The sequence below is a fragment of the Xyrauchen texanus genome, chromosome 23 (assembly GCF_025860055.1).
Source record: "Xyrauchen texanus isolate HMW12.3.18 chromosome 23, RBS_HiC_50CHRs, whole genome shotgun sequence".
NCBI lineage: Eukaryota > Metazoa > Chordata > Actinopteri > Cypriniformes > Catostomidae > Xyrauchen > Xyrauchen texanus.
In genome coordinates this window covers 14,537,283-14,788,189 of record NC_068298.1, presented here as the reverse complement: position 1 = coordinate 14,788,189, position 250,907 = coordinate 14,537,283, and the positions used below count along the sequence as shown (strand labels likewise).

Sequence of the window (250,907 nt, the reverse complement as noted above, 5' to 3'; positions counted from 1 at the left end):
GTCTTTTTACTCGGTCTTTCTGGAACAATATTGATGCTCTGATTGTCCAAAAGGTTTTATGTAAATTACTTTATCATATAGACACATTCTTTTTGGATTTTATGTTAAAGACAAGAATCTAATTAATGCATGTTTTTGTATAAACCTTCTTTTATATATTGGAAAGTTTCATATCCATAAATGTAAATATATGAAATGTAAACCCCACTTTAGCTTTTTCAAAGAAGAATTGAAGATGTATTTAAATACAATTTCAACTTCTGTTAACAAGAAAGCAATGAAAACATCCAGAATTAGTGCCATGTTTAATATTCTCTCTTAATGTTTTTTTCTTTTGTGCCCTCTTCTTCTTTTTTTTCTTTCTTCTCTTACTCTCTTTTCTTTTTAGACTATTGTTGAATATATTTAAATTTCTTTCACATTTCCTCTCTTAATGTATTCTGAACCATAATTTCTCTTTTGTTTTGAAAGATTGTTTATATTTCTTGTATGTATCGTCTTGTTCTGTTTGTTAATATTGCAATAAAAAAATAAAAAATAAAAAATAAATAAAATAGTATTCCATTTGAGTTTTGGCTGGCTACATACGCGACGCTGAGAAAGTGAAAAAGCAGACGTGGTAATTGAAATTGCTATTTAAATATGACAGGGCCAAAACTCATAAGATATGGGAAACACAGTTGCAAACGGACTTTGCTTTTCCATTTGAAATTTGGCAGTCACTGTGCGTTCGCTTAAACGAAAATGCAAACCGTAATGCGCGATTTGCAATTGCGTTTGGATTATGTCACATTTTATGCGTCCACAAATTGAAAACGCAATTGCAAATACAATTTGCAATTCCTTTTGAATAATGTCCGGAATATCATTCCATACTGGAGACTTAAGATAAAGGAATGTACTGCTACATACGTACTACGTTGAAGGCATGGCTCTTGAATATTAATGACGTAATGTGACGTCTGCACAGTAAGCATAACTGATTGGTAGAAAAGCAGACGGTAGGCGTGTTCGACTTCGACAGTGGCTTGCATTTCCGTTCGGCGAAATGTTCCTGTTGCATTTTTGCAAAGTTTGCAAAGACTGAATACACTTGGCTTGATGTTATAGTATATAACAATAATATGCAGACACAAAACACTGCACTCAGAAGTGTCAGTTTGCGTGGCTGCAGAATTATGAATGAAAATGTTCCGAAGCGCTTTCATTGTTTAGCGTTTTTACTTAAGGGACCGTCTCAAAATTCCACTCATTATTAAACACAGACAGTGTCCAATCACTCATTCATTTGACGTGCAAGTAAAACATAAAACATTACATGTACACTTTTACATTCCAAATGTTGTAGCAGTTTGCTAGTTAATAGACTGAATTACTACAAATGAGATTTTTTACAGTAAGTCAAATAATATGATTACATTTACATTTATTCATTTGACAGATGCTTTTATCCAAAGCGACTTACAAAAGAGGAAAATATAAGCAACTCATCTTTTAGAGACTGTGGTACGAAAAGTGCCATACTACAAAGTTTCACTAGCATCAGAATAGCATTCAAAACAGATTAAAGTGCAACAATAATTATATATATATATATATATTAGTGACTGGTTAAGTGCTCATGGAAAAGATGTGTTTTAAGTAGTCTTTTGAAGACAAAGAGTGAGTCAGCTTCACGGATGCAGTTGGGAAGGTCATTCCACCAACGTGGTATGATGAAACTGAAATTCCAGGAAAGTGTTTCGGTGCCTCTTTGTGTTGGTACGCAAGGCGACGTTCTTTAGCCGACCGCAGGCTTCTGGTGGGCGTGTAGTTCTGCAGAAATTATTTTAGGTATGCTGGAGTAGACTCAGTGACTGATTTGTATGCCAGCATCAGAGCCTTGAATTTAATATGGGCAGCCAGTGGAGTGAGACAAGGAGTGGTGTAACATGTGCTCTCTTTTGTTCATTAAAGACCAGACATGCTGCTGCATTCTGGATCATTTGCAGAGGTCTAATTACACATGCAGGGAGGCCTGCAATGAGAGAGTTACAGTAGTCCAGTCTAGTTATGACTAGAACAAGCAGTTGTGTGGCATGTTCAGAGAGGAAGCGTCTTATCTACCTGATATTGTAGAGTGTAAATCTACAGCAATAGATTATTTAAAATAAATAAACAAAATTTTATTTTCACATTCCAAAGGTTGTAGTAATTTCCCAGTGGATAGACTGTCACACTACAGATGATATGGTTACCATAAATCCAATAATGAGTACAGTATTAGGTTATTTTAGAGTAAACACCATAAAAATTCCTGAAAATATTATTTTCACATTCCAAAGGTTATAGTAACTTCCCAGTGGATAGACTGACTAACTGCAAAAATTTCACCTCTAGTAAGTCAGTCTATCTACTGGGAACTTACTACAAACTTTGGAATGTGAAAATAAAATGTTGTTAATTTTTGTGATTTTTGTTTTTCATAATATAAGTGAATACTGTACATTAATATGCACAGCCATCACTCTGGCAATCTACTACAACCTGTGAAATGTTTTATTTTATTTTATTTTTCTAAATAATTTTTTTTTCTTCTTTTTTAGGATAGAACATGCAAATCAATAGTCAAATAAATGACTGCTCTGATGCCAGAGACGATTTAGTTGTTGGTGGAGTTTTCGGACGGCCCTTTACACACCATAGGCAAAAATACATGTAACGGATTCCATATTTAAAATACACAATGTAAGTAACTGTATTCCTCTACAATTTACAATTTAAATCATTGGTAATTAGAATACAGTTACATTCAAAAATTATTTTGATTACTGAAGAGATTACTTTGCATTTTATTGTCATTTGTTTCATTTAATATTTAGTGCTTTCAGATGTAAAAGATATATAAATATAAATGATGCGATCCAAAGTGCATTTGATCAGCGGTGAAACACTTTCCTATGATGTGTTACATTCATATGAGCAGATAGAGGAGTAAATATCTAAAAATCCTTAAAATAAGATCAATATGATTGATCTTGTTTTAGAAACAACACTGCATAAGATATTTAGGTTTTTCAGAGAATGTATTTTTAACGTGTGTATTTTGTATTACTGTACTGAGAGTTTTTAATAGTCAAAACAAGTGAAAAACTCTACCAGTGCTGAAGAAGTAATCCAAAGTATTTATAATACATTACTGATCTTGAGTAATCTAATGGAATATGTTATAAATTACATTTTACAGAATGTATTCTGTAATCTGTAGTGGAAGACATTTTCAAAAGTAACCCTCCCAACCCTGCGAATATCGAACCTAAATCTAACTTTACCCCGAAGCTAAACGAAAGCATGTCTTTACAATCTAGGCATATGCTTCAATATTCTTATGAATGTATGGTTATTTTCGTCATCTCATTTAAATCCAAGACAGCAGGTTTATGTGTAGGACTGTATGATAAATCTGGCTTCTTGATGAGAGAGATAGCTGCTGCAAAACACATGGCGAGTTTTGGAGAATAAATGTTTAAGAATTTAATATTAACTGCAATTAATTTATCTGAACAATTAAACAGCAGATAACTTTTATTCTGCCTCACAGCATTGAGAAAGACGATGGTGCAGCTTGACCAATCAGAAGAAAGGGGCATTGCAGGACCCCCCCATATGTGCGAATCAAATATCCAAGCCATATATTAGTGAAATCAAATAATCAAAATGCACAGTGTCCCATGGCTATTTTTCCAATTTCCTATTTTTAATTTGCGCATTCATTCGGAATTGCGTATTATATGGAAACGACGTCCAGCGATGTCATTGGCTGTTGTGAAAGTCATAGGAACTCAAACAACTGCAGTCGTACAATATCATAGGAATTAACCAAATTTAGACAAGGAAGATTTCGCCGTGAGAATGTGTTGATACTACTCTTATTTCTGCCACAGATTAACATAGCAGAAGTAATAAAAGTAGTATGCGTCATTTGCTATTCGAATGCATCCCATGAAACACACGTCCCTGCTATCATCGGTGATTCTGGCCAATCACGATTAAGCTGTGATGTCATCAGAGCTCTAGCAGCCAAATTGCTCTTGCGGTACTTTAATGTCACACATCACAGTTACACGGTGCTGGCACCATCTCAAGTCGGCCAACATTTCTAACCGACATGTACTGCTTCAAGTCAAACATTGAGCGGTCTGCGCAGCGCTGCATGAAGTCGAACACACCTATTGGTAAATGAGTGCTGTCGATGCCTTGCCCGGTGAAGATTAAAGCTGAACTTCTGCACCACCAATAAACAATGTTTTCAAAAACATCTGCTATTGATCAAACAAAGAGGTAGTTATGCCCCCAACTCACACCATTGGTTGAGTACTGTATTTGGGGCAGGTCTAAACTGGTTGCTCAAAACTGAGTAATTTTCAAAAGCCACAGAAAATGTACCTAAAATGGCTTAGTTAAAGTTGTCTCTGCATTTTTCTGTTTTAACACAGAAAAAGTGACATACTTAAGCTTTAATTAGATACAAAAAGGAATGGTATTCCAGTAGGATTTCAGAGTAACCTCAGATGATAATTTTAATATTCATGAACTCAGCCTTGTACTTTTTGAACTTTGTACTTTTTAGTGGAAGTAGAGTTTGGGACGTCATGAAAGTGGCAGTGGTCGGAAAATATGGCATGATGCCCTCTAATTTCATTTCCCGTACTTGCTTCCCGTACATTTTCAGATTGATTTACAAGAAAATAACCACTGTGTTTTGCCCATAAAACTGTGTTTGAAACCACATACTTACATTGTTCATTCTTACACCTCTATTTGACTGCTTTGGTATTACAAGTATTACAAAAGGAACTTTTAGGGGAGAGTGGGGCTCAAAATTTTGGTTTCCTTAAGTTTGTGTAAATGTATGGTGGTGGTGGTGTAGTGGTCTAAGCACATAAGTGGTAATCTGGTAATCAGAAGGATACTGGTTCAAGCCCCACAGCCACCACCATTGTGTCCTTGAGCAAGGCAGGTTGCTCCAGGGGGATTGTCCCTGTAATAAGGGCTCTGTAAGTCGCTTTGGATAAAAGCGTCTGCCAAATGCATAAATGTAAATGCACATGGGGTTCAAAATATTTTTATTTTTTCATATTAATTTTACACGTCTCATACTAAATATGTGGACTTGTTTCACGAATACAGCATATACTTTTTTCACCATCATCCTGGAAAAAAGGAAAGTGAAATGAGGGCTTGAGGGGCACATTGTATTATGATCATTATGGCAGCTTAAACCTCCCCCCCCACCCTCTAACAACTATATTATCTAATTAAAATAAATAGAAGATAAACCAAGATATTATCAGTCAATATAAGCCATTTATTAACTTTGGCATAGCAACAATTTTGACACTTGACAATAAATAGAAAACAAAGCAACAGCATTAGCAGAAATAATGCATGGATTGATCACACACACACAAATTACATATCAGATACATATCACATTGTAACGCAGTTTGATGAAAATTACATTTTGTGTACATTTTTACTTTTGCCGCTTAAAATTTGTTTTTTTTTCTCTATACAGTGTTGATATGGCAACAAGTAAACAAATGAAGTTTCGTCTTACCTGCATGTATGTAAACGTTTAAACCATGTGTGTTACAACTAGCCCTGTGTTAGTTTGTGCCCTGCCCCACCTCAACAAATCTGTCTTTGGGCTCTGTCAGTAAGGAATTGGTAGATCAGATCATGAATACATCAGAAAGATGGCAATCACGATGATCTGTAAAACATTCAACTATATTCAATCAACACATTTGATCATGTTCAGCCTGGATGCAAGATTGGTATCAGTGTGTAACTTCATACACATGACATGGGAAAGTGTGTAACTTCATGACATGGGAAAGACAGAAGCAACTAATCTAAAAAGATGAACCACTGGTCTTTTTAAAATTACCTTTACAGAGACTACATTTATCAGATTTACAAATTACTTGCTGTTATTGTCTGACTGTGGCTGCATCTCTCTTCTAGTGCTAGACCTTAAATGCTGCCTTTGAAACCACAGATCATGACATTCTCTTAAATAGGCTTGAAATTATATGGGTATTTGTAGACTGGCATTAGCATGGTTTAGGTCATATTTATCTGACTAATACCACTTTGTTTGTGTAAACGATGAATTGTCAAGCAGAATTTAAGTATGGAGTGCTACAAGGCTCAGTATTAGGTCCTCTTTTCTCCTTTAATTTTTTCCCTTGGAAGACATTATCAGGAACCATGGAATTTGTTTTAATTGTTATGCTGATGACTCAAATTATTATTTAATAGAGACCTGACAAAATGTTCCATTTTGCATCAATGCTATCAAAAATTGTATGGCTAGAAATGTCCTTCTACTCCATTCAGGCAAAACAGAGATATTAATTATTTGACCAAAAACATCTAAAAATAAGATGCCAGAATAAAATTTGTCTCCTGATGGACATGGTTAATTCTGGCATCTTATTTTTAGATGTTTTTGGTCAAATAATTAATATCTCTGTTTTGCCTGAATGGAGTAGAAGGACATTTCTAGCCATACAATTTTTGATAGCATTGATGCAAAATGGAACATTTTGTCAGGTCTCTATTAAATAATAAGTTGAGTCATCAGCATAACAATTAAAACAAATTCCATGGTTCCTGATAATGTCTTCCAAGGGAAAAAATTAAAGGAGAAAAGAGGACCTAATACTGAGCCTTGTGGCACTCCATACTTAAATTCTGCTTGACAATTCATCGTTTACACAAAGTGGTATTAGTCAGATAAATATGACCTAAACCATCTTCAGTTAAGAACATTAGTGTTATGTTTGACAGCCATCTGTCCTTTGAAAATCACATTTCCAATGTTTGTAGAAATTAATTTTTTCATCCTTAGAAATGTCCCTTAATTATGGCACACGTTCTCGGATTCTGATGGCGAAAAGCTAATGAATGCATTCAAGACCTCAAGACTAGATTATTGTAATGTACTACTGGGTGGATATCCTTCAGGCTTAATAAATAATCTTCAGTTGGTTCAAAATGCAGCAGCTAGAGTACTTACTAGAACTACGTAAGAAATATATCAGCCAAATTTTATTTTATTTTGTCACTACTTTGGCTGCCTGTTAGCTTTCATATCAATTTAAAATTCTGCTGACTAGTTACAAAGCTTTGAATGGTCTAGCTCCTAAGTACTTAAATAACCTTCTATTGCACTATAATTCACCATGTTCCCTACTGTAGCAAATTTCCAGCCTATTGATAGTACCTAGAATATCAAAATCTACAAAATGAGGTAGATCCTTTTCCTATTTGTCTCCTAATCTATGCAATAGCCTTCCTAACATTGTTCAGTACTCAAACACCCTCTCTCAGTTTAGGTCTAGGCCAAAGACCAGGCATGCACCTAACACCTAACTACAACCTGTAGTTATTCTTCCTTAAGTCTGCCGGAACTGAAAACACTCTACATATTCTACATCTCTGCTACAAAATGAAGTGAATGGCTATTATTTAATTTGTTTCCCTGTCTCATCCTCAGGATACATATCCCAGGTTTACCAGTGCCAGCTTTGGTCCGGCCCGATGTTCCACTTCCACTGCTGTGTCACTGAGTAATGACTACTAACTGAAGTCTGTGTCGGCCAGTGAGGGATGATCAATGTGTGCATCACTTCAGTCTACTATGATGGACTTCACAGAGGAAGCAACTCCTGCTGTACAAAAAGGGATACTTCACTGGCCACTGCCTGCACCTTGGTCATAGGATGTATTTCAATGAAAATGAGCTGCTACAAATTTCCAGCCGGACTGCAAGGCATACCTCTCTGACCCCAGCCTGCATCATCTTGTTCTTAGAATGGACAAAACAATGAATAAACTGCTTCCAAATACAAACCAAAACAGCAAGTAACACTTCTAAGACCACTGCTTGCATCACTTTAAAAAAATTAATGGATTACAATAAATGACTGCCAACTAAAGCCTTTATCAGCCAAGTTACTAAGAACACTGCATCCACATGCAATTCGAGATGGACTTCAAAGACATTTAATCATTAGTCTTACAGTTTACTCAATATCAAACATTGCCCACCAAAAATATACTCAGTTACATTATTTGTATTACATTTTTCTAACTGATAATTGCATAATATATTAATGCTGTACAGTCAGAGCGGAACTGGCTATACCACAGCTGAGCCTGGTTTTTCCCAAGTATTTCATTTTTTTTCTCCATTAACATCTTATGGAGTTTTGAGTTTCTTGCCACAGTTGCCTTTGGCTTGTTCTTAAGGGGCCTACAGACAAATAATTTTTAGGCATGATTTTCAATTACATTTTACAAATGAATCTGCTCAACGAGGACTCTCAAGATATTTAAGACATTACAGCATAATTTTCTGTAAAGCTTCCTTGAAACTGTGAATTGTGGAAAGCACTAGCCTACAAATAAAAATGACCTGACTAAGGTTGCATTTGTAAATCTCAGAACTAAGTAAAAGTACCGTATTAATGTACTCTTTATTGAATTAAAGTTCATAATTTAGGGTGATCTTAATTCTTAGTCATGACAATAGTTAACCAGGTCACTGGGGAGAGACCTATATAAAACCTATGTAACATATTAATTATTTATAATGCTGTAAAAATAGTAATTTATCTGTGTATTTAAAATGTACTTTCTAATATTTATATTTTATACATAACACTACTTTCATTCAATAAATTGATGCTGCTACACACCATCCTCACTGTTAGAATGGTGAACAAAATCTTTTTCATGGCCATTCACATTTCAACTTTGTGGTTAACATTCAGTTTCAATTGTTTAACTGGAAGTTTCCACCTAACAACTTTTCAAAGCTACTTAGGAGAAACGTGCTGATGAAACTGATATTTTGAACGATCAGATATAATTCTTTACCACAGAAAAAGCTTAGGGACAATCAGACTGATCTTTCATGACATATTGTTTAAACAATCTGTGCAATTGTGGTTGCTACACACACAGAAAGACCATAGTCTCTGGGTGTCATCTTCACCACTTCCCTATAACCAGTAGGACTTTTGCTGACAAGCTAGCAGCTGGTCATATGCCCATGAGCTCAATGAGCTGTAATTTCTCTGCACTCATGTGAGTGGGTGGGAGGTATTGAGAGTGAAGACAAATTAAACCTACCTGAATGTCAAAGAATAAAAGCATATCTAATAAACGTATATATATATATATATATATGTAATACATTTTCATTTAATGTCAAGGTATGACAGCCACACAAGTGTACTCAATTATAATTTATTTTCCTTATAAAAAATAGCAAGCATTATCACAAGAAAAGAATAGACTATGTTGTTGTGACCTTCACACAGAGAGACTCGCCTATGATAACACCAGCTTTAGGTTTAACAGAAATCAAGCAACCATGGCTAATATAGACCAGTGTTTTCCACACTTTTTATGACTAAAAAATTCTACGGAACACCACTATCCCACATAGGCTAACCATCGTCAATATTTTTCCTTTTCAAGAACATGTTTTCTGTCCGCCTTAGTAGCGTGTTTACCAAAAAATATGCAGGCTATGCTGTGTGAGGTCACAGGTGGCAAGAGCGCTAAATGGGTAATGAAAAAACAACAAATTGTTTCTTTTCTCATTTGTAGATTTGTTCTTGCAATGCCACAATAAATTACAGGGATGCAAACTCATGAGGTGCGAAAAAGGTAAGACCGTCCAAGAAAATGTTTTCTGGGGATTTTTTTAAAGAATGAGCTAAAAGCACAAATTCCAGCTATTTTAGTAATTCGTGTTTATTCAAATTTACAATTGTGCAGAATTAGCTGCAAAATAAAGAGTATTTTGGTGAGGCTTGCTTCTGTTACACAAATTTGTTACATTTTATTAACTGATTAGTTCAGTGACCCCTTCTGGAAATGTCACTAGGTCACGACAAATGAGCGTCTTATGTGGTATGAGTGAGTCAGTGAATAATTTTGAGTCATTCAAGACCGAAATCTACCAAGAGACTTTATAGGTGTTCAAAGCAGATCTATAGACTTTCTTCAGTCTGAGCATTATTTTTCATCCAAAAAGACAACAATAATAGTGAGTTTCAATAACGTCCTTTCCTTCTCCTTTATTAAAACTTGCATGGCTACAAATCTACTGACGTCAGTATAAGAATTATCATTTTCCTACAGTAACCTATTTAAACTGCTTGCATGGCTTTTATCAGAAAAGACCACAATAATAGACAAATACTAATCATTTTGAGTTTCAATAATGTTCTTTCATTGTAAAGCGCATTTCATGAGTTGAGGTGTCAACACTCCATTCAATGCTAGTGTCAAGCGCTGCATTGCCCTCCACATGACGAGAGTTTCAGAAAGCGTCACAGAGGGGCAATGTTACGAGTTTGCCACGTAATAAAGTGGGAGGTGTGCACAGTAAACATTGAAATCATGTATTTGGAAGAGAGAAAAATATCTTGCAGTTACTTTGTTAGTAGAAAGTAATAAAAGGACTCGTTTATGTTTAGCCGTTTTCTAGGTGAATTTAAATTAGTTAAATAACTAGGGTCTCTGATATTCATAAATGATAAGGTAATATTTAATTAAAATAAATTATGAGACATTCAATGTCTCTTCACAAATTTGGACAGTTTTTAAATATTTCTTGTTGCTAAGTACTCTCCAAGACATTATTGATGAAGCAAAAACTTTTGTGTGAAAAACACTTTGGTGTGAAGTCACTCCGTAGACTTCAATGTATTCTGCAGTGCTGATGAGAGTCATGTGAAAGACCCTTAACGCATATAAACATCAGTCACTTTTGCACATTAATCATTGCTTTTCACAATCACAAAAGTGACCGATTATGGTTTCAAAATGGCAAATTTCTCAGAAAGTCGAGAAGTTTGGATCCCTGAAATATATATATTTTTTTCATGCATTTATTTATTTTGTGGTGGTTGGGAAACACTGAACTAGACAATAGCAGAATGTTGCAGAGTGGATTATCTTGAACCTAAAACCCCTGTTTACCCAATAAAATGAGTGAAACCTGTCTAAGCCATGAGCTTTTTTAACTGTCAAAGACAGAACACTGACTAAAACATAATTCTTCTCTTTTACAAGTGTCTTTACAAACTTTCACCAAAAAGCAGATGTTTTTGCTCTTCTTTGTCTTTCAAACACCCTGTAAGTTCAGTAAGTATTCATCATATTAATAAAGCAGCTTAATTAAAAGCTGCAGGTGGACTGCTCTGGTTCTGTTGGGGGTCCATCAGCCCTCAACAATCCGTTTCAGCATATTTCCCAGACCACCTTTAGCAACTTGTATAGGCGTCATCTTTTCCTTGTTCTCAATGTAGATACTGGCACCATGTTCCACAAGAAGTTTTGCTGCCTCTGCTCGCTCCTCATCACATGCAAGGTGACTACCAAAAAAAGTGATGTATTTAAAGGGATAGTTCACCAAAAAATAATCAATGCAAGTGAATGGGTATCAAAATTTTGAAGCTCCGAAAAAGCACATAAAGGCGGCATAAAAGTAATCCATTAGAAGCCAAAGTGATCCATGACTCCAGTGCTAAATCCATGTCTTCAGAAGAAACAGATCAATATTGAAGTCTTTTTTTACTATAACAAGGTTTCTGCAGGTTTTGTGAAGCTAAATTTAAGACCATTTTAAGACCAACTAAAGAAGTTTTTTTCACGATTTAACCACATTTGAGGTTTTTTTAATGTATCAATTCCATGTAGCCTATCCTATCCATTCCATACGGTCATATTGCATGTGTAATTATAAAATAAATTCACAACATTGTAACCAAAATTCAAAATACAACCCCCACATCTGAACAAGTGCTTGTACTATGTAAAAAGTGCAGTATAGCTGTCTAAATGTGACATATTCTGATTTACCTCTGTGCTCTTGGGGAAATTAACATTACAGAGAAATAATTGCTTAAATATTCACATGCTGCACGAAGAAATGGATTGGCTTCTATCAGCTCGTTGTTGAAAACACATTTTTTGTTGGTGCATTTCTACTTGTGCTGACTGACAGGATGACAAAAAAGTGTGCGCCAATCGTGTGACATCATTGCCATGGCAACCAGATACATTCAAGCAGATTTGCAGAACGACTTGAATGAAAGTATCGTTAAATCAATATGCAACACTTCTAAATTTCTTCTCTTCTCTGCAAACAATAGCGAGAAGGAAAACAAATACAATAAATGTAAGTAAAAAAAAATCTGTGAGCCTACCAGCTGAAACCAGGACATAATTACAATGTTAAGAGAATTGTCGGGACAAACCTCTTCAAAACGGGATATCTGGTCACCCTACTTAAACGCAACAAGTAAACAATCCCGCAATGAGGAAACGATCCCTCATTCAACATTTAATGCCACGACCTTTTAATTAAAGTCTTGTTGCTACGATTTAAGACCTTTTTAAGGCCTTATTTTGTGGAAGGGCAAATTAAGAATTTTTAAGACCTGCGGAAACCCTGTATAAATGATCCTCCCTGCCCAGTAGGTGGCGATATGCATGAAGAATATGAATCGCCATAAAAGACGAATGTGAAAGTGAAAGGAGAGATTTAGGACAAAAAAGGACTTTAATATTGATCCTTTTTTCACCCACACGTCACGTCGTTTCTGAAGACATGGGTTAAACCACTGGAAAAGTTTTATGATGCCTTTACATGCTTTTGGAGTTTAAAAATTCCTGTACCAATTCACTTGGAATGTGAGGGCCTACAAAGCAGAAATATTCTCCTAAAAATCTTTGTTTGTGTTCAGTAGAAGAAAGAAAGTCATACACATCTGAGATAGCATGAGGGTAAATGATGGTATTTAAAAATGTTGGGTGAACTATTCCTTTAATGTAGAACAGGTATAAGGAGGTAATTACAACAGCACATACCTTATGAGCATGCCCATAAGAAATGTGTGGAATTCTTCGGAATGGAAGAAAAAAAATTACACTATTGTGTATAGCGCTGGTGCTACTTACAGTGGTGTGTTTCCTTCAGAGTCTTGAATGTTGGTAGAGGCGCTCTGTTTCAAAAGTAGTTGAATGAGACGGTAGTTGCCCTTGGCAGATGCTCTGTGCAGAGGTGTGGATTCCAATTTATCCATTGCATTAGGATCTGCACCATTTTCAAGCAAAATCTGGGCTATCTGTTTAAAAAAATAAATAAATAAAAAAAAATAAATCAGCCACAGCTCATTCAATTAGGATTGCATAACTATAACATAACTAAATAACTATTTTAGTTATTTTACAATTTTCAGAATGATTTGATGTCATTCTTTCATATGGTCTCTCAGATACCTCATATCGGTCTTTAGATGCTGCATAGTGAAGTGGGGTACAACCATTCTGGTTCACAGAGTTCAACTGAGCCCCTTTGGATATTAAGGATGTGACAATTTCTTCTCTCCCAGCAGATGCTGCTATGTGAAGAGGGGTCCAAAATGCCTAAAATTATGTGGAAAGTGAGTAAACACCACCACCAAGAGGCTATTCGGTGAATAACACTAAATCCACATTGCTATTGTGGGTTGTACTTGCTTGTTTTAATTATTGACTCACTCACATCATCTTTGGGATCCACTTCAACTCCAAGATCCAACAGAAAATGCACGATATCTACATGTCCAGCAGAACAAGCCCAGTGCAGGGCAGTCCTGTTGTCCTGTATGAAGCAGCAGTCAGAGCAGTTAAAACATGTGACAGTAATATTTGAATCAATAAAAAGGTTTAGCACTCTGCTAACCACTGAGCATCTAGTTTCAACACACCTGATCTATTTTTGTCGCTAGTGAGTTGTCGGACAAAATAAATTGTTTAAGTTGTTCAAATTTTCCGTTATAAGCTAAATTACAGATTTCAACATTTGATACATTTCCCTCCATGTTCATTTTTGTGATCAGCAGGATGACAATTCAACATCAACGACTCCGCCCACAGCAGAGACGCTGCGATTTCATTGGATACAATAACTTTATTAGGAGCCGCCAAATTTGCCTGATAAATAAAAGTACAAAATTTGTCACCGAAATAAAATAAGCATCCAGTGTTTTAATTGTTAAATAATCCCCTGTTATGTTAAAATATATTTTATAAAGGCTAAATCAGCCATTCATTTATTTGAAGGATTAAATGATAATTTTAATATTTCTACATTTAACACCCAGCACAATCTTATATATTTTTTTTTATCCCACTTTATTTAAATTGTAATCTAGAATACTTAAAAACATCGTGATATGAAATAGTCGTGGTTGGGAACTAAAAAATGGCAGTGCATGTTTCCATCGGAACAATATTTGTGAACACGTGCATTTTTGTGTGTTGTGCACTGATCAGGTGTTGTGTCTATTTTTTTTTAAAGGGTAACTAAACACCTGCTCAGAGTCTGACTCCACCCACTAGAAATATTTGAAAATGCAGGAAAAGTGGGCAGACCCCGGCGGGGATAGAGGGAACGAACCGAGTGCGGGGCTGAGCGGGGGGGGGGCACCTGAGACTCGTAGTGACGGATTAATTGACAGCTGCTGTCAGACTCTATGTTATTATTATTCCTCACACGGTCGCAAGACGACATGTACATGAATCTGGCGTGGTGAGCTGGAACCTGCTTACGTCAGCTGTCACCGCTTACGTCACGAAGTACCGCAACAGCCAATAGGAAAATTCAACTGCAGTAGCCACCGTTCAACCTGAAGAGGGCAGCACTCAGACGTTTTTACACCATATATTGTAGAATTAAAACACTTTATACACAAATGTCAAAAAAATTACTTGAATCAATGACCAGTACTAATAAAGCCCCATGCTTACAGATCATTAACTAAAAAAAGTTGGTTTAGGGTTTAGTTACCCTTTAAAGACTAAACTTACATAATTCCGTTTTTTGACGGTGTCACTCTTTTCATACTTGGTATAAACTACATATTCGTTTCATTATCTTAGAAACTGTCAATTCATGTGGTGAAGCTTTATTGTCATCAGGCTCCTGCTAAAGAAACTTTGTTTTTATTGTACTTTTCATATTAGCCAATGAGAAGCACTGATGATCAAACATATTCAGCAGGAGATCGGTTAAGTTTGTGCAGCGATTATTAGCATGGGTTCAGCGGTGGTAAGTCAATCGATTACATAAATTATGTAAATATTTATACGCAACCGGTTTCAAAATGGTACATGTAATTTCTCTCATTGATATCGTTCAGGACTTCAGGACTCACGTTGATCAGTCGTGTCGATACTCGGGAGGAATTCGCCAATATTTATTATGGCTGCATGGACAAGAAAAGACGGGTATGCACAGCTCATGGTTTTAGTTTAAAATTTGACCCGTTATGTAAATAAATGTTGCTTAAAAAACAAATTGTAATTAATTGATTGCTTTCAGAATTTGATAAGGCTGTATCTGGATAAAGCAACGCTGGTGTGGAAGGGCAACGCTTTCACAGGTCAAGATGCTCTCGGTGATTTCTTTGAGTCCCTCCCCTCCAGCGAATTTCAAGCGCACACTCTTGACGGTCAGCCTGTACATGGTATGCAAGATACGAGTGCACCCATTGTAATATACTAATATTGTGATTCTCAACTGGATTTGCTTCAGAACTCAGATTTTACTTTAGGCATCAAGTGGTGACCTAATTAATTATTTAATTGTGTCATATCTTTTATCAGAACAAGCAACTCAAGGCCAAACCACTTTGTTGGTGGTTACAGCGGGCTCGGTGAAGTTCGATGGAAACAAACAGACATACTTCAACCAGAATTTCTTATTAACTGTCTGTGGCAGCGGGGGCGTGGTCAAGCGCCCGTCCGGGAGAGAGAAGCGGTAAGGGCGCTCACACCTGGGCCAAATTATGTCTAACACCTGTCTCTAATTGCAGTAGAGTGAGGAGAGCGGTTAAAATGCCAGCAGCCACAGAGGAGGAGAGAGTGACCGACAAGCAGACCCAGTGTTTTGCCATTTATACGTAGTGTCTGTGAAGTAGTGTGAAAAGAAAGTAATTAAAGGTTTACCGTAACCTGGAGACCTGTTCCCTGTTGTCCTTGCAGAGAGAGAGTTTTACACTGTCCAAGCCTCACCTAACAGTGACCAGCCAGTATGGAAGATTGCAAGTGACTGTTTCCACTTTCAAGATTGGGCAAACTGAATTATATCTAAAAAAAAAATTCTTTTTTTAAATACACAAAAACCTTGTTTTATGTATGCACATGAAATCAATTATGGCAACTATTTCTAACACATCACATCTTTAGTAGAAAACTTTTACACAGCATATTACATACAGTGACCCACAGTAAAAATACATAAGCATCATAGAATATTCTACAAGTGGGGGTGGGGTGCACACAACATTCCATAGGAAATGAAATAACTGCTAGATTTGTTGAAAATATATATAAATTATGGCTAAAATCCCTGAAAACAAGTGCAAATGACAACATAAATAAACTTTTTAAGCACTTTTCTCCAGAGAGAAACATTTGTTAAACCAAGATATTACAGTGTCTGTACAATACAAACTTAAATTCAAAATAAATTCAAAAGGATAAAAACTAATGAAATGCATATTTGACCCAATAAATTACAACATGAAGTACAATATAAACTGGCAGATAAGGGTTTGTCAGACATTGTGGAGGGTAAAGTTCATGTGGATTTGAATTTCTTACGTTTTTTTAAAATTCAAGTTTCATATAAGAGTACAACAAAATGCCCATGTATTGTGAAGTAATATATACCACAGACCTTATTTTTCTCAAATCCAAAACTGCCATTATTAAAAACCAATAGGAAAGTACACAGGGGACCCAAGGCAAATTTCTTTCTGAGTTTGTCGACTACAACCTAAAGAGCTCTATGAAACAAATAATTTGTTACAGACATGGTCAACACTAGAATCAGTGATTAATGTCAGTAAAAATAATGATAGGCTACATTAATATCATTACCTCTGTGGCTTAAGATGGGAAGATAATATTCCTATGAACTTTTCCCTTCATTTCAGTTGTCAATCTAACAGTACAAATCAGCAACAAATCACTTGCAATTCATCTCAACAAATCCTGAGTCATTCCATGAGCATATGGAACAAAACAAGAGAACTCAATATTAACTCAACTAGATACATTTTCAACATAACAGCAAAATAAACTCAAATGAAATAAGTGGTTTGTAACCATTAAGAAGCCACTAGATCCTGATGAGTGGATGAAGCACAGGAATTTACCACCAATAGGGAATCAACATTGAAAATAACAATCAGAAGGCACAGAAACATCACCACTGTATATATTACTTTCCTCTAAAAGGAGGCAGATTTGCAGTGCAATGACTTAACCTCAGCTAGCAATAAATTTTTCAAATTCTTTGAAACCATGCAAACAAACAAAAAACTAACAACTGTTTTACAAAGGTAAAATTTCACACAACAACAAAAAAAGTGATGGCAGTATAATCGCTGTTCAATGGTTGAAATCTTTTTTTTTACAATAGATTCCTGCATACTACAAGGAGAAATTAGTGGATGTTTTATGTTGGATAAGCTGAATATTGTCCACTACACAACAGGTCTACTCAGCTACGACTCATTTTATTGTAAACTACTTTACAGCAAAGAGACTACAGTGCTCTGAATGAAAAGACCACATAGCTCTACTTGTTATCCGGATTAAAAAATGCACAGACCAACAGCTCAACAACACTGTTTGTCTTCAAAAATTGGTGCACATCACTAAGCAATGGGCAGTGGTGAGGTTGTGGCAAATTATTATTTTTTTTTTCTTTTACATTTATTGATATTCAGCAATTGTACACTGCGAGGATCTGATGAAGATGTCTTTGGCTGTGATAAGAGGTCCTACTTGTGGCCATACATTCTTTCGATGTCGTTAAGATAGTGGTTCTTCAGTTCCTTCCTCTTCAGTTTGAATGCATCTGTCACAAGGCCTGTCTCTGGGGTCCATGGCTCCGGACTCAAATGGACCATGACTGGTATCTCGAAACGCTGTAGTTTAACTGGAATCATGCACAAAACATCAAGACATGTTCTGAGCCTAAAATTTCTCTAAAACTACTTACTATTGCTAGTCAAGGTACAAACTCATTCTAGAAAGAATTTGGTTGGACAATAAACTGGATACACCAATGAGTGCAAGATCAGCTATCAATATTTTGGTCCATTTTCCCAGAACAGAAAGACTGTAACTTGTTTTTATCAGCTAAAAGTTAATTGTGTCAACTTTTAGGAGTAGGACCTAAAAGCTAAAACAACATTGATAAAAGCCATACAATTTGGGGTTTTCATTGGGTCTTTAAGGACCGTTTGCATTAAATCCGATGGGTGAACATTAGTTAAAACTAGGGCTGTCGATTTAATGCGTTAATTCCATACAATTAATTTTATAAAAAATAATGTGTTAAAACAAATTAACAATTCAATCGCACTGCCCCCGACCGTAATAAGGAATATTCCTGAGAAATGCAAGCTTGTAGTACCACCTGTTTACTACAGAGGGCAGTAATTGAAATTTCAGCTGTATGGGCAACATGCAGTTTATACAGTGAACAAAACAACCATCTAGCAGCAGCACAACACAAACATTCGTTATGTTCAAAACACTTGATGGAGCACAAATTCTCAAGAGATCTCAAGATGTGTTCTAAGTACTAGATATTTAACTGACACAGTGATAGGTCCTTAAACAAGCCCTCATAATAAATCTCAAACTGATTGACAAAATTGCTGTGAACTGTATGCCGATGATTGGCTTATGTTCAGTAATATTGTAGTAAACAACACATTGTATTCTAAAACCGCTTTTTATATTGCATCAATGATGAACTCTGCCACAAGAATATAATTATATCTGAATAGAATATAATAATTATCTGAACATTTTATATATATATATATATATATATATATATATATATATATATATATATATGGGCTGTCGATTTAACATGTTCAATTGCGATTAATTCAGAAAAAATTATCGTGTTAAAAAAACTAACGCACTTTAATCGCAATGCTTAACTGAGAAATCCAAGCTTGTAGTACCACCTGTTTACTCCAGAGGGCAGTGTGAGCAACACAGTTTATACAGTGAAGAAAACAATTTCTTGCGTTCAAAACACTTGGAGCGCAAATGCGATCTTAAGATGTGTTTAAAGATTGAGTATTAAACTATTTTTAACTCGACACAGTGACCTAAACATTTTATTTTTATGACACAACACACCCGAGACGCGACATAAGCATGTCTGACGCAGGTCGTATGGTATTTACCTCATACATATTTAATTACCAACGAGGTTAAGGAGATGTCCTTTAAACTGTTACACCGTTTTTACCCAGTCAATCTTTATTTTAGAAACATGCTCCCTGAAATAGATCCACTTTGCTCCTTCTGTAATGCTGTAGATAAAAAGATTGTTTGTACGCACCTCTATTTTAACTAGTTTTTCTTAAAGACGTTTTATTTGGTTTTCATAGATTAATATTAAGTTAATATTTTCTGATTAATCAGTTTATTTTTCTTGCCAAGTTTTTAATACATAAGTGTACATTTATGTCTATAAAGCCCCTATTTGCACTTTTTGTAAAGACTTGAAATATTATTTAAATACTCTTTGTACCTACAACAACTCCAAAGCATTGAAAACCATTGCACTATGAACATAATGTCTTGGCATTATTGTAACATATATCTGTAGTATTGTGTACTATGTATACCCCTGGCTTGTTTCTAAAAAAACAAAACAATGGCTAATGCAGGTGTAAATTGACAGGTCCCTAAACAAACCCTCACAATAAATCTCCAACTGATTGACAAATTCACTTGTGTAATGGATTGCTGTGAACTGTGTGTCAATGATTGACTTATGATCAATAATATGGTAGTAAACAATACATTGTATTCTAAAGCTGGTTTTTGAATGGTCTTATCAATGATGAACTCTTCTGCCACAAGAGTGTAAAGCATTTGAATTATCTGAATATTTTTATATATAACATTTTTTAATATTTAAAGATAACTATATATAATGTTGAAATAATTATACATTGAATTATTGTTATATGAGGGGCTTTCTCAGCAAATATTTGTATATGCGATTAATTAATCGGGACACCATGTAATTAATTCGATAAAAAATTGTAATCGATTGACAGCCCTAATCTATATATATATGATAACCATGTATAATTATTTCATTATTATATATTGACTTATTGTTATATGCGGGGCTCAGCAAATATTTGTACATGCGATTAATTAATCAGGACACCATGTAATTAATTTGATTAAATTTTTTTAGCGGTTGACAGCCCTAGTTAAAACACATTATAGGGAGTATAAAATATTCACAAAGGAATTTTATTACACACCAAAACAATTCACAATAAATTCAGTGTTTTATTTGCAATTTTTCATGCCAAAAATGTAGACTTGGTCTGAACAGGCCTTTACTTTTGAACCACTCACTGATGCTGTATACTTCAAATACCGAAGTTATACTCACTTGAATTTGCAACTTCCTTAATTTCTCTCAGAACTTCCCTCTCCATAAGTGGATGGTTGCAGATCTTTTCCCAAGTGCCCTCGATTCCCTTCTGATTGGCAAAAGCTGTGAGCTTCTTCTGATTAGGAACAACAAAGCTGATGACGTAGTTCTGGTCACTGGTGGGCAGAGAGAGAAGAGAGAGAGGTCTGTATACAGTACATCTGCTGTTCCAAAGAGAGAATCCATTGTTAGGATCAATAACATTCCATATTTGTCAGGCAAGGCTGAGTGTGACAAACCTGTTTGCGTACGCACAGATGTTATCAATGAGAGAACAGTTCTTCAACGCCGACTCAACTTTGCCTAAAGAGACGTACTCCCCGGCCTGAAGTTTCACAAGGTCCTTCTTGCGATCTAGGTATTACAAAACACAAATATAACAATAGAATACATATAGAAACGAAACATGATTTTACACAAAAGAAACAGGACTTCACTGTAGTCATACCAACAATCTGAAGACAGCCATCAGGGTGCATCTCCCCGATGTCACCAGTGCAAAACCATCGCTGTCCATTCTGATCCACATAGAAGTCCTCATTGTTAGAGATGTCACTCCTGTAGTAGCCCATGGTCACATTAGGACCTCCAATGAGTATCTCACCACGAGGATGAGGCTTGTCGAGCTTTGTATAGCCACCTGAAGGAAAGGATACGATTTCTTATTCACAAGAATATTATGACTGCAAGAGTGAAGTACACCAGAGTTCATATGAGTAAGTTGTTAAATAGAATAGATTGTGTTGGAAATATTCACTAACCTTCTGCCCAGTCTTTTAGTTTGATCTCACAACAGATCAGAGGAGCTCCTACTCGTCCAGTGCTGTAGTCTGCAACTGCGCAACAATGAAACAACCGTCATCAATACAGCTAAACTTTTGATGTTCTAAAGAAAGTCCAATGAACCAGGACTTTGACATCAGTTGTACCAATTAATACCAAGTTAGTTGCTTGTAATTATGTTAAAACACTTTAAAGCCCTTATGCAGTGCCCATGGAAGCTATGAAGGCGTTTCAACAACAAAAAAGAATTTATAGTGCAGGAAAAGACAGAAATCTTAATTTTTAAAAGCCTCTTCAGATGTAGTAAGGTTTCTCACCCTCAGTTATAGTGCCTGCTCCACAGGTCTCTGTAAGACCATATCCCTGACCAACAGGACAGCAGAAACAAATGTTCATGAAGCGTTGCGTGGCAGGAGATAGAGGAGCTCCTCCAGACAGCATCATACGCACATTCCCACCCAGCAGCGCCCTCACTTTCTTAAACACACTAAACATCAGGAAGCAATACAATCAGTTTTCCAGGTCAATTGAAAAGAGCAAATGCGATGAACTAAAGGCCCAGTTTGAGCTGTACTTACATATTGCAAAGCGGCGCATCGTAACCCTTCTTGATCTGCTCGAGCTTGTAGTTGTAAGCCAGTTTGAACAGGGTCCTCTGCACACAGCTCATTTCCTGCACTTTACTCATGACATTCTTATTGATCCGGTCCATTATTTCCTGATAGAAGAGAAGAAAGTGTGTTATTTTAGGATTATGTGAATGAAACAAGACTTAAGATATTTAGAGTCCAACTTACAGGTACAGCAGCCATTAAGGAAGGTCTTAGCACAGTGCAATCACCTTTACTTCCCTTCTTAATCTTGGTTGACTACAAAGCAAAAACATGCCGTTGAATCAAATTAGTGAAAGATTAACAAGCATTTTATTATTTTGTAAAAAGCTCACAAATCTGGATGAGTGCGCCTTGTTTTTTTGGCTGCATTTATCTGATCCTGTAATGAATTAGAGTGCTGTACCTGATCAGACAGAGTTTGTGGGGAGGAATAGCCGATCCTGCAGCCATAGGTCACACATGAGATCTCAGCTGTCATTTCCAACACATGAGCCAAAGGAAGATAAGCAATGTATGTGTCCTTTGGGCTGTAGAATCATCCAGGCACATTAAAGCAAAACTACCATGCAGCATTTCAATTAGAAAAACAATTATGTTAAATTTATTTACTCTGATTCATTAATGGTAATTTTACATACCCCAAGCCAGGTATCCTTTCACACTGGCCTGCCATGCCACCAATGAGGTTACTATGGATGATCATCACTCCTTTAGGTCTGCCAGTAGAACCACTGGTATACATAATAACAGCAAGGTCTGATGGAACAGGCTTCACTATTTCTCTGCTCACTACAACACAAAATACATATTCTTTACCTCTCAGATGGTTCTATTTAGCTACAGCACAAATCTTTATTCACATCAATAATGTGTAGTTGTACTGATGGCATAGTACAGGCAATCACTGAAAAGGCTAATTAATAATATAGAAATGTCAACAAAGATGTGTGATATTTATAAAATGTAATAATAAACCACATTAAAGTGTGCTTACGGTTTTCTGGCTTGGCTCCTAGCGCCTCTACAGAATGCATGCTGTGGATCTGTATGCCCTGTGGATATCCTGCAGTGCTTATACCCTTCCTGTCCACATAGATGATGTGTTTCAGATTGGGGATTTGAGGAAGTACGCTCTGTATGGAAAGGGTTTAAAAGTAAATTGTTATATGCTGTGCAACATACATTATTTCCTATTGAAACAGAAGTAGGGGAGGGACATATCAAAGGGCCTGCGCCTCCCCACCCTATTTAAATAGCCAATAAGCTTTAGTTTAGTCATAGCCATGATTAACCATGATTTGCTACTTGCTATTACTAATCAATGGCAGGTGGTATTAGGAGGAGAGACATTCTTGTTGTAGAGAGCTTTTTATAGGACAAAAATGTGGACTCATAGGTGCCTTCAGTATTTTTGGTCCGGTTTACTGAAAGAGAGAAACTGTACATTTTAAAATATGTATATCTGCTAAAATTTATTTATTTGATCATGTTTGAAGTACACTAGCATATAGATCAGTGTTTCCAAACCTTTTTTCTGCCACAGCACACTTTTTGCGACTAAACAAATTCTGCGGCACACCACTATCCCACATAGGCTAACCACAGTCAATATTTTTCCTTTTCAAAAACTTGTCCATGTTTCTGTCTGTCTGTAGCGTTTTTACTTGTAATGTTTGAAATTTGGCAATGCAAAACCAAAAAAAAACAAAAAAACAAGTCACATACAGTGCTTGCGTTAGACTTTCTCATCATCCATCATTTTGACGGACAGGATCGTAAAACTTCAGTCATAATCTATTATTACCTGTCATTTTAATTTTCAGATTTTAATGTTAATAAGACATTTAATTGCTTTTATTTTCATTCACATTTTTAATCATGAACTTACAGGATGAGCATACAGCAGATTATCAATGTATTTATTTATGAAGAGAACAGATGAACAACAGAGACACCACACGAAGCAGATTAATGTTTTTTTTTTTTCACAGTGATAGCAGAGGCCACTAAAACACGACATATGAACAACGCAATATAAAAAAAGAAAATATGATTAAAATATTAACAAAACACGTCAAATGAACTGAACAGAACTCAATCGACAACTCAAATCTTCCTTCTGGTCCGCATCGACTTAAACGTGCTCGTCTGTGCGTAATCAAACGCATCAAGGGAGACTGATGCTGATGCAATTGTCATTCGATTTTGCGTCTTTGCCTCGGACAGACGACTTTGAGTTTGCCACGTACAAAAGCGGGAGGTGTGCAAAATAAATATTGAAAACATGAATTTGGAAGAGAGAAAAAAGCTTGCAGTTGCTTTGATAGTAGAAATTAATAAAAGGACTCGTTTAGGTCCGAGAGTTTTCTTTGTGAATTTAAATTAGTTAAATAACTAAGGTCTCTGATATTCATAAACAAAAAGGTAATATTTAATTAAAATAAGAGACATTCAATGTCTCTTCACAAATTTGGACAGTTTTTAAATATTTCTTGTTGATTAGTACTCTCAAAATCATTATTGGTGAAGCAAAAACATGTGTGTGAAAAACACTTTTGTGTGAAGTCACTCCGTAGACTTCAATGTATTCTGCAGTGCTGATGAGAGTCATGTGAAAGACCCTTAACGCATATAAACATCAGTCACTTTTGCACATTAATCATTGCTCTTCACAATCACAAAAGTGACCGATTATGGTTTTAAAATGGCAAAATTCTCTGAAAGGTGAGGAGTTTGGATCCCTGAAATTATAAAAAAAAATTTCATGCATTCATTTATTTTGTGGAATTTTAGAATTTTCCACAGCACACCTGACAATCTTTCACAGTGTTTTGGAAACACTGATACAGATGACCCCAAAGACTTCAAGCCATATGCTACCTGTACAATTTCAGCACTGAATGCCCCCTACTGCCACACATTTGTAAAAATATCAAGGTGGTAGGTACATCAGGCTTGAATTGGTCTGATGGTAAGAACACTCTTAAAGTGCAACTTATGTATGAATAGGTTGAATGGTTGAATATTATATCAACAGCCCTAATCAAAATAAAAATAAAAAAAGTGCTCACTTTCAGCTTGGATTCCAGTAGTTCTACACTGGTGATGAGGTGGGTAACTCCACACTCATTCAATCCAAAAACCACTGCCTCTTCTCCAAGAGTCGCATAAAAGGTCACCACTACAACAAAACAAAGAAACCATGAAAGACACAGTTGAACAAAAGATGAAAATAAAAGCAATACATTGTTTAGTTTAGCGTTATCACAAAACACAATTATGAGACATCACAGGACTAAGCAGGGCTGGACTGGGAAGAGAAATCGGCCCTGGATTTTACATGGCAACTGATCCAAAAGTTGTTGACTTGTTGAAGGTTGTCATTTTCTGCATACTGCAGCACCGTTTTGTGGTCCGTTCTGCATAACACGGCGGCTTATTTTTGCTTATCGCGGCTCATTCGGCACATTTCATGGCCGACCCACCGCCCCTGATCGGCCGCAAAGTGCGCTGGCCCACCGGGAAAATGCCTGGTATGCCAGAATGCCAGTCCAACCCTGGGACTAAGGGTTAAAGCCTGAAAATGTGTTTTGCATAACATCATTCTTTCCTTTTTGAAATAGAAAAAGGAAAGTGTGGTAAGTGGGAATACAAATAATTTGTGTTCTTACATGGGAAATTGCGTCTGAAGCAGGTCTGAGCAGTAATCATCCACTCCGCACGCGTCTCACAGAAAATGGCAATGGTGCTTTTTGGCTGTTGGCCAAGCGCTGCCAGCCCACTCCCAAACTGACTGATCTCAACGTCCAGATCCTCATAAGACTTCCACTTATAATCACCAAGAATTAACTGCCAATACAAAACATGTCAAAACACCTTAGTCAAACACCTTTGTATTGATAAATATTTGCTTTACTCATGAGTTCTCAAGAGCACAGAGCATTTGACTGTGGCCCAAATCCATTTCCCCCCTTGCATGTGATATAGATCGGTTTTTTTTGGATGACACTGAACAGCAAAAAGTACAAAGTATTTAAATTTTTTTATGCAGATCTGGGCCACTCCCATAGGTGGAAACGAATGGGATAAGTATCAGATTTTTTCACACTGTGCCTAGGCCCTTTGGTGTGTACATTCAGGTCTGACAAGCTAATGAAAAAGAATGTTAACTGGAAAACCAAAGTTTTTCTAATTTCATATACAGTATTTTGCTAATTTTAAAATAAAATTAGTTGACGGTGTTGTGAATAACATGCCATGGTAGGTTGTTTTGCATGCAGTCCAGTTTAGAAGCTTTGCCTGTTTAGATCAATGTCTGGGTCACATTTAAATGGTCACTAAATAAATTGGATTTGAGTAGAAAATAATTAGGTACTTTGGCTTTGGTTGTGAATGTAGCTATAGAGTTTGGATGTTTAAACTTAGGTGCTACAAGATGTACCTTTTTAAAGACTTTCCCACTCGGTTGGGTCTCATTTTCTTCACTGAGAACTTCTCGTGTTCCCAGGCAGTCTGCTTCACCGAAACGCTGCACCGCATGGTCAAACAGCTTGTCAAGGGTGTCTTTTCCAGGGAAATCCACCCTCACCAGAGATTCAAAGCAATCAACGGAGCGGTAAGGTCCATCCGCTTGGCCTGTGGTAGACTTGGATTTCAGCCTCTTTGCCAGGGCTTTCTTTTCCTGTGCTCCCGTGAGGAAGTACCATGGCAGAAAGCTCAGGAGAGAGTACAGCCACACTAGTGCATGTATGGGAAGCAGTAGAATGGTGCTCCGGTCCATGTTTGCTGTGAAAAGGACTGTGAGATGAAGGGATCAGGCCAAGCCTGATATAGGGAATCTGTTGTTCAGGGTCCAACTCAGGATCCTGGGGTCAAAGTTCAGAAAGACTTAAGGATGTGTCTTATTGGCTCCAAAATGTATAACCTGATGTGGATGAATATAAGAAAGAACATGTTTGAGACTTCCTGTGGAAGTTGAATGGAAAAGTGCACTCAATATGCTATATAAATGAGACAAACAAGGCTTATAATTGAATGTTCACAAGTGCCTCAATGGTTCTCATTTAACACCACTATGAAGTCATAAACATCCTGCAGAGCTGCCCTGCCCGCAAGACAGGGCAGATTGATGAACAAAAGCCACTAACACAATATAAAATTACAAGATTAAGTCAATTTCCTTGCTTATTAAAGATTAATGTTTGTCAAGAACATATACAAATTAAAAAGTGGATATATTTATTTATATGTTGTGTAACAGTACATCTACTGGCAGAGCATGGTGCTAACAATGCCAAGGTCATGGATTAAATTTCCAGGGAACACAAGAATACTGATAAAACGTATAACTTAAGTCATTAAAAGCATCTGTACTAAAGTAAATAATGGTTTAAAAACAAATTTGAGTTTGGAGGATATTTTATTTAATTCCGTCATCAGTCAAATATGTTAACTTATGCTAAAAATGAGATGATCTCTCAGGATGATCTCTTAATAACATGACTCATATTGAGGAAGTAAAAAGGACCGTTGACCACACATCAGAAGTTTCTTCAGCATTAACACTACTGTACAACCTGTACACAAAAAACCTTGGAAATTTACATTGTTTTGCATCTAACTGTAATTGTGGTAACAAGCAGCACATTGTTTATTAAATTAGATGGCCGTCAAAGTGCAAATCCTAACTGACAGCGAAGACAGCCATGACCAGCTGGCCTGGGGGTTGTGAAAGTATATCAAAGACAAAACAGCAAATGGCAAAAGGTAAATTTAGGTCAGACACCATCCCATGAGTAGCAGATAACTAGAACCAACAATGGCAGTTAGTTATTACCCTATGTTTGTTTAGCCTGACAACATTGTGATGCACAGAATCTGTTGTAACCAAATCATGATTAATCCTGGTGGAGCAGCATGTGATATTGACACAGATTAGACTTGGAAGAGCATTACACTAGCAACACCAAGGCCATGGGTTCAATTCCCAGGGAATACATGTTATAAAGTATAGCATGAACAAACTCCAAGTTGTTTTAGACATAAAATACAAATCTAAATGGTTTTTCCAGCAAGTTTTTCTCAACTGGTGGGTCGTGAACCAAAAATTAGTTGCAGGTCTGTTCTGATTGGGTCACGGACAGCAAAGAAAGAACAATGTAAATTTGCCACGGAAAACAATTTATGGAGGAAAAACCCAGCCATTTTATTCATCTCAAGTTTGGTGCTTTATCATCTGAAAATGCTATAAAGGAGTTCAAACCTCTCAAAAAAGCTAGACAGCCCTGACATAAAACAGCACTGATGAGGAAAAAAGACAAATGAAAGGTTTTTCAAATGACATAATTAATCTTACTAAAATGAATCATGACTTTACAATAGTGACAGTGGTACTATGGCAATTGTTTTTTTTTTTAGAGTTAATAATCTGTAAGGTGGAATTAATTGGACCTAATTCTTTATTAATTTATGGACAAAGTTTTCACCCTGTGTAATATATGTTGGGTTTGAATGATATTTGATATTAGGAAATAAACAGAATATTAAATATAACAGACTTCTATAAATAAACATGCTCATCAACTTTTAAAAGGGAGGAGAGAAAACTTATTGTATCAATTGTTGTCAACAGTACATCAACAACACACATAATGTAATTTGATACATGCCCTTTTATTTCAAAACCATTAACCAAACTATGCAACATAAAACAACATGTGACCCAGGTGACATTAAAAGACAGGTTACGTTGATTTACTGTTTTGGTTTGCCACTTGATGTCCAATGTAAAATCGAGGTCCTGAAAAAAAAAAACAATTGAGAACAACTGCCCTTTAATATAATAGAATAAATCAGAACTTTATTAAAACAGTCGTTCGCACACCTTTGTATCTGGATCATTATTCAGGAAAGAGAGAGAGAACATCAGGCCGGAAATACCTGAAGCACAATCATGTACATCAAAATGTAATAATAATAAATATCCACAAATAAACTTCTGATGAAACAAACATTGATGCTGACTGGTGCACTTTTTAAAACTGCCCTGATGAGTTTGGAGTGTAACCCTGTTCAAAGATTACACTCCACCTGAACCCTTAAATCCTAGTCAGATTGGTCAGTAGGTAGAGACAGCCAATGATAACAATCTCTCCAGCTCACCCCATTTACGAGCCATATCTTCAGCTGGTGGACACACTGTGAACTGGAATGGAATGATTGGATCCTGGATCTGATCTCATTATCTTGGTAGCACTCGTTATTAGGTTTATCTTATCTAAACCAACCAACCTCTGATTACTAAGAGAGTAAACTTGATGACAAGCGGACCTAAGTGTACACTTCAAAACAAAAGTACACTTTGTTTCCACAATCAGTATAACAACTAAGTGTTATTGTATGGCCATGATTATGTTACAGATATTGGCACAATACAATGATGAGATTATTCATGTCAACTGCACTTTCAAAGTAAGAAAACAAAACAATTTCACAAGAATTATTAAAGGATTCTGAGGTCAAATAAGGTGATAGTTATTTTAAAAAGATCTAAAATGGCCTTTTAAAGGAATATTCCAGGTTCAACACATGTTAATCTCAGTCGACAGCATTTGTGGCATAATGTTGATTACCACAGAAAAATTATTTTGACTCCTGCCTCAAATAAAAAATAATACATATAAAAATCTGGGTTACAGAGAGGCACTTACAATGGAACTGAATGTGGCCCATTATTGGAGGGTTTAAAAGCAGACATGTGAAGCTTGTAATTTTAACAAAGCAATTCCATTCATTCTTCTGTTAAATCTCAAGTATATTTTTTTAGCTTTAAAATATTTTAAATCCATTTTTTATGGCCGTTTTTGGGTTTGAGTGTTTACGTTGTCATGGAAACAAAGTTGTAAAATTGTCTATAACGTTACACAGAAAAGGTTAGTAAGAGATTGTATCACAGTAAAATCATGTTAACACGCATATTGTTTACGTGTTGTGGCTGTACTTTTGAAAGAGTGAGTATTATAATGTTTACCGATTGGCCCCATTCACTTCCATTGTAAGTGCCACACTGTCACCCATATTTTTGCTTTAAAAAAATAATAATAAAAAGGGTGGACACTTTAAGTGTCTTGAAATAATTCGCAAGGTGCAGCCAATACAGTCTGTCTCAAAATCTATTGAGTTGTCTACCAAGACAGCATTTTCGGGATTTTTTGGGCGGCGTGCCTATGATGCCCAAAATGATTTCTAGGTAGGCAGCGCTAGGATTTGAGCCACAGCCAACACGTGTTGTCCATCAATCACAACTTGGAAACAAACGTGTTTAAGAAATTCGTTAAAGCTTTTTATTCTGATGGTTAATGATGGCGCTGATGAGAAACGTCACACGCAGCATCATCACAAGAGGATGCAAAGACATGATTTCCCATCACCTATCCTGATAGTTATTGGCGACTAAAACACCATTTAAAAACGTAAATGTAATTCAAATCCAACAATTACGTCCCATATTGAGATTTGCTGATAATCTGGGTTATCTGTCTATAAAAAATCCTTAGGCTAGCCAGCGTTCCTTCCCTTTTCTCTTTCAGCCATATAAGTCGTTAATTTAAAAAATATATATCCTGATTAATCACAACTGAGGTTATTAGGTTATAGTAGTGACTGATTAGAATATGATGCTCGTTTAATCTGACCGGCGTTTAGTCTCTTACCTCCAGAGCCGTATCTTGTACGCGAGTCTGTTGCTGCTGTTAAGCGGAATGACCGAAAGATACCTCCAGCGCGTGCTGTGACACCCGGAAATTTTGCGTCATCTGACTCCATATTTTTCAGCCAATAGTCGTCTCTAAATTAATTTCAGTTCCTGCAGTTGACGAAACTTCCGATGTGGGTGAGAGAGACAGGGGCCTGACAAATGATAATATATAATCTAAACTAAATTTTTTTACTATAAAACAAGAATTTTGCGTTTTCCCTCTAGTAGTAGGTCCTAATAACCATGCTCATACAACAATCTCATATAGTTTCCAAAACATTCAAATGTATCGTTTCACTTCGGAAATCAAATTGTTACAAAATTCCTAAATTGTAGACGGTGAAAATAACACCACCACAAACATCATATTGTTAGTGTTTCAAGATACTAATGTTAACCTTTGATGTTAACACAAAATTCTAGTTATTTGGTTTCTTGAATAAACCACTACATTATTTCAAAGTTTTTCTTGCAAGTCAAGTCCAATGGCGGCCGTTTTCGGAACGCTCTCGGGTAGGGCCCTCGGGGCCACGATGACCAGAGGTCCGATGACCACAGGTCCGATGACGTGCCAGTGGTGGTAAATCGCAACTTAAAACATGTTTTCATAAAAATATTAAGATTGATACATGGGCATTATAAAAAGATATCTGCTATTGAAATCAGTGTGAACAGATTGCTATTGAACTTTAGTAATTGTATAAGGTGGCGTGAACACAGATTTTGGATAAAATATTTGTCATTGTTTGCAGACAGTAACACCATCCAAACAGTGAAACCACATAATAAATAACCGATCTACAAACATTTCTAAATTCATGTAAAACACAATTTTTTTATTATTATTGGTAAGTTAATCTATTTTATATAGTCTATTGTTAATTCTGCAGTAGCCTATTGAAGAATGCAATCATTTAAATTAGTGAAGTTGTTTATTTTCTTCACATAGGCACTATATTTTTATTATTAAATATATCTCTCTTATCTGTTATTAAAATAATGCTTATGTGTCTGACTGCCTTAACAGTAATAAACAAATCGGTAACACTTTACAATAAGGTTCATTAGTTAACTACATTAATTAACATTAACTAATAATGAACTGCACTTATACAGCAATTGTTCATCTTTGTTCATGTTAATTTCCACATTTAATAATACTTTATTAAAATCTTGTTAATATTAGTTAATGCACTGTGAACTAACATGAACAAACAATGAACAGCTTTATTTCTATTAACTAACATTAACAAAGATTAATAAGTAACAAATGTATTACTTACTCATTGTTAGTTCATGTTAGGTATTGATACATTAACTAATGTTTAATAAATGAACCTTATTGTAAAGTGTTACAAACAAATCATACCATAACATGATTCATTAACATTTTTAACATTATTTCTTAACAAATATGCAGCCTATGAAATCGAATTCAGAAAATTATTGAGGTGATTAAAAAACTGTCATTACACTATCTGCCTCAGGAGATAATTGAGGTATGAAGAACTGTGAGACGGTGCTTTGATTTCTGTGACCTCTAGCATTTCGGGAATGTTGGTCTCCCGAGGCATGCTGTCGAACATCTGATATGTAACCGTGCACAACAGAGAACACTCGCCGACAAATTGTGCAATTGGCTTGATACTCATTTCCGCTGACACTTTCCAGCCAAGTATTTGATTCCTCCCACTCTCGTCGGTACTTTTGCATCCGCTTTCGTTTCAGCGCTGGACGCGGGGGGGTATCTGGAGCAGCCTCCGCCATACAAGGTTTATCGAGTCTCGCTAAGTAAAACTAGGGAGAGATGAAAAGGTAAACTTCTAAGAACGTGAGGCTGAAACGTGGGCTAGTGAGAGATTTCCTATTTGTCATGATGACGTCTAAAGTCCCCGCCAAAGGATGTAGTCCCTTTTAGCAACTTGTTAGCAATCACCGTTTTTAAGACACAATAAATTTTAAAAAACCACAAGCAGGTTATAACTGGTGTGTTTTATTTCATAGGCCTAGATCAAAACTTGAAAATATTAAGAGGCTTTGTTAACCACAGACCTTATTTCAGGCGATTTAGCAAAAACCCATTCAAAAAACCCATAGACTAGGGCGAGGGAACCGGAAGTGCTAAAATGCTAACTCACTTCCGCGTTTTGGCCTACAAAGTGACGTCATAACTTCGGCACTCTATTCTTTCAAATCGACTCTCTGCCAAGAGACCCGCCCTTCTCTGACTCTGATTGGCCGTGAACCTGAAACAAACCAATCAATCCAACGATGGCAGCGAGTATTACCCAATCAGGGGCAGAATAGGACGAGTCTTCACGGAATGCCGGTGGGATGATTTGCATGAGATGCTGCATTGAAGACAACTCCGAAACGGGACGCGCTATTTTATTTTCAAATACGGGACGATTCCGTATATTAAGGGACGGGTGGCAACCGGAGACTATTTCCAGTCATGCCAGTGCAGCTCCCATCTATTTGAGTGGGGCAACACCAACATATCAAAAACGTTTGGCCAAGATTATGATCAAATAACATATTTCAAATCAGTAGTAAAATCTAACAACGCTGGTATTAATTGGTCTTATTTACCTCAGATTATGCTATAAGAATTATTATTATTATTTTTTTTATAATTTCCAGGCATGTATAGCTAATGCCTATGCACATTCTCGAGATGATTGACAGGCGATGTCTGTATCTAAAAGATGATTGGCTCTTTTACCTGTAAAGCGCTACAGCTTCTCCATTGGGCGTTCCAATTTCTATTAATTTGAATAGAAGTGGCCCGTCTCTGCTAAATAATCTCTGATTATATCTTCCGTTTGTGGAAAGTGTCACATATGTCAGACGACTCACTCCAAATATGATGTTACAATAAGAATCATGATGAGAACAACATATTCACCAAACAGTGAAATTCATCAACACAGTTTGCTTATTAAGATACATTTTATTGGCTGCTATTTACAAGACAATAAAAAAATGTTCTGAGATCTTCCATGACAGCAAGCGATCATGAAAATGCATTATACTCTTTTGTGGTGTGTTATTGTTTAACGAAATGCCATTGTAATGCAATGTCAAGGTGTTCAGTCCATTTAAGAGGGATCACTTTTTGCCTTCAACCATGATGATGTGGTAGCCAAACTTTGTTTTGACTGGAGGATCCGTGTACACAGGTTTGTCCATAGTGCTGACGGATAGTGCAAACGCTGCTTCCTGAAATGGTCCCACCATTGATCCTCTTGTCATCCAGCCAAGGTCACCCTGCCATATGCAAATCAAAACTTTAAACTGTACAAGCCATGATAAAATGAAATCAATTAACTATTAAACAGTCTTCAGACTTAGAAAAAGGATAATGACAATACATAGCAGGGTAAACATAAATTAACAAAAATTTAAAAACTAAATGTGCATGATGTTCTTAAGATTCTAAAGAAAGTCTACAGGGTCATCAATGATTTTATTTTAAACTTTAAAGTACAATTGAAGTGATGAAACTTAATGAAAAAGTACTATAAATTGTACTATACTTTTAAATGGTTAGTTCACTAAAAATGTTTAATTATCATGATTTACTTAACTTTTGAAGATTTTTAAAAGTAATTTTCAGCTCAGTTTGTCCAAAAAATGCATGTAAACGGGTGCTATCAGGCTGTCGGCTGTTTGACGGTCCAAAAGGCAAATTTAGGCAGCATAAACGTAATCCACACGACTCGATTAATTAATGTCTTCTGTAGCAAACCAATAGGTTGGTGTAAGAAACAAATAGATAATTAAAACGTAATTTAACTTTAAATACAAAAATGTTGCTTCCGCCCAGCGTTATATTTCAGTTTAAAATGAACAAACTATTGAGTGACGTCCGTTCCTCTGTTGTGTACAAAGCGCACGCTTCCGACTTCTCGCGCCAATGCGCTTGCGTCCCTGATGCGTAGACTGCTGGCAGGAAGCGATTTTAAGTTAATACAATTTTAATTATCGATTTATATATTTTTTTCACAAACCTATCAATTTGCTTCAGAAGACATTGATTGATCGACTGGAGTCGTGTGGATTACTTTTATGCTGCCTAAATATGCCTTTTGGACCATCAAATAGCCAGCAGCCTGATAGGCCATTTACATACACTGTATGGACAAACTGAGCTGAAATCTACTTGTGAAACTCTTCACTTCGGTTCTGCTGAAGAAGGGAAGTCATACACGTATGGGATAGCTTAAAGGAGCAATATGTAACATTGACATCAAGCATTTAAAATGGGTACTGCAATTCAAATTCAAAATATTGGAGAGAGAATATTTCACATTTCATAAATCTCTGATAACATATTATGATAGTTTTATGCTTTAGTACTGTAAATATATTACATTTTGCTCCTTTAAAGGTAAGTAAATCATGAGGATTTTCATTTTTGGGTGAACTGACCCTTTAATTTTCCTGAATGTATTGTCCCTTGATTGCCATCTGCTGGTAAGAAGCTAGTAGTACCCATAGGATGAACATTGTATAATCAATTTCTATTGGCAGTTCTAGCGTCATGCATGCTTCATATCACTTGCTACTGAACCACTGTTTACATCAAAAACTTACTCCTTGTCTGGCTTTGTCCTCACTGTATTGTGTTGCCACCTCACTGAAGCGCATGCCAGCCTTGAGTTTCTCCATTGCCTCCATACACTTGCTATGTTTTTCACAAAGAATAAGCCGAACCTAACACACGAGTGAATACAAAAAATAAAAAAAAGGATTGACCTTAGACTACGTTCATGTAATTTCATCAATAATTTAAATGTCAAGTGATAACAGAAATATATTTAATCTGAAGGTCTGCTTGAGTGGCAACGTGTCTTAACATCTTTCAGTAAAAGTGTTTAAGATGACTTAGAATCAGTGTAACTGGTGTCATTAGTTGAACCTTAACTGCTTAAATTGGTTGTTTATTTACCTTCACTGCTGTACCTCCTTTCTGAGCCTTCTCCTTCTTATCACTGTCCCCACTGCATGAGGCAGTAGCCCCTCCTGAAACATGCATTTAGTTTATGATCTAAAAATTACAACTAAGCAACGAGGATAGATACTCATCAATGCATGTGTACATTTGCTAGCTTTAGACATTTTCAGATGACTACAAGTAGCGAATTCGTCACGTTTCAGACTGTAAATAATAAATGACCTAAAATTTATCAGGAACAGTATTTCATTTGACTAAATCTTGTAAAACAAGACAAAATTATCTAAAATAAAGCAGACCAACGTGTTAGCAATATGTTAGCTGCAAACATTGCAAGCCAGCACGTGCACAAGCCATTAGCACAGTCAAACTTTAAACTGTAAATTACAACGTGGTGTTATCTGGTACATTAGACGCAGTGTAAATTCACCATCATATACTTGCTTTTTACCTTTAGCACCTTTGCCACCCTTTCCTTTCGGTGGCATTTTCGAGCTCTTCTTCGGGTTTTGCGGTTGGCACACAAACTTTGGTGCATTTCCGCCACCTACTGGAAGGATTGTGGCGCATTGATGTTTAAGGGAAATAAAGATAGAGATTGATAAAAATAAAAAATAAACTACATTCTATTAATAAGATCTGTTGCTTTTAAATAGTCTAACAGAGCCTTAGATACTATTTAAGTATTCCTTAACAAGTTCTGACATACCACTTAAACCTAAGGACTATGCGATCTGGGCTCTTTTATTATTATACAGTAGAAGTCAGAAGTTTACATACACAGGTGTACCTGTGCTTCTTTGCTTGACATTTGCATTTATGCATTTGGCAGACGCTTTTATCCAAAGTGACTTACAGTGCCCTCACTACAGGGAAAATCCCCCCCGGAGCAACCTGGAGTTAAGTGCCTTGCTCAAGGACACAATGGTGGTGGCTGTGGGGATCGAACCAACAACCTTCTGCTTAGCAGTGCAGTGCTTAAGCCCACTAAGCCACACCACTCCATATTTCCCATGACAACATGGGAAAATCAAAAGAAATCAGCCAAGACCTCAGAAAAAAATTTATGGACCTCCACAAGTTCATCCTTAGGAGCCATTTCCAAATGCCTGAAGGTACCACGTTCATCTGTACAAACAATAATACGCAAGTATAAACACCAAGGGACCACGCAGCCATCATACCGCTCAGGAAGGAGATGCATTCTGTCTCCTAGAGATGAACGTAGTTTGGTGTGAGAAGTGTAAATTGATCCCAGAATAACAGCAAAATACCTTGTTAAAATGCTGGAGGAAACAGATAGACAAGTATCTATATCCACAGTAAAACGACTCCTGTATCAACATAAACTGAAAGGCTGCTCTGCAAGGAAGAAGCCACTGCTCCAAAACCGCCATACAAAGTCAGACTACAGTTTGCACGTGCACATGAGGACAAAGATCTTACTTTTTTGGAGAAATGTCCTCTGGTCTAATGAGACAAAAATGTAACTGTTTGACCATAATGATCATTGCTATGTTTGGAGGATTTCAAGCCGAAGTACACCATCCCAACAGTGAAGCATGGGTGTGGCAGCATCATGTTGTGGAGGTGCTTTCCAAAATAGATCATGTGGAAGGAAAATTATTTGAATATATTGAAGAAACATCTCAAGACATCAGCCAGGAAGTTAAAGTTTGGCCGCAAATGGGTCTTCCAAATGGACAATGACCCAAAGTTTACCTCCAAATTTGTGTCAAAATGGCTTAAGGACAACAAAGTCAAGGTATTGGAGTGGCCATCACAAAGCCCTGACCTCAATCTTAAAAAACAAACAAATTGTAGGCAGATCTGAAAAAGTATGTGCGAGCAAGGAGGCCTACAAACCTGACTCAGTTACACCAGTTCTGTCTGGAGGAATGGGCCAAATTTCCATCAACATGTTGTGAGAAGCTCGTAGAAGGCTACCCAAACCATTTGTGAAGTTAAACAATTTAAAGGCAATGCTACCAAATACTAACAAAGTGTATGTCAACTTCTGACCCACTTGGAATGTGATGAAAGAAATAAAAGCTTAAAGAAAATAATTCTCTCAATTATTCTAACATTTCACATTCTTAAAATAAAGTAGTGATCCTAACTGACATAAGACAGGGACATTTTCTACAATTAAATGTCAGGAATTGTGAAAAACTGAGTTTAAATGTATTTGGCTAACGTGTATGTATACTTCAACTGTATCCAATGCACTGTAACAGCACATGCTCTTCCGTCTCCAGTAGTACAAGTGTTACACAAACCAGTGTCATATTTAGTAACTGATTCAATGCAGTGTGCCCAGGGGTGGGTTTACGATTTCTGAGGCCCCAAGCAACCAACCAAACTGGGGCCCCGTTTTGAAAAATTACATAAAACGTATTTTAAATCATAATTTTAAATTCATCCTATCAACCATTCAAAATGTTTAATGAAATAAAGATCTAGTTAAAGATAATTAGTGCATGTTTTCCTGTTTTTCCCACAATACAGTAATAAAAAAAGCAATATTTACCTACATAAATTTATACAAATTATATAATATGATACAGTATCTGTATTACTTGGAGGATTTGTTGTATACAATAGTAATATATTCCTGTCTTATTTACTTTCACCTGGAGATTATATTCTGACGCTGTGGCTGTATTTTATGTAATCATTGTAGGCAACATTCGTAACTAACTATAAACATACAAAGCACCTCAGCATAGAGCAGAAGGAGAAAAAAAAAAAACATTGCTGTTTATCAAGTGCTGAAATTTGCTTGTTGCGGAACAATCTGGAATAATTGTAACAGTCCCCTCTTTGCAACATGAACTTGTTCAGAACGTTAAATCTTTGTGACACCTGTACTAAGAAACAAAACAATCTAGACACAGTTCAACGACTGATACAGAACATTTTATAATGCATTTTAAAACATGAAGCTCTTATTAACTTGACACGGTGTCTAAAAATGTGCCAGTCCTCCGTGAGACACTGAAGAAACAGCGAGAGACTGTGGACGTTCGTCCAGCGCGTGTTTACTCAGTAAAACAATGACAAAACAGAGCACACACAGGCAAAAATACGTTCGTTGTGAACAGCCCCTAACTCATCCGTTTGCGGGTATCTGTGAGGGAGAGCATATGCGCGAAACAATTTCGGACGGCCTGTATATTTTTTCATAAATTACAAACACAAACCCTACTTTAAAAAAGACTCCGTTGTCCCGACCCCAGAGGCTTCTAATTTAAGAACCACTCCAAAAGCGCAGAAAACTGCGTATTCGTGCACGTACCCAGAACAAAATGTCACCCCCTCAAGCATTTCTTTTTGTGGAGCTTTCCAACCGGGGCGGCCACCCCTGACATCCGGAGCCCCACGCAATTGTGTGCATGGTTTGCGCTACTGAGTGTGCCCTATACGAAGATTGTTTAATAGCAGTATCATCCCTTCGATTGCCATAAACCACTCGCTCGTGACATACTACTCTTTGAAAAAGGTAAATATGTGTTCCCTTTCTCTCCCTGTCCCACATTATAATCATTTTATTTCTGCTTTACTTAATGGTGCACCTATATCTATTTCTGGATGCTTTAAAGCCTTCTTGGCCATATCATCCGCTACCCATACATGAGCACCCATTAATAACATCATTCCTATTCCTGAATAAAATCTGAAGAATTTCCAATAGAATGTCTTGTCTTCATGAAGATTTCCCATTCAATAAATTTATGAGAGCAGAAAAAGTATCTGAGCAAATCACCACATTATTTAATGAATTTATTTCACCCACTGAAGAGCCAACTTAACTGCTATCATTTCTGATGAGTAAACCAATAGATGATTTGATGTTCTTAGTTTATCTTATGTTTGAATTGGGGAATGACCACTGCAGCCCACAATCAGGGTCTTTTGAACCATCTGTGTACATCTGTAAACATTGGAATACTTCTGGTCTAAATATTGCTTCACTACCTGCTGCTTTGAAATACACCTTTGTTTGTCATTAACAGGGTTTGTACAGATGCTTCAAAGTTAAATTTAAATCAAGCATGTTTTTTTTTTACAAATGCTTGAATATTTTTACAAATATTTCATTCATTCAGTTAATTTATTTTTATTAAACACCACTTATTACAAGTACAACACATTACAAAATATTGACATTTTCCATTCAGTTTAGTTTTTGCCTATAAATGCTGAGGGTAAGCATTTGGACATACATTTTTGTTCATATAGGAAAACTTGACTAAGTTTACACCAATGAGGGTTAAATGGATTACAACACCACATTTTGAGGGTTCAATGAGGTACAACACCAAACATTTTGTGTGAAAATATGTTAAAATGTAAATGAATTACTTGTTAACATGCTGGGAAAAAAATACTATATGCAAGCAGCCTCTGAACTTTGACCTTGAAATTATTTTCCACAACTTTTTGTTTTAATTTTTTTTTTTTAACAATGATAACACCAACGCAATGAAATCAAGTCATAAACATTCTTTTTAAATTATTAATAATTATTTTGATTTGCTTCTTTTTCTTTACACTTTTTTGGCCTTGCACTAATGCTTGTATTAAAAATAAGTACAAAATAAATACATAAATAACTTTACATGTCATAGAAGTGGTACCCCAGATGAAGGGGACACAATTTTTTTTCAGGCAATCGACAATTTGAAATATATTTTTAAAACAAATTGCAAAACAGAGTCAAGCCATTTCATATCATTAAAGGTTTGGTTACAGAATGATATATTTTAACAGTTTTTTTGTTCTCTATTTGAAAAAAATCAATGGACATGTTTGTCAACATTTCACCCAAATGTCAGAAATATTTTTTTTGGTGTGAGACACAAAGCTGTCTTTACACAAAGGGCGCTAGACAGCTCACAAAACTGAATCCTCCATTGATCTGCATTCATCTCTCAGAACGTTTTACATCTCATTTAATTTTTGTTCACTTTGGAGAGTGATTTTTTTTTTTTATTAAAACTGATAGTTGTAAGGATTCATACTTATTAAATCCGCCACATCATTATCTATTATATATATATCTCCCTTTTTGCTTAACTCTTCTATTACACTATTCTATTTAGTATATATTCTACTCTACTTCTATATATTCTACTCTATTTTTTCTTTCCACTCTATATTTCCTACACTGAATAATTACATGCGCCACCGACTCACTGACTACACACACCTCACAAAATCCTGTTGGATGTTTGCCTATTAAGTATAATGTTCAGCCTTGTATGACCCAACCTTTTCTCTCCTTCTCCTTCCTGATAACCTACACTTTCCTACTGCCTCGCGAGACTTTGGTTGCCGAGGGTTACCGTCATCATGCCTGTCCCTCTAACTTTTTTAGTATGCAAAAATTATAAAAAATAAATAAATAAAAGAGTATAAAAATGTAGTATGGAATCACTTCTTAAGTATTCTTTGCGATTTATTGTTTACATTTTAAATTCTTGACTTTAATTAGGCAAGTTATAGCATTAGACGTGTTTCGAATCTGTTTCCCGTTTGATGAAGCAGCTGTTGCCATAGCAACACGACGACAACACAGCTGGCTTCTGTTTTTGACACAGCGACCGACGGCACGCCAAACGACAGCTTTATCTTAAAATAAATGGTTTAGTTTCGTTTAGTCAATAAAGCACGATGACCCAAAGGTAATAATGATTATACATTTGTTTGTTTTCGAAAACGTTGCTCCATCTGTCAGTTAGTTTAATAGTTTTAGTTGATTTATTGGAAGCTCATATAATGTGTTTGCCAACATGTTTGGTGCTTCTTCGGGAGAAAACAGAAATTATCTATCGGACAAGTGGCCATAATCCTAATTCTCAAGGGTTCTGAAGAGTTCCTGCTACTAATACAGAAATAAAGAGGATGTTTGGTTTACCGAGAGTGTAAAGACATGGAGAAATATGCCACAGTCCTTACACTTGGCCGAGGAGGAGCAGGTGTTGTGTTGTTGATGAAACATGTGGATTCAAAGAAATTATGTGCTGTCAAGAGAGTGCATGTGGACAGTTCTCGAAAGACCAAAGAGGTTGTGCAGCAAGAAGCAGATATTCTCAAGAGCCTGAAGCACCCTCATATTATAACATGGATTGACACTTTCTTTGACTCAACTAATGACCATATTTACATTGTTATGGATTATTGTGATGGTGGAACACTTGATGACCACATTAAAGAGCAGAAGATTGGACAATACTTTCCTGAATGCAAGATCATGAACTGGTTTGTGCAAGTTGTAATGGCGGTCAGTTACATCCACTCGGAAAAAATCCTGCACAGAGATATCAAGCCTTCAAATGTGATGTTAACCAAGAGAGGTGTGATTAAACTGGGGGATTTTGGAATATCAAAGGTCATGAACCACACACTTGACATGGCCTCCACCTGTGTGGGAACCCCCAGTTACCTGAGTCCAGAACTCTGCCAGGATGTCCCATACAGCACCAAATCTGACATATGGTCTGTTGGCTGCTTACTGTATGAGCTCTGTGCCCTCAAACCAGCTTTTGAAGCCAAAAATCTCTTAAGTCTGTTTTACAAGATCATAAAAGGGGAATACATAAAGGCTCCAGAGAGGTATTCAAAAGACATGCAGACATTGATTGAGAAAATGCTTTCCTTGGTTCCAGAGAACAGACCAAGTGCAAGCAGCATTCTTAGCATGACCTATGTGCAAGAACATCTGGGGAACTTCATCGCTCATCAAGAGAAAGAACTGACAAAGGTTAATGCTGAATCCATACCTCAAACAAATGAAGACTTTAACAGTGAAATGTCATCTATGGAAAGCAGAACAAACCGTGCTGCAGCAGTCTCTGACAAAACACAGGGAACATGCAATACTGAGGAGGAAGTGGCTAATGAACAAACAGAGTCTGATTATTCAGAGGACTTTGACGAACATGATAGCTTTATATCCTCTGAGGATGTTTCAAGGGAAGATGTCTCCTCCAGCCCTGCAAATATGGTTGAAGAGATGTCTGAGGTGTCTTGTGGTAAGAGAGTGTTTTAATGGCATTAAAAAGAATATTTGTGATTGTTTTTGATCCCCTTTGCTCCCAATTTGGAATGCCCAATTCCCACTACTTAGTAGGTCCTCGTGGTGGTGCAGTTACTCACCTCAATCCAGGTGGTGGAGGACAAGTCTCAGTTGCCTCCGCTTCTGAGACCATCAATCCATGCATCTTATCATGTGGCTCGTTTTGCATGACACCATGGAGACTCCACATGTGGAGGCTCATGCTACTCTCCACAATCCACGCTCAACTTACCATATGCCTCACCTCCTTAGCAACCGGTCCAATTTGGCTGCTTTGGAGACCTAGCTGGTGTCAATCAGCACACTCTGGATTCGGACTTGCGACTCCAGGGGTGGTAGTAAGCGTCAAAACTCGCTGAGCTACCTATAGGCCCCATATTTGCAATTTTAATTGCAACGCAATATGCAAAGTTGGACTGATGTAAACATGATCTCATATTATTGCTGGCTCTACCAATGCTTTTGAGAAATATAATAAGGATTCTGTTCTTTTGACAGTTGTGTCTGATGATGAGGACATCTCTGACTATCCAGATGACTTTGAAGAAGCTGAGGATGATGACCTGGCAGAAGTGGTCAGCTGTGCCAGAGAAGTCATGAACTATGTCTCAGAGAATGATTCCTTTGAACTGGAGCTCAAAGATTCTGACAGGTTTCTCAGTCACAATGAAAGTGCTGAGAGAAAAATACATGGGTAAACATGCACATATACTGTAAATTGTTTTGTGGGTTTTTTTTCTGTTAAAATACTTTCTCTTATCCCAGCTTAAAGGACTATTCCTGGTTTAATACCAGCTCATTCAACAGCATTTGTGGCATAATGTTGATTACCATAAAAATAATTTCGACTTGTTTTCTCTGTAATGTTATGCCATGACGACATAATGCGGTAAAAACCTGTATTCCCAAAAAATGATGATTTAAACAACTTAACAGCAGACGTTATACACAATAGCAGAATAATTAATGTAAGTGTTTATATAAAATTATAAGCTTCACATTTCTGCTTTAAAACCCTTCCGCTTTTTTCAAAGAAAAGGAGGAACGCACGCATCTATATAATTTTTTGTGGCAATCAACATTATGCCACAAATGCTCTTGATTGAGCTTAACTTTTATTGAACCCAAAATATTCCTTTAAATTGCAGAGACAGCTATAAGGAAGCCATTTGGAGATTGATTTTAAACACCGACCAGACTAGCCAATCATAGGAATATTGGCTCAACAACTGGCTTGAGTTTTGGGTGGGAGCAGTGGGACTATATGTTATATCTTAACCTTTAAGATTAAAGTACACTTTAACCTTAATTAATGCTGTTTTCCTGTCTGTATTCATAGAGGATGTTGGAGCCTCAGTCTTTGAGGAAATCAGTGAGCACTTTTTGAATGGCCTTACGCCAGAAGATCTGCAGCCACAGTTTCACCACATGATCGGGACAGACCATCTTGAGACATGTTACCTAATTTTTAACCTTGACCAAGAGGCCACATGTTAAATAATGCATGTTCTATTTAGTTAAATTAATTTTCCATATATTAAGAGTTATTTATAGATCAGGCAGTTCTATAACAACCTCAGCAAATACTGGAATTGTAGTATACGGAGTATGAAATCAACATGTTTTAATATATTTAATCATACATGAATTATAATTGTGATTATGATGTAATAGTGTGCTCTTACAGATATTTATCATTTACAAAATCTTCTTTTGCACTGAGCATTTAGAGTCAGTGTTCATTCAGCACTCTACTGAAAGTGTTTCCTTATATAACCAGTAGGTGACACTCTATAGTTAGAAAATATGTGCTTTGGTTGTACGTGCAGTTCAGAAATTGAATGCATGGTTTCCCATCATGGCACCATTAGTCAGATCGTAGGGACCTGACTATAAGAACTGCCACCTTTCAAGTTCACTATATAGTGAATACACTAATTAACTATATTGCACCCAGTTGACTTAATTTTAAAAGTTAACCCAATTCTCAGCTTTTTTTTCCTCACAAATAATCATTCAACATATCCATTAAACAATGCCTGTGAGTGTGATAGCCCTCCCAATTGAAATGTAAAACAGGAATCAGAACACATTTACTGAATTTATAAATGTAGGGGCCAGAGCCACTGTTCTGTTCTACACAAGGCGTTTTCCCTCAAACATGTCCAGATTATTCCAACAGGAAATTAGTCAGCTTGCCATGCATAACTGTAAGAATAAGACTCATATTATATTGCATTTAAGATTGTTCACAATCTGCCTCCAGAGAAAAGTGTGTTCAATAATCAAGTGAGCGATTACAAGGAAATCTGCATCATTTAACTTGAGGCATCATTTGGCTATTATAATGTAAATAAATAAAATAGAAACTAGCTAATGGCAATAGTTCTGCCCCATTACAGAAAATATTTTTTATTATTTTACTCATAAATGGTCTTCACCTTTTGTTTTAATGTCTAATAAAGCAAACTGATATCTTTCCACTCTAAAACAGACTCAAAACGGCATTAGTCTCAAATTGTTTTGTTCAAATTGTCCCATAGGTATCCATATAGGCTGTTTGTGAATTTAAAGAACAAACCATGACCCCAAAATCCTAGCTGGCCATGTTGATTTCACAACCAGTCTGATTGTTTTCTAGACAGAGTGCAATAAGCAGGTGTTTAAAACTTAAAGCCAGATATGAAGTCTCATAGAGCAAACCTCAAAAACGGTACTTCACTTGAATTCAAGACAGTAGGTTGCCACTAAAAAGGAAAACAACACTGAACATAAAAAAATTACATTCAATCCCACAAAATACAGCTCTTTTTCCAGGTTACATTCTGGTGGGAGAGAGTAAAACTCTGAAGACCCATTCAGGATAGAGCTTTAATAATTTCCATAAGCCTGATGGATTGCTTGTGTTGCTTTATTTATCCCTCTATGCATTTGGATGAGTGGACGAGAGACCAGAATAGACAAAGGCAGGCCTGAGACTGTTTTAAGTAGCAATCACCTCTGTCTGTCACTTTAAACCTGTCAATATTTCATCCATAGCTAGCAACTGGAAAAGCTTGTCATTTGTTCATTATTGATTGATCTCTGCATGAGTGAACAATCCTTCAGCTCAAATGCGCTTTTCTCCTTGCTTTTATTGTTTAGAAATCATTCAGAAATGAGGTTAGGATCCTTGTTAAGATTTTTCATTTGTTTACGAGTGGGAGTTTCTGTTATGCATTTGATTTGGAGGAAAGAAAATGGTTTATGAAATATGAAAAATTTAATTGTCTTTGTTTATTTGATTGTTTTGAGTCACTATTGTTGATGTGTCCTTGTTATATTTTACTTCATGCATCTAACAGTCTGCATGTTTTCACCAATAGTCAAATGAGATTTGTACATGCACAATTTCAAGTTTGTACTGGTCTATACTATATACAGTGGAATTTCACTGCTTTGATCACATCTGTCAAAGTCATATTTACATAGAAATTAAGACTTTGTGATGTAATATGTAATAAATAAACAATAAATTAATTGTCAACTAAAGACTTAATCAGGACACTGCATCTACATGCACTTTCACAGTCAATTCCAGATGGACTTCAAAGACTTTGTCATTAATTAACCTTACAGTTCATACAAAATCCTTTAGTTTAAACATTAGCCACCGACATCTACTCAGTTAACTAATTTAAACCATGACTTGTATTACACATAGATAACTAGGTATTACATACATGCTTTTTATTCAGAGGAGAACTGCCCTCACCCCTGCTCACTGATGCTCAAAATCAAGTCGTTTGAGCATTTATTAATACAATATACAAATAAGTTGTATATGTTAACATTAGGTAATGCATTATGAACTAACATGAAGTAACATTGGAATATGGTCTGGTGGTGGCGTAGTGGGCTAAAGCACGTAACTGTTAATCAGAAGGTTGCTGGTTCGATCCCCACGGCCACCACCATTGTGTCCTTGAGCAAGGCACTTAACTACAGGTTGCTCTGTGGGGATTGTCCCTGTAATAAATGCACTGTAAGTCGCTTTGGATAAAAGCATCTGCCAAATGTATAATGTAAATAGTATTTAGAAGTTAGCATTAACCTTAATTAATAATTGCTGTAAAAAAATATTGTTCATTGTTAGGTCATGATTAAGTAATAAATAGAGCCTTACTGTAAAGCGTTACCAATTAGAGTATTATAATAAACATTTTATAAAATTGTTCAAAGGCAGAGAAATAAAGAAATGTGTTTAGCAATGAATTAACAGCTGTTGAAGCTCATTTAACCCACCCACTGCCTGACTTCACTTTGCGTAAATGTGTTCACATTTGCTATGTAGTCTACTGTCCAAAATTATTAATGTTGACAACTTATACATCTGTATAATTTGTCAGCATTATCAAAAAAATATTTTCACTAGACTCGTGGGTGGTTTAAATGAGCTTCAACAGCTGTTAATTCTTAGCAAAGTACATTTGGGGTACTTACAGTAATGAGCTTTGTTTGCATACAATATCACTGATCTTCAAAAACCTAGTGTCATTTTTTTTTTCTTCTAGGTCATGTTATATTCTTGCTTTGTCTGGGACTTGGGTGGGCGAGGGAGCAGACTACATTCTTATAGTAACTGACAAACACTTTCATAGCCAAATATATTAAGGAGAGCGCTCTTTAACAATCATGATATACCAAAAAGAAAGGAAGTGCTCCGGAGAGAATGAGAGAAAACTCAGGCAAACATGTTTCCACCGACCTTTAATAGACAGCACATGTCTTGCCCACATCGGTGTGAGATATCTCTGCCAGATGTAGATTTCCTTACAGCTCCTCACACGTGTGTTCCATTCAAAGCAGGTTGTTTTAATTTGAAACAATTCTGATTTTCTTATCGGAGAATATATATATACATATATAGGTTCCAGCAGCAATACTGAACATCTCCATACCTTGGGTCAAGCCATAACCCACTTAGCTAGATTCATTCCAGACCGTAGGAAGTAAATACAAATGGAAAACATCAAAAACTGCATGCGAGATGTATCAGAGCAAAGAAGTTTTGTCTCCCTTCCAAGCAGAGAATACTACAAACAATAAAAACCTCCAGACTGACTTTAATCAGTGCTCCATTCTTTATGTCAGAGCTCTGAAATATTGATGATCCATTGTTCCAGATGAAACAAGCTGACAGGGGACCACAATGGGCATTAGAGAAGTGAGGTGGAAGATTGTGACAGTAGCATGCACTCTAACCTGCTCAGACTGCCTCTCTCGGGATGGCACAGATCACAAATCACATCTCCCTGTGAAGAGCAGCCCTATTCTAAACTAACACCAGAGGGACTAAAAGCAGTGCTGAAAATCACATAGAACTCATCAACCATAGGCTGTACATGAAAGTAAATTGCTTTATCCAGTGGAAGAGTAAAAGCCACATGTGCAGGAAAGGTTGATGGCACTTTACCTGATCTTGCCAATTTGAGCTGATGGTAGGATAAAAATACCAAAGACAACAGTTGTCTGAATGGCTTATGTCAGGTTTTTACTACACGTATATAACCATGAATCTACAGCACAGATTTATTCTAGACTTCAGTTGGGTCTTCAGAGGTTCAGGGAGCTACTACTTTGAAGAACCATATGCTTCAATAAAATTTTACTCAACCCGTTTAAAAGCTTGATTTTAGAGCTCAGAGAATTAATGACCCCATGAAATTAGCTTTCTGAGGTTTTTAGTTCATGTCTGTTAGCTTTGTGGACATAGAGTATTTATGCTAGGTTGTTTCTAAAAGCAAACTTTAAGCAGATATATTTGCATTCAAAATGTAATCTTTATCTTCCAAGAAAACTGAACAAAAATATTAATGACTCTTCTTGCACTCACAGGTGTAATCCAAAAAATGTTGTCTTATAAAATGCTCTCTAAACGCTCTCCTGCTAAAATGATCTGACTCTGACCAGGGCCGCAATAAGATAAATTGGGGCCAATGGGCTCACCGTTCCGCGGGGGCCCACCTGTCAGTCATCCAACGTTGGGAGTTTGAGGATCTGGAGTGTTATTCTATGAACAAGAGCTACACAGATGGCTTTCACTGTTGCATACCATCTCTGTGTATTTATCAGCATCTCCAGCTGAACGTTTATATGCGCTCCTAATGTGAACGTAAATAGGGTGGTTGATGCCACAAATGGGACTCCCTTGGGAGTTGTGGGCCCCATGTAAGGCTGTGCATTAATGCACACCTGCCTCTGACTAGCAAAAGCATGTGGGAAATCATGGTTCATGACTATTACAAAAACTAAAGGCTATTGGATATTTCATAAAAGTGTAAGAGCCCTTCGATATGTCCCGCCTTACTGAAAATTCCTGTTTTAATAGAAAATACATCAACAATGAAAATCAAAATGTGCTCATCAAGCCATTTCATGGGATCTTGAAAGGGATAGTTTACCAAAAAATGGTATTCTCTTATCGTTTACCCTCATGCCATCCCAGATGTGTGTGACTTTCTTTCGTCAGCAGAGCAAAAAAATGTTTTGGATATATATCTCAGCACTGCAGGGTCATTCAATACAAGTGAATGATGATCAGACATTTGTAACTCCAAAAATCACATAAAGGAAACATAAAAGTAAAAATCCATATGACTCCAGTGTTCAAATAGGTGTGGGTGAGAAACAGAATAATATTTATGTCCTTTTTCAGATGTGAAAGTGAAACTAAACAGGCACCATGTGACTTTCAGATGTAAAAGTGAAAGTTGAGATTTAGGGTAAAAAAAGGACTTAAATATTGTTCTGTTTCTCACACATACATATTATTTTGAGTCTTATGATTTACTTCTATGTTTCCATTATGTGATGTTTGGAGCAACAAAGGTCTGATCACCATTCACTTGTTGTCAATACATTCGCAATGACAGAGTGTAAAGATACTTCTAAAATCTTAGTTTGTGTTGTGCTGAAGAACGAAAGTCTTACACATCTGTGGATGGCATGAGGGTGAGTAAATGATGAGAGAATATTTACATTTTTAGTGAACTATCCCTTTAAATAATGTGACCGCTCTCTGTCAAAAGAGAAAAGAAAATGTAAAATAGAACGTTTCCAAAGTGCTCAACAGAAACTGTGAGTGTATAGAGAACAAGGGTCACATTTTCCCTTGCTTCTTCACCCTGTATGCCACTTTAATCAGAAATGATGTGAGCAGGTCTAAAACAATTACATTTTAGAAAGCGGTGTCATGGCACATAATTTCACTTTATTACCTGACATGAAGGAGACCTTGAGGTGTGAGTCTCGGTTCTGCACCCTCCCAGTCTTCAAGTTGCAGTGGAGCTGTTTAAAAAGAGCTATTGTAGATGTAAATGATCAGTGTCAACAGAGTGCACTTTATGGAGTTTTGTAGTGTGCTCTTGGGCAGATTATTCAACGACAAGAGGAGAAAGGGGTTTACAAACCATTCAGATATAAGCTGAAACTGACAGAATGTAATTTTCAACTTCATGTAATTGATTTCAGAGTGTAGAGCACTGACACGCCTATAATGTGGTAAGATCTCCCATGCATTGGTTTTTGTGGATATTATCATTGAAATAATAATAGACATTTACATCAATACATTTTTTTGGGAGTCCAATAATACTCACACAGTATTGTGATATTAAAGAAAAGTGTCCCAATCTGCTACTGTGGTTGCTGCTTAGTCCATCTTCCTCTCATAGGAGCTGAATCCTGGACCATGTCTCACAAAAAAGGATGCAGAGAGAGAAGAACAATTTGGATGTCTCAAAATTGTAGCGCTTTTACAAAAATAATGCAGCTTTGCAGTATTATGACAGTTCTCTATTACAGTTAAATGCTGTAATGTCATTAGACATAAATGTAGACATATCTGAGCCACAGACTTCACACCTATGAAAGACGAATCTAAACGGATCTTCATCCAGCTTTAAAGACCAAAGAGCTCAGACTGACAATAATCTCTGTGAATCAGTAAGGTCTCTACCAAAGTGCTTTTTCTGTTGAGATTCAATATATTTTAGATGAAGACAAACATAACATTAATCCATGGAAAGCATCAATTGCTTTACTTCCTTGTTGGTTATTCTTCAGTTCCTAGCACACATTACCCCACAAACCACTTCATATCACATACATGTTATAGCAGTATGAAGAGGTAAATTAATACTCCGTTTTCTCAGTGGGTGGTAGAGGTATTGCAAGGAATTTGGAACAGATATCATTGGGGAAGTCCAAGTCATGTGCAAACAGCAGAGATGAGGAAGATAAACAATCATGTCTAAATGGAAGATCTGCAGAAGGAGCTTGATGAACAACTATACTTTCCTTTCCAAGAGTACGAGATTGCTATCTAGGAATGTGCTATTAACTACCATTTTGCTGTGACCAGAAACAAGCAATAAATGACTTTTAAATTTTTTTAATTTATGAATCTATGTAAGAATATGCTTTAGGTGGATACTGACATTTTAGTACACTGCAGAAAAAAAAAAAATCCTCTAGAAGGCAAATAAAGTTCATATTGTCATGTTTAATTTGCTATTATTGAGAAATAATAGGGTGATGATGACAGACATATTTAATGTGCCAGGGCGTGAATGCTCATAACCTTTTTTTAGCCAGACCTCACAAGTAGGCCTTTTCTCGCATAATTATCACAAGAAGGGAGGCAGACAGACACTTTTAACAAATAACCTTTTACACTGTCATCCATGCAGACATCCATACACTATTATAATCTCCACAAATTCAGCCTTTAAAAGCCATTTCAGCTGTTAATGGCAGAAGCAAAAGTAAAGAGATGAATGCAAACAATCTCATAGTACTGTGTCTGAGATTCTGCTTGCCATTGCCAGATTGATGTGATGCGATTAGATCATGCTACTAACAATCTAATTAGTCAACTTCTTGAGTACTTAGACCAGAGAAGTCTGCATGTCTTGATTTTGTGGTGGAAGCTAGTCAATTAGAGTTGTTTGCTTCAGCTAATTGTGAATGTCATGAGAGATCTTGTCCTTTAGAGAGTGCACAGGCCAACATCAGGAGGCTGGGAAATAAGTTTGGCCTTGTTTGGTGGAAAGAACATGTCATCTCCATGGCATGAGCTCAGGTCAAACTCTTTTTTCTATACCATTTTTTCCTTCTTCAAACAATCTTTAATCTTTCAATTGCCACAAAAAGAGATTAATCGAAATCTGTGAGGGTATTTCAGAATGGAGTAGGAAGAATGATGGCTTGGAATAAAACTAGCCTATAATGGAGGCATCCTAAAATACAAATTAAAGCTTAAAGCATGGTAGTTCTCTTATTAAGGAAAAGTTTAATGGGGCAATGCAGCACTTGTTCAATAAGTATTTAGAGTGGTTCTTTTGAGGGCTTTTTGAGAGAAATTAATTAAACTGATACAATCTAATAGAGCTCAACAGTCTCGTTCGAGCAGTAAAAATCCTATTAATTTCTTCCATAGATTAATTGATTTTCAACGCTAACATATAAACCTTTAGAAGACAGACCTACAGTGAGCTCTGAGGTTGTTTATCAATGGTATATGCTTCTGTTGAAGCTATTTGTCTGCGTTATTTCCACTCCATTGTTTAAAAATACTTTAATAGCGGAATTCCTATTGAACAACTACATTATCCATGGTACAGCAGAGAAAGCTTCCCCAATAAGAGAACTGCGGCCAACAAAGCCAGCGAAATAAGACTGTAAGTGACGGCTTACTCCCACGATGCAACCTAAATCAACAACCTAAAATCAAAAGTTGTTATATTTCCATAGATTTATATTCAATAACGTCATTCACAATGCTTCATGGGATTGTACTCCATAGGACCCAGATGGCTGAAAAAGTGGATGGGCACTGTTGCGCTCTATTGCATTGAATCAGAGGTCAGAAACTTACTTCTTCGGCACTAGTAGATTTTTTTTAACTTGTTTTGACTATAAAACTCAGTATAGTAAGACAAAATATACATGTTAAAAATACATTCTCTGAAAAAACTAAATATATTTAAAGCAAGGTAAATCAAATTGATCTTGTTTGAAGGATTTTTTAGGGGATATTTTTACAGGAAAACAAAACAAAAATTATTATCAAGAATACTATTTTTGCCCTAATATCAAATGTCTTACTAGAAAAAAATGTATTATGATCCAACGTGAATTTTCTTGATAGCCTGGTAATGTGCATGTAAATTGGCTAGAAATAGCATTAAAGCTTAGCATAAAGCTGACAAATTACACAAGGTTTATTTATTTTTCTTTTGCTCCAAACTCACTTCAAACTTACTTCTCTGTCTGCTCGTATTAATGTAACACATCATAAGAAAGTGTTTCACCGCTGTTCAAATGCACTTTGGATTACATCATTTATACGTATAAATGTTTTCCATCTGAAAGGACTAAATATTAAATGAAAATAATGACAATAAAATGCAAAGTAATATCTTCAGTAATCAATATACTTTTTGAATGTAACTGTATTCTAATTACCAATGATGTAAATTGTAACTGTAGTGGAATACAGTTACTTATGTATTTTAAATACGTAATCCCGTTACATGTATTACGTTACTCCCAAACCCTGTATATATATGTATGTATAATGTATATAAATATATACTGTATATGTATGTACAGATATACAGTAACGGTCATGCAATCACATCGATAATGGCTATAAACTGTATAAATTTAGTCAATTTTCACATCACATAATCATCTGATATAATGGCAGGGCAGTTATCTGTACATAGTGTGTGAAATAAAAAAATATTTGCATGTTAAATTTACATTATATTTTCATACCTCTAAGGGTTTACAACTTTAGGTTCATACTACAGTACACATACATTCACCTAAGGTGCAATGAAAATAAAATAAATGGATTAAGACATGTGTTACAGACAATGTATCTTAGTATGGGGATTATCTCCAGGTCATTTTGCTTATTTTTAGATTATTATAGAACAAAATAACAGTACATTCAACTTGACATAGTTCCTCAGAAGTTGCAGGGAGTCAATGAAAAAACTGCATAAGCTATTGAGGAAAATAAATGAAAGCTACGGTAAATATTCTTCCTATTAAGGTTGAATCAGGAAAAATAGGTTGTGAGGGGGTGGGTGTACAATGAATTAATTTATACAGGGAATTCAGTTCCCATTCAAACATATCGACATGTTACTACCGAATTATACAGTACAATGACATTGACCCCATGCTCCCATCAAATGTTTTTTTGCATCAGTTCAAGTGTGTGTTTTGTCAGCAGATTCACAGACCTAGGTTTGTGTACTGAATTGGAACCAGGAAGTGATCATGCTCACATAATCAATGATGAGTACCATTTGGAGATTCCATTTTCAATCTAAGATTACATTTTTACTCCAGTGACAGCTGGGTTTAGGGTTGGGTTTTGGGGTAAAGTTAATAAAATATGCATTCCTCTTCACCGTATTACATCATCAACAACTAAAACCAACTCGATTTAGTCACCCCTCTGTGGATATTTCACCCAGAAACTGGAGATCACTTGTGCCCTCATATTTTAAAATACTTCCTGCTTCGACCACTGGGGGCAGTATTTAGAATTTCAGTGGGCACAGACCAACTATAGCTGAAGAATTTTCGACCAACAGTCGCCAAATTCACAATGAGATTAGTCTGTTCCAACTTGTTACATTTATTTTAAGGAAAATGCCGTTCAACAGGATCCACCTCTACATGTATTAAACAATTCCTGTTTTTCAGAGCACTCAGAGCACATGCCCCGTGACTCCTCAGCTAGGGTCCCTCTAATGAATCTCTAATGAATTTCCACCATTGACAGCAAACCTATTATCTACCTGTTACATGGTGCAATAAATACAATATAAAAACCCTTCCCTCTGAATCTTACACAGAAAGTTATATCCTGTTAAAAGAAAGCCATGACAAAATATTTATTAGTAATTTCAAAATTGATTTAAGGAGGTAACACATTTAAACGCAACCCACTAGCAAAAAAAGTTCCAATATGCATCATAGTATTGCTGTATTTTTGGACATGGTACCATGGTAATACCCTGTTATTTGGACATGACCTTGTGGTGAACTTGCATTTCCTCTCAAGTACGGCATTTTAAGTTTCACATCATAGTAGTTTTCTTTGAATTATCTTGGTGTACCATGTAAATATCACGGTAAATGAATGTGAAAAACATTCAGTGCTATGGTATACTGTATTTCAAATTACCATGGTATAACCATCTGATTCCATAATATTACCATTATACTCCCAATGCACTTTTTTGTAAGTAGTCTATTAGCTATTTGTTCAACTGAAAGTTTTCTAAAAGCTTCTCTCTCCTTAAGACAGAGCAAAATATTTTGAGAGTAATCCCACTGAGGTGTGACATTTCATATAAAGTACTGAAGAAGAAATAACAAGCTCATTGTAAAGGGCATTCAAATACCACAAACGTTCCCCCTACTGAGCCAGTTCCAAACTTTTACCCACCATGCTCCTCTGAGACAATTGTCACAAACTGTTTCACGGTTCACTCCAGAGAGAACTGTGGCACAGTGCACCGACACGATAGCCTGGTGCAGAGCAACTGAAGCCTGAGGAAGACAACAGTATCCTGCTTCAGCTGAGTCCTCTGAGGAGCAGAAACCTGTGCTTAAGTCTCACACGAAGGACAACAGCAGCCTCCAGCTGTAAGCTAGCATTAGCACCCACTACATCAAGCACCTACGGTTGATCAATGACTAGAGTTTTACAACTCTTCTATAGTCCCTGACCAAACCAAACCACTTACCCAAAAGATACAAGCACTAATCAGCAATGAACACTGGTAAACTCTGATTTCTAAATGGCCTGGAAAGTGGGGCATAGCGGTAATAAGCTTCACGCCCGTCAAGCTGATTTTTCCAGAAAAGCTTTCAATCCCTTGACAGTTTCTAAACAGAGGTCTAGAAGCAAGTCAAAGTTGATCATCCTGTTTATTGTGAGCGGCTGAACTAATTTGGTAAACACTGCACCCCGAATAAATCTGTAGTTAATCTTTCTTATCCACGTGAAAGGATGATTTCATTAAATATCAAAGGGTAGACAAAACCAGAGAGGACAGAGGAAAATCAGCTCCAGCAGGATGAAGAGGTATTTTTGGAGAGGTGTTTACATAGAACACATGCTCCTGCTTCAAAATGCTCAGGTGCACTTTCCTAAACAAATTTCATTTATTAATTAGATGACATTCAAATTACCATTGCTTTCACCCAAGAGATCACATCTCGAAGGTTAAGGCTATCCACATGCATCTGTACAGCATGTATTTCCCCCTACTGCTCTCAGGAATTATTTTTGGATAATTCACTCAAATAGTGTTGTCTAAGCAGACATAATAATTAAAATATATAATTGAAATAGAGACGGTTAAGCTGCAGTGGTCTAATCATTTAGACAATGATAAATTCAAAGCAGAGAATATGCGATAGACTTCCTAATCAAAGCAGTTTACATAAAAAAAAAAATTGTTTTCATCAATTCTGCACCTACTATACCAAGACATAAACAAATACATTGATAAAAATGAACTAATGGGTCATGATTGGGCCAAGACAGGGGGTTAGTGTGGTTAGCGCAACCGTTAGCCCCTGAGAAGCTGTAGCTACCCCATTTGAGGCAAAAATCCTCTCCAACTTCTCTTCTGAAACCACCTGGGCTGTGTTTCCCAAAAGCAATGTAAGCCTAAGTAGATCGCAGAAACCATTGCTGTCAATGGTCTCTACGATCAATTTAAGCTTGCAGTGCTTTTGGGAAACGTAGCCCTGGTCAATACGAAGCAGAACATTCTGGCAGAGGAATAAGTCACATACTAGTTAAGGCTGTATTGTATAGGTGAACCAAACTGATCACTTGCGGAGGGTCACATATTAAGAAAGGGCTAGAATAAGCAAACAAACACCCTGATATAAAATATAATCCAAATCCAGCATAAATCTGTTAGATCTCTATGACCAAACCTCAGTTCCTAGTGTAGAGATGTTGACGAAATGCAGGCTCATTACTCCTTTTCAGACACTGCCATAAAACCCTGACACTCAGGGATACTTGGATGGCTGGTGTGATCGATGGCTCCTTATGAGATTAATGTTGATCGAGTCCAGGAAAGTAATGATCTACTGGCTGCTTAGATCCTCATTGCCTTGGATTTGGGCGATGCACCATCAGTCAATTGGCTGGGTGCTATGTCTCTGGCCCAGTGTGTAATTTCCAATAGACAGTTAGGCTACACCTCCTTTGCTCCTCAAAGTATGATACATTTCAACTTGCAGACTGGATTGGAAAGATATAGCATTTATATGTTGTGAAAAAATTTGATCAATAATACATGAAAAAAAATTGTACATTGACTACAGTGAATATTGAATCTAGATTTTGTCTTGATTTATTGTGGACAGCAATAACATGGGCTGTTTAATTAAAGGTGAAGTGCAAAACAAGTATCACCAAACTAAATTGGAAAAAATAAAAAAACTCCCTGTGTAACAAACCAGACTGCGAGGCAGATGTAGGATCCATATGCAAATTTAATAGAGTGATCAAGCTGGCAAAAGTAAAAACCAGAAAACAGTCCAGCAATGCAGACAAATTCAAAAGAAGAACACAGAGGCAAATTCCAAAATAAACAGGCACAGGTCAAAAACCCAAACAGGAATAAACGCTCAGAATTGCAGACTAAGAAAGAACTGGCAAGACTTTGCACAGAGTGGTAGAACCCCAGGGCTTAAATACACAGATAATGAGCAATAATGAACAGGTGTGAGAGATAATGTGGGAGGCAAAGCCTGATGGGAGTTGTATTCCAGTGAGGAATCAGTATTCATGGGATGAGGATCGTGTGAACTGGCTAGGAGAAGAGACAGCAGAGGATGTGACATCCTGATAGCACATGTACATCACCCAGGACAGACATCTATTTGATGTGTGTGATAACATCTGGAAGATGTAGTTTTTATGTTTGCTCATCTGCTAAATGTCTACAAGACATAATCAATAAGACATTAATCAATAAGACATTAAGCAGATGTGTTTGAGATGTTTACGATTTCTAAATCTAAATCTATAAACATTCCAATGTTCATAAATCTGTAAATTTTTTAGCAGATGTTAATCAGTGTGATGCTTTCCAGATAAACGGTTTTAAAAAGACATCCAGAGATGTACGTGTGCGTTCTGGGCAAACACTTGGCCATCTTACATTGGTCAATTTTTGCACATTTATTAAAAAACTCTTATTTGGGTAGCAGCTGGTGTGTGGAGCAGAGGAGAGCTGGTGAGGGTGGTATCATTTTTTGTGGAACAGATGGAACTAAAGTGGGCTATTTCTGAAATGTTACAAAGGTGTCAGTGTCATAAGGTAGATGCAGCTGTCGCAGTTGTTTATAACCCATCAGCCATAGCCCGATGGGCTTTACTGCTCATTACAGTCAGCTGTGCCCAATTCTGAAATGTCCAGTACTCCACTGAGTAATACTGCTGGGGGAATACCTTACGCAATGAGAAAATGCTGTCGGATTTAACAGAAGTTGGTGAATTAAGTGATTACAGAGAGTGCATGGTCATGAGAGCGAGGATATTTCTGAGATACTTCAGGGTAATCTCAATCCCTAAGTATTCAAGTGTAATATTTACACATACATTTTTGTATTATTATATAGACATGGAAAAGTACAATATCAGCATATTGACCGCATTTAAAATGTAAAGCCTTTTACATATCTCCAACTTTAGAAACAGACAAATCTTTTAAAACTGGTCAGAAACATATTTTTAACATATTTTAGAATTTTACCAAACTTTTTTAACTAATCTCTCTAATTTTCCAAGTATTATAAAAACAAATCAACAAATGTAGTCCATGAATACAACGTTCTATGAACTTCAAAGGATTCGGGTTTCATACACATTGGTACATCTCTAATGTTGTTCATTTGTAAAAGGGTTTATGTTTAATAAATTGTTAAAGTTTATGCCACTTTAAGTATGAATACCTACAAATAGTAGTTAGATGTTGTCTATTTTTGTATTGTGCTACGATGCTATGACTAAATGTGGTCTACTGAAGTGTCTCTCTTTATCTGTAGAATTGAAATGCCATTTCAGGGTCATTGAAAGACCTTTTGACCCTAATTATATAATGACAACACTTGAGTTTGGCATGAATTAATCCTGACAAAGTGCCATAGTGACATATATTTTTGAATGACCGGTTTTAGCTTCGCTAAAATGCATTTTCAGGCTAATTAAAATGTTGTTTTACATCACATTAAAAGACAAGGTGACAAATGATTTAACAAGTTGTTCTGGATCCTCTAATTACTTGTGTAATTAAGATTGTAATTAGAAGGTGTTCTACTGCAGACTAGGTGATGAAGCTAAGTGGAAATTAACATTAGCTACATTTAGCTATTTGCAATCAGTTACACATAAGACTGCTCGTTATCAAAGCCTCAAAACAGTATGATCGACAAGACTTGCTGAAGCTTTGATGTAAGAGGAACTTTAAATTCTCAACTTTTCATAAGTGTGTGAAATTCCTATCCAGTTCAAAGTGCTCATTGTAATTTCCATCAGACCATATCTACCCTAGAACCCTAACATCTATTAAAGACAGATAGAGAGCTGCACCACAATAAAAATGCAGTATGTCTAGAGCAGGAGTGTGAGGTGGAATTCTCTGGGTTTTATTTTTTTAGTCCAATTCCATTTTCATTTGACGTTTACATGGTTTCCGGGCTGAAGGCAAATGGAACAGCATACTTACATTGGGTACTATCAAAAAGCAACCAATACTATAATATTTTTTTTCAATGTACTATTTATTAAAACCAAGTAATATTAAAGTCTGATAAAGTTTTTATGCATTTTGTTTGATTATTTTACAAATTGCTTTCAAAATAATAATTGCAATAATCCAGTAGCATGCATGTTTCATGTATGCATGAAGCATATGCTACAAGGGTTAGCATGGTTTTGCATATCTCAGAAAAACATAATTTCCCTAACAGACTAAACAGGACATCTTGGTGTATTCAAAGAATGAATCCTAAACAGAATCTAATGCCTCGTTCAACATGGCGTAAGATTAACCTGAGATCTATTTCTCGATCAATGTGAAGCTAAGCCTGTGCTGCTTGCAGATCTGCTGTGTGTTTCGTTGAATCAGCTTAACAAATCACACGTTCAATGCAACAATTTGGCACATGCCAGCCTGAAGCTTTCATTCCTACATTTTAATCTTTTTTTGCTGACATTCTGATGCATTCACAGTCACCAATACTTGAATATTTCAATTTGAAGCCTTTGTAGATGCATTTGCAAAGCAATTTAAAGTCTTGTGTTGTGGTGTAGCGGAGACAGTGGGGTGAGCTCTCCAAGTTGGTTTGATTTCCATGCTGGCACATGGCGTCTGTGATAAGAGTCCTTACTGCAGAGAGCTGTAATCATACAGCCTCCGCTGTGACTGTACTCGAGCAGGAGTTGGGCGAAAAGCATCGATGACATACTGAAACTGTGTTGCAAGAACCTCAGCTCATTTACGTGTTCAAAAATAGAAAAGTTTTTTGTTCAAAAAAAGGTAATGTTCATCATAATCATTGCATTGACACAAGCAATTCCATTGCATTCTCCTTATGAATATTTCACATTATTCTAATTTCTTTGCCATATTCTGATCAACTATTTAAATGTCCTTACAGTGGCACCAAAATGCATTTGGACCATGACGCCACACTCAGAAATGTAATTAAATAGCATTAGATAATCAAATATCAAACTAAGTGGAATCTGCAAACAAATGATGCCAGAACTAAAAATGTTCTTAGCGATTTTTGCCATTACTGAAAACCAACTGGTTCCAAAGTCATTTTAGTGGATGTCATTTAACCTAAATTTAAAAAAGGTCACCCAGCAGAGTAACCACAGGTGTAGTAATATTAATTTAGAAATATACAGGTGTAGGTTGGATTTTTAAAAATATTTTCTTATCTAGAGATTCTATATTATGCAGGCTTATACTGAAAAAGCTCGTTAAAGTGAGCTTTCTACCATGTATCCTAAGTGCCGGAATCTTCCTTGTGCCAGATATAACAGCTGAGGAACAAAGGCAATGCCCTATTACATGACTGTGGGCACTGGGTGCCATGCCAGTGCAATAGCATTCCTTCTATGTGCTCTTGCCTAACATTTTGGGTATACTAATTTGGCATTACTAACCTCCTCCTACAAGACAATGTTCTATGGAAAACAAAAAATGGGACAAAGATACAACAACACACATTTGGGATCAGACTTTTATTTGGACTCACATAAATAACAATAGTTCATATATATATATATATATATATATATATATATATATATATATATATATATATATATTTGTATTTTATATAATATATATTTCCTTTTATGATTTACATTCTTTTCTTGCTAAATTCTGTCTATTGAAACAATAGTGCTATGTTGATGAACAGCTGCTTGAGCACATAATAAAGACTGAAATATCAAAGTAGAGGATTCATTATTATGTTTTTTTTTTCCAGAAATGTAAAAACAATCACTTGAAATGGAAATGCAATTAGTTAATCAACAATAGTCTTAAATGCAAAGAATATCACTGCAGCTATCTGGAAACCTGATATGCCGTAACAATGTTATATTTCTTGGATGTTTTCCATAAAATTTTTTTATATAAAACAGCAGAGAATATCACAGGAAGTGCTTCAGCCTGGGCCAGATCGTCATGCAGTGACCCAATGAAGTGCACTCAAACAAATTGGATTGAAAATGTCGTCTAGATCAGATATCAAAAACCAATGCGAGAGACTCGTGAGGTTTGCTTTCCAGCTCCTCACCTTCACCGACTTCTGAAAGACTTACAGTTTCATGTTTAGTGACCTGATAAAAAAAAAAAAAAAGCGAATCTCAAACAGATTTGCCAACAGATATTTCATCAATGATAAATGGTAATATTGAAGACTTCCCCTCATACATGCAGGGTTGTAATTTTTTGCCAAAGAGCAAGACCCATCCAGGCCAAGACACATGACAGCGACTGCTGTAGCAGCTAGCCAGTAGTTGGATAGTGACAGCAGAACTAGTGAGTAACTGACTGAGATACAGAGCAATAATGACATAAGGGGAAGTTCTTACACAGGAAAAACTCTTACAATGTGACTGTGCCATATGTCTCCCATATTGATTGCTGTTTCATCAGTGTAGAACTCACTAAAAACGTAAAAAAACTACTGTTCGACTACTGATTTTCTGCCCGAGACCTAGCAAGACCAAAACAAAATGGTTCCAAGATTTAAACCCATCTAAAATTACTTGTAGCATGTAACAGGCTATCCCATTGTAGCTATTCACCACAAACCATTACAAACGGCAGGACACTCAATGCTAAGTAAGGCCTCAGCAAGAGGCTGTTCACACCAAATGTGTTATTGTGTCTACTGCACTATTTTTGAATAGTTTTTCTAAGTAAATATAAATTAGATGGGCATCTTTGACCAATAGGCCAGATCTTGCACAGGCGAGCCACTTCACATCTTGATAATTATTTTCCATTCATTGCGCTACATCAAGCTTTTTTTAATCGCAAGATTGCGTACAGTCTGAACGACCCCGTACTCTTCATAGACGATTGAAGTGTGTCGTTGAGGGCTTATTATTGCTAGATTCTTTAGAGAGTCTATAAAGAGCAAAATGGAAAAGTGGAAAATCAATATTTCTGATTTTTCATGTCTGTAATTGAGGCTGAAAAAAGAGGTTCATCCAATGGAGGGAGTGAGGTAAATGGCTGTTTGTATAACCTTTAGTGTTATGAACAAAGCCTGAACTCTCCTGCTGAACTTTCTTTAGGAGCTCATAAAGAAACAAAAGCCTGTTGAAAACAAAGCATGTGTTGAAAAGAGATGTGTAGGCAAGTGGATGTGATGGTCATGGTAAAATTCTCTGTGCTTTCAATCAGATACATAAAAAGTAACTAAAACAGACCAGTCACTTATATTCAGCAGAGAAAAGAGAGAAACATCACTTATCTGAAGCAATAACTGCCACAGGACAGTGGCATCAGTAGTATTTACTGTACACTTCCCAATCTGTACTGTATATTTACACTGAACCGGCATTCAAATGAATTCAAACCATTTTTTCAAGAAGTATCTCAAGTTTACCATGCTATTGCAAAAATCTCTTGCTACACACTTGATTTTTTTGCCTGAACGAGTACAAGTGATTGTCGTCATCTCAACCCAGCTCTGGGTGTCCTTATTATAGCCCTAAATAAAACACTCAGGAAGATCATGTAAGATTCATAACAGCCATAAATGTTATATTCTTATGGCTGTATAAAATAAATGCACTTGATGGCATAGAATAATTTATGATGCGAGAATGCCGAAATATTTGTTTAGGAAGTTCATTTGTAACTGCAAATGTAAAACCAAGCCAAAAACGTTTTTGTTGCTGATCGTTGATCTTTCTTTTAAATATTTTTGAATGAATGGATCTATGACAAACATCGGCATAATATTCACTGTTGTCTTAAAATTCAGTTTTTGATGGTTTGGTTGAAAACACATAGACGGATAGAATTGTGTGGAACATTAGTAATAATAATATAGCAATTATTACAGATACATGTTAAAAAACACCAGGGGATTTTGTGCCTCATGATTCTCACAAAAACAAAACCAGAAACTGAGATAGTGAGAACAAATCACAGAGGAAATACATATCATGCTATTATCTCATCTAAAGAATCATCTTATTCTCCCTGAATATGAAAAGAGTATATAGACCCATCAGATAATAAATGTAACCCTTAGTAGAAACACCAAATTCACATCCTTTTTTTATCTAATATACTCTACTATATTCTATCCAAAAGGAAGTCCAACCCTGTCTCAAAATTAGCAATCTTTTTAACACAGAGGGACATTAAATTCCAACTCTAAAAAGTGCTTTTAGGGATACATTGACACTGACAAAAAAGTAAACCAACGTATTAGTCATAAATAATTTACAATTTAAACTGTTTTAGTTAAGAGAATTCATAAAAAAGGTCTTGCCGTCATATAACGCTTCTATATGTGACCAAAACTATCGGCAACAACTACACATCCTTAATCCATGCTGCACTTGCAGCTTCACCCCAGCTATGTAAACCTGCCAAACTGGAGGCAGAGGAAGGTTGAGGAACACATCGGGCAAGCCCTGGAAATAATCACTGCCCAATGTCTCAGTGGCAGCTCTTCTTTCCAGACACATAAGGTGATTCCTGTTGGCGACAAATGCCTTCTTGCTGCTCGCTGCAGTCCACAAAGTCTGGCACGGGCAGCCCTGACATGATCATCAATGACTTATTCCAGATCATGAAGGTGGGAGCCACCGGCAACAGGAAGGAAACATCAAAAGTATATATGTGCTGGGAGTTCATGGCGTCGTAGAAGGACAGGGAGTTATTGTCGTAGTCCAGCAGCACCCCCACCCTGCGCAACTGCAGTGACGCCTCCACGAGCGACTCCTTATTGTTGTGCCGCACCAGGAAGTTGTTGTGGCAGCGTGAGAAAACCCAAGACGATGAGTTTTTACCACTCCATTCATTTTTGGGCGCTGACTTGTAGGCCACACCAATAACGTACCTAAAAGGGAAATAGAATTCCATACATGCTTAATCTTAATGGCAATTCTTGTTGAAAAAAAGTATATTACAAACATGTAGTGTTCATAATATTATGTGAAGGGTTTCCACACTTTTTCCACACTTCAAAATCCTGTGATTTTTCCATCTACAAATGAACAATTGTATGGGAGAATATTTTGGAATGTGCAGTTTTTTTTGTCTTATCACTGTGTGCCTTTACATGCAAACCAATATGCTGATATAACTATCAAAGGTAAAGCTACTTACATACAATGTAAAATCAGAGTAATGGCCAAAAAGCTACGTACACCGATTGGTTTTTACTTAACTCTTTATTAACTTTTTTTAGATAAAGGAAAACGAATCGGTTACCTAACGTAACCTCGGTTCTCTCTAGACGAGGGAACGAGTATTGTGTAAGCTAGCTTACGCTACGGGAAAGATTAATCTTTTCTGAGATATTGAAGCCAAAAAATTATCCTTAATTTTGTATCATTTGTCAACGCAGTGCAGCAACTGCAGACCTTGAGCGGGCTAGCTAGCGAGCTCATTGGTTGCTCTGCGGCAACTGCTGCAGCCTATAGACGAACTTGCGTCCAATGAGAGGCGTCCGCGCGCTTACTGCATCAAAGCCCACCAAAATGGGCATGGCTAGAGTGCATATAAGCGTAGTTCATAGGCTGGAACCCTGGTTTTCATTGAATGAGGCGAAAGTCGCTCGTGGCGCGAGCACGGCCGGCTACGCAATACTCGTTCCCTCATCTAGAGAGAACCGAGGTTACGTTAGGTAACCGATTCGTTCTCTTACGAGAGGTTCTCTCGTATTAGCGTCAGCTAGCTTACGCTACGGGAACCCATTGTCAATGCCGTCGCGCCAAGCATCCACTGCATGAGCCCCGGGGTGGGGGACCCGGGGGAGCCCTTGTGAGTGGGGAAATAATATTTGGCCGGCAAGAGTGCGGGCCAGTGTGTGTGTAATACATAAGCACATTGTGGAAAGGGAACGACAGAGCGGCGGTGCCGGTCTGTGTGGAATGAGTCCCATCAGTGCAGCTCACCAGGGGAGCTGTAGCGTATTAAACCGCTAGTAGTTTTGCCTGCCGGGCGGGCACTTCCAGATTGTAAAATCTGACAAAGGTGGAGGGGGAAGCCCAGCCCGCTGCCACACATATGTCGTGAATGGAAATCCCACTGGACCATGCTCACGATGAGGCCATGCCTCTAGTGGAGTGAGCCCTAATGCCCAACGGGCATGGCAGGTCTTTTGACGCATATGCGGCAGCAATAGCGTCCGCTATCCATCTAGACAGTGTCTGTTTCGAGGCGGCGAGACCTTTGGTGCGCCCTCGAACGAAACGAAAAGCTGCTCAGAGCGTCTGAAAGAGGCGGAGCGCGCAGTATACAATCTCAGTGCTCTGACTGGGCAAAGGAGATTGGCGTCGCGTTCAGCTATCGGATGCTGGCAGCGCCGATAGGGAAATGACCTGTGCTCTGAAAGGAGTACCAATCACCTTGGGAACATAGCCGTGTCTAGGCTTTAAAATGACCTTGGAGTCACTTGGTCCAAACTCAAGACACGCAGCGCTGACAGACAGCGCGTGAAGGTCTCCCACACGCTTGACTGATGACAGGGCAGTCAGAAAAACAGTTTTGAGTGAAAGGTATTTCAAATCCACGGATTGAAGCGGTTCGAAAGGGGGACTTTCATAGTTTCGAGAACTATAGAAAGATCCCAGATAGGAACCGATGGGGGCGCGGGGGTTCATCCTTCTAGCTCCCTGAGGAAGCGGATGACCAGCTCGTTTTTCCCAGTGACTGGCCGTGCAGGGGTTCAGCGAACGCCGCGACGGCCACCACATACACTTTGAGCGTGGATGGGGATCTGCCCTTATCCAGCAGCTCTTTGTAAAAACACGAGCAGCGACGACACCCCACATGTCCGTGGGTCCAGGTCTCTGTCGGTGCACCATTTTGAAAACACAGACCATTTTGACGCATAGATTCTTCTCGTGGAAGGGGCTCTAGCGTGTATGATGGTGTTTATTACCCCTTCTGGCAGAGCGATGGGTAGTCGTTGATCACCCACGCGTGCAGCGCCCAGCGCTCTGGGTGGGGATGCCAGATCGTGCCGCGAGCTTGAGAGAGGAGATCTGCTCTCACTGGGATGGGCCACGGCACTGTCAGTGACAGCTGCGTAAGCTCCGGGAACCATGTCTGATTCTCCCAACGCGGGGCTATGAGGAGCACCGAGTGACGCGTTTCCCTGATCCTCTGCATTACCTGTGGCAATAGCGAGACGGGAGGGAAAGCGTAAAGCGGCGGTTGGGCCAGTCCTGGGCCAGCGGCGTCCTCGCTTCGAGAAAAATATTGGGCAGTGAGAGTTCTCTTCTGACGCAAAGAGGTCTATCTCTGCTCTGCCGAATATGCGCCATAACTTCTGGACTGTTTGAGCGTGCAGGGACCATTCCCCTGGGGAATATTGTCTCTGGACAGTCTGTCTGGGCCGTCGTTCAGGTGGCCTGGCACGTCGCGTCGCCCTCAGCGGCGCAGGTGGCACTGGGACCAACTCAGTATGCGTTTCATCAGATGGAAGAGGTTCCTGGATCTGACACCGCCCTGACGGTTTAGGTAGGATACCACAGATCTGTTGTCCGAACGGACCTGGACGTGGTGACCCTGAATGCCCGGGAGACCGCTATCATTTCCAGACAATTTATGTGAAGGAGCGTTTCCTGAACTGACCATAGGCCAAAAAAACCGGAGAGCCCTCGCAGACCGCGCCCCAACTGTGTTGGACGCGTCTGTCGAGATGACTTTTCGGCAAGATACAGCTCCCATCGTCACTCCCTGCTGATACCATTCGGCCACTGTCCAGGGCTGCAGAGCTGAAATACAGGTCTGAGTCACCTTGATCGGCTGGCGGCCTGTGGCCCAAGCCCGGCGAGACGCTGGTGTTTAGCCAATGCTGAAGCGGGCGATGCGCAGTAAACCCAGCTGAAGTACTGCTGCGGCTGAGGCCATGTAACCTAGCAATCTCTGAAATTTTTTCAGAGGCGTGAGGCTGTTCATCTGAAAGGACGCGGCTAGTCGCTGAACACGGCGCAGCTATGTAGATAAGCGAGCCGTCATTGCCACGGAGTCTAGTTCTATTCCAAGGAAGGAAATTGCCTGACTGGGCTGTAGTGAGCTCTTGGTCCAATTGACTGCAAGACCCAAACTGTTCAGATGGCTGAGGAGAACTGTTCTGTGAGACAGAAGCTCCGTATGTGACTGTGCCATAATCAGCCAGTCGTCCAAATAGTTCAGAATTCGCAAGCCCTGACTCCGCAGGGGTGCGAGCGCCGCATCCATGCACTTCGTGAAAGTACGGGTGCTAAAGACAGGCCGAACGGAAGGACGGTGTATTGATAAACCTGGCCGTCGAGGCTGAATCTCAAGAATGGCCTGTGATGGGGATTTATCTGAATCTGAAAATAGGCATCTTTCAGATCGAGAGAGATAAACCAGTCCCCTGGCGCGTATGCGCGAGGAGTTTCCTGATTGTAAGCATTTTGAACGGTCTTTTGCAAGCACCTTGTTCAAAACCCTGAGATCTAATATTGGTCTGAGGCCGCCGTCTTTCTTGGGAACAAGAAATTAACGGCTGTAAAACCCCGACTCGCTCAGCGAAGGCGGCACTTTCTCTATGGCCCTTTTGCACAGAAGGTTTGCTATTTCTGAACGAAGCATACAGGCTGCTTCCGTGTTCACAATAGTTTTGAGCCACGCTCTGAAGCGGGGAGGGCGGCGATCGAACTGTAGCAAATAGCCCTGTTTTATTGTGCTTAACACCCATTTGGATATCCTGGGATAGCTTCCCACGCTTTGAAGCGTAATACTAAAGGGTGAATGGCCAAATCGCCCTGATTGCCGCACACAGCGCGCTGAACAGAATGTGTGAGCGCGCTTACTGTGCTTATGCATGACTGCTCGCAGACAGCAGGGACAGGCTGTTCTGTGAGTGACTTCCCGACTGAGGTGAATGGAGAAAGAGTCACATCTGTTAAGTGATGCGCGAGCATAGTCACAGGCACGGGACTTACATACAGAGAAGTGTTTGCTGGCCGTGTGACAGAGCGGGCAGAGAATGGGCGTGCGCACGTATTAGTGAGCGCGTTTATTGACTCTAACACTCGAGCGGGCTGTGTCCGCTTTATGTGAGTGGGCTCTGATTGGGACACGGGAAGTGTAATGCTTGTGTGTAGAGGTGAACACTGGATTGTGGGCACATTTTCTACACAAGGCTGGTCGTGCGACAGAGCGGTCAGAGAAGGGGCACGCGCACGGATTCGTGGGCGCGTTTATTGACTCTAACACTCGAGCGGGCTGTGTCCGCTTTATGTGAGTGGGCTCTGATAGGAAAACGGGAAGTGTAATGCTTGTGTGTAGGGGTGAACACTGGATTGTGGGCACATTTTCTACACATAAGGCATGTTTGCTCTTTACAAGATTTCTTTGGGTCGCCGTGAAAATGGCGTTTGAGTGCAGGCAAGCTGGCAGTATCACTGGCTTGTTGGCTGCTGAATCCACCACTGCAGTAGCCTGAGAGAAGGGGACTGACAGAGGGCGAAGCTTTGACGGCTGTCCGGCTGCGGCGGGACTGAGCCGTCGTTTTCTCAACAAAGCTAGGAGGACTTCGGTTGCTCAGGTTTCAACGCAATCTTAGGCCGAGGCCCGCGGGTGGGCGGCGGTCTGCGGCGGCTGTCTGAGCGCGATCTAGGGCGGCCGCTCTGTCGACGCTGAAAAGTCTGGCTTTGCTGAGCTGGGCGCTGTGAAGAGGCTCGTGCAGGAGGCTGGTCACGTGGGTGGCCTGCAGAGGAGCTAGCGCGACGAGGCAGAAAGAGATTCATGGCTTGGTTGGCTTTCTGGACTTCCGTGAAACGGTCAACAATGCCACTCACCGCGGAACTGAAGAGACCGGACGGAGAGAGCGGCGCGTTGTCCGTCGCGCTCCTTAGATCTGAAACAGCCTCTGGGTGTCCGCCTTTCTCATCCCATTCTCGAAGGAGGTCCGCTTGGAGGATCTGTAAGACGGCCATGGAATGCAGAGCAGATGCGGCTTGGCCGGCGGCGGCATAGGCGCGGCCAACACAGGCGGAAGTAGTTCTGCAGGCCTAGACGGGAGCACCGGTTTAGACCGCCATCTCGCGGAGGGCGGGCAAAGGTGTGCTGCTACCGAATCCTCTGGATTCCTGGGCCGAGGAGGAGGCTTGGGAGCCTGACCACTCCTCGCTGTCCGAAGCCATGATGGAACAGCAACCCTTATCCTCCGCCTCGTCATCCCAGATGGCAGCAGTGCGGCCGCTCGGCGGCAACTGCGCGTCCCGGGGCGGGGAGGGTGAAAGCGAGACTCGAGGGAGAGGCTCCGGCGAGGCAGTCGCTTCTAACACCGGTTCCGGCAGCCTTTGGGAGCGGGCGTCTTATTGCGCTGGCGAAACGAAAGGCGGCGTGGCGGCTTCGGTTTTGCATGCTTCGAGTCGAGCCCGCAGGGTCGACATCGAAGCTCCTCGCAGAGGTCGCATCCGCCGTCAGCGAGGGCGAGCTCTGCATGTTCCCGTCCCAGGCAGAGAGCGCAGATGAGGTGGCGGTCTCCGGTGCTGAGAGGAGCGCGGCATGAGCCGCAGGAAGTGCGAGGCATCTTTAAAAAGACACTCGATACTCTTTTTGTGAAGTTCGCTGAGGAACTTAGCTTGCTCTAAAAAAGGATACGTCGCCGGATGGCGTAGCTCGCAGGATGGCTGAAGGTGGCGAAGACGGCCGGCTTCTTCGAGCGCTGTCCAAGCTTGCTAGATGCCCCTCGAACGGCGACGCGGCTTCCAGTTCAGAGATGCGAAGAGCTTCGCTGAAGAGATGAAAATCAGGGTTCCAGCCTACGAACTACGCTTATATGCACTCTAGTCATGCCCATTTTGGCGGGCTTTGATGCAGTAAGCGCACGGACGCCTCTCATTGGACGCGAGTTCGCCCAAGTTCGTCTATAGGCTGCAGCAGTTGCCGCAGAGCAACCAATGAGCTCGCTAGCTAGCCCGCTCAAGGTCTGCAGTTGCTGCACTGCGTTGACAAATGATACAAAATTAAGGATAATTTTTTGGCTTCAATATCTCAGAAAAGATGAATCTTTCCCGTAGCGTAAGCTAGCTTACGTAATACGAGAGAACCTCTCGTAAAAGAACCATTTAAGGTTTACATGACCTTACATGTTGTCGCTAATTAGCCATAATTGGTGTAGGACAGTGCATGTATACACTTTCATTTTATACATTTCCATGACTTCAAGGCCTGGAAAACACAATTAAAAAGATTCCCTGTTATTTCCAGGTTTGCCATGATCATGGGAACCATGTATTCAATGCCATCTAAAAATCACTTACCAAGTGGAGGCTCCCAGTAAAACCTCCCAATAATGGCAGCCACTGTCAATGAAGATGTTACCAGCTGCACCATAGGATCCGGTCCCGCTGAAGCGTTCTGGAGTGTGGCTCTTCTTCAGAGAGCTTTCATCTTTCTCCATGGTCAGACAGTCATTAGACAGACGTAGCTTCTTATGGGCCATTTTGGGGTCCAGTTTGAAAGGCTGGCCTGAGGAGCAGAGGTCAAAAAAATCATCACTGAAAACAGAATCAGAAATCAGAAAATTGCATCAATGAGACCCAGTGGAATGAGTTTGGCGAGCTGAATAACTCATTGATCTGTTGGAATTTTGTAATTCATGCAATATGGTCAATATCATTTTGAACTCTTTGGTTTAATTTGGAGATGAATGCTTGTGATAAAAGGCAGAGTGTGTGTGTGTGTGTGTGTGTGTAAGAGTGAAAGAGGGAATCATAAGCTAAATGAAGACATTTTATGAGTTTAATATTTCTTGAAAAGCAGAGGTCACCCCTGCAGTCTCAACATTTAACTTTGGCATGTCTAAATCTTCCCATCCCTAGTGTAATGACTGACAATGCAGGACGACATTCAGCTCCGCTCTGTCTCTTCCTACAAACCAATCGTCTGTGCCCAGAGTGTGAGTTACTGCACCCAGATATGAAAGGTTCTGGCGACGTGCTGCTGGAAGTCAATTAAATTAATCCACCGTTGTCTTTGAACTGCTTATCACAGTAAGTGCAGCCATTCTCGACACTCATGCACAGTCATGCCATTTTGCAGCATGTCTTTGAGGGCACTATAAAAAGAGATGCAGATGCTACAGACAATCAAGTTTCACATGAAACTATTATTGCCTGCTAGAATAAACTAAAAGCGTCTAAACGCAGGTGTCTAAACAGTTACTGAACTGTGCTAACTAGCAAGCTGGTAAGGACTTTGTCTACGCTTAGTTATGCAAACTATTGGAAATTACACTGTAAAATGTGTTTTGTCAGCTTACTTAAAACTGTACGTGCTTCTGAGTTAAATAATTTCATTTATGCAATAAAAATATTTAAAATCACTAAATCAAAACATCAGAAAACACCAACAAAAGCATTTTTAAGGTCTGATATAGTAGAAATGTGCATTGCACATTGTGTACAAATACATATTTGTTGTTCAACTCACAAATAAAAATTAAGATATATTTTATAAGATACACTTAGATATAGAAAAGGGGTGGCGGGTGGGTGGATACCAAGACGACAAAAGCCAAAAACCCAGAAAAAGACAAGAATCTGTGAAAAAAAATACTGATAAACCCGAAAAGTATTATTTTGTCAAGTGACAAAATATCTGAGCGAGCAAAACCGCAAAAACGAGGAATGCTGAGTGAGAAAAGAACTTGCTGAATTATGACAGCTGCAGTCAGACCCTGACGCCGGCATCAGATATAGTCAAAGATTTATTCGTAAAGCACAACAATGTGAAGTTCACCGAGCAACTATGAAATGAAAAGTGCCAGCTGGGGCCATATCATAAAAGACTGCATTACATTTTCCTTCAAAACAGTAAATAGATCATTTTCAATTCAGAGAACAATAGGGTGAAATATATAATGTTAAAAAATATACAACTTTCTAATAACTTTCATTAATAAGTCCTTAGCAAGCTATATAATGCTTAACAGATCAGTAATCAATTTATATATTAAAACTTGAAAAATATGAATCAGTTTCATGGACTTTTCTATCCAAGTAAAACACATCTTTTAGCATTATGTAATGTAACACTTGATTTTTTTTTTAATAAATGTAAAGTATCACCAAAGATATGAATTAATTCTTCATCGACACGTAATATTATCCAGTATTTATACCATGCTGGCTATACAGAAATGTAAAAAAAAAAAATGGCAAAACATATGCCCCTTTGTAATCTCCAGTAATATGCCATCTAAGCACTGCTGTGTTTTTCTGTAACTTCAGACTGTGCGTAGTGAAGTTACGCTGTTGACTGGGCTCTTGCTCTCGGGCCGCGGTGCTATGAGCTTTTTGCAGGGGAGGGGGTGACCGCTGACAGCTTGAGCGATGTCTGCGCTGTGCAGGATGAGTAAATATTATTTTGAGATCTTCTAACAACAAGTAAACATAGTTGCCTTTGGGGCTGCTTGTCATTCGATATGTCTCTTTATGTGCGGCCACCAGCCATGACAGTGCTGATTAAACAAGAAAGGTCTCCTATAGGAACACAGTGTGACTGCGCAAACAAACAAACAGGCAGGCAGACACATGCTTACTTTTGTGCTGCTGTCATTCAAAATCTATCCTCAGAGAGACGGGTATTAGTGAGTAAACATTTTTATTTTACGAGAGCTGAAAGTATTCCATTATAGCTAGTATTGTAAAACATTACTTTGTGTAATTGTTACAATGGCTTGGAAATTTAACAAGTTAATTTCTGCGATTAATATTTGACTGTTTAATGTGTAAAAAATAATATTAATGCAATAAATTCAGTACCAGCTTTTTTCACTTCCTGAAACGTCACTGTTTCCCTCCACATTCTGTGACTAAATCTGCCATATATAAATTTCCAGGAGGTACATGCTCGACTTGACTGCATATCATAGCACAGAAACTGATTGTGTGAGCATTACATGTTCATTCATCATGCGTTCTGGGCACGACTTATGATGAAGTAAAGAAAGCTTCAAAGCAATTATCAAAATGATATATTTTCCCTAAAATGTCTTTTCATTTATTATTTATGGAGTTTATGTGATTTTATTGTATAGTACAGGAGAGAAGTAGACACCAAACAAATTGGTAGAGAATGGGGAAATAGGCTTGGCAAATGACATAGGCCAGACTCGATCCTGCATCCCAGCAGCATCTCCTGTTTGTTGCTTTGTGCTTTGATTTGAAAACCCTTATTGTGGGTTTTGCACTTCAAAGTGTCACAGTGCAAAGTTCTAAATAAGACCTGTTTGAGCTCTTGAATGATGGAAAAAGGAGCAAAGCCTTATCTTCTAGATCATCATATCTAGAAAGTCACAGAACATTTGAAAACTGAATGGAGCATCAAAGACTGACCCTTGGGAACTCCAAAAATGAAATGCTCTAGCTCAGGGATTCTCAATGGTGGCAGTACAGCCCCCAGGGGGTGTTCAAAGGATTCCAGGGGGTGCTGAGAGCAAATTAGTTGAGAGGGGGCATTTGGTTACAAATGGGGGGCATTTATCAGTCATTTAATCAAATCTATCATCAAGCTCCTCTTTGCATAATAAGGCTTATCTAGACTTGGATTATACCAGTTCTCCATTATACAACCCCAATTCCAAAAAAGTTGAGACAGTATGAAAAATACTGTGATTTTCAAATATCGAATATCAAAAATGAGTGATTGTAAAAAAAGTATTTTTTTAAATGTACAGTTATTTCAAATTAGATAATTGCAACACGCTCCATAAAATTTGGGAGAGTCGAGTGTTTACCACTGTGAAACGTAACCATTTATTCTCATAACACTTATTAAGCATTGGGGCACTGAAGACACAAGTTTGTTAAGTTTAGAAAGTGGACTTTTCCCCCAATCATCCATTATGTAGGTCATTAGCTGCACAATTGTATGGGGTCTTTGTTGCCATATGGTGTGCTTCATATTGCGCCACACATTCTCAAATGACCGGTGTCAGGACTGCAGGCAGGCCAATCTAGCACCCATACTCTCTGCTTACATAGTCATGCAATTGAAATCCAGGCATTGTGTTTTGAAGTTGTGAAAAATGCAGGGATGTCCTTAGAAAAGACAGTGCTGGATGGCAGTATATACATACAGATATGCGAGATACCCATGACATGGGCACTGACACATCCCTGGCCAATACAGACACTGGCTTTTGGATGTAATGCTAATAACAGCTTGGATGGCCCTTTTCTTCTTTGGCCCGGATAACACGACGGCTTTATTTTTCAAAGATGCTTCAGAGCACAAAATACAGTTCCACTGTTCTACTTTCCATCTAAGATGAGAGCTAACACAGTGAAGTTGGCAGCGCGTCTGGACAGTGTTGATGTAGGGCTTCTGCTTTGCATAGTAATCTCTTGACTTGCATCTGTGAATGCAGCGGCGAGTGGTGTTGACTAACAAAGGTTTACTTAAATTATCCCAAGCCAATGTTCATGATATCCATTACAGATGAATGTCGTTTTTTAAGACAGTGATGTCTGAGTGATCAGAGATCATGTGCAATCAGAAATGGTTTTCGTCTTGCCCTTATCGCAGCAATATTTTACCAGATTCCTTGAATCTTTTAACTATATTGCGCACTGTAGAGGGTGAAATGCCAAAAGTCCTTCCAATTTGTCTTTGGGGATCATTATTCTCAAAAGTGCTGGATTATTTGCTTAAGCAAATTGAAAAGTCTTGAACGATCCTGGCTCTTTCATTTATTAATTTATTAATTTATGCATTTGGCAGACGCTTTTATCCAAAGCGACTTACAGTGCACTTATTACAGGGACAATCCCCCTGGAGCAACCTGGAGTTAAATGCCTTGCTCAAGGGCCCAACAGTGGCATCTTGGTGGTGCTGGGGCTTGAACCCCCGACCTTCTGGTCAGTAACCCTGAGCCTCAACCACTGAGCCACCACTTCTTGAAGGACTAGGCTATATATTATACAGTATTATGACACAATTGCCTCACCTGTTCAACATCTGTTTCACATCGCTTTGTTATTTCAACTCACCAAATTGTTACTAGTCTTAAATTGACAATCTCATCTTTTTTCGAGCGTGTTGCAATCATCTAATTTGAAATTACTGTACATTAAAAAAAATTAATAAATAAAACTATGAAATTCACAATGTAAAACTTTGTAGTGCTTTGAATATAGAAAAGGGTGAATATAATTTACAAATCACTCCTTTTTGTTTTTATAAGCATTTTTCATACTGTCCCAACATTTTCGGAATTGGGGTTGTACATGTTGGTATGCATTAGTAACGCGATTCATCTGATTCTGAAGTCTAGTGACACATCTGAAGTGTCTAGTTTAGCAGCAGTGTCAAATAGACAGGCGGAGTCACAACCTCCGCTAATGAAAACATATGGCTCTGTAGTTGGATACGGCTCAATAGACAGAGCAGCGCGTGCGTAAAGCAGGTATATTTTTGAGTTCTTAAATGCACACAATTTGTAATTTCTGCGCAGCGAGAACCAGTGAGAAGCATGTCGCGAGACATGGAAACCATTTTCGGCTCAGAATTCTAGATCACCACCCTTGAATTTACAGAAATAGAGTCATAATAAATATTACAATATCACCTCAGCTCTATTAAATTTGTAATAGGCTACATTAGGGGAATGAGGGAATATAGTTCATTTTTGTTACAACTTAAAAAAAATTATATTTTGTATTATAATATATAAACGTACTGTATATGCCTGCCACTTATGGAATGCCAATAAAGGTATTGAGTGGGTAGAGTATGACAGAGCTGCTGCATTAACACTGCCTTTAAACTGATGTATGACCACCATATACACTAGAACTCTGGATATGAGAGCTGGTGAGGTGATGACTGGTGTGCTAAGCCCAATTTACTGTTAGAAAAGACTTTAAGAATGCACTGCCTGGATGTTCCTACAAAAAAACAGTTAAGTGTTAATGCATATTCAATAATACAATTTTAAAATTTCTATTTTGAGGCGAGTAGGTCATATAACACACTTGAGACACAGTATTAGATCAGAAGTGTGTAATTGCTGCACCACTAATGGTACAAAACAGCTTCCTAAATACTCCCCTGTATACCATCAGTTGAACAAACAGATAGTCCTGCACCAAACGTGCACCGTTGGTTAAGCCAATATTCAGTGTGCAGTCAGGACCTTCAAAATATTTTTACAGTGCCACAGTGTTTACAGTTTTTGAGGAAATCAACCTACGAATAGCTTACTTATACTGTAGTATACTCTGCATATTAAGTTGGGATAGGAGAAACTATTTCATCATTAAAAAAAGTTACACACTTCAGTTTTAAGGGACATTCACACAAACAGTGATTTGCAGCAACAAAGCAACCAGAAGTCATTCATTTTTATTTAAAGGTAATTTTCAACAACATGAGTGACAGTGACCGTTGGTGATGGGACAAATTTGAGACTTCACCTTAATGCAAATGAAAAGTGACACAATGTGGTGACTACCAATGGGAGTGCAGACAGTTATTTGTTAATCCAGTCTGACTGGATAATCCAGTCAAATTTGGACGCCTACTAACAACCTACAGTTATTTAATCACAGAGAGAGTTTTCAAATATTTTTGAGTGAATTTTGAGTAGTTATTTTGTAAATAAATGTTCATTTTAGCACTACATTCCACACTGCTCTCAGCAACATTGGCAACAGCTATTAAAAAACCTGTATCGACTGACCACTAGATTTATAGATCCTTGCATTGTACAGCTCATGAGGACTGGACTTACTGTTGGTTTTGAGGCGAGCAGGTTCACTGTTTCGGCTGCCTGCCTGGTTGATGGCCTTAACGATAAAGATGTAACGAGTGCCGCTCTGCAGACCATGCACTGTGTAGTGATTCTGCTTGATGTTGGGCACGATCATCCAGCTATCTACAGAGTTATACAGACCTGCAAGAAAGGAGTGAAAGAGAGAGTTATTTTTCAATGTCTCTCAGTCAGAACTATGCCACATTAACAAAGGAGAAAAATAAACGATAACTACACACAGTAAATGGGAACTGTAAATACAGTATGATGCTAACATTATCATGGCATATCTATTTCTGTTTGATATGAATACATATATAGCACATGTTCTGAGAGCGTAGACGGAGTTTCCCTGGAGAGACTCAGGATGATTTCCAGTCAATTAGAGTTGCCCCCTCCCCAAGCCAATTTTCTTTGCCCAGAATACTCTTGGGAGACATCAACACTGCCATGAACCATGTGTGCCAATCTAATGCCTATGTATGTATAGTATGTATGTGCACATTTATGTACATACTGTACGTTGTGTGTAAAGCACTTTATAAAGATCATTTCAAAGGTGTTGTGTAAAAAAAGGTTTACTCATTATATTCAAGAGTACAAATACAACTTCATAGCTCAGAATTAAAAATTACTAACCAGTATATTAATCAACAATTTATAATTAAAATTATTTCCAAAAGATATGAAGAAATTAATTATACAACAGTTAGTTCCAGTCATCGAATCTGATTGGCCAAGCAGTGTTCAGAGTGCTAATATTTATTATAACTGCACTGGGACACTTTTTTTTATTTGTAATACTGTGTGACACACAATAGTTGATTCTGCTTTGGCTTTATTTTGATTGAGAAAATAGTTTTTATTTTATTCTTTGTGTAGAAAAGAAAAATAGTTCGAAATGTTGGCCATAATGTTTCTGAAATTTAAGTCACTCAGTATTAACTTCATGTTTACACTCCCAATTGTGCTGTTGTACTAAATACTGTCAAGGCTGTTTAGTTTGTGTAATATTGCTTAAATATCATTCTGTATACATTTTATTAATTTTCACATCATAACCACACTGCTCTTTAGATAACAGCATCGGCCACTGAAAAAACTAAATCGTTTGACCACTAAAGAGAAAAGCTTTTAGCCGGCAAAACAAATCCCTTTGGCAAGGACATCTACTACATCATTGAGCACAATGTAAACCACATGTCTAAGTTAAAACATTGCCAGCTAGTGAATTGAAATGCTTATTATACATTCTAGTACATAGGAAAATGAATAAAACATAAACATTAGATAACGTAACAATTATTATATGAAAAAAAAAGCAAAGCTTGTTAAGCATTAACCAGTCTCTTCCATGTCTAAGTTCTGCCTTCTGCACATCTCTTTAATATTTTTTCATGAGCAATAGTTATTTTAACAGGCCCATATCAAAAAGTGTTTGATGCTGTTGTTTGAAGAATGGGATTGGAATAGCTGACAACAATATACTGCTTATATTATAAGTTCTTTGCTATTGTTTGACAAAGAGACTTCAAAGAGAGGCAGATGAAGGTATGTGCATGTGACATTGGGTAAAAAGAAGGCAGCAAGAATAGGTATAATAGACTGTGCATAAATGAGTCTTAGTGCATGTGTTTGTAGGCAGATGAAAGAGAGCAAAAGCACAAGACGGGGACGGGGCTGATCCCAATACTGTCAGCAAATCCAAACCTTTGATGCAGCAATGGGGTTGCTCTATTGAGTGCATGTGTTTTCATGACCATGCATGCACCTTTAAGTGTTTAGCTGTCATAAACTACTTTGACATATTTTAAAAAGCACATATCTTGGTACTCTGCATTATGTATGCGCATATACTTGCGTGTTATCATTCCACATTAATGCATTTTCTAACAGTTCATCTAAAACATGGAAAACCAGAACATACTCTCACAATCACTGCAATAATTCTCTGTCACTGGCTAAAGTGGATTGTCTTTATTCTACATTCTCTTTCTTGTGAAGCTCTCCAGAGCCCAGATTATGAATATCTTAAGGTACAAAAACCTGAACTTTGGCAGTAACCACTGACAATCTCACCCAGAGTATAGCAAGAGAACCCCTGCAGCAGACATATGGCTGAACCACTGTCTTACAATGGCCATCATCATGTAAATACATCATCATTACATCATCATGTAAACATAAAATGACAGTTCATCAATGCCTGCCTGACCACTCTTAATGACTTCTGTGATTATCTGCTCAGTAACAGTGCTTTGTAAATTAACCTCAGCCACAAAATGAGAGAAATAATCATCATCTATGTTGTGGTAATAAATCACAGAAGCAGGCTGGGCACATTGTGTCCCATTATGACCCTGTTGCGAAGCTTCAGTGAAATTGTGCATCATTTGGAAAGCATTATGTTTTATTTAAGCATCATTATTAAGCAATAAGGTGCAAAAGTTTGTGGTATATTTGGAATATTTTTCCGTTTAAAGGGGTTTGCCTGAAAATACATACTGTGGAACCTTACTAGATAATCAAAATATGAATTCAGTTTCCATAAAAAAAAACAACTATGCAAATTCATTAATGTCAAAGATCAAAGATTTTTTGGAAGAATATTTCAGCTCTGTAGGCCCGTACAATGCAAGTGAATGGGTGCCAAAATTTTGATGCTCCAAAAAGCACATTTAGCCACCTTAAAAGTAATCCATACAACTCCAGTGGATTAATGAATGTCTTCTTTTTGTTTACTAAAAATGTTTGCTTCCGGCCAGCTGTAGTATGCATGTTCACGAAGGTGGAGTTCAAATGGCCTCTCGCATGATGTAAAGCTTCCGAAGACATTAATTAATCCACTGGAGTCGTATGGATTACTTTTATGGTGGCTAAATGTGCTTTTTGGAGCTTCACAATTTTGGCACCCATTCACTTACATTTAATGGACCTACAGAGCTGAAATATTCTTCCAAAAATCTTTTTTTGTGTTCTGCTGAAGAAAGAATGTCATAAACATATGGGATGGCATATGGGTGAGTGAACGATGAGAACATTTAAATTTTTGGGTGAAGTATTCCTTTAGGGCATGTGAGACTTCAGCCAGAGGAATTACTGGATGGTTGTTGATATGGAAATGTCAATGACAATGACAGTTTTGTTGAAACTGGTGTTATTTTACAAACAATTATGAATTAACAAAATAAATACACACCTTGCAAGAATCTGCTCTGTTAAAATATGAAAAGATCTTGTGATTTGTTTACAGGATGCACTGTATTTATTATTGTTCTTATTTGATTTACAGGGTAGTAAATCAAATAACAATTGCATTTCATATTTCCAAATTAATGGAACCTGAATCTTTAAGACGAATCGTAATTGTTTAATTCCCCTAATTAGCAAACAAGACATCATTTGGTGAGGGTACTTACATCATAGCATAGTTACACATAGCATTATGTGCATACTCGCTCTCGCTCTCTCTCTCTCTCTCCCTCTCACTATTCTCCACAAGGTTTTGTCTTTTTACATTGTCTGAGCTACAGATTTGTGGGAGCAGACGTAATCAAATAAATATGAACTATGCAGGGGAACAGAGACAGATGAGCATAATACATGCATTTCTTTAACTGGTATGACCACGATCCAGTTTGTAACAACTGTCAGCTTTACCATTTTGACAGCCTACGTGCTTTGGAACATCCACGTCTCTTCCGTTTTCCATACACTACCCATGAGTCACAGCCCACATCACTGTCCAAGGGGTACACACGTCAGATTAGTTGATGTGGCCTGAGTTTCTCCTGCAAGGACAGCGGCATTTGCATACTGTTTGCTGCAGGTTAGCATGCAAGTCCAGCGGCTTGTATCACTATCAATCAATGTCACAAGGCGAGCGGAGCAAAGAGCATTAGCTCATGTCAGATCTAATCATGGCCGATGCCAGGCCAGTGCCCTTTTTTATTTTTTACAGTGCCTTCTTTCACAGGGCTGGCTGTGAGCTTCTTTCAACAAAACAAATGATCCAAATTGCCATCCTAAAATGGCAAAGTGAGGATGCTTTTATGTCCCGTTTGCCACTACTCTTTGTTCTATTAGCTTGAGATTGCTGATAAAGCTCAATTCTGGGCACGTTTTAATTGATCACCAAAGGGGAGACTTTCCTTCATGGCAGTTGGGTAATTACGCTTATTGGACCCGAGTGCAATGAAGCGGAAATGTATAGATTTGTTTCATAGCATGTCAAAGGCAGTGAGAGGCATAATGTTACTAGTCCAACACTGGGTAACAACAAACTGGCATATCACAATAAATGACTGCAATTAAAAAGATGCTTCCTGTTATCCAGCCTGGGCCCTTGCATATTATGCTTTTGCTATTAAAGTCTTGAACAATGTAATACAGTTTTGCTAAGGGGGAACATGAATCAAAGCCATCAATTTTACTGGCCTTCAAACATGACAAACAATCAAGGGAATTGATTAAAAAAATAAAACCTATAGACAATTAAAATATGTTGCCTTGAAACTATATCTGATTATACCTCCTTGTAGAAGGACATCTATCTACACTGTCCAAATGAAGGCAAAACGCAATAACTATGCCAACACAGAGAGAGAAAAATCAAGCTTTTTCCTATTTGTGTGGGTTTTGTAGTTAATGGCATTCTCACTCACTGTTCTCTATGAACATTAGCATAGTTGAGCCAAACCCTTCAGTCAACGGAATGATCTTAGTCTAAGACAGAGGTTCTCAATTGGTTTTGCTCCAGGACCTATATATGAAACTGGACATCATGTGGTTACCCAACATAGTACAAAAATATTATATCATACAAACATTTTACAAAAATGTACTCAAGTCAAATATTGAACTGTATTAATATTTCCTTTAACTGCATAGACCCAATAAAATGCTAAATGATTAACATGAATAGGAACATTTACAATTTTACAAAATTTACAAAATAACAATAGGAGTGTGATTTACCAGCCTAACCCAATGGAACGAACACTGGCCTAGATATTTTATTAGTATTAACCAGTCCAATACGCAATCCGCGATAGTGACATCACTCTGCTTACAATTTACCATCTATAAATGTAATTAATGTTAACAAATTATATCCGTTCAATATTGATACAATTGAACAATTATGTTCAATATTGATATCCGATCTCTGTTTCACAATAGCAATGGTCAAGAAACAGCAATTTAGTTATTTGTGCCAGGAGTACAAATGAAAACCTGCAATATCAAAACGGGACTTTATACCTTTGTTATGAAAACACGATCGCCAGATGAATCCATTTCACCACACTTACTTGGGTCAATTGTCCATGACAAGCGTTCATTGAAAAAACATCCAACAGCACTTTTTGTCCATAAAATAATTACCCTTTGTCATCGTTCTTCAACAAACTATGCAACCTGAGCAGCATTCATGTCGTAAAACTGTGTCTCATAAACAAAACAAGCCTGTCTCCAAAGTTTATTTTAAAAAATGGGGCGTAGTTTTATTCATAATAGCCAAGCAGTGAAAGGCGGAGCCTTCATTTTACTCTGTATGCTTCCTGCGATTTTACAGAGAAAAAAGCTGGCAGCAACCTCATTTTTTGTTAGATCATCTTCAAATTTGAATTGTTTAGACTTGTGGCTTTGAGAACATTGTATTTCTGGGTTGTCTTAGCACTTTTATTATTGTTTTTCTAGATTATAAAAACATGTTCAGCACAAAATATTTCCAATACTATAAGCTTCAGCTTCTATAACTTTATAAAATAACAACATACATTAATTCTGAAGCCCAAAGTGTCTTCTTTCAAAAGATACTACAACTGTGTCCATACTCCAAAGGGTCCAGTAAATACAACCATTTAAGTTCAGGTATGTCATTTTCATGGTTTGTGCTAAAAAAGGGGGTGTGTATCAAGAGGTTAAACATATTAGCAAGTGACATGAATCAGAGTCAAATTACGTTTTTTTTATTTGATTGAATGCGCAGCCTTTGATATCAACAACAAAAGATATGGAAAGCGTATTCTTTAACTTTTTGAAAGCTGATTATCCTATATATTTTACTATCTAAACTATGCATTATACTGGTAAGTTTGATTTTATTATTTGCATTTAACATTGTTTATCCTGCTGTCCACGAACCTAACAGACCTGCAACATGTTTGAAAACCACTGGTGTAAGAGATGTGATTTCGGTCAATTTTGATGAAATGAGTAGATAATATGTTTTGCCTTTGCTCAGCAGTGCAGTTGATAGATGTTTACTGGGGGCTGAAAGCATTTGCTTGGAGTCATTTTCCCTGACTTTGCCCATGGCTGTGCAAATGCACAAGCAAAGGCTCCCATTGCTCCTCATGGGACTGGAGCAAACGCATCTAAGTATTGCACCGTTTAGGCATTCACATTCAAAGAGCAATGCTGTAAAAAGGTCTGGGAAGAAATAATTCCTCTCCATTTCTCTATCTGTTTGTTTGTATCCTCCAAGGAGCCTGCAGTAGCACTGTAGATGTTTTTAGGTTATATCAGTGATTGAAATGAATATACTCTGTTACCGAAGCAGACTGAATGGTAACTGAAAAGCAGGTCTGCATGCAAGACAGAGACAGGAAAGAAACTGTCTGCCTCTTTGTATGTTAGAGTGCTTCACTCGCCTTGAAGCAATTAATAGCATTTCCTTTGCTCTTCCTAACAGTGTTGAGCTCTTTCACTCCACATAGCTCGACTGGTGTTACCTACAAGTGTTCTACCTTTTCTCTTCCTTAAAAAAAAGGTGTGGGGGACGTATAACTTGTAGGTTTTAAAAAGTATAAGTATACAATATTTCCACTGTACATGTGGAGCACTATACAGAGCTGGAATGTGCTGAAAATAAGACCTACAATAGACTATGTTACATAAAAACACTGTCAGAGAGAGAACGTTCTGCTGAACTCATAGTTATGTAAAGTGTGATCTTACCATGCATAATATGGATGTATTCTTACCTACTGTGTGAAATGTGAAAAATCTACTCATGGACTTAAACTTTGCACATATACTCTTCAGTGATCCTTTGCAGCATCTTAGGTACAGTAAATCACGCTCATCTTTTCAATTACCATTTTTCACTGTATAGAGTTCTTGATGAACTAGAGAATTAAAAAGGTTCTTCTATGGCATTATGCAATAAAAACCTTTTTGGTTCTATCCAGAACCTTTATTTTAGGGACTATAGAGGATACACGTGTGAGATGCAGACAAAATGGTGATGTGTTAGAAAATAGTTTTTGATGGTTCAGGATCTGAACAAGGCTGTGTAGGACAGTGTGTACTTTGACTCACTGATAAAGTTAGTCTGGCCAGTGTAGATGGTGTACTGAAGCTCATAGGAGGTGACGCTAAATTCATCTTCAGAGGTCCAGTGCACTGTGATGGTGTCGTGAGAGGCGGTGCAGAGCTCTTCACGTACAGAGGGAGGGTTAGGTGCTGGAAAAGAAGACACCCGTCAAGACAGGATGTATTGATACATTTCTACAAAAAGAACGGCTGAAGTAATTCTGACTTTATCTTACATACATACTTAATTAAAGTAGGACTGAATACAATGAGAAAGCATTTGTGGAAAAAGTGTTTAGTTTCTCACTGTTTTTACCTGTCAAGTAATCCAGTCCTTCCAGGATTTTCTTTTCCCTGGAGAAATCAAGGGCAAAATTGTCAAAGACGTCGTTCAGGTTGACATCTGGGATGAGGACCTGGGAAGAGGCGGTGGCCATGGCAACTCTGGACAGAGAGAGAGGAAAGAGAAGTAGAGCAATTAATGTACAAATGTGTCTATTTACAACAGTCTTTTTACAGGCTGTGAGGCTGTATATGATCTCACCCTGAATGACTAACTATAAACAGTATCTGATAAGACTCAAACGCAGAGAAATGTGTGTGGTACGTGAAATAAAATCAGTAAGACAATACAGCCAGCATTATATAATGCAAAGAAGCCATTTGGTGAGATGATGATCTGTCTTACAATAGCAAATGTTTGATAGAAAGCAGTGAGGCAGCACTTTATATATGATAGTTATAAAAAAAAACAGCAAAAAAAAAAAAAAAAACGGCTGGTTTAGATGGTCGTGAAGCTGGTCTCCAAAGCTGACCAGCTGAAAAGGTACTTAAACCAGTCAAACTCCTGATTTCGGCATTCTAATTAAGTTCAAGCAGCCATTATTAAAATGATACAAGCAAACCAAAACAAATCCAGACACAAAAACAAAACAAAGCTGCATTTCTTAATTCCCGTCTGCTGACCACAACCTCTCGTTTCAACTACACTAATGCCAAACAGGACATCTGACAACCTGGGAGTGGTGGTCGCAGGTTGTCGCTTTACAACATCAGGAAAATCAGACCTTTCCTGTCTGAAGTTCCTGGTCTAAGCTCTGGTCATTTCAAGACTGGACTACTGCAAAACCATGTTGGCTGTCCTCCCAGCAAGCATAATTCATCTACTGCAGATGGCCCAGAACACTGCAGTGCAGCTGATCTACAAATTTTTATTTCATCCCCTTTTTCTCCCAATTTGGAATGCCCAATTCCCACTACTTAGTAGGTTTTCGTGGTGGCGCGTTTACTCACCTCAATCCGGGTGGCGGAGGACAAGTTTTAGTTGCCTCCGCTTCTGAAACAGTCAATTCGCGCATCTTATCACGTGGCTCGCTGTGCATGACACAGCGGAGACTCCCAGCATGTGGAGGCTCATGCTACTCACCGCAATTCAAGCACAACATCACATGCCCCATTGAGAGCGAGAACCCCTAATTGTGACCACGAGGAGGTTACCCCATGTGACTCTACCCTCCCTAGCAACCCGGACAATCTGGTTATGTTGAAGACCTGGCTAGAGTAACTCAGCACGCTCTGAATTCGATCTTGCAACTACAGGGGTGGTAGTCAGCATCAATACTCGATGCCAAACCACTCTGAATTTCACTCCACCTGTAGCTGCCCGCATTCAATTTAAGGCTTTGAATCAGGTCTTCAGGACAGCCACTTCAGTTCACTCCTCCAGGTTTACTGTATGTCCCCAATCACTCTCTACGGTCAATGTTCACGGTCAAACAAGTGGCCCTTGGTGGTCCCATCGAAAAGAGGCTCAAAGTCCCTTTCACAATCATTCACTTTCTCTGTTCCTTTGTTGAGGAATGAGCTTCCAACCTCCACACAATCTGTTGAAACCATTTCAACATTCAAGAACCAGCTGAAAAAACATCTATTCTATGAGCACCAAACCAACCCACACTAATTGCACTTATTTAATAATAATACTACTAATAAAATAACCCTTCCCTTGTCTGTCTCTTTCTTCTGCGCTAGCATATATACTACTCCAACTACTCTGAGATATTGTTTTTGTCTTTTGTATTACAAATTGCTTGCTATGTTCCTCACTTGTAAGTTGCTTTGGATAAGTGGCTGCTAAATTACTAAATGTAGAATGTAAAAGTAATTCATCCCCTTCAAAACACCACTGCTAAAAATATTAATTTAAGATAAACAAAAAGATAATTTTAGATAAACTAGTGGACCATACCGACAACCATCAGTCATTATCAGACCTGAAGCCACACATTAAAATATTGTCATTGTCCTGAAGATATGTTTTATATTATTTTGAATATAAGCCATGAGCAACAGAATTAAAAGAGGTTTTTAGATTTGTGTGCACAATCATATTTTTTGTGCTCGAGTTTGGGATTTGCAAGTTCTGTAGGTTTACATTTTACGTGCAAACTGTGTGATGGTGCTAACACTGTTGTAATTAACTAGCGCTCTATGTTTATGCGCTTGTGCTGTTTTGTCCAACATTTAACGGCATCAAATACAACTATCAAATAAAGAGCTGCACAACTATTAGGTATGGCTTAATATGATACAATTATTATTTTATTATTACAGTAAATAATACATAACTATAGAGTAGTTCTACATTTCTGTCATATCTATGTCTATTTAAATGCAACTCTTATTTTGACGTTTTACCATTACAATTTTAATGGACTTGGACTTGTCAAGAACTCGGATGCATTTTTACTCGGACTTGACTCGGACTCGAGCCTTTCGGACTTGGGATTTGTGATGCAATGAAAAACAAACAAACCAACCAAAAAATTAACATAGGGTGACCAAATGTCCTCTTTTGCCCAGACGTGTTCTCTTTTTAAGACCTGATAAAAGTGTCAGGACGGAATTTCAAAATAGCCTCTTAATGTCCAGGATTTGGCTTTGTCTTCATATTGATGTGCTCTCTACAGTTAACTACTATAATACATTCCGTGTATTTGATACTGCGCATACGTTTATACGGCTGAGATTATTCTGGCTGAGAGCAGCTTTTTTTTAACTCTCTTGCCCATGAAAGAGATCGCCATTCGCCAGAAGTGCTCTGCCGCTCTAATCCAGAAATATCAATAACATAAGGACACTTTAAAAATTAAGTTCCCAACTCTGCAAATTATTAAATAGAACGCATGATTTATCAGACTGACACTCACTACACAGTCATTTGTAACTGAAAATGTTGACTATATCGAGACAAATTCAAATTTACTAAGTATCAGGGACATTTAAACTAAAATGACAGATGAAATAGACCATGATGGAAATTGTACAACTCAGTCCGTCATATATTTGTAGCACAAACTCTGTGCGTTACCTGTAAAGCTGGCACTTGCGTTTTAATGGCAAAAAAACGTCAGAAAATACAATGAAGAACACAAGTGAGGGAAGAAGGCACTATTCACCAATTATCCATACTAAATATAATGTGAAAGGAAAGGTCAGCCCAAGGTGAGTTTGATCTTGACTTAAGGGAAGTAGGCTACACCTGGACACAGCAGGAGGACTGAAAAGTGTGAAGTGTAATACTGTAGTATATAAATATTTATTTTAATGGTATCTGATCTTATCTGATCTTTTCTGTTTTAATTTTATGTTGTTGTATTTCATTTTATGGGCATTATTAAATATTTTAATATTACCATTTATTAAATGTATTTAAATACATTTAATGTATTTCACGCATCATTTAAGATAAAACTAATGTTTTAAATTGAATGGACATATTGAAAATGAAGTAGAAATAAAAACTAAAATTCAATATAATAATGACTAACGCAGCTTTCACTTTCTTTGGTGTATGTTTGAGTGGAGGTAAAAAGCAACAAATAATATAAATGTCAACAGAACGCAATAAGAAGTGTGTTGAAGTACAGTTTTTTACTGAAACCACTTTGAAATTTGTTCAGCAGGATGCTAATCATTTGTATATTTTTATTTTATTTATCATGACAAATTGTTTTTCTTAGTTGTGAAGCTTAAAATATTGATGTTGAGTTTACGGTTACAATTTTAATTTAGATGCATGTACAGATTTATTCGGACTCTGACTTAACTCGGACTGTAATGGACTCAGTCTTGAGTCCAACACGGCCCCTTTTAGACTCAGACTTAATTGTTTAATGACTCGACTCAGACTCGATTGTTTAAAGACTCTGACTGGTGGACTCGAACCTAACACTATCAGATGGTATTGGTTGTTGGCATCTGAGCCTTTTTACTCATACGTGAGCACAATATCGGACCAGTAGCCCTAAAAAGAGGAAGGATCGGCACCAGGAAATGTGCAGAGTAGCTAAAGTTAATTTCACACTGCCAAGTGGTAAGAGCTTCTGGCAGAGGCACTAACTGTATTTGTGTGTGTGTGTGTTTGTCTCACCTCTCAGCCACATTCCTGGCTGTCTGCAGGAAGCGGGCGTGGTCGTTCTCCTTCAGGCTGTGCTCAGCTTGGGTGATGAGGGCACTCGAGCGCTCCAGACACTGTCTGCAGTTCGCAATCTGCTGTGCCAACTTCCTCAGCTTCATCACCTAAAATAATCAAACATTTTCCACTATTTTCATATTCCACAATTCTTTACACGACAGATACAGTGGCCCCAATTATTTGGTATTAAAAATGCTGATGAGTGTCATGACTGTCAGATGAGTGTCAAAATATCAAAAGAAGTTTAATCTGCACACAAATGATGCTATGATTACCTTAATTTCACTATTCTGAGTCATTTCTTTTAATTACATTTGGTCTAAAAGATATTTATAGTGGATGTATGAATTCATTGACCCTTACACTAAGTTTGAGAACCAATTACGTTTGACAATCCACTAAGTGTCCATGTATTGTTGTCTAAATTTTGAACAACAATGTATCTATTGTTTATTAATCTGAACCCTAAAAATAAATGCCACTTGGTTTCATATAAGTGTGGATTATATGTCCAAATACTTTTAAGGGACACTGCAGATGTATGGAACTGTTATCACAACTTCTTAAGCTATTAATGTTCCAAATAGCAACTTTCTTTACAATGTTACCTTCACAGAGTGTGTTATCAAAAACTCATTATCGCCATTGTGCTCATTATCACAGTTAAAAGAGCCCTTTGCTTGCTCTTTGTGCAATTACAGCTGTTAAGTAATGCAGTGACTGATCAAGCTGTGAAATAATGCAGTGACTGAGATATGCATTGGTATAGCCAATGCACATCTCATGCAGTATTAGATGTCTTTCAAAAAAATTGTATCCAAATAAATAGCAAAAAGGCTGTTGTTAGCTTTCTCATTAGCTTAACACTCGTTTAGTTTTGAGGAGGGAAATTTACTACAAATTAAATGTTCCTTTGCATGTGTCGTCATTTTTTGTATTAGCAAATCAGTTATTGGTGCAAAACCAGGACAATTCCAGGGTGCAACTTGTCGGACAGTTCTGAGTGCAATTGTTCAGTGAATTTGTTCTATAATGTTTAATAACCTCATATTGTTCTGTCTTAAATGATATGGGTCCAGTTTTATCGATGGATCCTTTTTCAACTTCTCGGTTTACTGTTTCTACCTACCTCCATCTTTCTCTTTTGTATAAAATACTGTAAAATGGAAGATATCCAAAACAATAAGCAGCATAAACTGACCACAGACTTCCTATGAATTTATTTTCCTTCATATAACCTCATGTTCCATATGTGTATTCATGATTTTTGCAACCTGGTCTCATAGAATCACGTTACCATAACAACATTTTTGCTAAATGAGATTTTGTGGCTTGTTCTACGCATCACAGCTGTTTCTTGGTGAAATAAACACTAGAGGCGCTACAACAACAACAATGACTTTATTCCCTTTCACACAAATTATGAGTAAAATGGCTGATTATTAGTTAATAAAATTCATTTTTCACTCTGTTCCTCACACAATGCTATCTTTTAAAAAATACTTTTTATCATAAACACTTATGAAAGAGCATGATTTCAGTGGTGATATATTTTTACATTTGCATTACATAACCAACAACATTTACAAGCTTATTCCAGCACAATTAGGTTGCGCAGTAGCTAAACTTGCAATGCAAAAGTGCGCTCATCATCACGTGTCATAGAAACGCCACAAAATTAAGTGGTTGCTTCAGCAATTGACTTTCTCACCTCACGTTTACTTTCATGAGACTATCGGTTAGGTTTAGGTTTTGTTCATTTAAAACTCAATAGAGCAATAACTGTAAAACAAAAAAAAGAAGATTTAACTCCCTGTTAGTGCCAAACAGTGAACATTTCACCTTGAAACTGCCACGATATGTGTAATGAATTACCTAATTCCATTGTGCAAAAATGTTAAGACAGTGGTGTAATTTTCAAGGATTTTTTATGAGAGACATCAGCTACTCTTCCTCAATAATCCAGTTAAGTCAGTTAAGCAGGTCTATATCATAGTGTGATTCAATGGAGGAATGTGCTGTTTGACAGGAAGAAGTCACTAAAATCATTTAGATAAACCAAGAAACAAGGAGTGAAAAAAGTAGTCCTTCAGTGGATTGCAAGAAATCTAATCTAATCCCATTTCTTAATAAAAATCTCAAATAATTTGCTTTGATCAAATGTTTCACTGCCAAAAAGTTTTGGAATTTCGAGATGACATTCAAGTATATGGACTGCATCTGAAAAAATAAACAGAAAAAAATAAAAAAAACAAAACGATCCAGCTAAAGCCTCCTTAATGCTAGAAATTGGCACTATGTGATAAGAGTAGCATTACTATTGTTTGCAAAAGGCCAGACATAATCTCTTGTCGCAGGCTTTGCATGTCATCTTGCGGCTGCTGTACAAACGAGCTTCACTGCTGGCCTTACAGAGTGAACTCTAATGTAGATTAGTGCATTTGTCCGGGTCTCTCACATCACATTACTCAAAAACAGTGGACCACGGGCCTGTCCTGCAGCTCAAATGGCCACTTGACAAGAGTGTGTGAACAGGCTGTCAGTTAAAGTGCTTTCGTGCTACATGCTCACTGTCAAACTTCACAAAACTCTACATGCGCCACATCACAGTGATGAACTGGAGCATAAAATCTGAGCCTTCAATTTTAGTAATGTATTCTAGTCTGTGACATTGTCTCAAAATGTACAAGTGAACAGTAATGTCATAACATCCGCTCCACATAGAGTGCAACTGTCTGATTCCAGAAGTAAATATCCCATTAATCAAAGGGAATTGATTTATAATGATACATTTTTAAAGACAGGGACAGTTTGTTAAGTGAGATTGTTAATCGATGGCCATCAATCTGCATTCTTTCAGCATTTTTCTTTAACTAAAGAGAAAGATAAAAATCTGAATATTTCACAATAAATTAAAGTATATAGTTTCTATACTTACAGTAAAATCAACAACTTAAAATCAATATTTTTACATATTTCCATTTGTACCATTTTTAATTAGATATTACCATTAACACTGCTTCATGGAATTGTAGTTCATTCCCTCATTAAAGACGTAAATACACATTCTTGCACTTTCATACTTTTGTCCGATTTTTAAATACTTTCTTACTTCAAATACAAATTTGTAATGTAGTGATTCACCTCGGAACTGATTGTTTTGGATCATCGTTTAGAATGCTTTTATGGAGACTTTTATGAAATGGAAAAAATGAATAGGATCTTTTATCTGTCCAGATCGAAGATGGCTGAAAAATTGGAGGGGCATTGTTGCGCTCTATAATGAAATGGACTAGTCTGATTCAACTAACTGATTGGATAAGCCAAAAAGATAAGAGTGGAAAGTTCAAAGCAGTTGCAAAATAGGTGATCTACGCACACCCCTTGAAATAAATTCAACTATTTATGTACAATTCTTGTGTCTTTTATCATACTGCTGTTGCAATTTTTTATTACATTACCTATGGTAAAATCACTGTAACAGAGTTTTCGTGCCTTATTGCATTTTATATTGCATATACGTATTTTAGGTCATAAGTGCAACATAAAAGTCAAATGCCCTTATTGTAAATAAAAGGCAAATTAATATTACATTTTAAACGGAGTCTTGTAATGGATGATTTTAATCGTTATTCAGAGTCCTGAGAGTAGCAGTCACATTCTATCCCAGAGGAGAATGGTGCTTTCCAGTGCACTGGGCTGGTGTTTATGGTTGTTCTTGTGAAGATTATCAGGCCCTTCTCCTATAACACAAGGGAAGCTTGTTAAGTGAAGCCACATGGCCAGAGTCTGCTCCAACCAGCCAAGCTGAGCCTCAACCTTCTTCCTGTCATAATTTCAACAATCCTATATAAGTAGTGCCTCTACACTTCACTGCCTCCTCACTCTGTGTCCTTGATGGCCATCACACTCTTTGGCCAGTGTGGAGGCGAGGGTATGGTCCAGTGTTCATCTAGAGGAGAGTGAGCGGCAAGGGTTCTCACCTGAGATGAATTGCTGGTAATTGCTTGTTTCTGTGTTCACAGTGAGAGATGGGGGAAATAAAAGTGTTAGTACTCAGAGTGTGAGGGAGAGAGAGAGCCCAGCTGACAAGCTGTTTGTGTGTTGGCCGCTGCCATTATACTGAACGCTGCCCTGATTTAATTCCCCCTTTTGGATTTATTGTTATTTGCATTGGTTTTATTTTTTGCTGTTAAGCGAGCATGTCTTCTGATTTAAAGACAAGGTATGAGTTTGAAAATTGCTGTCTCCCGCTTCCTCATTACTGTGAACTTGTTTCAGTCTTCCTGACAGGATTTCTAATGCCCTATTTTATGTGCTCAAAGTGCCTCTTTACAATACAATACAAAAAAAATGTTTTCATGCTGTTTTTATTTTTGACACATCAACCATTTCTCTACATAGGGAAGGGTTGGACAGACCCTGACAGTTCCTTTCTCACTGTAACGGTGGTAGTGACAAGCTCTGAAAGATGCAATAGAAATGCCAGGTCCATTTTGAGCCCCAGTGTGACATATTGTCGAGAATCAAATTGGCTTCTGAAAGTGAGTGAAAGTCTAAGCTCTTGTTAGAAGACAACTGCCCACAGGACTCTATGGGTTGTGTTGTAAAAGCGAACATTACTGTATTAAAGGTGTGATTCACCCATTATTTAAAATTCTGTCATTATTTACTTACACTCACGTAGTTCCATAAGTCGTACGACTATCTTTCATGGAACACAAAAGAAGACATTTTGAAGAATGTAATGTTGATCTTTTTCATACAGCAAAGCAAGCAAGACATGTTGCACCAGGTTAGACATCAATGACACCAAACACAAATGATTCTCACCGGTCTCGTAACTGAATGAGACAAAGATATCTGCATATGCAGATATGCCAGTGAGATTTGAAATCTATGTCGGATGGGAAGATTATCAGTGGAAAAACTGCTTAATTATCTTCTTCACACCAAGATATTGCATGGCTTCAGAAGACTTGGAATATAGTTCATGAGGTGTATGTGCTCTTTTTGTGTTCAATGATAGATGAAAGTCATATGGGTCTGAAACCACTTGAGTATGAGTAAATTACAGAATTTAAATGTTTGTATGAACAGTTCCATTAAAAATTAAACGTTTTTTAAATTAATTTAATTTCCTAAATGTGACCCACGTGCAATTATGTGCATGGTATGAGTCTGACTTAAATTTGCAATTCAGGCCAGTCTCAGTGGTGCAAATATAGAAAGACTGTGTACCTTGGACTCTTTGATCTTGACAGCAATGACCTGTTTCCTCTGGCGAATTATCTCCACCAATTCATCACACTCCTCCACCAGCTTGGCTTCATGCATGGCTGTGTTCACCTGCAGATAAGAGTACAGAGTTTCATGAAGAAATACAATAAAACTTAATCAGACTGGTGGACTAAGTAAGTTACTGTGCTTCAGTTCATGCAGAGGCACTCAAAATATCAGCATCATATCTTGTCTGGACTGTAGTGAGGCGGACCAAGTCATTACAGAGAAGAGACTGGGGACGAAATTCTAGACTGCACTTCAATTACTTTTCCTTTGATTCCCAGATCATCCCTGTAATTACATAAGGTTGTGTATTCCATCAAAGATACCTGTACTTATAGTACTGCCCAATCCATGCATAAAGATTTTGATTCATGTCAGATCTACTTAAGGTTTTAATCATACATACCCACATTTTATCATTTTTTCTAATTTAATTTAAAAAATAAATCATCACAAATTATAGCTTTGTCACAGCGCTACTTTATTTGAAATATTTACAATATCCAAAGACTTTTTCTTTAAAGGTTTATGTTAAATGTCGAATCCAGATTTTCAATGTGGTCTCAGGTTATGGACCAAATATTGCACAACGCATGAAGGCAAAAAATAGCCACATGTGTTTGTGTAAACAGAGCAGTGCCTTTCAATAACGTGCTGCGCTACATGTGCATATTAGACATTTACTTATTAAACACAGCCTTTTGTGATTAAACATGAGCTATTGCACGTGTTTAAGTGGCTATGAATAAAATGCATGAGTCATATGAACTACTTTAATGGTGTTTTTATGGTTCTATTATGTCATTTTTGGAGCTTGACATTAACGAACATGACTAACACACAGTATCGGATTTGGATCGGGCTCTTCGGACTGATACACGATCCATCTAAAAACATCAATATCATAACCATTACGATTCAGGTACAGTATCGGTGCATCGCTAAAAGAAAACAACCAAAAATCTACCACATCCATGTTACCTTGGTGAAATATTTAAATGAGCAGAATTCCAACAACAATGTTCAATACATCAGAGAGATACAAATGTTTATGGTTGCAAGACATAAAAACACATGTACATAATCAACAAATCTAAGATGTAGTGACAATGCATCACTGGCCCAATAAAGCAAGTGACAAGTGAAGTTCTGTCAGCTGGTCCAAAACAACACACTGGCCCAGGGGCATTACTGTTGAGCCCTGGATGTGATGTGTGACCCCTGCCTCTCTCCTTACTCCACCCCATCTCTCAAATCCAAACTATCGGCATTAAGTGAAGACCCCGAGGGCTGATTCGTCCTGCACTTTGGCAGATTCATACTGACACATTTAACGTGTTGCACTGCGCACAGGGGCTTTGTCTCGTCATTTAGATTGTCCTGGACTGGATTAATGTTTATTGGACAAGTTGGAGGGATTATCACAGCTCTGAATCATTGGGGATTGAACACAACTCTGCCTGATAAATGTCTTACTCTGCACTCTGTTACAAACACTCAAGCCCCGACCACACTAGCCTTTGAGCAAGAGAAATGACTACAAGCATCGAAATGGACCAGGATTTGATGAGTGCTTCTGATTTTTAATAAATAATAAATAACAAAACAATATTATATTCAGAATGTTATAATATACATCTACTCACTTTCCAGCAACAGTAAAAACACACTGCTTTGAAATATGTATTCTTTGAATTGATCCAAGAGATCAGTGAGTGACGTTTCAATCTTCTATTGGACACAATTCTTTTTTCATCCAGATTCGCAGGTCAAAGTTTGCATCATAGTGCAAATTTTCTTACGCTTGAGGTATCCTGTGTTCCAATGCATTTAAATGGGAGTGGATAGAATGCAATGTTTAGTGTGACCGCCCTTATATGCTAGGACTTTAAGGGAGCCTATGGGTTTAACATGGATTCTACTTCAAAACCTAGTAGTTAAGAAACTGCTGCCAGTTGCAAGAAACCTCTTAAGTTAAGAAAATTATTTGTGACAATAGCCTTACAATTAAAATTAAGGGTTTTCTTAACGTAAGGAGTTTCTAGGAACTGGGCCCTGGGCTGGTAAATGAAAGGTTCCACATTTGAAGAGGCAATCTTTGAATTACCACCATTGCACACTTGAGTAATACACTTAACAAACAGAGACCCACCCCTTAAAATCTGATCACAAGTGGTCACGGGAGATGGATTTACGCAAGCAGGTGTAAACAGCAATGTGTCTCATCTGACCTCATGCCATCGGAAGACACATATTCATACCAGGTGTAAACGGGGTCTATGGCAACGTTGTGCATGGCGAAATAATGCTCAATTATTCACTTATAATAAATTAGACTTGAATAACTGGAAATACCAGTGCTTGAAAGACAGCAAAAGAAAAGAGATAAAGTTGTAGGAAAAATAATAATTAGGAAAGTTATAAACCCAAATACACATATATAAATGATCCTCCCTTTACATATATGTACTATGCAATATAAAAATCACAATTATGTCTCTCTGTTGATTACATTTTAAATCCTGAACATTTTAAAAACCCAAGAAACTGGGAGATATTCTTCAAGTACTGTAATGTAAAATTTCTTAAAAAGTGTAAAGTTTATAAACGCAAAAACACCTAGGTTGAAATTATCTACAAAATAAAGTAGATAGAAAATAAATAAAAAATGTAGTTTGTACAATTCACAATAAATCAGCCTAATTGCACAAGTTTATTACTTGGTGTTCATGGTTTAGAACAAACCCTAAACAGAATACTTGAGAAATATCAAAACAGTGCTGCCTCGCAAGCACTCTAGCTCCACAAGCACATGTTGTGGCACATAAATTCATAAAGAGTGACGTTTCGATATTCTATTGGACACAATTCTTTTTTTCATCCAGATTCACAGGAACTTGAACTGTCCTATGCATCGTAGAGCAAATTTTCTTACGCTTGAGGTATCCTGTGTTCCAATGCATTTAAATGGGTGTGAATAGAGTGCCAAGTTTAGTGTGACCGCCCCTTTATGCAAGGACATTAAGTGAGTCTATGGGTTTTAAATGGATTCTAATTCAAAAATTAAGCCCAAAGTATACTTAGATTTGACACGAATGTTCAGAGTCTGCATATATATGCAAATATACTTCATTTGACGGTGTGCGCATACACAGGTGGTTGGCACATGCGCACTATGACTGCATTAGACACCGAACTACTGTATTTCACTAAAGGAGCTGCTGATTTGCATCACACGTACTGTAGTTATGGAAATGCTGCCAGTTGCAAGAAAACTCACAATCACAGGTTGTGGCAAATAAAGACTATAGAAAGATTTGTTCTATGCACATTGAACCGAAGTTCAGAAAGATATTTTCAGATGGAGCCAAGATGATTGTTTCCAGAGTATATAATGACCGCAGTAAGCCCAATTATTGATGAGGCTCATCAGTTCCCGACCTTTATCTCTTCATATTGCCAAATCTTTAATCTGCTAATCCACGAAGCGGTAAAGGCACTGCCTGCTATTAAAAGGTCATTAATGAGCTCCAGTGATTGACCGTGGGCACACAAACGATCCTAGCACTGTTGAAGAAATGCCTCTGAGCAGAGGTCTGTTTTGTGGTCTGTTTTTGTGGTAGCACTTTTTACTGTGTATCTTTCCCATATGCTGTCAGATGGGGTAGGTCTGAGAGCTCTAAGTGCATGGCTGTATGAGGGGCTCCTCTGGGGCCTGCCTCATCACCGCAAAGTCCAAGTGGCCCTGTTAAAAATGGATGAGAGAGAGGCATATGCATCACAGCATGGAGGCCCTCACCACATTGCTGCACACAAGTCCACTCTGTGGAACACCAACAAAACAAGCCTGCCCTATGCACTGCCAGGCTAATAACCCACAGTGGCCCAGTGGTGAGAGAGAGGAAGAGAGGGCATATGGAATTTCAAAGAAAGGAGTGATGTAAGATCTAAGCTTCAGATCGCACAAGGTAGGCTAAAGTAAATTCTCATGTGTAAGTGCAGGAATTTACAAAGACACCTTCACTCCCCTGACAGCATGAGTAAATTCTCTCTTAAACTGTTTAATGTTAGCGATGACACTCTGTCTAATGGAATCAGTGCACTATGATGTCATAGACTATATTTCATATAGTGCTTCCAAACAAACCCCTGTAAGGTAAACATCTGGGTAGATGCTTCCGTAATAGCTCACTTTTGTCACTAAATGACATTAAGTAGATGTTTGCAACGTATACGTCATGTTTTAACCAGGTATAATGCAACAAGCTATTTCTCTGTCCATAGAAAATATGAAACCAATCACAGCCAATCAGAACACATTTTGTTTAATGTAGTTATAATCAGTGGGATTTTGGACCAATAAGATTTAACAGTGAGACTACTCTGTATAGACAATAGCCAATTTTACTACTTCATTACCATGATTATGTAATGTCATCAAACCCTAAAACGACTGTAAAAATTTCAATTTAAACAACTTTACATCTCAAATAATGCACAAGTTTTAAAAGAAGAATTAATGCAAGTGCTTTTATAAAATTACAAGATTTACCTATCTGTATTTAAACCCTCTATAAATTGGCCACATTCACTTCCATTGTAAGTACCTCACTGAAACCTTGAGTTGAAATACATTTTTGTGGTAATCAACATTATGCTACAAATTCTTAATGTTTAAGTTGTGGCAGAGTAAAAATGTGCACCACTCCTTTAATTATCCACCATCCAATTACCAGGAGAGGGAGCTAGCACATAAAATGGCTGCTGGTTAATACACTGAGAGTGACACTGGCTTTGTCTCGTTTGGAAGGATGCGTCCTCCGGAGGTTGCATTTGTCGGCAGCATACGTCATCGAGGCTGTCTCGTTTAATTGAATTTTATTGTATTTCTTTTATTGGGAAAAAATGTAAGTGCATATACATAAAAGACATTGACAATAGATAAAAAATATATGAAAAAGAAAGACAAAAAATTTAACAAGACAGCCTCGATGACGTGTGCGGCTGACAAATGCCTCACACCATTATGGCACACAACTCAGTGGCTGTGTCTTGTTTGGAAGGCTGCATCCTCCGGAGGTGTACACGTGTGGAGTTAAGGAATGTGATTGGAGGAAAGAGAAAAAAAAGAAACAATGAAGTGAGTAAATTAAGCAGTGCTCATCATTCGAGACTGGCCTGAAAATTCAAAGCCATTGTATGCACCTGACTTGAAGCGGAGTGGCATGAGTTGCAAGGAACTGCAAGCAGTCTAAGGACCCACCAAGAATTGTTAATTGTGATTTGCTGTTATTGATCATATTTTGTTTGTGTAATTGGTAATTATGGTCATTATGGCAAAACAGTTACATTTTTGTTTCATCAGACCAGAACACTTTTATCCAAAAAGTAAGCTCTTTGTCCCCATGTGCACTTGCAATCTATAGTCTGGCTTTTTTATGCCGGTTTTGGAGCAGTGGCTACTTTCTTTGCTGAGCAGCCTTTCAGGATATGTAGATATAGGACTCGTTTTACTGTGGATATAGATTCTTGTCTACATGTTTCCTCCAGCATCTTCAAAAGGTCCTTTGCTGTTGTAATGGGATTGATTTGCACTTTTCACCCCAAACTACGTTCATCTCTATAAGACAGAATGCATCTCCTTCCTGAGTGGTTTGATGGCTGTGAATGAGTTTTAATGACTTCAACCTAAGTGTATGTAAACTTCTGACTTCAACTGTATTTTAGAAATCTGAATCCTTTTTTTTTTTCATTGAAAATACAATCACTTAATTTAAACACTTTCGTAACCGGTGGATTTAGAGCTATACTGGTTCAAAGTATTAATTTTGACAGATTTAAATCTGCCTGGCGCCTGATATCTTTCATGCAATTATTACTATTTACTTGAAGAATTTATTTAAATTGTAGTTTGGGACTTTTCACCATTACAAAGTACATTGAACTTAATCATTACTACAAAGATGAAAAGCAAAAACTAATACATAAAGGGCTGCTTGAGGTTAAACCCCTACATCATTTAAATGCACATGTTCTGTTAATGCCAGTTCATATTTACATACATTGGAAGTAGAGGTCTGCATTCCAGACCCGATTAGATTTCTTGCAGCACAGGATTACATTTCCGAGCTGAAGGCGGGAGTGGACGGTACTTACAATGAGTGGTGTGCGGGAGTGGGCGGTCAGAGAAGAGCCTGAAAATCTGATGTGGATATCTTTTTTTAATGTTATTAATTTATGAATCCAAAAAACAACACAAAACAATGATTATTATTTTATTTTACAACAATTTTTGTTGTTGTTTTTTTAACATAAACAGAAAATGCAATGTAAAAATGTGCACACAGCACATGCATAAAATTATCCAATATTTAGAGCAGGTGAAGCAGGTAGTCAAACGGCTTTAGAAGAATGGCAAAGTAAAGCATGGACATCAAAGAATGTCAAACTCGTACTGGAAAATGGTCAATTTAATGTTATGAAATCAACCTCAGGCAAGTCACATGGGCATCAGGTCACATGTCATCTGATAATAGCAATAACAGAAAAATAAAATGCTCTTTGTGTACACTTCTTGTTTATTTGTATGGCTTTTGACCTATGTGGAAATCAATGCGGGGCTGGAGTAAAATTCAGCGTGAAAGTTCGGGTGCGGGATACAAACTTGAGGGAGCGGGATGGAAAAAACAGTCCTGCACAGACCTCTAACTGGAAGGACCAAAAATTTAGACATCTAGACATTGCATTTAATCTCCAAGACATTTAATTAGCAGTTTCCTTTAAATCTGCATTACTTAACATTATCACACCTCCTTTAAGCCTCAATAATTTACTGTGTCTTTAAATAAACATGACACAGTGGACCTGGCCAGAGATGAAATATTTTTCTGGTGACTGACAAGTCATTCAATAAACATTTTCTTACATCAGTTTGTTATGAAAAATGTAACTAGGTTTAAATAATGAAAGAGAAAACCACAAATGTATGATGTTAATACCATTTTTTTTTGGACTCTTTAAGTCATTTTCATCACCTTGAGAGAGTTCATCGCAATGCAATATATGTATTTTGTGATTTATTGCTGAGAGCTGCTTTTAAAATGCTTAAAACATTTTAAATGTTTTAAAATATATGCCTTATTCCACACTAACTTATTCAGCTGTTTCTGAGCTACATTCTTTGTGTGCCATGAGCAGGGGGTGGGAATGCGCAGATTTTTTTTAACATACGGTTCATTTTGGATGAGAGACATGTTACACATGCAGTCCCCTTGAGGTTCAGCAAGACTGATTCAGCTAATGAAGCAACAATGCCTTGTCACCTGCTTTCATTTCATATACAACAAGGACGACCATACTGACAGAGTCATTAAAAGGATGCTTGCATTCGAATTTCCCTTGTGCCTGATGCCTTAGAGCTCATCTTCAGGCATCTTTGAATGCAGAGAGACTCACTCAGCCAATGTTCAAGGTGACATCATACAAAAAAGGCTAAATTTATCCATGGTACCTTGTTTGTCTTGCTTTTAATGAGCACTGATTTAAAGATAAAGGGTGCTAATTGACATTCAAAAGGACCGTTAATCATGTGTGGTAATGTTTCTTCAAAAATGACACATTAATATGCAGTACTTAGCTGCCTGCAATGTATGTGGTAAAGTAGCACTTTTATTACAAAACATGCAGACAGGAAAAAATTGTCATTACAGCAATATTATTGAAAATTAAAAAAATTACAAAAGCAAAAATCAATGGATAAATGATAAATGGACAAATTCATGTATGATCAAAAGTAGTGTATGATATAAGATATGAACAAATTCTAGAAATTAGAATGTTAATACAACATTCAAGGAAGAATTTAAATAATGTGAAATGTATTTATAGAAAACAATATCAAAAGCAAGATAAAAAAACAACAAAATTATAACACATACAACTGTCTGTTCCCTATAGCAAATACTTAATTGAAGGCCTGTCTACAAGACAACACTCCTGCAAATGCAGCTGACTTCCCAGTCCTCCATGAATATGTATAACAGGAACTAAACACTTCACAGTCACAAATTATGACTCTTATACACTCACCTAAAGGATTTGAACACCTGTTCAATTTCTCATTAATGCAATTATCTAATCAACCAATCACATGGCAGATGCTTCAATGCATTTAGGGGTGTGGTCCTGGTCAAGACAATCTCCTGAACTCCAAACTGAATGTCAGAATGGGAAAGAAAGGTGATTTAAGCAATTTTGAGCGTGGCATGGTTGTTGGTGCCAGACGGGCCGGTCTGAGTATTTCACAATCTGCTCAGTTACTGGGAGTTTCACGCACAACCATTTCTAGGGTTTACAAAGAATGGTGTGAAAAGGGAAAAACATCCAGTATGCGGCAGTCCTGTGGTCGAAAATGCCTTGTTGATGCTAGAGGTCAGAGGAGAATGGGCCGACTGATTCAAGCTGATAGAAGAGCAACTTTGCCTGAAATAACCACTCGTTACAACTGAGGGATGCAGCAAAGCATTTGTGAAGCCACAACACGCACAACCTTGAGGCAGATGGGCAACAACAGCAGAAGTACCACTCATCTCCACTACAAATAGGAAAAAGAGGCTACAATTTGCAAGAGCTCACCAAAATTGGACAGTTGAAGACTGGAAAAATGTTGCCTGGTCTGATGAGTCTCGATTTCTGTTGAGACATTCAGATGGAGAGTCAGAATTTGGCGTAAACAGAATGAGAACATGGATCCATCATGCCTTGTTAGGCTGTTGGTGGTGGTGGTGGTGTAATGGTGTGGGGGATGTTTTCTTGGCACACTTTAGGCCCCTTAGTGCCAATTGGGCATCGTTTAAATGCCATGGCCTACCTGAGCATTGTTTCTGACCATGTCCATCCCTTTATGGCCACCATGTACCCATCCTCTGATGGCTACTTCCAGCAGGATAATGCACCATGTCACAAAGCTCGAATCATTTCAAATTGGTTTCTTGAACATGACAATGAGTTCACTGTACTAAAATGGCCCCCACAGTCACCAGATCTCAACCCAATAGAGCATCTTTGGGATGTGGTGGAACGGGAGCTTCGTGCCCTGGATGTGCATCCCACAAATCTCCATCAACTGCAAGATGCTATCCTATCAATATGGGCCAACATTTCTAAAGAATGCTTTCAGCACCTTGTTGAATCAACGCCATGTAGAATTAAGGCAGTTCTGAAGGCGAAAGGGGGTCAAACATGAGTTTATGAACTCTATTTAAGGTTTTCTCTTTCTTACTTACCACGAGTTCATTTTCAGAGAAGGCAAAATTCTAGTCTCTTTTATTCATAAAGGCGGCATTCACCTACATTGATACACTTCTAGCATTTGGCTCAGTAGTTGAATTAAAAGAAAATACATTTAAATGCATTACGACTTCATTTATATATGACATGAGTGAGTGGTGCAGAGGCATGCATAATCACATACAAACATACTTGCAATCACATAACTGCACAGCTAAAATCTCATACATCCAGGTGTATATTTTGATATTGCATTCCTCCATACAGGAATATCCCTACATATTCTAGCAAGCATTTGTTGATCAAGAGGGCAGTTTAAAATTAAATATTAGTAGCTAAATATCAGATCTATTTTTTTGGCAAAACAAAACAAAACATCTGGAGGATTTGGGCATTTGATTAAGGTGAATTGTACAGAACTTTAGTGAGATAAAATGATGTTGATGATAATGTGAGGCATGAATATTATAAAGAAAAAGAAGTAGGACATTTGGCCAGACTCACCTCCACCTGTTGGCAAATCTGGATGAGTTTGGCCATCTGGTTCTCCAGCTCACTGTTCCTCTTTACTAGATTTGTTAAGTTATTCTCCAGGGTTTGCTGTTGGAAAAGCAACGATATGGCATTTAGACAGAATGAATCCTTCTTTCTGCATGACACAGTTTTTCCATTCAATATTGTCATATGATACACACTTTGCACAAGAATATGAACAAACACATTTTCAACTTTTACATTTCACCCAAAAATGAACATTCTGTCATTATTCTTTTTTTGTTTTCAACTTCTATTGCCATTGTGCAGAGTACAGGTACAGAGCCATTGAAATGCAGTTGTTTATGCATATCCCAACTAAGCTGGGGACAGAGCGCAGGGTCAGCCATGAAACAGCGCCCCTGGAGCAGATAGGGTCAAGGGCCTTGCTCAAGGGCCCAACAGTGGTATCTTGGCGGTATCTTGGCGGTTTTGGCGTTCAGTCAGTAACCCAGAGCCTTAACCGCTGAACCACGAGGAATACATAGAGACATTTTGAAGAACCTTTGCACAGCTCTTGTCCATTAAAGGGCAGTTCATGGTGACCATTGCTGTCAAGCAATGACAAAAAACCCCAAGTAAAAATAAATAAATAAATAAAAGTCATCCATACGACTTGTGCACTATATTCTACATCTTCTAAAGCCATGATAGCTTTGTGTGAGAAACAGACTGAATTTTAAATAATTATTCACTGATAATCTTTCCCTCCAGGGTTCATGTTCAGATTAAAAAATGAAAGCAAAGTGCCACTGGTTCTTGTGTGTGACAAGTGAACATTAATGGCAGATTCAATTATGCAGAGAGAAATTTGAGAGCTGCAGTGGAAGGGAAGATTTTCTGTAAATTGCCATTCAGTATGTTACTCAAATAAAGCTATTGTATGGCTTCCGAAGACTTGAAACGTAATACATAATGTAATTTTAGGATTCCTTTATTATGCTTTTTGTCCGTTCTGGAGCTTGACAGGTTAGAATGAATTGTCTATGTATGTAAAGAAAGTACAGTACAGCAGTGTGAAGATTATTAAAAAAAAATTATCTCGTGTTCCACATAAAAAATAACACCATACAAGTTTGTAATGACACAACTACGTAAATAATGACAGTTTCATTTTTGGGTGAACTACCTTTCATATAAGTTTAAATGTAGACTGGGAATAAACAATTCTTGCAATCAGGCTTCTCCACTGGAATTTCAAATTGTATTACATAAAATATGTGCTTTCAAGAATAAAACTGTTTATGAGCAGCAAATTCATGTCCCCAGTGCTCCTTATCCACCTTTTTTTTTTACCTATTAAGGAAAACACGGAATGCTGATGATAATGTTAGTTTAGATGCACATGGAAGATGGTAACACAGAGTCCACTGAGATCCCACAAAGACAGATTAGATTCCAAACAAGCAACTAGGAGCAAATTAGTTCCACATCACGACCACTAATCATCTCTAACAAGAAACAATGCATGCTGGGCTGAGACTTTCACACTGGGGGGGCTTCCTAATTTATGAGCTATGGTGTCCACTCTGAAGAAACATGTTTTCAGTAATTAACATTTAAAAAGAGGTTTGAGGTCAAAACTAATGTTTAGGTCACTGAGACTCACGAAAAAGGGAAGGTAAAGTACTGTTACAGTACATCAAATATAGCACGATAATGGATTTTACTAAACATATACAAAAGATTTATAAAGTTAGTTGTTTCATTAGTTAAAGAGCTGAACATGCTGCATTACAAACAGAAGTTTCAAAGATTAATAAAGAGGGAAATCATAGTTTTCAGATCAAAGCGTACTGCCCTGTCATGCTACATGAGCAGATGTATGAAGTGATGACCCCAATGTCAGGAAAAAGAAGGGAAAGACAGGAACATGGCATTGAGATGAACAAATTATATTAATGGCATGAGCGCAAACAAAAGAAGCTTAAGTGGACTCAAAAGCAGCAGCGATTTGAACAACAACATCGACATACAAATTCGAGAACAGAGCCTTTTTCTTCACTTGTTTTGTGTTGTTTGGCTATTCATGCATGTGTGATGCAGCCCGACTCTGCCCACCTGCCTGTCCCGCACCCCTCGTCTATGGCCTGAAACCCAGCCTTGCACACATCCAGTAAATAGATTGTAAAAGCCAGATGGTGACTCACCGCAGCGCTTGTCTTTGAGGCCTCCATAACCGCTTCAGAAACTCTGGCAGGGCTCACTTGAAAAGCCTATGAACACACACATAGACAGAGAGCCTTACTGGTCTGGCCCGCTTTGTGGCGCTTAAGCTGATGGATGCAAGTACTATTGCCTCTGCTCTGTCCGTGGTCTCGTTTTCAGCCTCTCTTTATCACTCTTTCTCTGCCGGGTAAGTGGACTCGAGGCACCTTGGAGCAGGTGAGGGTGTCGATCTCAGACTGCCTATTCTCTGTGCAATGATAGCTTGCTTTATTCGGGGACTGATTGCGTCAGGAAGTCGCATAGGCATTTGCTTGGTGTGTCAGCATTTTAAAATTCAAACTCACCCAGTAAGGACAGATGGGGGTCATTAATTAAAGACTGAACAGTCGAGGATGATTTATACATCAAAACCAAGAAGCACCTCCCAGGAGACAGAAGACAAGCTGCCAGGGGTGTGCGAGCTTATAGTCCAATTGGAGAAAAAGAGAGAGAGAAAGAGAGAGTATGTGTTGAAAGCAAGGAAGTTAGCTCTTTCTTGGAAAGAAAGTAAGAAAGAAAGAAAGACATGGAAAGAGAGAAAAAGTAGTACTTCAATGGCCTCAGGACACCAGGCCTGTTGTGGTTCGGGCAGAACTAGTCTGAAGTGCACTCATTAAAGCAGACACTAGACTTCAAAGACATAAACAGAACCGTGCGAGAGGAAGTGAAGAGAGAAAAATACAAGAGAAAGTCCTATAAGCAAGAGAGTAAAAAACAAACAAACAGAAAACGAACAAGATACAAAGTGAACAAACAGAAAGATAAATAACACTCTGGCATCACTCTGGAGGCAGTGGCATGACTGAGCTGACAAACTGACAGGAATTAAGCAATGAGTGAGTGAGAGTGAATGAGAGAGATATACTTGTCACCAATATCTAGACCGTGTTTTGTCATCGTTTTTTCCGGCACTCAAACATACTAGCCAGTAGTTGGTTGTTGTTGCTTAGGAAACCTAACATACATCCTACATACAAGTGCATAGACTGGGACATCTCTGATCTATTTCAGTCTTAAGGCCTCAGCCCCAAGCTCTTCATTCAGAGGTTAAAAAAAGATGAAAACAACTGAGCAACGAAATTCTGTTTACGAACATTCAGACACTGGTCACACCAATGGAGAAGGTGTTCAGAGGAGCATTTAAAAACAAAAAACACTCAAGACTTCATGTAAAACTTCAACTACTGTGACATTAAAATCTTTTATCAATGACTTCATGCCTCATTCTATCAGTAGAATTCACATGAGATCAGTAAAAGCAGCTGTATTAATTAATCAATGAGGATTTTAAGTAGATAATGTTTAATCTGTCTTGTTCACATTCTGAATTCATAGAGCGACTATGCTAACATAGTCAATACAAGGTCATTCTATGTGATGATTAGCCTTCACTCTGTTCTTATAAGTTATGATGACACCGATACTAATGACAAATAGGTGAATAAAAGAATACAGACAAAGAATTAAGATGGCACATGAGTGAAGCAGCAAATTAAGCAAAGGTATGAATTTGAACTTAAAGTGTATTTGAGTAGATTTGATTCTTTTTGTGGACTAATTTATATATATTTTTTAAATCGCGTGACATGTTCTTGGAAAATGTCTCTATGCGAATGATCATACAGATGCAGGACAATTTGCACCAGTTTGCTAATAACTGTGCACAGTGTTCATGTTGACTGATCTTGACTGACTGAACGGAAATTAGCAGTCAGCCTCAAAGTGGGTTGAGCTACAGGTCACACCTACCGATGACATGGACCAATGGCAGTAAGGTGTATAGCAGCCGGTAAGAGGTTTTCTGGAAATGTAGCCCTGGCGAGATATTACGATCCACCAAAACAAACTCAAAAACACCTTTTTGGACATATTATGTTCTAAATGAGGTCACACTCATTCATTCTTCGATTTATGCAGGGGCCTTTAGACTGTTTTCACACTTGCAGCAATGAAGGGGTGTTCACATTGACTGCAATTTGCAGATGTGACAACTACCGTTGGATAAAGCAGTCGAGTAGGAACGGCAACTAACAACCAACAGCACAGAGACAAGCAACCTTCTGCAATTTAAATACTGTCAGTGTAAACATCATTAAATAAATGCAGAATACTGTACTTCACTAAGAAACAACATATTACCAATTGCAGTTAAATTCTGCAAGCAAGGCCAAATTGCTTTCATACCAATTGTGTACCATGCTGGTGACCACATGAAACATAACCCAGAGCTATATTTTCAAGCAACTTGGTGCCCTTACAGTTTCGGAAAACTGCCTTCACACCTACCAAATTAATCAAACTGAGTCTGAACCGAAAGCTCTAATGTGAAAAGTTGGAATGCCTTTTGCTAAAAAAATCTAGAAGTAGCGCAATTAATAGAAGGCATTGCAGGTGTCTCGAGATATGTTTTTAAAAGCGGAAATTCTTTTAACTTGACACCCCTTCTAAAAAATTTGGCTCCTGTGTGAGACAATGAAAAATTTTGAGAAGTGTCATAATGGTCCAAGGTGTCTGTCTAGCGCAAATGTACATAGAAAAACAGCGCAGATTAACACAAAAACACATTTGTTGTAAATGGTCCCTTAGCCTTATTATCTTGTGCTTCAAGCTTGACATGCTACATGTTAAATCGATTCAGCCTGACTGGTCCATGTCATCAGATATGGAATTCTCCCAGATACCCAAGCTAGTGAAGATGTACAAGATATCTGCGGAATTGCTGTTTCTTACTCTCACTGCAGACATTGCACACTTTAATACATGTGTGTTGCGTCCATTAGAGTTCTGGGTCAGAGCAACAACAACAACAACAAATCATGAAAAAGAATGAAATCCTGAGGCGAGAAAACACACTTCAAAGTGGGTGTTTAATTATTTGGTGATCCTCTTCTCTTGTGTTTTGTAGAGCGAGCACAATTTGGAAACACAACAATGCTTCACGCACAACGCTAACAACAGGCGGTTGAGTGCGTGTATGTGTCAGCAACCAAAGCCTGCTTGGAGATGTCACTCGTGCTGGATAATATTCCATAGCAGCACTCTCCAGAGAGACACAAACTCAGTCTAATGAGAAGCCACTGCTGTTTCTTACCAGCCTACACTCTTCTAATTAATTAGACTGAGTCATTTAATTCTGTTTACATTACCCTTGTTTGAGGCTACTCTAGGGAGTACCATTAAACTTTTAACATGGTCGAATACCCCTGCTTCCTTCCTTCAAAAACACAAAAATCAATCCTTGATGCCCTGTTTAAGGCTTTGACCTACATCAAACAGTCTAGCAAGCCTTTACTTTTAATTTAAATGAAAAGGTATGGTTGAGGTCACAAAGCCCAGGTGTTTTTTTTTTTTTTCATGAGAACATCCTTTCGTTGACTGAACAGTCTCTAATACGACAGGGGCAGGGTACATCCACGTATGCCACTGGGAACGGATCAACCATATGACAGTCAGCAGCCTGGGGAGCCAAGGCAGAAAGACATCTTCCTCCACAGACTAACCGGTTTGAAGGTTAAAGGGACGAGTGTCAGAGGAATTATGTGCTCTCGTGAGGAAGACAAATCCCTTGAGGGAAAATGTATTTCAAGCACCATAACTTCAGAAGAATTGGTTAGTGTTAATTATACCCAAAAAGACCATTCAAGGAAAAATGAATAGCTCAATAAATATGGATAAAAGTATTGCTCAGTCAGACAAAACCTATTTTTCCTCAAAGTGTAGAGTTCCTTAGACACAGAGACTGATTTCTATATTGATGTGTTAAAAAAAAAAAAAAAAACACTGCTGCAAGAGACTGTAGAACAGTCAATATGTCATACAGTCTTAAAGTATTAGTTCACAAAATGATTCGTTTTTTTTTGTCACTTGACACAACAGTAAAACAAACAAAAGGATACATACCTGAGAGAGAAGAGGGTACAACATGGAAACAAGTTTGTTTTCCTTGGTAAGGTGAGATTACGTACAATGCCAAGCTTGCACTATATTTAAAACTAGTGTGAAAAACATCTAAAAGACTGTCAGGAAGAGAGGCAGACAGCTTTTTAGATAGAGCTGTTATCTCATCTTACTTTGTGCCTAGGAGGCTGATATTGGCATGTGCTTGAGAGCGGTCAAAGCAGGTCACAGCTAATGGCTGTTGAGGAACAGGAGCAAACTTAGGGTAATTTAAGGGGAGGTCACAATGACATGCAAAGCTGATGAAATGGCATGAAAACAATGCATGGCAGAGGCTGTTACACAAAAAGGCAAAGCCCTATAGAGGATTCATGGGTCTCTCAGATGCAAAAACTGTGAGTTTATTTTTAGCTGTAAAACTTCTGAGGCACTTTTTCTATTTCTGAAAGATACTGTCTCCTCCAACTGGCTTTGAAACGTATCCGAACCGAACCTCGCACGGTAATCACAAGCTAAAGACAACTTTCAGCCTGACATATGCCTTTTGACAGACAGCGTAACAAATGGCTTATTCAGACAACTAATTTGCGGAAACAAGCTTTGGCTCTTCTGCCAATGTGTAAATTTGGACAGGCATGGGAATGGTAAAGAGTGACACACCTTGTATGTATGGTAAATTACTTTACATTTCATTTGTGCAACACAATAAACTGCTGCAGATTTTGCAGTGATTCAAATGACATGTTGATTCACTTTCCTTGGAACAGTTTGCTCGCTAGTGATGAATCGAGCCTTAGTTGGGGTTGGGGTTGATGCTTGTCTTGTTCTTAGGAAAGCAGTTCAAAAAAATCACTTTGGAAGATTGTGTGAGCAACCCAGTCCCAAAGCCCAAACACTGGGCTGTATGCACAGGTGAATGGCTTATGACCTATAACCACCCAGAAATGCTGTACACTGCCCCCAGACTCTCATTAAGCTGTGAAATGTGGTGCTATGAATCCAAGATGAGAGAGGGTGGGGATGTAGCAGAGGTGGAAAGAATGACAGCACCGTTGATCATTCCGCACCGAAAATTATTACAGCTGTGCACAGGCTTGAGTAATGACAACAAATCTGCAATTGACATTATTGTATGGTTTGTTGTTTTTATTTGACAACTTGCGCCCTGGAGATATTTTGGATGCCGTAAAAGATTTGACAAATGCTTAGCATGAGAACTAAACAAACTGTTGAGACAATGTTTTCTCATTGAAGTTCTCATTGAAGCTAGTCTGAAACATTCATATCTATACAAGCATTACCCTGTTGTGCATTTGAGATGCACAACAGGGGCGACTGTAGTCTCACAGCAGCAACAGACACTGAAACTACTGTATCTCCTCTCAAAACCCACAGCTTTCAGCCTCTAATTGGCTACATAAGAGTGAAAAATCCCTTTGATGGGTTTTTGAAACATTCTGGATGGTAGTCTGTGAACTACATAGTGGTTTATGAGATATTCTGTCAGAACTGTGTGATCTGGGTTTTAAAAATGCAAGCAAGAAAGCAAGCAGTGCTATAAAAATGACAGATACAAAGTATCCACAACGTTCTGTGATACCCAGACCACTGCAGCACAACCAAACTAATATGTTTGACTTCAATAAACACTAACACTGAGGAATGCTTGAAACAGAGTGGCCACTACACTACTGCAGCATGAAACATGTCTTTATTTATATGAAGTGTCTAAAATATTCCAAATTGGAAGAAAACACATATTCCTGTCCCCATCTCTGCAAACACTACATACAGTACATCACATGTCCAGAGCAAAATTACAGTTGTCTTCTGGAAAAATTACTTCACAGATGTATTGTCCTGAAAACTAATCCCATGCGAATAGGGCTTAAGACATCATTATGGCTTTACAATTCGAAAATATTAATCTCAACATCTGTATTCTTTTCATGTAACAAGCCTGCTTAAATTATGTTTTCATGTGTTTGTTTTAAGTTTGGCTGTTAGGTAGGCCTCTTATTTTATTCTGTGTTAGAAAAGGGGAAATTTCACTGGGGATTTGACTTTCAAGTTGTTTTATTTGTTATTTTGGCCTTGGATAACCTAAAGTCATTGCTCCATTTTTATTATAATTTAACTAAACTACAGTACTTTATAATTCTGAGTTTACCTCTCTTTGGTCTGCAGCTGGGACAGGAGTCCACATAAATCCTATTATTGCACCCTTAACCCTAAACTGGATGTAATAAAGCCCAAATATTTAATATTCTTCATATTTTTAAGCTACATAGATAAGGAACAATCACCAAAATGAAGCTCAGGCTATACAGTATATTTAGAAAAACAATGGTTTAAATAATCTTTCCTCCTATGACACTAAAGCTTTAAAACAAATTATTTTAGTTAAAATTACAGCTATTGGTTAACACCTGGTGTGAGATAGAATGAAATCCCATTTAGAATTGCTCCAAATTTCAGCGTTTACCTTGCGTTTCCATATTGACAATGAATGGATTCAGTGTATAATTATGTAGACAGCGCAAACTATTTTTATCTCCTCTGGTTCTAATCTTTTAGAATAATTAGCATGCATGGCATGGGGTTTAACACTCACTTGGAGATAAACAGACTGTATGATGGGAAATAAGCTTACTGCTGGGACTCTCCTGTGTGTGGCAGCATTGCAGATTTGTTGGACCCCAGGCTCTTTTCACACTGGCACTATGGACAGCTGATAGGAGACACAGCCATTTTTAACAGTCCATTAAGGTATGCTCTGTGTATAAAGCATGCATGAGGTGTCTTGGCCTTTAGTGGGCTGCATGGGCAAGAAATTTAGTCTGGTATCCAGACTAAATCAAATTTACCGAATCAAGTTTTTGCATCAAGAATGGGATATTTAAATCGCATATGAAAAGTAATTTAGTATGCTTATACTAAATGTTTAAACAGTAATAGAGAGCATAAATAAAGAGCATATGTAAAATTTACCCCAGGAAATCATTTGATGTGCATTCATTTTCTGTCATATTTTGACATATTTACTATTGATATAGGAAGTTGGGGTGGGACAGAATTTTTTTGAATAAATAAATATCCAATAGGCTTTAGTAACTTCATAACCATGAACTATGATAAGCTACATGCTAGGCAGTTGCAGATGGTATAAGGGGGAGGGACATTCTCCGTCTAAGTAGCAAAATTGCTTGGAGAAATATCTATGTAGTTCAAGATGATATATCAATATATTTGGACCGATTTTCTAGAAAAGAAAGATTGTTATTTAAAATGTGTAACCTGCATCTGCTAAAGGTAAAATGTGTCAATTTATAGGAGAACAATAGTACATAGATGGTTTCAAAGCTCATAGACATAATGCCACTAAAAGCCACCTCTCATTTTGATTTCATGGGATTTTTGAAAGCTATTCAACAAAAAAGTCCAGATTAGTTTTTGTCAGAATTAGTTTTTAGATTGTTCCATCTTGTCTGGTGTTTACGGTGACCTTTATGGTTGTGAAATACGATCCAGGCTGTCTGTCCGGCTCCCTGGCTCATTGACAGAAGAGTTAAAGGTGGAATAAGTCTTTTTTTTCAAATTCTGTGAATATCTCTTCACCAGGTTTTGCTGAAAACAAAAACTGGTGTTTGCACACAGCCCTGGTTCTGTAAATGGAGAATTAATCAAAGTGGATTGGACCGATCCACACAACACTATTGCGCGTGCATGAATTTGGGGGGGTGGAGTTTCTGAAGGAGCACTGCAGGGAGGGGTGTGTTTGTTTGTTTGTATCAACAGTCTTTCTCAGGAATCACTTTCTCCACCTTTAAAGGTGAAGAATAGTTTGGAAGGGGTGTCTTGTCATGGTCGTTGACTGTCCTGGGACAGGGGAAGGAGGTTTGGGATAGTTCAGGGCTGAGGAAATAGGTCTTGAATGCAATGCGGATGTGCTCTTGTTTTCTCCTAGGGGAGGCAACATTCTTGGCAGCTGAACAGCATGCTTCAGTCACACAGTATGAGCTGGAATGTCCGCAACAGTGGCTGCAGGATGGACACGAGGCCGGAGGAAATTCCTTCCTTGGACTGTCTTCTGACATTCCAGCTCTTGGTGGAAATGCTCCAAGTATCTCAAGCAAAGATAGTGGATGACCAAGGTCACCTGAGCCGTGGACTGCTGGGATCAGAATAGCTCAGAGCAAAGCTGATGTTGAGCAATTTACAGATTTTCATTCTTTGAAATCATAGCCAGAAAAGATAAAACAAAATCTTTGTACAGAACATTTTGACCATAAAACATGTGGTATATATATATATATATATATATATATATATATATATATATATATATATATATATTATCAGGGAAAAAAACATTAAATTAGTTAACTATAACCAAACCATAATTTTACTGTAAAATACTGCAGAAATTAATTTTGTAAGTATGAATTACCATATAATTTATGGTAAAAAATATATACAGTTTTACATTCAACAAGACAACAGATACACTTTTTTTTTTTTTTCCAGAAAAATACTGTTAAAAATTATGTTATTTGCAAGTAAAGAAATTCACTTTATAATTTAAAATGAAAAACAGTAAAACAATGTCCCCAGAATTCCTTTTGTGCTACATCACACATTTTTTCTTACTTTTGTTATCCATTATGTCTATCAGGGTGTTTTATGTTACATTTTCTGTAGCTTAGTTAATGTTTATTTTATTATATATTTTAGGTAACATTATACACACTGCCTATACATGTTCATTAGCTATGGTTCATGGAGAGGCCAATTTTGGTCAATTTAAAATCATCATGGCCTTCTGTTTTACCACCCGTATTAATATGTTGTTTATCAGTATATTTTAAGATACAAAGTAGATTTTAGTAGATCAAGTAGGTTGGTATATGGTATTCATCAGTTAATGAAATATACAAACAGTTTTGAACTATCCAATATAAAGGCAACAAAATTACATCCTCTTTAATGTCTGAAACACTGTCACCTGTTTATAACACTGTTTATAATGTATGTTATAAATAATGTATTAGGAGGTGCACTTCATTCTGAAAATGGTTGACTGACAAAGGTGGAGGAATGCAGATAAATGCCACCCCATCAAAGCCTGAACACAACCAACACTCAGTGAATACCACAGTTGAGCTCTGTGGTAAAACATCAGGGATAAACACATTAAAGACGAATTCCAAAGCAAAACCACAAGCGCAAATAACTTCACAGGACTTTGCCATCAGGCACTACAACAGCCCAAATAAGACATAAAGGTAGAACACGAGCGCATGAGACTCTCCATGAATAACTAATAATCCTATTTCAAAGAGGAATAACCTCTTAAAACCAGAGCCACTACTGATCCAACTCTCTGAGCATCGCATAGGCAGCTGGATGATGACAGTGGTGCCTTGCACTTCACACCAAAGCACAAAGCAGAGAAATACCACATTAGCCCCCCGCACTTAAAAAACACCTGAACCTGGAGACCAAAGTGCAGAGAGGAGATGGTTGTTCGCATTGTAAGGCTGATGGCTCCACTTCAATGCACTTAAAAGCTTTGCAGTTCCACTCTGCATTAATTGTGTATGCGGAGCACAAGGTTCAAAGCAGTTTAATAACAAGCTTCTATGTTCCTCTCTGATAACCTGTCACTATATATCTTCACAGCATGCACCATGTGGGGGTCTCTGCATGCAATCACGCACCAGGTTGGCACATGCAGACATAAGAGTTTATAAAGAATAGAAAAGCCCCAAAGAACATCTGAAGGCCTACATACAGAACCAGCTAACACTATCCTGCACCACCTGGTTTTCAAACACTGGCACATCTCCATAAAGATAGTAAAATTCCAAAACGCAATATCAACAAAAATGATCAAGACACATACTTGCTCTTTTCTATAAAATTACAATTAATTGGGACTAAGGCTTAAAAAGCTTCCAAAAGGATGCAAAAGCAATATTTATATTTAATATATGTGAAAGTCAAAATGTTATAGTGCTATATTCCACATTTTCTGAAGTAATTAAATTGCTTTGTTAGAGGAATAGACTGATATTTATGCCGTTTTTCACTGATAATCTTCCAAGCCAGTGAGCTGTTAACCTCTGTAAATTAACCAGACCATTCAGTCAATGAGTTGAACTTTAGATTAGTCAAATCATTCAGACAAGTGAAAAGATCTGAATTAAAAGAACGATTTGTTCACAATCAGAAATCACTACATCTCTCATGAACTCTCATGAGCTAAAACAGATTTTTTGAGAATTACAACTTGGTCTGTCTGTTGTATTAATAACTTTTATAATGATTTTATGGTGCGTTTGCTCATAGCAATTGAATGAAACATCTTAAAAATGTCTCCTTTTGTGTTCCAAGGAAGACAGAAAGTCACAGGTTTGGAACAGCATGAGATGAGTAAATAAATACATAATTTAAAATTTTGGGTGATTTGGGGTCACAGTCTCTCCACTATATACAGGTGTAGATCACAGCACCACTGTGAGAGCACCCATAATCTGTATATTTCATTACCCACAATGAGATGTATTTCTATAGAACTTGGACTATAAGCATGGCACATTGCCTCCTGAGTTATCTCCTCTGCACACCTTGGGTACAAGTATGGGCAAATGTGGCCGCAGTAGGAAAATCTAGCTGAAGTCCTGTGGAAGGAAAGCCCAGCTCATATCAAACACTTTTTCAGCTGACTTCAAATGTCCTTTAAAAGCGGTCTTTTAGGAGCATTTTGAAAATGACCCCAGTGGTCTACTGAGGGCTCAATAAATGCAGCAGAAATTGGTGTCTGCTGAGCTGGGCTCATATATCTGTGAGAAGATAGACGGGCTCCCTAAGGAGCTTAGAGTAAGAGGCCCGACTGTCAAACGGGGTGGAACTTTAATCAAAGCTGACTGCTGCGACTTGCAACTTTTCCGAAATAGAAATTAAACCTTTAATCGCCACTTTTTTCATATTTTGTGTTTTGGCCCTGTAAAACCTAATCCCTGAGCATTTGCAAGAGTGCTGTCATGCTTTGAATGCTTCGCTGTCTGACGCTCCTCATGTAAGTCACGTTCAAATGCAGGAGAAGAGTGAGATCAATAGGAGGATTGAAGAAGCATGCTGAGTGCTATGGAGAGCGCAGGACTAAACATAATGTTTGGCTAGTTTCTGTAGCTGTTTAGAGGTGGCAAGTGTGTGGAGAGGCGTTGATGAGTTTTTAAAAGAATGGCAGCTCATTAGCTCCTTGAAGGAAAGCACACAAAGCTGAACCCAATGACTGAAGTATCTGAGCTTCAATCAATTAGCGGCCTAGCAATACCTCTGAGAAAATCATGATAAGCATATGACAACACCCTGTTCAAACGCTGTCCTTTCATTTTGCTTGGGGAAGCTAAATTACTCATAATTTAAAGCAGTTAAACTGCAGTCAAGCTACTCTTTAAAAAAAAATGGTTAGATACACTACAAGCTACTTACAGTATACTAACTACATAGATTTAAATATATAACTATACAATACATTTTTCAATCTGAATTATTCTGTCAGAAAAAGACTGAAGGTTTTATATAAACAAAATTAAGTTAAGCTTAACACTTGAATTTAATTTAACCTAACTAGAAACACACTACATTATTTTGAAAACAGTTGAACTACTGCGATGCTACTGAAAAATGTAGTTAAGTTAGTTGCGTCACTATTTTAGTAAGTTACTCACCAACACAGGAAGAGCTAGCAGTTGGGCTTCACAATAAAAGTAACATGCGATTCAACGAATGCTGAATATTAAATGGCAGAGCCCATCTGAATGCATGGAACTGCTTGAATCATCATCCAACATAGTGAAGCTTACATACAAACAAGGATTTCTCATTTAACTTGAGCCGGAAGATGATTAAAAGTTTGAAGCCCTGAGCCCTGACTGCGTCTTCTCTCTCCCCAGGTTTTGGATTGGGAGTTCAAAGTTAGGCAGGTTCAAAGCTTCAGCAGGGGAAATTCAAATAAGCCTTTGCAATGGAGACAGGAATCCGGACGTTTGCAAAAGTGCATTTTAGACATAAGCTGCATCCCAAATCACACATTTCTGCACTCTATGCCATTTTTTTTGCATAAATATGAAAAATGTGTGGAATGTTGGACACTTTATGCACTCAGCGGTCATGGCTTGCCCAATACATAGCGGAGGTTCCCTGACAAAACAATTGTTATAAAATGGCGAATTACTAAAACTTCTGTGAAGACATCACTTTGCTAATGTTTTCTCATCACTCCACACTGTGTAAATTTGTGAATCATTTGAGATACAAGGGTTGAAATGAGGTTGACTAACGTGCTAAAGCTAGCAGTAAAACATCATATGTATTTTAAATGTTATTTTATTCAGCTGAAATGAATGCTTCCGTGTAGTACAAAGATGTTAGTGTTACATTTGAGGCAATACTACCCCTTTCATTCATGTACTAGATACCGGAGTACATTGTACAGTATATAGTGTACGTGCAGTTTATAGTGCGTCATTTGAGACACAGCTATAGCATCTTAGGACACTCACAGAAACTACTTTTAAAGAATATAGGGCATCTGGAACGAGACACGACTATCACAGGTACCGTGTGTATAGTGTACAACAAGATTCTTCAGCACAAGTGGTAATTATATAGAGAGTAATTAAAAACCGAGGTAATCCTCTCAGTCCAATGGTATACAAAGAGGAAATTAAACGTTGATCTGAATGATGTAACCTTTCCATAATGGCAGCTTCCCTGCAAGGAGACCTTGGGACAAAAGAGGAGCACTTTTCTCAGGTATCGACTTTCTGCAACACACAATGAACTTTATCTAGCACAATCGAGGCTGTTTGAGCACAGCCGCATTCATTTTCTCAAAAACCAGATGGGCCCAGTGTCAATGATCGGAATTTCCTTTGTGTGAGCTGGTGTGAACAAAGAGGTCAGCGGGGATACATGATCACAGGGTGATCACATGTGCCTTCGATGCTTGCTATTATAATGCTGATGCAGAAGTCAATGGCTGCCTATTCACGAGAGCAAGATTATGATGGTGTAAAGGCATCTGTGTAGGCTTATATTAACAAATCCATCCCATGAGATCTCAACTCGCACATTACTACTAGCTGCCTTAAAGGGATATTTCACCCAGAAATTAGAATTCTCTTAACGCTTACTAAAACTCATGTTGTTCAAAAATCAAATGAGATGTTAGGCAGAATGTTAAACTCAGTCACATTCATTGCCATTGCACTTTTTTTTCAATACAATGAAACATCTCCATTGTTGTTCCCTAGAACGGTGTTTCCCAACCACTGTGCCTCAGCAAACTAGTGTGCCATGAAAGATTGTCAGGTGTGCCGTGAAAAATACCGTACTGTAGATCTGCTTTGTTTTATAATTCTTATACTGACGTCAATAGATTTGTAGCCTTGCAAGTTTTAATAAAGGAGAAGGAAAGGACGTTATTGAAACTCACTATTATTAGACTATTATTGTTTTTTTTTTTTTAAATAATGCTTAGACTGAAGGAAGACTCTAGATCTACTTTGGACACTATAAAGTCTCTTGGTAAATTTCGGTCACGAACGACTCAAAATGATTCACTGACACTCATTTCTTGCCACCGAGTGACATTTCCAAAAGGGGTCACAGAACTAATCAGTTAATTATATTGATCAAATTTGTGAAACAGAAGCAAGCCTCACCAAAATACTCTTGATTTTGCAGCTAATTCTGCACAATTGTAAACTTGAATAAACTTGAATCACTAAAATAGCTGGAATTTGTGCTTTTAGCTCATTTAAAAAAATATATATATATTATCAGAATAAACGTTCGTGGACCAGTCTTACCTTTTTCGCCCCTCATGAGTTTGCATCTCTGTAATAAGTTGTGGCATTGCAAGAACATTGACAATGGTTAGCCTATGTGGGATAGCGGTGTGCCGTTAAAGTTTTTAGTCGTAAAAAGTGTGCCGTGGCAGTATAAAGGTTGGGAAACACTGCCCTAGAAGAAAGAATGTCATACAGGTTTGGAACAACATGACAGTTAACTGGGCACAACCTATAAATATTCAGGCTGTTGTTAAGCCTTCTGCAGCTGTGAATGATTATACTGATGTGTGTCTGTGTGGGTGGGTGTGAGTATTCTCACAGATACAGCTTTGCTTAAGTTGGGAGCTCTGTGGTTCAAATGAGCCAGTGTGAGCTTCGATATTTTAGCCCTGATTCAGCAATCAGCTTCTTTGTAGTAGGTCAGCATTGTGTCTCAGTGCTGAACAGAGAATGGCTTTAGGGACTGCAGACTCATCTAAAATGATAATGACAATAGCTCAATGGAACAGCTGGGCAGTAGTGGTTACTACTATGCATGAAGAGCTTCAACATGAAGGGTAACAAATATTGCACAAAATGAGGTTAGTTTGATGCTCATGAAATTAAATTTGATTGCCTAAAAAAAAATATATGCATAAATAATGGTTTACAATAGATCATCTCTAAGAAAGCAAAGATTTTATGAAAGAGCTCACCTTGACTAGGGCTGTCGACGCAAAATATGCGCGTCGATTCGTCAGACCCAAAACAAAGATGGCGGCGCCGGAGAGTAGTAGCAACACGAGTGGCTCCTCAGACTATCAGAAGTGCAAGGCGGCATGCACTCGTTCCTCTAAAGTATGGGAATTATTTTAATTCTAATGATATGTCGTCTTTGCAAAATGGAGATGGCCTTCCATTCTAGCACCACGGCAATGCACCAGCGCACGACGCACGCACGCACACAGTATTCTTAAGGTGAAAGGAAAGTGTCAGAGTGTAAGTTGTTATTTGCATGTGAATGAAGATGCCTTTTTTCAGTATGTTCAACATAAATGTTGAATTCTGAATGTTTATTTTCATTATTTATTTTTTGTTGGAAAAGCACTTTCTGTATTAGCTTAAAGCCCCCAAGTTTACAATAGTTACATTATTCTTTCAATAGCTCTAAGAAAGGGTGGCTGGGTGACCTTTTTATTTTTTTATTGAATGCTAGACATCAAGTTGTTGTTATTTTTATGTGAATGAAGAATTACAAGATGCACTTTTTTTCAGTAAGCTAGGCCTATGTGTTTTCAAGGCTTCAAGGTTTTATTGAATGCTACCTCTGACTAAGAATGCATTACTTTGCACTTGTATAGTCTTTTAATTTGGAATTTTAAGAGCAATAAACATATATTGCAATGTTAAGGAATTCATTATTTTTTTTTTCATTCAGATATGTAAATCAACATGTATAAATTGCTATTAGTCAATTAATGGGGAGATAATCAAATCGTAATCGAATTGGACTGGAAAAATGAATCGTTAGATTAATCGATGCATCGAAAAAATAATCGCTAGATTAATCGTTTAAAAAATAATTGTTTATCCCAGCCCTAACCTTGACAGTAATGAACGCAATGAACACAGCAAGAATCAAAGACATTTGGATTTGAATTTGTATTTCACTGAAAATTGGTAGAAAGAGAGCAAGTCTGTGAGTCAAAAAGTGTTGAAACCTTATCATTGTTCATTCTGAGAAGGGCTTTTCCAAATATCAAAGTGCTAGACTGAACGCCTTAGAAAATAACAACAATAACAGATAGTTTAAAGTTTTAATCAATAATTGTTTTAAGACCAGTGGCTTGTGTTTTAGCTTTGAAGCCATCTATATGCTAATGTACTCCTAAAACTTAACACAATTTACCTTACCTAGCAAATATATTTGTTTTTAATTTACTACAAAAAAAGTATTTTGTCCAAGTCTTTTTGTTTATCCAATCAAATGCTCTCTAGAATGAGAATGTACCATGCTTCAATAGGAATAGTTTCAATAGGAAATGTCAAATCAGGAAAGAAAAATTTAGTCGTCAAACAATTTAATGGGGACTCAAAATTTTGGACTCACCTTAAGCTTGTCGAAGCGCTCACTGAGTGATGTGACCTGATGCTCGCGGTGTCGACCGACCAGCTTGCAGAGAGCACAGATTAGCTGGTCGTCTACCACGCAGTACATGTTCACCTTCTCATTCTCATGCTCCAGGCAGGCCAGCCCACGTAAGTGAGCGTCTGCCACCGGCTCCACCAGACGATGGCTGGTGAAGGGCTTCTTATTGGGGTGCGTCGCCCGCAGGCAGCGATCACAGTACGACACCTCGCATGTCACGCAGGTCTTTACTGCCTCCCTTGGTGGCTCCTGATCACAGAACTGGCAGCCAACGCGCTCTAGCGACATGGCGCTACTGGCGGGGCTACCCCGCGCACTCCCACTGAGCGTGGCACTGTAAGGCCGCAGCCGGCGACTGTCGTTGGGCGAGTTGGGCCCGCTGATGGAGGCCTTCTGGAAGCGGTCAATGATGTTCTGCAGTGTCACATTGCGCTTTAAGCCCTCAAGGCCACGCTGATTCAGCGTGATGACGTAGCGGCAGGTAGGGCACTGGAAGGCGGAGATGGACTCAAGGGGCTTGGTGCTGGAGCAGTGCGAGACCAAGATGCGGTGAGCGCAGTTGAAGCACAGGCTATGGGCACAGGGCAGCAGAAGGGGATCCTCAAACAATTCCAGGCAGATTGGACATGTCAGCTCGGACTCCAGTGTTTCCATCTTCAGTTGAACCAATCTAAAGGTGACATCAAATCCCACAGAAGCTGGTCAGTCACCTGTGCAGCGGACAGCTACGTGTTAGTGGCAAGCAATTTTAGTATGGCAAAAGCAGCACAGAGAGAAGAGAAATTCCACTCCAAAAAAAATATGCCATGCTAAGGCCAAATGTATGTGGACACCCAAACAGAACAATCTTTTGAGCATTTAATTTCAAAACCATAGGTATTAATCCCTCCCTTTTCTGCCATTACAGCTCCACACAGAAAAGTGCCCTCCTAAACAGTTTCAAATTTGAAAGTACAAAATTCTCTCAAATGTCATTGTATGCAGTAGTATTAAAGGGATAGTTCACCCAAAAATGAATATTCTCTCATCATTTACTCACCCTCATTCCATCCTAAATTTGTATGACTTTTTCTTCTGCAGACAACAAATTATGATTTTTAGAAGAATATTTCAGCTCTGTAGGTCCATACAATGAAAATGAATGGGTGCCAAAATGTTGATGCTACAAAAAGCACATATAGCCATCATAAAAGTAATCCATACGACTCCAGTGTTTTAATTAATGTCTTCAGAAGTGATATGATAGGTGTGGGTGAGAAACATATCAATAAATCAATTGTTTGCTAGAAATTATTTTCCCAGTAGGGGGCGATATGCATTAAGAATGTGAATCACCAAAAACACAAGAGGAGGAATGTGAAAGTGAACATTAAAGTGGACATTGACTGAGCAGGGAGGAGAATTTATAGTAAAGAAAATTTTTTTATATTGATCTGTTTCTCACCCACACCAATCATAAAGCTTCTGAAGACATTGATTTAACCACTGGATTACTTTTATGCTGACTTATGTGATCTTTGGAGCTTCAAAATTTTGGCACCTATTCACTTACTTTGCTCGACCAAAAAAAGTTGAAAAAATATTCTAAAACTCTTCATCTGAGTTCAGCAGATTAAATAAGTTATACACATCTGGGATGGCATAAGGGTGAGTATATGATGGAGAATTTAAATTTTTGTGTGAAGTATTCCTTTAAGATTTGTCTTCTCTGAAATTCCTACAAGAGCTAAACTTTAGAAGGGAGTCTCCACATACAGTACTTTTGACCATGTAGTGAATGTATAATCACATTTCTTGTGATTACTGTATACAAAGTAATTGAAAAGAGAAGAAAAGTTAATACACTTTGAGTGGAAAATCATTTTAATTATAAGCAGTTTGGTTAATGACAGCAAACATACATATCATTTGTTCACCCAAAAATTAAAATTCTGTCATAATTTACACCATCTCATAATAAACAACATATTTTTCCATGGAACACACACAAAAACAGTTAGGAAGCATGATAGCCTAGTCACCATTGACTTTCACTGCATTTATTTTCCACACAAAAATGAATGGTGAAAGTGAATTTTCAACTGAAAAGGAAATTTTCAATCGAAGAAAGAAAGTCATTTAAGTTTTGAACAACATGAGGATTATAATATTATGACAGAATTTCCATTTTTGGTTGATCTATCCCTTTCACACTAAAGCATTATTTTTGGCTCAATGGCATGTGCGTGCTTAGGCTAATAGTTTTACAAATAGAACATACATGTCAAAGCATGTTTAAGGATTTTCAGCAAGCTGTGTCATCAAAGGAAATAATAGGGGGGTAGCTTTTAAATTCAGTTCGCTGTATAGACAGCAGTGCTGAGTTATTACTAAACATTCTGGGCTAGATGAGCAGTGCAGATGTGAGTAATCCACAAACACAGTCAGTCACACTCGGATGAGCTTCAGCTAAGCAATCAATGTCATCAAGCAACACTTCATCTGCCCATCAAGTCATAACCAATATAATTCACTTCCTTTATGACTGTTTAAAAGAAAGCATAAAGCCTTGAACTACAAACACTCTGCAAGTAATTTCCTGCACATTTATTTCTAGCCAGACATTTTTGCTAAATCACTGCTGCTTTAATCGAGCAGATTAGATTGTTTCTGCTTTGATGAATATGAATGGACACAAATCAGCATAATCTTCACTGAGTACGGGCACCTGTATCCATCCCTCATTTTTTTTAATTGTACTTCGTGCCATGTGGTGTGATAATGCATTACTTTTCGAAGTATATAATACAATAACTGTTTTCAAACAGGTTTCCTAAACATTTATACCTGCTATTGGTCAGTCGAACAGACAGTCCCAACCCAAACTCATGACATTGGTTAAGCCAGTGTTGTGTTGGTTGGGATGCTAAGACAAAGCACACTTTTCAGGAGTATCAACCTATGAATGTCTTTCACCAAACACACTTTACAGTCACACAAACACCAAGAAAAACCACTAAAACAACACTGATCAACCAACATGAAACAAGAAAATAATGATTAAACTATATTATGAGATATTGTTGCATTGAAGATTCTCTGTTATTATCTTACTATTTATTACACTTTTTCATGCTCATGTAAATCACATCTCCCTTGTCTGGGTATGTGCACAGCCGTGTGGCTTCATATTGACCAAGCCAAACTGCCCTGTGGCTTTTAACTATTCCCAATCCTGATGTTACATACTAATCAATGTGGGACTCTATACTCCCATGAAAGGCTATGATCACATTGCCCAAGTCTATAACATTTCCCTGCATCTGCTGATCTACCGGTGGCACTGTCCGTCTCCATCCTATCATTGTCACATCAGACTTTAATTCCCATCCTTTTAAATGTCTATTGAGCATGTCAGAACCTTCAAGAAAGGCTGCTCTACTGAAGCAGCAAGTTATTGCCAATTCTGACAAGGAACCTGTAGCCATGCTTAAGACTGCTGCTTAAAAATATCTGACAGCTTCTATGAGGAGTCAAAAGCTCTTGGAGTCAGCAGACATCCGGAGACCTTCTAAAAAACCTTTAACTTGACAAGTCCATCTGACAGTCAGGCATGATGAGCAAGTGAGTAAAGTCATAGTGGTCGACTTTCACTGAATTTTTCTTTTTTTAAATGCAGATGTCATGGTGGCTGGGCCTTATGTAATAGTCACCTTGCTGACATATAGGAGGGTTATGAAAGAACGGAAATTTTGTGTAATTATTGTAATCGGATTGAATGTATCAGGCTGATGGAGAAATGGAGGGGTGGGAGAAGCAAGGCTCACAAATGGCATGACCTCAAATCAGTAATGGATTCATGGCAGATCACGTGGGAAATTAGGGATGCTCCATTTTTAAAATCAACGTATAAAGAGAGCCAGAAAAGGTTTTGCATGTAAACTGACCATAAAATTTAGTATTTATTAAAAAAAATAAATATATAAAAATAGAGCAAGAACACTTAAAAAAAAAACATTTCATAAAAAAGATACTTGTTAGTTTTAAATAATAAAACATTAGATATACTGTTCAAAATAAAGATACATTTTTTGGAGACTTTCTGGATGTCAAACCCATTCAAAAAGTCCATTATGTTATCTTGATGAACTACAGCTTTGGTTACATTGCTAGGACACCTATGTGAATTTGAGGGGAACTGACATTTTTAAGCATGGCTTAAATGTCCAATACCTTTTGGGGTCACTGTTTATGTCTAGTGCAAGTGTAACAGGCAGTGGAAGGATGTGATAAATTGGATAAGTTGTTCATGCAGAAGGAAACATTTTGCTCCTTTCAAAGAAAGACCCCACATCACATAATCTGATTATGATGAAAATGCTCCATATGGCGGCTGATCAGAGTCTGCCATTGCTCACGCACAGCCTCCCTCATGCACATATGCACATGCACACACTCTCAGAACCCATCTGGTTTATTTGATCTGTTCTCGGGATGATTAAGGCATTATTTTTCCATAATTTTCCCTTTGATGTTGACTTGGAATAAAAAAAAAGATGGAGAGCACTCTCAATAAGAGATGACTCACATGGTGATGACTCACATGGTAATGATTTAACAAAGCCACTTAATGCTCAATAGTAGATACCAGCCTATTTCCAGCCACTGTCTAACGTGTTTCCCTCTTCGGAAACCAATGCCTAGCTGCCTTGCATAAATGCCACTAAGGTAACATAATAGAATGTGTAAATTTTTTCTCTAATAAGCTCATGCAAATGCAAATACTAAGCAAAGTGTGGTTCAAAAGAAGGCAGTTGCATTTGACTGTCCTGTCTTGGTGTCTCCTGGGACTTTTACTGCGCTTGCTATGATGGTAGAAAAAATGAAAACCAATACTCATGCATCACCGAGACGTATGGCATTTCTAGAACAATGACAATTACCTTGTATAAAAAATAGGGACAATTTTTTCATTTTTAAAATGACTCAAAGGACTGTTCTTCCATAAATTATAAGCAAACTTTGAGAATGAGACAATGATTACTTAAAGTACATTTAATAAGTAGGCAGTCGAGAGAACTTTGTTGTTAATTTTTGGTTGTTCTAGGGTCGAATTCTTGTTTTGTACAGTGAGGAGGGAATGATTGCAAAACAAATGTATCACACACATCAAGATGCATGGACATGTCATATAAAGTAACAGTCATCTTTTGTCCTTGAAAGAGTAAGATATTGGAGAATGTTCATACAATACAATGCTGTATGATATTCACATCTGAATAGGTTCAAAATATAGGTGACTAAGAAATCCATCATATCACATTACACCAGTCAGTTTAAGTAATTTTTCATTCTAGCAATATGTTTTAAACATTGTCGACAAATGTGGATGTCTTAATGGTCATGTCAATATTAATATACTGTAAATACTAGAGAGCAGGTGGTTGAGATAATGCTAGTATATATGTGTCTGATGGTGGGGGTGTGGTTTAGCGGCGCTTGTGAATGGAGAGCGAGATCAGGAGATGAGAACGGTAAGGATCATCACCTGGCTATGATTGTCTCTAACAGCTGTTTGCCATCGCAGTGATAGTGGAGATGTTAAGAGCGAGCCGGACACCAGTGAAAAGAGAATTACCACATTCCCCCAGAGACTGTGCTGAACTGTTTCCGCTGAAATGTGTGATTTTTAATTTAAAATAAACATACCGTTTGAGTTGGATTGACCGTCTCCCACTTCCTCCTTTCCCCTAACTGTGAATTTGTTACAGTGTGATATAGGCTAATGCAATTCAATTAACCCTCTGGGGTCTGAGGTTGTTTTGGGCCATGGAGAAGTTTTGACATTCCTTGACATTTGTGCTTTTTTCAGTTGCTTAAAAACATATTAATGGATAAAGTCTGATAACACTGTATTCAGCACAAACTGGGCTACAATAATATGTGAGCAACATGTGTGTATATGTTTGTATTTTTGAGAAAATGTGAAGTCATTGAAATAAGGTCATATAACACAGACTAAACATTTGTCCACAAGACTTTTGAGAACTGGATCTAGTAGCCTAGAGTTTTTGCTACAAAATGATGTGAAAACCATTCTGATCACTCATACAAAACAATATAGTAATTTAACTTTTGTAAGATGCTTTTAGTGTTAGAAAGGTCATATGTGAGGAGGCGTGAATTATCATGAATATTGATGTAATTCACACCTGAGGAGACAAAGACCCCTCCCCTGGGCCTATCACTGAGGAATGTGACAGAAAGAGAATGAATGTGAGGAGACTTAATGTTCAAAATCAAGTTTTAAGTTAAAAGAAGTAATCTGACTACACATTTTCTTTACATAAAGACTTTACTTAATTTTAGACCTACACTACAGTTTAAAAGTTTTAGAAGATGTCTCTTCTGCTCACCAAGACTGCATTTATTTGATCCAAAATACAGTAAAAACATTGTGTGAACTATTTTTACAATTGAAAAGAACAGTTTTCCATTTTAATATATTGTAAAATGGAATTTGTGATCAAAGCTGAATTTTCAGCATCATTACTTTTCTAATATGGGCATATTTACATAACATTTGACACATTTATACCCGAACAGATATTTGCAAGCACAAGCTTTGTTGATGATGAGTCATATATCAATACTCTGAATCCTGGCTGGCAAGTCTGGAAACAGTCCCACTAGTAAAATATCTACATGTTTATATAAAATAGCATGTAAACTAATATGCAAGTAAAACTAAGACATACTCATCCAAAATTGTATCCTCGGCTGATCAAGTCACTCTTCAAAAAACAAACGTTCATCGGAGTCCCGCTCTTCTGAGTAAAAGTGAACTCTTCGTCACTATCCAGGAGTTTCTTCACCTGTGTATTGTGCCATCTTCCAAACGCGCAGAAAAGTTAATGAAATTGATGTTTTTAAGGCACAGTTGGAGGTGTTTACCATTTGCATTGATCGCCTCAGCACATTAGCGTATGAATGGCACGCTCTGCTGGTGGGTGTGATCACATTAGGGATAATTAGCTGAGCCAAGAGAAACTGTACATCGCTTTGTTTCATACAGATTACATTGCAGGAGAATATTTTTATTTTTATTTTAATTGTTTTATTTAAAAGTAGACATTTTAAGCTTTCTTTAGACATATGTTTCATATTTGTGTCATAAGTATTCGCGGAGTTTCAGTTTATTTTTTAACGTGTTTCAGAAATATGCTCGCGAACACAAAGACAGCTGAAAGCTCACCCTTTTTATTTTCTTTATTTTACAAAAGCACAATGTTTTGTTGTTATTGTGAGTGTACACAAAAGTAGTGAGTGTACATAAAAGTAGACCCTTTATAGTCTCTAATGATGTCTTACACTTATCTGTATGCCCCAAAATTATGGAGTATTTTATGTTGTTTCCACTGTAATGACAAAAACAATCCAGCAGGACACACCGGCGCGTCCGTCGACCCCAGAGGTTTAAAGCAACTGAGACATACTTTTCTACACAATAGTAACTCAAAATGAACTATATATATATATATATATATATATATATATATATATATATATATATATATATATATAATATATTACATTTAAACATTTCTACATTGACTTATAAAGTAGCAATTCTGTTAATTTGCCAAGCTGGCATGGTTAATGGATGAAGCTGAAATGGTCAAATATAAGTCGATTTATAGGCATATTACTAATTTAATGACTACATAAGATATTATTGCTTTGTATCTGTTGATTATCTTCAACAATGCAAGACATTGTAATCTTTCATAAACCTACCATAACACTGATCCTCCTGATGGTGGAATATAGGCCATTCTAGCCAGTGTACTTTGACTGAAGACACCTCAGTTTACTAGTATCCCTGGCTAGTCTGCTAGTTTTATGATCTTTGTAAGTGGCTTACTGTGGTGCAGCCAGTGGGTCAGACTCCACCCTGCAGCCCAAACACTCTAATGGAGCCATTTATCTCCTGTCAACCTGCAGCTGGCTACCAGTTCCTCATTGCCTCCTCTAACGCTTGAGTAGCCAGACAGCTGGAGTCATGGATAGAAAGGAAGTCCAGACTGGACAAGGAGCCACTGGGGCTCTACTGTAGCCCCACACCTCATGGGCGACTGGAGAGACATCAATTAAGAATGAGTGAGTGGACTTCAGGGATTCCCTGAGCTCCGCTGTAGGGACAGGTGCCAGGGAAGCTATTCGCAGGTTATCACCTATGAATTTGTTACGAGTGACCTGCTGACATGCTGAGTGATGGCTGATGTGAGCGGAAGCAGTGTTTGAGAAAGCTAAGCTCTATTTGGCTTGTGGCTCTTGCAAAGGCAGGCATCACTATTACTATTGCTCATCCTTAGGTTTAGGGATTTCAATGAATGCTTACCCTAGAGTATAACATTTCAGTGCATTATTCAGATAACCTCAAATAATGGGCTTGTTTAGCAGAAGTATGATATTACTTCCCACCGATATTACAGGTTAAACAATGCCTTAGAAACCATCTGGAACACCTAGCAACTGCATTGAAACACGCTCAAAATGATGCTAGTACATCTTAAAAACACCTAGTAAATGAGTGACCTGCCGACATGTTGAGTGACGGCTGATGTGAGTGGTAGGAGTGAATGAGAAAGCGAAGCTCCCCAAGAGTGGCGAATCCTCCACCATACACTCTTAAGTACAAAAGTTCCTCAATAGCTTACATTTACATTTTACATTTATGCATTTGGCAGACGCTTTTATACAAAGTGACTTACCATGCACTTATTACAGGGACAATGCCCCCAGAGCAACCTGGATTTAAAAGCCTTGCTCAAGGACACAGTGGTAGTGACTGTGGGGATTAAACCAGCAACCTTCTGATTACCAGTTATGTGCTTTAGCCCACTACGCTAAACTACTACAATAGTTCTTTGCAGAACCTTCTGTTCAGAAAAGTACTCTCTGTTCACTGTACAGAGTTCAGTAGGCTATATCATTTTTGGAGATTAAAAAAGTTTTTAATGTTACTTTATGGGATCCAGAGGGTACATGAAAAGAACAGAATTTTGACCTAACAAAATGTATGGCTTAAAATGAATATCAATATCAATGTTTTACTCTATATGAAGTTAGGCACTGAGATCTTTTCACTCCCTGTTGAGAGTAAACGCTTTGGTCCATGTAGGCTAAAGATGAGATCCACGTAATCAATTTTTCATAGAATAATGCCTCTTTTAATATGCTATCTGTTCTTTTCAGTCAGTTGTTGATAAAAAAAAGAGACAGACATAAAGAGACAGTACCAATTTAGCACTTTTTCTACATGTCATGTAAATATCTAATTAGTACAAATAATGCATGTAAACAGTAAACATGTAATAAAAAATGTGTACGCACTAAAATATATGCAATTTCAAGATATCCTATTTATTGATGGAACACATTTGTACATTTTTAAAAGGCTAAAATGTGACCAAAATGATGATAAACTAAATGATAAAATAATACTGGTAAATGTTTTATTTTGTATAGTATCAGGTTAGAAGTTCCCTGTATAATTAACAGCATTAGCTGAAAGACATTTTTTTTCATATGGAAGCAAAATAGACAATAACCTGAAATAGTGTTGTCATAAGTACCAGTAGTTCAGTACCAAGTCGATAATAAAATAAAAAATATGTAAAGATACCAGTGTTTCTGCAGTACTGATAGGAACAATCACCAACTCAATATGACTGACACGACTTCTTTAAAATGCTCATTTTGGGCACATGCTCTGTTACTCACACTGAGATAGACAATTTATCAAAATAAAATCGTGACATGTCCAAGTGTGATTTATTAAACCGCTGAAAGTTATCGAATAAAGATCTTAACAGCTTCACAGGGCACCTGCAATTTGCATCACGGCAACACTTATATTAACCCCTGTAAGACTGCACTACTACTACGTAGCTGTGGGATGCATTTATGAAAAGGCCAATCCCAGAAGAGGGTAGTGGAGTGAACAAAAGCAAGCAGGTGTGTTTCAAGTGAATTATCTGGCACAGAGTCCCTTGCTCTTCACCGCTGCTGCCTGCGAACATTCACGATTACTTTATTCACCTTCAACTTCACTGTAAACCCTGATGCTCAAAATACTTCATTGTTTTGAGTAGGGAAAAATTAAATCATACAAATCAGTTCAAATAAATTAACCCTAATGAGTATTTATAACTTTCTCTTTCTTTGGAATTCATAAAACTGACACCTTTCAGGTAATCTGAATTGCTTTATTGTTTTGAGTTTAATAAACTTGTCTCATTGAATTTACAGGAACATACATTTAACTGAAACTGGGCTGGAATTTCCCAGTATGTTTGCATGGCACTTGAAACAGAGAGTAAATGTTAAAATGAAGTGTTATATAAAGTGCCTTTGTGCAAGATAAATATAAAGGAGGAGACTTATTAGTGTTTAATGTTTTGCTGTGTTATTTAGAAGAGTTTCTGTTATGTTGGAGTTACCATTAGTGTGAATAGCAGAGCTTTAGCTTAGGTTGAGGACAGGTATGAGTTAATTATGTAGATAATGCTTTACTAAATGAACATTTGCTATTTTAATCAAAGCATGTTATTACCAATTAGCATGCATTCAGTATTCTAGTATTCCTTGTACTAGCTACTTGAAGTATTTAAATTGAGATTACATGGAACTTCTGCCAAAGAGTTGAATTTCAAGTTAAATGACATCAAAATGTGTAAAGTAATTACTCAATATTTCAAGTTAATAGCAATTAACATGTATGTGTAGTACACAAATTTAAAAACTCTGGAGTTTATTAACTTAAAAAAATTTGATGTAACTGATTGCCTAAAATGTTTTTGTTCTGCTAACTTATTAGTTTACAGTGTGCTAAATCACAGCACTCTACAAATATTACACCATGTGTCAAAGAGCCCAAACTGTGTAACAATCTCTTCACCAACAGCTATTGCTTTGTGACAAACAGGTGAGCCATTGTGTGGTTCTGCAGTCAATGCAGTGAACATAGTATGTCTTCTGAAAAATAAACCCGTCTCCTATGTGACATGCTAATTTTCTGCAGTGATTAGCTTTAACAAAAGACCTGAGTGAGCTGAAAGAGTTAGTATGCAGGGAGCATTCCTCAAATTTCTGATGAGAACAAAAGGTTACAGATGTTAATGACATATTAAAGGATTATTTCACCAGTGACTTCATGTAGAACTCATAACATGTTACTAATTAAATAAGTGTTCTGAAGTACATGCTTGTGCTAGAATTAGGCCCAATGGGTGAAAGCACCTTTATCAGGTTGAAGTATGTCTTAAGCAGGCAGTTTATTTAATCTCCTGAGAGACAGTGCAATAAGTGAATGTGTAAAGCCAGTTTTTAGATACAGCACAGTGAGATTTCAGTGGTGAGTTGTTAGCCTGACTTCAAACGATGCAGTCACACAGGGAGCGTCAACACAAGGATGCCTAGATCCCATCATTCGGTCCTAAAAGTAAGTGGCCAGTCTCCCAAACCTTGAGTGCTACTTTATTTCTTTTTAATGTCAAAGCTTTAAATAGAGAACAGACTTGGATAATTGCAGAGGATGTGTTTTATACACAAAAACTGTGCTCCAAGATCAGAGATGGCACATTTAGGTGATGCAAAGGTGATGCTTATGATATATAAGCGCTGTATGTCTGGAACTAATGACTAGGGCTGGATATTGATACATATTTCATGATTCTAATTTGGATTCACAAGCTCTCGATTCGATTTTGATTTGATTCGAAATCGATTCATATAGGTATATTTCAACAATCATGACATGGTCAAAAACAGTTCCCCATTCTGATGGTTGATGTCAACATTAATTGAAGCTCCTGGCCCGCATCTGCACTGCACTGCTGCCATACGATCAGCTGATTAGATAATTGCATGGATGATTGTTGGTGCCATTGCTGGTTTGAGTATTTCTGTAACTGTTGATCTCCTGGGATTTTCACACACAAGAGTCTCTAGAATTTACTCTGAATGATGCCAAAAACAAAAAACATCCAGTGAGTGGCAGTTCTGCAGATGGAAACGCCTCGTTGATTAGAGAGGTCAACAGAGCATGTCCAGACTTGTTCGGACTGACAAAGTCAACGGTAACTAAGATAACCACTCTGCACAATTGTGGCGAGAAGAATATTGCGGGTTGGTGCTGTTTTGGCGGCACGTAGGGGACCTACACAATATTAGGCAAGTGGTTTTAATGTTGTGACTGATCGGTGTAAGTACATGAACATACTTTTAGCCGCATAGCATGGAAATTGGTTGCAAAATACAAGTGAATTCCTTGCATTGTAGTGGAGGGTTAAAGATCCATCTTGGCATTTAAAAAAACGATATTGAGATCGTTCAAATGAAGATTGTGATGCATCGTAAAATCTATATTTTACCCACCCTACTAACAAAGGAAAACACCAAAGAACAATCTGCATATTGTTTCAACCATCACTACAATCCCCAAAGTTGCGCTTTGTTGCATTTTCACTAGGCCTAGATGATGTTGCATATTAATTGCGTCATATAAAGTAACCTACAGTTTTCCACTCCCAGGGTCCAGCTTCCACTTTACATGGCAGCTACTGGCCTCTGTCAGTTTTTTATCCACATCCTCTCTTGAATGCTGGGCTGGCTTAATCAAACATTCAATTCTATTCATAGAATGTAAACAGTACTGTGGTGGTTGAGTGTCGTGAGTGATCAGAGCAGTGGGCACTGACTAGATGCTCTGGCATCTGCACAAATACGGATGGGTAAACTTCATGTCCAAAGATTGCAGATCCAGGTCATAGCCCATATGCTGCCCTACCACACAAGAATAACAGGGTTGTGAAATTATGGAAAATGCCTCTTTTGTCCAAGATATGGAAGTGGCAGAGTTTCTACCAGCAGAAATGTTCCAACAAACTCTTGTGCTGCTGCTGCAACACTAAGCTGGGATGTTGTGGTGTAGTAGGTTCTTTATTCAAACCCTGCAAGGGGCGACCCATGAGCTCCAGGTTTCTGGAAAGCGATAAAATGCTAAATATCTACTTGCAACATACTAAAACAAATACTGTACAGTACATAACATGTGTACCTAACACATGGTAACAGAAATGTAACATCTGTTTCACAACATTCAGCAGCCACAATTAAGATTTGAATAAGAAAAAACTGCTGTTTTGTTTAGAAAAAGGTGTAAAATATTATGATTTGTTTTACTATTTAATAGTAAAGTAATAAGGGCTTGCACTGGAGAGTCTAATTTGACTAATTTTGATCCTTTTTGAGAGTATACTTACACTGGGGCCCACACTGAAATCTGGGATTCAAAATGTATTTTTGAACCTGGAAATAAACAGTATGACGTCAAATTAAAAAGAAAAATGTAAGATCCTGCACTATTTCTAGGTCACTAATCAAATAAGCTTCTAGGCAAAAGGTCATAATACTTTGTCTCCACTGAAGCACACAAGACGCTTTTTGAGACGTTCTCAAATCATACAGGAATTACATTAATCAACAGGTTTTGCACAAACTTGAAATTCCTTGCCAGATCGAGTGTGTGCTGACACTAAGAAATTAATGTAATTTTTTTCAGTTCAACTTTTCACTGAAATTGTTATGCTGAATGTAATTTGTAATAAAAAAAAGAACAGAAAAAAAAGAAATATATAAGCATTTTTACTAGTGGTCTCGGACTTTTGGTCCCCATTGTATATAATATGACATTCATATATAATATTGAGTCTTCATTTTGAGGATTCATTCTGCCAACCATAAATGTGGTATTGAAAAACTGATATCTTCTTCCGATATCTTATGACATATTTCCCTTCAAAGTCTTCACAACTCCAGCACAGAACTGGGATCACAGACAGTCTATGTTGGTGAAAGGTATTATTTACCACTTGCAGATGGAAATGATAGCACATGGACCAATCACAACCAAGTTAATACTCTGAAAAGATTTGTGATTTTACTCATGCTCTCAGATGGAGAGGTGTCTGTGGCAGGGCGGAGGGCGGGGCCGGGTCGTGATCCTACACACCCGGTCCCGTATTAGGCTAATTATGCCTCCGTGAGGTTTAAAGGTCGACTGCAGAGGGCTGTGCGGGAGAGAGAGATCGTTAGCGGACATGTCCGTCATGTGTGTTTGTGTTGTCTTTTAAGTTTTCCATTAAACTATGATTTATATCGTCAAGCCGGTTCTCGCCTCCTCCTTTCCCATCCTTTAACTATTTTACATTGGTGCTGAAACCCGGGAAGGAGGAGGGATACGCCGTAGTAGAGTTATCGCCACTACCATCCACCCCAACGAGCAGCCGCGCCATCTGCCGGGGGACGAGGAGCCCAGCCACCTGAGCGAGGACGATGGCCACCGACCGCGAGGGGAGGTGGGGCTCCTAGCCGACCGCCTGGAGCGAGAGAACCGCTGCCAGGGGCGGAGGAGTCGCCTACCGGCCGCTGAAACGCGGCGGGGTTTAAGACCGCCGACCGCGAGCGGGGAGGGGCTCACTGCCGACCGCCTGGAGCGAGAGAACCGCTGCCAGGGGCGGGGGAGACCCCTTCTAGTCCCCGAGAATGCGGCGGGGGTGTTCCGTCCGCCAGGGGCTGGAGGACTGCCTCGGATCCGCCCGGAGAGGCGCGGCTGTCGTCCGACAAAGGGTGGAGGAGTGGCCGAGGAACAAGCTGCGGCGTATCTGAGAACTGGCGAGTAAGTTTTTTTTTTTGCATCTCTCTCTCTCTCTCTCTCTCACTGTCGCTCTGCGTTGGCCTTTATCCTCTTTTAAATTGTATAGTTTTTGGGGGTACTACACTGTTACAGGAAGTACCCCCATTTTAATCATTTCTGTTTCCCTCCCTTGTCCCTCCCTCGCCCAGGTAGATGGGGATGACCTGCCGGCAGTCAGCGCGAAGGCGCCTCCCCCAGGGAAAGGGGATGTACGTCAGGCCGGGGCTCCCCAGCCTGAGAGAACGAGGGAGGAATGTGGCAGGGCGGAGGGCGGGGCCGGGTCGTGATCCTACACACCCGGTCCCGTATTAGGCTAATTATGCCTCCGTGAGGTTTAAAGGTCGACTGCAGAGGGCTGTGCGGGAGAGAGAGATCGTTAGCGGACATGTCCGTCATGTGTGTTTGTGTTGTCTTTTAAGTTTTCCATTAAACTATGATTTATATCGTCAAGCCGGTTCTCGCCTCCTCCTTTCCCATCCTTTAACTATTTTACAGTGTCTTATCATACAACAGAATACCTCCATGCTCTCTCTCTCGCTGCTACCCCAAAGCACTTCCATTATTGATGTGCATTTGCTCTGGTGAGAACAAAATTGGATATAAAATGCAGCACAAAATCACATGAAATATTAAACCCAGATTATAGGCAAGCAGGCTAAATAAAAAGAGCTGCTAAGAGTTGGTTACACTCTTTGGCTTGGTGTTCCTTACACGGACTACTGACCTCATGTACTCACCTCCAGGCAATTTCAGGGAGGAGACGGGAGTGAGAATTGGAACAGTGCTAATGCCGCTTTGCTTATTACCAATATGTCCTAGACAATGTTGAAGAGATTCCTCAACGGACAGCACAGAAAATCAGAGGTATGAGAACAAATTGTCCCATTGGAGCGAACAAAAGTGTATCAGACGCTTTCGGACTGTGGTTTAGCATCATAGGCGAAAGCATCAAAGTAAAAAAAATAGTCTTTGATTTCATCATTTTAAAGTCAGGAAATTGATTTGCCAACATAAATGGCAGGTTTCTCTACTATTTCTGGCTTGTGATATCATATCACTTTCATTTCTGTCACTATCCTATAACACTTTCTCTTTGTCATTTAATTGGTGAACAGGATGCACTGAATCTACAAACATTACTGAGGTCTGGTTCAGCATTGTGGTGCAGATCCCTGATGACAAGCATGAAGAGTTTAATCAATAGGAGTGTAAACATGCAAAAGCTGCAGAAAATCCTTTTGTTATGCCCCACTGTAAACAAACTTGCACTTGCAAAATTCATTTTCAATCTGGTTTCATTTCCAGTTTGCTGACACAGAGAGCCGAATGTGTTGACACAAAACGTGCGAGAAACTGACAACCGAACTAATGACGCACCTTTACGCAAAATTTCCTATAAATACGCAAATTTTCTGCAGGCTGAATAAAAAGAGGTCTGTGCCACACATAAATGACAATCTGATGAGTTCCTAATTTAGGTCTCAAATGTGATATTTGGCATTTCCCTCTGATAATAATGAAAACAAAAATCTGGTATGGTGTCTTGGGTCTCTCTGCTCCATCCAAATCTTTTTTGATATTCAAAACTGGTGTCTTCACAAGCTATCATGAAATAGGCCTACTTAGTATTAGGGTACCAATTCATATGCAGCTTGAATTCCCAAAGTATGAGGCTCCTTTAACCTGTATATGTTGCTTTGGCCTGGACCTAAGAAAATAGCTTCTTTTTGTTGTCACTAACAAAAAAGGTACCAAAACTATCATACTATCACATTTTTCAATATATGCTTCGAAGTACCTTGGAGTACAATGTAAATACCTTTTAAATTTTAATAATTCATGACCATGGTATATATATATCAATGTACAATGATAATAACGTCTCATACCATCACTATACTATTGTACTGCTAAAGTATTTTTTTAAGGGGTCTGACAAGTATTTCATAGCAAATCAAGCCATACATGCCATACCATACCATACCATGCCAAACTTACTTGCTTTGTTCAAAGTAGCTGTACTTCACATGTTTTAGTGTACAGTTCATTGTCTTTAAAACATTTCTGTCCAACTCAACTGTGTTTTATTTGCATATACAGTACTATGAAAAATGTTAGGCACTTGTGAAAATGTTGCAAAGTGAGGACGTCTTCAAAAATAATGCCATATATAGTTATAATTTATCAATTAACATCATACAAAGTCCAGTAAACATAAAAAAGCTAAATCAATATTTGGCCACCTTTGCCTTTAAAACAGCCCCAATTCTCCTAAGTATACCTGGAGTTTTTCTTGGTTGTGGGCAGATAGGATGTTCCAAGCTTCTTGGAGTATTCACCACACTTCTTCTATCTATTTAGGTCTCAATTGCTTCTGTCTCTTCATGTAATCCCAGACTGACTCGATGTTCAGTGGGGGGCTCTATGGAGGCAGTGCCATCTCTTGCAGAGCTACCTTTTCTTCAATTCTAATCATTTCTATTTGCAAAAGTAATGTTTGGGAGTCTAAAATTAATTTTTCCTATTGACACACTAAAGCTGAAGATATAAATAACCATTTTAAGACAAATGTTATTGTGATCTTAAGTGCCTAAAACCTTTGCACAGTACTATATATAATTCAGAATCTGCTCATTATAAATGGGCAATAAATAATGTTTGGCATGTATAATAGCTGAGGTGTTTCTGACCCATTAATTTTTCGCCAGACATACAGATTTTGTCAGCAGTATGAAATGTGTGAAAGTGCAGTTTTTGACTCAGTATTGCATAACCAATCAAATGAACTGATTAGCTGCTAATAGCCTCTCTCTTGGTTTCCTAGGAACAAGCCTGAATACTTATGTAACCTTTCAAAACCCTTCCACTGTTTCCACAAGGTCTTAAAATAAAATGATGTCTGAAATACCCTGCTGGCCTTTCTTATTCAGAAAATAATAATAGATGGAAGTCACTTTTCAAAACATGGTCAATGAACTCTAGCTTTCGAATCCTCATAAACAATTGGAATGAAAATTTACATTTAATACCTTTTATTTGCGCAAGTCCATAATGGATAATCCACTGAGGCATTTGTTCACAGTGCGGTTGAACTGTTCAAAAGAATACATCTTTAAACTCTGGATCAATGCCAAGAATGATGGGCAAAAAGAAAAAGCGCAGAGCGTTTTTACACAAGAAATATCACTGATGAAACAGATTTCATCCCAGATTTTCAATCAGTGTCTCTCTCCAGCTCATCATTAAATCAATAGTTCAACCAAAAATGAAACTTCTGTCATCATCATTTACATAATATTTTATTCCAAACCTGTATGACTTTTAATTTTATGTGAAACAAAGGGAAAGGTTTAGCAGAACCCATATGATAGATTTCTGTGAATAACAGGCCAGGAATTTCATCTTTTACAGACAACATTTTTTTTTTTTTGCCAATTTGCTGTAGCTCTCAATTCTCATTTGTGTCAGTTGGTCAATGATGCTCAACAGATTTACTTGTTGTGTGTGTGGTAACTGATTGTGCCAAATCACAACTGAATATGCTGAAACGTGAATGACATATGAGAGCTTTGGCAATGGGGAAGATTATAAGTGAATAATGACTTAAAACCTATTTCAGTCTTTACCTCCCACAAAGCTTTCAAATGGCTTGGAATATAGTGTACAAGATATGGATATGCTATTTTTGGAACTTGACAGAATCTTTTTCATTCATTTTCATATGGGGTTAACAACATGAAGGTGAGTAAGTCTGCTTGTAAAACATAAATTGGTAAGAATAGCTTGATTCAATATTTACAAAAGGTTCTGATTCTTGCACTAATACTTTGCATATTTTAGCACCTCTAGGAGCTGTGTATTACAATGTGTAAGGAGACGACTGCTGGAAACTCACAAAGGGTGCTGCGTGATCGATGATCAATTGAGGACCTCACATAACCAAAGCAATCACTCAGGTCAGTGTCCAAACACATTCTTCCATTGAAGGGCCCACATGAACACTCTACACATAAGTGCGGTTCCTTATTAATTAATAAATAACTGTTTGTGAAGTGTTAGAAGGTTGCTAACCCATGCAGAAGCAGGGCAGACAAAGAGATGGAGCAGAAAAGAGTGCAATGGAAGTGCAAGACAGAAGTGGAAGAGATGCTGGCATGTTTCCAAACCCCCCAAAGATGTGGAACACCCCCCTTTGCATGGCTGAAGAAAGTGAGGAGGTTCTATTTATAAGCATCTGTAATGTTTGGTATTTCCTTTGGGGATGGGGGTACGGAAAAGGCATTGTTTATCTTGGCAGACTTTGATTGCTTTGCTGATTCTTTTTGTTAAAATGTCAAAGTCTTGCTGTTCCGTTTATGCCTTTTCATTTGTGCTGAGGTGAGCATGCCAATACTTCCCCCCACCCCATTATAAAAGTCATGCAGTTTGTATTTTTGGTGCAAACTGCTTTCATAGACTCAGGGCTTTACCATGTACAGTAGCACAAAACCATTTTACTCTGTGTTCATTCAACACACTGCAGGGTATCAGTATACAGATGGAAAATATGCCAGCAGGGAAGATCAAATGCCAGCATAAGCTTACTTCTAGTCTGTTCAGTGTTAGGCAGGAAGATCGGCTTCCACTGGTTTTTGCTATCGTGATAAAATCTGCTCTTTTATTAAAGGATGGTCAGTCCTGTGTCCAGCTCAATTTAGTTTTTAAAACTTAACACTTAATATACAGTTTATGTTAAAATCTGAATATGAAAACTCTGCAAAGTTTTCTACTCACCCTCATGTCAACTGAAATGTTTTCATTCAAGCACAAAAAGGAGATGTTTACTAAAATGCTTTTGCTGTATTTTCCATAAAATGGATGTGGTTGGTAACCAGAGGATGTCAAGCTCCAACAAAGACAAAAACGCATAATAAAAGTAGTCCATTAAACTTGTGTTAAATATTACAAGACTTCGGAAGCTATATGATAGATTTAGCTCAGAATGTATATTGTTATTCACTCAAAATCATGCCTTCCTAGGTAGTTCTCAAATCTTAAGTGATATAGAATATCTTTATGCAGATAGCATTCCATGACCAGAAACACAATCATTTAGCTCGTTTGTAATCCAAATTCATGGATTTTGCATAGCATTAATTGCTGAGCTTTTTAGCCGAGCACTCTATTCCAACTCTGCCTGAAATTGGGATGTTACTGAGCTGACGGTGAGCGTAGGAGTCCCCGCTCTCTCTGCTCGCATGATGGCAAAGCAAGTGTCTGCCTTGTGTCATGAGTCCTGGTGAGCTTTCCCTTCATCCCTTCTCTTCCTCCTACTAGCTCTCTGTTTCTCTGCCTGTATTCCCAACCAAGAGCCTTATATACAGTATGTGGAGCTCAGCTTTTAGATCACTCTGATGAGAGTTTTAAGGTAAGCTTGCGAAAGGTGAAGAGGGTTACGCATGCACATGAATTGATTTTAAGACAATGTGCTGTTGGTCATAATGAGTCAAGAGATTTGTACTCTGAAAAATGATTTCAGCAAATCTATTTGGTGTTGCTAGAGGCAGAAAAATGACACACTTACCTTGTAATGCATTGCAAATGCCTTTTCATTTTGTTGTTATGGTTGAATAGTGTAATGCCTCTTTCAGGTAATTAAAAAATGATACATTATCCAACAGGAAAAAATGCAATTCTGTATGTGTCCTTGACATATTTATTCGTAGTCTCATGTAAATGTAATGTAGCAGAGTGTTTTAATATGACTACTAGAGTTGAAGAGTGTGTTGTTTGTGTCTGTAAAACTGTTGAGAAGAGTTGCATCCCACCCTGCCTGTGCTGTACCAGGCCCTGAGGACAAGACTCTATGGCAGAGGTCAGCAACCTTTTTGACATGGAGTGCCATTTTTTATTTTCCTAGTTAATGTCTGTGCCAACGTCATCCCCAACAACCAACACATCACAGGATGCACGCAGACACCCATATACATCCACACCCGGCAGCTGGCTTTTAACAACCACAGCGGGAGCTCCCTCGGTTGCTGCTGGAAATTCCTGACCTCTCTCCTGCTTCCACCACAACAGCAGCACAGCTTACTCCAGTATGCTCAGCTTTGCCTCTACTAGCCCAGAGACAGAGCTGGATACACTGTATCTCTAGGTGGATATCAAACAACATAGTGCATATCAGATGGTTGACTGACAACTTAATCATTTATGGTGACAAAGCATCAATTCCTTGATGTGATCAAATTTCTTGCTTTTTGCGTACCTTTTAAATCCTACAGGACAACACGAAGGAGGACAAGCCTCATAAGGAAGCTTGCAAGTTTGCACTGTATTGATATTCTGGTTAACACTTTTTTACTCTAATCCCCAAACCATAAAAACTTTGCAATTAATTTAGCCAGAACCGTTTCTCGTGCAGACTTTATTCAAACGTAAAAAGCCTAAAACCAAAGCCTAAACTTTCCTAAAACTTTAACACTACACTTTTGATGTCTTGCAAGCACTGTTATTTCCTATAGTAAATGTAATTTTAATTATAAAAGCTTTCCAGATTGTCAATAACCTTCCCAGAGCATTCAAAATCCCATTATTTGAAGTGTGCTAGTGGTTTGGGTCTCTATGGAGACCTCTCAGGCACGAAACAGAACAGAGCCCATTTTCTGCTCAGCTGCTGTTTGCAGGAGGAAGTAGCAGGGCATACTGCTACTCCCATACAATGGAACAGCCTGTAAATGAGCACCCACCCCCAGGGTCAGCAACTCAGTGAGAGTCAACTGTCTATCTCACTTCTAGTGTCACACAGCTCAGCACTCCTCTATGTGAATGGCAGGATGGATGTCAACATAGGCAGAAATTCCAATTAAGCTTCTTTTTTTCAGGATACACTCAGAAATGTGACAAACTATACACGAACAGAAAATGCCACTCAGTTAGTTGTGGTACAGGAATAGCCCTAGGATTGGAGGCGATGTGAAAGCTCCTAGGGGCGCATCGTGGCAACCAGTGAAATTAAGAAGTGGAGTGCAGTGTCGTTTCTGGAACTGGGACTATCCAGGGGAACTAGTTTAATCATGAAATCCATGTACACACTACAGCAAAATTCAGTTGTCAGTTCACCTTTTAATGCTTAATACTGTTCTTTACATGCATGATTAGATAAAATACTGGAGTGACAAGCTGAATTCAGGTAGTGACAACTGTATTTTCATACATTCCACCCAGTGTATGTGGCCTACCATTCTAGTAGATGAAGTCCTAAAATAGGTTGAAAAAAAAAAAGAAACTGTTAACAAGACTGTTCACAGTGCAACAGAATTCTGCTGTTAATGGCACACTGTGATTAGAGGTTGTAGGCGATGTATAGAATATTTTGACTGCTGTATATATTTAATATAAATGTTTTATATTTACACTGGTGACCAAAAGTTTGGAATAATGTGCAGACTTTGCTGTTTCAGAAGGAAATTGGTACTTTAATTGACCAAAGTGTCATTCAACTGATCACAAAGTATAGCCAGGACATTAATTATGTAAAAATCAGAACTGGATCTTGTAGCCTAGAGTCTTTGCTACAAAATTATGTGAAAACCATCCTGATCACTCATTCATACAAAACAATATAGTAATTTAACTTTTGTAAGACACTTTTAGTGTTATACGCGAGGAGGGTTGAACTATAATGAACATTGATTGTAATTCACACCTGAGGAGACAAAGACTCTCCCCTGGGCCTATCAATGAGGATTGTGACAGAAAGAGAATGAATGTCATTACAGCAGAAACAACATAAAATACTCTGTCATTTTTGGGTATACAGATAAGAGTAAGACATCATTAGAGACTATAAATGGTCTACTTTCATTTGTGTGCACTCACAATAACAACAAAAACTTGTGCTTTTGTAAAATAAAGAAAATAAAAAGGGTGAGCTTTCAGCAGTCTCTGTGTTCACGAGCATATTTCGGAAACACGTTACAAAAATGAATTGAAACTCTGCGAATACTTATCACACAAACATGAAACATATGTCTAAAGAAAGCTTAAAATGTCTACTTTTTAATAAAACAAGTCAAATTTAAAACAAATATTCTCCTGCAATTCAATCTGTTTGAAACAAAGCGATGTACAGGCTAAAGCAGGTATTTAAATTGTATGCTGTATAATATAAATATATGTAATATGATATAAAAATTATATTTTGTATGAATGAGTGATCAGGATGGTTTTCACATCATTTTGTAGCAAAAAATTTATGCTACAAGATCCAGTTCTCAAAAGTCTTATGGACAAATGTTTAGTATGTGTTATATGACCTTATTTCAGTGACTAAAATGTTTTTTTCAAAAACCATGCATAAACGTTATTTTCTCAAAAATACAAACCTGTACATAAATGTTGCTCACATATTATTGTAGCCCAGTTTGTGCTGAATACAGTGTAATCAGACTTTATCCATTAATATGTTTTTAAGCAACTGAAAAAAAGCACAAATATCAAGGCATGTCAAAACTTCTCCAGGGCCCAAAATACCCTCAGATCCAAGAGGGTTAAAAGAAGTAATCTGACCATACATTTTCTTTATATAAAGACATAACCTACTTAATTACCTATACTACCGTTTAAAAAAAGTCTATTCTGCTCACGAAGGCTGCATTTATTTTATCCAAAACACAGACAAAACTGTGATATTTTGAACTATTTTTACAATTTATAAGAATAGTTTTCTATTTGAATATATTGTAAAATGCAATTTGTGATCAAAGCTGAATTTTCAGCATCATTACTGCAGTCTTCAGTGTCACATGATCCTTCAGAAATCAATATAAGATGGTGATTTTCTAATATGGGCATATCTAAAGTGCATTTTACTCATTTAACTTGAACAGATATTTGCAAGCACAAGCTTTGTTGATGATAATGAGGCAGCATAAACACTAGTTACAATATAATCCAAACATTCATATTATTTTTATATCATATTTATATCATACTACATACAATTTAAATACCTGCTTTAGCCGAATCAGCATTTAAATGTAACTAAAACTTGCCTATTAGGGATATTAAATTGCCTATATTGGTATAAATACAAATTCTAAAATAGAATTCTTCCTCGTGTTCACTTAGGGAGTAATTTTTAACTAGATTTTTATTGTATTTTACATCTTGCTTTAAACGTTTTGAATCTATTTGGCAGCAATGACTGTTTCAAACTCACGGCTCCTTTGTACAAAATTACATTAATATTTTTGCTATTTTGCCTAGCAATTTACTTGTGATGCATCTGAGACATAATTATGAAAGAACAAGAGCCAGACTGAGAAGGAGCAGCTTGTTTTGTTGAGTGTCTGTCTGCAGTTCCAATTAATTAGCAGATTGTGGTATTGAAACTCATTCATAATTTAAGACAATATCTTAATGTTGTACTCATGGGCTGACTATGACGCATATTATTAGAACAAGGGTCATGAGCAGGACTACCTGGATAGCTGCACGTCTCATGAATAAACAGTACGGCATTGAGGAATGCCAAGGAATTGAACTGGATCATCAGCCATGAATAAAACATGTGAATGAGAGCATGTGATCAATATGCAACACCTTTATTAGATACACTATGACCTTAAAACGTAAAGCAGTGAGATTTTCACCTCAGCTGCACCAGCTATAGCACAGCGACCTGATCAGTGCAGCCACTGCTAGGGACTGTGCAAAATGTACCCTTCATGCTTTTCTCAGAGCCAGTCAAATCCAGACACAGTCCCCAGCCGGCCCCACAAGTGGCTCTCAACAGAGCTCTATGTGAGCTGAATTTAAGGCCATGTGATGAAGCTAAACATATTGAATGTCAGTGATAGGCATTTTGGTAAATTTTGTCAATTTTATTATTTAATAGGTCAATCAAACGAGCGCTCAATTGTACATATCTGTGCTATGTTTTTAATTGTTGGTCTATGTACAGTACACATGCATCAGAAAGTGATCTAATGGTGCTGTAACCAATCACAAACTTAAAAATGAGGCACCTTTTTGGCACATTTACGTAAAGTGTTAACTGTTGAAGCTGAAAAAGGTCAAGTCATTCAATTATTGATTTCATGATTGAACATTGCTGTCATTTCCGTCTACTCAACCCCATCCCTACTATCAAAAAAGATAAATATCTGCAGTCGGAGACACATAATGGTGAAATGAGGGAGTATACACTTCAGCAGTATTGAACAGAAAGGCAGCATAGTCTAAAAGTGTCAATTTAGCTGTTACTGACCAGAAGAAAGCAAGCTTTAAATGCTGAGAACAAATGTTTGTTTCCATTTACTGTGGTTATAATAGCATTTCTCGTGGAATGCTGACAACAATGCAGACTCATAAACTTAAACAACCACACATGCCTGGTTGCAATGACAGGAGGTATGAGGTTAAACTAACATGATAACAAGCAGAATATGATGCACAGAGTCTAATTTAATCAACAAATTAATTTAAAAGTAAATAAAAGAATGAGCTGGGGTGGGCAATATGACCAAAATCTTATATCACGGTATCACTAATTTTATATCACGATAACGAGATATATATCACGATATAGTTCGATTTAAAACAAAAAAAATAATAAAATTGGTTTATGTATTAAATAATCATATTGCAATGCCAATTTTGGAAAAATCCAGTCATTTAATTAAATACTTTATAAATGAAAACTACTTCCTCTAATATAATTCTCTATTTATTTGGAATTTGACATAGTGACAGTAAAAAACAAACATAAACAATTGTTGTTATTCAATAAGTGGTAATCAACATTACCACAATGCTAAATTTCACATTTCAGTCTGATGTTGTTGACTAGTATAATTATTATAAAACACTTCTTTAGGCTCTTAATGGTTTAAGTAATTTCTGTAGACAATATTTGAATATCTGAAAGCAAAGCCGGTTTGTTTTCTAATATCTAGCAACCTTCAAACTGAATTTTATTAAGGGTGATGATGTGTAGTTTAAAAAATCTGCATGACAGATGGCACATAATTGCTGCCACATGACACATTGTTTTAGCTGTTTTCCTGGTCAGAGTTAGCTAGGAGTTCAGGCTCTCTCGCCGACTTCCACCATAGCGCTTAAAGGTGAAAAACTCAAAACTCAGTAGTATTCAAATGAGTCACGCAAGTTTTGAAGTTTGTGCTGCGATAGAGAAAAACCTGACTGAGTAGCGCAAGTGTCTGTGGAGCCCAATCTAGAAGCCTGCTGGACTCACGTGCACTTTCATGCTTCAGAGATAAAGTTTGCGTGGAAATCACGTGAAACACCGCTGCATGTGTCTGATGAGACGCATGTTCAAAACGCGAGATTGGTGTCATTGAATTTGTCAGTACCTGAAAAACCCTGTTTCTTCAGTTCTCTCAGTGTCATATAAAGCAGCTCCGCCTTCCTCTTCCATTTCTCAGAATGTGTACCACGTATGTGTTAGATGAATAGAATGAGGTAAACATTTCTTGCCATATGGTGATATCCGCGCATGCTATATCTCTGAAGCATGAAAGTGCACGTGAGTCCAGCAGGCTTCTAGATTGGGCTCCATAGACACTTGTGCTACTCAATCAGGTTTCTCTCTATCGTGGCACAGACTTCAAAACTTGCGTGACCCATTTGAATACTACTGAGTTTTGAGTTTTTCACCTTCAGGCGCTATGGTGGAAGTCGGCGAGAGAGCCTCGTGAAACAGATGATAATCCAAAATATATACCGACTGCCAAATTTCTACCAGTTTATCATGTCTACCAATATATCACCCTCCCCTAGTATGAGCAATGACATCACATCTATGAATCAAATTTTTCCCTCTGATCGGTTCAGAGTACTGATTGATTAATCTACAACTGGCCATGTCAGGCAAAGGTTCTGCACATCAGCAGAATGAATTATGTAAAAAAGCTTGCGGCCTTGCGTACTGCTTCACAATAACAATGGTAAAACTAATTAATCAATTAAAGTAACAGTCTTCCCAGCTGAAACGGCACTTGATTTACTGTGAGGTTTAACGCAGCCAGCCTAAATCACAATTACAGCACAAAAATATCAAAATGGTAATTTGTGGTTGCCCTTTGGTAACACAATAGTCCATCATGCAATTTGTTATGTCACAGAGACAACAACAATGGCAGGGGGCACAATGAAAACACAGTAAAACCCATTTTAGCATTTTGTAATGAATTACCATGTATCATCACATTTCACTCTTACTCATGTGTAATTCAGCAGAGAGAGTGTCATGTCATAAGCCGCAGGAGTGTAAAAACAAGTGTTCATGTGAAGGCCATTCACGTAATGACTTGTTTTGATTATTGGTGGGGTTACCTCACCCCCATCCCCCCAGAATCTACATCCCTGCCTTCAACTGAATGCCAGAAAAACAAACAAACCCACATTTACCAGCTTTCTGTTAAAGGATGAAAGCTTTGATTAAAGCTTCCACAAAAAGAACTACGGTTATAACTTTCTATTGTAAAACATACCGTTAACAATCCCTTACAAATTAAAAACAGCTAACTGAGGTATGAAAATAATTAAACAGGCTGTGATCAAAGCAGATCCAATCTGTTGTAATACTGTTAATGGATTTATAGGCTCTGATTTGAAAAAGCATTCACCTTTTTCCAACAATCAAACACATTAGAATGGTACTACAACTACTATTACCACCTATTAGTGACAACAACATCTACACATAAAAAACAGATATTTCATATTTTTAATACACTATATTTAATTCATTTATAGCTTATGGTAATGTGAACAATGCAAGACTATTTTCAGTGGGCATGACGAGTATTTATAGAACTTTAGATTTTTAAGCTAACTTTAAACTCCAAACTATAGTACACACAACCATATTCCAGAGTTTAGAGAACACTTAAGACACTCCTAAAGACTTTGGCTTATATAAACCACCCTAAAATAGGTGGCCCTACAATCTGTAGTTGTAGGGCCACGTTGAAAGTGAGATTACTGACTTTATGTTTATTACTGAATTTTGTCTTGCTCTCTCTCTGCATAAAGCCTGTAGTGAATCAAAAGCTGGGTTCACTTTATAAAATAACATGAATGTAGGTATTGGCGCTACATCATGTCTCTTAACAACGGTGTGCGCAATGGAATCGATGACTCTTGATAATCTGGAACAGCACAATGTAAGTTAGTAGCAGCACTATACGGACGGTTTAATAATTGCGTCGTTAGTGCAACAGAGAGGCATGTTGAGAAATAAAACACGCCGGCACTACTGGGCAGTGTCTCCAAAAATAGTGAACTGACTACCTAGACAGCATTTTGAGGCATTATAGCCGCGTGCAGCGTTTAAAAAAAAAAAAAAACGCTGTCTATGTAGACCGCTCACTAGGTTTTGACACACAGCCATGGGTTAAAGCCAACAGGCGTAGCATTGAAAGTTCCCTGCAGTTAATTCACATCAGAAACTATGCTCAATTTGACAACTGAACAATTCTTTCAAAGAATACGTATAAAACCGTTTCGAATGACTTCCGTTACCCGTGTCTCATATTTTAAACCCCAACTAAGTAGTAAAGCAGAGCAAGGAGATGTATGACCGGAGGAGTACTCACATACCAGCTTTAAATGTCGAACATTCTTTTCTTCTGTCATCTTGAAAGATACCAAGAAAGGATAAACAAAATAAATGTTGATATCAGAAACAAGTGCGACACGGTGTCCGTGGCTGTCTCGACGCGCAATCCTCCGCGACGCAATCTGTCACGAGAACGCAACTTTAGAGAAATGAACCCAACATGAGCGCAGCCTGACAATCGCAGGAAATCAGCTCCTCCCACACACACACACACACACACACACACACACACACACACACACACACACACACACACACACACACACACACACACACACACACACACACACACACACACACACACACACACAAAATAGGCGCTAGCTACCTACGCGCATCAAGTGAGAGCTCCCGAATGAGAGACTGTGGAGGCTCTGTGCGCCTAAAGTCTCCTTCCAGTGAGTTTAAATGTCGGGTTCTCCTTACTGAAAGGGTCATTAATCATCATCACCAGTGAGACTAGCGCGTCTCCATGCTGGCTGCAATATGAACCTTAACAGGAATTATGGATGATGTGGTCGGATGCGGACTGCCAATGAGCAGCCATGACCCATTGGTGTAAATTGTCATCTTTGGGCATTAATGTATCTAAAACTAAAGAGATGACAATAGATTTTAGGAGGAGCCCAATGGTCATATTCCCTGTAGTGTTTAATGATCAGGCTGTTGAATTTGTGCAGCACTACACATATCTTGGGCACTGTCATTGATGATCACCATCAATGTAAGCTTTGAAGTTTTAATGTTGATAATGCTTTTATGAAAATGTTTTATTCCTGTTTTATTTCATCTGTCCTTACATTTTCTTTTGTCAGCTGGTATGAGTCACTTAACATTAAAAATAGAAACGATTGCAGTAAATCGTTAAAGTGTGCAGCAAAATTGCAGACAAGACCTTAAATGACACAACTCATCTGTACATGGTCAGGGTTTTAAAGAAGGCCCAGTCAGGTTTGGCTGATTCTAGCCACCCCCTGTCCAAGGAGTTTAAGTTGCTTCTGTCTGGCCGCAGATATAATCTGCCAACATGTAGGACAAATAGACTTACTGTAACAACTCATTTGTTCCAGCTGCCATTGGCTTTTTAAATAATTAAATGTTATTTAAAAAAACACTAAAAACATTTTATGTTGTATCTATTGTCCATTTATTATTATTAATGTTTTTCTGATGGTTATGTGTTTACAGCTGAATGTAAAACAAATTGCCTCACGAGTAAAATAAAGATATCCTTGACCTTGTTACAACTCTCGCAGAACTATTTCCATAAAACCAAGGAGAGATGGTATTTCAGCAAATTATTAAGGGGAATCCCAAAGGAGGTAAAGATGCATGGTAAAAGGAAATTACCTCAAGTCAGCTACTTGAGGACAAGTAAAATAATGACAGAGAAGGTCACTGCATGTCTATCAGCTAATACATTTAACATGCACACACGAACATACACACAAAATTTAAAGATTCAATAGCTGAATAAAAATCTCAAAGCTATAAAAAAAACCAAATAAATTAATTCAATACATCACAAGAGTGTGGCCTATAAAATACACAACCAGTTGGAGTTTATTAGCAACATCCTGTTATTCAGCAAAACAATTTGAAGCTATTTTTACTAAGAGACAGACTGCATAGCTGTTTACAGTTTATTACTGTTTTCCTTTGGGGAAATTGTTTTTAAATTGCAATGAAAGTATGAATGTCACAAAAGATGATAAAGTATGAGCAGACTCCCTGTTGAGTGGCTCACACTGAGATAAGGCCATGCTGTCTCATCACTGGGCTCTCAACTTTTGTCTGGAGTGTGATGCACAGATATCAAACATGAAATCAAAACAAACAATTACTAATTGCTTTCTGGGTTGCTAATCCAGAAATACAGTGGTTACAGTCTGATGTCAACACTGACAAAACAATTTTGCACACACATAATAGAGAAATCTAGAATCCGAAATCAAGGGCATTTGCTTCAGACTTTTACAAAAGGTTTACTTGAGAAGTTTATAAAAGTGTAATACACCCTACTATAGCTGGAGCCAGTGTTATTTTCCACAGCTATTCAGCACCTCATGTACTATAATACATAATCTACTAATACACTGTATACATCTACTATGATATAATGAAGCATTTGCAATTCAAATGTTGCTGGCAAAATCTTTTATTTAATCAGAATACATGTCTACTTTTAATGTCCGTCAATAAAGACAGACACATTTTGCTCTCAGAATAATGTATTTGTGGCATGTACTTTACCAGCAAGAGTTAACTGGCCAATGCACTGGCTCTTGTACTGCAAATAGGGTGATCACATTCCGATTAATTTACTTTGTCTATAACATTACCTGTAGAATATTCTACAGCCGATGTAAGTAAATGTCTATAGTTTTGCATAAACTTCTAAGTGTCAAATACTTAATTAAACACTATTATTATAATAATTGTTTATGGTCGTCACTCTACTGCATTGAAAAAATAGAAGAAATAGTGTGTGCAGGAGATTTGTTAAAGAGATCAATACATGATAAAAACATAAAATTTACACAGACAATGAATGGAGACCAGACATATGCACAACTGAAATTTGTCCTAAAATTATTTAAAAAAATAATTTAAAGATGCTCTTTATACATTTAATGTATCAAAGCTTCATATTCATTGCATAGTATTACACAGAATACATAGTCATTTTTCTAAATAAATATATTCACGTGTGCTATTGATATTAAGTTACTGGTTGAAATGTTTTCTCTTTTAACTGCTCTCCAGTATTAGCTTACAGTAAGCAAAGCCCAGCACACATGATATACTTTCTGTTCTTGCTGCATGGTTTGTGAAGAGCGATGAATGAACCAGTAACAGCTTAATAGGATTGCAATTCTGTACGGTAGGGGGAAAGTTTAGCACATGCTGGGAGCTGCTTGGAGAAAGTTCCTCTGATTCTGAGTGCGGAAAATAAATATCGTCATGACAGAAAAAGCATGAAACACAGCTATGTCCATTTCATAAAAAATGTAAGCTAAGACAAAACGCGCCACGACTGTACCTTTGTCAGGATGTGGGACACGGCTCGTAGAATGGGGACTGTCTCTGTTTTAGTTGGACGTCTGCTCACCAATTGCACATATAGAGCAAAACATAAACAAGGGATATGGCACAACAAAATTAGGTAATACGGTTTATCCTTGGCACCTAAAAAGACAGTATTTCGCAAAAGCAGCAGATCCAGACAATATGTAAACTGGCTGTGGTTTAGTCAACCGAGAATCCCATTGCGCTTTGCTATGAAATGTTTGTGGTCATGTAGATGAATGAAGACAATGTTATCTTTCCTGTGCGCCTGCCACCACATGACACACCCATCACAGGAAGAAAACCTGTCAGACTTGCAAAGCTTATTTCACTCTGAGGGGAGATGATATGATCAAAGTTATTACTTTGATCATAGCAATGTAGAAAGTAGTGTCAGCAGCCATCTGACGAAATACAAAAGACACTTTTTGCAAGAGCTGCCTTGAGAGGCTTTCAAGTCAAAACCCTTAGCGGTTCGGATGAGGGAAAAATTATTTTAAATGTGGAGAGTGAATCAATTTGAATTTTGTTGAAGTGTGGAATAATTTTGAGGGGATGTGCTCTCATTTTTCATGATTAATTAATTCATTTCACTCAACCAGTATCAGCTCTTGTGCAGCCTGCATGCCAGGGATGTTTCTGTGACATTCCTGTTTTTCTTTTTTCTACATTTTATTTCAGCGGGATAAATATTACAAGCTACTGAACAACAGGTTGAGCGGCCTGGGTGAAAGAATGAGGGTAAAACTCTAGCTGACAGGAAAAACAATGACACGAGGGCCGCTTACATAATAAATCATCATCAACACATCAGCGTGAAGATCCAAGGGGAAACGCATCAACGCCCCTCTTTTATTCAATTTGAGGTGGGTGACACACTGCATGACAAGCTGTCTCTATACGCTATCGCGCAGCGGAAACACAGCAGAAGCAGTGGCGGTTCTAGCTTGTATGGCGCCCTGGGCGAACCCTCCCTTCAGAGAGTTGCTGGGTGGATGTGGGGGTGGGTTACATGTCGCCCATGCCTAAATCCGCCACTGATGGATCGGATCAGCTTTCAGGACAAACATATTAATGGAACTTTAAAACAGACCTGACTGATAACTGTTCCGAAATATTTAAATTGAAGGTGGGATTGGGTGAGAATTAACCAGTCAGAAGCAGGCCTCCAAGAAGAAACAATAAAAAGTAAACAATGTTTAATTGTAGGTATCAAATTTGTCTTTCCAGCAGAAATAGCAAGTGGCTGCAATCCACAGGAAGCTGAGAAACTAAAGCCAGATGGGCTGCAGAGTTCTGGCTAGTTTATAAACCTCCACTTACTTTCATCTGAGAGTTGGGCTGAACCACAACATGTGCACAAAACCACGAGAGGACTTTCCCACTATTCTCAAAATCTTGTTCCCATTTTAGAAAATGTTCAATATGTTTCTATCTGCTTAGCACTGTTTATCCAGCCTTGAGTTTACTTAAACAACCAATGGGTGCAATCATGATGTGCTTTTGATCTCATTAAAAATCATTGTGGAATCTTTTTACACATAATTGTGTATGATTTTACTGTTGATTTTAAATATGTTCATTGATAGTATTCTTGACCAACCATTTTGGATATTTTGGTCTTTCTCCATTCAAGTAGATAGGAGCTGCACTTGAATGCCGCTGGTTTACATTAGAAAAATAGCTGCCCAGTCTGCCAGAAATCATACCAAAGATGGTCGTCAAGTAGATTGACTTGCTAAAAAAACTTTGATACAGTGCAAACATTTTATTTTTTCTTATTATTTATATTTACTTAGGACAAACATTTAATTATGATGCTGACTACTACCCCTGGAGTCACGAGTTCGAATCCAGGGTGTGCTGAGTGACTCCAGCCAGGTCTCCTAAGCAACCAAATTGCCCCGGTTGCTAGAGTCACATGGGGTAACCTCATGCACAGCCAGCCACTTGATAAGATGCGCGGATTGACTATCTCAGAAGCGGAGGCAACTGAGACTTGTCCTGCACCACGCAAATTGAGGTGAGTAACCGCGCCACCATGAGGACCTAGTAAGTAGTGGGAACTGGGCATGCCAAATTGGGGAGAAAAGGGGATTAAAATTTTTTATAATAAAACCAAGATTTTGAATCTGTAAAGGGGTTAGTGGAAAGGAGGAGGGGAGAACCGACTTGACAATATAAATTATATTTGAATTATTAACTTAAAAAAAAGACAAACACACAAATGTGTCGGGCAGTTGTCCGTAAATCTCTCTCTCTCTCTCTTTCTCTCTCTCTCTCTCTCTCTCTCACGCTGCAGCTTCCAGTCAGCCTTTAGCCCTCTCTGACGCTTGATTAGCCTGATTACGTGCCGGGTGTGCAGAATCACGACTCGGCCCCGCCCTTCGCCCTGCCACAGAATCATTCGCTCATATTTATCTAGGTAGAAATTGCACATGTGAGCACATTTACCTGAAGTGAAATATCTATGTAGCATAATATGCAAAGAGAAGGAAGCTTCAATATTTTTATTGTATACTTGTTATTGTGTTATACTGTACTCTTACAACATAGGAGAGAGATGACAATAAACCAACTTAGATATTTGTTCTAGTAGTTTTTATTAAGCACTTAAACACATTTATGCAAATGTCTACAAAAACAACAAACTTTAACTACTATCGGCTAATGCAGTGTAAAGCAATGTAAATGTAAAACCAATGATGGACAGTAGCTTCGCAACAAACAACAAAGCTATTACTTTAACTACATTTCTCAGTAGCAAGGTGGTAGCTTTGTGACTTTTTAAAATCAAGTAGCTTTTCAGTAGAGAAGCTATACTTTTTAGGTAGTGGCATAGCATTGACAAAAGCTATACCACTACATCATGCCATATTATGGCAAGCCAAATGGTCTTTTAATCATTCGCTGGATACCAAATTTGATATCAACAACTTAATTTTCACTTGTTAAAATGCTAAGTGAAATCAGGAATGGAATTACTACTAGTGGATATGCCAATTCTTGATATCAGTAATTATATTTAATACAAACGTTAATTCCTGATGTAAAAAATGACACCATCACTCACCGAAATACACATCCTTGATATCAAAAATGTTATTTCACCTGGTAAAAACTGTAATTCTTAATATCTGTAACTGCATTTTCACTAGTAGAATTTCACAATGATCTGTCATCCACTTTTTCAAAACACAATTACGGATATCTAAAATGCATTTCTTACTAGTTGAAATTCCAATTTAATATATCAGCAATGCACTTCTTACAAGTAAAAAATATATTGTTTATTTAAATAATTATAACTAGTGCAAATTCTTTATATCAGCAATTAAATTACAAGTGAAAATGCACATTTTTCTGTTGATTAGTTGGTAAAGCTAGCAAAAGTTTTGGAGAAACTTGCCCAACACTGTGTGAAACCCTCTGACCAGAAAAAGACTTTCACCATGTCTCACGGGAAAAATTCAGAGTCCAGAAAAGCATAAACAGTGAATCAGACACAGAGAACTGCTGCTATGTATTTTGTAATGTGCAAACATATTTTGTATTTTTTTGGTTATAAAACAATGGCCAAGCTGAATTATTGGCCAGTCTGCAAAACCAGAAAAGACATGCTATTTTGTTGCTGTTGTTGTTATTTTCAGTTGAACAACGACATATTGTTTCTGACAGAGATGTGGTACTCTAATATGCAGACTCTATTACTATCATACACAGATGCTTTCACTCTGACAAACCAAATTAATGGCCAGAAATGTCAGCTCCACCCTTCCTCCTGCCCCTAGAGGAATTCTTCAGCATGCATAACCTCAGTCACATACTCATGACTCACACCCTCACTTTAACATTTGCTTTATCTGTATTTATTAAATATTAATAAGAAATAAAGCAAATGATCAACAGATCAAATGTAACTTTAGGGCACAACTCTTAATTGCATGAAGATGCTAAAAATCTAGTGAGTACTTTTCAAGTGAATTGTAATGGTTCATGTACTGTGCCGAATTGCATTGAATTGTCCTGAATATATTTTTTAAAGATGAGGAATGCAAAAATAAATAAATAAATAAAATAGTTTACCTCTGTGAAAACAGACTGAATGGGTTTTGTTGGGTGAGATCTGTGTTTTATTGCTTGCATTATATAGACTTTTGGACTATAGAATATATATGCTATAGGAGTGTTTAAAATTTTTCTCATTTATTTCGTAACATGCAAGTTTTTGAGCAAATGTGTAACACAATATATATACATGGCAATAAGTATTGTTCCAATTGAAAACATCAGTTTTAATAGTCATTATACAGTATGTGTGTGCATTACACAGTGATATTAAACAAATGTTCTTAACGCAATGTGATATGGAGGAGGGCAGGGCTGGGGGAGAGAGAGAGCCACATGCAGCTGCCATGTTTCCCTCTCCTCGGCTGATTAGCCCAATTGGGGGCCGGGCGTGCGTAGTCACAGCCCAGCCCCGCCCTCCTCCTCTTCACACACAAGTTTATACAGCATGCGTGGATCATACACAGTGTTAAATACAATTTCATCCACTCTCTCACGTAGACACTTAGTATCAACAACACATCTGGATACATCACTTCAGGTAAATGTTTGATGTTCTTAGAGAAAATATGTTAATTCAGAGCCTTATTTAAAGGATCTGGCAATGATTAATTGAGCATGTTTTTGCATCTTTGAACGATGTGCCATTCCTCATTGTTTTTTTTCTTTTCTTCAGTATCTCATGCAGGAGCACTGCATTCAACTTCAACCTTTAAAAACGGGCCCCGAAACACCTGCATTCTGTTACATTTGTTGCGCTGCACCTAGCGATTTCTAACGCAAGAACGCGTTTGGTCTGAATGCCCCCTAATAGTTTATTTGCAACATTCTGATATCTACATTCTAGCAAATTGCAGTTCAAATGCCACACTGTATAAGATATTAAAGTATGAGCTGACCCCCTGTTGAGTGAGATAAGGCCATGCTTTCCTACCACTGGGTTCTCAACTCATTGCTGGTGTGTGATGCTCAGAACATAAAATCAAAACAAACAGTCACTAATTACTGCCTGGGCTGCTAGTCTAGACATCCAGTGCTGTTACAGCAACCACTGCAAGACAATTTAGCTCACACGTGCAAAAGAGTTCAGAAATCAAGGGCACTTACTGAAGTAAAAAAAAAAGTCCAGTTGCATGTGAAATGCATTTCTGTGTAGGAGAGATTTGAATTAATTACACATCGTGGTGGCCAATCTGATTTATGAGCTATATTCCAAGACTACTAAATACTTACAATAGTTTTGTGTAAGTAACAGACTGAAATCTTAAGTCTTAATTCACTGATAATCTTCGTCACCACCGAATCTCTCAAATGTCTTACGCGATCATGCTCAGATTTAAAAATAGCTCACTGACACATTTTTGACATTATTAACCACTGGTTTCTTGTGTGAGAAGTAAGTTAATGTTATGCACTAATTTGAATGTGAAGGGGAAGATTATCAGTGAAAACAACAAATATTTCACTCTGTTCCTCACACAAAGCTATCATATAGCTTCAGAGGACTAAGAATATACTGTAACACATTTCATATGGACTCATTTTATGGTGTCATTTTTGGAGCTTGACCGCTGTGGTCACTATAAACTGTTGTATGGAAAAATAGCTATGTACAAATTCTTCACAAACTCTCCTTTAGAGTTCCACAAGAAAAAAAAAAACAGCATATGTGTTTGGACAACATGATCACATGGGAAGTCGACATGTTTCCAAGTGTTTTCGGTACCCTTGGATTGGCAACATTATGCTGACTCACCGACAAGTTCCATCTCTTATCAGACATTTTAGCATCCTCTCCAGCATGTTCACCTTCCCCTGTGATGCGACCAGAAGCATGTCGTGTCAACAGCATGGAAGCCCCAAGTTCAGATCCCGAGCTGAAACCAGGAAGTAATTACATTCACCTAATAAGTGATGTGTACAATTAAAAGTTTGAATTTTTCTAACGTAACATTTTTGCTCCACTAATGTTTAGGTTTAGGTTTGGTGTTTGGGTTGGGGGGTATAGTTTATAAAATATGCATTCCTCTACATTGTATGAAAGCCTATATAGCTGAAAAAAGTATTGTTCACTTTTGGCACCCCTATGTAGACATAACATGCAGAAATTGAAGCTCACACCTGCCCGTGTACCTAACAACACTTTCCGATTTGGCCACTGGGGGCAGTGTTTTGCATTTCTGTAAGCACGATCAAAGGGGGGTAATAGACTGTCTGACTGAAATGGTTTGTTTCGACTCATGAAAGTCACCTGTGGTTGGCTGGATGGTTGCTCAATCATCCCAAAGTAACAAAATGCTATGAATACTGTATACAAATCTACCATTTGTACGCGATATGGGTTTAGCTTGAAAAAGTGTGGGGGACCAAATCTAGTTTTTAAAGAGTGTGGAGGACACGGCTGCTAGGCCCTTGGTGTCATCAGTCTGGTTTGGAACAACAAGGGGTGGGTAAATAATGACAGAAGTTTTGGGGAAATCTTTAATTAAATCTGGGAAATGGCACTATTGTTTTTCCTTTAAAGTTTCTGGAGCACGAAACATTCCAGCCAATAAAAGCAGGAGTAATACATTAGGAAAATAATTATCAAATAAAACAATTAGGGATTTATGGCTTGTGTCTGTCACAAGTACCATAGTAATTAGTGATTGCTGAGGGGGCAAATTGATCTTAAGGCTTGCTAGGCTTCCATATAATTAGGATGTACACCCCTTAATAGATTTAAGAAATTACAGCCAAAGACAAATGCTGTCCAGAAAAAATAGCTTTATCCTTTAAGTCCCAGTGAAATGCTCATGCCTGAGTGGCTAGCTCTGCATGTGGTCTTGAACTAAGTGTCTGTTGTTAGCTGTCAGAAGGAATAGGATCACATGGTGCTTTAAATGGTGCAACAAGTTGCTCTAAGGGCTATCTCTCTTTTGGTGCTTGAGACCATACCATTGCAGAAGGCATTGATTTGTTTTATTGGGATGGAAAAGCTGGCTTGTGTGATTACATGGCCTCTACAGCCCAGTGGAAAGCAACATGAATTAAAGTGTAATTCAAGTTGTAAAATAAAGAATGACTGGACCACAACACTAAACCATGTGTTATATTCCCTCTCAGTGCCTGTAAAAACTAGCTGGCAGTATGTGACTCTTCACTGGATGTGACTTCAAGTGTTCTATACTGGAAACATCAAACCTACATGCTCAATGACCAATCAGCTGTGAGCTTGAGACTTCAACAACAGCAAAATGAATAACTTTGTTTCTAATTGTTTTCAGTTTTCAAAGAAAATCAATTGGTTCACATGGAATGGGCTATTTTAAAATCGACAAACAATGTTTCTAACATTATGTGAATTGCAACAACTGCTACATACGTTTAGAAACAAAAGAGGGTTTGTAGGCCAGAGACCAGAAACATCATGAGCTGGCTCTGTATTTGACAGTCAGATGTTATTTGAAAAGCCTACTGCCTACATATCGTTGATATCTGCGATGCGTCGAGGCTTCTCTCAGATCGTAGTGTCTTTGATAGTTCACACATTTGCCTATGATTTCAGGCTTTTGTCGGCGATCTCCACAAAACTGTCGGCGAGTGAAAATCGGGCTTAAAATTGTGTAGTGTAAACTCAGCATTAGTGTGGCCAGTCTGTTTTAAATATGATTGAAATGTGTTTTGCTTAATTTGGTCTGAATCAGTTTATTAATAATTCATCATTTATGAAGAAGGTACACCTGTCAATTTTTAAATTCTCTTGATGATTTAATTGGTAATGAATGCTTTTAGAGTTACTCTTTAGTGCATTAAAAATTAATTGTGATGATGAATAGCACAGACTTGGTCATTTAGGAATAAGCCTTTTTTTAAACAGGTTAGTAGGTCTTATCTTCTTAAGGCCAAATCGATAAAGAACTAATCTCATGCACTTCTGCTTTCGTTATAAACTGCCAGGCTTTACACTGGTCATTAAGAAGCGTAATGCAGTCTCACCATGCTGTGAATGGAAATTGCCAGTAAATATGCAGTGGGAATTGCTGCTGGTGAGCCGTGTGAGATGAATTTTCACACGTGGACCATTTAAAATGACAGATCATTAACGGAGCAAACTCTAGCGGCTTCAAAGTAATTCTGCGGGCAGCCCCTTGGCCTGCTGATGACCTCGAAAAGAAGTTTAAATCAGTGTCTCGACTAGATGAGAATTAGCCACATGCAACCTGGCTCAGTTAGATGGTAATTTGGGGTTTATTGGTTAATGTTAAATGGGGTATTTGAACTGACCCATGTTTTCATTGGGTGGGGATGGGCACTCAAGCAAAGAGTCCGATATGAATCAGAACTGGTAAACATGTTTTAAACTCATCTCATTATGTTCCCTCCACCAACTTATGCTTCCAGATCAGAGAAACACAAGCAAAAGGGTTCAAAAACATTTAACTGTACACAGCGCAGTGCATATGAGCATCTCAAGATTTAAATATGCAAAAAATAATAAAAATGAGGAAAGAATGAGTAAAAGGTACATCTTTATTTTCTTGTTTCGAAAACATTTTATGCCATAGGAGCACTTAACAATAATCAGTTTAAGTGTCCAAAGTAAAATGGTAATATGTTACAAAAAAAAACTGGCAGGGATCAAGTTTTAACATGTTTATAAAAAACTTTTTTCCCCACATAAAAGCAATGATCTAACGAAAAAAGGAAAAACAAAACTATGCACCTAAATGATAAATGCAGGGCTCAACAATCAGGACTTTTTCTGCTGGCCCAGTTTGACCAGTTGTTCAAATTTTAACTTGTCCTGCCACAAATATGAAAATTATCTATTTTTATCAATATATTTGTATATTTGTCTACAAAATTTGTCTTAAGATGGTTATTTATATCTTCAGCAGTGTGTCAATAGGAAATATAAATGTTAGACTCCCAAACATTACTTTTGCAAATAGAAAAGAAAAGATATATATACATTTTTTTTCATAAAATTTTTTCTTAAAAGAATAAGCTATAGGTAACTCCATTAGGAATGTCTTAATAAATCCATACATCGATTATTGATTGGCATGTTATTTTCTCTATATGTTTTTGAGGCAACTATATATTAGCATTGGCTGAATTAGATTAGAACCCTAATTTGTGAGCTTTCCAATTCACTGTCAGTTGGCCTTCTGTTCAATTTAGTCTGGTATAATAGCTTTGGGAGACCACAAGGGGGTGTTAACATTTACTGTACTTAAAGGGATAGTTCACCCAAAAATGTAAATTCTCTCATTATGAGTGAGTAACTGTGGCATGGGGTGGGGGGGTGATCATGTGTCGTTCTGAGGGAGAGGGAGAGCGATAAGGCTCATCACCTGGGTTGTGGGTACTTGTGATTGAAACAAACACACAATCGACGGAAACCGTTGATAACATAAAATAACTCGTAAATAAATTAAAGCAACCTTAATTAATGACTTTCTCTGGGCTGTTGTGCTTTCTGGTCACTCTCTCCCCCACACTGACACTCTGGCGTGCCTTTTCAGGTCTCCCTCCGCCATCACTATAATTAGAGACAGGTGTTAAGAGTACTCACAACCCAGGTGACGAGCCTTAGCGCTCTCCCTCTCCCACAGGCCGACACATGATCACGCCCCCCATGCCACACTCACCCTTCTGGCATCCCAGATGTGTATGACATTCTTTCTTAAGCAGAACACAAACACAGATTTTTAGAAGAATATCTCAGCTCTGTAGGTCCTTACAATGCAAGTGAATGGGTGCCAAGATTTTGAAGCAACAAAATCCACATAAAGTAAAAAGTAATCCAAATGACTCCAGTGGTTAAATTAGTGTGTTCAGACACAATATGATAGGTGTGGGTGAGAAACAGATCAATATTTAAGTAATTTTTTAACATAAATTAGAGTCGTCTGGAGCACTTTTATGTTGCCCTTGTGTGGATTTTAGAGCTTCCAAATTTTGACACCTATTCACTTACATTGTATGGACCTACAGATCTGAGATTTTCTTCTAAAAGTCATACACATCTGGGATGGCATGAGGGTGAGAAAATGACAAGAGAATTTTCATTTTTGGGTGAACTATCCCTTTAATACTGAAGCTGGTTGCACACTAGACATGAAGCACCGCTTTGTGGGTAGAACAAGGCACAGGTATCACCCACAGAATACGTCGATATGGTGCAGGTGGCAGTACGAAAGTTGTTCATATTGTCACCAAACACACAAAAGTTACGAAGGTTTTTGTACTTCTTCAAGAATGATCAAAGGGATGTTGATGAGTTTTCAGGCTAGTGTAAGACCCTGTGATCACATGTGGTCAGTGCTAAATACAGGTCTAAACAGGGTCTAAAATGTTTAGTGATTCGTCCCAGCAGCGCCTCCCCTCATCTGTCAATCAAACGCAGTGCTAAATGCTAAAATAAGAGTTTAAACTTTGCTGGATATGAGCAGTTTAAAAGAAAATAACCTTCTGATCGGAAAAATAAAAAGCGGCTATATACTAAAGCATGAGAACTTCACAGATCTGATGTTTGATATCAACATGGAGGGACACTTATGAGAAGCACAAACATATGCAGCTCAGGTTAATACAACTAATCCACTAAAATAACAGACAATTCTGCTAAAAATATTGATTTTGTGCTTAGATTAAATTTCAGCTGCATCAAGGAGAAATAATTTGAAATGATCTGGGTTGAATGTAATGGAAAACTATGCGAGTTTCCCTCCGTGGCGCTGCAGCATTTTAGCTGCAGTTGTAGCTGGGCACCACCAACTGACAGCAGTTGTGTGCGTACCATCAAAGACAATAATTGTTTTGAATTTTAGAATGTGCCAAGTCGTCCACCAGACACATCCACTGTGCAACCCCCTTTAAATTACCCTGTCGCTCAAACTTTACAAAAAGTGTGTTGAGAAAAGTGTATGAAGAGATATTTTTATCTGAAAAAATGCCGATATAGATCAATAATCATCTGGAAAAGTTTCAGATTATTGATGCGTGAAAAAGGTATCAATCCCAGGCCTAAACTCCATGATACTTCTAAATTCATAAAGACACTTTTGCTGAAAATCAATGGCATACAGTATGAAACATTACTGATTTGTTTATAATTTCCAACCAATTCCAATAGACTATCCCAAGTCTTTTTTGCAATTACAAAAAAAAAAAAAACATCTATATTAGCCAGCTAGATACTGTTATCTTGCTGTCATATTTAAATCACAATTTGACAACAATGTTCAATACTGTACATGATAAAAATACAAATGTTTTGGTTTGCGAGACATAACACATTTATTTAATTACCAAAGTTAAAAAGTAGTTACAATGCAGCTCTGGCCCAATAAGGCGGTTCTGTCAACTGGGCCAACACTCTCTCATTGGCCAGAAGCCTTCAGACCATCTTATTGTTTAGCTATGTGAAAGTATGTGACCTCTTCCATCACAGGAACAATACTGAAACAGGCTAGAGCTTTGATCAAGCCATTACGTATACCGACGCTAACCTCTGGGAGACAAGATGTCATATAAGCCTTGTAATTAATGTTTGTTTTGAAGACACTTGAATCCAGTGTACTGGAAACGGATTTGTGCATATTGTAACAATACATGTCATTTCATATCAATACGCAGTGACAAAAAACTAGGTCATGCACCGACCATTCGTTCTTAAGCTGATGAGATTGAAGATTGTTACGTCTTGATTGCTTGTTCATTCTAAAAATGCAACAGACAACTGGAGGCTTTTGTTTCTCCGGGGGGGAAAAAAAAGAACTGAAATGGAGCGATCGAAGCATGAAAGTAGCATTTGTACTCGGAATAAACAGATAGAGCGAGTGTGTTGGCCATGCATGTGCTATAAAAGTGCCCATATGAAACCAGCAGCAATAGAAATAACAAGATTCTTTCAAACACTTTGATTAAATCAGCAAATCTACTATTGGTACAGTGACATCATTACTCGCGAGGCTGCACTTTAAGGCAAATGGCATTAACAGACACTAAACACCATTTAACCACCTCACAGGTCAGACTCATCTGACATTCATAAGGTTGGTTTGTGAATCACACTCTTCTGAATGGTTGCTGAATGGGGCTGATACCTCACTTATGTGAAATACAAGCACTTCAGACTAAGCTCCAAATCACTTTTACATCTGCTAGATTGCTTTTTTGAAAGTTCAGCTCACTCTGGCACTTCCTCTTGGTGAAATGCCAACAACAGAGCAGCTCAGCCTCACCTAAAGCATCTTGTACTACAGAATCAAAGGAGTAGTTTACCCATAATATAAAATCTGTCATTACTTACTCACCCTATGTTGTTCCAAACCAATATGCTGTTATTTTTTTCCATGGAACACAAAAGAGAATTTGAAGAATCTTCCTACAGCTCTTTTCCATACAAAGACACTTTATAGTGACCACAGCTGCCAAGCTTCAAAAAAATAAAGTAGTCCAAATGACTTGTGCACAACGATTCCAAGTCTTCTGTCTTCGTGTCTTGTGATTAAACGCAACTGATGTCAAACCTGATGCCTGGCATTATATTTGATTTGAGGGCAACAGCATATGGCAGATTCTCTTTTATATTACAAACATTTTAATCTGTTGACTTCTTGACTGTATTATATATCCCACAAAACAATGTATCATTCCTCATTCCTGTGTAAATACATTTATGCAACACAAGTGACACTCTATAAAGCCTGTTTAAACACACCACTTTGCAGTATATATGCCGTTTCAAATATGGCCTCTGTGTCATCTTTGCAGTGTAAAGATCCCTGTAGGCTGTTTTACAGTACAGACCAACTACAGCCATTCCTCCTTCCATTTATCATACAGCTGCAATGAGCATCTCCTCTCATGAGGAACTCCAGATGACATATATTAAACTTATTTAATGATCAGTCTAATGATGAAATAATAAAGCATGGAAGAATGAGCTTGTTCTGGGGCTAAATTAAATTACCGCCAATGGTGATCAGGCTAATGAGCAATGCCCCCTTTACCTACTCTGTAACTTGGAGAGACAATGTTGGCTGCTGGGAATGAGTCAAGACACAATTAAGTAAAAGTCGTGGTATACAAAGATCTCTTTTTGGATTATGATCTTTCAGCTTTTATGTGTCACAAGCTTTGCAATATTGATGTATTACAAGTGAGCTTTTAACCAAAATGTGTTTAATGAAAACAAGACTGGTGCTTGCCTATGAAAAACTCCCACCAAAATGTTGGTGCGCTGTGGTGAGTAGTTGCTAAAGGGCATTGCTGAGGTTGTGACAGCTAAGGTTTTTTTAGAGTGGTTTAGGGTGTTGCTATTCAGCTGTTAAGGCAATTTTTAGTACACTGCTTTAAAGGAATTGTCCAGGTTCAATACAAATTAGGCTTAACCGACAGCATGTGTCGCATAATGTTGATGGCCACAAAAATACATTTAGACTCCTCCATCCTTTTCTTTAAAAAGAAAGCAGGGTTACGCCCATTTCACACATACTCCGTGTGCAGTGTGTAAGCGGTACGTATGCGGTGCGTATACGGTACAGGAGCAGCAGCGCTATAGTGCTTTCACATATGCTGCGTTTGCAGTACGCAACTGATCCGCAGATTCTGTGTGCCACAAAATCAAAAATGTGTAAGGAATTTTGATTTTAAACCCAAACGTTAACTTTGAGATTGTTAAAGGCATTGAAACAGTATGAAAATAAATTTTAATCATTGTGATTCTTTGTTTTACATGTAGTTCGAGTTGTTGACAGAAGAAAAGCTATCGCGCTAGATCTGTTGCTAATAAGGAGAAGAATGAGACGCATTTGGGTTCACTGTCTTTTTTATTTATTTTTAGGGTAAAAAAATCATACAGGTGAAACTCGAAAAATTTGAATATCGTGCAAAAGTTCATTAATTTCAGTAATTCAACTTAAAAGGTGAAACTAATATATTATATAGACTCATTACAAGCAAAGTAAGATATTTCAAGCCTTTATTTGATATAATTTTGATGATTATGGCTTACAGCTTATGAAAACCCCAAATTCAGAATCTCAGAAAATTAGAATATTACATGAAATCAATAAAAAAAGGATTTTAAATACAGAAATGTTGGCCCTCTGAAAAGTATAATCATGCATATGTACTCAGTACTTGGTTTGGGCCCCTTTTGCATTAATTACTGCCTCAATGCGGCGTGGCATGGATGCTATCAGCCTGTGGCACTGCTGAGGTGTTATGGAAGACCAAGATGCTTCAATAGCGGCCTTCAGCTCTTCTGCATTGTTTGGTCTCATGTCTCTCATCTTTCTCTTGGCAATGCCCCATAGATTCTCTATGGGGTTCAGGTCAGGCGAGTTTGCTGGCCAATCAAGCACAGTAATACCATGGTCATTAAACCAGGTTTTGGTACTTTTGGCAGTGTGGGCAGGTGCCAAGTCCTGCTGGAAAATGAGGTCAGCATCTCCATAAAGCTTGTCTGCTGAAGGAAGCATGAAGTGCTCTAAAATGTCCCGGTAGACGGCTGCGTTGACTCTGGACTTAATAAAGCACAGTGGACCAACCACCAGCCGATGACATGGCTCCCCAAACCAACACAGACTGTGGAAACTTCACACTGGACTTCAAGCATCTTGGATTGTGTGCCTCTCCATTCTTCCTCCAGACTCTGGGACCTTGGTTTCCAAATGAGATGCAAAATTTGCTCTCATCAGAAAAGAGGACTTTGGACCACTGAGCAACAGACCAGTTCTTTTTTTCTTTAGCCCAGGTAAGACGTTTGACATTTGAAGCCCATGTCCAGGACCCGTCTGTGTGTGGTGGCTCTTGATGAAGTAACTCCAGCCTCAGTCCACTCCTTGTGAAGCTCCCCCACACATTTGAATGGCCTTTTCCTGACAATCCTCTCCAGGCTACGGTCATCCCTGCTGCTTGTGCACCTTTTTCTTCCACACTTTTCCCTTCCACTTAACTTTCTATTAATGTGCTTTGATAAAGCACTTTGAGAACATCCAACTTCTTTTGCAATTACCTTTTGAGGCTTTCCCTCCTTGTGGAGGGTGTCAATGATGGTTTTCTGCACAACTGTCAGGTCAGCAGTCTTCCCCATGATTGTGAATTCAACTGAACCAGACTGAGAGACCATTTAAAGGCTCAGGAACCCTTTCAGGTGTTTAGCTGATTAGAGTGTGACACTTTGAGCCTACAATACTGAACCTTTTCACAATATTCTAATTTTCTGAGATTCTGAATTTGGGGTTTTCATAAGCTGTAAGCCATAATCATCAAAATTATATCAAATAAAGGCTAGAAATATCTTACTTTGCTTGTAATGAGTCTATATAATATATTAGTTTCACCTTTTAAGTTGAATTACTGAAATTAATGAACTTTTGCACGATATTCTAATTTTTCGAGTTTCACCTGTATATGATGGCATTTTACAACTTTTGGGACTGTAATCATACTTTTTAGTTTTTCTTGACCCTGTAATTTAGTAACTGTAGAACACATTAACTGAAATTATGCGTATATGATGAAATTATTACAGTTTCTTGACAATCTATGTCTATTTTAACGGATCGACGGACTGTATCCGCATGTAGTGTAAAAGCTCTAACCTGTTAACATGGGTACGGAAAAAAATACGGACCGCATACGGAGTATGTGTGAAACTGGCGTTACAGTGAGGGACTTACAATGGAAGTAAATGTGGCCAATTTTTGGAGGGTTTAAAGGCAGAAATGTGTAGCTTAGAATTTTAAAAAGGTACTGTGGAAGGGCGGAGGGCGGGGCCGGGTCGTGATGCTACACACCTGGCTGATAAACAGGCTAATTAGCCCTTGAGAGGGATAAACATTAACCCCCTTTACATTAACCCCCTTTACACTGGTGCCGAAACCCGGGAAGAAGGAGGGATGCACCGTAGTGGAGTTCTCGCTGCTACCATCCACCCCAAAGGTGCAACTGCGGACATCTGCCGGGGGACGGAGGAGCCTGGCCACCTGGAAACAGAAGGAGGAGTGGCTTCCAACCAACCGCCTGGAGCGGTTACCGCTGCCAGGGGCGGGGGAGACCCCTACTGTACACCAAAAACGCACCGAGGTGTTCCATTCGCCAGGGGCCGGAGGACTGCCTCTGATCTGCCCGGGGAGGTGTGGCTGCCATCCATTAGAGGGTGGAGGAGTGGCCAAGGACCAAGCTATGGCGTATCAGAGAACCGGCGAGTAAGTGTTTTTTTTTCTCTCTCTCTCTCACCCACTGCCGCTCTGTGTTGGCCTTTCCCTCTCTTTTTTTTAAATGTTTTGTTAATTTGGCATGATCTGCGTTATGGTGTGTAGGTGCCACACTTTTTTTTGTTTCCCTCCCCTTGTCCCCTCCCTCATCCAGGTAGACGGGGATGACCTGCTGGCAGATTGGGCGGAAGGCACACCCCTCCCCAGGGACCGGGGGCTCCTCAGACTGAGAGAACGAGGGAGGAATGTGGCAGGGCAGAGGGCCGGGTTGTGATGCTATACACCCGACCCCTAATCGGGCTAATTATTCCGACCGGATATTGCAGTGCGACAGAGAGAGAGATATACGGACAGCTGTGTGTGTGTGTGTGTTTGTCTTTTGATTAAGTTTATAATTAAAATATTATTTATATTGTCAAGCCGGTTCTCACCTCCTCCTTTCCCTTTAACCCGCTTTACAGGTACTTACATTAATTATTCTGTTAAAACTCATGTATTATTAAAGTATTTTAGGGTTTGTTGACATTACATCGTCTTGGCAAGGAAGTTGTAAAATTGTCTATAATTTTACACAGAAAAGGTTACCAAGCGATTTTATAATGCTAAAATCATGTTGACACGCATATTGTTTACATCTTGTGGCTGTATTTTTGAAAAAGTGTGTATTTTACCGTTTACAAATTGGCCCCCATTCACTTCCATTGTAAGTGCCTCACTGGAACCATATTTTTGCATTTTTTAATGTTTGTGGTAATCAATATTATGCCACAAATGCTGTTGATTGAGCTTAACTTGTATTGAACCTGGAATATTCATTTAAGGTTGCTAAGGCTTCTAAATGGTTGCAAGGGTGTTGCTATTTGACTGCTGGGTCATTCAGGGTGGTTGCTGGCTGACCAAAGACAAAAGAGCCCACCCCCAAGTCTCTATTATATTCTGGTCTCTAGATTTAGCTCAAGTCTCTCTTTCAGTGCAAGTCTATGGACGTTATTCACTCGTTTCATTGTCAGTCTTTCAAAAATTGCAAGTTTGATTGCTTAGTAATAGCATCAATTTCAACAAGCCACAAAGTTTAAGGCATCATTCATGTCCTTAACGGTATGAGATTAGTAGCATGCTGAGTTAAGGTTAAAACAAACCTTTAACCCCAAGTTTGAGCAAAAGTATGAAAGAAATCAGCAAAGCATAAATTAATAATACAATTATTATTAATATAAAAACACCAGACTACAACCATTAAGTACACCAAAATTGATCCGTTGCTGCATTACTTTCTTTGTATCTATCTAATCTGTTCTAAAGACAGATAAACAATCATCATTGCACACACATTCACAAAAATGTTACTTCATGTTGCATCCTCTGCTTTGTGAGCCAAGAGAAATGAAATATCTTTGATGGAAAGCCCTGTGCATTGGGCCCTACTGATAGTTTTAATGAGAGCCATTAAACACAGAAAGACTGTTTTTCTGCTGTAAAAACCCAATCCCATTTTTTATTTCTTCTTCTTCTTGGAAACGAGAGTGCGCTCTCACAGTCTCATCAAAAATAAAAACAAAGAATTTTCAATGCCTCTTCTTATTATTACTTACATAATTTGAAACAGCCAAGTTTAAGACATTCTGTGGAGGAAGAAAGGAAGAAAAAAGATAAAAGCTGATCGAAAATGAGAGCACACCAAACAGTGAGATGTTACAATTACTGCAACACTACAAACCTCAAACAATCACTATTATTGACAGATATATATCCACTAGTTCTGCAGCCTGGGTAAATACCTGACAAACAAAAGACAACTTGACCAAAAATGAAACATCCTTTGCACAACTTCTAAAGTGATAGTTCATCTAAAATTATAATTCTGTCATCGTTTACTCACCCTCATGTGCTCCAAACCCATATGACTTTCTTTCTACAATGGAACACAAAAGAGATGTCAGGCAGAACGCTTTAATTGCATCTTTTATTTTACACAGTGAAACTAAGCTAATAGTGACTGAGGCTGGTGATCCCAAATATTTAGTTTAACCTCTCATTTTGTGTTCCTTGGATGAAAGAAAGAATGAGTTTGGAACAACATTAGGCTAAGTAAATGATGACTCATTTAAATTTTTCGGTGATCTATCTCTTTAAGAATTCTTATTTACAGTTGTAGTCAGAAGTTTACGTACACTTAGGTTATTAAAGTCATTAAAACAAATTTTTTTTTTAACCACACATAGATTTAATATTAGTAAACTATAGTTTTGGCAAGTTGTTTAGGACACCTACTTTGTGCATGACACAAGTAAAGTTTCAAAAGAAATCAGCCAAGACCTCAGAAAAAAAATTTGGACTTCCACAAGTCTAGTTCATCCTTGGGAGCAATTTCCAAACTCCTGAAGGTACCGCGTTCATCTATACAAACAATAGTACACAAGTATAAACACCATGGGACCACGCAGCCATCATACCGCTCAGGAAGGAGACTCATTCCATCTCTTAGAGATGAACGTAGTTTGGTGTGAAAAGTGCAAATCAATCCCAGAACAACAACAAAGGACCTTGTGAAGATGCTGGAGGAAACATGTAGACAAGTATCTATATCCACAGTAAAACGAGTCCTATATCTACATAACCTGAAAGGCTGATCAGCAAGGAAGAAGCCACTGCTCCCAAACCGCCATAAAAAAGCCAGACTACAGTTTGCACATAGGGACAATGATCTTACTTTGGAGAAATGTCCTCTAGTCTAATGAAACAAAAATGTAACTTTTTGGCCAAAATTACCATTGTTATGTTGGAGGAAAAAGGGTGAGGCTTGCAATCCGAAGAAAGCCATCCCAACCGTAAAGCATGGGGGTGGCAGTGTCATTTTGTCGAGGTGCTTTGAGGCAGGAGGGACTGGTGCACTTCACAAAATAGATGGCATCATGAGGAAGGAAAATTATGTGGATTATATTGAAGCAACAGCTCAAGACATCAGCCAGGAATTTAAAGCTTGGTTGCAAATGGGTCTTCCAAATGGTCAATGACACCAAGCATACCTACAAAGTTGTGGCAAAATGGCTTAAGGACAACAAAGTCAAAGTATTGGAGTGACCATCACAAACACCTGACCTCAATCAGATAGAATATTTGAGGGCAGGACTGAAAAAGTATGTGCAAGCAAGGAGGCCTACAAACCTGACTCATTTACACCAGTCTGGATGAACGGGCCAAAATTCCAGCAATTTATTGTGAGAAGCTTGTGGAAGGGTACCCAAAAAGTTTGTCCCAAGTTAAACAATTTAAAGGCACTGCTACCAAATACTAACTGAGTGCATTTAATAAATACATTCTTTCATTCTAAATAATTCTTTCTACTATTATTCTGACATTTCACAATCTTAAAATGAAGCAGTGATCCTAAATGACCAAAGACAGCGAATGTTTTCTACGATTAAATATCAAGAACTGTGAAAAACTGAGATTAAATGTATTTGGCTAAGGTGTATGTAAACTTCTGACTTCAACTGTATGTTGCCAATGGTCACTGTCAATGATAGCTGAAAATATGCAAGGTTAAAAGACATGACTAGATAACAAGCTAATTAGACAGCAAATAGTATGTATCAGCATGTCAAATCTAAATTCTAATTCATTTCTGCAGCTCCATCATGATACCAAAACTTGTGCTACTGTCAGCGGGATTGCCACTGAAAACTTAGAATGTACTGCAGCAATCCATCATTTTGACATTTTGGGAGCAAAGTATAAAAGTTTAATGATGGTTGAAGTCACTCTTTTGACATCTTGTGTTGGTACTAATGTGAATTTATTGATTCCAAGAATCCTAACTCAGCACTGACACTAAGGCACTGACAAAGTGTGACAAAGTGGCAGTTTGGCGCAATGTCCATCAGGTCAGGAAGTCGTCAAAATCAATTTCAATGGATATACTTTTCCTTCTCTGCAAGTTTCTCTAGCTGCACGGGTGATACAACCATCCAAAGGGCTGGAGAGAAGACACCCAAGGCTATACAAGCTTTTTTAGCCCATGCGCTTTGATGAAATTGTACATACCATTCCAATTCCACAAGGGGGCAGCTTTTCAAAGAGCCCTGAGAGTTCCACATCAAGCTCTTTGAAGGTTTCTTCACCCGCACCCACTTTTATCCATCTCAACCTAGGAATGCAAGAGGGTTCTGAAGGCACACATCATAGAGAGAGGAGAGGTAATACTCATACTTGTAGCCTCTTATTGTGCATATTTCAGATATTTTTTACTGGTCTTGGTTGAGAAGTCAAAGAAACTGAGTACCTTTTTAATAGCTGTGAAGCTGCAGTTCACAACAGAGAGCCTATTCTTCATAGCCTTCAACTTATTATTTTATATTATTTTTGTGAAATTTCTTTTTTTTTTTTTTTATCCTATGATGCAGATTGTCCACCAAAGTGAGATATTGTTAAAAGCCATTTAAGGAATATTCAGGGTTCAATACAATTTAGGCTCAATAGACAGCATATGTGGCATAATGATTACCACAAACATTTATTTTTCAACTCGTCCCACCTTTTCTTTAAAATAAGTAAAAATCAAGGTTACAGTGATACACTTACAATGGAAGTGAATGGGGCCAATGTTTGGAGTGTTTAAAAGGCAAAAATGTGAAGCTTATAATTTTACAAAAAGCACTTCGATTAATTCTTCTGTTAAAACTCTTGTATTATTTGTGCTGTAAAGTTTTTTAAATCATAGTGTAACGCAGTTCAATGGAAAGGAGGTGGCAAGAACCGGCTTGGCAATACAAAAGACACAAACACAAACATGACGGACAAGTCTGTAAACAATCTCTCTCTCCCGCATCATCCTCCGCAGTCACCCTTTATCCCTCTCGGAGGCTTGATTAGCCTGATAAGGGACCGGGTGTGTAAAATCACGACCTGGCCCCGCCCTCCGCCCTGCCACACATAGTTTTTACAGTTTTAGGGTTTGTTGATATTACATCATAATGACAACAAAGTTGTAAAAATTGGCTATAACTTTACACATAAAAGGTTAGTAAGTCATTTTATCACACTAAAATCATGCTTATACGAATATTGTTTACATCTTGTGGCTATCATTTTTAAACAGTGAGTATTTTAATGGTTAAAATTGGCCCTATTCACTTCCATTGTAAGTGCTTCACTATAACCAAGATTTTGCTTTTTTTAAAGGAGGGTAAGTCAAAACACATTTTTGTGGTAATCAACATAATGTCACAGATACTGTCAATTCAGCTTAACTTGCATTGAATTCGGAATATTCCTTTAACAATTCAGGCGTGAGAATTACATTTGGCCCATGTACATAAATATATGACTTTCCTATTTGTACATCATTGCATTATTTATGTGTAACAACACAAATTCAACAAAGAAATGAGATTGATGATGTACCAAGTAAATCTGAAATAATTACCATAATCTTCTGTTGTAATGGGCAGATTAGCTATGTAACTCTTTCAAATTACATAATTTTGGAGAAAAAGCTTGACTAGGAATGCTTACATACTTGTTTTAAAGAAAAAAAGAAACATTAAGGTATATATACACTCACCTAAAGGATTATTAGGAACACCTGTTCAATTTCTCATTAATGCAATTATCTAATCAACCAATCACATGGCAGTTGCTTCAATGCATTTAGGGGTGTGGTCCTGGTCAAGACAATCTCCTGAACTCCAAACTGAATGTCAGAATGGGAAAGAAAGGTGATTTAAGCAATTTTGAGTGTGGCATGGTTGTTGGTGCCAGACGGGCCGGTCTGAGTATTTCACAATCTGCTCAGTTACTGGGATTTTCACGCACAACCATTTCTAGGGTTTACAAAGAATGGTGTGAAAAGGGAAAAACATCCAGTATGCGGCAGTCCTGTGGGCGAAAATGCCTTGTTGATGCTAGAGGTCAGAGGAGAATGGGCTGACTGATTCAAGCTGATAGAAGAGCAACTTTGCCTGAAATAACCACTCGTTACAACCGAGGTATGCAGCAAAGCATTTGTGAAGCCACAACATGCACCACCTTGAGGCGGATGGGCTACAACAGCAGAAGACCTCACCAGGTACCACTCATCTCCACTACAAATAGGAAAAAGAGGCTACAATTTGCAAGAGCTCACCAAAATTGGACAGTTGAAGACTGGAAAAATGTTGCCTGGTCTGATGAGTCTCAATTTCTGTTGAGACATTCAGATGGTAGAGTCAGAATTTGGCGTAAACAGAATGAGAACATGGATCCATCATGCCTTGTTACCACTGTGCAGGCTGGTGGTGGTGGTGGTGTAATGGTGTGGGGGATGTTTTCTTGGCACACTTTAGGCCCCTTAGTGCCAATTGGGCATCGTTTAAATGCCACGGCCTACCTGAGCATTGTTTCTGACCATGTCCATCCCTTTATGGCCACCATGTACCCATCCTCTGATGGCTACTTCCAGCAGGATAATGCACCATGTCACAAAGCTCGAATCATTTCAAATTGGTTTCTTGAACATGACAATGAGTTCACTGTACTAAAATGGCCCCCACAGTCACCAGATCTCAACCCAATAGAGCATCTCTGGGATGTGGTGGAACGGGAGCTTCGTGCCCTGGATGTGCATCCCACAAATCTCCATCAACTGCAAGATGCTATCCTATCAATATGGGCCAACATTTCTAAAGAATGCTTTCAGCACCTTGTTGAATCAATGCCACGTAGAATTAAGGCAGTTCTGAAGGCGAACTCAAACACAGTATTAGTATGGTGTTCCTAATAATCCTTTAGGTGAGTGTATATTCCTTTGTGATTTAATAATTAATGCATCAGAGGGTTGTATAATGGTTATTAGTTATATAACAACATTACAAATCAGCACAAATTAAGACAAATTAACAGGCTTAAACTCAAAAAAGACCAAATCAATTAAATGAAAAACCTCCCAACCCACAGTGCACAGAGCTGTCTGCTCACATTCTAAAGTTTAATTAAGTGCATTTTATAAAAGCAAAAAAAGGACACAAAAAAGGTATCTAAATTCCCTTTTAGTGAAACACTAATTCTCTCAAATGGTAGCATTTCGAAAGTCTCCAGAAATCTCTAACAAATTAAAAGTAGTTTTTTCCTTGGTCCAGTTGAGCCAATAAATAGAAAGTTTTCAGCAAGATGAATGCCGTGTAGTTCAAATGTCAAATTCCTATGCATCAAAAGACTAAAGTACTGTGGGCCTACTCAAATAGTATATAGAATGCAGAGTCAAATTTCACTTTGATCTTCCAGATCTGTGAGATTTTAGTGCAGTTTCTAAAATATAAATAGTGACCTTTCATTGAAGTCATGATTGGAGTTAAGCTGTTGTCAGAAGCCTGCAATTCACTGAAAAACAGCACTACCAAGTAGACCAGAAGGGTTATAAAGGCATGAAGCTCTCAAACTAATAGATCAGGTGGTAGGAACTAAATTCTCCATGCTTTTGAGAGATGATATTATGCAAAATGCTGAATATTCAACAGGAATGTAAGATGCTCTATAACGTCTAAGTATTGTAACGTGTTAGTTTGCCACATTCCCCATAGAGAAATCTGAATGTAGATTGCAGTCTCTGATGAGCGTAGATGAGAAAAAAAACATCCCTATGATCAGCAGAAAGCTGAGCAGACAAGCTTTACGGTAATCTCTCAACACCTATGAGTGAGCTCCATTCTTTGCTCACATTCACAATACATCACAAAGAGCTTACAGACAGCATCCCCACCACTCACAATAGTGTCAAAGAAAAATATGTTTCATGATTTTGGTTACTAGAAGTTGTCGGCAGAGCACTGGACAGGGAAGAGTACGTTACCTGAATCACTGACAGCTTTAGCAGTGTCAGAGAAAAACGCTCTTGCAAAGGGATCTTTACACAGGGGAAGGGGAACACAGGTGCTTGCACAGCAGGATGACAAAGGTCTTCATGGGGAGTGCAGAAGGAACTGTCTGAGACAGCGTTTATCAGCCAAGTCAGCCATAGAATCCTTAAAGGGGTCATGACATGAGAAACCAAATTTGCCTTGATCTTTTGGTATATAAGAGGTCTTTGTATCATTAAAACGTCCTGCAAGTTTAATATTTTAAGACGTCCTCCCCATTCTAAACGAATCATTTATTTAATCAAGCTCAAAATACAGCTCGTTCTGGATTCATGGTTAGAAGTGACGTGACGGTTAGAAGTGACGTACCAGCGTTTGCATATGACCGCCTCCAGCACAAGATAACTACGCTTTAAGCGCAAGACAACTACGCTCATTTCAGTATCGCCGTGCGCCTCACAAGTGTTCAGTCGATGGACAGCGAGCTCTGACAGAGACTACTTGTGCACAGGAAAATTACGATGCCACACAGATGTGCTGTTCCTGGCTGTGGTCAAACAAAACCTCTGAATAAGCTGCCGAAAGATCCAGACGTCAGGGAAAAATGGATGCAGTTTATTTTTTGAGGACGTCCCAGTCACGGCAGTGTTAACTTAAGCGTTTGTTCTGTACATTTTAAGGATGACTGTTTTGAGAACAAATCTCAATATGATGCTGGCTTTGCCAGAAAACTGTTGCTCAAAGATAAGTCCGTGCCGACTATTCTGGGAACAACGACGACGCAAACTGTAAGTAATCTATTTTAAACTTTAAACTACTTTTTAAAGCGCAATTTCATTCATTATGAATAATCACAGTGTTTTTACTTAGTTTACTTGCATATTGTTCTGGCTGGGAGCGTCAATAATTGATACATAGGCACTGACGTTAGCCAATCATAACAGTGGGCGTTAACACTGAAGTCTTAAATGGAAAACGCCCCCAAAACAGACTGTTTGAATCAGAGGATGAGAAACAGGGTGGGAAAAGGTCATAAATCACTAGATTTTAAAAGTTTTTCTTAAAAAAAAATATATTAATACTATAATTGCACCTAAGGGAACATAATAATACAATAAAAAAAAACCATGTCATGACCCCTTTAATGCAATTTTAAATCATTGGTGTTTAACTACAATTTGCAGCAGAGAGGGCATCATTTCTTTTCCATACAGGGCAAGGTTTACTTACAGGATTGGAATACAGAGGATGTTTTGTAAAAAGAGTCTCTTCTAACCTCTTATTTGCAAGAGAAAGGCTTGACATTGATACTACAATATCAAATAGATAAAGGATTCATTGGGTGTGCACTGCTACTTCTGAATGAGCCAAGTGTTGAATAATAACGTTGTTTTTCGGTTTTATCCCTGGAACCTGGAATAAACAACTTGTCAATACACACACACACACACACACACACACACACACACACACAAAATAAAAAAACTCTCCCTACTATAACGCTACCCTGCCTCTTCTAGACTCTCTTCTCTATCAAAAAAAGTGGCTATATATATATATATATATATATATATATATATACACACTGTATATCTCAATAGTTTTCTTTAATAATGAATCACACTAAATGCCAAATTTAGCATGACCCAAATAGTTACTGCATTTACCATCAAAAGCTATCTAGACCCAAAAAGCATTTTCCTCAATTGAAGGATTTGAATTCTAGCCTAGTAAATTGTAACAAAATTGCACTTTTTCTAGTAACATATAAATCACATTTGTATTACATTATCCTATATGTTTTAAAAGGGTCTAAATGTGTGAAATGATCAGTGCTTGATAGACGCTGTTGAACTTGCCGAGTTGCTGGACTGTATGCATTCTTGCTGTGCCATCAGCAAATCAGTATTGTCAAGACGTCATTTTCCTGCTGAAGAATGATTCATCACATGGCATTTACGGCTCAGGTGCCTGGCTTATAAACGTGGATGCAGAACTGAGTGATCATCAGCAAAGATGGCAGATTTCAAATTGTGTAATTCTGTAGATAATTTGTTGTGGCTCACACCAAGGAAATATACCATAGTAAATTTTAAATCAGAATAAGATAAAACTTGTTTGATACCTGGATGGAAATTCAGTTAAGCTGATTTATAGCTTAGGCAAGCAAAAAAGGGCTTTCTCTTCCTAGATCAAATACCTATAAAGGAAGGGTTTGTTTTGCTCTTTGCATGACAGACATAACTACCTTAGAGCCTACTGCAATTTGAAATGCCGCTTAATTCAACTTCTAAAATACGGATGCCAAATTGAAGTTATTTTGATTGAATTATGGAGCAAAAAAAGGCTCTCTGCATAATGGGGAGCATTATAGAGTTGTGTTGTAGGTGAAGTGAAGCTCCCAACCCTGCTGAAAAGACCAACATGTTCCTGGTTATCAGCATTTATTGTGTTTTGGATGCTTGTGTCCTCAGCAAGCTGCTAAACTAGATTAACCTGCAATGGAACTTTAATCAGGATAAATGCAATTTATTTAATTTATGTCAATGAAGACAAGGTTCGGAGAGATAGACAGTACAGCCCATTCAATATGTTGTAACTTCTTAAAGGGCTAGTTCCCCCCACAAATTTTAATTCTGCCATCATTTATTCACCCTCATGTTGTTCCAAACCCATTTGACGTTCATAAAACATAAAAGGATATGTTAGGCAGAAGAATGACAGCCTCACTTTTACTTTTATTGCACTTTTTCCCAATAAAGGAGCAATATTTGGCAGTAAATTACAGAATTTTCAGTTTCAGTCACGTCTAGTTTCAAAAATTTTTGTTTTTATGTTTATGCTCAGAGCCACATTATCATTCACGTTAAATTAAATATCTATTCTGAATAATATGGAATAACATTACTGTCAAAAAACACTCGTGCATTTTCTTAAATGATCGTGCGTAACTGTGAAACATTGTTCTTAACTTTATGTTTTGTGAGTGTCAAATTCCAAAACGTATGATTACAGCAGTTTGCAGGGACAACATTTGCATTGTTTGTGAGAGTACAGATCAAATAATTACAAACTGGTTGGTCTGCAGACACAAAATGTATTTTTACAAATGTTCATTTACGAGCACGAATCACCACATTTACGACTGGTTTATTCTACAGACAAGACGTCTATTTTTGCAGCTGCTCAGTTACGAGCACAAAACCTTGCTTACGAGTACGAATCAAAAAGTGCAAAACGGCTGTCAAAATTACGTCACTGCTGTCACAGCCATTACTAAAAGACTGGAAGATAAATCGATCTGTCAAAGTGCGCATGCGCGCCTCTGAATCTCACCTAGTGGGGGATGGGCAGCCATCTGAACCTCATCGCGGCAAAATGGCAGACGAACAAGGACGCTCTCACACACCCACTCAGGTAAGTTTTTTTTTACTGTTATTATTATTATGCAATGTTTTACTTCTATCGATCTTTAATCGTGTTATTTTGTGTTAAAAAAAAGCGCACTGTCGCTTTTCTTGGCATATAGAGGCAGGCCAATGGAAACGTCTGTTAGAAAGTACAGTACGATTGGTGTAGTTGATTTTAAATTAATCAATGTATAATTAATGTGAAATTGGAATTTCAACAAGTAAGAAATCAATTCTTGATATCAACAATTGATTTTGAATGGCAGCCTATGGTGACATTTCACTAGTGAAAATACAATTACAGATATCAAGAATTATAGTTTTTACTAGTTGAAATACAATTCTTGATATCTAGAATGAGCATTTAACTAGTAAAAATGTAATTGTTGATATCAAGAATTAGAATTGTTACTAGTGGAAATTTAATTTCTGATATCAAAAACTGCCATTGTTACTAGTAGATATCGAATTCCTGATATCAATAATTATCATTTTAACTAGTGAAAATTGAATTGTTGATATCAAGAATTCATACCCTGGAAATGAATAAAAGTGAAAACGGCTTGCCATACACACACATCTCAAAGAGCATTTAATCTGGAAAGCATCACAACTACTAATTATTCTACTAAACATGTTAAGAAGATCAGGTTTACAAGCGTTTTAATCATTTAAAAAAACGCACGAGTGTTTTTTGACAGTAATGTTATTCCATAGAATAAGGTCCAAACTTAGTCAAAGTTTTGTAGTTCTATAGGTGAACCCCATGGCCATCAGCCATACCACCACTAAGTCAGTGCTAACTAGCAAAAACTAGCCTGCCCTTGACCAGCATGGAATTTCATGCCCTTCTAAGCTAGTATTTTCAGATGGGACAGTGCCTGTATTTTGTAAACGCACAAATGTACACACTCATATGTAGCTGATAGCTCACTATTTGTTCCATTGTAAGATTGAGAGTGAGAAGCCAGAGGGGATGCCCTGCTATGAGAGTCCAGCAGCGTCATCTCACACTCTCTGGGAGGTCTGACTTCCTGCCAAAGTACAGAGCTGAGGAGGCAAACTCAGTAGTAATCTGTGCATAGACCTGACCAGAAACACATGGACAAGAAGCAAGACAAAATATTCTTAGAGAAGCAAAGGGGCGTTTTGGATAGACTGTGAACTAGGGTTGTGCCGATGTCATCATATACAGATATTTTGTTCTTGCGATTTGCATCTTACTTTAGATTGTTGTACTGATATGTATATAATTCTTCAACATTACTACAGTATGAAGTTAATATTAACTAACTTACATTTTAGACACAATATGACCAGTTGTTTGTCTACGTATTTTTGCAATACTAATAAATAGTTCCAACAAAGCCAAAGCAGCATAAATAGTTGCCTGGCGATAAGCAATGCAAAGATTAGTAGCTTTTCTGGAATGAAAACACAGACAAGGTAATGATACAAACATTGAAACAGCCCGGTGCTGTTATAATAAATATCAGCACTCTTGCAGTGTGCTTATCCAATCAGATTAGAGGACAGAAACTAACCGTTGCATCATGTGCATCATAATGTAATTGGTGATACCCAGCCCTACTATGAACATTAAACTGTATTTCTGCTCTCCCCCCTCTTTGAATGAGAAAGGAGGTAAAAATAGCACAGAGCGGAAGTGTGCACCTGTGGGCCCCAGCCTACTTAGCACTAATCAGCAGAGCCGGGGACATGCGGATCTGGGTAGGGGCCTTGAGCTCGAGGAAATTACAGGATGAAAGTAAAAGAAAGTGAGGAATAGAGAAGAGCGTAATTAGAGTGGAGGCCGTGCTAAATCGCAGAGCGCATATCCAAGCGCCGACATAGAGTGCTCCGCTGAGTCCACACCTGTGGTACAGGACTTTCCAGCCCAGCTGCTGCCAGGGCACTTGGTGGGCCAAATGAACAGCTAATATAATCCCTGAGTACAAAGAGCAAATACTGATCACTATACCATGGTACAAGGTTTTAAATTAATAATCATAAAAAAAGTGCCCCAACATATATACACACACACACTGACTTAACAATATTTATGTACACTGACAAAGCATGGCACTACCTAAATTATTAGGCTCCCTTGTTTCTGGGTAACAACTGCTTCAATTCCTTTGAGCAGACTTACTAACACAAGCTTAAAAAAACTAGCTTAGCCCAGGAAATGGAGGACAATGATGTCAGCTCTGTACATTACATACATTTGCAAATAGCTGACTGTGTCAGTAGGACAACACATTATGCTTTTATCAGAAGGAAGAGAGCCAGGCACCTTTTTATTAGGGCTAGAAATGACCACAACACACTTACATTGACATGTGCACACAGTGGTTCTCTCAGGATTAGGTGTACAATTTGTTTGCTGAGTAATGATAAAAGTATCCAATGTTAGCTGACTATTAGAGAGAGCTGCAAATGGAGATCGTCCATTAGAAAGGACAGAGATGCCTGAAATACTAAGCAAAATGGCTTAAGGTGAATTATTATAGAAAGAGTATCATGCAGGAAGTGAATACTCTAAGGACCAGGGGCCTGATCACCAAAATGCCCTTAAGAAAAGAAAATTATGATTATTCTTAGGATAAATAAGACAGTATCTAACTATAAACATTAATGGGTTAAGAAAAAAGTGTTCTAAAAAAGAAAAGTGAAAAAACAGTGAGACGTGTTTTTTTTTTACATAGAAGACGCATGTTTATGTAGAAAAACAACTGAAAAAAAGAGCAAATGGACACAAAAATGTGTTCAGTGTGAAAGACCCCTTAAAAAGTATTTCGGTAATACAAAATGTTCTTAACATTTTTTTCATAAGTTAGAAAATAAGAAGAAATTTACTGTTAAGAATACTTCATTAACCCAGCCCCAGTCTTAAGGAGGGAATGACACATTAAATTGATGTATCATTAAACTTTAACTTTCCTTTGTTTTTCATACAGACATGAATCACAGAACGGCAAGCATCAAAAGATTAAAAGAATATTATTTCTGGAGACATTTTCATTTCTGAGACACTAATGAAAAGGAAACTTTACTCTTTTATATCTATTCACCCTGTCTAGACTACTAAATGGCATCTGATAATGAGCCTATACAGACTAAAGATTATAATGTTCTCCATGACTAATACAGTTCAGTGTCCTAAACTGTTTACTGATTCAGAGCAGAGACTAGGATGTAGAGCTTATGTAATGAAGAACAACAGGACAAGAGATGGCTCGTCTGAGGCTACATGGACACAACCAGTGTACCCAGCATTCTGAGTGCTCGGGCCTTCATTTATCATTTTGGGTGTGAGGTTAGCTTCACTCTGGTTTCACAAAATTTCAATAGGACATTTCTTACCATGGACCACACAGCATGGATGACCAACAGCACATCACTTGAAAAATGGTTGGGCATTGTAGCAGTATAGTAGCAAACCTAATCCTCTCCAACAAACTATCTAAAGATTGCAGGGTCAATTGGCTAAAACTTGGAGGACTATAGTGCACTCAGAAATCAACATATTGGAAGCACTTGAGATGACATTTCAAGTTAATCAAATCACAGGAATTCTTTGATTTCACAATGTGGATAAACCCTCCATGGGCAATTAAAATATACTTTGCCATAATTAATAAACGTATAGTACATTTAAACATGAGGCAATATTTTAGCTTCACTATATGCAATGCATTATCTGAAACCTGTTCACAACACTCTACACTGCTTATCACTGAATGGTTTATTAAGGGTTCAACTTCAGGTGCACAGAGTCACGTGACACAACAGCATGACGTTGATTTGCGTGAAGTGCTTCTATGGGCGCAGTGCCAATAACAGTGCCTCGGGAAAGAAACCTCTTTAAGTATTATTTTTATTGAAACCTGTTTGGTTGTAAAGAGTAGCGTCTCTAGTTTCGTTTGATATGCCAATTTAAAAAATAATTACATTTTTGTGTGTCAGCACGTGGATAAACATGATGTCCGCATTTGTGAATAATGGGATCTTATTCCCTCAAAATTTTAAAAAACATTCACTACAGTTCACTGGAGGTTAAGTCATTCACTAAATAGGGAGCATGAGAGCATCCTATAGCTTTCTATGCAGCTAAATGCATTAACTCCTAAAATCCAATCAATGTTTCAGCTCTAGATGATGTTTGGAACACTCAACATGTTTGGTAGACATGGGACAACGGTAATCAGTACATAGATTCAGAATTGTATAATAATACATTTTAACATAGTTGGCAGTGATTGGATGATGCCATTCCTTTGAATGAGAATGGTTTATTCTGCTTTATAGAAAATTAGCTGTAATGTTGGTAACGTCTCCTGGAAACAAACAATTTGATACAAAAACATATATAAATAAATCAGACTTTCAATAGCTTGGTATTATATAAAATTTCATAACTTAGTCCTTTTGTTTTAGGAAAATGTTTTTTGGTTGTTGGTGCTACTAGTTACAAATCACAAAGGCAAATGGAAAATTCACACAGCAGTCACACTCTGGTCTCAGGAGGTTAAACGTGAAATGTGCCATTTTTTTCGATGTTAACATACTTTCTCCTATCCCAGGTGTATTTGCAGTGATGAGTACAAGTAAGCCATCTGATTCCCCAACTATCACTTTAAAAAACAATATCTGTTTCCAGACAAAGTAACATTAGCTCATCCAACGGCGTGAGTTCAGGGAAAGACTCTGTTTGGGGGAGTTGGAACTGTTCTGCAAACCTGTGTGAAAACGTTTTAGTTGCAGTTCTGTTGGGTGTCGCTAAAAATTTAAAAAAGCACTTTTAAACCTGGCCAAATTCCCCCATTGGCTCTTATCAATCATGGCCTCCTAATTATCCCCTTTCATGAATTTGCTCTATAACTCTACTCTCTCCTCTCCACCAATAGCTGGTGTGTAGTGAGTGTACTGGCACACTATGACTGCCATTGCATCATCTAGGTGGATGCAGCACACTGGTGGTGGTTGAGGAAAGTCCTCTGTTCACTGTGTGAAGTGCTTTGAGTGTAGTGTCAGAAAAGCCCTATATAAATGTAATGTTCATTCATTCATTAATTCGTTTAAACCGGGGCATTAAAAGCAACTGTTTCTTTGACAAATGTTCAAGCAGCACAATAAACAGCTTTGATATCGCTGCCACAAAAGCATCTAAACCATACATCAATTCATGAATAACTTGAGCTTTCAATGAAATTGACAAAACAATCACTTCAAAGGATGATGGTTTATCCATGTATCAAATGACTGTGCAAATGTCTTCACCTCTTGTTGCCAGATAAAAACACCAAAGAAATTGTTGCCCTTTTGATGATGAAATTGTGCAAATACCAACAATGTCATATCTATAAACAGCTACAAGTTCAATCTATAAGGTTTAAAGACAAATGTTTAATAAAGCAAAAAGAAAATGCACAAAGGATTGTCTGTGTATTCTCCCACTTAATCTCATTAAATGTCATTCACACCGAGACGTACGTCTTCATAAACATTTAAGTTTCATGTGATTAAGACTAAGAAATATGACTATGACAGATCTGTCTGACCTGATTAAACACTCCCTCTCTCCCAGACAATGAGAAACATAGTGCAGTGCACAGAAAATCTACCTGTCATGTGACTGATCTGAATATGACCTCTACATTTTAATGGAAAATGGAAGCTAGAAATAGAGGCAGGTGTGGTGAAGTTAAGGGTCAGCACTTTAGGGAACCTGTGACGCAGGGGTGATCTTGTGATGAGCAAGTGGAGCGTGACACCGGGAGTGAATCTGTCAGCAGCCTGAGGTTATGCTTCCTACCCAGTCATCTTGCTCCCTTTATGTGAAACCAACAAAAGGTTTCCACAAGGAATGAGACAAATTTTCTGTTATGTTGAAGGTAATTTAGGAGGGAAAGCCCACACTTAAAATCTTTATTCCACTAGTCTGTGCTTCTATTTATAGGAGTATAAAATAAAACATTTACCCTCTCAGATAACTGTGGATCAAAGGATGATGTCATCTGCATTCACAAATACCAAAGAATGTGAGCTATTATTTACTAGCATAAGCCATAGCATGACAGATTTAGCGCCAAAAGTCAAACTGCAAACGATGTTTACTGTAGTCAAAGATTCTTCAAAACAATTCAATTGTAGGAGCAAGGTGCACTGACTACAATCGTAATATTGTTTTTGAATGGTAAAAAATGTGAGTGCATATATTGTTCAGGGTATTTGATCACTGTTTGCCAAAATAAATATTTTCCTCAAATTTGCATGCAATCAAAACAAGGAATGCCAAACTCCAGTCGCTTAAATGTGCATTCAGTGTTTGTGTCAACTTGGACTTAGTGTCGTCTAGTGGCATGGATCCAGTATAATTCCAAATCAATATTTTCAGGTACCTATGCCATTGCAGAAATGCACTATTCACATTCAGCCATGATTAATTTAATCCCTGAATGAAAGTGTCCAACAACAGTGTTGTTGCAGAGATTAAGTGAGTAGTATTCAGCTGGTAATGTGATTCTAACATGGCAGCCTCCATGAGGAGACACAATCCATGTAGAATAAAACAGCTTTTATAAGGTTACTGAGATGACTAGAGTCCTCATCTGAGTGCACCTTTAATAAAGGCCAAGGGGAAATGCAGTCATTCTTTTGAACTATTTAGAATAGTTAGATAACAGATTTCACAATACTAAGTCAAGTGGAACAACAAAACCATTTAGGCCAACTGATGTGTTCTATTTCTAACATCTTGCAAAATCCATCCATCCATCCATCCATCCATCCATCCATCCATCCATCCATCCATCCATCTCTGTAGACTTAAGATGTTTCAGAGGGGGACAAGTTACTGTACAAAGATAAAAGTTAAGTTTAAATGTGTGTAAGTTTAATATTCAGAGACTACAAGACTATTATAGACTGATTCCCATGAAACGTTTAAACAATGTAAAGCACTGCAGCACTTTCAAAACTTTCCTCTGTTTGAGAGTCCCAACATAGCAACATTGGCTCAACCAATTACCTGATTTTGGGGAGTGAATATTAATGGCATTTAATGGCAGGTGGAGCGAGGTATTGGTATACCTGTTTAAAAATAGCAATTGTTTTTGTTCTTCCATTTAGTTATGCTAAGGGCACAGAAATTACACACAGCACTTTTAACATGTTCACACAAACTAATGACACAATCCCCACAGAATCAGCTAAATTGTTACTGCGTCTGTTAAATAATCTTCTAAAAGTGCCCTACACTGCAACCAAATGGATGTTACACAGGGGTAAATTGCAGTTGTAAAGTAATGAATGTTGCTGACACTAGGTTCGTGGAGTGGATGTGTAAGGCACAACACAGATAAAATCCCCTCTGTGTGCGATTAAACTGCATACTTTCATTTTACATCTAAAATTCTCTCTCTCTTCAAACTTCCTGCAGGCCAAGTTATATTTCTCAGACACTGAGGACAGAAATTATGTGTCACGATATTCCTTTGCTGAATAAATGAAATGTTGCCTTCAATAACATTCAGGGCTTAGTCTTGGCAATAAGCTCATTTTCATGTTTATGACTTGAGTCAAGAGATCTGCTTCATTTGCAATTGAAATTTTAGTACAAAGTGCTTTAAAAAGTCAAGCAATTTGTATGTTCCAGGATCTTCATTCTAAAACATATCTCACATAAAAATAAATTCAAACTATCATTATTAAAACAAATAAAGGTAAAGTCAATTTAGCTGACCTATATCACAGTATATAGGAACCACTACATTACTATGAGAAATTATTTTGTAATGAACAGTGTATTCATTTTATAGCATAATCAGCTCAGGTAATTCTTTCCTTTAGCAGTTATGTGAAAAAGAGACTGCAGAGAAAGAATGGCAGATCCAATGGAACACCAGTTGTGGAAACTGATAATCAGAACACAGGAATTAGCTCACCGAACATTATCTGCAGGTCTCTGCACAACCACAACACAACACTGTATGCAAATCTGTCACATTGTGTGGACACTTAATGCTATGATCTCACTGACCATTACAGGAGTGAGTGTTCAGTACTCATAGTCGTTTACTTCTCATGTGCTGGAGATGTTTTAATTTTTACATTGATGAAGAAGACTGTATAAGTTGCAAAGAGAAAGAAAAAATAAGCTTTAAGAAACAAGTATAGAGACAAGTCTGAAAAACTTTGAAAATAATCTTTAAGGCTCCAAGGGCAAAGGCAGGTAATTAGACTTTGATGACATTTCAGGTGTTCTTATATCTTAAAGGCATTCAGATTCCTATTAAAGTTGACACGTCTCATCAAGGTGGCTACTCGTTTTGGCTAATTGTGTGCGAAGAGCTTGCTAATTGTACTATGAAATGCAGGGCTATGACAGCATTAAAACCTTGGAGTATTTCACCTTAATAAGGTTCAGCGATCTCTTTTACTAGCATAGTGCACTTTTAATAAATGTGCACCTCAGCCTGTGCAACAACACCAAGTAGGTGAGACTTTTCATTCTGAAAACAGTAGGGCACTTCAGTGAGCTTTGGGAGCTTGCTTTCTGAACTGAACTTGTAACAGTGAATAACAGCTTTTCCCAACTGAACTTAAACAGCTTTAAACTAATTTGTTGTATATATTAAGTAATTTACAGTGCAAGTCAAACTGATTCAGATGTGTACAAGAAAATAAAATATATAATATGGAGAATATACTCTAATTATGCATGAATACAATATAGTTTTCTAGGAAAGACTAAACTCGTTGTAATGTTCATCACAATTAAGGTTGGATGGATCTACAGCATTTCCTGACATTTAATTGTAGAAAAATATTCCCTGTCTGAGGTCAGTTAGGATCACTATTTTAAGAATGTAAAATGTCAGAAGAATAGTAGAGAGAATGATTTATTTCAGCTTTTATGTCTTTCATTACATTCCCAGTGGGTTAGAAGTTTACATACACTGTGATAGTATTTGCTAGCAGTGCCTTTAAATTGTTTATCTTGGGTTACACGTTTTGGGTTGCCTTCTACAAGCTTCTCATAATTAGTTGCTGGAATTCTGGCCCATTCCTCCAGACAGAACTGGTGTAACGGAGTCAGGTTTGTAGGCCTCCTTGCTCACACATGCTTTTCAGTTCTGCCCACAAATTCTCTATCGGATTGAGGTCAGGGCTTTGTGATGGCCAATGCAATACCTTGACTTTGTTGTCCTTAAGCCATTTTGCTTCATCAGACCAGAGGATATTTCTCTGCACATGGGTACAAGATATTTGTGGTTTTGGAGCATTGACTACTTCCTTGCTGAGCAGCCTTTCAGGTTATGTCAATATAGGACTCGTTTTACTGTGAATATTTGTCAACCTGTTTCCTCCATTATCTTCACAAGGTCCTTTGCTGTTGTTCTGGGATTGATTTGCACTTTTCGCACCAAACTATGTTAATCTCTTTCATCTATATCACTGTGAAATAGTAAATTAAAAGTGAAATAATCTGTTGGAAAAATTACTCATGTCATGCACAAAGTAGATGTCTTAAACAACTTGCCAAAACTATAGTTTGTTAATATTAAATCAGTGGAATGGTTAAAAAATATGTTTTAATGACTTTAATTAAAGTGTATGTAAACTTCTGACTTCAACTGTATATCAAAATAATAGTTCACCCAAAATTACAATTAAATCGAAACTATTAAATACAAATCTTGATATCGGCAGTCTCCTTGGCACGATCATGATTTGTTTGTGTTCCACATAAGAAAGAAAGTCACATGAGTGTAAATGATGTGAAAATAATCATTTTTGGGTAATATCCAAATGTTATGGAATTCTAAGTTTCAAGAATAAGTGACTTTTAACCACAATTTTCAGAAAGATAATTTTAGTACTGCTGGATATTTAATTTCTTCATATATATTTTTTATACCAGTTATAGTAATTAAGTCAATATATAAAATGAAAAACTGCAGGCCTATATACTTTATTTTGATTGCAAAGCAAAATGGTTGCGGCAGCAACTGAAGATAAAAGCAATGCCCAACTGTAATGTGCTAACGCAAAAGTTGTACATTATTAATGTGTTTATTATTTGGTGAGAATATTGAAAACATCGAATCAGCTCTGCTCTTTTTGATATGGTAAAAAGATATTAGTAAGTAACCTTTGATAGTTTTGTAATTGTCCCAATAAGAAAAGTCTAGAAAGAAGGCAACTGAAGTAAACATTCCAAAAACTATAACTGACTAACTTTTAATTGAGTTTTGTTCATGAAGCCAATGTTATGTTCCTTTGTACATATTGTACAGAGTTCTCCAACCTCACTGCCAGTCTGTGCTGTCTCTTGGAGGTCTTCTGTTAACACAAACATTGACAGCAAGAGATAAATTATTCAGGAGGTGAATATTTCATGATCAGAGTGTACTCTGGAGGGCCATGATGTCTTTGATATGTCTATTAACTCATTCATTAATAGAAATGAAATATTAGTATGAATCTCTTCATTATGTCTATCCACTGACACAAGGTATAGACACACTTATAGCTTTAAGTATCTCCCATGTGGGCCAAAGCATTAAATCAGGGAAGGCACTTAAATGAAGCAAGACTTAATTCTTATTAGTCATAATGCTATTGAATGTATGCTAACATAATGGGTCATGAAATACTCTTTTTTTAATAATTGTATTATCCACTGATAATGTTAGTAATTTTGTTTTCTTTCCACAAAACAGTAATAATTTAATAAGATTTGACAATTTTCCACCCTGCCTCTGACCCTCTGACTGAAATGGTTTTGGCCACAGCGTCTCCTTTAAACTTTTATGTAAAAACCTACAGTTATGATTGATTAACGTCATGCAGACAAGCTCCACAACATTATAAAACTAAATTTCAGGGTGCACACCAAACACATTGCATCAAAATATATTAAACTGTTCACTCAAGCACAGCAGCACCATAAACTACCAAACAGTCATGACATTTGAAACATTCAAATGTTTGAATTGGTAATTGAGTGGAATTGGTAACTTATGGTTTTGTAGCCAGTTTATATAACTCAATAACTCTGATGGCTTGCAATGACTGGTGGGAAAATTTCCTTCTCCACTTCCTGTGAAGTGATGTATCGATGTAAACGTATTTCCTAAGGAGTGCCCTTCCAACTGAACATGTATGCTCCATTTGTATTGGAATCTCCATTAAGATGGCTGAAAGCCATGTGAGGTCCACTTGGGAGGACCCTAGCAGTTGATTGGAATGCACCTACAGTGAAGCTAATGAGTGGAATCAAAATAGAGTTGCAATGTAATTTCATCTCATAAATATGGAGGAATTGGGGACCATCTTTTTTTAAACTCTGTCCTACTTTTTAAAAATGTGTTAACACCAGTAAGCTACAGGGAGTCTTGCAATTGCCCTGGCTACATTTAATGATCGGCATGTGGATTACATCCAAGAGTAAGTAAATCAAGCAAATCAAGAAAAAAAAAATATATTGCAGGGGTGGACAGGAGATCATGGTGGTAACAAGGTGAATGTGAAAAGTCCCATTGAAATTTTGAAATTGCTCGATGATTTTTCATTTTCTGTGTTGGCGTATTTACAATATGTATATATACACAGTATATACAGGAAATTGGAGCTGGCCAAATTGTTGGGCTCATCTTTTATATTATACAGTATATTGCCAATAGGCTTTGGTTTAAGATGTCACAGTTATTAATAGGGATGCAACGATCTGATATTTCTTGGCCAATACCAATAACCGATATAAAAAAAAGCTTTTATTTTTCATCCTACAACCTGGAAATGCTTGCTAATTCATTAAAAGCTTCTCATTTTAAAATTGGTGTCATTTAAAAGCTTGGAATTTGAACTGCTATTTAAGGTTTTATAGGAGTGACATGAACCATAAATGTGCCTATATTACAGATGCATGCTGATTTAAGTGAGAAATAACTAAATTATGGTGCCCATTTATGTTGGTGTTTACTGTAATCCTGATGACTCGCTCATAGGGAGAGAATAATAAACTTCTAACAGCTATAATAATACAGTAAACCAAAATGAGACCATAAACTGCATGTAACGATTTTTAAACAACAAAACAAACCCTAATCTCTGTATACATGGTGTATTATTAGTGCCGGCAGCCGGACTGCGAGTGTAGCAGTGGTTTGTGTGTGTCATGAATGTGTGTGTGCTTGTCCTTATGCGCATCTCGTTCACAGAAGCTTGCTACAACGCTCATCCGAGACTGTTTAACTGTATCATTTATTAAATGTGATGATTTAGGTTGTGCTTGGACTTGTTTTAATCCCAATGCTGTGATGTAAGTAATGATGTGCTATTTCCCACATTCTGTTTATGTTTCATAAAATAATAAGCGAAAACGATAGCCCAGATGTAACATACATACAAGATTTTGTCTTGTTTCATTTATTGCCTCATGAAACAAACAGTATATGGGAAATGCCATTGTTACTTACAGCAGATGAATAAACCAGCCCCAAAACAACATTACAAGGTGCAGAACAGAGATTTTGAAATAATCCTCACAGAGCAACTTAAGTTGGCTCTCACTCACACAGACACGCTGTGTATGCGCACGCGCACTGTCGCTAGAGACTGCCGGAGTCTCCGTCTGAAGGAAACATGCTGCAGGCAGTCTCCATCAGCAAGTAAATATAAACTGTAACAAATTATCAGCTAAAACATTGGCGTTAATTCCATTATCAGCACGGTAGTTATATTTTGATTTTCCCAGCTATTGGCCAATAATATATCGGCCGTCGATATATTGTGCATTCCTAACTATTAACATTCATCTTGCCGGAAGATAAAGACTTTTCTACTAAAAGTCAATTTTGGCAACTTTTAGAAATACACTAGTATACAGATGGCTTCAAAGCTAATAGACATGAGCAAAAAGCCACAAAAATGTTTTGATTTTATGGGGTCTTTAACAACACCTGCCAAAGCAGTATATCAGTACATTCCCATAAAGAAAGCTTTAAATAGATTTGTATGTATGCAATTTTTGAAGGCCACATTGGCTGATGTGTGTATTGTGGTTCTCCCTATGATCAAACACAGATCACCAGCTCAAATATCTCACTTCTATGGGTTCACCCTTCTATTCCTGTCTGCTTTACAGCCTGTGGTCTGTCTCTCAGCTGAAAGACACAATACAGCTTAAAACGGAGATGTGAGACTACCGATGGCACATGGCTCATGTTCTGTCACCACATTGAAGACAAAAGCTTGGGGTGAAAATCTATCAGCCAGCGACACCACATTTGGTGCTCTCAAAAGAGCGCAAAATAATATCCTCTTTGTGCAGTATGAAGTCAGTGCATGCTCCAAAAATACAGGGTGTTTTCCCACCCCGTTAAATGAGTCTGAGTCATAGAGAACATCTTTGTTGGAGCTTGTGAACAAGCAGGGAACAGTCTGAATGGAATGAAAGGGTCTTAGAGTGTGAGACTGAAGCCGTTTTGCCCTCATTTCCTCCAGTGCTACCCTCAGCCACACAAAATAAAACTAAAAACACCCTTTGCCTTATATAGTGCCTTTATACTTTAGCTCCATGAGGAGAGAAAGGTCAGTGAAAATGGAAAGCATTAAATTCAATTTCATACAATTTGCTATTCTGCAAAAGTCTAAATCTTACCAGTTTCAGTGTAAAAAAAAAAAAGAATAATGCAATGCTCTATGCAATTTAGTCCTGACTTCCCATTAATAGTTTAAGGCTGAAGTGTCTATATAGCTATTCTTTATTGTAATTCAGAGAATTCTACAAAACCAGTCTCTCTTTATCTCTCTAATGTCCACAATATGAATTCAAGCAATGACAGATCTCTTAAAATTATAAATACACTTCATCGTGTTTGGCTTTACTACTCAAAAAAATAAAGCAATAAAAATCAAAACATTCATAATTTCAAATTACATGGCAACTTTATCAGATCATCATATCAGGATTCTTTTAACCAAAGAAAAATATTTGAATTTCATCCATAATTAAGCATCAGGAGTATAAAAGAAAATAACAAAGCAAAGCAGTGCTCATAATTTCCCCCTGAATAAAGCTAACACTCTTTATTCAAGGGCCACTTTGTTAGCTGAGGAGACATGAATCCTGGCAGTGCTTGACAATTTTGTATCCAGCTCTTTGAAAAATAAATTACCTGTGGCTTAAATGTCATTTAGAGAGAAGCTGGCTGGATTAGATGTGTGTAAAATTGGAGCTGTAAACCGGTGTCATGCATCAACATGAAAACTGGAGTCTTTATAACGCCAGTCTGGAAGAAAATTACTTGATAATAAATTAGCCAGTTTCATGTTTGTCTATCCAATCTCACTTGAAAAAAAAAACAAAAAGAAGAAAATGAAAAACATGAACAACATCAAAAACAAAAGCCTTCTTTAAAACCTGCAAGTATGGCTGGTCATATTTCTAAGTGTCTTCTGAGACAAAGTCTCTGGTCGAGAATGTGGTGTTCCTTTTGATCCTATTAATTAGATCAGTCAGAGAGGAGAGGGTAAGTGCATCTTGTCAGTGTACACTAATCCCTTCAATAAAGATTAGCTGTAGTGTGTAAAAAGCCAATTGAGGCAGGTTGTCTCAGGCAAGATCTGCTAAGAGGGATCAAAAGATCTCAACAGAACTAAATGTTGAAGTTGAGCTGCCAGAAAAAAAAGAAGAAAAAGAAAACAAAAACACAAATACATCCAACCCAGGCTCATGCATCATATTTTTAGCTCAGACACTATCTGTGAGAAAATAACACAGAATTAAAGGGATAGTTCACCCAAAAATGAAAATTCTCTCATGATTTACTCACCCTCAAGTCATCCCATAAATGCATGACTTTCTTTGTTCTGCAGAACACAAATTAAGATATTTAGAAGAATATATAATAATATTTCAGCTGTAGGACCTCACAATGCACGTGAACGGGTGCCAAAAAAAATTAAACTCCAAAATCCACATAAAGGGAGCATAAAAGTAATCTATACGACTCCAGTGGTTAATTCCAAAATGTAAACATCTTTACAGATCAACTTGTAAATGTTACCATTTAAAATGGTTGTTTTTACAGTATATTTTACAGTGCAGTAGCATCATTTATATTATTAAATGCTAAACTTAATATATTAACCTTCTGAAACTGTAAAAATCTTCTTTTCACTTTATAATGTATTGTTAATCACCGTAGCAATTAGAGTAGGGCACATGATGACATGAAGTTCATCAATAGTGGCCCTTCCTGGAGCAATAACCAATAAACATATAGAGACAGTGTCACTCACACAAACAATAAACATTATCAGCGTAACACATGTGAAATTATAATTATGTAATAAACATTAACTAAACTACATCAATATAACACAGAACACCCCAAAGTACATAACTGATATTAAAAATAAGAAGAAACATAACTATTCCCATAAAATACAATGCATGCCCTGTTATTAGGCAAATGGTATTCCTCAGGATTAATTTTATTGTTGAACAAACACATTGTTCTCAGTCAATCCAAAATGTTATTGAACCTCAAACCTGAATGATTAACAAAGAAAAAGTGAGTTTTGTCTTTCTCAGGGGAATATGTAAGTGTGAACAATTATTAGGCAACTAAATAATAAAAATAATTTCTCCCAACTCAATTGTTTATTCTCAATTTTTAGAGTAGGCGCAACAAATAAGTAACACAAAATGACAATTAAAAATTTTTTTTGGCCTTTCGCTGAAGCAGCAACCACAGCCTCCCAAATGTTGTTTAAATGAGATTATTTGGGCATCTTTGAGGCCCTTGCTGGATAGCCAAGCAGTGGAGTACTTGGATGCATGTGATGGAGCATTGTCCTGCATAAAGACCATGGCCTTCTTGAATGCTGAGAACTTCTTTGAGAATTGGGTTTCAGTTCATCTTCAACTCGAAACTACCTCATCCTTAATGATAGCAGCCCATACCAGTACCCCTCCTCCACCTTTCTGGCACCTGACTAGAAGTGGTGCCCTGTGTCCATTAGTGATCCAGCCACGGGCCCATCCATCTGGTCCATCAAGAGTCACTCTCATTTCATCTGTCCATAAAACCTTTGAAAAATCTGTCTTCATGTATTTCTTTGCCCAATCTTTACGCTTTCAACTTGTGAATATATTCAGTGGTGGTCGTATTTCAGCCTTCTTTACCATGGCCATGTCTTGGCACCTTGTACTTCTGGACACTCCAGATTCTTCTCAAGTCTTTTGCAGTTAATTTGCACCTTTTCTTCTTCATGCGTTTTTTGCACCCCAGTTGACTATTTGCAACAAAACGTTTGATTGTCCGGTGGTCACGCCTCAATAATTTAGCTATTTCAAGAGTGTTGCAACCGTCTGAAAGGGATTTTACAATATTTGACTTTTCAATATCAGCTAATTCTCTTTTTGGCCCATTTCACCTGAGGTAATGAAGCTGCCTAATAATTATGCACACCTTGATATAACTGAGATATACACCCGCACTCATTACACAAATACATATCACATTAAAATGATTGAATCCAATAAGCATTCAAGTTTATATGGTTTGGAGTTGGAAAATGTGCATGAAAATAATGATAAGATCAGAATACTCACTTGCCTAATAATTGGGCACACAGTGTATAATGAAATGTAAAGGGTCATATAGGGAATTCTGCGAACGCCCGGTTATTGTTTTTACCATCATTTTAACAATAAACAATAAAAGTGTACTCTCTTGTTAAAAAATATATGCATTTTAACCGTTAATTATACGGGAAAATATTTGATTTTTAACATTTTACCTTAAAACTACATTCATTGTCTTTTTAAATATACATATATATATGAAAATGTAAGTACATTTTACGTTAACTACTTGTTAACCAATTTACGTTTTTTAACAATGTAGGTGTGGGTGAGAAACAGATCAATATTTAAGTATATTTTTGTCATAAATTCTCCAACCTGCCCATTAGGGGGCAATATGCAAGAAGGATGTGAATCACCAAAAACAGAAGGAGAATGAGAAATTTAAAGAAAAGAGGAAATTGACTGAGCAGGGAGCAGGAACTTAAATGTTGATCTGTTTCTCAAGAATATATGGATTTAACCACCAGAGTCACTGGAGTACTTTAATTTGGCCCATATGTGGATTTTGGGGCTTCAATATTTTGGCACCCATTCACTTACATTGTATGGACCTAAAGAGCTGAGAAATACTACTAAACATCTTTGATTGTGTTCAAATGAGGGTGAGTAAATTATGAGAGAATATTCATTTTTGGGTGAACTAACCCTTTACGTTTTGTGTGTATTTTGTATGATCAAGGGCTCAAGGTTTGCCTGTTAGCATGAGCCAGTTAGCCCCTGTTTTTAGATGCCATAATGACACAATTATTAATAAAATATTTTGCATTTATGAATAAAATATTTTGCAAGCAACATATAGATTGCAAGTATTTCATTTTATTATTGGAGTTGATTTCTGTCAGGTGTAAAGCAGTTCTAAAACAGTCTTAGACAGAAGGCACATTTTGAATAAGCACAAATAAAACGAAACCCTTGACAAGCAAGGTGATTACACGACAACATTTCTGTCAGATATTTCCCCTTCTCAGTTTAGGTGTCTCACGAGATTTCTATTCATATCCGTATGAAATTAACATGTTTATAGATGGGGTACAGATTTCTAAAATACAAAATAAAACGACACATAGCTTGTTTATGCTGGCTGGTACATAATGTCTGTGGAGTGTAGCCATAGATTCTGGAGTGTGCATCCACACTGCCATCTAGTGCCACCCAGGGGCTTGCTTGTTAAACTCGAGACTAGTTATGGTCTTACTTATCTAGTGACTTTGCAGTGCACTTACTACAGGCAGTTTCCCTAGAGCAAGTGTGCAAACAATGGGAAATTGTCCCCATGTTTGTATTTGCTTTTGTGTAGCAGAATTACCTTATAAACAATTGCCCTAACAGCAGTTATGCATCAGTTTTAATGTAGTTGAAATACTATACTGCATTATATAAGTATACATACAATGACACTACAATTTAATGATAGTAAAATCCACATACTAAATAAATACTGAGACAGCTCATTGACAGTAGATACATTTATCCAGTCTACAATCATTATGAATTAGCATCATTAGCCGTTATATAGGGATGATTTTCAACATATTCTGACTGAATAAGTCCTGAAAAGCGACGTTAAGCTGCCCATAGCCTATACAATTTACAAATAACATCCAGATTCTTTTCTCACTTGTATCTGAGTAATCATCTCTCCACAGTTCAGAATATATTTGATAAAGCTGATAAAATTTAATGAGCATAAAATTGGAGTGAAAAACCATTTACCTTCAAATAAATACATACTTCCAAAGACAAACTACCACTCAGCTTATTTACATAAAACTTTCTAGGTGCACTCATGGTAAGTGCCTCAGGTGCTATTCCGTATTGCAGAAATAATTATAGAAATTGATAGCCGGGTGTCTGTTGTTCCATGAGACTGACTCTGGCACATGCTCAGGCTTGGCCAACAGGGTGGAAGTGGAAATCGAGCTCTGAGGACTAGAGGGAGGGGGTTACTCAGCCCTGCCACTGAACGGTGTGGTTCAGCTGAGGGCCAGCCACCTGTCACAAGGCTATCCCTTTACCTCAACCAGTCATATACAGTTCAGATCGGCTCCTTATTTCATCTTCCTGCTGGCCTTTTGACAAACATCCTGAGTGTTCTTTAGGCCTCCCATGTGTCCTTCCAAATGTCTGGCCAACAGAAAGGTGATGTTAGGATAGAGCTCTTGAAATCATTCATACAGTTCATATGCAGTATATCCACACTCAAGCAACATAATCTGAACCATATGTTAATTGATATAACACTGACTTCCTGTTCCGGTTGCTGCCGGCACATTGCATATGTCTATGTTTGTAGCTTGCTAGCCTGCTTAGCATTGCTCATTCTTGCTTATTTACATTCATAATTTTATCCTTTGCCATTTTACCACGTGCTTCAGGTTTTTCTGCTTCTCTACTGTTTCAACTGTGTGTATTTTTCCGTGCATACCCGTTTCTCTCATTTTGTCTTTTATTTTTTTCCGCTTGTCTACATCTCGAGTCTCAACTGCGTGCATTAATTTTCTCCACTGTGTTATACATGGATTATTGCATCAATCTCAAACATGTGCTGATTAGGAACCACATCGATCTCAAATCCTAAATAAATTTTAAGCCATTAGTTTTTATTCTGTTAATTTAAAGACACCATGAAATTACTTGACCGAGCACAGGCTTCTTGTCTGTGTTGACACATTTTTTATTGAGACAGTAAGTTTGCGCTGGACAGGACATACTGTGGGGCTCATCTGAACTGTACATTTTAAATGCGTACATCTGCATAAAGTTGATTTTGTCAACAAGGAGTATAATAGCATATAAATAATAATAATTATAATAATTCCTTACATTTACAGTTCAAGTCAGAAGTTAACAAATATATTTAAACTCAGCTTTTCACAATTCCTGACATTTAATCGTAGAAAACATTCGCTGTCTAAGGTCAGTTAGGATTACTATATTTTAAGAATGTGAAATGTCAGAATAATGGTAGAGATAATTTTTATTTCTTTCATTACATTCCCAGTGGGTCAGAAGATTCCATACACTTTGTAAGTATTTGATAGCATTGTCTTTAAATTGTTTAACTTGGTATACACTTTTTGGGTAGCCTTCTACAAGCTTCTCACAATTAATTTGGCCCATTCCTCCAGACAGAACTGGTGTAACGGAGTCAGGTTTGTAGGCCTCCTTGCTCGCACATACTTTTTCAGTTCTGCCTAAAAATCGGATTGAGGTCAGGATTTCATGATGGTCACTCCAATACCTTGACTTAGTTGTCCTTAAGCCATTTTGCCACAACTCTGGAGGTATGCTTGGGGTCGTTGACCATTTGGAAGACCCCTTTGCGACTGAGCTTCAACTTCCTAGCTGATGTCTGAGATGTTGCTTCAATATATCCACATACATTTCCTTCCTCATGATGATCCTTCCATCTATTGTGTGAAGTGCACCAGCCCCTCCTGCAGCAAAGCACCCCCACAACATGATGATGCCACCCCCATGCTTCACGGTTGGGATGGTGTTCTTCAGCTTGCAAGCCTTACCCTTTTTCCTCCAAACATAACAATGGTCATTATAGCCAAATAGTTAAATTTTTGTTTCATCAGATATTTGTCCCTATGTACACTTGCAAACTGTTGTCTGGCTTTTTTATGGTGGTTTTGGAGCAGTGGCTTCTTCCTTGCTGAGCAGCCTTTCAGGTTATGTTGTAAACTTCTGACCCACTGGAATTGTGATATAGTCAATTCAAAGTGAAACAATCTGCCTCTAAACAATTGTTGGAAAAATTACTCGTGTCATGCACAAAGTAGATGTCCTAAACGACTTGCCAAAACTATAGTTTTCTAAGATTAAATCTATGGAGTGGTTAAAAAATCAGTTTTAATGACTTCAACCTAAGTGTATGTAAACCTCTTACTTCAACTGTATATTTCTCTGGGACATCTCCTTAAACACCACCAGTGTGCAGCATCCACCTGTATGATGTGATGGCAGCTATCATGTGCCAGATGCCCACTACACACCAACTATTTGTGGAAAGGAGATTACAGTGAAATTTGCCAATTCAAAGGGCAGGGGTATTCAATTAAAATTTCAAGAGGTCCATTCTCTACATTTCCTTTCCAGCAATGGCCCGGAAAATAATAACTTGCACGGTGTCAGTAGTCAGTATGGCTTTGAAATTATGTTTTGTTTTGTTCTTTGAAATAGTTATAAGTTATTACAACTTTCCTCGTTGGCAGCAATAAATCTTTGTAAAGTTTACAAAGGTTTAACAGTTTAACATCTCATTCCTAAAGTGAGTATCTATTAATAATAAACTAACAATTTACATCTTAAAAATACAGTTTGCTTAAGATAAGTAAAAATAGGCTAACTGTGAAATAATGGGATTGTGCTCATAAGAAGCAGAGAACACCACTATCCAGCCTAACTAATTATTTATATGAATTATTAGATTTGGGGTACTCGAGTTCGGACTTGGACTTGAGTCTGAGTCACAAGTCCAATTTTAATGGACTTGGAACTGTCTCGGATGCATATTTACTCTGACTTGACTCGGACTTGAGCCTTACGGAATTGTAATTTTTCCATATATGCAATGTGTTTGTTCACATTGTGACTGTCTCGTCTTGTGTGTGTGTGTGCGGGTTACAAAATAACCAACCTCACCGTAAACAGTCACAATGAGCCACGCGGAGGATTCGCGTAGCTCACTAGAGCGGAGAAGCACGTCACATTCGGCGCGAGGAGCTACAGTTTGGAGGCAGGACAAAGCGCTCGCGGCCCAGGGGCAGCAAGTATGTTCTTTGTCTGATTTATGTCACCCTGTTTCACCTGTGTCTGCCCCTGAGCCCGTTTATGCCTCCAGTGTATTTCTAAGCGCCGTGAGCCTTCAACCCCCTGAGAGGTTTGACGGCTCTTCGGCGCTTGCCAAGAGTTTTTCGTGCAAGGCAGAGGTGGTGTAATGCATAACCCCGCCCTGACATTATGGAGCCAGCGGCCCGACTCTTGGTTTTATGCCAGGGAGCCAACCCTTGGAGGCTTATATTATGGATTTTTGTGCCCTGGCCAACCAGGTGAATTTTGATGAGGTGGCTCTGAAAGACATTTTTCAATTTGGACTGAATGAGCCAGCCTCATCATTCATGCCTGGTGGTCGCTGCTCTCTCAACCTGACTCAGTTTATTGACCTCGCCCTACTGTACGCTTGGTTCCTCGCTTACTGTGGGGAGGCAGACACTGAACCAGCGCTCCACACCATGGCCCCCGCCTCGAGCCTCACCACGGCCCCTCGCCCTGAAGCCTACCACGCCCCCCGCCTTGAAGCCTACCACGGCCCCCGCCTTGAAGCCTGACATGGCCCCAGTCCCGAAGCCTGTCACGGCCCCAGTCCCGAGCCTGTCACGCCCCAGTCCCGAGCCTTACATGGCCCCAGTCCCGAGCCTTACACGCCCCAGTCCCAGGCCTTACACGCCCCAGCCCCAAAGCCTTACACGCCCCAGCCCCGAGCCTGACACGGCCCCAGCCCCGAAGCCTGACACGGCCCCAGTCCCGAAGCCTAACACGCGCCCATGTCTGCCACGGTCAGCGAGCCAGCGCCTGTAGCCTCGACCGCCCCAGAGCCAGCGCCAGTAGCCTCGACCGCCCCCATGGCCACGCCCCTGTTGGTCGAAGACGTAAGAGAAGGAAGAGGGCCCCTTCTCCCCAGTCTCGTCTTGTGCTCAAGACCGCAGAGGTTCCCTCAGAGTCTTCCACAGCTCTACCAACCTCTGCTCCGCCCTCAGAGTCTTCCACGGCTCTGCCGGGTTCTGCTCCACCCTCAGAGTCTTCCACGGCTCTGCCAGCCTCTGCTCGCCCCTCAGAGCCCTCGTGGCCTCCGCCTCACGAGCCTCCCAAGGCTCCTCCTCCCAAGCCTCCCAGGGCTCTACCTCCCAAGCCCCCCAGAGCTCCGCCTCTCAAGCCTCTCAGGGCTTCTCCTCCCGAGTCTTTCAAGGCTCCTCCTCCCAAGCCTCCTCTTCTCGAGCCTCCCAGGGCTCCGCCTCACGAGCCTCCCAAGGCTCCTCCTCCCAAGCCTCCCAGGGCTCCTCCTCTCGAGCCTCTCAGGGCTTCTCCTCTCGAGTCTTTCAGGGCTCCCCCTCCCAAGCCTCTCAGGGCTTCTCCTCTCGAGTCTTTCAGGGCTCCACCCCTCAAGCCTCTCACGGCTTCGCCTCTCGAGTCTCTCAGGGCTCCTCCCCCCTCAAGCTTCTCAGGGCTTCCCCTCTCGAGTCTTTCAGGGCTCCGTCCCTCGAGTCTTTCATGGCTCCACCCCTCAAGCCTCTCACGGCTTTGCCTCTCGAGTCTCTCAGGGCTCCTCCTCCCCTTGAGCCTCTCAGGGCTCCTCCTCCCCTCGAGCCTCTCAGGGCTCCGTCCCTCGAGTCTTTCATGGCTCCACCCCCAAGCCTCTCACGGCTTCGCCTCTGGAGTCTCTCAGGGCTCCTCCCCCTCTCAAGCCTCTCAGGGCTTCGTCTCTCGATTCTTCCAGGGCTCCTCCTCCTCCCGAGCCTCTCGGGGCTCCGTCTCTTGAGTCTTTCATGGCTCCCCCCCTCGAGCCTCTCGAGCCTTCCAGGGCCCCACCTCTAGAGCCTCTCGAGTCTTCCACGACCTTTTTCCCCGAGCCTCTCACGGCTCTACTCTCAGAGACTCCAGAGCCTCCTAGGGCTCCGCCTCCCGAGCCTCCTACGGCTCCGACCTCCCGAGCCTCCTACGGCTCCGACCTCCCGAGCCTCCCACGGCTCCGACCTCCCGAGCCCCTCACGGCTCTGCTCCCAAAGACTCCAGAGCTTTCTATGGCTCCGCCTCTCGGGCCTCCTACGGCTCTACCCCCGAGACTACAGAGCCTGCCAGGTCGTCGCCTCGGGGACCTCCCAAGGCGCCACCACCATTGGCTCCACCTCCTGAGCCTTCCAGGCCTTCCCCCCTAAAGCCTCCTTCGGCTCCACCTCCAGAGCCTTCCAGGCCTTCGCCCCTAAAGCCTCCTTCGGCTCCACCTCCAGAGCCTTCCAGGCCTCCGCCTCTAGAGCCTCCCACGGCGCCACCGTCATTGGCTCCACCTCCAGAGCCTTTCAGTCCTTCGCCCCTAAAGCCTCCTTCGGCTCCACCTCCAGAGCCTTCCAGAACCCCACCTCCAGAGCCGCCTACAGTGCAGCCTCTGACGGCACCGCCTTTCACGGCTCAGCCCGGACTTCCTGACCCTCTCCCTGTCCTGTGGCCTCTTCCCTGGCCTCCGGACCCTATTCCTGTCCGGTGGTCACCTTCCAGACCCCCGGACCCAGTCCCTGTCCTCCAGTCGCCTTCCAGACCCCCTGACCCTGTCTCTGCCCTACGGCTGCCCCCTAGATCTCCCGACCACCCGCCTGTCCGCTATGTTCCCCCTGACCTTGCCTTGAAACTGCCCATTGACCCCATGGACTGTCTCATTTCCCTCTGTGCCCCTTGGACTGCCCTCAATTTTGTTTGTGTGTTTTGTGGGTTGTCTGTTCAGGGTTTTTTGTTTGTTGGGATCGCCCAGCACCACTTCCCAGAGGTCGCGCCTCGCAACCAAGCGGCCATCAGGAGCCGTCCGTTATAGAGGGGAGTACTGTCACGAACCCCGCTCCTCGCTCCGCCCCTCGAGCTTCCTCGCTCGTTTTGCTCCCTCGGGCTACCACGCCCGTTTTGCTCGCTTCGAGCTTGCACGCTCGTTTTGCTCCTACTGAGCTCACACGCTCGTACACTATCTCCCCCCTCGGGCTCACATGCCCACTCCCAATGGCCAGAACATTATGTACACCTGCGCCTGCTCTCAGTCACCACATTAGTTTCACCTGCACTCGTCTCATCACCTATCATTGTTTACACCTGCACTCGCCCCTATATATTTCACAACCCGTTCGTCTCACTCCTGTTGGTTATTGTGTTTAGTTCCCCTTGTCTTTGCCCCCCGCTAGTCTCGTCTAGTTCTGATCTCCACTGTGTTTAGCTTTCCCCCTCGCTTTGCCAGCTCTAGTATTCCCCTTGTCCCCTTGTTTTTCATCTCGCTAGTCCCGTCTAGTTGTGCTTGTTTCCCGGCTTCGACCTCCCGCTCTCGTTGACCACTCTCTCCCGGATTTGCCCCTTGTTTGTATCTGGATTCCCTGGCTTTTGACCCAATGCTCACCCCGACGATTCTCCCTCTGGATTTTCCCTACTGTACCTTCGCCTGCTCTTTAAATAAAAGCAGTGTTTGTTCACATTGTGACTGTCTCGTCTTGTGTGTGTGTGTGCAGGTTACAATATAATTTGTGATCCAATGAAAAACAAACAGAAAAATAACATGACATAGGGTGACCATTCGTCCTCTGTTCCCCCAGACATGCCCTCTTTTGCAGTCCTGAAAAAAAAGCTTCAGGTCGGGATTTCAAAATTTACTCTAAATGTCAGGGATTTGGCTTTGTCTTCATATTGATGTGCCCTCTACAGTTAACTACTATAATACATTCTGTGTATTTGATAATGCACATACATTTTCAGGTGTATATGTCCTTTCACATGATTATTCTTGTTGAGAGCAGCAGCTCGCCCTCTTTCAAAGTACTTTTTTAGCTCTCTTGCCTGTGCGCCCATGCTGTAGTGTGTGTGTGGAAAGAGATGACCATTCACCAGACATGCTCTTCTGATCTCATCCAGAAATATCAAATATGTAAGTACACTTTATAAAGTAAGTTCCCCAACTCTCACTACACAAAGTAATTTCAAACTGAAAATGTTGACTATATCAAGACAAAATCAATTGTACCAAGTATCAGGGACATTTAAAATGACAGATGAAATAGACCATGATGGAAATTGTACATGTCAGTCCATCGCATATTTGTAGCACAACCTCTGTGTGTTACATGTGCTAATTAGACATTTAAAACACCATCACCCAGCTGAACATGCCCATTTTAAAAAAAGAAGCTAAAAAGGGAAAGCGGCTAAAGCTAGCCAGAGCTCAGAGCCAGTCACAAGTCAGCAGCCTCTCCTATCATTCCTTGGTATGAGCAGCGAAAATTCCAAAGCGATTACGAGGAAAATTATGGAATTCATGGCCCTAGATGACCAGCTGTTCTCCATAGTTGAGGACAGAGGGATCAGAAATCTGATGAATTTCCTCGATACAGAGTAGGACGTACTTTCCGACGTCGCGTTGCCCGAGTTGTTTAATCTCGTGTTATGTAAGACACGCAGCCTGTTATCTGTCAACATTTGGGTACACAAATCCGGGAGCGGGGAAGGGGGGTGCTGGATGGCAGAGGCAGGCTAAATACACACAAATTGTGCCGTTGTGATTTAACGTAATTTTTCCCACCGTGTCCGATATTAAAATCCGTGCGACACACATTGCCAAAGGCGTGGGCATTGTCGATATGGCTTCGGGATATGAAATTAAATTCTTCCATCCAGCTGTTGTTAAATGTACATGTATATTTAGTTATTTTCACCGGAGCACCAGCTGAGTCTTCTCCTCCCCTCTACCAGTGATGCTTGATTTAACATCCCGCGTCTACTGCCTGCGCAGATATCAACAGCGCAAATGGGTTGTAGGTTGCCAGATTGTGGATTGTACCTCTTTCTAGTCACAGAGCACTTTATTTTGAGAGTTTTTTAAGTGAGAGAAGATCCTGTAACTTAGTGCAGTTTGGGGGAAATTGTAATGTTTAATAATTTATTTTATTATGAAAATAAAATTTAGCATTGAAGAAAGGTAGATTTTGTTTGTATATGTGGTCAATAATAGTTCTTAGAAAGAAAATCGGAAAAAATCGGTATCGGCAGGCCACACTTGCAAAAAATCGGAAATCGAAATCGGCCAAGAAAATTGCAATCGGTGCATCTCTAGTTTACAGTGTAGTGTTACCCACATGGTCTACCATAAATGTACCACCCATTCTCAACCCTGCTTATCTTTATAGGTTAAACAGGCAAGAGCTGCTGGGAGAAATGCTGCTGGCATAGGCCTAGATTGCATCAGTGCTAACAGACATGGACTAAAAGCCACAAAACTCCAATTCTGATTTCATGGCGTCTATCATTAAATAAATGACAAGATAGCAACAGTTGACAGTTCTGGCCGTGTTTTCATATTTGAAATCATTACTTTTACAAGACCAAAGCCTAGTCATATTCCCATTCTCTTTAAAGTCAGTGCTGTGATTGTATTGCACTTATGCTCAGATAAGCCAACATATTATTTGGACTCAATTTTCCAGACATCATAAAACTCTTCTTTTGTCACCTCAAAACATACAGAAGTTCCAATGCACACATTTATAGCCTCTGTACAGTGACAAACAAAGAAAGAAAAGCAGTTTTCAAAGAGAATTCATTAAAATGTCCCAATAAATTTCACAAAAAGGCAATTTAGCCAAACACAGACCAGAATATACTGCAAAAGTTCAATAAATGACAAAAGAGCACTGAGAACGCAGATAAGATGTAATTCCGATAAAATCCACAGAAAATGCAAGGTAATAATGGATGAAAATCTAAAGCAATGTTGTCTGTTAGCTGTCAGAGGCTGTGCCCACCAGCTGTGGTTGATAACCCAGAGAGAGAGACAAAAGCTGTCATTACTAGCTGCTGAATACATTATAGCAGGAGGAAGTGACAAATTGCATTCCTTGGAATTCTTTCCTACCTAAACAAAGACTTACTGATGGATCTCATTAAAGAACAATATGCTAAACAATTAGAAGAGAGTAGTAATTGTAGGCTGTGGGCTTTTTAAAGATGTGCCGCCAGTGAATATGTGGGAAGAGTGAACTGAACTGAGGTAACTAGAGGATGAAATGACAAGCCACTCTATTCTGTTTACAGTTTCACACAGAACCTTCTTTGAAGAACGTTATTATTTAAAATAAGGAACAGACTTGGTTTAGCACAAAGAACATTCTAAACTTCATCTCACATTAATAAAAAAAATAACAGAAGTGTTGACCAACTTACAGGCCATTTTTCACAAAACATAATACTCACAGCAGTGAAATGTGATTGTCTGAACAGAATCGTTTTCTGCCCTGCAAACTGGACTTTCACAGTTAACCACATTTTACAACTGAAGTGACACATTAAATATTCAGGTCTCCTTACCAAATTTTGAGAGTGAGTTTGGTTGATATATGCAGTACGAGTAGAACCGAAGTTGACAACTAGATGTCTGTCAAGTCACTGACATGTGACATATGGCACGTTATGCTGTCAATCTCTAATGCCAGAGCTGTCAACCACTCTCAGGATCTGGAAAATATTGGTATTGTGAGAAAAAACTTGTGTTAAGTGCTGAGATGGAGAAAAAAAAATAAAAAAATCCCTGAATATTTTCAATGAATGTCTGAGAAAATTTAATCTACGGAATCAGAAATAATTTAAAATAAAAATGTAATTGTTACAGACGTAATACAAACACTTGATATTTACTTTCCCTGTCTGTCACGATGGTTACAGGTATTAGTGAAGGCTAATGTAATATATCAATACAACCTAATTTAAATCACAGTGATGAACAGCAGTTTAGTTTAGTCTAAAAAGGTCTACAAATTATCAAAAAATGTAATGTAAAATGGTGTGTTTGAACTTTTGGGAACACTTTTGAGAAATGACTCCTACATATAGGTTTTTGGAATCAATTCATTCAAATGAACTAATCTGTTGAAGTCTACATACTGCTCATTTAAATGGTAAATTGTCTGCACTTATATAGCACCTTTTTAACCTTAACGGTATTCAAAGTGCTTCACCCATTCATACACACATTCATACTCCAATGGCGGCAGAGCTGCCATGCAAGGCGCTAACCTGCCATTGGGAGCAACTTGGGGTTCAGTGTCTTGCCCAAGGACACTTCAGCATGTGGAGTCATGTGGGCCAGGGTTTCAAACCACCAATCCTGCGTTTAGTGGCCGATCCGCTCTACCAACTGAGCCACAGCCACCCCATTTAACATCATTGTGAAAAATCTCTTTTGCATAATTGAAACAGTCACAGTGATAATGTAAAGCTCAACATGTTTGGAAAAAACATTTCACATACACAATAACTTAATGCTGTAGATGCATTAAATGGTTATAAAGTATCATCATGCTTCAATTAAAAATGGTAAGATGGGAAAAAAACTTTCCCATGGTCCCTGCTGATTTCTTCAGAGGTATGCCACTCTGCTTTTTTTCACGTTATGGATAGATTTCCTCTCCCAAGCTCTGGAATCCAGCAGCCTGACTGGGTGGCAACAATGTGAGTCTTTATTTGCTCCTTAAGGCACAGCGAGATCCGCCAACACATTGGTAGCCTAACAGTGCAGTGATCCTCGCGCTGTGGCCTAACTTTCAACCAGTTACGTCAGCACAGTTAGCAGATGTAGTTTCCAAGATGAAATGCTCCAGATACACGCTGGATATTCATTCTCAGCGTCTTCTTAAATATGTTTTCATAACTATTAGTTCCAGTGTGACAGCTATAATTAACAGCTCCTTTGCTGTTCCAAGCAGTTTTAAAAATGCAATTCTACATCCTTTGTTAACAAACATTTTTTGGATCCGGCAATACACAACAATTATAGACCAATCACCAAATTGCCTTTTATTTCCAAGATTTTGGAAAGAGTTGTTTATTCGCAGCTCTACTCCTATCTAAATACATTTAACATTTTAGATCTCAGTGCCGCGTTTGACACAATCAACCATAATATTATTCTCAATCGTCTTGAGTGTATGGTTCGCATCCAGGGTACGTCCTCCAGCGGTTTGCCTCCTATCTAAAAGATAGGACATTTGCTGTAAATGTAGGGAATTTTTCTTCTATGATGGCTTAATTATCATGTGGTGTCCGTCAAGAGTCGATATTACGTCCCTTACAATTTTCCCTGTATATGCTTCCTCAGAGCTCTATTTTCCAGAAGTACAGCATATCACTGTTATGCTGACGATTCTCAATTTTATTTCCCAGTTAGACAAGAAGTGTTCACTTGATTAGATCCTAAATTGCTTAGAAGATATTAAACATTGGCTAGCAAACCATTTTTTTTTAAATGAAATGAAAGCAAAACCAAAGTTCTGATTTTAGGTTCCTCCATGTCCTCCTTACCTGGCCTGGTTGCCCAGTTATGTCCTCTGATTTCGAATGTACAAGATCATGTAAGGAGTCTTAGAGAGATTTTAGACTCATCGTTAATTTTCAAAATAAGCACATCAGTGCTGTTGTCAACGGTAGCTTTTTCCACCTGAGATCTATTGCTAAAGTAAAACATTTTCTTTCCAATAAAGACCTGGAAATTGTGATCCACTCACTAATTTCATCAAGGTTAGACTATTGTAACTCACTGTACATTGATCTCCCTGAAACTGTGTTATCCCGCCTACATCTGGTTCAAAAAGAGGCAGTTAGGCTTTTAACAGGGTCAAGAAAAAGGGATCACATTTGTAGTATTAGTGTCTCTGCACTGGCTTCCTGTGAAATTCAGGGTCGATTTTAAGGCACTATCTGGTCTCGCACCGCAATATATCATTGACTTTCTCCACCCTTACTCCCCCACTGGAGAGCTCAGGTCTTCAGATCAGCTTATTTTGAGGGTTCCTCATTGTCGCTATAGATCTAAGGGTGATCGTGCCTTTTCTGTGGTAGGTCCTAATCTCTGGAACAGTCTCCCATGACAGGGAGAAATTCTCAGGGCCAGCAAAGCCTTCTCTGCTGGCCTAACATGCCTAATAAATCAATATTTTTTCATCCTTTCATTCTCATTCACCTTTTTGCCTATTTATTTCCAATCGCTTTCCACTCCTAAAACTAAATGTTTATTCAATCAGAATTTATTCCTTGATGCTAACAAGAGAAGCGCTATGCCTGTTTTACAAATCGCATGCCCGAAGCCTAGCTTGTTAGCCAAAGCAGTGCTTGAATTTGAGCTCCACCCTGTTATGCATTCAGAATTTCTATTGAGAATCCCTCAACAGTTCAAGTGAACAGGCATCTAAAGTCAGATGTCAGATTCATCAGCCAATCAGATTGATTTATTTGCTCTTGTTGGGTGGGGTCTTTAGGATATGTCCTGGCCGAGGCCTTCTAGCTGGCCTTGAGTGAAACAATCAAGCTTTAAGTGATTTGAAAGTAAATATCTATAGCTGACGAATCAGCTGTCATCACTGCCGCAATCGCCACTGAGAAAGAGATCCTTATGGATTTAAAAACCAGAGACATAAACAGGAAAGGAGGGCCAATTGCCAATTGATAAGTGCATTGTTATAGCAACATCAGGAGTTTTCTAAGTGTAAATTAGGCTGGCCTGAGCATTCAGTGTCAGTTTAATTTTTGAAAAGCAATCGTGTACCCTGACAAAACAAAATTTATTGCAAACAACATTTAAATTGCAAATATTATTAAATAGTATTAGGCCTCCTTGGTTTTGATTTTCATGCCTGAACCTGTTTATAAAATGTAAACTGGTATTATAAGTTGGCTGTGAAGTAATGTGTAATGTTTAACATAGTAAAAAGAAATGAAAGTACTGGACTGCTGTTTAAACACTATCTGCATGTTTTATGAACTGCTTTTGCTATATGCTTCTGGCAGGTAGAATTCACATTTACATGACACAGTGTCTCCAATAGGCTTGGAATAGTATTGCAACCTAGGAATGATAGCACAGAACACAACATAATGTATGATGTCCATAGGCATAGGGTCTCTTAGTAATTGTGAAACTGTGTTTACTTGGCATGAAATCGCACTGAAGGCCTAGACTTAAACTGCACAGGCCACCACTGATATATATATACAGTACAACTCTGTCATTGTATATTTGTTTGTTTGATCTGTAAAGCACTTTGGGTCAACTTCTGTTGTTTTTTTTAATGCGCTTGATAAATAACTGAGTTGAGTGACAAACTGAAAAAGTGACAAATTATTTACACACCCTCATATTGTTCCAAACCCATATAATACAATGAATAGTTACTGAGGCTAACAATCTGCCTAACATCTCCTTTTTTGTTCCACAGAAGAAAAATTTGGAATAACATGAGAGTAAATGAGGACAGATTGTTTCATTTGTGGGTTGACTATTCCTTTTAATGAGACAATTTTCTTAGAAACCAGTAATGTGGCAGCAGGCAGAGAGAAAAAGTGAGAGAGAGAGAAAGAGAGAGAGTTTGGTGGGAGGAAATTAATCAACTCTGAAAAAAACTAAATTAAGGGAAATTAGACAACATGAAAGTTTAATGACTAATTACAAACTTTGTGGGATTTAATCGCTTGTTGGCGTTGGCTAATTATATGCATTAGAAATGCTCCTCAACCTTTCCCACAAACAGAGGCATGGACATACAGTCCATTTCCTGTTCATGTTCAAGGCACGGAAGGGGTGGATGATGGCTGGTCGCAAATTAACAACAGAAGATTTGTGGTGATACATCAAACCAATTCGTTTTTCCCTTCTTTTTTCCAAACAAGCGCTTTTCAAACTTCTGAGTTTTTAATGCTGCTCAGAGGTGAATGCAGAATGAATAAGCTTATGCAAAAAAATGTTTCTTGAGAATGCAAATAATGTATCCAAAATTAAAGTGGTGAACTGATGTCTCATGAAATGCATTTATGACAATCTGCTCTACCCTCAATCAATGTACTTAACATTTGGGCAAATAGCAGTCAAAACCAAGAACAGCAAAATGCAAATTGCTACAGTACTTAGCAGAGAGGCATGATAAAATATGCATGATCAAAGGACCCTTGCTTGTTAGATCCAAACATTTAATTAGTATCACCACACTTTGGAGACCTGAATTCTTTACCCATAAAAATTTAATAATACATATAACATCAGGTGGGACAGTACATTTAAAAAAAAAAAAAACATTTAATACATAGTAACTGATAACATATTTAGCTTTTACCTAAACAATTTTTTTAATAAAGCTTGTGTGTTTAATTTTTCCAATGTTAAAATTATTTATTTTAAACTTAATTTACTGAGTCAACTATAAGTCTTCTGTAGGTTAATTTGACCTAAAGGGGTAACACTGGCTCTGTGTCACCATCAAGCTCGACACAGCAACATTAGCTCAATGAATGGTGTGAGTTTGTGTAGATACTATCTTTTTGGATGACCACTGGAAAATGGGAGTTTTCTGGATTCTGTTTGAAAACAGTGATTATTTTTGCAATTCTATGTGGGGATGCTTGTGGCATAGTGGATAAATTTGCACTTCAGTTTCAAATGGCTTTATACAAGTCACAAATATTAGGCCTATTTGATATAACTGAATCAACCAAAATGTAAGTTATACCAACAAAAGTCATTTTGAGGGTCAGAGAGTATAAGTAGCTCATTTAGTTTTTTAATTTATGGTAATGTTGAAAGGACACTGATACACTGTTAAAAACGCTTGTAAATTTAACAGAAAAAGAATGTAAAACGCTACATTATAAAACAGATAATTGGTTAATGGTTAATTACCTTACCATGTACAGCATGATAAAAAAAAAATTTTTATTAGGGCAGTGAATATTATCAGCAATATAATTATTATTTTTACATTTATAATTGTTTTTATGTCTTAATTTGTGTAAGTCATTTTCCACCTGCATGTTTAGACGGATACTTGCCTGACAGTAAATGGAGAGGTGGTTACTTCCATTTATCTTTTTTTTTATCACTTCATGAGATTATTTTTAACTGCGTTTTCCTTTCCTTTGGAGTGCAATTTGAATTTAGAAATGTATTTGATTTATGTTTTTTAAATAAATTAATTTAATTTTCAATGCAAATCACTAAAGCAAGAATATTCACCGATACCTCAGCCGATGTAATTGGATATTGGATATAGATATATATACACACACAAACACACACACAACAGTTAGTTTCGGTCCTTGAATCTGATTGGACGAGAGACGTTCCATGAGCACTGATGGTCTGACACCATCAGCACTCAGACGCTTCACTCTGTGTGTGTATCACTCCGCTTGTGCCATTCTAAACTAAAGTGTAAGAGCAGTACATATGTGTTAAGCGCTAATGTAGGCTATGTTAGCCAGGAGGTGGTGGCAAAAGATAATTTTTGCGTGTAATATTAGCCAGTTGGTGATGTGAAGTGAATCCGTTAGTCATTGTTTACATAGAACAGCACTCCGTGATCGCTAGTATTACAACTACATTACTAAAGCTAGGAAATAGCTTTAAACCGCTTTAAACTAACAACTTCAGCATTAAGGCTCATCACAGCAGACACACAACAGCCTGATTGATTACAGAACTCAAGGTGCTTACTTTTTACCGGAGTTTCCACATTGGATACATACTGGTGGAGGACATTGCGGTTTCTATAGGGAATGACTCTTGCGCACCAGCTACCGCAAAATAGAGAAGAATACCCCCGCTTGGACGGCTATTTTACCACTGAGAAACTGACCTTCAGAAAGCTGACAGCATCTCTGCTTAGGTGTGGCAACAGGTGATTGGACATGCTCCATCTCTCTCTCTCTCTCTCTCACACACACACACACACACACACACACACACACACACACACACACACACACACACACACACACACACACACACACACGTTTGGTTTCCATGTTTTTTGGGGACTTTCCATAGACATAATGGTTTTTATACTGTACAAACTTTATATTCTATCCCCTAAACCTACCCCTAAACCTAACCCTCACAGAAACCTTTCTGCATTTTTCCCATAGTACCACTTTCTGCATTTTTCCCACAATACCACCTAGCATCCAACCAGTGGTAATATTGGTGTTCGTCAGTTTCCTGTGGAGTTTTTCGGGGTTTGATTATTGCACTAATGTTGGCATGTGGTCTGTATAATCTTGTTTTTGACACACAATTTATTTTGTCTATTATATCAAAATGTCAAATGTTAATATGACTGGGTTATCTTTCGCCACATGGAATGTGAATGGGTTGGGGCACCCCATAAAAAGAAGGAAGGTTATTTATTTTCTTAAGTGTAAGAAATGTGATGTAGTGTTTCTTGAAGAAACGCATCTATCCTCTCAAGAAGCTGAAAAATTTCGGAAAATTTGGGGTGAACATATTTTCTTTAGTGTTGGCTCAAGTAAGAGCAGGGGAATCATTACAGTTATAAGTAAATGTCTACAATTCAATTTCTCAAACAGATTAAAGATAAATTAGGGAGAATCATTAGAGATTTAGCAGAAATTCTGGGGCAAAGGTTGGTTTTGGCTAATATTTACACACCTAACGTTGATGATCAGGTTTTTTTTTATTGATCTTGAAGGGTTGTTGCAAGCCGCTGGCACCCCTCATGATATTATTGGGAGGAGACTTTAATCTTTTGATGGACTCAGCCCTTGATCATAGTGAATCAAAAATGTGTAAGCCCCCATTAGCAACATTGACGCTTCACGGGATGTGTAAAAATCTTGGTCTTGCATATATTTGGAGACTTTGAACTTTTGATCTGGTACGGACTATACATTTTTTTCACCAGTCCATAAGATTTATTCAAGAATAAATATTTTTTTTTATTTCTAAGTCCCTCATTTCGGCTGTTGTGGATTGCTCAATTGGAAACACTTTAGTCTCAGATCATGCCCTGGTGAGTTTTGAGGTGTTGCCACATACGCAGAAAAATAAATCATATAGTTGGTGCTTTAATGTATCCATTTTGCAAAATCCTGATTTCTGAAGATTGAAATCAATGTTTATACTGAGACCAACTGGTCCTCAGTATCTTCTGTGCGTGTGGCTCATACAGTATGCCTCATTTACAAAATCCAAAGCACTTGGAAGGGAATATTAAACGTGCAGAGGCAGAGCTAAAGCGCCGAATGTCTTCTGATGGCCTCAGAGAACTGACCCGATTGAAACACAGATATAATACTATTTTGTCACAGAAAGTGGAGTTTTGGTTATTTAGGGCATAACAGTCATACTTTGATTTTTAGATTTTTCTACCATTCCCTCAGTGAAATCTGCTGGTGGTGTATTTTTACCTCGGCCACTGATATTAATAATGCCTTTAAAGAGTTCTATCTTGATCTTTATAGTTCCACGTCTTAATCTACTGAGGAGGATATTAAACAATTTGTGGAACCATTAGAACTCTCTAAATTGACGACAGAGCTAAAAAATTGTCTTGATTTTTGTCTTTAAGGCCTTCCCTCCCGGCAAGGCTCTGGGGCCAGATGGTTTTGCGAAAAATTCGCTGAATTTTTCCGATCTTATGCTACAGAACTAGAATTTATATGGAATAATTAAAGAATGGAAAGATTCCTCCAACCATGACACAACCCCAATCAGTCTGTTTCTCAAAAAGGACAAAGATCCAAGTGAGTGTAAAAGTTACCGTCCAATTTCCCTGATCCAGCTAGATGTAAAAATTTTGTCTAACCGATTAATTTATACATATTGATCAGGTGGTGTTTATTCTGGGCTGTAGCTCTTCTGATAACATTAGGCGTTTCATCAATATTATGTGGTCAGTAGTGAATTATCAGTCTTTGGTCACTGCCATCTCACTTGACACGAAAAGGCACTTGAATTGGTAGAATGGGATTATTTTTTTAAGATTTTGGAAATGTACGGGTTTGGGAGTACATTTATTGGTTGGATTAAGTTACATCATAGACACCCTGTAGCATCGGTACAAACAAATTGATTAATTTCAGATTATTTTATTCTGGATAGGGGCACTCAGCAGCGTTGCCCTCTATCCTCATATTTGTTCTGTCTTGCCCTGAAACCATTAGCAGCTGTGATAAGAAAGGAGGATGATTTTACATGGGCGGTGGCGGGAGGTGTGGCGCATAAGCTTCTGCCTTACTCAGATGATATTTTATTATTCGTTTCCGACCCCAATAGATCTATTTAATTCAACATTTTGGGATTCCCAGGTCTCAATTTTATAAGTACAGCTGCACCACCTACTCTGCACTGTTTTTGGGAGTGGCAAGCACACCCCTAGTGCGGCAGATGCTCTAGGAGTGGTGATGGCTGCTTTTGGGAAGGATCATGAGGCATCAGTGTATTATCCCCTGCTAATTCAGAGTCTGTGGGGTGGAGCTTTAAATTCTCTCAAAAGATTATGGGAGGAAGATTTAAATTTGTTATTGGAGGAGGGAGTGTGGGCTAGGATTCTAAAGAACGTCAACTCTGCATCTAGAGATGCAAAGGTGTGCCTTATGCAATTTAAGATTTTACATAGACATTCTCCGACATCTTCTAAATTGTATAGGCTTGGTCTTAAGGACACCACCCACTTCAGAAGATAGAGACACCACCCATGTTTTTGGGGATGTCATAAGATCCAAGAATTTTGGTTGAAGGTGCAGTTTTGTATGTGACGTGTTGAAAACTCAAATCTCGTTCTGCCCCAGACTCTGTATTTTGGGAGATGGGAGCTCATAAATTTGGAGGTTAACTACATAAACAATTGGGCTATGACCAGTGTGATGATTGTTAGGAAGGTTATTTTAAGGGGATGGAAGTCAGATGGAGCACCCTTGTTCCCAGAGTGGTGTGCGGAGATGGGGAGGGTGGCTTCCTTCAAGGAGGGGTCGAGCAGAAGGATGGGAGTTAGGGGGGGGCGGGAGATTGGTAGGGGGAGGGGTTATAGTGGGGGTTTAATGTCAAAGTGATTGATTCATTATATATACAGTGGGTACGGAAAGTATTCAGACCCCCTTAAATTTTTCACTCTTTGTTATATTGCAGCCATTTGCTAAAATCATTTAAGTTCATTTTTTTTCCTCATTATTGTACACACAGCACCCCATATTGGCAGAAAAACACAGAATTGTTGACATTTTTGCACATTTATTATAAAAGAAAAACTGAAATATCACATGGTCCTAAGTATTCAGACCCTTTGCTGTGACACTCATATATTTAACTCAGGTGCTGTCCATTTCTTCTGATCATCCTTGAGATGGTTCTACACCTTCAATTGAGTCCAGCTGTGTTTGATTATACTGATTGGACTTGATTAGGAAAGCCACACACCTGTCTATATAAGACCTTACAGCTCACAGTGCATGTCAGAGGAAATGAGAATCATGAGGTCAAAGGAACTGCCTGAAGAGCTCAGAGACAGAATTGTGGCAAGGCACAGATCTGGCCAAGGTTACAAAAACATTTCTGCTGCCCTTAAGGTTCATAAGAGCACAGTGGCCTCCATAATTCTTAAATGGAAGATGTTTGGGACGACCAGAACCCTTCCTAGAGCTGGCCGTCCGGCCAAACTGAGTTATCGGGGGAGAAGAGCCTTGGTGAGAGAGGTAAAGAAGAACCCAAAGATCACTGTGGCTGAGCTCCAGAGATGCAGTCGGGAGATGGGAGAAAGTTGTAGTAAGTCAACCATCACTGCAGCCATCCACCAGTCGGGGCTTTATGGCAGAGTGGCCCGACGAAAGCCTCTCCTCAGTGCAAGACACATGAAAGCCCGCATGGAGTTTGCTAAAAAACACCTGAAGGACTCCAAGATGGTGATAAATAAGATTCTCTGGTCTGATGAGACCAAGATAGAACTTTTTGGCCTTAATTCTAAGCGGTATGTGTGGAGAAAACCAGGCACTGCTCATCACCTGTCCAATACAGTCTCAACAGTGAAGCATGGTAGTGGCAGCATCATGCTGTGGGGGTGTTTTTCAGCTGCAGGGACAGGATGACTGGTTGCAATCAAGGGAAAGATGAATGCGGCCAAGTACAGGGATATCCTGGACGAAAACCTTCTCCAGAGTGCTCTAGACCTCAGACTGGGCCGAAGGTTCACATTCCAACAAGACAATGACCCTAAGCACACCGCTAAAATAATGAAGGAGTGGCTTCACAACAACTCCGTGACTGTTCTTGAATGGCCCAGCCAGAGCCCTGACTTAAACCCAATTGAGCATCTCTGGAGAGACCTGAAAATGGCTGTCCACCAACGTTTACCATCCAACCTGACAGAACTGGAGAGGATCTGCAAGGAGGAATGGCAGAGGATACCCAAATCCAGATGTGAAAAACTTGTTGCATCTTTCCCAAAAAGACTCATGGCTGTATTAGATCAAAAGGGTGCTTCTACTAAATACTGAACAAAGGGTCTGAATTTTAATAAATGTGCAAAAATGTCAACAATTCTGTGTTTTTCTGTCAATATGGGGTGCTGTGTGTACAATAATGAGGAAAAAAAATGAACTTAAATGATTTTAGCAAATGGCTGCAATATAACAGAGTGAAAAATTTAAGGGGGTCTGAATACTTTCCGTACCCACTGTATGTCATTTGTTTCTTTGTGTTAACTTATGAATCAATAGAAAAGTTAACTGCAAAAAACATTGTCTCTCCAGATGCCATTTTTTTGTTTGTTTGTTTTTTGCAGTGTATGGGGCCAACAAAGATACTAAGCAAAAATGTAAGAAGGGTGAATTCAGGACATTTGACATTATGATGAATGTGGAAAAAAAGGCCCAATTTATCTGACTAGTGCCTTGAGACCAATTCAATGGTATTGGCTGGAGGAGAAATATTAAGAGGCCATCTGCTTTCATGGACCTGTTCTTTTTAACATCCATTTTGGTCATAAAATGACCACCCCTGCCTTGAGTCTAGACAACCCAACCCCACTGATGGACATTCTTGGGCTCCCAGCAAACAAAACAAACAACAATAGCATTGTGTTTTGTTTAAACTCTCCCACTCAGACATTTACAACTTTATTAAAATATGTGCCATTTCTAACTGCTATGGGATATGTGTTGACTTGTATGGACTTATGTAAAATACATAACAGACATTGTATGTCTGATTCAAAACTATCTATGAAAGTTTTATCCCAAACCAATAAGTGCATATTCAAGAAAGAAGCAAAGACAAACACTGTCTGTTTGTTAAATGGGAGGGGGCATGGACATGTTTATCAGTGACTCAATGATAGGACGTAAATAGAGATGGTTTAACGTGCAAACAAATCAAAACCTTTAGAAAGTCCTATATCTATGAGACTGTTTGGATGAACGAAGAAACAAAGGATAGCTAATGATAGCCAAAGGCTGAAGCTACAATTGACTACAGGTTTACAACAAAGAAAGGGATGACTGGTGCTTGAAGGAATCCGTTGGAGTCGTCTAATGACCCGCCTTGAACTTTTTGTGTAATTCTTTTCCCACAGCAACTGTCAGCAATTAATTCTAATTCTTTTCATGTGTGGTGAGGCACACTGACATTATTGTAATGCTGAGAGACATGGAAATCTTTCTGGCTTGATGAATGTTTCGACATTCATCTAAGTAACAGTAATGTGCATTGTGGCTAATGAGCTTAGTGCAATGTTAATCATTTCAGCAGGAGAAATTGACAATTTAAGATGTATTCTAAGTGTCTTGAATCACGGCATACACAGCACTGCATCCTTTTAAATTGAGATAAACTGCTGAAAAATGTGCAAGTGAAATTTACAGTGACGTACTGTGTCTTGGAAGGAAAAAGGAAATTGTACAAAGTGTCACAGGGTAAACACTTTATAAACAATACTGACCCTCAAATAATTCTGTTTAAATTTTTTCACATTGTGTGTTGAATGTAATGGATTCTTTTGTTGATCATTTATGTGTTCATTTTATTTGTGATACATACAAATAAAGCTAACATACTCAATTATATCAATAAAATAAGTCAATTAAAATATTATTCTAATTTGTAATATATTATTATTGTTGTTATTATTGTTAATAATAATATAGTTATATTACACTTTAAAACCCTCTGGCTTTTATTTTTGAGGAGCTGCATGAAGAACTTTGAGTTTCTGTCTGAGGCTAGTTCACAATAGTTTGAATATACAACTCGTTTTTGCGTGCTCTGTGTGTTTGTGTTTGTGTGTGTGTGTGTGTGTGACAGACAGTATTTGCTCTTTAAATGCATCTGTGACGAGGAGGAGGGTGGGGCCGGGCCATGAGTGCGCACACCTGGCCCCAAATCGGGCGAATCAGCAGAGGAGAGGGATAAAGATGAGCCGGATGCGGCAGTTCGAGAGAGAGAGAGAGAGAGAGAGAGAGAGAGAGAGAGAGCAACACGCACCTGCCATGAGTGTGTTTATATTTGTGTCTTTTTGTTTAAGTTTTCATTAAATATTACTTTGATGGTTCTTCCGGTTCCCACCTCCTCATTTCCCATTTTAATCCCCCCTATTACATTGGTGACGGAACCCAGGAAGGAGGAGGGATGCGCTGTCGTGGAGACCTCGCCAATGCTGTCCGTCCAAAGGAGCAACCGCAGCCATCCACCTACAAAGGAGTCGCTGCCGGCCGCCTGGACTTGGAGGAATGGCTGCCGACCACGAGGGTAGGAGGAGCTCGCTGCTGGCAGCCTGGAGTGGTGGAGCCGCTGCCAGGGGCGGAGAGACTCGCTGCCAGCATCCAGAATGCGGCGGAGTTGGAGGAATGGCTGCCATCCACAAGGGAAGGATGGGCTTGCTGTCGGCCGCCTGGAGCAGTAAAGCCGCTGCCAGGGGCAGAGGGGCTCACTACTGGCTGCCAGAACACGGAGGGGCATTCCATCCACCAGGGGTCGGAGGACACAATGCTGTCCGCCGGGGGAGGTGTGGCTGTTGTCCGTCAGAAGGTGGAGGAGTGGTCGAGGACTCCACGACAGTGCATCCCTCCTCCTTCCTGGGTTTCGGCACCAATTTAACAGTGGGGGTTCAAATGGGAAAGGAACTTTGAACCATCAAAGTAATGTTTAATGAAATGTAAAAAAAAAAGACAAAAACATAAGCACACACATGGCAGCTTCGTGTGGCTCTCTCTCTCTCCGCATCCGGCTCGTCTTTATCCCTCTCCTTGGCTGATTAGCCCGATTGAGGGTCAGGCGTGTGCACTCACGGCTCGACCTCACCCTCCTCCTCTTCACAGCATCCTTTTGCGATTCACAAAACTATTGTATGGCTTTAATGCACGTATCATATGGACAACTTTAATGGTGCTTTTATGCTTTTTTAATGTCATATTGAAGCTTGACTAAGAGACCATTACACACTATACCGCACAATACCTGAGCACTGGAAAACGCGCTAATGACTAAAGAGCGAGCACTTCTGGTAATGTGGAATGTGCAACATAAATATACAAAAACAATTCCAGATCTTTGACAAACCAAAATATTGCCAAACTCTGGATTTGAAAGTGAAAGGCAGATTCTGAACAGTCTCTGACACAATATGAACAGTTCACCAGCAAGAGCTAACATGATGTAAGTGTTTATGAAAGATTTAATTGAAAAGATAACAATCATGCACTGTAAACTCTGTTTCAATTACTGGACAAATCATGTTGTCTTAATAAACAGATTTTTGTGTTCATAACTAAAATATATAGGTTCCTTTAACTTAATTTTATTAAAAACTGATGGACCTACGATTTTTGGTGTTAATAACTCAAACGATTGATTACAAAACTGAGGATATGGGGAATACCCACAATGCTTTGTGCTTGAATTATTTAATTATTTTTTCTTTGGTTAAAGAGTGTAGATGGTCAGTAATATCTGGGAGCATACATGCATGGGAACATGTTACTAACCATAAATACAAGACTTATTTTTACATCTCCACTTTGTGCTATCACTGCAGTAGATCTCAACTGGTTTTGCTTCAGGACCCAGATTTTACTTTGGATATCAAGTGGCTTCCCAACAATACAAAAATACTAATCAAAATAATTTCCTTAAAATTGATTAATATTACAATGAACTTCACAAGCCAAAAAATTAGCAAATGTATTAACCTGGCACAGGCTGAATAAAAAAAATTAAATGAAATTGTATTTTGTAAATGAATAAACACCACAAGTGTGATTTACCAACCATCAGCATAACATCTGATGTCAACAACATAAGATTTGGGTAGAGTTTTCTCCTCCCTTTTCAAAGTAGAGGAGTCCATTTATTTGCTATCTTCCAAACTATGCACGATTATATGGTTATTTGCATTTAGCATTGTTCTTTCCCAGCTGTTTGTGACCCTACGAGATCAGACCTTCCAAACTGTACAAATTGTTTCATGATCCAATTGATAACCACTGCACTCAACCATGTCTCACTGATACAGTAAACAAAAAGATACAGTAAAAACATTCTTAATAAACCTTGAGGCTAAAGTTTCATAAGTATTGGCATTCAATGCAGGACCCTGTAATTGAATATTAGACCCCCGATGAGATGCTAACAACATTAATGGACCCCCTTCCTAATCTCCAACAGGATCATCATGGAAGATCTGAGACATATCTCAGTACTCTCAGTAGATTTATCCTCTATCTCTTCTGCAAACTTTCTCAGGCTGCCTTGCCTATGATAAGAATAGTACATAGCCTCAAGAAATACATTTGGCATGGCTGGTCAGCCATAGAAAATTACCTTCTGTGCTTCTTAATATCAAGGCACTTTCCTTCCTCTTGATGCAACAAGAAGGTAGAGGTAGAGAATAAAAAGATGAGGTAGAGAATGGCATATACGGCTATTAAAAGACAGCTGCATAGTTTATTTTTTTCCATAAACATTTGACAATAGAAGTAAATATAACAGGCTTTTTAAAAGTGAAGCCATTATATGGAAACAAACACAGTTGAAGTCAGAAGTTTACATACACCTTTTTTTTTTTTTTTTTACAATTCCTGACATTTAATTACAGAAAACTTTCCATGTCTTAGCTCAGTTAGGATCACTACTTTATTTTAAGAATGTGAAATGTCAGAATAATAGTAGAGATAATTATCCATTTCAGATTTTATTCAGATTATTAATCACATTCCCAGTGGGTCAGAATTTGACATAGACTTTCTTAGTATTTGCTAGCAGTGCCTTTAAATTGTTTAACTTGGGTTACACGTTTTAGGTTTCCTTCAACAAGCTTCTCACAATAATTTGCAGGAATTTTGGCGAATTCCTCCAGACAGAACTGGTGTAACAGTGTTAGGTTTGTAGGCCTCCTTGCTCACACATGTTTTTTGAGTTCTGCCCACACATTTTCTATCGGATTGAGGTCAGGGCTTTATGATGGCCACTCCAATACCTTGACCATTTTGCCTCAAATCTGGAGGTATGGTTGGGGTCATTGTCCATTTGGAAGACCCATTTGTGACCGAGATTTAACATCTTGGCTGATGTATTGAGATGTTGCTTCAATATATCAACATAATTTTCCTTCCTCATGATGCAATCTATTTTGTGATGTGCACCAGTCCCTCCTGCAGCAAAGCACCCCAACATGATGCTGCCACCTCCATGCTTCATGGTTGTGATGGTGTTCTTCATCTTGCAAGCCTCCCCCTTTATTCCTCCAAACATAACAATGGTCGTTATGGCCAAACAGTTCAATTTTTGTTTCATTAGACCAGTGGACATTTCTCCAAAAAGTAAGATCTTTGTCCCCATGTGCATTTGAAAATGGTCTGGCTTATTTATGGTAGTTTGGGAGCAGTGGCTTCTTCCTTTCTGAACAGCCTTTCAGGTTATGTCGATATAGGACTCATTTTACTGCGGATATAGATACTTGTCTACATGTTTCCTCCAGCATCTTCACAAGGTATCCTTTGTTGTTGTTCTGGGATTTATTTAAACTTATCTCACTAAACTACGTTCATCTCTAGGAGACAGAAATGTAATGATATCCTTCCTGAGCGGTATGATGGCTGTGTGGTCCCATGGTGTTTATACTTGTGTACTATTGTTTGTAGAGCTGAATGTGGTACCTTCAGGCATTTGGAAATTGCTCCCAAGGATGAACCAGACTAGTGGAGGTCCACAATTTTTTTGTGAGGTCTTGGCTTATTTCTTTTGATTTTTCCATGATGTCAAGCAAAGAGGCACTGAGTTTGAAGGTAGGCCTTTAAATTCATCCACAGGTACACCTCCAATTACACCTCTTATAAGAAGCTAATTGTCTAACTTGACAATTTTCTACAATTTTGCAAGCTGCTTAACGGCGCACTTAACTTAGTGTATGTAAACTTCTGACCCACTTGAATTGTTATATAATCAATTAAAAGTTAAACAATCTGTCTGTAAACAGTTGTTGGAACAATTACTGGTATCATGCACAAAGTAGATGTCCTAAACAACTTGCCAAAATAGTTTGTTAATATTAAATCTGTTGAGTGGTTAAAAAAAGATTTTTAATTACTTCAACCTAAGTGTATGTAAACTTATGACTTGAACTGTATATCTCAAAAATAACACTGAAGAGGTCTAAATTGGATGCTTATTGCTAGTTTAAATTGGTACTTTAAGAATGCTTCACAATACCAGCAGGAAGTTGAAACTGCTTTGCAAAAACAGGCCAAGCTGAAACAACACTTAGGGATAGTTCACAAAAAATGACAATTCTGCAATTATTTACCCTCATGTTGTTTCAAATACATTTGTATTTCTTTCTTCCATGGAACACAAAAGGAATGTTTGGCAGAACGACAGCCTCAGTCACCATTCACTTTGAAACTGAACAATGACTGAGACTAACATACTGCCATCTCCTTTTTTTGTTCCATGAAAGAACATCAAACAAACAGGTTTGGAAGTTAATGCATTTTTAAAATAATTTTAATATTTATGCATTTTAATTTCATAATTCCATCAAATTTAAATTAGAAAACAAAAAAAGACAAATATTTGAAGTTAAGTTTTGTTAAAAATTACACAATTTAATTTGCTGGAATTTTGTTAAGAAACTAAAATGCATAAATCTAAAAAAATAAGCTTTTTTTATGAGTAAATGAAGACAGATTTTTTCCTTTTTGGGTGACCTATCCCTTTATAGAGCCCATTCAAACCGCAATCCTGGACAACTTTTAACTGCATGCTAAAAAAAACACCTGCTATTCTAATAATTTCCTTGAGAACGAACACATCATATGAGCAGGTCTTATTAACATCATAAACATAAGAAGTCCATACCTTATAGAAAAGCTTACAGACTAGTTCCAAGAGGCACAATTGAAAAGCTGCTTCACAAGCATTATGTTTGACATGCATACAACCACATTAATGCCATTTCAGTGTTGACAGCACAGCTGGTCACACAGGTGTTGCTCCCCAGTTGATATACCGTACAATAAGATCAGTGTTACTCTAGGGATGACAGCACTTATATAAGTAATAGCACCAGAATAACTCTGCAGTATATGACAATGCACTATAATATCTATTATATACAACTATTTTAGTTAAACTCCAAAATGGCTACAAACAAACCCTACATGAATTGCACAGAACAAAAAGAGGCTTATGGGGGTGTGTAATAGCTACTGTATGCTTTCACACAGCTAAAGGCATACACACCTCCACACAGCTCTGATATTTCTACCATGGGAGCAGAGGATATCAATTTTATTTATGACGCCACACACACACACACACAATGATTTAACTTTAGTGTGCAATGGATTTTCGTTCTCAGTTTTTAATATTTGTGGCATTAATTTACCGAAAATTAAAATGCAAGTGTTCTAGGATCAGAACAAAAGACTTCAATATGAATAGTAGCCTATTTTAAAAATATATTTTAAATTCTCGCGCTCTCTCTTTAAAGATAAGCAAAACTTTAAGACTAGAGAGAAACATTGGGGTCAATCAAAGACTGATAAAAAAAAAAAAAACAATCGAATGAAGGCAAACAATCTAAAAGAGGTTATCCTCTCAAAGAAGAATCTGGTTCATGTTGCTCTTGCATATCATCCAGATGCTTTCATCACAGAAGTCACATGTAGGCTACCCCCATTTCATTTTACACAGTGCAGCTATAACGAAACACTCGACACATACACTCGTGTAAATACAAATAATGCAAAACAATGACATTTAATCATTACTTTACTTAATGTCAAGATAATGTTAGACTACGAACATTTTTTTGTTAGTTGAGTTATTGTTTCTTTACGCGTCAAACAATCGTTATACTATTAAACGAAAGGTTTCGTTTAATAAAACTTATAAAACGTACAAAATCAGAGAACCTACCCTTGATTTGTAGTGACAGATTTCTGTATGTCCCGTATTATACTACAGCAACAGTAGACAGCAGCGTTGTTATGCTGAATGTTTTTGTTGCGTTTGAGCTGCGCGCTGAAGTTTATGGAAATTGGTCGCGAGATCTTCCAGCAGTACGTGCATTTTCGTTCGCTTTGTGTGAAAAGCGGACGCAGCGATACTTTAGCGCAAATATCGTCAGCCTGTGTTGACAGCTCCCATGCTGTAACAATCAAGACTTCGCGACGTGCTTGACGCTACCCCTCACAACTACTCCCCACGGACACGTGATCATCCTACGGGAATAGATATCATCCCTCCCTCACCGGCTGCTGACAACGGTTACACCATTTTAGCCCCCTCTCACGTCTCTGTGTTCGACTGTATCGATGCATTTGCGTCCTTCATAATGGCACACAGTACATTACTGGACTATGGAAACGATTGGACAAATCATTGGCATTCTATAAGTAAGAGCTGACTGAAAATATATAATATAACTGTGTGGACAAAAGATATCGTCTAAAGATATTATTATTATTCACATTTCACCCGAACTGAAATTGATCTTGGTTACCAGTAGTTTACACCAAAAGGCCATATTCAAACACTACAGTTATTTTGTGGTGGAATCTCTTTCAAACAGTGAAAGAAGCTTTCACTATATTTGTCATTCTGACATAATTTCTTTATTTTTAATACAAAGTTATGCCACTGTTATAGTAGCATTAACTATAGCCCTGGTAGCCTATGGTGGAAACTATACCAAGGCAATTTTTAGTTTAGCAGGATATATATTCTTATTACATGTTTATCTGTAGAATTAAGTGAATGGATTCTGCAGGAGTTTGGTCAAGTCTCTCTTTTAAGAGCATATATAATTGTTTTTATAATGACATTTTATTACTTGACAATTATAAATGCCTTGTTCTCATGAGAAAACGTAATAATAATAATAATAATACGTTTTATTTATATGGTGCCTTTCACTAACCAGTGTTCGCTTTACAGAAATATCAAAACAAAACATAAATACAGAGCACAAGATACATGATACATTTTTTTTTTAACAGCAAGTGAAATTACTCTAGAAAATAACACGAAAAATTATATGTTTTGAGAAGATTTTGACATCAGACAGAGAAGGTGCAGCCCTGAGATTTTGATGAAGTAAATTCCAAAGTCTATGGGGCAGCCACACTGAAAGACCTAGCACTTATTGAAGCAAGTTTACATTTTGGGAGAGTCAAAAAGACAGCATCAGAGGACATCAGAGAAGGTATTGGGGAATAAACCTGGAGTAGCTTGGATAAATATTAAGGCGTGAGATTATTACACATTTTGTAAGAGAGAATAAGTATCTTATACTCTATACGCTGAATGATAGGCAACCAATGTAGGTGCTGAAGGATATGAGTAATGTGTGCAGTTTATTTGTGTGTGTGTGTGGGGGGGGGTATTGTACATATTGTAAGCGTTTGAGTGTTTTTGTAGACAAACTGATGTAAAGTGAATTACAGTAATCCAGCCTTGATGTAACCAAGGCATGAATTAGCCTACAATTTCAGCATTCTTGAGGCTTAAAGAGAAGCGAATGCAAGAGATGTTACGAAGATGGAAAAAGGCAGTTTTCACAGTCATACTAACATGTGAATTTAACGACAGTGCAGATTTAAAAATCAATCCAAGGTTTTTAACTGTAGAGGAGGGCGTAATTAAATCACCATCAAGATTTAGTGTCATGCTTGAATATTTGGACGTGAGCGATTGCTTTCTGGCTGTAAATTAGAGTTAAATTTAAGGTAAACTTCACCCAATGATTCAGTTTGTGAATGCAGGAAGAAAGTGCCGGAGGAGGAAAAACAAAGTTGACAGAAGTGCTAATGTAGAGCTGAGTGTCTTTAGCGTGACAGTGAAAATTAAGCCTATGCTTTCTGATTATCTGACCTTGTGGCAGCATATAGATTATGAAGAGAACTGGGCCAAGAACTGAACCCTGAGGCACCCCTAATTGTACAGCAGTAGTTGAGGACTTGTGTTTGCTATAAACAACATATTGTTGCCTATTATAGGAAGTGAACCAGATTAAAGCTGTATTTCTGAAAGAAGGGGAAGTAGAATGCAAATGCAGAGCTAAGGTCAAGTAGTATTAGAATATTAAGTGCACCTGAATCAGCACAGAGAAGGAGATCATAAGACCCTCAGTAATGCAGTTTCTGTACTATGTTTAGGACAGAAACCAGACTGCAAAGGTTCATAAAGACTGTTAGCAGATAGGTGAGAATGCAGCTGGGAGGCAACAACTCTTTCTAATACATTAGAGAGAAAAAGAAGGTTAGAAATAGGTCATTAGTTATTCAAAGTCAGGGGATCTGAAACAGGCTTCTTGACAACAGGGGTGACAACAGCAAACCTGAAGCAAGTGTCACACTGATAAAGTGTGAAATAGGTGCACTAATAGCAGAGATAATTTTTTTTCAGGAAGGAGGTAGGAGCAGGGTCAAGTGGAGGAATATGATTTTCTAATGGTCTCAACCACAGCAGCCGGGGAAGTAGGGCAGTATTTTGCGAAATTGTGAACTAGATTGCTGAAATAGCTTAGCGATAGTAGCAAAAAGTACTCTGGGCCAACAACTGGAATCAGCAATGACAATAGAAAGATAGGACAAACATGCAGAATTGAGAGCTAACCTATATTGAAAAATGTGCTATAGAATGCACAGTGAGACCAGTCTTCTTAAGAAGCCGCTCAAGACGGCACCCCTTAACTTTCATTGCTCTAAACTCAGGAGTGAACCAAGGTGAGGAATGAAAAGAGGGAACGAGCCTGGTTATATCGGGGGTGTGATCATTCAAAACAGAGGTAATACTTGAATTTTATAATTCAAGAATATCATCAGTACAGGAGAGATTAGGACAAGTAGAAAGAACAGAGGCAGAGATAGAAGTTGAAAAGTAGAGAGGATCAATAGACTTCAAGTTACGATAGAGAATTTGTTTTCACGTCTGGTTTAGGATAGGAAAATATTAGTTCCATCAACAGAAATATTGTCAAGGTCAGATGAGTCTGTTAGACCAGTATAACAAATCATGAACCAATACTTCTGTAAAAACTGCTTTGTGGGCAGAGAAAAGTAACTTAATCTGAGAAGCTAGGACATTATTGTGATTGTTATTGTTATTATCATTATTGCATATAGAAATCTAACTTAAGGCTGTCTCCTTTTATTTTTTTAAAAAGAAGCTGAGGCTAATTTAGTTGTGGAAGAGAACTCAAATCATATTTTGGAACTTGACCACATTGGGCCTCTTCCACTTGTGGATTTCCAAGTGGAAAATCTTTCCCTGGAACAAACTTTTCTGCCAGAATTCAGTAAGTACTCACCATTACATAACAAGTTGAAGAGGCTAAATGTTGCACACGTTTGTTTCTAATGTGAGTTGTCACTTTCCAAAGTCTGAAATAATCACTTCACAGGAATAACAAACTTTCACTTACTTCAAGAACATGCAATATTTGTCTTAAGCTTTACTCCTGGCAAATTGTAATTATGACAGAGTGCAAGCACATCTTGGAATTGCAATTTCTACTGGATTAATATCCCTGATACAATAGAGGTTCAATTAATGCTCTGTGCTGAACATTAGATATACAGCATATCCTGTTTCACTTACTGTGCAAAACATTATTCATTTTACATTCCATATTTCTGAACATTTATTCACTTTTACTTTATCTTGGTGTTCACACCAACATTTAAATCATACAATTCCCCTCTCACATCGTTAGTGCACACATACATTTTGAGTGCAAACAGTACACATGTAAAAACAAAAATGATATTGTATGTCTGATTTGGAGGCAGATAAGTGTTTTGACAACAAACAAAATGAATTCCCTGAGGGTGCCTGCTTTTTTTCCTGAAAATAAATCTCAATACATTCAGTTGCTTAGGACCCTCATGGAGAGGAGCGGTGGGGAGCGGATGGACCTTTACAGGGCTGTCATGAATCGTCTCCAAGTTCTCATGGTTTTCTAGTAATAAATTGTTTAGCATCCATTTTCACTCTGAGTCTGAACACAAGGCAAAAACTGGATATTGGCGGTAGCATCCTATTTTGACTGGCTATGTTGATTGCTTAACAGGTTTTGCATGCATCTTTAAAACACTATAAATTATTGTGTCAAGGTATCTTCAAATTATTATTGGAGGGGCACACCTGCTTGCAGTGTAGTGGATCTTACTACTTAGCTTCATGGTGTAATGGCTCCTACTCCAGAAATAGTTGTGGTTGGTACATAATTGCCATTTGGACTCTTATAATAAAAGTTGAGCCAATAGTGGAGTTTTCCCAGGATGCTCATCATTCAGCTTTTGACAATAAACAAGGGAAGCTTGACAAATACCAGGCTTCACAATCATTTCCCATCTGAATTTAGACCAGGACAAAACAAGATTTTGGAAGACTCTTAGGTTTTGAGCTTGAGGGAGCTGTGCAGGAGAACTAATTGTCTGATGATTTTAGCCCTTGTGTTGATGCTTAAAGGTGCAGTATGTAAGATTCAGAAAACCATGTGGCCATTAAGTGAACTGCAGCCAGCTACCTGTTGCTCGTGCTCGGTCACACACACACACCATAGGGACGTAACGTTCGTGATTCACTGGTGTGTGAATAGTGTGGATATAGGTCTGACTATGCGAGACTGTAGTTTGAAGTAATCACTTTTCTTTGCATGATACATTGCCTGCATTTTTACGATACTATGTCCGTGTTAGCTAGCTAGCCAGCTTTATCAATAACTGTTAGTTCAATTTGGTGGATGATGACAGTAGCTGTTTATAAAATAGACTGTACATTATATATATGTTGACACAATTCAGAATTTATTTGATTCCATCACAACTGTCATTTTGATATATCGATACACTATTGTTTAATAATATTAGAATGTATATATTTTCTGTATAACCAAGTTACGTTACACTAATGAATGGAGCTTTTTGCATTATCTTGAATATTTTCTAGCAGTCATTTTGTGTGTTATTGTAGTTTACCTTGCTGAATAATTAGAGATTAACATTGATTATATCAGTTTCTATGAATCAGCATACCTTACTTTTAGTATAAAGAGAAGATTGTTTAAATTATTTGAAAGTTATGAAGCAAGGTAGCTTGCAATTCCTCAGCGTTAGCAGGCAAGATCAAGTTAGCTAAAATTACACAGCTCAATCCTTATGGCACTATATTTCAAATGCTTTGCAGTTATGGAGTACCTGTCCAATAAGAAGAATGCCAATTCAGGGTCAGATTTGATCCCCAATAAAGGTCCTTCCAGGAATCAAATGCCCTGCCGATGTTCACTCTAGATTTCGCTCGACCACGATCATGCTTCCACTTAGCTAGAGGGGATTGAGTAGATCAAGTTTTTATTTTTCTTACTCTGAGTTTGTGTAGAAGTTGGTGTTGTGCTGGGAACTGGACGTTTGCTGGCTTCCATCTCTAAGATAACTTACCTAGTGTTGCAGTTTGTTGTCGCTGTTGAATAGTGGAAGAGAAGAGATTACTAGGGCAAGGCTCTTTTGGGAGCGCGCATAAACGTCACATCCTTTGGAAACCGACCCGCTACCATCGCTTGAAAATCAGTCTACAGGCTGTAATAGACAACCTAGGACGTCGAGGAAGGTCTAATTTGCGTTACAAGCTTTTCACACATTGGCAAAAAAAGGTGAATATTACATGAAAATTGTTACATATTGCACCTTTATGGACACAAGAACACATTTATCAGTGTCAGTCAGGGTAAACATCATGTAATTATGTAGAGGTCAAACATGTGAATTATCATTGTCAAAATGATAGTGTACTTGATGTATGAAAATTATCTACATTTCATTGTCTCTAATCAATCATCATGAATTTGCCAGACAAATCAAATTTAGTAACACAGAACTTTTCATTGCTTCATTTAAAAAATAAATAAATAATAAATCCCTTAAAAGAGGATAAAAATAATCTTAGATTAGACTTGGGTAGATGAAATACTCTGCTGAGTTGGCACTGTAGGCCATATGCCTAGTTGGTTTACCAAAGCAATCCTTTAAAGATTCTTTCCTCTATGGTCCTAAGCAAAAATACAGCAGTCTGATCCCATAGCTGAACAAAGGCTCAGCTTTCAAATCCCACAAATATCAAAGTCTATTCAGGGTTTTTCAACCACATCACAATTCTAGATTGTAATTTGAACAAGCCTCTTAACTGCGGGGCTGGAAATCCAAAGGTTATTTCAGCAAACCTATGGCATGGCATCCACCCTTTATTCGTTAATTGTGTGATTCTAGTTTTTGTTTTGTGCTGTACTCCCTCTAATTTCCCTCTGTTCTGAATGGAAATTTGCTGATCGATATTAGAGCTTACAGTAGATATGAAAAGGAGTGGAGTATGATAAGATCAGATCATATCTGATGAATCACACTTCATATAGTGTGAATCATTAAAGGTTTATAAATAGTTCATTGGATAATGGGGGACTCAGGCAGGTTCTGAGCAATAATTGATGAGACAGAGTACAGATGGGGCATGCTGCCTAATTAAGTTCTGTAACTGATAACCCTGTCTTTTATTAATGGCCCACAAACTTTTTAGAGCACTAAGAAAACATAAGACCACTTAAACAGTTAAGAACTTTGGTCAAATTAGGTGAAATCATGTACCATATAAATGTGACACAGGGAACGTCAATGCAAAATTTTTATTTTAACTCTCATTTTTCTCTACAGTTCATGCTTGCAAGTCATACTTTTACTTTTTGCTCACATTTAAGCCTGAGTGACTCACCAGAAAAGTGTAAGAAACAGTTTCCACCTGAGCTTACATTTTTTGTTCATAAAATAATGAAAAAATGTTGAAGCACTATCTGCCATGCTTGTCTCATCTCTTCATCAAAGAGCCCACAGCTCAGTTTCAATGCAACCTCAGGAGAGCAGGAAAAGCTGATTATTGCTTTCTGAATTTCACTGATTAAAAAGTGAGGGAAGAACATTTTGTAACACAACAAATGTACAGTGTGGTCCAAATGTCTGAGGCCACAATGAAAATCTGGGGGTTCCTTTATTTAATATGAATATACAGTATATAAATATATATACTCACTTGCCACTTTATTAGGTACACTTGTACATCTGCTAAAAAAAATTTAAATAAATAATTTTGCTCCCATCAAGTGACTGCACCACATTATAAGTTTCATATTTCAAAAGACAGATCTACCAGTATGATAAGCAATTCACCAGAAGGCACTGGGACATAGACTCATGGCTGCATGAATATCATTGACTTGGCAAACAATAAATGCACCAATCCGGATCCTAGAGGCTGTCAGTGCCATTTGCTATGCATGAAAGTGTAGAGTGCAATTTTAAATACTGGCTGACAACAGACCTGTTTGTGGTACAAAATAACTAGTTTTCTCAGATTCATGTGAGAAAGGTTAAGGAACCTAAGCTCAGCATTTGTGCTTTCTTTGAAGCTATGGCTTGTCTGAAGGTCAAGTTGACAGGGATGCATTTCCTTGAAATTTGTAATACAGCAAGAACTTCTCTTTCCTGGTTACTATTTTCTTACCAGCTGTTTAAACATGAACAAAATGACACAGCCAACATCCATCCAGCATATGTTGCAAGAATTAATCTGTATGGTTCTGTCTAGGATCTAAATAGCTGATTTGGACGTAATATGATTAATAAAGTTTGTTGATCTTCATTTATCATTGGTATTAATAATAATGCTATATTTGCCAAAAGTCTGACAGCATAGTGAAAATGCTTCAAGTTTGCATAAAAAAACAAAAAATATATATATATTTTTTTTTTAATTATTATTATTATTATTATTATTTCAAATGATAAAATCTGCATAACAATTTGAGTGTAAAGTTTAATTAAAGCAATTAAATTTGGAATTAGCTGACACCATTCAAACGGGCTCCCCATGTGCAAAACCTGATGATCCATGTCATCCCAGCCTGTTTTGAGAATTTTCCCAAGAGCATCATGTGTTCTTCAATGAAAGCAAGGAAAATATTAACATGTTGATGTAACATGCAAATTTGCTTACATTTGATCAGTGACCTACTCTAGAAATGGCTCTTTTTTTATTCCTCACAACTTTACTTTGTTTTCAATATCACAAAATCTATCTATCTATCTATCTATCTATCTATCTATCTATCTATCTATCTATCTATCTATCTATCTATCTATCTATCTATCTATCTATCTATCTATCTATAGTACAATATATATCAGCTTCAGTGGCGGGCCATGCATTTAAGTCTAGGCCTTCAGTGATTCATGCCATTAAGAAAATACAGTTTCACAATGTATAAGACACGCTATGCCTTTGGGAATCATACATTATGTTGCAGCTAATAATACCAATTGACATTTTAAAAACACATCCAGCACGAAAGCCAGATCTTGAAACGACACTTAATGCTCAAGCAAGCCTAATTTTAACTGCAGCATGACTGTTTTTTTAAATGAACGTCTCCCGAGCAGACATTCAAAAATCATAATTTTTCATATGAATCTACCAAGGAGGTCTATAATACCTGGAAAAATCTATCTAATAATATTTGCTTTTTAAATGTAGCTTACAATAAATTTCATTTCGTCAGGGTACACGGTTATGCTGTGTTCCATTCAAGTTGGATGTGGGATATTCCTACTTGATATCTCCGACCATAAATGCATTCCATTCCCCAACATTCGTTGAGAAAACAAAACGGCAACACTCCCGTTAGCTTAGCATGGGTTTGACTCTCATTAGAGATGTCTCCTAGCAATCCAACTTATAAACAATGCTGCAGCACTAGCATTTGTGCTTCAGGTGTACGATTATCAAACGAGATTATAATTTACTATGTTTCTTTGAGGCGTTTGTTAAGCTTTAATATCATGTAATGTGGAAACAAACTCATTTGTCGATATTACTTAATGAAGTGAATGTTTATCACTTACTTTGTATACTGTATCTCTCTGAGTGTCGACATGTTTGTGTGACATCATGCCCCTGCATCTAAGCGAAATCGGTGTTGAGAATTTCTGCACAAGCCTACAAGTTGTAATTCTGACTTCAAGATGCATTCCATTGCACTTTTCCTAGTAGGAAGTAAAATCCGACTTTCCGAATTGAATGGAAGCACTGCTTTTCAAAACTGACACTAAATGCTCAAGCAGCAGTACAGCAGTAGAAAACTCCTAATGTTGCTATAAGGCAAAAAGCACTTACTAAATAGCTTGAAGTGAAAATCAGTTCTCCTTTCCTGTTTAATAAATCAAGCAATCACACAGTCATGCAGAACATCTAGTGTAAATCCATAATGATCTCTTTCTCAATGGCGATAGCGGAGTAATGACAGTCGACTCGACCTGGCGCTCTTCGCTTTCAAATTACAACACTTAAAGCGTGATTGCGTCACTCAAGGCCAGCTAGAAGGCCTCCACCTTGACATATCCTTAAGATCACACCCACCAAGAACAAATTAATCAATCTGATTGGCTGATGAATCTGACAATCTGACTTTAGTTTCTCATTCATTTGCACTGTTGAGGGATTCTGTAGAAATTCGGAAGGCCTTACGGGGTGGAGTGCAAACTCACACGCTTTTTTGGGCATGTGATTTATGAAACAGTTGTCACACTTGGCTTGTAAGAATCAAGTAATAAATTCTGCAAAGAAGGCTTTGCTGGCCCTGACAATTCGCCACTGATCAGTTTAGAATAAACAGTTCTTATGCAGTGTACTGAGGATACTTTACTCCTAGTTGCCTGAGAACGTGGAAAATATTCAGTGACTGCATGAAAGTCTGACTTGACAGCATAACTAGGCAGCTGCTGCCAGTCTTAGCCAGGAGGCAGAATAGAAATCACGGTAAAGGTCACTGATTATCTGGCCAGGTCTAGTGTCACATTTTAGAAATCCAACTGGGCTGTGTTGTAACAGCATGCAGCCCGGCAAATCAGTGATAGAATTGGAAAAGGTTCTGCCGTCAGGTAGGTAGCAGATTTGGGCACAGTTAAGGCAGACAGATGGTAACTGGTCATTTCACTGATTGGTTGCTGTGACTCAAGGTCACTCTTTGAAAGGCTGGAAATAATTCCAATCGCATATGACCCGACAGGAAAATGGTTGTGGAGGTGATCACTGTTTCCAAGTCTGTCAGAAAGATTATTAAGAAAGAGGCATAATTAATAGGCTCATCGAGAATGCAACACTGAAGCAGATATAATATGTGTGGTTTTAGGTGCTGATAATTTAAGAAATGTTGCCAATAATAAAGAAATGGGGCATATACACTCACCTAAAGGATTATTAGGAACACCATACTAATACTGTGTTTGACCCCCTTTCGCCTTCAGAACTGCCTTAATTCTACGTGGCATTGATTCAACAAGGTGCTGAAAGCATTCTTTAGAAATGTTGGCCCATATTGATAGGATGGCATCTTGCAGTTGATGGAGATTTGTGGGATGCACATCCAGGGCACGAAGCTCCCGTTCCACCACATCCCAAAGATGCTCTATTGGGTTGAGATCTGGTGACTGTGGGGGCCATTTTAGTACAGTGAACTCATTGTCATGTTCAAGAAACCAATCTGAAATGATTCGAGCTTTGTGACATGGTGCATTATCCTGCTGGAAGTAGCCATCAGAGGATGGGTACATGGTGGCCATAAAGGGATGGACATGGTCAGAAACAATGCTCAGGTAGGCCGTGGCATTTAAACGATGCCCAATTGGCACTAAGGGGCCTAAAGTGTGCCAAGAAATCATCCCCACACCATTACACCACCACCACCAGCCTGCACAGTGGTAACAAGGCATGATGGATCCATGTTCTCATTCTGTTTACGCCAAATTCTGACTCTACCATCTGAATGTCTCATCAGAAATCGAGACTCATCAGACCAGGCAACATTTTTCCAGTCTTCAACTGTCCAATTTTGGTGAGCTCTTGCAAATTGTAGCCTCTTTTTCCTATTTGTAGTGGAGATGAGTGGTACCCGGTGGGGTCTTCTGCTGTTGTAGCCCATCCACCTCAAGGTTGTGCGTGTTGTGGCTTCACAAATGCTTTGCTGCATACCTCAGTTGTAACGAGTGGTTATTTCAGGCAAAGTTGCTCTTCTATCAGCTTGAATCAGTCAGCCCATTCTCCTCTGACCTCTAGCATCAACAAAGCATTTTCGCCCACAGGACTGCCGCATACTGGATGTTTTTCCCTTTTCACACCATTCTTTGTAAACCCTAGAAATGGTTGTGTGTGAAAATCCCAGTAACTGAGCAGAATGTGAAATACTCAGACCGGCCCGTCTGGCACCAACAACCATACCACGCTCAAAATTGCTTAAATCACCTTTCTTTCCCATTCTGACATTCAGTTTGGAGTTCAGGAGATTGTCTTGACCAGGACCACACTCCTAAATGCATTGAAGCAACTGCCATGTGATTGGTTGATTAGATAATTGCATTAATGAGAAATTGAACAGGTGTTCCTAATAATCCTTTAGGTGAGTGTATGTAGGCTGGTACAGTATGTGTTTCTGGAAATCATTATGTTACTTACAAAAACATCCTACAAAACCGAGACTTGTTGCTTTTAATGATAAAAAAAACATTTTAATGTCCTTCATTTTACCCTTAGTGGTCTTAAAAACATATATTAGTGACTCATTATACCCAAACACCATATGCTCTGGTACACTGTTAAAAATTGCTGTAAAAATACAGTGAAATTCCAACAGTAAAATACTGTTATTTCAATAAACAGTTTAATCCTGTAAATTTACAGTCTATGTTCCATAAATTAATTACTTGTCGTAAATTTACAGCATTTATGTGTAAACCCATTTGTTTCTGGAAAAAAACAGTCTTGGACTGTAAAAAATAGCACGTGGGGGTGGGGCATCTTCAACGCAGTCTATTTTCGAACAGAAAGCAGTCAAAATTAACAGAATTGTTTCGCAACACTCATCTAGACGATCTTAAAGAAGGACACTGTTCAAGGTAAGTTTATTTCTTTACTGTTATTATGTTATGTTTCTCTCAACCTGTACAATCGCCTTTTTCAAGAGGTATTTTTGATTGAGCTTTTACTGAGCGCGAATCGCGTTTTATAGACAGAGCTCTCAACGGTTGAGGCATTTCGCATGCTAATGAATGTTCTCTGAGCTCCATCACGGCGAACTATTTGCTTGATTAAAGTTAAGTTACCATTTAGAAATTAGTGTGGCTTTCATTTTTAGTACCCTTAACTTCGATTTACATGAATTTCTGATTCAGTTATGTTAAGTTACACGATGCGAATCTTACCGATGCATTAATGTTATTCGCATAATATCATGCACATAAGATGGAGAATAAATACAAAACTACTTGAAATATCCAGATCCATTATAATAATTAAAAGTTAGTGGTCAATTTGTTTAGTTTCCATGCAAATAATCTTGTAAAGCTGTTCAAATTCCCAAAGCAAAATAGATATTTATATTGTTAGGCCTATATATTTTTCGATTTAGTGGTGCGAGTAACTTGTACCTGTTTTTTGTGAGATTCACGTGTAACTTTCATACTATTAAAAAGTCAAAGAGGTTATTTTTGAAAGACGAGGCGGATATTCTCGACTTTTCGGCGTGAAACACGTTTTGAAGACAGACAGTTCTCAACTGTTCTCCGTGCTCGACGTCGAATTTCTTTGCTTGGTTTAAGACATTTCAATGAGAGTGAAAGTGGCCTGATATTACATGCAGATGTGAGTGTTTTTAAAATCTTTTGTTTCATTTTATCAAATTTATTTATTTATATATCATTCTAATTTTTTGTTCTCTTTCAGGTTTCTGCGACTGCAGCTGATGTAGAGAAGATGCCACATCTACCTGCCAGCCCTCGTCTCTATGTGGTATGTCATAACTAGTGCAGATGGGATAAATGATTGGTTGCAAAGGCAGTACTTTTGAAAGAAAGGTTCATTCAAAAATAAAAATTATGTGATATTTTACTCACCCTCAGGCCATCAAAGAAGTATTTGACTTTCTTTTTCACTAGAACACAGCAAGATTTTTAGAATGATATCTGCTGTTTTACAGATTTATACTGATGCAAGTGAACTGATGCGAGTGATCTGACACAGCGCCACAAATTATTTGTGTTTTGATTGAACAGGACAGTTAATAATTTAATATTAATAATGGATTTGTTTCTTACCAACATGTATCATTTTACCTTAGAAAACATGAAATGATGGACCGGGAAAGTTGTGGATTACTGTAATGATGCCTTAATATGCTGTTTGGATTGTCAAAAGGATGGGACTTGTTGCATACATACACAGAGCTCTAATTTCTTTAAAGAATGTATTTGTGTATGTGGCTAGTAGGACGAGGTTGAGGGACGTGAGAGAACGGCGCGAGACCGGTGGCGTGATTACTGATGAGTGACACCTGCGTGGCGCACCAGTCTCATATCTCACACAGAGGAGTGGAAGCATTAAAGGAGTAGCAACGACAATGGAGATCGAGAGAGGAACAGGCCTGATTTTATGTTGGGTTTTGTTATGGGAAGAAGGCGGGAACCAGCAAACATTCAAATATTTTACTAAATAAATAAACCAATACAAAAATGAAAGTAAAAGCCAGCAGCCCCTCACGGACGACTGCTGGCCACATAAAACAGAAACAAAACCAAACATAAAATCAGGCCTGTTCCTCTCTCGATCTCCATTGTCGTTGCTACTCCTTTAATGCTTCCACTCCTCTGTGTGATATACTGAGACCGGTGCGTCAGCGCAGGTGTCACTCGACAATAATCATGTTGATGATGAACGGTCTTTGTGACATTCTCTCACGTCCCTCGACCTTGTCCCACTCGCCACAGTGTTCTGATAAAGAAAAAGTCATACACTCTTTGGATGGCCTTAGAATGAGTAAATAATCAGAACAATTAGAATATTGTGTTAACTGCTATTTAAAATAAAAAATAAAAATAAAATTCATTTCAGGGAGGGCAGAGAACTGTACTGAACGCTGGATGATTACCCTAGAGAGTCGTGTTGTTTGTGAGGGCATACAACCAAGATTCCTGACTGCAATAGCAACCATGTTTGCAATGTTCTACGTCTTCAATCTTAAGTATCCAGAGGAGGCATGTGGCACCTTGGAATTCATTCAAAGGTATTTTATCACCTTTTATAGTACCCTTTAAATTGGTTAATTATTTATATTTAATCCAATATTTAAATTGATAAAAGGTCGATTTTGTAAGTTTTCTTTTTTAATGTGTGTTTTTTTATTACCCTTAGACGATTCGTTGGGATAAACCCTGAAAGAGGTACGAAGACCTGCAGAGGCAAGGTGGTTTCAAAGAAGACTGGAAAACTTGTCAGCAAGAAGTCTGCCACTGTCAATCCCAAAGTTGCTTCTCTCCTGAAGAACCTCATCGATTTCGAATGGAACTTCGTCTAGGTAACTAAACTTAAATGCCCACTGACACTCACATTTTGCAGCTTCCTAAAAGAATCAACACCTCTTAACTGCATTCATATTAAGTGGTAAGAAAGTATCTGAACCCTTTGGAATTGGATGATTTTCTGCATTAATTGGTCATAAAATGTCTTCATCAGTCACATCTATAGACAAACAAAGTGTTTAAGCTAGCTACACAAACAATTATAATCTTTCATGACTTTACTAAACATCCCATTAGCCACACTCTCAGTGCAGTGTAATAAAAATGGACATTTTGTGAGTGACTACATTGTTACCTCTATGAACCACAAATGTTGTTTTTGTTTTGTACCTAGTTGTTCATGAGTACCTTGTTTGATCTGAGCAGTTAAACTGCCCAATGTTCTTTGCCAGGGGGATTATTTTATTCTGAAGAACAGTGGACAGTTTAACTGCTCAGAACAAACAAGCGAATCATGAACAACTATTACAAAACAAAAAAACATTTGTGGGTCATTAAGTAACAAGAAATTCACATACTGACGCACTGTGAATGTTTAATGAGATGTGTTTAGTAATGTATAGATAATCTCTAAAATTAGTTATGTAACATGATCATTTTATGTCTCTTTTAAAAGTGTTCGTAGAATATTTGATCACTAGTTTTTGTCATGTGATTTATTTTACCACTAAGATTTTCTTTCCTCTCAGATCTGGATTTCCTCTCAGACCAGATGTGTTAAAAGCTGATGTGGGACGTTTTGCCAGTTTTTTGCCTCTTCCTACGTTTTTTCACCAATTGGTTCTCTTGTCCTCTCAGATTGGGATTTCCTCTCAGGCCAGATGTTTCAAAAGCTGAGGTGGGACGTGTTGGCTGTTTTTTGCCTCTTCCTACAGTTTTTTCACCCATTGGATCTCTTGTCCTCTCAGGCCAGATCTTTTGGCTGTTTTTTGCCTCTGTCAAGGATTTTTCATCCATTGGTTCCTTAATATTTTCCTCTCAGACTCAGAATTCCTCTCTTGCCTGGATGCTGATGTGACATGTTGAATGTAAGGTTTCTTTGTTTGCCTACTGTTTCCTCACATTTTACAATGTATTTTCTGTGACTTTTTTCCCTTAACTGTTAATGTATTGTTAAAACTTGTTAGCTGTTTTAAATAAATGGCAAACAATACTGTACCATAATGTATATTTTCTTCATTTTTTCCATTGAGTAAATATAGGGATGTTAATAGATATCGGACAATAGAGTAAATATAAAACAGTATTTATATTCTAACTTTTTATACTATAGAATTATAGCTGGAACCATTACTGCCAGTACTTTGTGAAGCACAGCCATAAAATTAAAAACTGTAGAATTACGGTAAATGGCTGGAACCACAGCTGCCAGTACTTTACTGTGAAATTATAGCATTGTTGAAACCGTAAAATTACAGTAAATGGCTGGAACCACAGCTGCCAGTATTTTACTGTAAAATTACAGCATTGTTGAAACCGTAAAATTACGGTAAAGGGCTGGAACCAGCTGCCAGTATTTTACTGTAAAATAACAGCATTGTTGAAACCGTAAAATTACGGTAAAGGGCTGGAACCAGCTGCCAGTATTTTACTGTAAAATAACAGCATTGTTGAAACCGTAAAATTACGGTAAAGGGCTGGAACCACAGCTGCCAGTATTTTACTGTAAATTTACGGGTGAATTTTTTACAGTGTATGAAACCCCACATTTCAAACAGTTACCTGTAGAGAGCTCTATCAAGCAGACATTATACTCTATGCCTTACAGATATATAAAAAAAAACTCTACACTGAAAACCTTTAGAAGTTCACTTCCTCAACTTAACTATTTAAGGTAACTTGATGCAAGTAGACTCAACTCAGGTTTGCTATTTAAATATTGTTGTTTCTACTTAATAATTTTTGTTGTATTGAATCAAAATGAAATCATTTTACACAGATCTAATAAAGATTAGAACTGATTCTTGGTCAATCATTAATCAAACATGATTCTCCACTGAAATACATGTATACCTGTACTACAGTTACACAAGCAAAAGGTGAGGATAGCAGGGTCTAACTTGACCAAAGAGGACACAGATCCCACTAATGGTGTCATCACACGAAACAGCTATTTGCAAAAAAAAAAAAGAATAATAATACTAAGGAGCTAAAACCTCTTTAGCTAACAACAATTTAAATGGCACCATAACCAAGGATCTGTCTGTCTGCCTGCTTACCTGCCTGCCTGTCTTTCTGTCTGTATCTATCTATCTTTGATAAGAGTCTTACTAATACTACAAGATCTTGCTATGTTTTGTTGCCCCTTCTGCACTGGTATGCTTTTCAAGAGGCAAAATCTAAAGCCTATTATTAGACATAGGCAGGAAACATGGGGTCAAATAGACCCAATTGTTAAGTGCTGTCACTACTCTCTACACACTAAAAGAGGGGGGAATGCATTTAGACTAGTATTTCATGAAGAGCCTGAGCTTACCCTGAAACAATCTTTTGCCGCACAGTCAGGCTGTATGGTCGTGTGAGTGGTTTCAGAGACAGGTACAAACATGGTGCCATGACCCTTTGTTCTAGAATGCCCTTATCTCTGTGCTCTGAAGTTGCTTGGTTGGCCCATGGGCATATCATGACACCAGACAAAATAACCTCCCACACTCCAGGGCCAGACTGTATACAGAGCATTCACACAAATGAAAGTCTGCAGACAAGACACTTTGGGAACTAGACAGCATGGAGATGTCTGTATACATCTGTTTGATATCCGAAGTACAAAAAATATCTCACCAACAGGAGGACAAATCCAAGGATGGGAATTTGTTGGATACTCACATGACCTTTTATATAAAGCTACATTTTTAGAACACTCTCAGAAATCCTAAGAGAATCACTTCAAAGGGTGCATGAATCTGAGTAATACTGTACTTCATTCGCAATGATGTTGGAAGACAAGCTAAAGAACAAATTCTCCTCAGACCAAAGCAGATGTTCAAGGCCTCTTAATGCTTCTCCAGAGCAATCCTTCAGGGAAATATTATTTATGATCAAAATACAGCTCACAGATTAAAATTACAGTGGAGTGGAATGTATAGGTTGGATTAAAAAAGATGTGTGGCTATTGATATTTGAATAACTGCAAATTAAAGTATTATAATAGAATGGTGCGACAAAGCAGTACTGTAAATTGCTGTCGGAAATGTGCACCAAAACCTTTCACACCAATTTTGAGATTAATTTATCAGCATTTTAAGAGTTGGAAATGCTGAATGTAAATGAAACATGCTTCATTCATATGCTTTAATACAGTGGACAACCAATCTGACAATACATTCCTTTAAAGCAAAATACATTGCATATCTGAAATGTAATGGGTATATTGTCACTCTTTTGGTATAGAACAATGGCAGTAAAATAGTGTGATATGAATTTGTCATGGTATAATGATGATAATATTGTTTTTGTTGATAGTAGTAACAATATTAATAGTACAGATTTTAATATAGTACAGGATTTAATGTAATTAATAAAGAGCTAGATTCATACATATTAAACACACTCCCATTATGTCATCAAATGTTTGCCATATCACTGCTTTTATTCTTACACTGTTTGACACTATTGATTAAGATTAGAACAGCAGACTGGATTTTCAACTTTCTTTTCCATTCTCTATTTCTACACATTCTTTAAATATCACAGTTTAGATGCACACATTGAAGCATTGTTTTTCTAAGACGCAATACACTTGCCAAGTTTTCAACAATCCACAAACATCATATAGTAATGTGTAACCATTATTTTATTTCTATGTAAATCATTTTCCTGTAAATGACAAGCCTTCACCCAAACAGACCCTGCAGAATGACAATCACTAAAAAGATAAGGCACCATGCAAAGAAAAAGAAACAGATGATGCTGACTTTACAGTATTAATAGCACTAGAACTGTTATAACAATAGAGCACAGCAGATCCACACAGACATAAATTGACATATTGTCATTGGGACATATTTGCCCTGAAAATAGAAAACACAGTTGGCATCCACATTAGTACATAAATTTTACATGTGTTAAGGATGGCTAAGAATGACATTCACACATGCCAGTGGATTGTAGTCATAACACATTCTGTCTAGAGTTAGTGGCACATTTAGCTGTTTTCCCACTGACCTAATTAGAGCGTCCTCTCAAAATGTGACATCCGAGCACATGCTGCTGTCAGTCTTACCCTCTTTTCAAACTTGAAAAATGTTGTCAATGCTTATAAAGGAGCACACCTTGAGCAGGGAGCTTAGAGGATTGTCTTGAACTGACCTCCGGTCAGATTCAGGGCAGCTATGAGCACGCTACACAGGCTCACAGCTGAAGTTATCTCTCAGAGGAGCCACTCACACACCACTCTAGCCTAAGTGAGGGTCTATTTGACATTCCATTGCATACATTTTGTGTATGAAGATAAAGAAAGAATAATACTAGTTAACTGTTTACAAGCTAACAGTTAAGCTAACAAACATTATAGAATTAAGTAATTAGGATTGGTTTAATTAAACAGTTCTATAAACACAACGTTTATAATGGCTACGTTTACATGGACATTAGAAAACAGCGTATTGCATGAAAGTGGCGTTCCCTTACATGCACTGTAAGCTGCATACTCTTTACATGACCACATAAGCCGCATTCTCTCTGAGAAACCCAGGTGTGTTAAACGGCTTTCTCTTAATCCCTTAGGTGGCGTAAGGGAATCAGATTTTTTGTTTACATGACTATTCAGAACACTGATTTCTGCAAACCCCTGGAATAAACAGTTTCCTTAAGTGCATGAAATGTGGTCAATTAGATAGTTATGCCTCAGATTAAATATTACCAGCAATAGTTATTATATTTTTTACCCCGGAGTAAATAGCATATGCCACACAGTGCAGCTATTTGCACAACTAAAGAACAGGTGTCGCTGCAGTGGCATGGGGTGTAAAGACGTTGTGTAAATGTGTAGTGTTGTCCTAGTGCCCGTGGTTCAAATCTGTGTTTTGTCCCACTCTTTTTCCAGCTGATTTCCTGTTTCCATTCTTAACATTTCTTTGAATAAAAATGTCCTTAAAACAATAGTTCAAAATGATGATAAATGTTGATTTCATCGCAGTGATTTGGTCATGATTAATGTCGGGGAGTGCACAGAATAGTTTGATCTAAAGGCGGGGTCTGTTGATTGCTGCTGATTCGTTCCCGCGGCTCGGCATCGCTCGTGTGTAGATTGCCGTATTAATAATATTTTTAGTAACCATGTTTTTTTGGCAGAAACCATAGTTTTAATGCAGTTAACCATGGTGTTAATACAGTAAAATGGTGGTAATATAATAACCATGATTAATTTTGTGGTTACTGTAAATTTACAAAAAATACCATGGTGAAACCATAGATACTGTAGTAAACCAAGGTTATTTTTCTAAGGAAAGATTAGGGTTAGGGGTTTAAGTGTTTCTTTGGGACTCTAAATAAACACAATAAACACACTGCAGTGATGCCCATACATTATATTAGTATTTAAATATGGGTGCAAATAGTATCTGACACTAATTGCACCAGGTTGCAATTAGTATCTAGCATTATTTGCACCAGGGATAGGGAGCGAACAATATCTGCCACTATTTGCACTGGGGTGTAAATAGCATATTCTATTATTTGCACCAGGGTGCAAATAGTATCTGCCTATTTCTGAAGGCGTCACACATACCTTTGCACAGCGAAATTCCGTGTGGGAAATACAGTAATCTCAAGGTGCGTACACACTGCCAGCGACATCGCGTGCGACAGCGACTCCATCCCATTCATTTTCAATGAGAGCACAGTGACTTCAAGCGACACGAGCTGTCGCGACCGTTGGCGACTAGATGTGGGCATGTCCAGCGATGCGACAAAGTTGAGACAAGTTCAACTTAATTCAAATGAAGAACGACTTACGGAAGCGACAGCCAATAGGAGAGAAGATGGGAGAGCTGACGTGATCCTTCTCTCTCTCTCTCTCAGCTCCTGCAGTAACGGAAAGATGGATGAAAGGCTAATTCTTGCTGTTAGAAATGTCCCAGTGCTCTATGATATGTCTCTTCCCACATACAAGGACATTTTTAAGAAAAATACTGCGTGGAAAGGTGTATCTGAGATCGCAGGGATTTTATGGACCCAGACAGACCGGCATTTGCATTTTCGCCGCAGATAAACTGCCGCTATGGCAAACAGCACGCCTTGTTTCTCATTCATCTTTGATATAAAGCATTTTATGTATTGATTCCATTTATATTTAGTCCTTTCCCTCCAAAATGTTTGTTTTTAGCAGCAAGAAAAGAGATTCGCTGTCGACAGCAATGGAATGACATCCGTGAATGTCATTTATAAACGTTACTAGGCAACCAGTAGTGGGAACGCCCACTAGCGACTTCACCGCCAGCTACTGGCGACCTGCAGCGACAAAGTTGCTGGCAGTGTGTACGCAGCTTCAATGGGACTTCCTGTGGCAAAGAATTTCCTCATGCTGATTTTGCCTCGAATACAAGTATGGTGAACTTTGACAGGCGAAATCGCTTCTTTGACCAATAGGAAGTTGCTTGGTTTGGTGGTGACCTCGGTGTGGGCGGTGCTTCTTAAACAGCTATTGTTCATAAACAGAGTATTCACAATGGACAAGGGTATAATTTTAGCAGTGAGTTTTTAAATGAAATCTTTTAACCCTATGCCATCTTCACCCATGGAATTTCGCCATTAAAATGTATGTGTGACCACGCCATTATCCGCAATGAAAATAGTTCTTAAAGAGGCCAAAGCATCAAGCTTTGCATGTTGCCAAGCAACGCATAGACTGATAGTCTAAATGCCACAACACAGACAAGTAGAGCAAAACAAACAGTGAAAATCTCTGAGATTTTATATAACAGCACTGGGAAGGTGCTGTTATATAAAATCTCAGGACAATGCTTGTCCAATCAAATTACAGGAACTAATTGATGTAACGAAGCATAATATTGCACTGTTAAAAAGAAACGTATAATATGGCATCTTTGTTTTGTAAATAGATTGCAAGTCTTGATTTTATCTCTTAGCATGTAATGTGAGTTTGTCCCACGTGGAAAGTCTGTTCTGTTTGTGTGAAATTTGAGTAAGATTAAACTGGATGTGTAACCAATGCTATGCTTTTCTGAGGAACCAGTTGTAGTAGAAGCCCTTAGACCTCAAGGCAAAAAACTATTATGGTGCAGTACACAGGAAACAACTTTCCCTGTCAACACCAAAGACAAATTGAGCATGAAAATTGATTTAGTTGGTTTTTGTCTCCATTTATCTTTTTTCTGTCTCTCTTTACCCATAACATTTTTTTTTAATGGTAATTTTAAATTTATGATCATTTCTACATGTAAACAAATACATCAATTTCTATGTAAACTATGCAAAAACACGGATTAGTATCTTTCTTATTAACGAAACTGGCACTAAAATAGAAAATTGCAAAGGATTGACTGCCCTTTCATTTTTATTCAGATATTTAGACTTTTCTCCATTTGGATTACATTTAAGATGTTAATTAAGATGTAAATCCATCCAAAATGCAATCAACATAATTTTGAAAGACAGTTTAGTATGTATTTACAGTATATGTCAGCATTGAGTTTAGAATCATCTATGCTTGCACAACCAGCTTTTGCCACATACATTAACAAATGTATGAACAATACCACATTGTTGTACACTTCACAAAACACATTTGTCATTAGGACACAATGTAAACAAGGACTAGGCAATGAGATTTCTTCAAGGGACCATTAAAGAGCCAGCTTTTCATCATCATGTGTTTTGACATGAGACACATTCCACTCTCTCAGTATTTCCTTGGAGAAAACATTGGAATTTAGAACCAGAAACAGTGCTTTACTGATTTCCTACAAAGGAATGCTAAGCCTATTTCTTGCAAAGAAAAAAACTAAAAACTTTGAGTGATGCAAGGAAACTTAGAACAGACAAATCAACCAACATTTTTGGTCTGACCACACATGCCGTACAGTAACAAGAGCAGCGTGTTGCACAGCCTCCCATCATCATAGTAATGATAGCTGGATTTATAATGATGCCTATGGGGAAATGATTGAAGATGTCTTCTGTTTTGAGCACAAGAAAGAGGGAACACTTCAAAATGTGCTAGCTGCCAAAAGAATTATTTAAGTCTCTTGTATGAGCTGCATCTGAAACCAAACCAAAGTGTGTGGAACAAAGGGGCTTTACACTCCATCTTAGATCTTGCTGAGAGGCAGCAGAGCAAAATAAAGAGCAGTGTTGAGTGCCT

At 38.1% G+C, this 250,907-nt stretch overlaps 6 protein-coding genes across 14 annotated transcripts; 2 read left to right on the top strand and 4 right to left on the bottom strand.

Moving 5' to 3' along the window:
* Positions 1–9,297: 9,297 nt before the first annotated feature.
* On the bottom strand, positions 9,298–14,339 carry LOC127663084 (26S proteasome non-ATPase regulatory subunit 10-like). Its single transcript, XM_052154510.1, has 5 exons — positions 13,824–14,339; positions 13,619–13,717; positions 13,354–13,500; positions 13,033–13,199; positions 9,298–11,444 (listed from the first exon to the last, which is right to left on the bottom strand). The coding sequence occupies exons 1-5, from the start codon at positions 13,941–13,943 to the stop codon at positions 11,291–11,293; spliced, it is 687 nt and encodes a 228-aa protein (XP_052010470.1). The 5' UTR covers positions 13,944–14,339; the 3' UTR covers positions 9,298–11,290.
* Positions 14,340–15,312: 973 nt separating this feature from the next.
* On the top strand, positions 15,313–16,210 carry LOC127663083 (NTF2-related export protein 2-like). The gene is made up of 5 exons (XM_052154509.1): positions 15,313–15,345; positions 15,440–15,584; positions 15,724–15,827; positions 15,997–16,003; positions 16,126–16,210. The coding sequence occupies exons 1-5, from the start codon at positions 15,328–15,330 to the stop codon at positions 16,197–16,199; spliced, it is 348 nt and encodes a 115-aa protein (XP_052010469.1). The 5' UTR covers positions 15,313–15,327; the 3' UTR covers positions 16,200–16,210.
* Positions 16,211–16,265: 55 nt separating this feature from the next.
* On the bottom strand, positions 16,266–205,223 carry LOC127663079 (long-chain-fatty-acid--CoA ligase 4-like). 2 transcript variants are annotated; one of them, XM_052154502.1, is made up of 15 exons: positions 205,213–205,223; positions 26,456–26,938; positions 25,686–25,863; positions 25,086–25,195; positions 23,009–23,147; positions 22,653–22,803; positions 22,418–22,541; positions 22,198–22,269; positions 21,979–22,118; positions 21,718–21,887; positions 21,379–21,453; positions 21,066–21,257; positions 20,857–20,971; positions 20,576–20,733; positions 16,266–18,067 (listed from the first exon to the last, which is right to left on the bottom strand). In XM_052154502.1, the coding sequence occupies exons 2-15, from the start codon at positions 26,792–26,794 to the stop codon at positions 17,910–17,912; spliced, it is 2,121 nt and encodes a 706-aa protein (XP_052010462.1). In that variant the 5' UTR covers positions 26,795–26,938; positions 205,213–205,223; the 3' UTR covers positions 16,266–17,909. The 2 variants fall into 2 exon arrangements, with proteins under 2 accessions (XP_052010462.1, XP_052010463.1); XM_052154503.1 differs by lacking the exon at positions 205,213–205,223 and adding an exon at positions 30,726–30,796.
* LOC127663082 (peptidyl-prolyl cis-trans isomerase NIMA-interacting 4-like) lies at positions 33,703–36,263 on the bottom strand. Its single transcript, XM_052154507.1, has 4 exons — positions 36,181–36,263; positions 35,724–35,797; positions 35,369–35,488; positions 33,703–34,039 (listed from the first exon to the last, which is right to left on the bottom strand). The coding sequence occupies exons 1-4, from the start codon at positions 36,215–36,217 to the stop codon at positions 33,881–33,883; spliced, it is 390 nt and encodes a 129-aa protein (XP_052010467.1). The 5' UTR covers positions 36,218–36,263; the 3' UTR covers positions 33,703–33,880.
* On the top strand, positions 41,328–46,219 carry LOC127663080 (uncharacterized). Its single transcript, XM_052154504.1, is given in 4 exon segments — positions 41,328–42,766; positions 43,309–43,460; positions 43,462–43,504; positions 44,150–46,219. Coding segments are annotated over 4 exon segments (1,455 nt in total). The 5' UTR covers positions 41,328–41,664; the 3' UTR covers positions 44,308–46,219.
* Positions 61,282–246,766, bottom strand: LOC127663077 (probable E3 ubiquitin-protein ligase MID2). Of its 8 annotated transcripts, XM_052154493.1 has the most exons (12): positions 159,698–159,818; positions 159,049–159,089; positions 122,396–123,104; positions 106,489–106,554; positions 104,309–104,404; positions 94,472–94,579; positions 89,186–89,334; positions 85,070–85,197; positions 84,760–84,903; positions 77,413–77,574; positions 70,937–71,144; positions 61,282–64,524 (listed from the first exon to the last, which is right to left on the bottom strand). In XM_052154493.1, exons 1-12 carry the CDS (start codon positions 159,791–159,793, stop codon positions 64,122–64,124), a joined length of 2,310 nt encoding a protein of 769 aa, XP_052010453.1. In that variant the 5' UTR covers positions 159,794–159,818; the 3' UTR covers positions 61,282–64,121. The 8 variants fall into 8 exon arrangements, with proteins under 8 accessions (XP_052010453.1, XP_052010458.1, XP_052010457.1 ...); XM_052154498.1 differs by lacking the exons at positions 159,049–159,089; positions 159,698–159,818 and adding an exon at positions 228,054–228,331 and having other exon boundaries at positions 122,396–123,144; XM_052154497.1 differs by lacking the exons at positions 159,049–159,089; positions 159,698–159,818 and adding an exon at positions 228,054–228,331.
* Positions 246,767–250,907: the final 4,141 nt, after the last annotated feature.

What these genes read in the sequence shown, in the direction of transcription:
- LOC127663084 (XM_052154510.1), bottom strand. Translation starts at nt 13,943, where the DNA reads ATGAACATGGAGGGAAATGTATCAAATGTTGAAATCTGTAATTTAGCT. An exon ending in TAGCGACAAAAATAGATCAG is followed by an intron (nt 13,718 to 13,823) that starts GTGTGTTGAAAC and finishes TGCTTCATACAG; the next exon opens with GACAACAGGACTGCCCTGCA. An exon ending in AAGTGGATCCCAAAGATGAT is followed by an intron (nt 13,501 to 13,618) that starts GTGAGTGAGTCA and finishes ACATAATTTTAG; the next exon opens with GCATTTTGGACCCCTCTTCA.
- LOC127663083 (XM_052154509.1), top strand. An exon ending in TGACGGTCAGCCTGTACATG is followed by an intron (nt 15,585 to 15,723) that starts GTATGCAAGATA and finishes ATCTTTTATCAG; the next exon opens with AACAAGCAACTCAAGGCCAA.
- LOC127663079 (XM_052154502.1), bottom strand. Translation starts at nt 26,794, where the DNA reads ATGGACCGGAGCACCATTCTACTGCTTCCCATACATGCACTAGTGTGG. An exon ending in GTGGGAAAGTCTTTAAAAAG is followed by an intron (nt 25,864 to 26,455) that starts GTACATCTTGTA and finishes TTGTATTGGCAG; the next exon opens with TTAATTCTTGGTGATTATAA. An exon ending in AGCAGGCACTATAACTGAGG is followed by an intron (nt 21,454 to 21,717) that starts GTGAGAAACCTT and finishes ATTGTTGCGCAG; the next exon opens with TTGCAGACTACAGCACTGGA.
- LOC127663082 (XM_052154507.1), bottom strand. Translation starts at nt 36,217, where the DNA reads ATGCCACCGAAAGGAAAGGGTGGCAAAGGTGCTAAAG. An exon ending in AAGGAGGTACAGCAGTGAAG is followed by an intron (nt 35,489 to 35,723) that starts GTAAATAAACAA and finishes CTCGTGTGTTAG; the next exon opens with GTTCGGCTTATTCTTTGTGA. An exon ending in AGGACAAAGCCAGACAAGGA is followed by an intron (nt 34,040 to 35,368) that starts GTAAGTTTTTGA and finishes TGCATATGGCAG; the next exon opens with GGTGACCTTGGCTGGATGAC.
- LOC127663077 (XM_052154493.1), bottom strand. Translation starts at nt 159,793, where the DNA reads ATGCTGTTGACACGACATGCTTCTGGTCGCATCACAGGGGAAGGTGAA. An exon ending in TCAAGATCAAAGAGTCCAAG is followed by an intron (nt 89,335 to 94,471) that starts GTACACAGTCTT and finishes TGATTATTTTAG; the next exon opens with GTGATGAAGCTGAGGAAGTT. An exon ending in AGGACTGGATTACTTGACAG is followed by an intron (nt 84,904 to 85,069) that starts GTAAAAACAGTG and finishes CTTCTTTTCCAG; the next exon opens with CACCTAACCCTCCCTCTGTA.